The sequence below is a fragment of the Rhineura floridana genome, chromosome 8 (assembly GCF_030035675.1).
Source record: "Rhineura floridana isolate rRhiFlo1 chromosome 8, rRhiFlo1.hap2, whole genome shotgun sequence".
Classification (NCBI taxonomy): domain Eukaryota; kingdom Metazoa; phylum Chordata; class Lepidosauria; order Squamata; family Rhineuridae; genus Rhineura; species Rhineura floridana.
Genome location: NC_084487.1, coordinates 65,532,685 through 65,821,042, shown reverse-complemented (window position 1 = coordinate 65,821,042; position 288,358 = coordinate 65,532,685). Strand labels below are relative to the sequence as shown.

The window sequence follows — 288,358 nt, the reverse complement described above, 5'->3', positions numbered from 1 at the left end:
AGACTAGGAAATGTGGTAGTAATGGGTGACTTCAACTACCCGGACATAGACTGGCTGCATATGTGTTCCAGTCATGACAAAGAAGCAAAGTTTCTAGATATTCGAAATGACTATTCCCTAGACCAGTTGGTCATGGAACCGACCAGAGGGACAGCAACCCTGGACTTAATCCTCAGTGGGGACCGGGACCTGGTGAGAGATGTAAGTGTTGTTGAACCGATTGGGAGCAGTGACCACAGTGCTATTAAATTAAACATACATGTAACTGGCCAATTGCCAAGAAAATCCAACACGGTCACATTTGACTTCAAAAGAGGAAACTTCACAAAAATGAGGGGATTGGTAAAAAGAAAGCTGAAAAACAAAGTCCAGAGGGTCACATCACTCGAAAATGCTTGGAAGTTGTTTAAAAACACTATATTAGAAGCTCAACTGGAGTGCATACCGCAGATCAGAAAAGGTACCGCCAGGGCCAAGAAGATGCCAGCATGGTTAACGAGCAAAGTCAAGGAAGCTCTTAGAGGCAAAAAGTCTTCCTTCAAAAAATGGAAGTTTTGTCCGAATGAAGAAAATAAAAAAGAACACAAACTCTGGCAAAAGAAATGCAAGAAGACAATAAGGGATGCTAAAAAAGAATTTGAGGAGCACATTGCTAAGAACATAAAAACCAACAACAAAAAATTCTATAAATACATTCAAAGCAGGAGACCATCCAGGGAGACGATTGGACCCTTGGATGATAAGGGAGTCAAAGGTGTACTAAAGAACGATAAGGAGATTGCAGAGAAGCTAAATGAATTCTTTGCATCTGTCTTCACAGTGGAAGATATAGGGTAGATCCCTGAACCTGAACTAACATTTGCAGGAAGGGATTCTGAGGAACTGAGACAAATAGTGGTAACGAGAGAGGAAGTTCTAAGCTTAATGGACAATATAAAAACTGACAAATCACCGGGCCCGGATGGCATCCACCCGAGAGTTCTCAAAGAACTCAAAGGTGAAATTGCTGATCTGCTAACTAAAATATGTAACTTGTCCCTTGGGTCCTCCTCCGTGCCTGAGGACTGGAAAGTGGCAAATGTAACGCCAATCTTCAAAAAGGGATCCAGAGGGGATCCCGGAAATTACAGGCCAGTTAGCTTAACTTCTGTCCCTGGAAAACTGGTAGAAAGTATTGTTAAAGCTAGATTAACTAAGCACATAGAAGAACAAGCCTTGCTGAAGCAGAGCCAGCATGGCTTCTGCAAGGGAAAGTCCTGTCTCAGTAACCTATTAGAATTCTTTGAGAGTGTCAACAAGCATATAGATAGAGGTGATCCAGTGGACATAGTGTACTTAGACTTTCAAAAAGCGTTTGACAAGGTACCTCACCAAAGGCTTCTGAGGAAGCTTAGCAGTCATGGAATAAGAGGAGAGGTCCTCTTGTGGATAAGGAATTGGTTAAGAAGCAGAAAGCAGAGAGTAGGAATAAACGGACAGTTCTCCCAATGGAGGGCTGTAGAAAGTGGAGTCCCTCAAGGATCAGTATTGGGACCTGTACTTTTCAACTTGTTCATTAATGACCTAGAATTAGGAGTGAGCAGTGAAGTGGCCAAGTTTGCTGATGACACTAAATTGTTCAGGGTTGTTAAAACAAAAAGGGATTGCGAAGAGCTCCAAAAAGACCTCTCCAAACTGAGTGAATGGGCGGAAAAATGGCAAATGCAATTCAATATAAACAAGTGTAAAATTATGCATATTGGAGCAAAAAATCTGAATTTCACATATACGCTCATGGGGTCTGAACTGGAGGTGACCGACCAGGAGAGAGACCTCGGGGTTGTAGTGGACAGCACGATGAAAATGTCGACCCAGTGTGCGGCAGCTGTGAAAAAGGCAAATTCCATGCTAGCGATAATTAGGAAAGGTATTGAAAATAAAACAGCCGATATCATAATGCCGTTGTATAAATCTATGGTGCGGCCGCATTTGGAATACTGTGTACAGTTCTGGTCGCCTCATCTCAAAAAGGATATTATAGAGTTGGAAAAGGTTCAGAAGAGGGCAACCAGAATGATCAAGGGGATGGAGCGACTCCCTTACGAGGAAAGGTTGCAGCATTTGGGGCTTTTTAGTTGAGAGAAAAGGCGGGTCAGAGGAGACATGATAGAAGTGTATAAAATTATGCATGGCATTGAGAAAGTGGATAGAGAAAAGTTCTTCTCCCTCTCTCATAATACTAGAACTCATGGACATTCAAAGAAGCTGAATGTTGGAAGATTCAGGACAGACAAAAGGAAGTACTTCTTTACTCAGCGCATAGTTAAACTATGGAATTTGCTCCCACAAGATGCAGTAATGGCCACCAGCTTGGACGGCTTTAAAAGAAGATTAGACAAATTCATGGAGGACAGGGCTATCAATGGCTACTAGCTGTGATGGCTGTGCTCTGCCACCCTAGTCAGAGGCAGCATGCTTCTGAAAACCAGTTGCTGGAAGCCTCAGGAGGGGAGAGTGTTCTTGCACTCGGGTCCTGCTTGGGGGCTTCCCCCAGGCACCTGGTTGGCCACTGTGAGAACAGGATGCTGGACGAGATGGGCCACTGGCCTGATCCAGCAGGCTCTTCTTATGTTCTTATGTTCTTAAGGAGGTGTGAAAATTGGAGGGAGAAATAATTTAAGATATGCAGATGATATATTCTTAGCAGAAACCAGTAATGATTTGAAACGAATACTGATGAAAGTTAAAGAGGAAAGCACAAAAGCAGGACTACAGCTGAATGTCAAAAAGACTAAAGTAATGACAACAGAAGATTTATGTAACTTTACAGTTGACAATGAGGACACTGAACTTGTCAAGGATTATCAGTACCTTGGCACAGTCATTAACCAAAATGGAGACAATAGCCAAGAAATCGGAAGAAGGCTAGGACTGGGGAGGGTAGCTGTCAGAGAACTCAAAAAGGTCCTCAAATGCGAAGATGTATCACTGAACACTAAAGTCAGGATCATTCAGACCATGGTATTTCCGATCTCTATGTATGGATGTGAAAGTTGGACAGTGAAAAAGGCGGATAAGAGAAAAATCAACTCATTTGAAATGTGGTGCTGGAGGACAGCTTTGCGCATACCATGGACTGCGAAAAAGACAAATAATTGGGTGTTAGAACAAATTAAACCAGAACTATCACTAGAAGCTAAAACCATGAAACTGAGGTTATCATACTTTGTACACATCATGAGAAGACATGATTCATTAGAAAAGATAATAATGCTGGGAAAAACGGAAGGGAGTAGAAAAAGAGTGAGGCCAAACAAGAGATGGATTGATTCCATAAAGGAAGCCACAGACCTGAACTTACAAGATCTGAACAGGGTGGTTCATGACAGATGCTCTTGGAGGTCGCTGATTCATAGGGTCGCCACAAGTTGCAGTCGACTTGGAGGCACATAACACAGATTCTCAGTGGGACAGTGGTGACAACATCATGCTGTGGGAGTGCTGCTCATCAGCAGGGGCTGGGCATCTTTTTAAAATCGAAGGAAGAATGGATGGAGCAAAATACAGGGAAATACTGCCACAGAAGTTGTTTCAGTCCACTACAAAACTGAAGTTTGGGAGGAAATTCACTTTTCAGCAGGAAAATGATCCCAAGCACAAGGTCAAAGCTACAATGGAGTGGCTCAAGAACAAAAAGGTGAATGTCCTTCAGTGGCCCAGTCTATGTCCTCATCTCAATCGCACTGAGAATCTGCACCCCTTTTCTTTTTCTATCTCTAAAACCTTCCCCCAGTATGTGATTTAAACTAAAGGGCTCAGCCCCCAAACCTGAGGATATTTTTCCCTATACAGCAGTGGGAGGTACAACTTTATGCAGAGCGTGAAAAGAAGTGGTGTACTACAGTTCCTTCTTCCTAAAACTTCCCCTTATAGCTCAAGGGAGGGTGCTTAACCTGGCATGTATTCCCTCTGACCCTTCCCCACAAGGAAGTGGAGTCGGAGTTGTGGAGTCGGAAGCAATTTTGAGTGGAGTCGGAGTCAGAGTCGGTAGAAACGTACCCACTCCGACTGCAGTTTCAAAATAAATTTTGATTGACAAATTTTTTTAAATATAAATTCAAAATGTCAAAGAAACTTCCCTTGAAGTCAGCTGTAGTTGAGCATTTCACCATAACTCAAGATGGAAAACAGTTTGTGTGTCAGTGTATGACACAGGACCCAGATGAAGACAAATGCTGTGATGCCAAGATCAGCGCATATTCAGGCAGCGATAAAAATGCTCCTATGAGAGCTTCCCATTTAAAAAGACATTTACAGCCCTTTCCAGGGCTGTGGAGTTGGAAGCAATTTTGGGTGGAGTCGGAGTATTACAGTAGAAAAATAGAGGAGTCGGAGTCGAAGATTTGGTGTACCGACTCCACAGCCCTGTCCGCAACTCCAAAAAACAATAAGCTGTCAGCAGCTCATGCAAGCCAATTCCCTTCCATTCATTCCCCTTTACTTTTTGTAACTGATATCTTTGATATCTTATGGTTCGTGGAGGCCACTGAGCAGGCTCAGTTTGTCTTGAGTGGTTTGATATATTTGCTTTTAGTTTACAAACTAATATTTCTGTATAGCCACTACATCCTCCGTCAACGTCCCCTTTCCCTGCTATATAGACACATGACCACCCATCTCAGTATTACCAAGAATTAGAGATCCCCATAGAAAATGATGCCTGCACTAGTGTACAACTTTACACTAAGCAGCCACACATTTTATTATAAACCATCACTAAATATTTATGCTGCCTGAATACCTCTATTTTTTAAATACTACCAAAAGAAATTTCCGCTAGCTATGTAAATGCCTGCATTTTAAATTTTAGAATGTTAGCTACTGTACTACCACAGGAGGCCAAGGAAAGGGTATTACATAGTTAAAGACAATTGGAATTTTTTTCCTTTGGATGGATGCCTTCAGTTCACTGCAGCACAAAGTTAGTTGACCATATATGGCTCTGGGATTCCCATGCAAAACGTTCAAATACATTAACTATATGTATGCTAAAACCAAACAAGCTTCTAAAAATGAGCCTGAAGTGCCTGTGTATTAGCGTATTAGGAATTTGCTTCTTTCAAAGATAGTAACAGCAAATGTGTACACTTTAAATAGTAATTGGTGGTGGAAAATTTAGAGAGTGTCCAGCTAGTGGGAATGGTAAACTTACTAAGTTCAAAATTACAAAAGATTCCTGCTTCTAATGATAGCAGTAGCGGCTCTATCATGTCTTCTACTTCACTTTTACCAGATACTTTAGTTTAATGTAGGTGCATCTCTCTCTCTCTCTCTCTCTGGGACGCCCTGAATTCATGAGAACAACTATGGAGGATAGGCCTAACAATGGTAATTATGACTGTAGACCATAAGAAAACTCTTGCTGGATCAGTCCAAAGGCCCATCTAATTCAGCATCCTTTTCTCATTATGGCCAATCAAATGCATATAAGAAGCTCAAACAAGACAGGAAGCAACAGCTTTCTCCCCACTTGTGCACCCCAGCAACTGCCATCCAGAAGCATACCACCTGCAATACATGAAGTAGTACGCAGCCATAGTTAGTAGCCATTGATACCCTAATCCTTCACAAATTTGTCTAAGCCCCTTTAAAAGATATTCAAGTTGCTAGCCATCACTACTTTTTGCTGGAGCGCATTCCAGAAGTTAACTATCTACTGTGTAAAGAGGACCTCCTTTTGTCTGTCCTGAATCTTCCCAACATTCAGCTTCATTGGATGACCCCAGGTCTCTAGGTCTACAAGAGAAAAACTTCTCTCCACACCATGGAAAATTTTGTACATCTCTATCATGTCTTCCCCTTACTTACACTTTCTTCAAACTTAAAATCCCCAAATTATGCAACCTTTTCTCATAGGGGAGCTGTTCAAGCCCCATTATCATTTTGGTTGCCTTTTTCTGAATCTTTTCTAGCTCTACAGGATCCTTTTGAAGTACAATGACTGGAACTGTACACAGTATTTGAATGGCAGTCACACCACAGATTTGTATAACAGCATTATGATATTGGAAGTTATATTTTAAATACCTTCCCCCTAATGAACCATAACAGGGTATTTGTTTTTCACTGCTACTGCACACTGGGTTAATACCTTTAGCAAACTATCCACCACAACCCCAAGATCTCTTTTCCATACAGTCACTGCCAGTTCAAACTACATAAACGCATATGTGAAGTTAGGATTTCTTGCCCCAATGTGCATCATTTTACTTTTTTTTTTTACCATAGAAGTACAATGCAAACACACACTTTCCAAGAGAACAGTTTCAACAGGAAAATCTATATATAATTAAAAATGCTTACTGCCTGATTATACATTAAAACATTGTAAACACATAATTCATACATAGTAATAAACTCTTATCTTCTACTACAGTCAATAAAATTCTGCCACTTTACCAGGAAGTTGTCTTGTCTGTCTCCTTTCTTGATATTTTAATTAAATTGTCAACTTGGCGATAACTGCAAAATCCCATATTTTATCCACCCATTCTTTGATTTTGCACATTATTTGTGATCTCCTGTATTTTGCATAGACAATTCTAGCCACAACAAGCACGTAAGAGAAATGTTCTTTATGCATTGAGTGAACCAATTGTTCCACATAATTTAAATAGATAAAATATTGAATGAAATGGGGCTTCAAATCCTAAGATCTTTGCAACATGATTTTTAATCAATGTGCATAATTTTGAACTTCCTTACATTGAATTGTCCAGAAAAAACTTTACTATAACTGAGAATTAAGGTTAACTGTTTTGTGGGGTATTTTTCCAAACCCATTAAGAAACCTGCAAGAAAACTGGCCTTGGTTAGAGAAAATGTCCTCGAACAACATTATATGGTTTGCACCAACCTATTGTCACCCCCTACACTTAATTTCCACCGTGCTGTGGACCCTGCAACAGAGTTCCCCACAGCTGTTGCACTGTCTGCTAGTTGTCTTACCCTCTACCCTACTGCAATGGTGAAAGTGTCCACTTTTTCCAGAAGATGCTGCAGGTGGAAGTGGAGACTGGGCACCATAACCAAGTGCAGATGCTGCTGCCCAGATGTTTGGGTTTGGAGCAGGCACACCTTGCATCCTTTGTTCTATCTCTAAGCCAATTAGATCTTTCCCCAGAGTTACCAGCAGTAAGCGCTTTCAAAGCCATAGAGATGTATGCTTCCAGTCCAGATAGTTGTGTAACCATATTGCATAGGTACTAATGGCAGCAACATCAAGCATATTGCAGAAAAGCACCACTGGCAACCTGTTAACTTTATGCTTGAACGTATAGTATCTATATAAGTGGTCCAGTGTATCCATCCTAACTTTAGTTGTGTTGTAATTATCATCATTTATTACCTGCCCTTCACACAAAGGTCCCAGGGCAGGTTACAACAATTTTTTAAAAATGACATTAAAACTGATTACAGGCAGCCGCCGGCAAGATCACATCACTCCTGTGTTAAAGGAGTTGCACTGGTTACCGGTTGCTTACCGAACCCAATTCAAGGTGTTGGTTCTGACCTTTAAAACCCTATACAGTTTTGGCCCAGTCTATCTGAAGGAGCGCCTCCAGCATCATCAGGGTTGCCGCTCAACAAGATCAGCCTCAGAGGACCTTCTCTCGATCCCACCGGTAAAAACAGCAAGACTGGTGAGGACTAGAGAGAGGGCCTTCTCAATAGTGGCCCCCACTCTATGGAATTCTCTCCCAAATGATCTCCGTCATGCCCCCTCTGAGATGACTTTCCGCCAGACTATGAAGACTTGGCTCTTCAGGAAAGCTTTTGGGATGGGTTAAGTTTTTATTGTTAGGTTTTTAAATTTTAATGTGGGCGACTAATAAATTGAATAATAATAATAATAATAATAATAATAATAATAATAATAATAATAATAATAATAATAATAATAATAATAATAATAATAATAATCCAATGTAAAAACAATCTAAAATCCCAAAATAGGGTGGGTCTTAAAAGTACATGTCTCAGGTATCAAAGACCTGGGTAAACAGGTCTATCATCAGCATTCTCCTAACTGTATAGTGAAGTTGCCTGACACACCTCAATAGGAAGGGAGCTCCACAACTTAAGAGGCCACCACAGAGAATGCTCTCTCCTGGGCCACCACCAGCCAAGCTTCTGAGAGTTGCAGAACTTCCAAAGTAACTACTGGTGATGTCTGGTTTATGCTGTTCACCAGACACTACTATGTAATGATGCATGGTTGACAGTAGAAGCCCTGATTTCCCTCTTCTTCTTCTTTTTTTGGGGGGGGGGATACGATAAAAGTGTATGTTCATCATCAAAGCAAAAGACTGAAGTGTGAACTTGCCTTTGGGAATTTGGCAGCAGTTCCATTGGCATGTACAGTTTATTCCTTCTAATGGTGCCAATACAAGTAATTTTTTTCTGAACCAAGTCTTCAGCCAACTCAATGCTGATGAAGAAGTTGTTCCAACTACATTCCTACCACTGGTGTAGCACAGTTCTACCAGCTTGTTAACAACATTATAATGAAGCTGGGTTTCCTATGTCTCTCCAGGGTGCTCGCAAAGGTAAATGTTGCCCTTCAAGGGGAATGCCTTGGGCATTACATGCACCCAACCCATGAGGGATGCTTGGAATCAGCTCTGGATAGATGCAGATTAGTTACTTCCTTTCTCAGCTTCTCCCAGAAAAAAAAAATTGGAGGAGCGGGGCAACAGCCTGGACCAAGAAAGGGTTTTCTCTCCTTTGAATGTCATAAATGGGGTGCGACAGAGTGTTCATAACATTTCCATGGCATTTATAATTTCTACCACTTGTAAAATAATACTTACTTTGGTTGTAAAAGCCATGGTTTTCTTCCAAAGCCAAAGGTGTGTCCTTCTAAGTAGATCCTCACTGCAACAAGGGGTCCTTGGAGATAGGACTGCAACTTTGTTTACTCCTTTGTCATGTGCCTGTAAGTTTGTTTCCTCTTGCTAAGATGGGAGGGGAAATCTGACTCTAGGGGTCTTTGGTGACATGTCCCTGACCATTTTTCTATGAAAAAACTATGGGGTGCCTTTACTACCCCAATCCGTTAACATTTGCTGGGGAAATAAAAACACCCCAATGGCAAAATTCAATGCATTTCTGGGACTTTTATGCCCCATGTTGTTTTTTGTTTCCAAAAGCAAAACGGTAAGTAGTAACTGGCTGAAATATAGGGACGTTGTACATGTGACAATGCAGTAGAGAGACTATCCTGCAGGTCCGATGAGGTGTAAATTGCACAATGAAAATTGTGCCAGGAGTAAGTTTCTGTCCCACAAATTGGATGAAAGATTTATTAAAGGTTTACATTTAAAAAAGATATTCAGAAAAATAGGGTAGGTTCTCTAAATATATGCACAATGTCAAATGCTTCCAAGCCCACCCAGGATAGAAGTGTTCTTTATTCACCACCTAAACATGTTTCACTGGAGAAAGGGGGCCCTTTCCAACAACAGCACTTTTCTCCAACATACAGCACAGCTCTTTGACTATACATGATGATAAATAGTGGATGTGCACATGAAATAGGAGTATTTCTTGTGTTAAATACAGTGGGTTGGGTCCCACGTTGTCACCTTGTTCACAGAAACACCCTTTCTATGAGTACAATTCTCCTTCCATGAACAGAGCAATACTGGACTCAACTCATTTTAATATGTCTATGTGAACAGACAGAATTTCAAATAGAAAAGCAAATTGCTATTGTTATTCTATATAGAGAGCGAGTGTGGTATAGTGGTTAAGATGTTGGACTACGACCTGGGAGACCAGGGTTCAAATCCTCACATAGCCATGAAGCTCACTGGGTGACCTTGGGCCAGTCACTGCCTCTCAGCCTCATGAAAACCCTGTTCATAGGGTCACCATAAGTTGGAATTGACTTGAAGGCAGTACACACATTCTATACAAAAGCAGTTAAGAGAACAAGTCAAAAGTATTTGTGCCTTTCATCTTCACTCTAAAAAGAAAAAGAACACCTGGTTGTTGGGAATGGGACAAATTTAACTGACCACAATTATACACCAACACCTCCATAAGTGTGTCTTCTAAAAGACAGCACTAAATAGCATCATGCACTGTACCCCATACTAATATTTAGAAAGCAATAAGGAACTGGGGTGTGTGTACCCCTAATTAAGTTTGGGCTACCCAAAATCATACACCCATACATTCAGGAGTTATATAACTTAGAAGACCATGAATTCTCTCTCCACACATGATTCCTGCTCTTTACCTTCTGCTCCTAAATAAAGCCTCTATTCTGGAGTCATCATACATTATTTCATGAATGACTATAGAAGTTCACAAGACTAATTTTATGTTTTTATCATGTTTTTGAAGTTTAGCAAGTTACATGCTTTTTAAAGGAACTTAATTATAAGGTAGGCAATAATGAGTAACACCAGAACATAGAAGTACATATATGGTAATATGTGGGGAATAAAGAGTCTTAGAAAGCAGGGCATGCCAGCTGGTTCTAAAGGTTTGTAGAGCCCTTATAATATAGATCATTTGTGGGAGCCAGCACACTGTTCTGATTAGAGCAGTGGTGAGGAAACTGTGCCCCAGGCCTAATTTCATGCAAGTGCTGCAGTCTCACTCTTGCTCTCAGGACCATCCCTCTGGAAACTGCTTCTGTGTGCACAAACCTTTTTTTTGGGTGGGGAGCTGCTAAACAGTGAGCCCAGGGCAAAAAAAAAAGCCTTGCTGTGAGCCATAGAGTGGGAGAAGCAAGAAGGAGAGCAGAAGGGAAAATAGTAGTAGAGGGAGTGACGAAAAGGGAAAGCGTTTTGCAAATGATCACTTCCACTCTATTAATACAGGAGACAAAGGAGAAAAACCAAAAACAGATTCAGATGGAGTAGCATTTAGAGAGCGATAAGATGCAAGGAGGAGCTATGCATCCTAGAGAGAAAGAGAGAGAGCACACAAGAGAACAACAGCAAGTGTTCTAGCAGAAAGGGAAAGGAAGCAGCCCCATCTACCATCACCTCTACTCCTGGCCTTGCTAGCATGCAGCCCCCAAAACATTATCCCCAAGGGAATGCAGTCTTCAACAGGAAAAAGAGGTCGTCCCTCCAGACTAACGCAATGGGCTTGGCCATACAAAAGTAATTCAGATTCTCAGTCAACATGAAGCTTACTGGATAGTCACCTCACACACCTTATCACCATCCAGAAAACTTATGATACTAAAATGCCACTGAAAATGCAGCTGGACAGGACCTTGTGCTACACATCATGTTTAGAATTATTTCGACTTCCGGGAAGGGTGACTTCGCTTGTGCCTGCTTTTTGAGACGAGCTCTCGTCTCAGAAGAAGCTTTTTCAGTTTTAAAATCAGTCAGAACGTTCTTTTTGACTGGTAAAGATTTTCTCCCGGGCAGGGAGAAACGTAGAGATTAACCACAAAAGCCTGTTTTTGTTGGGAGGACTGGATTTCATTAATTTATGAGAGAAGGTTCAGCCAGCAAATGCCGGACGGACTTCCAACAAGCTCTAACTGATTAAGCGACACATTTATCTTTTCTTCAAAGAAAAACGGACTTTAACAGGCAAGCATCCTTCTTTCTATTTTTTTTTCACTTGGTTTAAATCGTTGCAGCAAAAAGATTTGTCAATGAATCAGCTATAAAGAATTTCTGGGTGAGTTATAACTCTTCTCTTTTATTCACGAAATTAAGGAGGAAAGAAATTGAAAAAGCTTATCTTTGTTTTTATTGCAAAAAGCTGGCCTGGAAGTGCATTCTAAAGATACAAACGGAAGAGGGATTTCTATTTCGAGGAGGGAAAAAAAACAAATAAATTTGATTTATGAACTTTGGAGTATTATATGTCCGGGACTATTTTCTTTTTGGTCTATTTCATTTTGACGAATCTACTTGTTCACGACGCCACTAACTGTTTTGAAGCTGGGAACTAAATTTGTTTTGTATTCCTGAACAAATAAGAGATAAGGCAGGCTGTACTGTCTACACTGTGATGTCATCAAGCCTGGAATATTAACCCAATTGTGGCTGAAATAATTTTTGTTTTCGTGGTTTTAAGAATGGCAATCAGGAAAGTGGCTGAGACCGTGGAAGAAATTATGTTTCAGAAAATGATGAGATTGAGATAACGAAACAAACCCTGAGACAGGGTAGACAGGAGATGAAAATTGAATTAGGCAAAATGACACAGGAGCTTAAAGAAATAGGGGATCTTGTGAGAGAGGAGATTGATGAGATTAGAGATGAGAAAAGAAAAATTAAAGGGAAGATACAAGCCCTGGAGATTGGAACAAATGTGGAATTGGAAAAAGATCTGGAGTTTATGGATATTAGAAACAAAATCTACTGTTTGGAATTCAACGTTGTCTCTGAAGAAATTAATGAAGATATTAGAGATAAAGTTATCAATGTCTTGGATAATTTTCTGGACTGGAATGATGTGATGGAGCTTGACATAGAGAAAATCTATGGAATTAACTACAATGGAAAAACTCTCAAGAGACGAGCCAGTGCATTTTGTAAAAAAGAAGAACAGAGATATGACTTTACAACAATATTTCAGCAACATATTCAGAATTGATGGCAAGGAAATATTTGTGATAAAGGAAATTCCCATCAGACTCTTATTATATGACTATGGCTATGACAGCAAGATTAATATGGGATACTGATAATGGAAGAATGGATACTGAAATTACTGGACTGAACAGGACTATTGAAGATGGAAGATGGAATTAATATTGATAATGGAAGAATGGCTATTGAAATTATTGGATCTAACAGGTTTGATGAGATGGATTAATCTATATGTTTATTTGGACTATGGCTATGACAACAAGATTATTATGGGATACTGATAATGGAAGAATGGCTATTGAAATTACTGGACTTAACAGGATTATTGATAATGGAAGAATGGCTACTGAAATTACTGGACTTAACAGGATTATTGAAGATGGAAGATGGAATTAACATTGATAATGGAAGAATGGCTATTGAAATTATTGGACCTAACAGATTAGAACGAGATGGATTAATCGACATGTTTATTTGGAGAAAAATTGAAAGATATCTCTCTCAAGGAATTGAAACCTCTCTGACTTTTTGTGGAAAGAATAAAGTAATGTTTATGAGATTTGATGATTAATTAAGATAACTACTGGAGGAAAGTGATTTTATAATATAATCTAAGAGACAGGATTGTTATATATTGTAGACCTATAACTGATCTGCGACAAATCAGAAGTCAACATTTTATTTTATTGTTTAATTGTTTTTGTTTTGTTTTGTTTTTTGTCTTTGAAAATTTGAATAAAAATTAATGATAAAAAAAAGGTTTAGAATTATTTCTAACTTTTGGACTTAATATTTTTTATTATACGAGCACTTCTTGACAAGCGTTCTTTCTCTGCAGCAGTACCTGAGAGCTCCTTCCAGTGGATCTATTTCCATTAGTAGTTCTCTCTTTTTTTTGCTCACTTCAAAAACAAGCAATAGTTTGAAACTACTCTTCATACATAAAAACAAGTACATAAAGCTGGCTAGATTTGAGGCTCATCTATTAACCAGCTAAGAGTTGCTGAGCTGGCTAAAGAATCTGTTCTGGCTCAGCATGAAAAACAATGTTTATTCATAAGTTTGATTGTATGACAATTAAAGTTTGTAAGCAAAGAGGCAGATTCCCACCCTACAATTCAAACAAGAATACATTTACCACCAGTATTCAACGTTGTACTTTGAATTTATGGCAGGGAAATTATGCCTTAGCATCTCAATATTATCTCCAAGGGAAAAAATATCAAGTGGATATTAAACAATCTCTAGAGTAGAAACTGAAAGCCAGTGTGGTGTAGTGGTTAAGATGTTGGACTACGACCAGGAAGACCAGGGTTCAAATCCCCACACAGCCATGAAGCTCACAGGGTGACCTTGGGCCAGTCACTGCCTCTCAGCCTCAGAGAAAGGCAATGGTAAACCACCTCTGAATACCACTTACCATGAAAACCCTATTTGTAGGGTCGCCATAAGTCGGAATCAACTTGAAGGCAGTCCATTTCCATTTTCAGAGTAATGCAATTGCAAGAAAGCTGATGGATCCCAACAAAAACAAAAATCTTCGGGTATATGAGGGTAACGGCATAGTTGACTCAAATTTGACACAGGTTCTCATGTTAGTCCCCAAGGCAGAACATGGTACTGTACATTCCCCACAGCTATACCACATCCAAATTACTCCTTAGGCCATAAAGTACATATACATTGCTTACATTGGCCTGGTTTGCTTGTCACTTTAAACCACAGTTAGTCAGTATTTTTATGTATTTAACAGGATTTATATACTATTTAATCATCCCTAACTTCTACGTGGTTCACATAGAATACTGAGAATAGCTTAGTGAGGGAGCATGCTCCACGAGCTAGAGGAAGCCCCCAGCTGACAAAGCGTCTCAACCCCAGCTGACAGAGCGTCAAGGTGAGTTAAACAGCAGGGTGAAGAGGCCAGGGCACCCCACTCTGCCCATCTGTGCACTGAGCTAAACAGAACCCAAGTTTTCACCAAATTAACTCTATAAACGACAAAAACAATTATGCAGATAGAAAGCTAGCAAGGGTATGGGGGCTGTCCAGTGTTCTGCACTGTCTGTAACATGGACAACTATCTACCTGTTGGGCAAGTGGTGGATGTACTCTCGGTGCAATCATCTTCTGGCTCTCTGGGCACTAGTTTGCTTCCTTGAGGCCAAGGTAGCTGACCTGGAGAAGCAGAGAGAGGCTGAGAGGTTTATGGATAAGGCCTTGGGGACATTATAGCTATGTCCTACTCCCAGGATAATTCTCCTGCCATCACTGAGAATGAGGGCCTCTGAGAAGGAGAGGGCTATGCTGATGAAGAAAGAAACAATCCGTTAGAAGGAACCCATTCCTTGGGAGATGAGCAGATATCCTTTTGAGCCAAGGATACTTGGGGGGGGGATCCTGGTAGAGGGAGGTTTGATAATTAGGAATATAGATGGTGGAGGTGTGATGGGCATACAAACCACAATGAGATTTACCTGCCTGGCGCAAAGGTTGCCGTGTCGCACATCATCCAGATCCAGATAACTTGGGTAGTTCAAGCTGGGGAGGAATCAGTGGTCGTGGTGCACATTGGCACCAATGACATTAGGAGATGCAGTTGTGAGGTCCTGGAAGCAAAATTTGGTAGGTAGCATGCTGAAAGCCAGGACCATCAAGGTACCCTTCTCTGAAATGCTACTGGTTCCACATGCAGAGCAAGCTAGAAAGGCACGGCTTTGTAGTCTCAATGTGTGGATGTGACAATGGTGTCGGGAGGAGGGTTTTGGATTTCTTAGGCACTGGGGAACTTTTTCAGACAAGCTGGGCCTGTACAAAAGGAATGGGCTCCACCTGATCTGGGATAGAACCAAACTGCTGGTACTTAAAATAAAAAATGTGGCACAGCTCCATCATTTTAAACTGATGTAGAGGGCTGATGTAGAGGGCAAAGCCAACAGGAGCTGAAGAGGGTCTAGCATCAAACAACTCCCCCCTCTAGGATCAAGACAAAAAAAGATGAAAACTTAAATGGGTTATTTATTATTTATTTATTTAGACCGTTTATATATCGCTTATATTTGAATAAAACTCTAACCGGTGTACAACAAATCTGAACACCTTAAAACAGCAACTACAACTACAACTAACAATCAATAAAATACAATTAACTTAACAAAATATCCTCTTTAGTATTAACATAATATAAACATTGCATATAAAATTAAGTACAAAAAATACAAGAAAAAAATCATAATATACATAATAGACTAAACAGAATACTCTCTAAGTTTCCAGGGGGAAAAAACCAAGTTAAAACAAGCTTATTTTTAAACATAATAGATTAAACAAATCAGCTCATTTCTTAATCACAGTATAATAAAAAGCAAAACAATTAAAACAGCTGGCCCCCTTTATAACAGAATTTTGTCTAACTACAGTTGGGAAAAAATATCATTTAGTTTATTCAAACACAACTTTACAAGATCAGCACATTCATATTTAAACATATCAACATTTTAAACTAACACACTGATGCTTACCTCAAATCACACTCTACAAACATTCACATAATTCAACCTCACATCCTAAAAAACAGCATATTCTCTGTCTCTCACTCAAGGGGGCAGAAACTATGCCCACCAGGCTCTCACCCTGGGGTATAGAAACCACTTTTTCCAACACAGTAGGCAATGCTACTTCCCTCATCTCTCAACTGAGGAACAAAAACCATTCTAGTCCCTAATGTTCAGCCTAAAGAAGGGCAGGCTTTCTATCACATCAACTTATTGGTTTATCTTCTCTCTCCAGTACTTGCAGAATGATTGTTCTTGGCAGGCAATGGATTCCAGACCCTAAGATCTCCAAGTGTAACGCTAAGTAGGCCTAGAACTATGCATTGTGAGTGCAGGGGCACAGGATAGCAATCCAGAGAGGCAAAAGTACCACAGGCCAAACCAAGACACCGTATACAAGTGTTTATATGCTAATGCAGTGGTTCCCAACCTTTGAGTACAGGACCCCCTTTGTAACCTCAAAAATTTTTGAGACCCCTACATGCTAATTGTTATAATTTTAGCCTGTTAATTGAAAAAATACATAATGAAGCATTAAATAATGTCACTTTTTATTCATTACATAAGCAAATTACAGTAGGGCCCCGCTTTTCGGTGTTCCACTAATATGGCAGCACCAGCAGAGCGATCAGCTGATCACTGTCAGCTGCAGCACGGTGGCGCTACAGCTGTAGCATGCGATCAGCTGTAGCACAGGGAGCTCTCCTGCTACAGCTGATCGCTGTCAACTGTAAAGCAGGGGCTGGAATACAGTAGGGCCCCACTTTTCAGCGGTTTTCGCCTTTCGGCAGGGGGCCTGAACATAACCTGCCGTATGAGTGGGGCCCTACTGTATATTTATTACCTGCCGTTTACCAGAAGGTCCCATGGAAGGTTGCAGCAATATAAACAACTTTTAACAAATTTTGAAGGAAATGACAGGAAGGAGATAGAAGTAAATCACCCAGAGTGGTGAACACAGCCCGGTTGATGCCAGAGCATTTGGACTCTGGTTTTAAGTGTTCCACCTGTATACAACAATGCCTCCTCTTCAGCACTCAACCAGGAAGGTCCACATGACAATAATAATATGTCTAACGGACAGAATGTTAACAGCTGAAGTTTTTCCCATAATTGTGTTTCCATACGAGAAAAAGCTTAATTTAATTTGTTTAATTCCTGCCTGCCACACAGCTGTTAAAGGAACAAGAGCCCTGCTATTCCCCAATGCCAACCCTAAACCATGGAAAGAACTTGTTAAGAGTAAAAACAACGAAATTTGGGTGACTTAACATATTTTAAAGTATTTAAGAATATATTTAAAATGAACATATACAACTGTATAAAAACATATTCAAAGCCTTGATAAACAGCAACAAAATACACTGAGCACATGTAATTTTACACTTTTAAAACACACATTTTTTTTGCTCGTTTACTGCCTTGGGTCAGCCACTAACTCTCAGCCTAACCTACCTCATATGGCTATTGCTCCACTGAATTCTATAGGACTTACTTCTGAGTAGACGTGGTTAGGATTGCACCCAAAGTTCTTGTTTTATAAACATAAATTGCCACCCTGGGCTCCTACTAAGTAATACCGCTTCAAAGCCTCAACAGAATCTTAGTCTGGTCTGATTACTAGATTTGATTTACCTGGAAGTAAGCCCCATTAAATATGAAGAGACTTACTTCTGAGTAGACATGTAGACATTGTACTATAAATTAACTACAGTGAATTTTTAATGAGTGCCCAGGTATGTATTCATGAGGGGGGGGACGCTCTGGGACTCTGTCCTGTTACTTTTTTGACAGGCACCCCCCCTCCCAGGGTACTTCTGTCTCTACAGCCAGGGCCAATCAGCTTATCAATCTTCCCTCACTGCTGCTGACAAAGGGGGGGCACTTTTCTTGATGCACTCACTCCAATGCTATGCTGCTCAGCTCTGTGTGGCAGGCCAAAAAGAAGGAAGGGGAAGCAGAGGTAGCTGTGCACACATGCAGTGCAGGCTCGCAAGTTGGTGGTGTACAGACCAGCCAGTAATTATTTTTTAAGTTAATAAGTAATTTTTCTCTTGATTCTTTGCAACCCTGCTGAGATGACTTCCCGACCCCCAGGTTAGAAAACACTGCACTAATTCTAGAAGCCTTCGAACCAAGATGGGAGAACTGGAGCACTTGGTCTTACAGGACATCACTGATATTGCAAGCATAATGGAAACCTGGTGGAATGGAGAAAACCAGTGGGCCATGATTATCCCTGGATATAAACTATACTGAAAAGATGTATTGGAGGTTGTGTTACTCTATATGTGAAAGGGGGCATTAAATCCAGCAAGCTAGATACCCCAAAAGAGGCAGACTCTGTGATGCCCCTGTATTTTGATGACTGTAAATATGGTAAGTGCGGGTTCATTGATATATGGTAAGTGACTGAGTGAGGGGGGAAGTACATGGGCTGGAATGCTGGAGAATGCTGTACGATGACTGGCTGAGTGTTTGAGTGGCTGAAGGTATAAATGAGAGGATGACAGTTGGTTCAGGGTTCTGTTTGGTGGGGGAGTTGTTGGCGGTTGGTTGTGGAGTGTGGACTGGGTTGTGGGTTGGATTTTGGCTGGTACTTAGAATATATAAGACTGGAAACATAAAGAGTGACACTATATGAAACCATACGCTTGTTGAACATTCCTAAAGTAATCTTGTTATTTCCTGGTGTTATCAAATAAATACTTTTATTCGTTTACCTAAAGCCTGATCCTTGCCTGGGGATTCACAGACCAGAAGGGAGGGCAGGGTATTTACCAAGGTGGAGAAACAGTATCAAATGGTGACAGCGGTGAAGAGATAGTGTATCATTAAGTATCCAGGGCAACCCAGGGCTGTATGCTTTATAGACAAAGATACAGGGGGGTTGTGGATGGCAAGGGCACCCAGACACAAAGTAACAATAAGCCATAGGGAGACAAGGCGAAGTCTCTAGCAGTATTGTTTACAGGAGGAGGCTGGTGGTGCTGCCTAGCAGTGGGATCTTGTGAGATCTGTGCTAGGGTGAGCTAAAGAAAAATAAAAACTACTTTTCTCCCTGGTGGTAGCCATGGGTGGGAGCCTGACAGGTGGTGCCAGGGGAGGAACATTACAGACTCCTCCAAAGTATCAGTGGTGATACTGGGCCCTAACAATTTAGTACTGGGGACATTCTATAGTCCCCTAATCAAAATGCTCAGGGATATCTTGATATGAAAAATGAAATTGAAAAAGCATCAAAACTAGGAAATGTTGTAGTAATGGGTTACTTCAACTACCCTGACATAGACTGGCTACATATACGTTCCAGTCACGACAAAGAAGTAAAAATTTTAGATACCTTAAATGACTTATCCTAGAATAGTTGGTCATGGAACCAATCAGGGGGCGGGGGCAGGATGTGGTATGAGATGTAAGTATTGTCAAACCAATTGGGAGCAATGACGATAGTGCTATTAAATTAAATATACATGTAAACACCCAATTGCCAAGAAAATCCAAGCCCCAATCTCTCCCAAAAATATTGATGCTGCAAAAAAAATAAAGGTATGTATTTTCTCTTATGGTGGGAGTGTTATTCAGTGGCAGCTTTTTTTGGAACTGGTGGTCTTAGAAATTAATTTAATAATAAAAGAAGAACTGATATGACCTCTTTGCTGCCCTTACTGGGGTATGGGATGGGCCAAATGTAGATTGACTTGATATTTGACTTGATGTTTACAGTAGGGCCCCGCTTACTGGTGCTTCGCTTTCTGGCATTCCGCTAATGCGGCGGGAAATTCCCCGTTTTAAAGCCAGTTTTGCACTTTTGCAGCATTTTTGCATCATTTTTGCGCAACGCGCCCCATTATACTCAATGGGTTCCACTTTACAGCGATTTCTGCTTTACGGCGGCAGTCCGGAACGAAACCTGCGGTATAAGCGGGGCCCACCTGTATTGCAATCTGCCAGAATGGTTACTGTATGAAAATGGAAATATTTAGACCAGTCAAATCTGGTCCATTGCTATTGCTCAAAAATTAAGGTAGAGTAGAGAACAAAAAAGGCTCATTTTCCATGTTAAAATGCCTCTAGCAAAATATACCACTATTTGGAATTCTTAGTAACACTCCAGCTTCAAAGCAAGAATATCACAAGGCGCTACGGACAACATCATGATATTTACAAACATGTTTTTTTAAAAGGATATGTTATTACCCTCCAATACCAATAATTATTAATATTCCCAGAGGTTGTGAATGCAGCCAACCCTAAGTTGTATCTCCTTTTTTCTTTGTATCCCTTCCATCTTTTGAAAAGCCATTTTTACTATTTTATTTAACTAATTTAAACTGAGCATAGCATAATACAGAGATGACTAAAAAACTGGTTCTAACAGAAGGAGGAGGTGTGAAGAAAGGAAGCGCACAGAAATAGTTTGGGGGAGCAGAAAAGTCTGAACATTATTTATTACAGTAAAAACCAAGGGAACTGTAATAAGTTACAGCCAGGGCTGTGGAGTCGGTACGCCAGACCTTCAACTCCGACTCCTCTATTTTTCTACTGTCCAACTCCGACTTTTTCATAAATGGCAAATGTATATTAACTAGTAATAACAAATTTACTGTAGTAAAATGGTAGCACAAGGCATTTCATCACCACCACATGAATCCAGAACTTGGAAAAGTTGCTTTTTTGAACTACAACTCCCACGAGCCCAATCCCTGGGGCTGATGGGAGTTGTAGTTTAAAAAAGTAACTTTTCCAAGCTCTGGATTCACATGGTGATGATGAAATGCCTTGTGCTACCATTTTACTACAATAAATTTGTTATTACTAGTTAATATACATTTGCCATTTATGAAGGAGTCTGAGTCGGAAACAGAGTCGGTACATTTCTACCAACTCCAACTCCACAACTCCGACTCCACAGCCCTAGTTACAGCAGCAGCACTTTTTTATTTAGATTCTTGCCTTAACTAGCACCTAGACTGAAAATGCCTCTTGCAACAGTTTGCACTAATGAAAACTCTTTCCTTAATCTAGATCAGCCTTTCCCAACCAGTGTGCCTCCAGATGTTGTTGGACCACAATTCCCATCTTTCCTGACCATTGGCAATGCTGGCTGAGGCTGATGGGAGTTGTGGTCCAACAACATCTGGAGGCACACTGGTTGGGAAAGGCTGATCTAGACTGAACTTCCTCCTTTTTACATGCTCCCTCGTTACTCTAAGAGCAATAGCATCAAAGCAATTTTTCAATGCAATTTGTGACCTTTTATGTTTCTATTTCACCTTGACCATTTTATCTGGAATACCTATAATTCTACCTTTCTATCCAATGAAGGACATTTAAGACATTAATTGAAAACCAACCATGGTGAATTGTTTCAATCTTAAATTTATATATAACTAAAGGCTGTGTCAGAGTTTACATTTTTCACAGAAACAATGAAGAGACACATGTTTGTAAACATATGATAGATATGCAGCAAAGAGTTACGGCTATCAGTGTATGACCTTATATGTTTATAGATATGCATACCTCCTAAATGTAATTTGATACACATTAGTGTCAATTGTCCTAAACATCCTAAGATTATAGCAAATTACTCTTAAATTACCACAGAACAACATCACCAATTCAAATACTCACTAGGTTTTGACTCCTATTCCTGCTTACTGTGCAATAGACTCCTAAGGGATTCCTTCCCTCCTGATTAACACACCAGACAACACATTCTCATTAGCAATTACTATTGAACTTCCTGATCATAATATCTGTAAATTCAACCTACGGATCAAAAGAAGGAGACCTCAATATACTTGGATATGCGAGTCCACTGCATAAAGAACTACATTCTCTAGTGAACTTCAGCCTCCAACTAAAAAAGGCAAGAGAAGAAGGCTCCCTCTTCTCTGGTCTCTGTTAGAATGATTTCCTACCCAAAGAATGGAAGTGGAGAATATATGCTGTCACTAGCTATATACAATCCTATATACAGTTCAAGAACATAGAAAATAATGTTGTTTGAAACCAGTTGTACAAAAACCACAACTAAGTTATATAGAAAGTTATCAAGTAATTTTTGCTTTCTACTTGCTTTGACCTCAGATTATGTATATAAATCGGATGTTGGAAGTTATAGAGATTTTCATCATAGGAAATGAGATTACATAAACAAGCCCAAAAGATGAACAGAAACAGATGTTATTTTAAGGATGATTATTTGAGGGCTATATTACAACTCTCAAATTCAACTAAGGGTAAGACACAGCAACCCAGGATCTATGTGGAATGCACCATGGAGTTTTGTGTTGCTGGTGATAATGTAGAAACCTGTGGCACCAGTTGGCTGAGCTGTCTGATGTCATTCACAATATGGCATATAATTTTTACACTTTAATGGAAATGTTTTCCTTTAAAATAATGGAAAGGCTATAATCTTTGCACAACTAAAATGAATAAAAATACTTCTATGTATTTGTGTTTATTAACTTTTTTAAAAAGACTAGCAACCAACTGACCAGGTGGGAGCAGGGTGTGGTGAATGCTTCTCTGAATAACAGAGCAATGCCTGCTACTCTAAAATAGGCAGTAGAGCAATTGCTCTTGAAAAAGTCCACCCTAGACCAACGGTTTTTGATAACTACCATCCAACGACATGTATCCTCTTTTTGTGGAAAGCATTTGTGATTATCGTGACAGAGGAGCTCCAGGCACTCATGGAGGAAGCAGATTATCTCAACCCTTTCCAAACTGAATTGGTCGTTTGCGCTGATGAATGATATTTATCTGGAGAGAGATGGGGAAGTGCAACCCTGTTACTCTTGCTCAATCTCTCAACAGCTTTTGATACCATTAGCCACTGTATCTTGCTGGATTAAGCTCAGAGGATAGGGAGCTGGGACAATGTATTACAGTAGTTCTGTTCCTACATGCAGGGTCTGTTTGAGAGGGTGGTACCTTGGCACTGGCTGTTAACCTCTGCCATGGGGGTTCCATTTTGTCCTCAACACTGTTCAATATCTATATGAATTAACTGGGAATAGTCATTAGGGGATTTGGAGTGCAAATGTCATCAGTATGCCAATAACATCCAACACTATTTCTCCATTACAACTGAATCATGTGTGGCCATGCAACTTCTGACGCAGCAGCTAGATGCAGCAAACTCTTGGCATCCTGGACTCACCATGTGGGATGAGGCTCTGCTGCTGATAGCAGTTAATTGGCATCAGCTGCAGAGTCCTCAAATCCTGCTGTTCTCAACTGCTAAGCTGTGTAACCTGATGGTAAGAGGCATGCTAGATTATGAATGGCAACTGCAGGCAGTTACAAAGCTAGCAGGAGGATGAGAGGCAGATGTAGTTGCCTGGAGATGTTTAAGACCTCTCCTCCCTCTCTCTTTTTTCCCTCCTGTTCACCTTTACCGGACACACAGTAAACTGTTGGCATCCTGATGCACTAGATATGGCAGTTCCTGATGACTAGATATGGCAGTTCCTGGACAGGCTGAACTACTGTAAGGCTGCCCTTATGGTTGGTCCCAAAGCTGGAGCCTGTACAAACTGTGGTAATAAGGTTGCTAACAAAAGGAGCCTACTGTGATCATGTAACACCTCTGCTGAAAGAGCAGCCCTAGCTGCCAATTTGCTACCAGGTCAAATTGAAGGTTCCAATAACTTAAAGCCCTCAACAACTTGAACCTAGTTGCCTGAGGGAATACCTGCGCCCATACAGACAAGCCTATCTACTGAGATCTCAGGAGGGGGCCTTCTTGGATGTGCTGTAGCTAAAGCAGACAAGGAGGAGGAAATTCTTTGTTGTGGTTCCATAAACTGAGTGTCACATCGCCTTGAAAATAAGAGAGTGCCAATCTTGTTCACTTTTCAGTACCTCCAGAGAACACGTTTATTTACTTTGGGGGTTACTGAGGCCTTGAGAACTGCTCTGGATGTTATGGTTGTATTTTAATTTGTATTTACTGTGATGTATATTTATTGGATTGAAATTTTGTTTATTGGATTTTCTTTTAAGGTTGTAAACCATAAGTGTGTGAAAAATGTTCAGTACAGCTAATTATCAAAGAAAATGGCAGCTGCCTTCAATATGAACAGCATACTACTTACCTAGAAACAATGAGACAATCACTCTTAACATTGTGTTCCATTATGCGTTCAATTCTCTTAAAGAACTAAGATCAGATGACAAAAATATATTGAAAAAAGCGAGCCAATCATTAACCACTACTCTATTTCTACTTCATAAAAAGGGAGGTTCTCTCATTCAGAACCCATTCTTATGTTTTTTATTTTTTAAAGAATGCCAAGAATTGTTTCTCAGCCCCGTGGTCTTTGAGTTAAGGTGTGCTGTAGGGCACAATCCTGTCACCAATGTTGTTTAACATTTATATGAAGCCATTGGGAGCAATCATTAGGAGTTTTGGGACAAAACGCAGCTCTATTTCTCCTTAACATCTGAGCATGGTCTGGAACATTGTCTGGAATTGTGGAATAGATGGGAGCTAAAAATTGAACTTGAACCCTGGGGAGACACAGGCACTGTGGGGCGTGGTTCCAGTATATGTGAGATTGACTATTTGCCTGTTACTCTCCCTCTGAAAAAACAGGTGCATAGTTTGGGGGTGCTCCTGGATCCACCCATGTTACTTCAGGCTCAGGTAGCCTCAGTGGCTGGGAGGGCCTTCTACCAGCTATGGCCAGTGCACTAACTACGACCTTTTTTGGATAGGGATAGCCTGGCTGCTGTGATTCATTCACTGATAACTTCAAGCCTTGATTACTGCAATCCACTTCAGCTGGTGCAAAATGTCACCGCTAGATGTTGATGGGGACAGAGTACTGCCAGCCCATAACTCTGATGTTTAAGAGCTTGCACTGACTGCCCATATGTTACCAGCCAGGTTCAATGTTCCTGTATTAATTGACAAGGCCCTTAACAACTTGAGACTAGGATATTTTAACGCCCACCTGATCCCATATCCTAGCCTAATCACTGAGGTCTTTGGGGAAGTTTTTGTTGGTGGGTCCCCCATGGCTGAGATGCACAGCATGTAACTACTATAAGCCTTGCTTTCCATGTAGCAAGCCCAACTCTGTAGGCACCTTCCTAACTGAAACTAGACATGCACCCTCTTTGTTGAACCTCAGGAGTATTACTAGAACTTTCTTGTTCCAGCAGGCATTTCAAGATAATATTTGTTTTATGATTATTTTATTATTTTATATGTATTGTTTGTTTTTATGTACATCACTTAGAAATGCAAATGATTAAATGAGTACCGTATATTCCGGCGTATAAGACGACTTTTTAACCCTGGAAAATCTTCTCCAAAGTCGGGGGTCGTCTTATACGCCGGGGGTCGTCTTATTAGGGTTGCCATATTGCCCGGATAGCCGGGTTTTACCTGGATTCTAAGCATGCCACTCGGCGCCCGGCTAGCCCCTTAGGTGGCCCGGATTCTCAGCTTTCATTTAAAAAAAAAATTAAGTTTCTAGGTGGTGCGGTTCTCGAGATATATATAAAAACGTCAGGCACCCCCCCCCCGGTTAAATCTTTTTTTAAACTACTGTATAGCACTTCGTAGCTTTAACCCCGCCCGTTCAGGATTTCAGCCAATCAGTGAAGTGTTTGTTTGGTGGCAGTGTCTGCAAAACTTCATTGCGAGGCCAGAAAATGGTGGTTTCCCCTCCTGTTTATCTGAAAATCTCATAAATTGGGTAGGTATATACATTTCAGTTTTTCCCCCTGTTGTGTGTAGGAGTCAGATCCTGGGCAGTGTTTTGAAAACCTTCCCAATAGTTGCTTTAGGGGGTAAAAACAGTGCTAATCCCATATGTCCAGAGTAAATCCTATTGAATTCAGTAGGAATTACTTTTGAGTAGACATGATTATGAATGTGCTGAAAATCAATGGGACTTTGGAGTGAATGTAAAAAAGAATTGTGTTTGTGTTCTCTTTCTGCCCCCCCCCCAGTCCTATTTTAAAGCAAGTAGGCACGGCTTACTTAGGTATTGCAGTTTTTATTCTGTAGGAAACTAATACTGATTTTTAAAAAACTAATACTGATTTTTCTGCAATGACCAATTGGTTTGACAATAAACTATTATATGGGCTGTATGTATTTATACATCTGCAGTGTGTGCGTGTGTGTATGGAGTCTTTCCAACACCCCTGTGAGGTAGGGTTGGAAACCAAGGCAGCTCACAAGAAGAAATAAAGCCATTTAAAATCCAATAACCATAAAAACAAGTATAAACAGTTGCAAAACAGCGTAAAGTGGCATGATTCGGAATTTTGGGTTGTGTGAATGAAGTTGCTTATCACTTGAGGTTGCATTTCTGTCCCTGTTTGAGTAAGCCCCATTGAATACGCTGGGACTTGCTTCTGAATAAATAAATTTAGGATTGCACTATAAATATCTTTACAGTTTGTGTAAATAATAAATGTATTTGATAGTTATGCTTATATAAATATTTCTTCATTTATCATAGTTTTGGTTTTTGGTTAGGAATCCTGACTGGTTGTGAGATGCTTAGTTTTTTGCCTTATAGGAATCTTGTTGTGGTTGGTATAGTATTACATTTAGGAAAGTGTTACTGCCTTCTGTATTTTTTTTCCCTATTTGCATTTCACTTATCTTTAACCTCACTCCGTTACAGCCATAGAAGCAACAGCAGCATATGCAAGATAATTAACTCCCATTAGTGATAAGAACAAGAATTTATAATTATTATTTCAATTAAAACAAGAGGCTTATCAATACTTTGAAGAGGACCAGATATTTATTTTCTTTCTGAGCCCAGGACTGGGTCTTTCATGATGCCCGGTGTGGGGGGGGGGAGCAGGAGAGTAGTCGATAAGACAGACATCCTGGCATTGATAATCTAATTAGCAAGGTATGTGTGGGGTTGTTGTACACTTCCAGGCTCAGTTTCATTTTGAGTATGGAGGTGGAACCTGTGTAGATGTGGTTATCAAAGGGAGAAGAAATTTTGAGTTAAGCAAAGCTCTGCTTTTATAAAACCTAAGAAACATACTGTACTTTGAATGTCTGAGTGCCTGCACCAGTGGAATACTGGAGGAACTTGTAAAACTTGCTGCAACAGTATTTAGAACTGAGCATGTGGTGTGAAAGACTCCTTTTCCTAACATTTTGGCTTGTTTTTCTCTGATTGTGTATTTTTATTGTTTTTACTATATTTGTAAGCTGTGCTGAGCTCTGTTTTTAACAGCAAAAGGGCAGGATATAAATTCTCTTAATCAATCAATAAATACTCCATAGTGTTGGAAACTAGAGTCTAGGCATTTAATGTTGCTTTAAAAAAAAAAGATTTCTCACATCTTTCCCCAGTTTTTGGTGGTAATTCCTAGGCACAAAAACAAAACAACTGGACAATCCAAATATTAATATTTATAAGTTTACAAGTGACAGTTTTCCTGCTAAGTACCTGCATGTCATAAGCAGGGGTAGTCTTATACAGCGAGTATATCCCAAACTCTATATTTTAACTGGAAAAGTTGGGGGTCGTCTTATATGCCCAGTCGTCTTATACGCCGGAATATACGGTATATAAATGTTTTAAATAAATAAAATAAAAATGCCAACACATTTTTTATTTGGATTAGCTTTTGATGGCCAGAATTAAGAACAGGATAAGAGAACAAAGTTTAAACAACTCTGGTTTTGATTTTGAGTTAACTATCCCTAACTTATTTATGGGGGGATAAATTATTTTAAAGTGGTAAAACAATTTCCAGTGCAAATGTTGAGTCACACTGATTTCCAAATACAAATACAAGCAGGTATACCACTCTTAAGAGTTCAATGTACAATAAATGACAGGAATCAATGTCCCATGTGTGTGCCTAAAATCATTTTACAAGAACACTAAAACACTGGTGATCTTCATATACTGCAATAAATTGTACCAGATTTTGAAGTCAGGAAGCTATGGTGTAAGAACCTCTTTCCTACTGAAGGCCCTTAACCCCCAAATCCATCTCTAAAGAGCCGCTGAAAAGTCTCAGCACATGTCCAGGCCATTTAGATCCCACACAATATTTGAGGACTTAACTCCATGGCTTTTACTTGTTTTTAAAAGGATACTTCATTTCTCTTCAATCTGATTGCAAAGTCCATTATTAACCAACAATATTTCATAAATTTTGAACACAGCTGATCTATAGTGACAGGACCGGCAACATAATCCTGATCTAGTTAGGAATGTTGATATACTTAAGAAAAAGGTGAACAGGAATAGAGATTGATTTTGTACCGAGCAAAAATTGGGCAATCGTTTCCAGTTGCATTTTAACTGCTAACTGAACCACACTGTGCTGGTTGCTCAACTACTTGCAAAGAACAAAAAAAATCTGAGCAACCTTGTTGGCTGGCCAACACCAACAGTTCAAATATTAAGGACTAGATCTTACAGCTCATACTAGATATAACTGAACAACTAACAGCCCAGCAGACAGAAGTCTTCTAATGGATTAAGAAAACTATTCTCAAAAGTACAAATACTTGCTTCTAAAAGTATAAAGACAATATGGTATTAAACCCCATTTTCCCCCACACACTTTAATAAACTCCCAGGTTTCTGGCTAGACAGTCTAAAAGAGGAACTGCATACAAAAGTGTGCTGATGAAAGCATGTTTTATGCAAGAAAATAAAAACTAAAAATCTTACCATTTCACATAATTTAAACTCATAGCTAATGGAGCTCATGAAGCAGTAAATACAAATACAATTTTCACTCAAGCAGAGTTCAGAACTTACTAAACAGATGATACAAGATAGAGACAAACCACTTTTCAATCTTGATTTTGATTAAAGTATCAGGGTTTGCACTGTCAAAAAATGACCAGGCAATTCTATATTTACTATTTTACTGTTATATTGTATTTTATTGTGATGCATTTTGCAATTGAACTGTACGTCGCCTAGAGTGGCCATAGGCCAGATAGGCGACACACAAATTAAATTATTATTATTATTATATGTATCTACTCAAACAAGTCGTGCTATATTAGCCGGTCATGAAACATGAGAAAGAAAAAATGAGACTTCCAGGATGGAGAGGTCAATAGCCCCAACTGACATTTCCAATTAAAGAGGAAAAGTTTATGTGGTCTGAAAACTACATTTTATATTCAAAAGGAGAGACTGTTTACTAACGCTACAAAGATTTTTTTATTAGAAAGAGAAAGAACTCAACGGTTTTACTGAACATATTTATATTTTCAGATAGATTGGAACAGACACAGAAGCAATTCTGAAAATATTGAATAAATTATAATTATGCATTATGTCTAAACAGCATCTATTAATTCCCACTACAGTCCATCATATGAATTTCAAGATAAAGTGTCATTTGCATTTCTGCACCTGTACTTGACACAATAACCACCAAACCAAATCACTAATTCCTTTTCTGAGTAGTAATTCATGCAGTCTGAAACTATGTTTAAAGTTGTCAGTTAAATAGTAGACTAATCCTAACTCTCACTGAAGGTAAACTGAAAGGGGTTAAGATGGGATGAAACAACCCCTCCATCCCAGAGGCTCTCAGTATGCCTGCAGAAAACTCTGTGTACACAGATCTACTGGCAGCAGTGTTCCTGCCAGCAGCAGGGACCAAAACACGGTGTTCAATGGGACTGTTGTGGGCAGCCTTAGACCCACTTGAGCCTCATTGTTTCCCCAACCTATCCCTGGATTAGGCTCCAACCAGTTTGGAGCTGCGGCATATATTTTTCCTTCCACTGATCTCAACGGGAAGAAAAATAAAGAAAAAACACCACAATTTCCCGTCCTGTTCCCTTCCCCTCACCCCAAAGGACAAAAACTCTTCAGAACCAGCAACAAGAAAAAACATTAACAACCACTGCCCTCCACACCAGGAAAACTCCTGGATAAGGAACTCTGTGCAAATGAGCATAAACACTATCACAGTACCAAAGTACAAGAAGTGGTGATCTCCCCCTCTCCACTACCCTCCTGACAAGCAAAACGTTGTGTTAAATGACATTGCACCCACTTGTTTAAGCTTAAATACTTATCTTAACTGCATAAGTATAAATTTATAATTATTCTTACACACACACAACTTTGTGTTCTCAACACCTTTGTGTGACTTCCTAATTCTGTTTGCTATCCTGAGACTGAACTCTCCTGCCATGATTATTTGACCCTCTTGCAGTGGGTCTTTGAGGAATCACAGGTTTTTGGTCTTTTTTTTTGTTTGCCACCAATAGAGGTCATCTTGGTTCCTTTCACCCACACTGTCATCTTCATTCAATCCTTCCAACTCATCTGGGTTCAAGCTGAGCAACAGCATTACAGTAGGGCCCCACTTATACGGCAGGTTATGTTCCAGGCCCCAGCCGAAAAGCAAAATCCACCAGAAAGTGGGGCCCTACTGTATTCCAGCCACCACTCTACAGCTGACAGCGATCAGCTGTAGCACAGGGAGTTCCAGCCACTGCGCTCCAGCTGACAGCGATCAGCTGTAGCACACAATCAGCTGTAGCACAGGATTTCCAGCCGCCATGCTACAGCTGATCGCTGTCAGCTGGAGCACGATGGCTGGAGCTCCCCGTGCTACAGCTGATTGATCTTTCTATTGTTTTTGTCCAAATTGAAAGAAAAGTTTCAGGTTAGCCAGTAATCTTGTCTAGATTGTGTCATCTCCTCCTCTGGATGCAATGTTTGCTCCATCTCATATAATAATAATAATAATAAATTTAATTTCTTCAACGCCTATCTGGCCAATGGCCACTCTAGGCGACTTACAAAATTATTAAAATACAATTAATAAAATACAGTAATACAATAAAAACAATAGATCTACAACAACAATATTAAAACTGGGTAGGAGGCATTACAATTATATCGATTAACCCTCCCCGGATACCCCGAAGGCCTGCTGAAAAAGCCAGGTCTTTAAGGCTTTCCGAAATACATTTAGGGAAGAGGCATGCCGGAGATCTTGTGGGAGGGAGTTCCAAAGAGTGGGGGCCACCACTGAGAATGCCCTCTCTCTTGTACCCGCCAATCTGGCTGTTTTTGTTGGCGGGATTGAGAGAAGGCCCTGTGTGGCCGATCTTGTCGGGCGGCATAATTGGTGGCGTTGAAGGCGCTCCGTGAGATAAACTGGGCCGAAACCGTATAGGGATTTAAAGGTCAATACCAACACCTTGAATTGGGCTCAGAAAACAACTGGAAGCCAGTGTAGGTCGAACAACACTGGTGTGATGTGATCTCGGCGGCGACTATTCGTAAGTAGTCGAGCCGCCGCATTTTGTATCAGTTGTAATTTCCGGACCGTTTTCAAGGGTAACCCCACGTAGAGCGCATTACAGTAGTCCAAACGAGAGGTGATCAGGGCATGTACCACCAGTGGGAGCTGATGAACAGGAAGGTAGGGTTTCTCTCATACACACACGGCCCACATGCTTAGGATTGCTCTGTTCATATTTCAAGTCTTACAGTACCTAAGTCATTACAGCAACAGAATTAGTCACAAGACACATTATGATTCTCATGTAAGTAAACTGCAGAGTTCACAGTTCTAATATATGTATGATGATAATTACAGAAAAGAAACCATAATTAGTGAACCTATATACTGACTGTTTCTAATGAAAAATTGCCATTAAGATAGTTTACTACTCTTCTCTTATGTGATCCCGTACAGACTGATGTTGTAAGCTTTGTTCAGAACATATTAAAATACATTTTTCTACAGATCAAGATGTAGCAATTAGATTTCTATTTAACAGCTATATACTTTTACATAGTTACATACTTTTTGAAACTCTTAATTAAAGTTTATTCTTTTAGAATAGAGTGAAACATACGTATCTATGTATCACAAGGCAGTGAATCTGGTAAACTACTTACCCAGAAGCAATTTTACTTGCCCCAGGTGAACCACCTACCAGCATTCATGCAGGCAACATTAACTGATTGGACAAGCACATACAGGAAAACTAAAACTGAACCTCACCTTATTTTGTGGTGCTACTGTTGAATTCACTTGTACTTGCATGGTAGATTTAGGTGCAATCCTACACATAACCTGTGACTAAGTCCCAGTGAACTCACTGGGGCTTTGCACATTGGTGATGCAGAGCAAATTCTCACTCTATGGAACAGAGTGCTACACTACAAACTTAAACATAACACTAGTAGCAACAACAACAAAAACTCCAGCATAGTGAGCCTTTATCAATGCATTTTTTCTCCAATTATGCCTTGCTTCCCTTCTCTTATACAGGCTGATATTTGACGTTTTGAATCTTATGTACAATATTTCCTAGTGGAATTCTCCAACCTTAAGAAACTGCATTTGCTGGCAATACTATATTTCTATAATCAATTGTGCAATAAACACATTCTTGATATTCAAGGATAACATTCTGTTACAAATATGAGCCAGTCATATTTCTTTATTGTTCTAACAATACACTAACAGACTATAAGAAGGTGACAGCTGAGGAAAGCCTCTGTTCTATGCCAGTTTCCATTGACAGTCATTTCAGGAATGTATCCAGGAATACATGAGAATTTGGAATGTCTCCGCCCACCTGATAGTATCAGAACGTGCACTGCTTACTAGGAGCCCTACCATTTTGCAGTTCTAGTGAAGTTTGCCTTTTTATAGTTAACCAAGATCAACAAAGCAAAGATAAACAGAACCATGCTAATAAGGATTTCAAACATTTGCATGTAATGATGTGGCATTTTATGTAGACAGTTTAAAGGCGGTTGTGAACCTTTCAATTAGTACTCATCTGCCTGCAACTTCAAATTTCATAAATATTCTTGCACAGCTTCATATGATAAACTATGTACTCAATAGATATATGTACTCAGCAGGTAAACTAAATTGTTTAAGACCACTGTAATGAAGCACGTATAAATCCATAACATAGGATGTTCTACTTCCAATGAAAAACAGTAGATATTTTCATTCAAAAGCCATTCCTAACATCCAAAGTCCTTTAATTATCTGTCTCAGGTGTACTTTTCTCTGAATCCCAATTTTTAATAGAATTTGGCCCACAATAGTAAAACAGAAATGTGTGAAAACTTTGCCTTTACCTATCCCAAACCAAAGGAGAGGTAGGTTTTTTGTAAACCATGTCTGTAACAATTTAGGGTCACTCCCTATGCATGTAGAGAAAAATATATCCCATATAATAAAACTTTTTATTACAATGACACTCACAGACAAGCTGCAGTTAGCAGCATGTTCCCACGTATACATACAGAAAAACATATGTGTACAATGTACTAGTGTACACAGCTATATATATCTTTTTATCTAAGTGCATATGCCAAGTGAGTTACGAAACCAACAGTAAAACACACCGCACCACTCTGATCCTATTGTCTTTTCCACAGAAATGACCATTCTAAAATACTGATAGTCTAAACAAGCAGTGAAATTGAGCAAAGTTCTGTGAAACAGCTATCTTCAAAAAAATTCAACTACAAGAAGAGAAAACTGAGGGGAGATATTACAGCACTCTTCAAGTACTTGAAAGGTTATCACACAGAGGAAGGTTAAAGGAAACCAGATTTCAGTTGAACATTAAGAAAAACTCCCTAACTGTAAGAGCAGTATGACAATGGAAACACTTTCCTAAGGAGGTGGTGGGCTCTACAACACTGGAAGCATTCAAGAGGCAGCTCGACAGCTACCTGTCGGGTATGCTTCTACTTGAATTCCTACATTAAGCAGGGGGTTGGACTCGATGGCTTAATTGGCCCCTTCCAACTCAACTATTCTATGATCTATGAATGTAAACCTTATTTTTCCTCAGGAACACATGTATCCATCTTCAACATAAAGTACTTTTGGAAATGCTTAATGTTCATGTTACACTATGCCAAGGCTTGTTGCAAGTGCCAGATTCCCATATCAGGAAAATGTTCTCCCAGAGCATTTGATACTATTACACAGGAACTGAGATGCACTACAGCAGACATACATTTTGTGCCTCTCCCACACAACCCTCTCCCAAGATGAACATGCACACACAGCATGAAAGATAACCTAGAGACAATTTAATCAACAGCAAGAGAGAAAGATACCAGCCACTTTTATATATTAAATCAGGATTTGATTAAACCGGGATTCACAGAGCTCCTTATACTACCTTTGCTGATGTTTTACTTGTCCCTTCACAAATGGCAAAACAAGCCAGGAAGCTGCAATGAATCGTAGCTTCCCATTGCACAGAAACCAGGAATTAGGATTGAAAGCTTTCAAACAAGCCAGACTCACAAGTCAACTTATTCGTTTATTAAATTTATATCCTGCTTTTTGTCCAAGTAGGAGCCTTGGGCAACAAACAAAAACAATGAAAACACTTTAAAAAATCTTAACAATAGACTTTAAAATATATTAAGACAAAGCATCTTTAAATTAAAACACTAAAACAAAACATCTTTTTTTAAAAGCTTTAAAAAAAATTAAAAAGCAATTCCAATACAGAAGCAGACTGGGATAAGGTCTCTACTTAAAGTCTTGGTAAAAGAGGAAGGTCATCAGTAGGTGCCGAAAAGATAACAGAGATGGCGCCTGCCTAATATTTAAGGGGAGGGAATTCAAATGGTAGGTGCCACTACACTAAAGGTCTGCTTCCTATGTTGTGCAGAACAGACCTCCTGGTAAGATGGTATCTGCAGGAGGCCCTTACCTACAGAGCAGTGATCGCCTGGCTATATAAGGGGTAAGATGATCTTTCAGGTATCCTGGTCCCAAGCTGTATAAGACTTTGTACACCAAAACCAGAACCTCAAACTTAGCCCGGTAGCTAACAGGTAGCCAGTGCAATTCTTTCCACAGCGTGGTGACACGCTGCTTCAAACTTGCCCCAGTGAGTAGTCATGCTGCCATATTTTGCACCAGATGCAGCTTCAGGACCAACATCAAGGGCAGCCCCATATAGTACATTACAGTAATCCAGCCTGGTCAGGCTATCCCAGTCCAGAAATGGCCGTAACTGTCTCAACAGCCAAAGTTGGAAAAAAGCCATTCCTAGCCATTGAGGTCACCTGGGCCTCTAGCGACAAAGATGGATCCATGAGCACCTCCAGACTACAAACCTGCTCTTTCAGAGGGAGTATGACCCCATCCAAAGCAGGCAACTGAATAATTATCCAAATTCGGGAACCACCAACCCACAGCACTTCCATCTTGCTAGGATTCAGACGTAAAGGAGCTCACATCCTGGCTTCATAATTGTGTGGACACAACCACTGAGTATGCTTTCTATACAGCACCAGAGGCTTGGAGAAAGAACTAAATTTCAACAAACATCCTATATGGTACCATTTAGTCCAAAGAAGCCAGTCCCAACAACAAGGTGATAAGCAGGGGCTAGGTCTCTGAAATCTGAAAGTGTCAAGCAAGAACTTTAAGTAGCCCTAAAATTAAACAATATAATGGACACAAACAATACTTTACAAAACTTGAAGTACTAGGAACAGCTTAAATTAAGTCCTTTTATATCCCACTAATTCCAATGGGAGTGCTCAGTGTATTCTTAGGTCTCTTACTGAAATCAATTTGACTCAAAAGTGCTAAACGTGGCTGGATTCTGCTTTCTTAAGCAAAGCAACCAAGAAATCTGAATGCAAAGTATATTGCAATATGAGAAAAGTAATATAGGGCATATATCCAGGTTAAGTTCTTGTGTTTTTAAATTTTAATAACATTTTAAAATAATGTTATTAAATGCACATTTCCCAAAGTGAGTTAGTTACCCATGCTATGCCTCCATTCAGTTTATGATTACAGTTGAGCTTTAAAAATACATCCAGCAGAAAAGTTATAACTATATTCACATGGAGTTAACCTCTATCACACAAGCAATTGTTTCTTTAACGTTCTAACATTCATACCAACCCTTCAAAAGCCACAAATATATATATATATGAGCCAATTCACACACATGCTGCATTTTTAAGGCAATAAGGATAAGGAGGGAATCTACCATTTTTGGCTGGCCCTGCTGACCAAGCCAAAAATTCTATCGACCCATCACCCAGCAATGGCTGGGAAGGCAGGGAGTGAGCTAACTTGGACACCATTGCTTGAAGGTACCTTGAGCAGTCAAGGAAGGTATCTCCCATCAGTTTGACACTCCATAGGCCAAAGTGGGGTGCCCAACTCAAACTTCAGAGAGGACAGGGATCCCCACTCACTGCTACTGCTTCAAAGCTGGAAGGACCATTGGTCATCACTCTCACCAGAGGGCAGCACCACACTCACCACGCCAAGCAGAACTGTTGAAGCCTAAGGATAAGTAACATTAAAAACAGCCTCCAGGCTCTATAAATGTTTTGGTGGCTTAAATGGAACTAAGGAACTGGAGCCTTTTCAGAGTCAATGCAAAGACTCTCTCTTTAATTGTCCCCAGACTTTTCATGCAGCTGATACTACCACTATGTTTTAAAGGGCAAATATACAAATGTCAGAAGTTGAAAAACAATGATAAAAGTTTCTAATTCAGCAACTTCTTATATTGATAGATTCATGAGCTTCAAAAGTATAAAACTAGGCAGCATTTGTCACTAGCAGAAATGGTTACTTACTGAGAGTTAACTATATCAGAATAATCTAGGGTGTACCTTCACCCACCACTCATTTATTTCCCAGTTGTCTTTTTACATGCATCTAGTCTACTTTCTGGGACTTACATAGTACCCAAGCCTATGGTGAAAAACATGCCTCTCTATAAGACTTTGATGACAACCTACCTTGGACTTAAAAGAATGTGTTTTTTCATAGGTTACAGGCAGTGTTTTGTGAAAAATTATCTATACCACACAGCATATATTTCTAGCAGTCACCAAATCTCCCTAGTTACTTTGGTTACGTTTCTAAGCTACATTATTATGAGTTCTTCCTAACAACACATTTTTGTATCTTTTACACCAAGTGCATCACAGTGAAATATCTCATCATCTTGGGCCACTTCAGCAACAACGCAAACAGGAACTCTGTTTGTGTGACTGGTATAAAATCTGGCAAACACACACTAGTTTACTCTGTAACTTTACATAACCGTAACTATGTACAGTATAGCTAAAAGGTTCTTATGCTTAATATTTAGTATTTAGCACCAAAGGTTTAAGCATCTTGAAGTCTTAACATCACAACTGTTGTGTTGACTTCCTTGAAAGCTGCTTATGTCCCAGCATAAAAATACAGACATACAATTATGCCCACTGCTTAAAGTTACACTCCCCCAAAGCAAAATCATTTAGCTGTACTTTATAATGGACTCTTATCAATTGAATAAAGCATTAGAATCACTCCACTACAAAACAACCTACCTATTTTTCAAATTCCTATGTAAAAAATAAAAATAATCAATCTACAGCTGCATCATTAAAGTCTAGTTGTTGCTTTATTTACTGCTTGCTTCAATTTCTATCCCATCTTTACACACCAGTTGCTCAAGTCAAGAAATAATGCCTGATAAACCACTTTTTTTAGCTGAAACTTGAAAATACTTATAATGGAACCATTTTTAAAAAATACAATGGACAAATGAAAAATTGTAGGGCTAAGCCTACACTTGTTAAGGTACTCAATATCCCAGAGCTCAATCCATTGATTTTAACAGAAGACATTTAAGTCAATATTCACTTCTAGTGAACTCAACAGGATTTAAAAATTTTAGGTCTCACTGGAACATACCCAAAGTTTCCGTCGAACACTTCAAGCCACTTTTCCAAATCGCATCCTGAATCTTCTTCAAGTTCTTACAAGCCTTGTAATTTGTCATCTTGTTAATTAAAATCCTTTACATCATTATTTTAAGTTTACTTTTAGATTAGAAAGTACTAAGCAGGAATTAGTACAAATGGAACTATTCATTATCCTGTCAATGGATACACAGTAGGTATATAATTTTTACAAAGCAATCTTATGTGTTGCTTGCAGCATGTGGGTCGAGGGAAGTTTAAAGAGGAAAATTATTCATTGGGACTCCTCTCAAGTTGTGACTAGATAGCTATGCTCATATCTAACTAGGAACCTAAGGATGTTCTGGAGCCAGGGCCACTTTTTGAGCAGCAGGTGACAACCACTGCATAATGTGTTTTAATCAGTCAGCTGCATGCTGCAGAGGTTCTGAATCTTCCTGGACCCTACCATGCTGGATCCATGCTTTTGTAGCTTCCAAACTGGACTAATATAATGTCCTCGAATATGACTTGAAAGTTTCTACTGGTGCAAAATGTGGATGTTTTCTTTTTAACAGATATTGCAAGGCATACCCACATACAACCTAATAGTTGCCTTTGTGCTTCTTGTGCAATTCAAGGTACTCGTTTTAAGATTTAATGTCCAACACAGCATGGGGCACATATACCTGAGGGACCACCTCTCTGCATAATGAATTTATATTTAGCTCCAGTTGGGAATTCAACCGTGCTCTGTATGCCTTCTATATACCAGATAAATTTAGGGCTGGCAAGGAATAGGGCCATTTCTACTGAAGCCCCTAGGTTCTGGAATGCTTTGTCAACTGAAGTGAAGAACTGCTCTTCTTTTATCCATCTTTTGCAAGTGTTGTAAAACGTATTTTAATTGCGGTTCAGTGATTTTTCTGGCATGGTCAGTGATTATTTTATTAGTAGTTCTAATTTACTGGTTTGCTTTTCTCATTTAAATGTACTTTCATTTTTGTGAGCTGCTTTAGGCATCTTGGAAATGCAATGTTATAACTAAGTGTGCACAACATTTCAGCTATATGTATTACTCTAGCCAATAGCATATTTTAACATGCATCAAGACAGCTTATAAATGGAAAAATCAATTCATATAAAATGTCATAATAGTATTGTGTCTCAAATGCTTATGAAGAAAAGCTTTAAAAGACAACAGATTTTGGAAGTCTCCTGTATTTATTTACATATAGAAAGATACACTAAATAAAGTGCATCTTTCTCAAACAGAAAGAGACAAAGCTCCAAACTAAGTCATCCCGAAAAGAGTACTATACTTCTGTTCCAGTTGCTTTTGATCTAACATAGAAAGACTGGCAAGTAGATATGAACATGGCTTCTGTTTGGAGAACTTCCTCCCGCTGAAGCCACCAAAACTCAAAAATATGAACTGCCATCAACCGACCATGTTGTGCCATCTTTCACTCTCCTTTTGCATCTGCCAGGAATGCAGCACTGAAAAGGTTCTTCTGACTTTCTTCACAAATATACAAACCAATGCATCTCTTTAGCATAAAATTATGCTATCACTACAGAAAAGCCACTAAATAACAAAACAAAGAAGTAATCTATAAGAGGTAAATCACTCTTCTTTAAATCAGTGATACTGTTCTTAGTCAAAACACTAAATCACATACTTAGGTTTAAATTGCTTGGAATGGTGGCTCTTTGCTGACCAAGAGAAGAAAAACAGAATAGCTTTTATTGCACCAATTTCTGTTGATAAGAATGTACATTCAGAATTCAATCTTGACAAATGATGTGTAAGCACCAACAGAAACTGGTCCAGCCACCATATGTATTTTGCCCAGCAATTGCAGCAGTTTCCATTAACAGTACAGAAGATCCTAGCAAGCACTGAGTGACATTTCAATAGTATGAATAAGTTTTACTTTTAAGAATGTATGATGAGCTCTATATAGTCCATGAAATTCCAAATTTAAAAAAGCTATACTGTCAATACAGTTTGACGTGGAAAGTTGTTTATATCTTGGAAAGCTATTGGAAACAATATTTTCCATCACTTTATGCAATACAGAAAGGTGCTGAAGTCTGGTTTTCTCCACACTATAACTTAGCTGGGGCAAGTATAGCAAGTTTGTACAATCATGTACATATTTACTCAGAAGCAAGTTCCACTGTGTTCAATGGGGCTCACACACAGATAAGCATATTTAAAGTCTTGTCTAAGGTCTCATTATCCACTACACCTAAAAAAATACACTCAGGAGAGACAGTAGCAAATTCCATCTGTCAAGTTTTTTTACCTTTTGACAAATGTATTTAGGCACAACATACACCGTTCAAGCATCCAATTTCCTTTTCAATCACCTATGTTCAAAAAGTCTCCAAGATACAAAATGATATCATAGTCAAACACATGTTATGATATTAAGTGAAATGGCATCACCCCAATAGTACAGAAAGGAAAGTTTAACACTGACAAAGGTAAAATAGTTGAATTATACCACCAGAGACACCCAGAATTTGCTAGCCAGAAAGGTACCTTGCCCCTACAATCTTGTAGCAATCATTACTTCATTAGCAATACAGCACCATCTTCTTACCACCATTATAAACGGTTTTATACATTTTGGATCTTCTAGGACTTGTGAACAGATTAACATCTAAACCAATAAAATGCTGCCTCAGCAACATTTCTCAAGGTGAAAAACCACAGTTAAGATTAGCAAGTCAGTCAAGTATTTACAGAAAGTAGTCTTGTCACATTTGATGCTAACAACAAGAGTTTTAGTTATTCTTTGGTTTCTTCTTACTGCAACTTATTTTGTAAACAGAAGATGTATGAATTTACTGAACTGATTACACCCTATCAATAGACAAATGGCAGGTTTTATTCAGGAGACACTACTGATTATACACCTTGCACAATAAAAAAACACATGCACAAGATATAAACAATCCTCAGCTATCTTGAAGCAACAGAACAGGGCAACATCCCACATACTCATTTCATCATCAGAAGTTTTTAATACATACTAACCTGAAGTCTATTTCGACAATTAGTAAAACACTATACACTTAACTATATGCTATAAAGATGATGACACTTGAATCAACAGGAGATACTAATTAGTATGACCCTATAAAACTCTCAAGACAACTGCTGTTCAAAACAAAAATTGACAATTTTTTCAAAGTGATTATACTTGCTTTTCTGATATTCAGTAACCTTAATGTTGTTACTGCTTTTCGCCTGTTAATAGAGCTTAACCATATTCAAGCAAACCCACATTATCTTCAGTTTGCCACAGTCTTTCCTTATTTGGCTAACACTATGAGATTCCAATCAGACTGCTATAAAACTTTAACATGCACAAAGCATCCATTTTGAGAAAATTTCACAATCAATGTCCCTTCCATCTTCACTAAAACATAAATTTTGAAGAGTGTACTAAACAAAAAATGTAATTTGCACTAACGATTTTACAGTTTTTCACACTTGAGGAACATGCAAGGTTGTAGTGCACACTGCAGAACAAGCACCACTAAAACCCTGTAACATAAACGTTTAGGGTGTAAGCATTTAGGATGGAGGAGAGGGAGGCTTTTCTGGAAAGGGGTCGACAGCGTCCACACTTCTACTAATTTGGGAAACAAGGGGAACAGGAAATGGTAGCCATTAATCAACGGCAAACTGCGGAACCGACACCACCTCATCACTGCCCGAAGTTACCCCCTTCGTGAAGGTAGGGACCTATTCTCTCAATTTCCAGCCAAACACCGGGAACAAATGGTGGAGCACTCGAGCCTTTTCCCAGTTCCCTCCTCCCCAAGCCTCACCTCAACCCTACGAAATACAGACACGAAGGAAAAGGAGACCCACAATTGTTACCACCAACGGAAGGCCAGGCTCACCGGCCTAACCCACCCAACTAGGCAGGAGGCAGGCAGGCACCCTCCTCAGCAAAACACAAACATTCCTCCGGCACCAACAAGGATGTGCGCAGCCGCTTGGCTCCACTCGAAAAGCCGGGAACAGGGAGAACGGGTCCCGACCCTCCCCCCCCCCGACCCAAAGGCTTCCTCGTTGCGCTCAGAGGAAAGAGTTTTTCGGCCAGCCAGGAGCCTCCCTATCCTAGGAGGAGTGGTGGGAAGCGGCGCAGGCCCCAGCCCCATCCTCTCAGTAGCAGAGCCTCCTTCCCAGTCCAAACTAGGCTAGGCCGAGCCCTGGACGGTCAGACACAAACCTGGTGCAGCGCGGTGAGCCCATCCACGTTAGCGTAGTTGATGTCGGCGCCGCGCTCCAGCAGGCGAAGCACCTCCTCGGTGTCGCCGCTCGAACAGGCAGCCAGGAAGACGGCGCCGTCGTCGAACTTCACCTTGGTCTTCTTGCGCTTAACCACGGGCGGTTCCTGGTCGGTCTCGGAGCCGATCCAGCGCTTCAGTTGCTCGTTCCGTTTCTGCTTGGCGTCCGCCATCTTCATGCCCTACTCGGCTCTGGTTCTTTTCTCTAACTAGCTATCGCTCGCTCGCCCTGCTTGTCTCAGCGGCGGCGTTCCGCACCCAGGAGAAGGCGGAGAAGCAAAGCACCGCCTGTATCCCACAGAACACCGCGCGGCTGAACGAAAGAGCGCTGCAGCCTCACCCCGCCCACAGCGTCCTAAAGAACCACCCGAGAATCCCCACGCGCCTATCTCGCGCTCTCTGTCACTAGTTAGCTAACTAGAGCGAGCTGAGGCGGAAAGAAAAGGTCCCGGCTTCCTTGACATAATCTCGCGACAGCTCTAACGAGAAGCGGCGACGAATGAAGTTTACTTTTGAGTGAGCTCTGAGGGATATTGGAGGGAAGTGCCCGGTGCTGAGGGAGATGAATCGTTAATCGAGGGGTTGCAGCGATGGAAAGCGACGATAGTGGACGAGTGGGGTTTTTTTTGTTCTAATATGGTTAGCGAAACGACGACTGACTAGTTTGCAAAACAGAGTATGGAATCTTCTGGTCACTGACTTGAGAGTAAGTCCCACTGAAACTGGTGAGAAATACTTCCCCGAGTAGAGCATGTACGGGGTTACATTACACGACTGTAAGCCTGTGCACGCTTACTAAGAAGCAAGTTCCATTGAATTCAGCTGGGCTTACCTCTGAGGAAACGCGTATGGAATTCCACTGTGGACTGAGTTCCAGCTCTGAAGTTGGCCGCGAGGGCTCCTCTCGGTAGCGGCGTTGAGGATTCCTTTTCTCCGCAACTCGACGTGAAGAGGAACAGAGCCAGGAAATACCAACTATGAGCGGGTGAAATGGGGCCACTACTAGCCTATATCTCGGGCTGTCCTCGCAAACGCGGTTTACATTTGCATTTGTATTACCTGCGCGATTTACTCCGGAGGAATAGCCGCCCTCAACAAAATAAAAGAAGGAAGTTTTGAGGGCCCTTAAAGGATAAGCGATGTAATAAACCAGTCTTTAAGATGCCGGGGGCTCTCCTTTTTTTAGTATTTTTAACACACATTTGTATTGCGTTTTTCAACAGCATACAATGGTAAAATAAATACAGAAGAGCTGGGCTCCTGCTGGGAGGAAGGGTGGAATATAAATTAAATAATAAATAAATCAAACAAATGGTCAACAAATTAAAAAGAGATCGGATCCACTTTTGAGACAATAATATAGTATAACTATAGTATAGGGTTGGGCTGCAATCGTGTCTGCCCTTACCTGGGTGTACAATTCACTGACCACAACATTCATAGCCAACTGGAATTAATACTCATGAGGTATGCAGCCTGATCCCACGCATGTTTTATTAGGTCTCGCTGCATTTAATGAAGCTTTTTCCCTTGTAAGAGGCTTACTTCCATATCATTCAAACCTAAAAAAATGCTTTTTTTCATACTCTCTGTCTTAAGCTACCAGTATTCAAACCTGCCCACAGATAGCAGGAAAGAGTCCAAAAGCCTGCATGTTTACTCAGAGATTTCACAGTGTTAAGAACATAAGAAGAGGCTGCTGGATGAGCCCAGTGGCCCATCTAGTCTGGTATCCTCACAGTGACCAACCAGATGCCCCAGGGAAGACCACAAGCAGGAGCTGAGTGCAAGAGCAGTTTCCCTTCCTGCAGTTTCTAACTAGTTCTCAGAAGCATATTGCTTCCAACCATGGAAGAATGAAGTGTTGAATAGATTTTACAGTAAAGCTGCAGACCTTTCTGCACTTTCGTGAGAATTACTTTTGTCATTATGAATCATTCAAGCTAGAGTAATAAACAGCTTTTGATCACCTATTTTATTTGTGGCATTTTTAAACTGTCAAAAATGTTCCCATAAACTGCTTACCGAGACCATAGATGATAAAACAGTCAATTCTGGCCAACTTTTTGATGATTCTGATTAATCAGACAGTATATTTCTTATTTTAATTGTCTGCAAACTTATACAGATTTGATCAATCCACTGACATGATTTATCAACTAAGATATGTTTAACTGACTGACAGCTCAAATTCATTTGAATATTGCTTTTTAAAATTTGTTTAATTTTGCAGTAACAGGCTTGATCTTAGCAAATGCCTTACAATTTGCTTACTGCTTGCTACATCAGGCCCAGAAGCAGTTCTTGACCAATACAGGACATCCTGTTTTTGAAAGCAAATGTGCGACTTGGTTGTAGAAACACAGGATCAAGCCCCTGGTCAGTCATAAAGCTCAATTTGACCTTAGGCAAGGCATCATCTCTCAGCCTAACCTACTTCACAGGGTTGCTTTGAAGATAAGATTATAACCTTTTGTAGCCATTCTGAGAAGCTTATAGAAGGGGATGGGAAGATACAAAGGTGACAAACATAAATAAACTCTTGTGTGCCTTGGTTTGATCTAGCAAAATGAACACCAGTAGTTTTTCTCTCTGATTATGGGATTAAATGTCATCCTTTTGGATGTTTCTCACCTGCTCAAAATAAATCGAATTTGGCCAGAGCAGAGCCAAGCCTTCAGTTAGTCATTCTCTTATCTCCGTGCCTATATTCAGCAAGTCTGCAGAGGTCAAATGGGAAATAGATAATGTATTTTCTTCAGTTGTACCCCAACTATGAAATAACACATATGTCTTTTAATTAATTAATAAAGCAATCAGCCATGAAAATTATGAACAGAATTGAAATTTGTGCTCTCTAAAATGTGGAAGGACAGGTGTCAGGTAGTTTGTGATGACGAATGAATGCTAGAAGCAGCTGTTTTCCAAATAATAGACTCATTGGATTTGTTAAAAGCTAATTAACCATAGTCTCCTTTACCACAGAAGTGAGCTGATGAGGCTTGTGCAGTCAGCCAAAAGCACTGAGTCCAAACTCCTTTAGGCTGTGGAAACATTCATTTAAGCTCCTCCTTTATTTGCATCCTGAGCAACTCCAAGCATGTTGTTGGTATTTAACTAATAATTTCTGTAAATGACTGAGTACAAACACAGAGTAAGACTGAATAAAAGAACTCCACTACTACTGTACAGGGGAGTGGAAACATTTTTTTAAGAAATCCAGCTCATTGCTGTAACAGTATTCTACCTAAAAGGTATAGTGTCATTCCCATATTAATTACAAATTAATTTCTGTCCCAAGATAAATCATGCTTTAAAGAGGATTAGGAGTAGTAAAATCTTGTTCATCTAAGGAAAAGCAGGTTAAATGGTTATAATTCATATTAAATTGAGACAGTTTCTAAAATTAGTTATAGAACTTCAGCATTCTCCAGCTTTTGAATTCTGTATTTTTTATGAACATTTCTTACATGCACCACAGAGACTAAAGGTATTATTTGCTTTTAGGCGGGCGGGCAGGCAGGCGGGCAAGTGAGAGGGAGGGGGGAATCTTGTCAGACTCAAATGTTTGCAGAGTATTACCAGCTGAGAAGTAATATTTCAGATCATTAAAAATTTTCATCAGATTTTTATAATTATGCTTTGCAATCCACAGTAACTAATTATAAGCCAGATTTCCACTGCAATCTTAAACACACTTGCCTTATTCTTTGATACCAAATAGCTTGGGGTTTGAAGACCTCGAGAAAATTGGGTTGTGTAGTAAGTATTTTCCTGTAGTGTACAGCTAGATCGTTCTAAAGTAGCTCCTAATAAAGTGGGTTAGTGTTATGCACACAAAGAACAGATCCAACTTGATTACATTGGTTTGTAAGGAAGAGTGAATAGAACAGATTTTCTCATTCCATCTAGTATAGCAGGAAGGAATGAGAGGCTGAGCCAATGCAAACAGGAACAGCAAACTATCTTCCTTGTGAAATTTTTAGGAGATATTTACTGAGACCTCTCACAGGCACCATTGGACTTACTGACATTGGCACCGTAGGCATTGCATTGGCAAACCTTGTAATATAGGCTCTACGCCCTGTTCAATCAGAATCATCCTAAATCTTCATTCACTTGTGCTCTAGCCATTGTCCCAAACACTCATTTTCATATGTTCCATAATGAACCCAGGATACTGCTTGGAACTAATCAGCATGTGAAAGTATTTAGGACCAATTGTGTCAGCAATCCTGATCAATCCAGAATTCCAAAAATTAACCAGGAACTCAATAAAAGGGCCTACCAGGTCAAACAATATCACCCTGAGGGTTATTAGGAAACCAAATGGATCCAACAGTCTCCAAAGGTGGACCATTTTGTTAAAGTGACCGTAGGTGGCTTGCATTCAGAAGATCCTAAGTACATTCTCTGGCATCTCCAGTTAAAAGGACCAGGAGCCAGGTGAGGGGAAAGACCTCCCTCTGAAACTCTGAAGAGCTCTGGGTTTGCTAGACAAATTATCTTGACATGGTATGAGGCAGGGCTGGACAATCTTCTCACTCCTGAGAGCTGCACACAGCAGTTGGTGGCTGGGGGCCGTATGCCAGAGAGTAGGGAGGAGCTGGCAGTGGCCTGGGCATTTCACATTCATTCTCACACAGATCAACATAATCATGCTCCCCTCACTGCAAGGAGTGCCATTTACATGGGGATGATGGTGCAAGCTGCACAGAAGGCCTTAAGCAGAGAGCACAGAATGCTGATGAGTAGCCACTCTGCCTGGCATACACTGGTCAGCCATCTGAGTGTGACTGCCAGAGTGCTCTGGCAGAAGCAGCAAACAGGTTGAGAGGTGACAAGGAAGGCAACAGTGAGGTGGCAAACTTCAGGGACAGCAGAGGAGGCAATTTTATAGCATTGGCAAAATGAGTAGCAGCGGGGAACATTGGGGGGCAGCAGAACAAACTCATTAAGGCCCCATGCGGGCTGCAAGTTATCCACATGTTGAGTGAGGCATCTTCCTATGAACCTGTGCTTCACCCTTGCAGAGGCTCTGAGCACCTGTTAGGACCACACTCATCAGAAAATGATCTGTCTGTGAGAAAAAGGCTCCAACTCTCACAGATCACCCTTTCCTCATCCAAAACAGAAAACTAAATCAGACATGAGCTGCTAAATGTACAGTATAGCAAGCCTTTCTCAACCTAGCACCTTCCCCTTAGATAAAACCACTAGATAAAGCCCCTTACATAAAGCCTCTTCCTTTTGATTCCTAACACATCTATCTATCTATCTATTATCTATCATCTATCATCTATCTATTTTAAATGTATATTCTGCTTTTTTCCCATCATGGAACCCAAGGCGTTATACATATGGTTCCCAGGTGGTCTCGCATCCAGGTGCAGATGAGCTCCAGACCTGTTTAGCACCAGCAAGGTGGTGGTCTCATGTGCCTTCAGCCCATTCCCGGGACATCAGAAATTTGCCATATTTCTGTAATGTCTCTGTTATGTTGGTCTCAACACCATAAATCAAATGTATTTGATTGCCCTTCTATATACCTTTAATTGGAGCTGAAATTATTGAAAAAAGATTATGGAATCAAGAGATACCATGAAACAATTAGGGGGAATTTCAAACTCAGCAGATCCAAAGTAAAAATAAAGAACATCAATTGAACAAGGAAAAGGATTTGGCTGTTGCAGCAGAAGAGCAAAGGGTATAGTGTGTGCTCTTTTATTTGGGTTGCTCAATTATGAATCCCCAAAACAAGAGGAGATTCCATTGGGCCACACTACAGATCCATGGGCTTGGTGGTCATACAGATTTTGACTTTAAAATTATACAGCTATGTTCCTGTGAACCATACCTTCAACATATTGAGGTGTTTTTTTTTTTTACTGTAACCTCATGGTGCTTGAAGTGGGAGTTACCTTCCAGATACTGCATGAAAATGAGTCATCAAAACTGTAACTTGTATCATAGCAACAGTTTCATAAATTATCTGCCTTTGTGTTAGACGAGCAACAAGCTGTACTCAATTTTGTCAAGCTACTTACTCTTGAGTAGTCCTTTGGTTGTCAGTTCACTGTTTTAAAGACTGTTGCCACAGTCACATTAGTGTCTTCACTAATGTTTTGCAAAATATTTAAATCTAATTATAATTATAATTCACTAACAGGCAAAAAAAACCTGGCAATGTAAGAGCGTACCTGTAGCCAACAGTTATAAATTGGGCAGCTATAGTGAATGCGCCACAGGAGCAGGAAACCTGACCTCCTTTCTGAGATATTGAACTGCCCTACACATTTGTCAAAATGAAAACACAATTTCACACTGTCTTTCACAGTGCAATCCACTTCCTGTGTAGCTTGGAAGAATTTGGTAACATGTGCCTCTGAGCATATGGTGAGTGGTAGCAACACCTGCAATCTACCCAAATAACAGAAAGAATATGTGTGCTGTGCTGATCTCATTTTAGCATGGAGGAAGCAATAATATTAAGACAATTGATATAGTTCAGATAGTCACTTTAAATATGTTTGATTCACTTTGCAATTTTAGTGAAGTTTCCTTTTCTAAATTATTCTCTTTTGCTTATGTTTCTGTGAATATGAGAAGTACAGCAACACTTTGCATAATTTACACTAAAAAAAAACCAAAAACAATTGTGGAATAATGACACTAACTATTCTGCAGAATAATCTCCAGTGGACATGAGGAGTATCTCAGTCTGCACAAGATAAAACAGTGGGAGGTGAAATATGTTTTAGCAAAATTCTAGGTGTGCTCTATGTTTTTAATTGACCATGCCCACCTTTTCTTAAGTGGAATAGTTTAAGCATAGCAGGCTAAAAGCATGTATCTTGGGCAGGTCAAGTTTGTTTTTTCCAACAGCTAGATTCATTGCTTAAGTAGCAACATATTGTAATCAGTCTCTAATTTTACATCAAACTGCAGTTTCAGATTCAACTTATTAATGCACCCAAAATAGAAATTGAACATAACCTCCAGTTTGAAACACAAAAGGCTATCTTCACCCTCATATGTAAGCCGCCTTGGGTTTCTATGATGAAAAGAAAGGTGGGCTATAAATGTAATAAATAAATGCCTAATGAAAAGGCTTTGAAATTAATAAAAATAAAATTGACACAGATTTCTAGGATGAATAATGAGTGAAATATAATTTTTTAGGTTAGATTCTCTGTAGAAACTGTAGTAACACAGGAAAGAAGCAAAGTAAGAACACCAACAAACATGCAAAAAATGTAATTCACCATCTTTGGAGATGCAGTCCTGATTGCAGGTGTTTCCATCACTCACCATATGCTCAGAGGCACACGTTACCAAATTCTTCCAAGCTACACAGGAAGTGGATTGGACTGTGAAAGACCAACCCAAATTGTGTTTGCATTTTGACAAATTTGTAAGGCAGTACAGTATCTCAGAGAGGAGGTCAGGTCTTCTGTTCCCCTGGTGCATTCTCTATAGTTACCCAAATTCCCTGCATTTTAAAGTTTGATAGAAATGTCTGTAGTGGGAGGGTAGGTTTGATCATTTGCATGCTTATTGAATTCAGTGGGATTTCTGTGCAATCATGCTTACCATAGGTAAAACTGATGTGGAGGACAGGGAGAGAAGGGAAGGGAAGAGAAGGGAGCGGAGAGGAAATTGGATGGGTGTAGACTGAACAGAGAGAAAGCCCCTTTTTTTCCAAAAGGAAAATATTGTTAACAGTATAATTATTTGAGGGGGTCCCTGTGATGCCCCTTTATTTTGATAACTGTAAATATGGTAAGTGCAGGTTTGTTAAAGTATACATGGTAAGTGGATTGAGTGAGAGGGGGAGAGTACATGGGCTAGAATGCTGGAGAATGCTGTATGATGATTGGCTGAGCGTTTGAGTAGCTGAAGGTATAAATGAGAGGATGACCGTTGAGAGAGGGTCGGTTGGTTGTGGAGTGTGGATTGGAGTTGGTTGTGGGTTTGATTATATTTGGCTGGTATTAAGGCAGATTATATATGACTGGAAACATAAAGAGTGACACTATATGAAACCATACGCTTTGTACACCACCCTGAGAGCTAGAAAGCTATAGGGCGGTTTAGAAATCTAATAAAATAAATAAATAAATAAATAAATATCCCATAAGTAATTTTGTTATTTCCTGGTGTTTATAAATATATATTTTCTTGGTTTACCAAAGGCCTGATCCTTGGCTGGGGTTTACAAAGACCAGAAGGGAGATCAGGGTATTTACCAAGGCAGAGAAACAGTATCAAATGGTGGCAGCGGTGAAGAGATACTGTATCATCAAGTATCCAGGGCTGTATGCTTTATTGGCACAAAGATACAGGGGGGTTGTGGCCTGCAAGTGCACCCAGACACAAAGTAACAATAAGCCAGAAGGGGACTAAGGCAAAGTCCCAAGGCCATATTGTGAAACAGGGAGTGCCTGGTGGTGCTGCCTAACAGTGGGATCGTGTGAGATCTGTGCTAGAGCCGGTGAGAGAACAAATAAAACCCAGGATCCTGACTGGAGGGACCTGACAGGTGGTGGTCTGAGGTGGGATCCTCACAGTCCCCGTCTTTTTATTCTACAGCAGGCACATGTAGTTTCCCACCCAAATATAAACCAAAGTTGTCCCTGGCCACATCCACGCCAGACATTTATTCCACTTTAAACAGTAGTGGTTTCCCCCCAAAAATCATGGGAAATGTAGTTTGTGAAGGGTGCTGAGAGTTGTTAGGAGACACCCTATTCCCCTCACAGAGCTACAGTCATAGAAGAGGGACTGACTGTTAAACCACTCCAGCCACTGGAGCTCTGTCAGGTGAATAGGAGTCTTCTAACAACTCTCAGTACTCTTCACCAACTACACTTCCCAGGATTCTTTGGGGGAAGCCATGACTGTTTAAAATGGAATAAATGTCTGTCATGGATGTGGCCCCCTGATTAGCCAAGCAAACAGTTGTTAGTCTGGCTTTTAGAACGCTGACAGTTGGTTCTTACTGAGCATGCCTGCACTATCATAGACTCTAATGTTAAATTTCTTTAATTAAAAATCAGCCATGCATTTTTAAACTTTTAAATGGCAGAAGATGAAGGTCATGAGGCATGAGGCAAGGTCAGTAATGGATTAGAGGTACTCTGTGAACATGGTTGATTTTTAATTAATTTCAGCAAATTATGATACTGATGATAGATATACAGCCACTCTTGTGGCTGTGTAATTTTACTAAATTGTTACCTTAAAGTCAGGGAGGTATTGTTTTAGATATTATTAGAATAAATATTTAACTATACATTAGGCCAAAAGGTCTTGGGCATTCAAGACAGTGACTTGTACATTCTAAAGATTTAGTACATTTATTTAAAAATGGAGCCAATACAGAAGCCAGCCGATTGCTGGTCTACTCATAAATGCAGAGCTTACTCATCTGTCTTGTTGACTTCTGGGTCCCCTCATGATGAAACACACACTTGCCTGATTGCCTGCTTGTTTCCAGTTTCAACGTCTCTACTTTACTGCTCTATAAATCTTGTTTTCCCCCATATACCCACTGTCAGTATCAACAGACATCATTTTTCTAACTCAGATACAATATATAGGAAGAGCTGGAGGTCAGTGCACTCAGATAGTGTTCTAATCTTCAGTAATCCCCAAATTTGCACAGAAAGACTTTTTGATCTGAAGGACAAAGAGAGAACAGAAAAAGATAGAAGCTAAGCAACAAGCTAATGCCATTACTGCCTTAATGGCAGGCAACTTCCTTTGCAATCTCTATGCTTTTTGGTGGATACCTGAATTTAACTATTCTGTTAAAGCAGAAGGGCTCCTTGAGGAGGAAGGGTGGGATATAACATAAATAAATACATATTCATCTATTGCAAATGGGTTGATTTGGGATGCATGGAGGCCTCTTACTGTATGTGCTCCCCATTAATAATAATTTAAAAAAACATTATGCACATAACAAAGAATGTCTACCTTTATGGAGACATGTTTGCTGTTCTGCCAGCCATCTCTGAGGAAGGCCAATATGGACATTATGCATTAGTGTGATTTGTTTTGAAAGAGAAAATGGCACTTAAATATTTCAATACATCAGGTTCTATGTGTTTAATTTCATTGTTTAACTGTTGCATAGTTTCCCAACTATGTAGCTGCTGGCAAAAAGCAGTGGGTTGTTCTTTATGTTCTGCTGCTTTCAGGGCCTTTCAGGACTGACTTTAGTTATAAGTTGTTGCCTTATGTTTTTGAAGATGTGTGTCAAAATGCATAGGATACCAACAAACCTTCCTTTTATGGTACACAGATGCTAAAGAACAATCCTAGACTATTGACACTGGTTTTCTAAGAGACTTAATTGTTTTAGAACTTTACAGGGATTATACTTTCATTCTGGCATGTCGGGGTTCAGGCTTGTAGCTCTTCCTGCTAATAACAATAGTTACATGCAGCTGCAGTTTTCAAACACCTTGCTAAAAATGTCCTCTGAGAACTTGGATGTCATGACTATCAGTTAGCAAGTGGAATGGAATTTGTAGCGTAACATGGACTATCGTGCCCTTGGTGTGCATGGTATTTTGCAGACTATGAGAGGGCAGGTCCCTGCCCCAGAGACCTTACAGTCGAAGTTTGACACAAGGGAAACAACAGATGAAGGGAAGGCAGGGTAAATAGGGAAACAGAATGTGGTTATTTCATTCACCCATGCTTAGGCTAAGTCACAGCAGGACATGGAAAACAAGGGATTGTGCCAAAGGTTGTTTCTCTATATCCTACAGCAGCCTTCAGATAGTGCCCTTCAGATGTTTTGGATGACAGCTCCACAGCCCTAGCCAACACAGTTGTGAATTGTAGTCCAAAACATCTGGAGGGCACTAGGTTGTAGAAGAGCCATGATGATGCATACACCCCACCCCCCACACACCAGTTTTCTGTTGACATACCTTTTTATTTTTATTTTTTGATGGAAATTGCTGAGGAAGAGAAACCTCTTGTTCCCCTAACTCTTGCCCACTGTTATGTTTTTACTTCCACACTGCATCTGGTGAAGTGGTAAAAAATGGGCTATAGAATAGTCCACACAAGCTTGCACCATAATAAACATGTTTGTTTTTAAGGTGCTACAAGACTCTTTTCTTACAATAGACTCTGGAATCCCTATGAAAGTTATATATTGTATAAAGCTATAAATCAGGGATTGGGCCCTCCAGTTGTATATCTCCCGTCATCCCTGGCTGGGGATGATGGGACTTGGATCCAACACCTTGAGGTTCCCCATCCCTACTATAAGGTGTCTGGGTAAATGGGGTGATGGTAGTGGCAAAGCCTGCTATATTGCAAACAAGATGGAATGTGCATGCATGCAAGGAACTCAGCGTTACGAGGGATGCTGTTACACAATAGATCCTCAATGTTCAGTAGCTCCATTTCTTCACATAAAACATCCCTTTTTCTATTGTTATTGCACAACATGAAGTGGGACAGCTTTGTGTTTCCCCAAAATAATCTCCCCTGCAGGCCTTTTGCTCACAAGTTCCAAAAATGGGATATCACAAAGGGACAAGCTTATGTGACATGCATTTGTATTTATGCTTGCTGCACTGAGAAACAACCGAGAAAGGGCTGCCCTTTGGATTGCTGCTGGTCAAAAGACAGGTACACATGACTTTGGCAGTGTTTCTTTTGTTCATATATAAGGGAGGAGACTGCTCATGTAATTCTAGAACTTGACTGTGGAAATGAGAGAACATTTGCAAACTATTCTATTAAAGGGTATGTTCAGAAAAGAGACATAAATAGAGACTGGAATGTCATCTCTGAGGTTCTCATGGCTTATGTCAGCAACAGAGCCCCTACATGGAACTATTGCCTTCCTATGTGCGGTTCACATAAGGACAAACAGCCGTCTCCATTCCCCAGGGAAGCCCCAATTACCAGTCCAGTGCACAGTTTCTGGAGCGTTCCATGCAAACAAGTGCAAAGCTTGGATTTGGGATGAGGCAGAGCCAAGACACAACTACACATTTTAAAAAGCGACTGAGCTGAACTCTTGTAAAGTCCTACAGTATGATTGTTTTATAGCTGACTCTTGCCAGTGCAGATGAATTAGCATGGGATCCTTACATCATTTATGGGCAGACACACCCATTGGTGGTGAGGGGGCTTAATTCAATCTGTGTAGCTGCCTTTTTTTAAAAAAACTGTATAATCTGAATGTGTACGTAGAAAACATGCACACATCATAGATGGGAAATGTGAGATGGCATGCTGAGGGTATGAAATGAGATATACTCCCGGAGATCTCGTCAATTAATATCTGTATTATTTGGAGAACTTTATCGGTTTTTATACAGTGACCACAGCTTGGATAACTTGTATTTTGTATGTTTACAAGTGTAATTGTTTATGTTCAATAATCACTTCCATTTTATTGTCACTTGAGTTCCTGTGACTGTTTTTTTGTTACTTATTTTTTTTGCTAAGCCCTCAAGCAGGGCATGCATGCAGTAGCAAGATTCCATATAATACACAATATAAAATGTGTGAGTCACTCTTCAGAGAAAGCCCTGTCTAAAAAGATAGATTTTCAACAGCAACAATGTTAGACACTTGTCAAAGTTCACCCATTTTGATGATGGAATAGCTTATATGGTACAGACCCTATCTGCATTGTACATTTAAAGCATGCCACTTTAAACAGCCATGGCTCCCCCCCCCCAAATCCTGGGAATTGTAGTTTGTTGAGGGTGCTTAGAGTTGTTAGGAGACTCTTGTTCCCTTCACAGAGTTTAAGTTCTCAGAGTGGTTTAACAATCAATCCTTTCTAGGGAGCTCTGGGAATTGTAGCTCTCTGAGGGGAAAAGGCATCTTCTAACAACTCTCTGCACCCTTAACAAACTACAGTTCCTAGGATTCTTTGGGGGAAGCCGTCACTACTTAAAGAGGTATGATACTGCTTTAAATGTATAGTGCAGGTGGAGCCACTTTGAAGAGCTTTCAAAAGGTGCTGTGGAAAATGTGGGGGTGGGTGGCAGCTGCTATCAAGAAAATCCTTGTCATATCCCTTCATAAGACAAACATGCAAGGCTGGAAATACTATTCATATTCTGCTGATGTTAATGAAACTTCATTAAATAATGAAAACGTAAAACCTCTTGGCATTCAATGCAGCTTGCTCAGTTTAATGTCAATGTCTCTCTTTTTCTCTGGATAACAAGTAAAATAAGTGTTTAAGAGAGACTACAACACTGGCCTTGCAAGGGCAGCACTAGGGCTCTGCTTTTGAAGCACTTCCCCACAGCCCTTTGCATTGTCCTACCAAAAATATTTCACACCAAAAAATGTGTTTATAAGAAACTGGATCCTTCTAGCCAACTTGCCCTCAGAAGCCTTGTTTTTATATATTAATAAAAATATATTGTCCTGTTTTCTTTGATATTGGGCACTCTGTTAGCGCTTTAAAAATGACTGGGAACCAACTTAAAGTTAATGCATTGTCAAGCACCCAGGGAAACAAACATTTTACAAAGTTAAACAAGCCTATTGCAAGGGGTAAGTTAATGGTCCCTCTGAGAACATGTTGTAGTTTTAGACTTTGGATATGAGCCATGTCATCCCTTGCTAAAGTCACCTGAGTCTTGTTAAGTCAACAGTGCAATTCGTCAACTCTTCCCCAGCTAGTTAACTTGCTAGAGAAGATTTCATTGTTTCATCCATTGACTCCTTTTTATGGCGTCCAGATCATGTCAGTAGACTGGAAATATGAAATAAAGCATTTCAAGAATATGATAGAGGGTTGAAGGCAATGGGATGGAGAATTATTTAGCCATCCAAATCTTTGACTCTTGGATCACTGTAACTATCTGTAACCCTTTATTAAGTGATACATTTTGTATGTTTAAAATACTGAATTATTTATGTTTGTAACAAACTCTGCAGTGTTGAATAATGCTAATTATGCCATATGAGATCTTGCATATTTCATTTATCTATTTCATTTATGAATCACTTCCCATGAGACATCCCAAAGTGATTAAAAATAAAAACATCAACAATAAAAACAGATATAAAAACAATTTCAAATCCAATACAGATACAGACTGGAATACGAAATCTCCACTTAGTTGGGGGGGGGGGGAGAGACTCAATAGGTGGTAAAAAGACAATAGAGACAGCATTTGCCTGATATGTAATGGGAAGAAGTTCCAAAGTGTAGGTACTGCCACTCTAAAGGCCTGATTCCTACACTGTAGGAATGAATCAGTGATTAGTTAGGTGTATAATGTGAGACCGTCTTTTAGGTCTTTTAGCCAGATCTGCCTGGATCAACAAAACATAAAGCTCTGTACTCCAGTATTTTATTTTCAGGTAAGATCTGATCAAACTCTGGAATCTGAATGCTGATAGGGAAGTGGATCACCTAAATAACATAAGATTTATACAGACTGAGGTATAAGAATCACTTGTTTCCAGTCCCAAACCCCACTGGATTATAATAGTTCAATTGGACCAATTGCTCCCGCACTCTAGGTGGGTAGAGGCCCTGAAGCTGGCTCAGATTCCTAGCTTTTAATGATGATGATACAAGTCTCCAACTTGAGCATTTTAGTATTATATAGTGGGGGTCATGGGCTCTGGAGAGTGGCAAACAGAAAAGAAGAAGTGACAGGTGATGCTCCGTGAAACTAAATCCAACTTGTTTTCCATTCAAATGATACCAGAGGTGAAGCTACAATTCTGTGGTTCTGTTTTCCCAACTATTTACATGGAAAATAGATGTATGAAAGTCAGAACTGCTGTTAGCACTGCAGTAAATCACAGTGCCTCTGACTTAAATGGCTGTACACTGTCAGCAAAATGAAATGCTTTAAAAAGGGTTCCAAAGAGATTATTTTTTCCTAAACATCATCATCATTAAGGTTTTATATTCAGAGGCTGTTTCCCCCCTCGACCCTGCTTCTGCTCAGTGTTACAGATTTATTTTTAAATATGATAGCGAGCCAATTACACTATGGGCACTTTTTTGTCCTGCTTTTTTCATCACATAAAGGTAAATGGAGTATGGGAGTTAGACCTGGGACACCTCAGCCAAGTACACACACTGTGGGTGGCCTTGAGCAAATCACTATTGCTGCCACTCCAAGTGTAAAGAATAGTAACCTGACTGAAGTGCCCTCATGAGGGTGAGCATAAAGATGGCAAAGCATTTTGTATGTTCTTTGGATAATTTAGATCTTCCTCAAAATGTGTCATACCAAACTCTTGGTGTTTACTGCAGTTGAAATGAGCTGAATTAACTCTGATGGACAGGTACATTTCCAACATGGGACATATTGCTTTTACAACATCCTCTGCCATTGTTTGGAAAAGATGGATGCTTCTGAAAGTGAAAAAGACTTCATTTAAAAAAAAACAGAGTAGAAAATGGACTGCTATGCATGTGTCACTTGTTCATGGTATTGTATCATTCTGAATCAGCTGGCTCAGGCAGGAATAACAATCAGAGTTCTGTACAGCAATAATTGCTTATTGAGGCAGTAATTGGAACAAATTGCCCCCCAGGAGTAAAAAAAATTAAAACAAAGGGCTACAACCTCCCATGATATTTGCACTATTGAATCAGTGCCCATTTATGCAGTGAGGTTTGAATGCATTAACAATTACTATAATGATACCCAGGCAAGAAAGATGTAGGCGAGTGGGTGAGATAGCAAGACCTGCATTATTTCTAAGGTGTTCATAAAAAATGAAATACGGTTTGGTTCCCAAGTATTTTTTGAGGACTTTCTCCTCTATGAGCCTCCCACATGCACACAACGCCTTAAGACTGATTAGTAAGGGCAACTCCATTTTCCTTCCTTTAAGGATTATGGTTGTCATCTACTAGAAGCAGGGACATTTTGTGGTGGCTCCAGACTTCTGGAATACTCTCCCCTGGAAGTGTGTATGTCAGGGTTAGCCAATGCAGCATCCTTCAGATGTTTTTGGACTATAATTCCCATCTTCCCTGACTATTGGCAATGCTGATGCAAGTTATAATCCATCAACATCTGGAAAACACCACATCAACTTCCCTTCTTGCACGTGTTCTTCCCTGGTCTCCTTTAATAGAAAGGAGAAAACACTTTTATTTGTATCTTAAGAGAAGTGAATGAAAGAAAGTTCATGGAAAGAGTTTCCCACCTGCTTCTCCTCTATAAAAGCCTCCGTGCCCCCTGAAGAGCCTCTGGGGGGTTGGGGACTATCCTACACAATGTGGGATGTGGACTGGTGGAGGGAGATGCTAGAAAAATCACTGGTTTCCTAGAGAAAATCTGCAGGAGCAATCACATTAACTGCCTAGGTCAGTTCCTTATTCCAGGGATTAACCAGGGCATTGACAGGGTGGTTTTCTGTGATTACTGAAAGTTCCCTGAGGGCATTCTAGAAACTAATAGGCACCTAATCTCATCCAGGTCAAGAGACAGAGATAGGAGACCAATGTTTCCTGGGTATCTGACCACTCAAATATTCAGCACTCCAATAATATTGTTCCACTTAGCCATCATGGTTCATAACCATGTATTTATTTATTCATTCGTTCTTTCTTTCTTTCATTCAGCATTGCTGCCCATCAGTAAATCTTCCCTAGATGCTTTACAACAAAACAATATAAAATACAACATATAATAAATAAATCAACAATAAACAGTAAAAGGGGGGGGAACGTCTTTACAGCAGAGATGGCAAAAACAATTTACAGCCCAGATTTCAAGCACAATTGAAAAGCCATGGTGAGTAAAAATATCTTTGCTTGTGCCAAAAAGATTATACAGAAGCAACCAGGTAGCCTGTGTTGCGCTGCTATAGTGCGTGGGTCCAATACAACACCAAAAGCAGGTTCGGTATAGGAAAAGATCCAGTCACAGGCAATGGTTTCGTTAAGAGTCCTTTTACTGAGACATTCAGAATTACAATCAGCTTCTTCCACATCACGCTACACCCCCACACCACTTTCGTTTTCTCTCAAGCCTTAAGTAGATAAGAGTGCCCTTGTATTGGCACAGCTGCCACAGACGGCCTTGGTATTCTCCCTAGCCAGATTAACCCCATAAGAGCAGGTTTTTCAGTTGCTTTCCTCTCTGTGAGGAACACACACATAACCTGAGAGCCCAACAGCCCCCACCTGTTTCTCACAGAAATTCCAATGCCCTCTTATCTATTACATGCACTTGCTTTCACATTTGGTTACAGTTGACAGCACCTTATACATTTCAGCTTTTGCTTTACACGTTAACACAGAGCTTGGAAAAGTTACTTTTTTCAACTACAACTCCCATCAGCCCCAGCCACCATGTCCACTGGATTGGGCTGATGGGAGTTGTAGTTCAAAAAAGTAACTTTTCCAAGCTCTGCGTTAACATTTTCCGGATTCCAGGCTTTCTTTATTCACTATATCACACCAAGCTGTGCGACTAGTCTGCTGAATTTCTCTTCACACAACGGCTTGGTCATAATGTCCGCTAGCATATCTTTTGTGTTGCAATATGTCAAGGCAATAAACCTTCTCTGGACATGATCTCTTACGTGGTGGTACCTGACACTAATATGTTTGGTCCATTTTGTGTGAGCCTCTGAAGTTGCCATGCTGATACACGTCTGATTGTCTTCATGCACAGGGATGGGCAATGACACTTGAATTTCCAGTTCCTGCATGAGGAGATCGTACCACTGGAGCTCATTACAAGCGCTAGATAGGCCGACGTACTCGGCCTCTGAACTAGACGTGGCAACTATTGCCTGTTTTCGGCTGCTCCAGTTGATTACAGATCCATTCAATACCACCACTATACCCATGGTAGACTTCCTGCTGGACAGATCTCCCGCGTGATCAGCGTCTACATAGCATTCCAAACCACCTTGCATTTGTGCAGAAAGCATCAAACCCTTTGTTTTTGTGCCTTGTAGATAACGCAACACTCTTTTTATACCTTGCCAATCAGCCTCTGACGGCTGTGCAACCTTTCTACTTAGAATGCTAACCGCGTTACAAATGTCTGGCCGTGACACTTTTGCCAGATACTGTAGCTTCCCCAGCACACTCCTGTATGAGGCCGGGTCAGCGCAAGGCGTATCCTTAACATCCTGTTGGAATGTTACTGTCATGGGTGTTTGCACCGTAGTACATTCCAGCATGTTACATTCCTCCAAGAGACGTGTAATTTTTCCTTCCTGCTTAAGTGTGATACTGCCATCAGCAGTACGCCCTATGTCTGTTCCTAGGTAATGCGCCACAGGACCCAGGTTTTTGGTGTCCACCTGCCGACTCAAACAGTCATGGAACTCTTTTTCTTCCTGTTTATCATTATAAAAATAGAGGATGTCATCCACATAAACCGCACAGTATGTGTACCTATTTCCAATCACTTTGATACACACACATGTGTCAGCTGTGCAACGTCTAAACCCCATTTGTTGCAAGACACTATCAAGTTTCTTGTTCCAGCAGCGAGAGCTCTGTCTCAAACTATACAGTGATTTATTCAGCTTGCAGACTAGCCCCTGTTTGACTACAAAACCTGGGGGCTGCTCCATATATATCTCCTCTTTCAACTCGCCATGTAGAAATGCCGTGCTGATGTCGTAATGATTGATGCATAAGCCTCGCATCGCCGCTACCTTCAGTAGCACCCGCACGGACTCGTGTTTTACGACGGGCGCAAACACAGCGTCGTAGCCTGTGCCATGTACTTGTGTGAAACCTTTGGCTACCAACCTGGCTCTGTATCTTTGGATCTCTCCCGAACTGGTTTGTTTCCTCTTGAAAACCCAGCGGCACCCTATGGCCTTTTTCCCTGTGGGGAGAGCATCCAGAGTCCAGGTCCTATTACTGGCCATTGCCTGCAATTCCTCTCGCATGGCCTCTTGCCACTTGGACTGTTCAGTTTCTGGCATTCGCATGATTTCATTAATCGAAGTCGGCTCCTCACTTGCCATGTCAGGCACCCCCATTCTGGCTGCAAACACTGACAGCGGGCTGGAAACTGCCACATTTACAAAGCCCTGTCTGTCACTCCCTCCTTGTCTCATTACCGGATTGCTGCTTCCTCTGCTCAACACACCCAGAGTCGTTTGAAACAGTCCCTTGTGCATGAACCACTTGCAATGAACTGTATTCCCCCTTTTAACAGCACATCTCCCTTGCTCAAATGTTACAGAATAACCTATATCTGTAAGTTTCTTTACAGACAAAATATTACTTGTCAATTGCGGGACTAACAATACATCTGTCAAAATGGTCTGGAGCTTACTCAGTTTCAAAGTTCCACGCGCCAGGACATCACGTTTGGATCCGTCAGCCAATAAAACAGTTTCCTGCACTGGTTTCGATGAGTGAAATAGGCTTGCATCTTTTATGAGGCAATGAGACGCACCACTATCAATTACCCATTGAGAGTTAATTGTTTTATGCTTCTGGGCACTAACAAAGTTCACGCTAGAGTGCTTCCAGCCTCTGTCTCTTTGCTTGGCTGCACAGTTCCGCTGTATATGTCCCCTTGCTCCACAAAAATAACAGGATTTTAGTCCATGCTGCTCTTTGAAGGTAGACTGCTTAGTTTTGACTGCTTCTTTCGGCTCAGTCCTCCTAGCCTCCTGTCTTCTTTGCCATTCTTGATTGAGTTTCTCTTCTACAAAATCCAGACTCAATCCTCCGTCAGGCATCGCCTCCATAGATGTCACGAAATTGTTCCATTTCTCGTCAAGGGAAGACAAAATGATGTACACCTTTTGTAGATTGCTATGCTCGACCCCTCTGTCCTTCAACTCTGCAAACAGACGTCGAAATTCCGTTAAGTGCTCAATCATGGTGCTCTCCTCAGTTAGACGCATCTGATATAACCTTCTCACCAAACAAAGTTTGCTCCCTGCGGTCTGTTGCACGTGTACAGTATTCAAAACAGTCCACATATGTTTTGCTGTGGGTTCATCTCTCACATATAGCAGTTGAGAGTCGGACAGTGCTAATGTGATAAAAGCCTTCGCTTTTTCATCCTTACGTGTCCATGCCGCTTGAGGGGCTGCCAGTGGGGTGGTGTCAATGACTTCAAACAGATCCTCTTTGATCAGAAAAGCCCTCATCCGTAGCTTCCAGCTGGCATAATTTGTTTCAGTGAGCTGTTCCATAGGCATTCCAGCAGACATATTTATTGCCATTCTCAGCGCTCTGCTTTCCGCTCACCTCTTTCTCACACGGCCTCCGACCAAGCTCGTGTCTCAGCTCCGAGGTTTCGGACCAGAACCGGCTCTAGCGCTGTATAGCGGACCAGAATCCTGGGCCCATAACCCTTGTTGCACTGCTATAGTGCGTGTGGTCCAATACAACACCAAAAGCAGGTTCGGTATAGGAAAAGATCCAGTCACAGGCAATGGTTTCGTTAAGAGTCCTTTTACTGAGACATTCAGAATTACAATCAGCTTCTTCCACATCACGCTACACCCCACACCACTTTCGGTTTCTCTCAAGCCTTAAGTAGATAAGAGTGCCCTTGTATTGGCACAGCTGCCACAGACAGCCTTGGTATTCTCCCTAGCCAGATTAACCCCATAAGAGCAGGTTTTTCAGTTGCTTTCCTCTCTGTGAGGAACACGCACATAACCTGAGAGCCCAACAGCCTGGTTGCCACAGCTGAAAAGCCTTTGGTAGTCACTTGCCTCACTTCACTTAGCATGAGCCCCCAGTGCAAGGTGTGCTATGAGAATCTTAAGGTTTGGGTAGGCACATGCTGGAAGAGGTGAAAGGCCATGCAGTTCTCTAATCCTCTTTTAACGCCATATAGAGATGCTTGCTCTTGCTTCTCTTCTTGCTCAGAGCATTTCACATGTGCATATTGCTTCCCAGTTAAGCCAGGCAGGTGGTGCTAGTTTGTGGACATTGAAGAAACAATCTGTGCCATTTCAAAGGGTTTTTAAACATATACATCCAAAGTGTATTTGCCAATATAAATACTAGGGCTATCTACAAAATAAAGAATTTATCCCTTTGTATAATTTAACACAGGAGTCATATGGAACCTATGGGCACTAATGTGCCTGCCAATACCTTCTATGTCACCTGTGAAGGGTCTCAGTAAATATGCCCTCAGAAATCCACAATGTACAAGAGACTTTTTGCTCTTCCCACTCCGTTCCTGTTTATAGTCTGTCCTACACTGAACACTCCACTGTTAACATGCCCGCATTTAATTGGATACCAGGACTGGATACCCACCTTCAATCCATTCTGAACACAGGAGAGGTGCAAAGAGCTTCTCCCTGTGATGGACCACAGCAGTGGCTGATGTTGGTGCCTTAAAAAAAAAATTGGTGGGGGCAGTTGATGGGGGAGCATGCCCACACCATTTTGTGCTCCTGTCACAATTTCTCCTCTTTTAGATGTGGCAGTCACTTGTGTTATGGCATCATGCCCCTACAGCAGCCATTTTGTATTATGTCATGCATGGCACTTCCTAAAAATTCTAAAAATTTCAAATGTGTCCCTGTCAGGACCCCTCCCGGGTAGTCTCCACCTGTCACGGTCCCACCTCAGGGTCCTGCTCTCAAAACAGTTCTCTCACTGGCCCTAGCATAGATCTCTCAAGATCCCACTGCTAGGCACATCTCTGTAAACAATATAGCCTTGAGACTGTGCCTTAGTCTCCTCCTGGCCTATTGCTACGTTGTGTCTGGGTGCACTTACAGGCCTCAACCCCCCTGTATCTTTGTGCCTATAAAGATTACAGCCCTGGGTTGTTTTGGATATCTGCTGATGTTACACTATCTCTTCACCGCTGTCACCATTGATACTGTTTCCCAACCTTGGTATATGCCCTGCCCACCCTTCTGGTCTGTGAAACCCAGCCAAGGATCAGGCGTTTTGGTAAACCAAGAACTATTTATTTATTTACACAAGGAATAACAAGATAACTTAAAGGTTCAGTCAATATGCGTGTGGTTTCATAAGATGTGTTACTATTTATATTTCGTAGACATAAATAACCTGCCTCACTACACCCCTAAATCCAATCTACCCCTCCAAAACCCAGAACCAACTACCACCCTCTCCAAAAAACCCTCTCACCACTAATTGTTTAATTGGCTAAGTAAAATGACCAAAGCTTGAGGCCCTAATACACATCCTACACATAGCTACATTTCAGAGCCTAAATTGAGGTAGCTTCCCTAGATACCATGTGATTCTTGTTGCCTGCTTTGACTTTCCTCTGCCCACTTGTGATGAGAAGTTTTCAAGTACCTTGCTTTGATTTTATAGGCTTCCTGGGGGCTTTTGCTGCTCTTGTTTTTAGAGCTCGCTCCATCATTTCCTTTCAAGAGCTGCTGAAAATGGCACTTTGGAGGAAACAGATGGGCTGAGTGTGGCCATTAAACTGTTTATCACTCTGAAATTGTTTCTATGACAACTAGAGAGATGCTAGATCATTGGTTTATCCTCCTTCTACATGGCCAGGTGATGGCTCATCAAGCTGGTAGGTATGAGAAAAAGCTCTGCCCCCCTCCTTCCCCTCCTTCCTAACTCTCCAACACTTATTTGTAGGTGGTCACAGAGATAATGTAAATGCATATTCATACATGGATGTACACTCAGACAATCACAGCTGGTGCCACCAAATGTCGGGGTGCTTTAACTCCTCCTGCTGAACCAGTCCCACCAAGCCAGTCGGACATGGCCAAGGAAATAGTCAGAGGCTCATGAATACCCCCATTCATTTTATGCTTCTGCCACTTCAGGGGGCAGGACTGACCTTTGAGCGAACACTGCTTGTTTCCGGGCATGCCACCACCTCCAGCCAGTCTCCTCCCCAGTGTGCTGCTGGCAGCACTATACCACTGGTACACCAGTGGCATTTTGCCAATATTATTTACTGTTCTTCTATCACACTTAGTGGGCATAACTTGAAGGTGAGATCTGTGTTAGTTTTAAATTAAAAATAATGTTCTTGCTCATCTTGTAGCAAGTCATTTTTTAAATTCTATATCTTTCAAGTTCACCTGTGGTTACTCTTTACTTTCAGTAACTGTGTAGATCTCATTATTCCCAATATACTCCTTTGCCCCCCCTATTGTTTTATTTACCCCTTGGTCTAACATCACATATTTTAATTTTGTTTTCCTCTGTTTTAAAACACACACATAAGAACACTCTGGGCTCAACTACATGGGAGCATTTCTTCATATGAAATACACTTTTTTTACCTTTCCTTTTCATTTGCATTATCTGCAGTTCCTGCTCAAAAGTTAGCTGCCAATTGCTTTTTCCCATTCACACAAGCAGGCATTCCTCTGGGGAGGATTAGTTTAGCTTTTTCCTTGTGGCCCCACCCTCTGGTTGCTAGGTGACCAAGCATTCTCAGTCTGTTCTACCAGCTGCAGCAGGTTCCTTTAAAAAAAAACCCTGGAAGTGTGAATATCTGTGTTTTCCCTGGTAAGATACAGATGAAATACAAATCTTTGTTTGAGCAGTTTGTGCACAAGTTAGGGGGAAAAGAAAATAAAGGCTCCATTTGCTACAACATAAAAAAGGCCAGCAGAATGGAGGAGAGCAACTGGATGTTGCTTGTCAGCCTACAAGAAATAAAATAAATGAAGGGAAGAGGAGGGAGTGGGTATGGAAAGGGGAACGATCGACACACCTACCTAAAAGCATTGGAGCAAAGCATCTGCAAGCACTACTAGAGAAAGGGAGTGAAGACTTTTTTTCTTCCTTTTCATATTATCCATGGATTGGGTTAGTACAGTTTTACAGGGGGACAACTGTGATAGGTTCTGTTTCCCGGTGACATCATGTGAACCATGCAAATGTAAAGACGATATTAGTAGCACCAAATACACAGTAAACCACCATGCAGATGAGCCCTATGCTGTTACATTTGGTATGGACTGCTTTGCTTGTTTTGTACCCTAAAAAAATGTTTTTTTTAATGTTGCCAACTACTTCAGGGCATAACAAGCAAAACACATTCCTAGGAAGAGAAGCAACATCAGTGACCAATAGGCAGCAGTGCCATGTTACAATGGACCATTGTTGGTCAGCTCTGCCATCACAAACATTTAAAAAAGCAAAATATTTATTTACTATAACATTCCATTGCTTAACACTAATCATACATTCACTGTCATTAGTCAGGAAGACATTTTGCCTCCTTAGCTGAATCATGTTACCAAGCCACATATTTATAAGGCTATGAAGAGGTGACCTCAATGCTCAAAAAAGAACAGTTCATTTGCCTACAGACAGTAGGTTGAGCTCCAACAACAGTAGACTGAAAACCATAGACTTTATGACAGGACTAGTGCCCCATTTTCATGTGCTATGCTCAAAATGACTTTAAATAATCTAAATTTACTTACAACGTGAATTTAAAATGTATATGAACTAGAATTTACGTATGATTTCTCATCTGACTTGTCTCAGGTTAATAATATCATAATGGTACAAATAATACAAGAGAAACTCCTATGTGCCATGGCTTAATGATAGAGCGCATGTGTTACATGGAGGCTCCTTGTTCAATCTCTGGCATCTCCAAGTATGGCTGGGAAAGAGCATGGCTGAAACCCTCAAGAACTGCTACCAATTAGTGTAGACAATACTTAGCTAGAAGGACCAATGAATTGACGTAGGGCTGATGGGAGGCTGTCTTATACCATCTTCCAAGCTTTGCCCTTCCCCAGAAGTGTGAACTACAACCAATATTCCCCTGATTGTCCCCCTTGCCAATGACATTTGCAATCATTTCCTAGCAATTTCCCTATATGTCTCCATTTCACATCCATCACCCCTTTTATTTTTGTTGCTTCCCTCTCTTTACCTTTTGGGGATTTTTGTTGACAGATGAAGGTTCAAGCAGTGCCAACGGGGAGCTGGATTTGCCTCAGGGACACTCACCTCTTAAAATATGCATAAGAACCAGGAAGCTGCTTTATTCCAGGCCAGGCCATTGATCCATCAAGTTCAGTATTGTCAACACTGACTGGCAGCATCTCTTCAGGATTTCAGACAGCAGTCTTTCCCAGACCTATTGGGAGTCGAGTCATCCAGGATTGAATCTGCAAAGCACACAACATGTAACATCACTCCTAACAAGTGCTAATAAATCTGAAGCAAAGTAATAAATCATATGTGTAGGGAATGATGAGAAGGAAGGTGTGTTATCCGTTGCTCCTAACACCAGTGTAGCTAAGGCTGTGTACACATTACCATCTTAAAATGCAGCTAGGTTGTTCTTTTTCTCAATTCAGGTCAATTGGGGGGAAAACACATCAAAATGCAGCATTTCATAAGAAATGATAGGATAGATATGGATTGTGGCTAATGTTATGTGTACACCACTTTCCAAACCAGTGGTGGGAGCGCACTAGACACAGAGTAAATGGGAGTGTGTACATTGCCAGAGAATACCTTGTAGTCATTACAAAATGATGTATAAAATGTAAGCAAGCTCTCACAGCAGTGGGTGGATGGATGGACAGACGGGGACCCAGGTTTGCCCACAACATCTTCCATTAAAAGTCAGCCACAACTTTCCTGTTTCCAACTGCACATCTTAGAATAGCCACCAGCTGGGCTAACGAAAGCTTTGAGCTCCCTTGTAAATAATAAACAGCTGATGGATGTATCATTTCCTCTTCCACTAAGGTTGCAAATCTTTTTCTGCAGGCTCTTAATGCCTACAAAATCCTTGCTGTTAAGAGGCTGTTCTGCCCACGCAGCTGTGTCTGTGTCAAAGGAATAACATGTTCCCTGCTGTACCATTTATATTTTTCTTTTCTAGCAAGAGGCAAAATGAAAGCTATTCATATGCAACTTCTTGATCAGTTTGAGAAATATACATTATAGAAAGCAGGGTGATCAAAGGGGTATGGTGATTTATTGATAATAATCAATCAAAGGGGTGTGTGTGTAGCTTCTGGGGCTGTGTGCAACAAAGTCTAAAAAGAGTTCTAGAATTGGTACATCAGCTATGCATGAGGAAAAAAATGAAAGAAGAACATAAAAAATGGTTGTGGACGCTCTAGATGTAGGGGAACAGCAATAGTGACTGGCTAAGACTTCCTGCTCCCTGTGATTCTTTATAATGTCTCAATCACAGCATGTACACCTTCCATTGCACTAAGATGCATAAGCTATTCCTACGTCAGAAGCACACATATCTAACTGCTGAGGAGATGCCCAAGCTTAGTTTGGACATTATACAGAAGCAGAGAGAAGAGAAAGAGGCATGAATCACTTCTGATTTCTGTCCCCTCCCCACACAGCTGAGGGATGGGGACCATCAGAAAATGGTGGACAAAGAGAGAGCATAAAAGGCTGCAATATAAATTACATTTCCTGAAAATGGCCTCTCTCTCTGGCTACTGACTTGCCTCCCTGGTGTAATGTTTCAAGGTGCATCCCAGATGATCAGGGCTATCAAGCAAGATTCTCCACCTGGACCTCATGTTCTTTACACAGGATGCTGGACTAGATGGGTCTTCGGCCTGAACCCACAGGGCTCTTGTGTTTTTCTTAAGAGCCATGATTTAAGGTGCATCCTTGTTCGAAGGTGATTAAAGGTGATTTAAGGTGCATCCTTGTTCTAATGTAAGATCCATTAAAATGAATGTCTGGGATTTCTAAGCATCTTCCCCCTCCCATTAACTTTATGACTAGATCTATATCTATATTAGCCAAGAAAGTACCCACCAGAGATACCACTGGAGTTCAACTACCTCTGGAGGGCACCACATTGGCTACCCCGATATATAAGCTGCTTGCTTAATATTTGTTCATTCCTTTTGTGTGTGTGTAATTAGTGCATATGCTGGGGGGGGGGTAAAGTAAGGCCGGGGACGGAACTGGCAATCCCACCCCATATATACAGTCTACCTAGTAAACATCGCAAGACGTCACCGTAAGAGTTGGAAACGACTCGCACTACAAGTGCGGGGACACCTTTACCTTTAATTAGTGCTTTATTGAAATTTCTAGTAAATGTAACAACAAACAAGGAAAACAACAATCAAAGTACAATAAACATGTCACTCTATATAAAATAGAAAATCAATATGCAGGGAGTTGTATCTAGAAAGAGCAATTAGGAATCCAGTTACAACCCGTGGAAGGCAAGGGAAAAGGGTAGGTAAAGAAACAGTATGTGGGACTCGATGAAAGCAGTCAATTCCTCAGCACTTTCAAAGATATGTGCAACATCTCCAGGTTACCACCTGACAACCCAAAATAGAGAAGTAGCAGGAAACCAGTCTCTTTACATGATTCTCCATGTGTCATATGAATGTAACCAAAACATGTATGTCTTCCTCAGAAGTTTATTGGGGTTCTTCAATGAGAACATTCAGGATGTATGGATGTCTCTGAAAGGCAGGTTCTACATCATTATTATGAAACAACTCCTGCAATGCTCAGCTGGAGGAGAATGTTGGGTTATTGTTGGGCATGCTCTCATTTTGACAGAGCAAAGGCAAGCCCTGGATACAACCCTTAAGTGCACCCTAGAATTTGTTTTGGGGTTTTTTGCAACATGTCAGGGTGCCTTGGTACATAAACAATGATTGAGACCATGATCAGAGAGTAGGAACTTTGAGAAGGAAGCCACTCTCATGGAGAAGCAGGCAATACTTTCAAGTTAAAAGGTTATAACATGTTAACAGCACACCCACTTATCTTTTTGAGTGAGTTTCACTATGAGGCAAAATGTGTTCACTGGGATGGGGAAAAGGAGATGGGAAAGGAGAAGGGATGAAACTATCAGGATGGTGGGTCTACTACGTTTTAACATAAGTTTCCTCCATGAATCCTCCATAGAGTCCAGTAACAGTATAACTATAAAAGGTAAAGTATGTTGGTAAGCTCCTGGAGTCCTGCACTATTCCTGTGGCCTATCAGATTGTTTTAATAGGGTGGATAACCACTGGACTAAGCTGCTGTGAGTGCACATCCTGCTGCAGTAGTTAATTACCGTGCCCACTCCTTGGCACGCAAATTGGGAACAACCCCTTTCTGAGATAAATAAATATGTGTAAGTTGTAAAGATTAATAGAGGGAGAGGAGAGGGAATGGGGAAAGAGATCTCAGTTATAATCAATACCAAGTAGCAAAGTAATGCCTTTCCTAAATACCTTATACGGCTATAGCCAGCCTTAGTCACTTCTTGCCAATTTATGTTCCCTTTGTGTTGGTGCCATGGCAACTCCTCTTCGTTTATTGTTGGCATGCTTGACAGAGGAGTTCTCGGAGGATGAATTCCTTGACCTTCCCAGATGCTGCTTATTTGGAGTTCAGAAGATTGTTTCTTTTTATAGGCAGCAAGTTAAATTGGGATTTTCTTACATATGCAAATAAATCAGCATGTCTCTGATCAACCAAACTGCTCTCCATATTCTGCTCCTGCATTATCTAGAATATTTGTTATGGTCTGAAATAAAAGATTTTTAATTGGATGTCTAAAAGTAGAAGTAATGTTAAATTTATGATCATGATCCAACTAACAAATATTGTATGCAAACTGCACAGGTAATTAGTAGTCTGGATAAGCAGAAATGCTGTGTTATAAAGGGACAGTTGGGTGGAAGACACAAAGATAATTGCAGCAACAATGATGTATGGCTAGTCGGGGTACATATCAGATGCTTATGTCCAAATGCCTGCAAATACCTAGAACAGAAAAATGCAGAGGAAAGCCCTGACCCCGTCCTCAGCAACAAGCTTCTCTGCCTGAGGGAGTGCTGTAGATCCAGAGCTTGGAAGATTACTTTAAAAAAGTAATAAATTACAGTTACAATTATGTGGCCCAAAAAGTAGTAATTACCATTACAATTATAATTGCTCTGAAAGTAACTGATTACTTTTTCTCAAAAGTAATCACTACAATTACATTTCAGTTACTTTTTTAACAAAACGCCTACAAGGTGCTGACCTTGGCTGCTGCACATCTAAGTAGCCTAAACAACATTAAAAATAAACACACACAGAGGTAATAGAATAATTCTTTTTAGTCATAAGATAGCAATACTGGTCTCTCCACTGGTAAGGGAGGTGGAGAGGGAGGCGAGGCCACTACTCAGATCTTTGCACATCAAACCAAGTGCAACCACTACCCCCCACTCAGCCAGCAAATATAATCTCTCTCACTTAACCACCTCCTGGACCCTGCCCTGCCACCATCCAAGGGACACTCACTCAAGCAAACATTTTCCCCTGATATGCAAAAAAGTTAAAATACTGCAAATGCAGCACAGTAGCCAGAGAGGTGGTGGAGGCCACTTTGTGTGCCAAGTGCAAACACAGTAGTCACACACACACACATACACACACACATGTTGTCATCTTTCACTTCCACAGTTCTTTATCTCCATTCTGCTGCTGCCTCCTTCTCCTCCTTTATCCATGTTCTTGCCCTCTGGCTCCTTTTTCCCTCCATTCCATTCTTCACCCCCATCCATTTTTTTAAACAATTGTTTTCTCCACTCCACCCTGTCTCACTCTCCACCTCCTCCCTCATTGCCTCCTACCCACCCACAGAGCATGAGGAAAGAGTGATGCTGTACAGAAGCCCAGTTTGAGGCACATGATTTTCATCCACAAATCAGAGGAGCAGAAGACTTCCCCTGCTCTCCCCCCCCCAAGTAACACCCAAAAGTAATGCTGGAAACATTACAATTACTCCATAAAAGTAATAAAAATTACTCCTAGTTCTATTACAATCAAAATGTAAAGGGATTACCCACTCATTCCTCAAAAAAGTAATGAATTACAAGTAATTCGTTACTTGTAAAGAATTACTTCCAAGCTCTGCGTAGATCTGGGAGTTTTGTAGCAGGCATTGGCGCAGGACAGACTCTCTGGGATGATCTGATTCACAAGATCCGGAGTTGCAGTGCTAAGTGTCCTAGCTCAAACGGTATGCAATGTTTTTCTTCAATCTGTCAGAGTAGGGAATTTGTACTTGATGCACTGGGCTGTTGCTTCAAGCCAGGAGGTTCAGGTCAGGGGTGGGCAACCTTTTTCAAACCAAGGACCACTTTCCCTTCTGTGTAGTCTTCTGGGGGCCACATGCCAGAGGCAGGCAAAACCAGAGGCAAAAGTGGAAGAAGCAATGAATGTAAATTTTACATGTGAACAGTAGGCTGGTTTCTACACCTAGGGTAGAAACACACTCAGGGCTTATCCACATGGGAGCATTACTTCATACTAAAGACGCTGTTTTTACCTCCATTTTCTATGTGTACCATCCACAGTAAGGGCTCAATGCCAGCTGCAAACATGGTGTTTTTCTATTCACACTGAGGGGAAGGATCAATCACACAATTTCCTAATGACCAAGCCCTCTAATTTAACAATTCTACTCCCTCTAGTTACTTGGCAACCAAGCATGCTCAGTTTGTTCTATCAGTTAGTTTCATTTAAAACAACAACAACCCGGAAATGCAATTATTTGTATTTTCACTGCTACACTACAGCTGAAATACAAATCTTTGTTTGAACAGTGTTATGCTTTTGCGCACAAGTTAGGGGGAAAAGAAAAATAAGGCACCATTTGCAGCAACATAAAAAAGCTTGCAAAACGAGGGAAAGCAGTTGTTTGTCAGTCTACAGGAAATGAAATGAAAGAAGGGAGGAGGAAGGAGCAGGCGTGGAGAGGGCAACGATTGACACACCCACCTAAAAGCATCAGAGCACAGAGTCTGCAAGCACTAGATATATGTTTTTTCCTTCCCTTTTCATATTATCAGAGGATTGGGTTAGTACAGATTTACAGGGGGGAAATTGTGTGATAGCTTCTGTTTGCCAGTAACATCATGTGAACCATGCAAATTAAAAGGGGATGTGAGTAGCACCAGACACACACTAAACTAATGTGTAGCTGAGCTGTCACTATGCTGCTGGTTCCAGTGCATTTCTACCTCTCTCTTCTGAAAATGGGGGCATAAAATGCTAGTCAAACCCTGCCCCTTTTTACTGTAAAACCTGGTGGGAACAGTGTGAGTGTGTGTGTGGTTTTTTAAAATTCAGCTTCAAAGAGATTTCGCAGCTGATCAACAAATCAGTCCGTTCCCCCTCTAGGTGTGGCCAATGGAAATGCTTTTATCTGGCAGCTAGTGTGTTTGCAGCCCTATTCACACACCCCTCTCTATCCTCCATCTAGGCAACCAATCTAGGCATCCAAGAAAAAATACCCAAGGAGCGTAAGAAGTAGGGCTGGTGAGGGGTGTGGTTGATGAGGGGGTGTGGCCTGGGGACAGTTCCAAGGTCCTTAACTGAGAGTCCTGGAGAGCTGCATTTGACGCTCAAGCCTGAGGGTCCACACCCCTGGTTTAGCTAATAGGAGGGGCAGCTCTGTTCTATTATTAATTTATAGCTGGGCCACAACAGGTAACCTAATCATACAAAACCTCTGCTAACATTAAGAACAAGGGCAAATATTTTGCCAGATGGAATCCATATTGTTATGTTTTTATGTTTAAAGAGATTATTAACATAAACTTTATACAGTCCACCATTCGTCTTGTATAATGTTATTGATTTAATCACCCTCATCCTGATGATATTAGCTTGGAAGCAAATCCCATTGGTTTCACTAGAACATATTCCACCTTTCAAAAACCAAATTCTAGGATTTTGATAAGTCTCAGTACAAACCATTTTTATACACCTCAGCAGCACATTTAACTACTACTTGGAGGCAGGGCTTCAATAGAGTAACAGCTATAAAGGCCTAGCCTGTGAATTTAGTTCAGTACCAAGCATTGCACATGAAGAAATAGTAACAGAGATTGCCTTTGAACTGGCACAAAGTGTATTTCCATCACTATTGGATGGTTAAGGTTATCCAGAATTGTTAATCTCAAGTTCTTCACCAGATGCTCTCCCTCCTAGGCTGATGGGGCGGTTCCTCAACATTATTTATTTATTTTATTTATATCCCACCCTTCCTTCCAGTAGGAGTCCAGGGTGGCAAACAAAACACTAACAACACTCTAAAACATCTTAAAAACAGACTTTAAAATATATTAAAACATCTTTTAAGAACATAAGAAGAGCCTCCTGGATCAGGCCAGTGGCCCATCTTGTCCAGCATCCTGTTCTCACAGTGGCCAACCAGGTGCCTGGGGGAAGCCCGCAAGCAGGACCCGGGTGCAAGAACACTCTCCCCTCCTGAGGCTTCCAGCAACTGGTTTTCAGAAGCATGCTGCCTCTGACTAGGGTGGCACAGCACAGCCATCATGGCTAGTAGCCATTGATAGCCCTGTCCTCCATGAATTTGTCTAATCTTCTTTTAAAGCCATCCAAGCTGGTGGCCATTACTGCATCTTGTGGGAGCAAATTCCATAGTTTAACTATGCGCTGAGTAAAGAAGTACTTCCTTTTGTCTGACCTGACATATTAAAACATCTTTTTAACAAATCTTAAAAAGCAATTCCAACACAGACACAGACTGGGATAATTAAAAGGCTTGTTGAAAGAGGAAGGTCTTCAGTAGGTGCTGTAAAGATAACATATTTAAAGATATTTAAGGGGAGGGAATTCCAAAGTGTAGGTGCCACAGCACTAAAGGTCCACTTCCTATGTTGTGCAGTACAGACCTGTTAATAAGAAGGTATCTGCAGGATACCCTCACCTATAGAGCATAGTGATCGCCTGTGTATATAAGGGGTAAGACGATCCTGGTCCCAAGCTGCATAGGGCTTTATATAGCAAAACCAGAACCTTGAACTAGGCCCTGTAACTAATGGGCAGTGGGGTGATATGTTGGTGATATGTTGGTCCAATGAGGAGGCGTGCCACCACATTTTGTACCAACTGCTTCTTCCAGACCAACCTGAAGGGCAGCCCCACATAGAGTGCATTACGGTAATCCAGCCTGGAGGTTACCAATGCATGGTCAGGCTATCCTGGTCCAGAAACAGACACAGCTGTCTTACCAGCCAAAGCTGGTAAAAGGCACTCCTAACCACTGAAGTCTCCTGGGCCTCTAGCAACAAACATGGATCCAGGAGCACCCCCAGACTACAGACCTGCTCTTTCGGAGGGAGTATGACCTCATCCAAAGCAGGCAACTGACAAATTATCTGAACTCAGGAACCAATAACCCACAGTGCCTCCTTCTTGCTAGGATTCAGACTCAGTTTATTGGCCCTCATCCAGCCTACCACCGAGTCCAGGCACTTGTCCAAGGCTTTCATGGCCTCTCCTGATTCAGTTGTAACAGAGAAACAGAGCTGGGTATCATGAGCATACTTCCCCAAATGTCCTGATGACGGTTCCCAAAGGCTTCATATAGATCAGTGCTTCCCAACTTTTATGAAAACGGGACCCCCTTTGTAAGCTCAAAAAAATTTGTGACACCCCCCCATGGTAATTGTAATTTTAGTCTCTGTTAATTGAAAAAAAATGGTGCATGGCAAAATCACATCTCCAAATATCCCTTCCTCCTCTTTGGATGCACACCTTAACGTGGTGAGGGGGTTTGAGAGTGTTGAAGAAGCTAAGAGCAATGCCGTCAGGAGTCTAGACCAAGAGGCTAAACTCCTAGCAGGGGCACCCAAGGTGGAATGGTCAAAGCTGAGACACCAGACAAAGATGCATCCAAACTCAGAGGAAGGCAATGGTAAACCACCTCTGAATATCTCTTACCACGAAAACCCTATGAACAGAGTATCCAAATGCAACACGAGATAGTGCTGGAAGATGAGATCCCCAGGTCAGAAGGCACTCACCGAGCTACCGGGGAAGAACAAAGGACAAGTACGAGTAGCGCTGTGACTAATGACGCAGCTGGGTCAAAGATGAAAGGAAGCCCAGAGGCTGATGCGCACAGATGCGAAAGGAGAGTCTGGAGTTGTATGACGCACACAATAGGAACATGGAATGTGAGAAGCATGAACCAGGGAAAGTTAGAAATTGTCAAGCAAGAAATGGAACACATCAACATTACAATACTTGGTGTGAGCAAATTAAAATGGACGGGAATGGGACATTTCCAGTCAGGCAACTACAAAATATTTTATGCAGGAAATGAGAAATTAAGAAGAAATGGGGTTGCTTTAATAGTGAGAAGTGATGTAGCAAAAGCAATTAGGAGCTACACGCAAGATGTGAGCGAGTGATATCAATGAGATTAAATGGGAAACCTATCAACATAACCATCATCCAAGTCTATGCTCCGACGGCAAATGTAGAAGAAGAGGAATTGGAGAGATTTTACACAGAAGTACAGGAAGAAATTGATCACACACCAAAACAAGATGTTCTGATAATCATGGGGGATTGGAATGCAAAAGTAGGGAACAGAGAAGAATTAGGAATTGTGGGGAAATGGGGCCTAGGAGACAGAGACGAAGCAGGACTTATTGAATTCTGTGAAGCCAATAATTTGTTTCTTGCGAACACATTTTATGAACAACCGAAAAGACGACTGTACACGTGGACATCACCAAACGGTCAATATAGGAATCAAATTGATTATATAATTGGTAGCAGAAGATGGAGAAGTTCCATACTTTCGGCAAAAACAAGTCCAGGAGCAGACTGCGGTACAGATCATGAACTGGTTGTATCAAAAATCAAAGCTAAAGAAGAAGAACAAAGCAACTATAATGCCAAAATACAATTTAAATAACATCCCAGAAGCATATAAAGATCAAATAAGGAACAGGTTTGAGGCCTTAAACTTAGTTGACAGAGAACCAGAAGAACTATGGAATGAAGTCAGAGACGTTATCAGAGAAGAATGCAAAAAGACAATACCTCTAGTTAAAAAGAGAGAAAGACCTCAATGGATGACTGATGAAACTCTTCAAATGGTTAAAGAGAGAAGGAAAGCAAAAGCAAAAGGAGACAGAAACACAGTCAGAACCCTAAAAGCAACAATACAGCGACTAGTACGTAGGGACAAAGAGAACTATTACAATAGTTACTGTATAGAAATAGGACAACAAAAAGGGTAGAACAAGAGCCCTATTCCAAAAGATTAGAGAAATGAAAGGGAAATTTAAACCAAGAATAGGGATGTTGAATAATCAACAGGGGAACACACTGACTGACCGAGATGAAATAAAAGGAAGATGGAAGCAATACACTGAAGAACTCTATAAAAGAGATGCCAGGATGAGAGATTCATTCACAGAGGAACCATATGATGAAGAACCAGAAATTTTAGAATGCGAGGTGAAAGCTGCTCTTAAAATACTTGGAAGAAATAAATCACCGGGAATAGATGGCATACCAATAGAGTTGCTACAAGCTACTGAGACTGAATCAGTCCAAATTTTGACTAAAATCTGTCAAGAAATAGGGAAAACTAAACACTGGCCCACAGACTAGAAGCATTCCATATACATCCCAATTCCAAAGAAAGGGGATCCCAGGGAATGCAATCGAACTATTGCCTTAATATCCCATGCAAGTAAAGTAATGCTCAAGATTCTACAACAAAGGCTCTTACCATATATGGAGCGAGAAATGCCAGACGTCCAAGCTGGATTTAGAAAGGGAAGAGGTACCAGAGATCATATCGCAAACATACGTTGGATAATGGAAAGGACCAAGGAATTTCAGAAGAAAATCACCCTGTGCTTTATAGATTACAGCAAAGCCTTTGACTGTGTAGATCATGAGAAACTATGGAATGCTTTAAAAGAAATGGGGGTGCCACAGCATCTGATTGTCCTAATGCGCAACCTATACTCTGGACAAGAGGCTACTGTAAGGACAGAATATGGAGAAACCAATTGGTTCCCCATTGGAAAGGGTGTGAGACAGGGGTGTATTTTATCACCCTATTTATTTAATCTGTACGCAGAACATATCATACGAAAAGCAGGATTGGACCAAGATGAAGGAGGTGTGAAAATTGGAGGGAGAAATATCAGTAATTTAAGATATGCAGACAATACCATACTACTAGCAGAAACCAGTAATGATTTGAAACGAATGCTGATGAAAGTTAAAGAGGAAAGCACAAAAGCAGGACTACAGCTGAACGTCAAAAAGACTAAAGTAATGACAACAGAAGATTTATGGAACTTTACAGTTGACAATGAGGACACTGAACTTGTCAAGGAAAGGATACCTTGGCACAATCATTAACCAAAATAGAGACAATAGTCAAGAAATCAGAAGAAGGCTAGGACTGGGGAGGGCAGCTATGAGAGAACTAGAAAAGGTCCTCAAATGTATCACTGAACACTAAAGTCAGGATCATTCAGACCATGGTATTTCCGATCTCTATGTATGGATGTGAAAGTTGGACAGTGAAAAAAGCTGATAAGAGAAAAATCAACTCATTTGAAATGCGGTGTTGGAGAAAAGCTTTGCGGATACCATGGACTGCAAAAAAGACAAATAACTGGGTGTTAGAACAAATTAAACCAGAACTATCACTAGAAGCTAAAATGATGAAACTGAGGTTATCATACTTTGGTCACATAATGAGAAGACATGATTCATTAGAAAATATAATAATGCTTGGAAAAACAGAAGGAAGTAGAAAAAGAGGAAGGCCAAACAAGAGATGGATTGATTCCATAAAGGAAGCCACAGACCTGAACTTACAGGATCTGAACAGGATGGTTCATGACAGATGCTCTTGGAGGTCACTGATTCATAGGGTCGCCATAAGTCGTAGTCAATTTGGAGGCACATAACAACAACAATATTCCTTTCCATTAAAAGCTCCATGCAGACAAGGAGATGTTGCTTTCTTTTCTTAATATGCAAAGGTCCAATCAAATTGGTATACCCTCCCCCAGTCTGAAGATGTACAGTCCTGTCTCCCAACACCAGTGGGTTACAGTGTTGGACTAAGAAACAGGTTCAAATCCCCACCCAGCCATGAAGCCCACTGGGTGACCATGGACCAGACACAGTCTCTCAGCCTGACCTATCTCACAGGGTTGGTGTAAAGATAAAATGGAAGGGGGGGACCATGTGCACCACCTTGAGCAACTTGGAGGAAAGGTGGGATATAAATGCAATAATAATTAAGTAAATAAATACATTTCGACTGCATTATGTGGACCCCAGCCTCAGCCAACCTGCTGAGCTTTTATAACAACAACAATGAATTAGCAATGTGGTAGTGGTGGGGATGCTAGATTGTGAAGACAAAAGGGTGGATAGATTGAGGAGGAGGCTTAGTGCTTTAAGGCCTTGGGATGATCATCAGAATTGATAGCATGCACTTGGGGAATGAGAGTGGAGCAGAAGACAGATCAGCTCACACACACACACACACACACAGAAACACACCTGTCCCTCCTGCAAGCATCTGTGCATGCATTAGGGCACGTGGGAAGCCCTCAACTGCCGCAGCATCTTGGAGAGAGAGATTGGGGGGGCGCGGAGTGTAGGTGAAAAAACGGGGTATGCTAGCACACACACTTAGTCTCAGAGATGGGGGGTGAGCAAGTCCTGAGCTTCCTCACTGCTCCTTAGCTCCGCCTGGGCCAAAGGGGAGATCTGGATGGCTTCGCAAATTAGAATAATTTTTTAAAGGAGGTGGCAATGAAGCAGGAGCCAAGAAAGGCAGTGTGGCTGGCTGCCAGGAAGGAAGGGGGAAAGCAGCCTTTCCTTGCAGCCTTGCTTCTTTTGCTTCACGAAAAGCCCTCTCCTCTCATTCTGAGCAAGGGCATCGTCACCAGTGAGTAGACGGGGGTCTCTGATAGTAATCCCCTCTTCTTCTTGGTAGCTCCACCCTCAGCCTCCTTTGGCATTTCCCACGTGTTTTATAGGCAGATGCCTGCCCTTGGCATGTCTGAAAGACACTCTACCGCTTCAGCAAAATTCCTACCCTCATTTGGAGCAAGGAGAAGGTGTTGTCTGCAGCAGCAGTGGGGAGCGGACAGCATCCAGGGAGTGAAGACTTTTAAATAAATAAATAAATAAATAATTTCTTTCTGTTTCCGGCCCCCCTGGATCACTTCACGGGGCCCCTGGGGATCATGGCCCCAGGTTGGAAACCACTGATATAGATGTTAAACATGGTGGGGTGAAGTGAAGGAAATGAGAAGCAGTAGCTTTTAGCGCTTGGTTAAGAACGTAGGAAGCTACCTTACATTGAGTCAGGTCATCTTCAGCATCATCTACACTGACTGGCAGCAGCTCTCCAGGATTTCAGATGGGCCATTCAAAGCCTTCCCCAGAGATACCGGGGACTGAACATGGGGCCTTCTTCATGCAAAACAGATGCTCTGCTACTGAGCTGCGACCCTTTGGTTCTCTTACCAAGCTACAGTTAGAATGAAAACATGCCATTCCTGAGGCTGAATAAGATCTCCTCTGTCCTACCAGGCTGCAGGTAGGGGCTCCATATGTGGAGCTACATATCTGAGAAGTGTCCAGACCTCTTCCACTCCCCACAGTTCGTAATCTCCAGCTGATTTTGAACTTTCTTTTTCCCAGGTTTGCTATTTAGTGCTACAATAGTGGGGAAAACCCACTAGAGCTTAGTGACTAAGCCAATCATGAAAACCGCTAAAAGCAGGGGAGTGAGAGAGGCCAGAATGGAGGTCTGGACAGTTTAGCTTTGACAGCACTAATTCTGGACTGGGCATTCTGTATCAAGAGAAAGAGTGAGGCATTATTCTGTGTAAACTCTGGAAGGTCTTGAATCAGGGTAACATGCTCATCTGGAAAGAAAGATGACCTGTTTGGTGTCTCTGGCAAAGCCAAAAGAACTCTGGAGTTTACAAATATCTTCATGGCTTTCTTCAGATGCCTTTGGCAGAATTCCAAACATTGAACTGATCACTGGCAAATAGAAATCCCTTAGGTGGGAGAGTGTTTATATTTAAGGGAAGTATTCTCCTTTCTGTAAAATCCTTTCTACCTCATTGCTTTTAATCAGTTGTACCCACTTAAATTTATTACAGATATTGTCACTGAAGTTTCAAATGGTACATAAAATGCCACAAATAAAATGATCATCCTTTCTTATTACCTTGCTGTGCAGAAAAGGAAGACATTTTCTAGTTGGATAGTTTGCTTCTTTGTTCAGCATTCACTGGCCCTCTAGTGCCAGATCTGTGAGTTGCAGTTCATGATCTTAATCCAGAACCCAAAGACTGGAATAGACTTTTTAATTAAAAAAACAGACTTTTGATAAAACAGTAAGATTTTTTTTAAAATAAAATGCTCAAGGTTCATCATCATAGCTACCTCACTGTCACAACTACTTTGTCTGTTATGATTTCCTTGTTTAATCTATGACATCATAATCCAAACCAGTTTTCTTCTTTTCTTTCTGAATGTTTTTCATTCATAATAGCCATGCAAAGATTCCTTGCAGCTTAATACTATGCATGAGTGCAATGGGACTTGCTTCCAAATAAGTATGCATAGTATGGCAACATTAGTCCTCAATTGCTGTTTCATGATGTGGACAAAATACACTTGTCCTTATTCACCCCTTCCTCCCACCCAAAATTTGTTTAAGATATATATATGTTAAAGGTAAAGGTGTCCCCGCACTTGTAGTGCGAGTCGTTTCCGACTCTTAGGGTGACGTCTTGCGATGTTTACTAGGCAGACCGTATATATGGGGTGGGATTGCCAGTTCCTTCCCCGGCCTTTCTTTACCCCCCAGCATACGCCGGGTACTCATTTTACCGACCACGGATGGATGGAAGGCTAAGTGGACCTCGACCCCTTTTACCAGAGATTCGACTTCCTCCTTCCGTTGGAATTGAACTCCGGCTGTGAGCAGAGCTTCGGCTGCGTTACCGCCACTTACCACTCTGTTCCCTTCATTTATCAATTCCAGGGTGGTTTGCAATGAATTTAAAACTACTTCTTTCTCAGCTCCATTTCTCCACTCAATGTCCCCTTGCCCTTGATCTCCCCCTCACTTTTATCCTCTTGATGAATCTGTGTGTGATTTGATTCTGCACAAGCCTCCTGTCCTCCACAAGCGGCTGCCTCTTCTTACCCGTTTTCATTGGACAGAGGAAAGAAAATAGTTAGTCACTGAAGAACCCCAGTGGGCTTTCTGTGTATGCAGGAACCCAACTGGCATCCTTCAGTGGTTGCCACTTCCCCCCCCCCCAGCACCAATGAATGAGGCAAGATGTGGGTCTGTGTGTAGTCTTTCTGTCCAGTGGGTTTGGAAGCATTGGGCTATCACACACTTATCAGCCAAGGACTAGCCCAAAGGTGACCAACATGGCTATGTTGGCTGAGGGGAAGTAATCTCTGATCACTTTCTCTCAAGCAATACAAAGGTCACTTGTTGCAAAAAAAAAAAAAGCATGTTCTTAATTGCCTGCATAAGCCTGGTGGAACAGAAAGGTTTTCAGCAGGTGTTTAAAAGTTAAAACAGAAGGCACTTGCTGAATCTCTGCTGGCAGAGCATTCCAGAGAACTGGGCTGATGACACTGAAGACTCAATTTCATGTCAATATTAAATGAGCCTCACCAACTCAGGGGATCACCAAAGGCCCTCCTGCAGATGATCTCAGTGATCGAGCTAGGATAGAAGGGTTCAGGCAGTCCCTAAAATACCCCAGACTTAAGTCGTACAGGGCCTTGTAAATTAATACAAGGACCTTGAACCTGGTGCAGATGTTTTAAAAGTGGCGTCCCATGTTGTTGGCCATGTGTTCCCATCAGCATTCAGACTGCAGAATTTTCACCAGCTAGAGCTTCCAAACCAGGGCCAAGGGCAGCCCCACATAGAGTGCATTGCAGTAACCCAGCCTTGAGGTTATCAATGCATGGACTACAAAGGTAGGGTGGGATACAAATTTAAGAAATAAAGAAATAATCATGGGAACTGTAGTTTACCTCTCATATAGCTACAATTCTCAGCACCCTTAACAAACTACAGTTCCCAGAATTCTTCAAGGAAAGTTATGTGCTTTAAATGTATGGTGTGTGTACCTAGCCTGAGGTATCCATGGTGACAATTGAAGTACGGTGCTTCTTTCTTCTGGATTACTTAATTCAGAACCCTTTTGCTGTGTAGACACCATACATTTAAAGGATATTTCCCAACCTTCCCAATATACACACAAAGAATCATGGGAATTGTAGTTTGTTCAGGGTGCTGGGAATTGTAGCTCGAGGGGAGTAAACTATAATTCCTCAGGATTCTTTGAGGGAAGTCATGTGCTTTAAATGTATGATGTGTATGCAGCCTGCTTCTGGCAGGATCTGGTGGGGCAATCCCAGATGTTTTGAACAACTATAGACCGGTGGCGAATGTCCCTTTTTTGGGCAAGGTCTTGGAGCGGGTGGTCGCCGGCCAGCTCCAGGCGCTTTTGGATGAAACCGATTATCTGGATCCATTTCAATCCGGTTTTAGGCCCGGTTTTGGCACTGAAACAGCCTTGGTCGCCCTGTATGATGACCTTTGTCGAGAGAGGGACAGGGGGAGTGTGACTCTGTTGATTCTCCTTGATCTCTCAGCGGCGTTTGATACCATCGACCATGGTATCCTTCTGGGGAGGCTCGCGGAGTTGGGAGTTGGGGGAGTCTGGGGGAGTTGGCAGTGGCTATGCTCCTACTTAGCGGATCGTCGCCAGAAGGTAGTGCTTGGGGAACATTCCTCGACACCCTAGACTCTCCATTGTGGAGTCCCTCAGGGGTCGGTTTTGTCCCCCATGCTCTTTAACATCTACATGCAGCCTCTGGGTGCGGTCATCAGGAGTTTTGGAGTGCGTTGCCATCAGTACGCTGATGACACGCAGCTCTACTTCTTTTCACCTTCTTCAGGTGAGGCTGTTGATGTGCTGAACCGTTGCCTGACCGCGATAATGGACTGGATGAGAGCTAATAAACTGAAACTCAGTCCAGACAAGACCGAGACACTGTTGGTGAGCTCTTTACCTGCCCAGATGGTGGATGTTCATCCTGTTCTAGGTGGGGTTACACTCCCCTTGAAGGAACAGGTTCGTAGTTTGGGAGTCCTTTTTGACCCTTCCTTGTCGCTCGAGGCTCAAGTGGCCTCGGTGGCACGGAATGCGTTTTACCATCTTCGCTTAGTAGCCCAACTACGCCCCTATCTGGACAGTGACGATCTCGCCTCAGTTGTTCACGCTCTGGTAACTTCTAGATTGGACTACTGTAATGCGCTCTACGTAGGGCTGCCCTTGAAGACTGTTCGGAAACTTCAGCTAGTGCAAAACGCGGCAGCCAGGTTGTTGACGAGGACCCATCGGTCCGCGCATATAACACCTGTCCTGGCCCGTTTGCACTGGCTACCTATCTGTTTCCGAGCCAGATTCAAGGTGCTGGTTTTGACCTATAAAGCCTTACACGGTGTGGGACCGCAATACCTTGTGGAATGCCTCTCCCGCTATGAACCTACCCGTCCACTTCGTTCAGTATCTAAGGCCCTCCTCCGGGTACCAACTCATCAGGATGCCCGGAGGATTGTTTTTAGATCTAGGGCCTTTTCTGTGGTGGCCCCCGAACTGTGGAACAGCCTACCTGAGGAGATACGCCTAGCGCCTACGGTACTTTCTTTTAGGCGCCAGGTTAAAACCTGGCTATACTCCCAGGCATTTTAATGTTCAGTGTTTCATATTTAACATTTTTAGTTTAACTTGCTGCTATTTGTTATTGCTTTTATTGTAATATTGTATTTTAATCTTGCTTTGTTCACCGCCCAGAGAGCTATTAGCTATGGGCGGTTTATAAATGAAATGAAATGAAATGAAAAAATAAATAAATAAATAAATGCCATAGCAATAGCCTCCTGGCAATTAAGTCATGGCTGGTTACCAGGAAGGGGAGGGTAAGGCAACAACAAGATGAGGGCTGCACGGACACATCTGCAGGAGCACAGCCCTGACCTCGCTGCCACTTCACCCGTTCAAGTAAGGAACAGCACCTTGGCTGGCAAGAGACTATTGCTGCACCACTCTTGGTCTCAAGCTGCACAGATCATTAGCTGTCTCCACCCACCATGGGCATGTTCCCTTGACAGAGAATGCAACCCTCAATAGAAAAAAAGTTGTCTACTCATTTTCTGGAAAATACACATGCTTGGGCTTGGCCAGAGTTCTGGAGAAAGGGAGGCTCATGGATGGGATGCAAGGAGCCACCAAAAACACCTCTCTGTACGCTCTCAGCCTTTGGTCTGGCCGTGCAAAGAAGACTGTTCTTAGAGAGGTCAATAGAAATGCAAGTTAACATTTCTTCATTGTTGCCTTTTATATTTTTGCTCATGTTTTTGCAAGCATTACTTAACAAGAATGCATACTTCATAGCTATTCATGAGTAATGTGCATAAGCAAGCTGGAAGTGGTTTATAAAGCATTTAATTATATGTGATACAGCCAAGTATTTTCTGTCCTTCTTTCAGGGTCCTTGCTGATGTATTCCCAAGAGACCACAACTTCCCATCACCACTCCAGAAACAGCTCATCCTTTAATGGCTACTTTTTCATGCTGACTAAAGTTGGTGGCAGGAAGCCACTGTTGCTAAATATGTTTATCTTTCCATCTGACAGCCCTGACAGTGCAAAACTATTTGCACAGCAAGGAGCTATAGTAACTGGGGGAAAAGACACTATATGCTAAATAGCATTCCTAGCCTTTAATTTGATGGGGAAAGGGTAAATTGTTTTAAAAGCTGTAATAAGCTAAACAAAGGAATTAATATTAATCTTTAGAATATAAAAAGAAAGCCTTGACTTTGATTCACAAGGACAATTACATTATATTCATATAGTTTGTCCACAGTTTATTCTAATGGTTTGAAAAGCAAACCATTTGGCCTAAATTTGGGGAGATGTCAGACCCTTAAAAAAATGTTCTCTGCCTACTTTTTGTATATTTGTACGTATTTGTATACCCTCTTTCTACTTCAGCTCCATTTTCTTCTTTCAAATATCATCTTGATACTGTCAATGTAATCCCAGACAATCAGAGAGCAAGTCTGCAAATCTGATATTCTCTGAATGTATGAACAAGAAAAAATATGATTTTACTTTGGATTAATCATACATATGATTGGGCCCTGCAGCTTAAGCTTTGCAAATGGTAGATTGTCAGAATTTAACCTTCAGAATGTAGATGTATGTCTTAGTAAACACTGACATTGCACTGACCCCAGTTTCAGTACTGCCCTAGTGTGGAGAGGAAGAGGATTGGGACCAAAGGACCATAACAACAACAACAACAATAATAATAATCCCACCCTTCACCGAAAGGTCCCAGGGCAGGTTACAACTATTAAAAAACATCTGGGTGCATGGGGCTTAACTTATAAGTGAGCACAATAAGCGAGACCTAACAATGACTTTACTGCTTACCTTACACAGTGTGAAAGTTAATGCAGGTGCCTTAAATCAGTGCTTGTTATGTTTGAATTGACAATATGTTTTATGCTGCTTTTGAATGCTTTTTATGCTGGTCATTAACTATAATGAAGAAAGATTTGTTCTGATGTATGAATTTGCAGAGCTTGGAAATAATTAGTTACAAGTAACGAATTACTTGTAATTCATTACTTTTTGAGGACCGAGTGGGTAATTCCTTTACATTTTCATTTTAATAGAACTAGGAGTAATTTTTATTACTTTTGTGGAGTAATTGTAATGTTTCCAGCATTACTTTGGGGCATTACGGGGGGGGGGAAGCAGGGGAAGTCTTCTGCTCCTCTGATTTGTGGATGAAAATCATGTGCCTCAAACTGGGTTTCTGTACAGCGTTTCTCTTCCCTCACGCTCTGTGGGTGGGTAGGAAGCGACGAGGGAGGAGGTGGAGAGTGAGACGGGGTGGAGTGGAGAAAGCAATTGTTTTAAAAAATGGATGGTGGTGGTAAACAATGGAGTGGAGGGAAAAAAGACCCAGAGGGCAAGAACATGGATAAAAGAGGAGAAGGAGGCAGCAGCAGAATGGAAAAGAACTGTGGAGGTGAAAGATGACGTGTGTGTGTATGAATACTGTGTTTGTAGTTGGCACACAAAGTGGCCTCCACCACCTCTCTGGCTACTGTGCTGCATTTGCAGTATTTTAACTTTTTTCATCTCAGGGGAAAATGTGTCCCTTAGTTGGTGGTAGGGCAGGGTCCGGGAGGTGATTGAGAGAGATTATACTTGCTGGCTGGGTGTGGGGGGTTGCACTTGGTTTGATGTCCAAAGATCTGAGTAGTGGCCTCTGCCTCCCTCCCCACCTCCTTTACCAGCGGAGAGACCACCATTGCTATCTTATGACTAAAAAGAATTATTCTACTACCTCTGTATGTGTGTGTTTATTTTTAATGTAGTTTTAGGCTATGTAGATGTGCAGCAGCCAAGGCCAGCGCCTTGTAGGTGTTTTTTCTAAAAAGTAACTGAAATGCAATTGTAGTGATTACTTTTGAGAAAAAGCAAAGTAATCAGCTACTCTCAGAGCAATTGTAAATGTAACAGTAATTACTACTTTTTGGGGCCACGTAATTGTAACTGTAATTTATTACTTTTTAAAAGTAATCTTTCAAGCTATGTGAATTTGTAAGTCTCACTCTAGGGTTTTTTTTAATCATAGAACTTTGATTTACGTCTAGCAATCAGTTATGTCTGCATTCTCAAAATCATCATAGCATCACCACCACCTCCAAAAAACAAAAACAAATAATGGTGCCATTGCTGTCATTTTCACAAATGCCTTGATTTAAAGACAAAATAAAACAAAACCACCCAGGTTCTACAGACATTTATTTCTGCATATTTCAAATATGCCTCTCGCATGTACTGTTCTTGTAGCACCAAATGTAATGCTTATCTTGACATTTTAATTGGTTTTTAATTAATGGGATTCATCAATAGGCCAGTCTCTAGTACATTCTGCTTCGCATCATACATATGACATGGCTGCATTAAATCAAGTTGCTTGGCCAATTAACAATTTACAGCTGCTTTCCTTTGCAGAATAGGTTCTTTTTGGTGTGTGCCTGTCAGCCGATGAAACCAAGTAAGCAACACTGTTACACAGCATACATAACAAGGAGTACAATCTGTTTAGAAACCAAATCCTGCTTAAAAGTGAAAGAAAGAAAGAAAGAAAGAAAGAAAGAAAGAAAGAAAGAAAGAAAGAAAGAAAGAAAGAAAGAAAGAAAGAAAGAAAGAAAGAAAGAAAGAAAGAAAGAAAGAAAGAAAGAAAGAAAGAAAGAAAGAAAGAAAGAAAGAAAGAACACCTTGATCAGGCCAGTGGCCCATCCAGTCCAGCATCCTGTACATAATGGCCAACTAGATACTTATGGAAGACCTGCAAGCAGGACCTGAGTGCAGAAGCACTCTCCCTTACTGTGGTTTACAGCAACTGGTATTCAGAAGCATACTGTCTCCAACTATGGAGGCAGAGCATACCCATCATGGCTAGTATCCATTGATAACCTTACCCTTCATTAATTTGCCTAATTCTCTTTTAAAACCATCCATGTTGATGGCCATCATTTCCTCTTGCGGGAGCAAATTCTGTAGTTTAACTGCACTGTGTGAAGAAGTACTTTCTTTTGTCTGTTCTGAATCTTCCAAAATTCAGCTTCTTTGGATGTCCATGAGTTCTAGTGTTATGAGAGGGGGAGAAAAACCTTTGACTACCCACTGTCTCAATGCCATTCATAATTGTATACACTTCTGTCATGTCACCTCTTACTTGCCTTTTCTCCAAACCAAGAAGCCCCATATGGGAGTTGCTCCATCCTTGAATTTAACAACTTGCCCAGCAGCCTTAGGTGACTAGAACTCTATCCAGGTGAGTGAGTGGACTGGCAGAAGAAGGGCAGATATTCTGTCCTTATTCTGCCAACCCACTTAGGTTTCTATGATCTCCACAGTGGAAAGAAGGAAAGCCCCTTCTCTCCACAATCAGTATGGAAACACAACAGACTAGAGAGGAGATGTAGATCTCTCCTTGGAAGAAGCCAATTCTTTTTTCTTTTCTTTTTTACTAGTCTGATCAGAGGCTAGTGAGTTGCCGCCCTATGGCTCGCAAGGAAATGCAGACTACTAACCTCTTGCAGTCTCATAAAAATGCAGGCTAATATTTAAAACGAATGCTGATGAAAGTTAAAGAGGAAAGCACAAAAGCAGGACTACAGCTGAACGTCAAAAAGACTAAAGTAATAACAACAGAAGTTTTATTTAACTTTAAAGTTGACAATGAGGACATTGAACTTGTCAAGGATTATCAATACCTTGGCACAATCATTAACCAAAATGGAGACAATAGTCAAGAAATCAGAAGAAGGCAGCTGTGAGAGAACTCGAAAAGGTCCTCAAATGCAAAGCTGTATCACTGAACACTAAAGTTAGGATCATTCAGACCATGGTATTCCCGATCTCTATGTGTGGATGTGAAAGTAGGACAGTGAAAAAAGCAGATAAGAGAAAAATCAACTCATTTGAAATGTGGTGTTGGAGGAGAGCTTTGTGCATAACATGGACTGTGAAAAAGACAAATAATTGGGTGTTAGAACAAATTAAACCAGAACTATCACTAGAAGCTAAAATGATGAAACTGAGGTTATCATACTTTAGACACATAATGAGAAGACATGATTCACTAGAAAAGACAATAATGCTGGGGAAAACAGAAGGGAGTAGAAAAAGAGGAAGGCCAAACAAGAGATGGATTGATTCCATAAAGGAAGCCACAGACCTGAACTTACAGGATCTGAACAGGGTGGTTCATGAGAGATGCTATTGGAGGTTGCTGATTCATAGGGTTGCCATAAATTGTAGTCGACTTGAAGGCACATAACAACAATAAAACATTTGTGGGCTTATTTTCATGGATTAAATAAGCCAGAGAGAGGTAATTATTACTTATGTAGCCAGGTAAGTACATGACATTCTGCTGAATGCTGCAGGATCCTTTTTCTATCAGCATAGGATGCAAGAGTGCATGAGCTGCACTGTAAAAGCGAGATATAAACCAATCTGAGTGAATTTGCATGACTACTTCTCATAGCAACAATCACTCAGTAAATGTATTATATGCAAGTTTCCAGTTCTCTGCCTACTGGTGAGGCCCACTTTTACCAATTGAGGTAAAGGCTCAATTGGTAACAGCTGACGTTCACATACCATGTGAGAAATATATTAGCATAAATTTACTGTGAAGCGAGGTGGTGCACTCCAGATGTTGTTGGACTAAAACTCCCATCATCACAGACCATTGGCCATATTGGCTGGGGTGATGAGAATTGTAGTTCACAATATCTGAACAGCAACATGTTGGCTATACTTGCATTAAGCCATAAAAAATAGCTTCCAAAAGAATACATGAAGCCTTCTGAACCTTTAGACCATTAAAGTATAAAATTGCAACAGAAACACCTTACTAGTCATTTGCAGTGTTTATTGTAAAGTGCTTTTTGGAAAAAAAGGTAAGTAAAAATGATCTAAGGCTGCAATCCTAACCCCATGGTGTTGCCTGATGGCGTGGTGCAGCCACCACCGTCTCCACAGCCCTGCCACTCACTCTGTGCCAGCTCCCAGGCTGGTGCAGTGAAGAAGCCTGGACTGAATCTGTTGCCAGCACATGACAGCAGCAGGACCAGCTCAGGATCCAGCAACCCATCAGCCACCCATTTCACCTTCTGCTTGCTGTTTTGACAGATGCACTGGGGTGTTCCTCACCAGCAGGGCTTCCCTGCCAGTGGCAGACCTCTTCCACCAGCAGAGGCTGGTGAAGCAGGGCATGGCAGAGGGATGTCAGATGGGTGTGTGTGTTGAATTGCTGTATAAATAAATACATTTCCAAGAAAAAACGTTATTTTCTCTTTTATAGATCAAATCTTGTGTACAGTATTGTCGGAAGGCAGAGCTGGGGTCCCAATCCCGGGGAGCTGGATCCCGGAGAGTTGGGAGAAGAGTATTCGGATGGATGGCAGAGGGAAGGGGGAGGAACTTCCCCCCTTCGGAGCGAAGACGAAACAGAGGAACTGCCAGTGATAAGGTCGCTTAGCAACGGGGAGCCTGAGCCCTCCCTGGACATTCTCACGCATCCCCCTCTTTCAGGCTCAGAGCAAGAGGGGGAAGAGGGAGGGCTGCTCACAGCCGAAAAGCGGGGAGGCAGTTTACCATCAGCCCCTCCCCTATCCCCCATCCTGGAATCGGAAACTTCAGAAGAGGAGGGGGTGATGCTTTCCCCCTCACCGCGCACACGCAGACAGCTGAAAAGACAGGAGAGAAAGGGGGGAAGGCGGGCAGTACCTGAGGGGCAGTTAAGGAGGAGCGAAAGATTGCGCGCCCGTTTGGCCCCTTCTTAAAGAACAGGCGGGAAGAAGTCCCTTGCTCTGTCAACTTTCTCCCAATGCCGCAGGACCTGTATCCCTGTATTGATTCATGAGAAAACGCAGTCTTTGTTTGGACATTACCCTAATAAAACACGAATTAACTACAATCGTTGGTCTGGTTCCTGAGTCACATCCTGGGCCTGACAGCTTGACAGAGCCACCTAAATCACCCTCAACGCTCTCTTCACTTGACTGGGACAAGATGTCAAAGGTAGCAGCGGGGGGGACGAACCCCACTTCTGAGACAGAAGAAGTGGAACTCCTGAGGACTAAGGTAGCTGATTTGCAGACGGATGTTCAAGCCCTGCTAGCAGCAGTCAAGGCGCTGAAGACGGATAATCAAACCTTGAAGGCCACGATAGACCAGATGCGAACAGCCCCTCCAGCTGCCGTAGTAAAGGTTCCCATTGGATTGCCCCCAAAATACGCGGGACAAAGTGATCAGTTGGCAACCTTCGTGGCTCAATGTGAGTTATATCTGGATGTCAGGCACACGGAATTTCCAGACGATGGGGCTAAAGTAGCTTTCGTGATTAGCCTCCTGGAGGGAGAAGCTGCAAAATGGGTGACTCCGTATCTCGTGAGAAAGGATACTGTCTTAGGAAGGTACAGAGGATTTATACAGGAGATGACCGAGATGTTTCAAGACCCGCAAAGGGCTGAAACAGTAGCGCGGCAACTAGGCGCTCTGAAGCAAGCTAAAGGGACTGTTTCCAAGTACACTAACGCTTTTAAAATTCTGTCCCAGGAAACTGGTTACAATGACGCCGCCCTGATGTTTATGTACTGGAGTGGATTAAATGCTGAAATCCTGGATGAGTTGGCCAGGACCTCCCCCCCCGCTGACCTACCAGGGCTCATCCGGCTATGCCTACAGATAGATCACCGGATGGAAGGAAGGCGCCTGGAAAGGAAGCAGGAGGTCCTGAGATACTCAGCCTCGGCATCCCGCAACAAGACCCTTCCCACTACAGGGATGGCAGGTAATGCAACTGAGGGACAGGGAGGGGCTAGGCCAAGACTGTCGGAAGAAGAAAAGGAAAGACGACGCCGGGAACATTTATGCTTTTATTGTTCAAAGCCGGGCCATGTGGCCAGAGACTGTGGACTGAAAGGGGGGAAAGCCGAGCCGTCGGGAAACTAGAACACCCAGTCCACGTGCAGGCCGGTGGACTAGGGGCAGCGTTGTATAAAGGCCCCCCAATGATCCAACCTCCCTCAAAGGGGGTTTTGGTCTTGCCTATTCGGATTACAACTTCCAGAGGAGTGGTGTTTAATTCCACTGCCTTAATTGACAGTGGAGCCTCCACAAATTTTATTGATGCAAAGTTAGTCAAGCGTCATGGAATTTCCCGGTGGAAACTGGACGCTCCCCTAGCTGTGGAGACTATCGATGGGAGACCCCTGAAGTCAGGAGGGGTGACACAAGCCACGGAGGAAGTGAAACTTCAAATCCCTGGGCACAAAGAGTTCATTTCGCTATACGTGTCAGATCTCTCGAACTTTGAGGTGATTCTGGGAATGCCCTGGCTAGCAAAGCATGAACCCAAAATAAGTTGGAAGGAGGCGGTGGTGTGGTTCACCTCACAGTATTGCCAGGAGAACTGTCAACCTGAAGGAATCAAGAACACCTTAGCGGGGGCAGTGCAAGAGATCGAGCAAGTGACCCTGCCGCCAAAGTATGAAGAATTCAAAGATGTGTTTGATGAAAAAGAGGCAGAGACTTTACCCCCCCCACTGCCCTTACGACTGTGCGATTGATCTAGTGCCAGGAGCCAGCATCCCATCAGGGAGAATCTACTCTCTCACAGAGAATGAGAGGGAGGCCCTGAAGGAATTCCTGGATAAAAACCTGAGGCGAGGATTCATACGCCCCTCACAATCCCCTGCTGGAGCGCCACTATTGTTTGTGAAAAAGAAGGGGGGGGGACTCAGACCCTGTAACGACTATCGCGCATTGAACCAGATCACCATCCCCAACAGCTACCCGCTGCCCCTGATCTCAGAGTTGCTGGACCGACTGCGCTCTGCAAAAATCTTCATGAAGTTGGATTTGAGAGGAGCGTACAATCTGATCAGAATGAAGGAGGGAGATGAATGGAAAACAGGATTCTTGACCGCTTATGGACAGTACGAATACCTGGTCATGCCGTTCGGGCTTTGTGGAAGTCCAGGAATTTTTCAAAAATTCATGAACGACGTGTTTAGAGACTTGTTGGACACGTATGTAATCTGTTACTTAGATGATATCCTGGTGTTCTCAAAGAACCAGGAAGACCACGACCAGCATGTGAAGACGGTGTTGAAGAGACTGAGAGAAAATCACCTGTATGCTAAATTAGAGAAATGTGGATTTGACCTCAAGTCTCTAGACTTCCTTGGATATCGAATCTCAGCGGAAGGCGTGAAGATGGACCCAGGGAAAGTAAGCTGCATATTGGACTGGGGCCAACCTGTCACCAAAAAGGATGTACAACGGTTTTTGGGGTTTGCCAATTATTACAGAAAGTTCATTCCAGGGTTTTCCAAATTAACAGCTCCTCTGACTGACTGTTTAAGGGGGAAGAAGAAGTTTCAATGGACAGAGAATGCCACCGAGGCCTTTGAGGAGCTGAAGAGAAGGTTTGCTACTGAGCCCATTCTGCGCTTTGCTGATCCGAACGGCCCTTTCGTAGTGGAAGCAGATGCTTCAGATTTTGCCATCAGGGGGGTCCTGCTACAATTAGACCAAGAAGGAAAGGAGCTGCACCCCTGTGCGTACTTCTCTCGGAAGTTAAAGCCTGCAGAGAAGAACTACACAGTTTGGGAGAAGGAGCTGCTGGCCATCAAGGACTCTTTTGAAAACTGGAGACAATACCTAGAGGGGACCTCTCATCAAATTGAAGTGCGCTCTGACCACAAGAATCTTGGAAGCCTCCAAACAGCCAGAAAGCTGAACCAGAGACAGATAAGATGGTCCCAGTTCTTCACTAGGTTTAACTTCCAGATTACTTACCATGCCCAAGCCAAAAACCAGAGAGCGGATGCCTTATCCAGACAGCCACAATACAAAGAAAGTGAATCCGAGGACCAGCCTCAGTACGTAATCCCGCCAGAGAAATTAACGTTGGGAGTATGCCAGCCTTCATGGGAAGAGGAACTCAAAAAGGCACAACAAGAAGATGCAGACATGCTAAAATATCAGCAGGAGGCGGGACAAGGTCAAGACTCAGAAGTAACCTTTCACTGGAGAAATGGACTGTTATGGTTCAAAACCGCCAGATATGTGCCAGAAGGGGAATTAAGGCTCAGAATCCTATGCCAGTGTCATGATTCCATCACAGCGGGACACTTTGGGATTTACAAGACCATTCAGAACGTGGCCAAGGACTTCTGGTGGCCTAAAATGCGTCGGGATATTGAGAGTTATGTAAAGTCCTGCTCTGTCTGTCTGCGGACAAAAACACAAACAGGGACACCAGCAGGACTGTTACAGCCGTTGCCTGTCCCACACGAACCCTGGAAGGACCTCTCCATGGATTTTATAACTGATCTACCCAAGTCCCAAGGAATGACAGCCATCTTAGTAGTGGTGGATCTACTTACCAAAATGGCACACTTTCTTCCTTGTGCAGGGGCCTTAGAGGCTAAAGAAACGGCCAAGTTATTCATAAAAGAAGTCTACCGGCTGCATGGATTGCCAAACAGCGTAGTCTCAGACTGAGGAAATCAGTTCACAGCCAAATTTTGGAGAGCAATGTGGAAACAGTTGCAGACGGAATTAAAACTCTCCTCCGCCCATCACCCCCAGACAGATGGGCAGACGGAACGCTTGAACGCCGTTTTGGAAAGATATTTACGAAGTTATGTGTCCTATCAACAGACTGACTGGGTATCATATTTGCATTTTGCAGAGTTCGCCTACAACAATTCTCTGCACTCCAGCACTCAACAAACCCCGTTCTTCGCTAATTATGGATTCCATCCTAAAGTCTTTCCAAGCAGCTCAGAAGGAATGCCGGTACCGGCAGCTGAGAACTTCCTTAAGGAATTGCAAGCGGCGCAACAGACACTGAAACAGCAGTTAAACGAAGCCAAAACGGAGTACAAGCGAGTTGCTGACCTGCACAGGAAGGAGCCCCCCCCTTCAACCGGGAGACCAGGTATGGCTGTCCACCCGCTTCCTCCAGATGCCGGGCAAATGTAGAAAATTACAAGACAAGAGGGTGGGTCCTTTCGAAATAGAAACTCAAATCAATCCCGTGGCGTACCGACTGAAGCTGCCTGACACGTTTAAAATACATCCTGTGTTCCATCGATCCCTCTTAACGAAAGCCGCCCCTCCCAGTGAGTTACAGCCGGAGGAACCTCCCGGAGCTCCACTCCTGGTAAATGAGCAGCTTGAGTTTGAAGTTGAGGAGATCTTAGATTCCAGGATCAGGACTTCCCAGGAGGATCCCTCCGCCTGTGCTGCCTCTGAGACGGGCTCCCGTCTTGGATGAAACTTATCCAGGTTAAATTCAGTCAGAAGGCTCTTTTCTGACTGGGAATAATTTCTTCCGGTTAAAGAAGAAACGTGAGATCTCCTACATAGCTTTGTTTTGATTGTTGGAGTCTGGAATTCGTCAGAATTGTCTGTCTTCCAGCAGCCCAGACAGAGCGAGGATTTTTATGCTAGCTCAGCTGGATAAGTGACCCGTTTTTTTATACGGATTAACAGGCAAACATCCTCCTGTCTACATTCATCATTTTCTTATCTATACAGCTAAAGAGATTTGTCAAAGTAACAGCAATTGAGATAACCTAGGTGAGGTAAGACTTTCCTTTTTTTATTCACGGAACTAAGGGGGAAGAAAATATAAATAGCGTATCTTTTTTTATAGCAAAAAGCTGACATGGAAAATAGCATCTAAAGATTAAACGGACGAGAGATTTCTGATTGGAAGAGATAAGAAATCTTTTTGATTTACTGGCTGGGACTATTTTTCTTGATCTACTTTTTTTTTGACGAATCTGCTCATTCTCTCTGCTACTAGCTATTTCGACGCTGTGAACTAAAGCCGTTCTTACACTTCTGGGCAGATAAGAGATAAGGGCTGTCTAGCGTGTGACGTTAGTTTGCTGGAAAGATTAACTCCTTTGTAACTGGTTAAAGAACTAAGCTGCTCTTTGTTTGGGACATTGAAAATTGAAGGAGTTTTGTTCCTTTGGTTTTAAGAATGACAATTAAGAAGATCATGGATGTACAAGAAGGGACTTTATCTCTAGACATGTTTCAGAAAATAATGAATGGGATTAACTCAATAAAACAAGAACTGAGAAATAATAGACAAGTGTGGAGAATTGAATTTCACGAAATGAGACAGGAGCTGAAAGAAACTCAGGATTCTATGAGAAAGGAGAATAAAGATAGATCTGGAAAACAAAAAAAGGATGAAAGAGAAATTAAAGGCAAGGTTCAAACTATGGAGATTGGCTTAATTATGGACATGAAAAAAGATTTGGATTTCCTGGCTGTGATGGATTCTGGAGACAAATATTATAGTTTGGAATTCAGCGCTGTCCTTGAAGGAATTGAAGAGATTGGAGATAAAGATATTATCGGTTCAAGAAAATTCTTGGACTGGAAAGATTTGATGGAACTTGAAATGGAGAAAGTTAACAGAATTAATCCCTGTTTTGTGTCAATGGAAAAACCTTCAAGAGATGTACTAGTGTATCATGTGGAAAAGAGGAACAGAGATGCGGCTTTGCAACAATACTTCAGTGATACGTTTGGATTTGATGGCAAGAAAATATCTGTGATGGAGGAAATTCCTATCAGACTTTTATTATATGACTATGACAGCAAGATTTTTGGGTGCGTAAAGATGGAAGATGGAAGATGGACCCAATATGGATAATGACAGAAGAGTGATTTAAAATTACTGGACTTAGTAGATTTGATGAGTTGGATTAATTGGCATGTTTATTTAGAAAAAAAATTGATTGACATATATCTCAAGGATTGGAAACTTCTCTTCGACTTTTTGTGGAAGATTAAAATGATATGATGTTAATGAGATTTGAAACCAACTAAGATAACCGTTGGAGGAAGGTGATTTTATAATCTATTAAGAGATAGGTTTGTTATATATTATAGATTTATAGCTGAACTATGACAAATCGGAAGTCAATATTCTTTTTTCTTTTTTATATATATATATATATATATTTCTTTTTGTATTGTACTAGTTATTGATTTGTGTTGTTTTCTTTTTGTATTGTTTTGGTTTTGAAAATTGGAATAAAAATTAATTGAAAAAAAAATATTCCAGGATCAGACGCCACAAGCTGCAGTACTTGATTCACTGGAAAGGCTATGGGGTGGCTGACAGATCATGGGAAGATGCAGCTGATGTGCATGCTCCAGAATTGGTAAAACTTTTCCATCAACGTTTTCCCCACCGTCCCAAGCCAGACAAGGGGAGGGGGGCACAGCCTGGGAGGGGGGATGGTGTCGGAAGGCAGAGCTGGGGTCCCAATCCTGGGGAGCTGGATCCCGGAGAGTTGGGAGAAGAGTATTCGGATGGATGGCAGAGGGAAGGGGGAGGAACTTCCCCCCTTTGGAGCGAAGACGAAACAGAGGAACTGCCAGTGATAAGGTCGCTTAGCAACGGGGAGCCTGAGCCCTCCCTGGACATTCTCACGCCTCCCCCTCTTTCAGGCTCAGAGCAAGAGGGGGAAGAGGGAGGGCTGCTCACAGCCGAAAAGCGGGGAGGCAGTTTACCATCAGCTCCTCCCCTATCACCCATCCTGGAATCGGAAACTTCAGAAGAGGAGGGGGTGATGCTTCCTCCCTCACCGTGCACACGCAGACAGCTGAAAAGACAGGAGAGAAGGGGGGGAAGGCGGGCAGTACCTGAGGGGCAGTTAAGGAGGAGCGAAAGATTGCGCGCCCGTTTGGCCCCTTCTTAAAGAACAGGCGGGAAGAAGTCCCTTGCTCTGTCAACTTTCTCCCAATGCCGCAGGACCTGTATCCCTGTATTGATTCATGAGAAAACGCAGTCTTTGTTTGGACATTACCCTAATAAAACACGAATTAACTACAATCGTTGGTCTGGTTCCTGAGTCACATCCTGGGCCTGACAAGTATAATCATCTTCTGTGCATTATACCCACTCCAGACTTTCTCTTAATGGTAAAATTGCTGCTGCTCCCACAGTTGCATGCTTGCCAGTCAAATATCTTAATGTCTTCTACACACATGAGCAGCCATGGCATGGTGGTCTCTAGAGTCAATAAAGACAGTTAATAGTTTGTTTTTTGCCTATCTTTCCTTCCTTTTGTTACTCTTTTTGTTTCTTTGTTCTACGTCTGTTGAATACAGGCTTGTTGAATTATTTACTACTTTTCAATAGCAACCTCATAGGCAGTTTCAACAATAAAACAAATTTCATCAACTTAAATAATAAATCACATTTCAAATGTTAAGGAACAGCTCACAACTGTTGCTCTCTCACAATTAAAATGCATCAATGTCTTTTACATTATGTGTGCAAGGGCTGTTTACAGAACCTCATTAGAAGTGAACTTTGCATGCCTAAATAAAACCATCTGGTTTACTTGTCTAAACCATATGGTCTATCTAGAAATTTTAGTCTCTGGGGTGTTACTCACACAGGCCTACATATCACCAATTCTTCACAGATCTTGTAGTATTGTAGACGCTTTCCCACAGCAACTTGGGCTTAATTGTTGATCTGTTTCTAATCTTGTTTTTAAGAGTAACATTTTAATATACTTCCTAACATTCAGTGTTAGAGCAAGGGCTTAGGGTATTAGTACTGGCTAAATTCTGCTTCCTGTCTACACTGGGGCAGCTGAACTAAGAATGCATGTTGATCATTTTCTGAGTCATGAAAACGGTGTGGTTCTCTGAGCATTATGGTGAGCCTGCAAGTACATTCACCCTATTGCAGTTGCATGGCTCGTTAATCAGGTTTTTCACAGTCTCAAAGTGTTCAGTTGTGTACTTCCTACAAGTTTGACAAAACTTTCAGAAAGCACTTGTATCATCTTCTTAACATTATAGTGTTTTTCTTACGCATCTAGCTCACTGATGCAGCTCCTTCTTTATATCCCATTTTCCATCATGCATACAGTTATACAGACATTTAAAGGTATTTCAAGATAATGTTTTAATAAAATGGTTTGCTCACCAAGTATTGGTTCATGACTCTTGAGAAAACTGCATAAGGAGGCACAAAGATAACTAGCAGCTTTCAGCAACAAGGCTCTCATAAGTATGAGCAACAAAGAGAGAGATGCATTGTCAAACACACCCCATATCAAAAGAAGCTAGTCATGTGTACCTTTTTTTGTCATGGGTCATGAGCTGGAATTGAGCAGTATGACAACAAAGAGGCATCTAGACACTGCTGAACTGGTTTCTGAAAAAGCACCCATGAGGATGACACACTCAGTGATGGATACCCTCTTGCCATGATCCATGTAAATCTTCTGAAAAACTGATTTGTGCTAACATCAACGTGAAAAAATTGTGCAACATCCTCACGTGACTGTCTCATGTGATTTTAGGGTGTGGTACTTGTGGGATTTTTACCTTAACCTGGGGTGAGGAATCTTTATCAGTCTGAGGGCCGCATTTCCTTGTAGGGAATCTTCCAGGTGCCACATGCGAGTCAAAAGTGGATGGAACAATAGATGCGGCTCTTACCTTTGTACAACAGGCTACATTCCAGCCATACAAAAGTCAGATGTTTACACACACACACACCCCTCTACATCCTAACTAGTAGCAAGAGGCATTATTATAGTCAAGGACACATTCCAGCCAGGCAATATATATTTTTGACAATAAGGCTGCAGATTTCTGCTGTTAACTGTTTCACCTTCACATTCTCCTTTGAGAGCATTTAAATATGTGTGAGAAGAGTTTGTCCTTTCCTAAGGTGGTCAGATGCTTCTGTTTCAAAGGAAAACAACTTGGCCTCTCAGCTAGCATACAATACAAATCAAACTGTTTCTCAATACCTCTGCTTGCTTTTCCTGTTCTGACATGTGCCATACAACCAAAGGCGGAAATGTCAAAATTAAAAGTGGAAAGAATTCAACTAAAGACTTATATAGAATGCTATTGGACAGCTGGGTCTTGGGCAGACAGGCTCCAATAAAAATTGGGAGCTCTCCAGATGGCCTGTTTATTGAGCATTCATCCTGATCTGCTTGCACAAAACTTACATGAAGCTTAGTTTATTTCCAGGCTTTGTTGAGCATTAATTCTGATTTGTTTGGTGGGTGGTTATATAACAAGGAGCATTTATTCTGCATTCATCCTGATTTGCTTGCAGGATGTTTTTATGTCTTTCTATTAGCAAGGGGATAGTCATCTGGGGTCACAAACCCCATACTTTTTGGGAGCAGGGTCCTAACAAAGTCCCTATATACAAGCCAATCAGCATAAAAGGGGAGCGTGCTAGCCACTTGGCTAACAACTCTTCTCATTTGGCTAACACCGTTGTGTTTTCATGCTGATTGGAACCAAACAGACTCTTCTCAGAAGCTAACACAGGCCTCCCCCTCTATGCCAATGGGCTCCTAGGGTAAGAAAGAAGTGAGCTTCATGGCAAAGTACCTTGGTCTCCTAAACCCTAGTCCCAGACTTGGTTTTATATCATAATTCTTAAAATCAAAACATTTCTGGCAATGTTTAGCCGCCATAGAGAGAGACTGAGCAGGGGAAAGCTTATGTACACAGTGGTTTTATTCTGGTTCTATAATTCTGCAATTGCAAAAGAGACGATGAATTCTGGAGGCATGGCTGTGAGGGGGCGTGGTATGACTATCATGAAGGGACCCTGCACTTCTGAATTTGCCAATACACCACTGCCCATTAGTCATTCGTTCATCCCACACTTTTCAATGCATTTCCTCATCACTTTCTAATCTGCAAAATATCCTCTTTTTTTTTGGTAAATGGACTTCCTGTGCTAAGGCATCAGAGTGCCTGAATCCACTTTAATTGTACAAACCTAAAGTTCCAGTATGCACTTGAATTCCTCCTGCAAAAAAATAGTGACAGTCAGCACATACCCATGGTGGTGGAGGTTATTATGGTGATGCAGCTCTTTTGGACCCTGCTCATGGTGCTTCTTCTTGGGCACTGGTGGTCTTTCTGTCCCCAGTGGCAATGTAAAGCCTCTGCTTTAGTGTGTGAAAAACAAAACACACTGTTAGGAAAGGCAAGAGGCAAGTTGTCTCACTCAGTGGTCTGACAGGTCCTTCCTGTGACATCATTCCCCTTCTGCATCCATCCAGTGGGGAAGGTTTCGGAATGACACAGCTCCTCATCTTCTGTCACAAAGGTGAAAGATAGCTGTTAGCTGCCATGCAAGAAAAAAAAGAAAGGGCAGACTGGTTACTACAGAACCTAGTCCTGCCTTTCCTGGAGGACCTGCTTCCGTTTGAGCTCTTGGGCTACCATGCAGAGCCTAATCCTATGCATATTTAACCAAAAGTAAAACCAGAGAAGTTACTATTTAGGCATTAAGACAAGATCAGCCTTGCTCTGCTGCCTTTGCAAACACTATATTATTAATTTTGACAACCAATTTCTTGCAAAGCTTATCTTGAGTTACAGAGTCCAATCCTATGTGCATTTAATAATTATGCATGTTTAGTCTTGCTCAGTAGTGGCACATGGGGGATGGGGTGGTTGTGGTGACCTCCTGGCAATAATGGAACACTTCCCGGGATGGAGATGAGTGTCAGTGAGGTTGGGGGAGCTCTAGGTTGGTGACAGCAGCTCCACAGATGAATGTGTTCCTGTGGTGCTGCCACCATCAACCCAGAATTCCCCCAACCTTGCCACCAACTCATCCCAACCCTGTCCCACAAACAGCAAGACCATCACACTTCTGCGGCTCAGCCTCCTTCATGTGTTCCTGCTGGTCTTGCCAACTTGTATGTTACCTGATGGAATGCCCATCTCTCACCAGTCTTCTGTTCATCTACATCCTGCATCTATCAATTTTGCTCCTCCTATAGACTCACTATTTATGCATGCCATTCTTTCAAACACAAATGAAAGCATATAGAGAAACAAGGAGGCGTGTGCCTCAATTTCAGTGTTGACTCCAATCTACAGGAATAGAAGACTAGGGCTGGAAGACCAAGGTAAAGTGTGGGTGACCTAAGACTAAATAATGTGAGACTGTAACATGTGCTTAACTTACTGCTTCCTAACAGTTGGATCAAAAGGTGCCCTTCTGATCATGGAACACATCCTTCTACAAATGCAAGATACCTTGTGGACCAACAAACAGAAGGGGGATATTTTGGCTAATTTCTCCTCCCCCAGCAGCCTCCTGATGCCACCTCACACATTGTTCCAGAGGGCCCTCCAACCATATTGTGTTTTAAATTGTTTTTAAAAGATGTGTTTTAAATTTGCATATTTGTTTTTAATGTTTTTAGTTACTGTAAACCGCCCAGAGAGCTTCGGCTATGGGGCGGTATACAAATACAATAACTAAATAAATAAATCTGGAGAAGATTTTGAGGCCTGCAGCAAGGAGAAGGAATTAGTAAAAAATGCCTTCTTCTGTTTGTTGGATTCTTTCCCAGATGAAAAGGCTTTTGGATCGGACCCATGGTGTATACCAGCCTTTCCCAACCAGTGTGCCTCCAGATGTTGGATTACAACTCCCATCAGCCTCAGCCAGCATTGCCAATGGTCAGGAAAGATGGGAATTGTGGTCCAACAACATCTGGAGGCACACTGGTTGGGAAAGGCTGGTGTATACGTTAAGCCAATCTCACAACATCAAGATAAAATGGCTTAAAATTAAATTAAAATATATCTAAAAACAACCATCAAACAGAAAAAAATTGTCAAGAACCAGCAGTAACATTTCTGAAGATAAAAAAGTCAGCTAATGCACTCTACACATAAAAGTCTCTGTTTTTGTTTGAAAAATACAAGCCATCTCTTTTTTACTATGTAACTGCAAGATGACATCAGTTTTGTTCAGAGTTGAAAATAGGGCCAATTTTGTCTTATGATTCACTGAGAATAGCTCATTAATTTCAAGTCATGACACTGAAAATGCATTTGTGCAAACATGACCTGCCTAATGATGCATTTATTGACTCGAGATCGGGTTGAGAAAGCCAAGCCTAATCACCTAAAGTATTTCACAATAAAGCACAAAAATATAACAACGAGCATTTAGAATGCAACTTTTGGAGTCTATAGTCCAAAGCTATACTGGACTTGTTAGAAGGACCCTGAACACAAGGGCTACCAAAATACATGCCATCACCTGCCAATGATATCCTTGTGCTTTCTATATAGAAGAAAAAAGTTCTCTTTTACACAAACACACACACACACAGGTACCAATATGTACCTGTTGAATTTCTGTCTGGACTTTTATGACATTTGTTATTATTATTATTAATTTAATTTGTATCCCGCCCTTCCTCCCAGCAGGAGCCCAGGGCAGCAAACAAAGCGCTAAAAACACTTTAAAACATCATAAAAACAGATCTTAAAATACATTAAAACAAAACAGCGTTAAAACATTTTTTAAAAAAACTTTTAAAAAGGGTTAAAAACATTATTAAAAAACATATTAAACAACTCTGACACAGATGCAGACTGGGATAGGTCTCAACCTAAAAGGCTTGTTGAAAGAGGAAAGTCTTCAAGAGACGCCCAAAAGATAGCAGAGATGGCGCCTGCCTAATATTCAAAGGGAGGGAATTCCACAGGGTAGGTGCTGCCACACTAAAGGTCCTATATTGTGCAGAACGAACCTCCTGATAAGATGGTATCTGCAGGAGGCCCTCACCTGCAGAGCACAGTGATCGACTGGGCATATAAGGGGTAAGACAGTCTTTCAGGTATCCTGGTCCAGAGCTGTATAGGTCTTTGTACACCAAAACTAGAACCTTGAACTTGGCCCGGTAGCAAATGGGCAGCCAGTGCAATTCTTTCAGCAGCGGGGTGACATGTTGGCAATACCCTCCTCCAGTGAGCAGTCTCGCAGCCGCATTTTGCACCAGCTACAGCTTCCAGACCAACCTCAAGAGCAGCCCCACATAGAGCACATTACAGTAATCTAGCCTGTAAGTTACCAGTGCATGGACAACAGTGGCCAGGCTATCCCAGTCCAGAAATGGCCGCAGCTGTCTCACCAGCCGAAGCTGGTAAAGGGCACTCCTAGCCACTGAGGTCACCTAAGCCTCTAGTGACAAAGATGGATCCAGGAGCACCCCCAGGCTACAGACTTGCTTCTGCAGAGGGAGTACAACTCCGTCCAAAGCAGGCAACTGACCAATTATCCAATTTCGGGAACCACCAACCCACAACGCCTCCGTCTTGCTAGGATTCAGACTCAGTTTATTGGCCCTCATCCACCAAGTTTATTGGGCTCACCACCAAGTCCAGGCAGCGGTCCAGGGCTTGCACCCTCCTGATTCAGATGTTATGGAGAAATAGAGCTGGGTATCATCAGCATACTGCTGACACCTCGCCCCACAGCTCCTGATGACTGCTCCCAAGGACTTCATATAGATTTTAAACAGCATGGGGGACAAGATGGTACCCTGCGGCACTCCACAGCACAGCTGCCAGGGGACCAAAAGACAGTCACCTAATGTTATTCACTGAGAGTGACCCTGGAGATAGGATCGGAACCACTGTAAAACAGTGCCTCCAATACCCAGCTCACCAAGTCGGCCCAGAAGGATACCACGGTCAATGGTATCAAAAGCCGCTGAGAGATCAAGTAAGAATAACAGGGTCACACTCCCCCTGTCCTTCTCCCAATAAAAGTCATCCATCAGGGCAACCAAGGCCAATTCAGTCCCATAACCAGGCCTGAACCCAGACTGGGATGGGTCAAGATAATCTGTTTCATCCAAGAGTACTTGCAGTTGCTGCGCCACAACCCTCTCAATCACCTTCCCCAGGAAGGGGGTATTTGCAACCGGTCGGTAGTTGTCACAAACCAATGGGTCCAGGGCGGGCTTTTTCAGGAGTGGTCAGATCTCTGTCTTTTTCAAGGCAGCTGGAACCACTCCCTCCCGCAATGATGCGTTGACCACACCCTGGATCCACTCGGTCAGACCCTCTTGACATGCTTTAATAAGCCAAGAAGGGCAAGGGTCAAGCAGACACGTTGCTGGCCACATCATCGCAAGCACCTTGTCCACGTCATCAGGCCGCATCAACTGAAACCATTCCCAAGAAGTTGCAGCAGACGTTGCACTGGACACCTCATTGGGGACTACAGTAGATGTGGATGGGGCATCAAGACTGCTACGGAGGGGAGCAACTTTGACCTCAAAGTGCCTTGCAAACAATTCACAGTGGGCCTCCGAAGGGTCTAAGACTTCATTTCCTGGAGTTGATGTCAACAGACCCCTGACAATACGGAAAAGCTCCACTGGACGGCTACTTGAGGATGCGATAGAGGCAGACAAGTGAGCCTTCTTCGCCGCCCTCACCGCCACACAGTAGGCATGGTTATGATGTTTCACTTGTGCCCGATCAGCCTCACAGCACATCTTTCGCCACTTATGCTCTATTTATTTTTATTTATTTTATTTTATTCGATTTCTATACCGCCCACAGCCCGAAGGCTCTCAGGGCAGTGCACAACATAGGATAAAATACAATAGAATCACAAAAACAGTAAAAACATACATATTAAACAATTAAACGACCTGATATACATTAAAAGCTAAAAGATAGAATTAAAATGCCTGGGAGAATAAAAAGGTTTTAACCTGGCGCCGAAAAGATAAAAGTGTAGGTGCCAGGCGCACCTCATCAGGGAGACTGTTCCATAATTCGGGGGCAACCACCGAAAAGGCCCTAGATCTTGTTACGACCCTCCGAGCTTCTCTGTGAGTCGGAACTCGGAGGAGGGCCTTAGATGTTGAACGTAGTGAACGGGTAGGTTCATATCGGGAGAGGCGTTCCACTAGGTATTGTGGTCCCGTGCCGTGTAAGGCTTTATAAGTCAAAACTAGCACTTTGAATTTGGCCCGGAAACAGATAGGTAGCCAGTGCAAACGAGCCAGAACAGGTGTTATATGTGCGGACTGCCTAGTCCTCGTCAACAGTCTAGCTGCTGCGTTTTGCACTAGCTGTAGTTTCCGAACTGTCTTCAAAGGCAGCCCCACATAGAGCGCATTGCAGTAATCCAATCTAGAGGTTACCAGAGCATGCACAACTGAAGCGAGGTTGTCGCTTTCCAGATAGGGACGTAGCTGGGCTACCAACCAAAGGTGGTAGAACGCATTCCGTGCCACCGAGGCCACCTGCGCCTTGAGAGACAGGAATGGATCGAAAAGAACCCCCAAGCTACAAACCTGTTCTTTCAGGGGGAGTGTACCCCCATCTAGAACAGGTTGAACATCCACCATCTGGTCAGAGAAGGCGCTCACCAACAGCGTCTCAGTCTTGTCAGGATTGAGCCTCAGTTTATTAGCTCTCATCCAGTCCATTATCGCAGCCAGTCAACGGTTCAGCACATTAACAGCCTCACCTGAAGAAGATGAAAAGGAGAAATAGAGTTGCGTGTCATCAGCATACTGGTGACAACGCACTCCAAAGCTCCTGATGACTGCACCCAGCGGCTTCATGTAGATGTTAAAAAGCATAGGGGACAGGACCGATCCCTGCGGGACTCCACAATGGAGAGTCCAGGGTGTCGAACAATGCTCCCCAAGCCCTACTCTCTGGAGACGGTCCACCAAGTAGGTGGCTCTAGCCATCGTTCTGCCTGTTTCATTGCCCTTAGCTCACTGGTGTACCAAGGTGCAAGCCGGGCTCCATAGTGCCGGAAAGGGCACTCGGGGGCAACCATGTCAAAAGCCTGCCATGCCTCGCTATTCCACAGCGTTACAAGGGCTTCAACAGGGTCACCTGCTCTATCGACTGGGAACTCCCCCAGGGCATTCAAGAATCCAGTGGATTCCATTAGGCTCCGGGGGCGGACCATCTTAATCTGTCCACCACCCCTGCAGGGAAGGATCAGAGCCATAAGTCTAAACTTCACCAGGAAGTGATCTGACCATGACAATGGGGTGACATCCACTCCCCCTATCTCCAGACCACCCCTTCCTCTATCTGGAGCAAAAACCAAGTCGAGGGTGTGCCCTGCCCTATGTTTTGGGCCAGTAACAACTTGAGACAGCTCCATGGTCGTCATGGAGGCCATGAAGTCCTGAGCCAGAACACTAGAGGCAGCCTCAGCATTGGACATTGAAATCACCCAGCACTATCATTCTGGGCTTCTCCAGCGCCACAGCTGAGATGACCTCCACCAGCTCAGTCAGAGAAGCTGCCAGGCAGCAGGGTGGGCAGTACACCAGCAGCAACCCTAGTTTCCTGTCTCCTCAGCCCAACACCAGGTGCAGACCCTCACAGCCAGCTCCAAGACAGAGTGGTTTCCTGGTGACAGAGATGGAAGTTCTGTAGACCACAGCAACTCTTCCCCCCCCATCCCTGCAGCCTGTGCTGGTACTGCAGCGAGTATCCAGGTGGGCAAAGTTGGGTCAGATCAACCCCTCCAAGCTCACCCACCCAGGTCTTGGTAATGCACACCAAATCGGCACCTTCATCCACAATCAAGTCATGGATGAGAGTGGTCTTATTATGTACCGATCTGGTGTTAAACAACAACACACACAGGCCAGTGGGCACAGCAGATGAGCAAGGAACCCATCCATGAGAGGAGTGGCAGCAAGGAACAAGGCGCAGATAGCCTTGCCTTCGCCTTCTATGGTAATTCACCCCATCCCCATGGCTATATTTCCCTCTGCCCGTAATCGCTGAAATTGGGGTGGCATCACCCATGTTCCTCCGAACGAAGACTCCTCCTAAACACCTAATATGGGCCCAACATATTTGTTGTTGCGTAGAATGTTTATTTCTAACTTTCAGATGATTTGTGCTCTCTAAATAAAACCTAGAATGGTGGAATTCTTCCATGAGGTAGATGTCTTCCAATTTAAAGAGAAATCAGATTAAAAAATGCTGTAGTAGTACAGTAGGGCCCTGCTTTACGGCGTTCCGTTTTCCGGCGTACCGCTGATGCGGCGGCTTTCAATTAGGGGAAATTCCCCATTTTAAAGCCAATTTTGCACATTTGCAGCATTTTGCAGCATTTTGCAGCATTTTGGCGTCATTTTTGTGCAACGTGACCCATTATAGTCAATGGGTTTCGCTTTATGGCGATTTCCGCTTTACGGCGGGGGCCTGGTCCCTAACCCGCCGTATAAGCGGGGCCCTACTGTATTAGTTTGTACATTGGCAGCATTTAAAAAATATATTATTTTACTTCACATACCATACCATTGTTAAGAAAACATAGTTTCACCCCTGAGTTCTGGTTTCTAGTTGAAGAGGGTCATATGAGGGATCATATGTTCCCACCCCATTTATAGCATGTTTGTTTTTTGTAATTCTGTGGTATATCATGAAAGGGAAAAAAATACACATGTTAAATGTAACTCATTTTTTTCATCTGATTTCTCTGAAATTCAGATGGCTCTTCCCTTTCCAAATGAAGAGATCCTCCCTGGCATAATCTTGATTTTCTAATAATCCTGGGCTCCTACTGGAAGGAAGGGCTGGTTATAAATCTTTTATTATTATTATTATTATTATCAGTAGCAGCAGCAGCAGCAGCAGCAACAATGTAGAAATTTTGTTCCTCCTCCCCAACCCTGATACTCCCTCATACAGCTGCCAGATTTCTTCCCCAGCTCCCCTTCTGACTTCACTGGGTATAAATGACTTCAGCTATATAACTTGTACTCCACTCATCACTGATTAAAACTGCAAATTTCTAACCTCTTAACTCTAAAGTGACACAAAAGATTTTTGTGATTTTGGAAATAATTTCAGCCTCCAAAAAGGTAACTTTCAAGGTGTATTTTTAATGTAATACATGACCAGAAATTAAGATTCTCACTTCTCCAGCTTGTTTTTCAACTGCTGTACTTCATTTTTTCAACTGCTTGTAGGGGTAAATAAATTTGAACCCTAGGCCTGAGATTCCCCATCCCTGAGGTAGAGAGTATCAGCATAAGATTTAGCAGTGGCATATGAGTAGTAGAGTAATCATTAAAAGTTTTGGGTGGAGGGAGACAGGCTATTTTCTCAAGGAAAGTGGAACTTGAACAATACTTCATTTCTAAAAAGAAAGGTGCCACAGCTCCAGTCATCTGCACTGCTACTTAGTTTTTGTGAGGTTCTTTAGCAGTGAGACAAATGCATTCTGTTCATGCTCAGAGGAAAGTTTCTTTATTATATAATACTACTACAGAGTGTAATACTACTCTGCAACCATTTCTTCAAAATAGACACGGTCAAAGAGTGAAGTGGTAATGCTAAATGGATGTGGTTAATGGAGGACGAGTGGGGCTAAATGCTTGAAAGTACATGGAAAAGGTTTTTTTTACTACTGCCATCAATTGACTCTGAAAATAGGAAGGGCAACTTCTATCTCACTGAAATAATTTGTATTGGTGTAAAATGAATGCACAGATCTGTACAGAGATCTTGGCTCAGAAGCAAACTTCTATGTACATATACTGGGCAGCTTGGTATCAATTACATCTGATAAGGAGACTGCAACCCTACCTTCCTGCCCATCTGCTCCCACGGGTGATACATGCCCTGGTCTCCTCTCGCTTAGACTACTGTAATGCGCTCTACGTGGGGTTACCCTTGAAAACGGTCCGGTAATTACAACTGATACAGAATGCGGCGGCACGCTTAATTAAGAACAGCCGTCACCGTGATCATATCACTCTAGTGTTAGTAGATCTACGCTGGCTGCCAGTTGTTTACCGGGCCCAATTCAAGGTGTTGGTATTGACCTTCAAAGCCCTATACGGTTTCGGCCCAGTTTATCTGAAGGAGCGCCTCCAGCATCACCAATTATGCCGCCTGACAAGATCAGCCACGCAAGAGCTTCTCTCGGTCCCACCAGTTAAGATAGTGAGGCTGGTGCGGACCAGAGAGCGGACATTTTCGATTGTGGCCCCCACCCTCTGGAATTCCCTTCCTTTTGACCTTCGCCATGCCCCTTCCCTGATAGGTTTCCGCCGGGCCTTGAAGACCTGGCTGTTCAGGCAGACCTATGGGATCTCTGGGGTGGGTTGCTTTTAATATTGGTATATTAATTATTGTTGGTGGTTTTTATTGGTTTTTATTGTATTTTATCATGTACATGTACGTCGCCTAGAGTGGCCGTTAATTCGGCCAGATAGGCGACTCACAAATAAAATTTTATTATTATTATTATTATTATATTCCTTTTCTGGATCAGAAACTGCAAGCCCAGTTTCTGGATGTGCATCAGAATCAGATGCTGCCTATCCACACCACATTGCTTGTAGTGAATGCACCATTGAATGCATTCTGGTGCAACTTGTCATCAATATTATTTATTTATTTACACTATTTTTATATCACTTAATATATAAAAATATCTCTAAGCGGTGTACAAGAAAACAAGAAGTATTATAAAAAGTACACAATGAACCCATAATACAAATAAACTCAAACTTAATACAAATTATTAACAAATAAATATACCAACACAGCAAATTCCATCACACTTCCCCACTTATCCCCTGCCCCGCTCTGTTCCAACAACTTGGAAGACAGTCCTGTCTTAAGCCATGGTGCATTCAACAAGGCTACCCTTCCGCCTCTGTTGTTTCAGTCTCCAAGACGACTTTTCAATACTCCACCTCCTTGAGAAAGAGGCCATCTGGCGGCACAATGATGTTCCGGGGGTAGGGTTGCCAGGTTGGAGCCATCCAAAAACCTGAGAAAATGGGGGTGGGCCCTAGTGATGACATCACGGGGCGGGCCCTAGTGATGACATCACGGGGCGGGCCCTAGTGACGTCACGGGGCGGGCCCTAGTGACGTCACGGGGCGGGCCCTAGTGACGTCACGGGGCGGGCCCTAGTGACGTCACGGGGCGGGCCCTAGTGACGTCACGGGGCGGGCCCTAGTGACGTCACGGGGCGGGCCCTAGTGACGCCACGGGGCGGGCCCTAGTGACGCCACGGGGCGGGCCCTAGTGACGCCACGGGGCGGGCCCTAGTGACGCCACGGGGCGGGCCCTAGTGACGCCACGGGGCGGGCCCTAGTGACGCCACGGGGCGGGCCCTAGTGACGCCACGGGGCGGGCCCTAGTGACGCCACGGGGCGGGCCCTAGTGACGCCACGGGGCGGGCCCTAGTGACGCCACGGGGCGGGCCCTAGTGACGCCACGGGGCGGGCCCTAGTGACGCCACGGGGCGGGCCCTAGTGACGCCACGGGGCGGGCCCTAGTGACGCCACGGGGCGGGCCCTAGTGACGCCACGGGGCGGGCCCTAGTGACGTCACGGGGCGGGCCCTAGTGACGTCACGGGGCGGGCCCTAGTGACATCATTAAGCATGATACATTGTATCAACCACAGTTGCTTGGAGCATGCCATTCATTTTTTTTTTTAATAATTTTTTTATTCAAATTTTCATACAACATACAAAACTAAACATTCAAAGACAAAAAACAAAATCAAAAATAATTGAACAAAAAGAAAAAAAAATAAAGAATAAAATATTGACTTCCCATTTGTCACATATCAAATCAGTTATAAGTCTATAATATATAACAATCCTGTCTCTTAAATCATATTATAAAATCACTTTCCTCCAATAGTTATCTTACTTAATCATCAGATCTCATAAACATTACTTTGTTCTTTCCACAAAAAGTCAAAGAGAGGTTTCAGTTCTTTAAGAAATATATCTATCAATTTTTTTCCAAATAAGCATATTAATTAATCCATCTCATTACTAATTATAATAATCTTATTGTCATAACCATAGTCAAAATAAACATTTCAAACAATCCGTCTCATCAGAATCTGTTAGGTTCAATAATTTCAATAGCCATTATTCTATTATCCCTATTAGTTCCATCTTCCATCTTCCATCTTCGATAGTCCTGTTAAATCCAGTAATTTCAGTGTCCAATCTTCCGATAGTCCTGTTAAATCCAGTAATTTCAGTGTCCAATCTTCCATTATCAGTATTCCATAATAATCTTGCTGTCATAACCATAGTCATACAATAAGAGTCTGATGGGAATTACCTCTATCCCAGATATTATCTTGCCAACCATTCTGAATAGGTTGCTGAAATACTGCTGTAAGATCATATCTCTGTTCTTTTTTTCAAAATGCACTGGCTCATCTCTTGAAAGTTTTTCCATTGTCACATGGCTGCAGTTAATTCCATCCATCACATCATTCCAGTCCAGAAGATTATCCATGCCATTGATAACTTTCTCTCTAGAATCTTCCTTAGTTTCTTCAGAGATAACATTAAATTCCAAACAATAGATTTTATTTCTAAAATCCATAAGCTTCAAATCTTTTTCCTGTTCCACGTTTGTTCCAGTCTCCAGGGTCTCCTCTCTCACAGGGACCCCTATTTCTTTAAGCTCCTGTGACATTTTGCTCAATTCAATTATTCCAGTCTCCAGGGTCTCCTCTCTCACAGGGACCCCTATTTCTTTAAGCTCCTGTGACATTTTGCTCAATTCAATTATTCCAGTCTCCAGGGTCTCCTCTCTCACAGGGACCCCTATTTCTTTAAGCTCCTGTGTCATTTTACTCAATTCAATTTTCGGCTCCTTACAACCCTGTCGCAGGTCTTTTTCCTGTTCCACGTTTGTTCCAGTCTCCAGAGTCTCCTCTCTCACAGGGACCCCTATCATTTTGCTCATTTCAATTTTCAGCTCCTTACAACCCTGTCGCAGGGTTCGTTTCGTTATCTCAATTTCATCCATTATTTTCTGAAACATAGATACTTCCAGGTTCTCAGCCACTTTCTTAATTGCCATTTTAAAAGAAAAATATAAAAGAACCACTTCTTATTTCAGCAACAATTGGGTTAATACTCCAAACTTGGTGACATCACAGCGTAAACAGAACAGACAGCCTTATCTCTCCATGCTTAAGTAAACAAAATGCAGTTCCCAGGATCGAAACAATTAATGGCGTTGTGAGAAAACAGATTCGTCAAAATAAAATGAACTAGGAAAAAAGTAATCTCAGACAATATAATATTCTTCAGAATAAAAATCAGGAATAGAAATCCCTCTTCCGTGTATATCTTTAGGGTGCAAATCCAGGACAGCTTTTTGCAACAAAAACAGAGATAAGCTATTAATTAGTGAATAGCAGAGAGAAGTTATGGCTCCCCGGTGAGATGTCAAAAACTGATCAATCTGGCAAATCTCTTTTAAACAGCAACAATTTAAGTCAAGTAAAAGAAAAATATAGAAAGAAGGGTGCTTGCCTGTTAGTGCGTTCTCTCTTTGAAGAAAAGATGAACGTTCGCTTTATCAGATAGAGCTTGATTGTTGAAAATCCGTCCCACCTTCGTCGGCTGGACCTCGTCCCACAAATTAATGAGATCTGGTCGTCCCAACAAAAATAGGCTTTGAGGTTAATCTCTTCGTTTCTCCCTACCCGGGAGAAGTTTAATCAGTCAAAAAAAAAAAAAATCTGACTGATATATCTGAATAAGCTTCTTTTGAGGCAGGAGCCCGTCTCAAAAGCAGGCACAGGCTAAGTCACCCTTCCCGGAAGTCTGGAGCATGCCATTCAAAAAAAATTCTCTGGAGATTAAAATAGAAATCTTACCTAAAATAGGGTGTTCCTAGGTCCATCTGAAGTGACAAGGTCATTCTTTCTCACAAGCTTAGGGTGATGCAAAATGGAAATGGACTGCCTTCAAGTTGATCCCAGATAGGGTCTTCATGGTAAGCAGTATTCAGACAGAGGTGTTTTACTATTGCCTTCCTCTGAGTCTGAGAGGCAGTGACTGGCCCAAGGTCACCCAGTGAGCTTCATGGCTGTCTGAGGACTCGAACCCTGGTCTGTCAGGTCACAGTTCAATGCCTTTAGGGAACATTTAATCTCGCTTACTTGCTTCTGGCAAGAAGGGTTTACGTGCCCTCAGGCCAGGCCATTATTGGAAGAAAGGAGCCTAGTGTTGCAGAGATGTTAGATGGGAGCACAGATGGATGCCCCTGAAGGCAGCAACTTTAAACATGCTTATTAAGGAACTAAGCCCCATAGAACTCAATAGCACTTACTTCTGAGTAGATATGGTTGCAGCCATGTTAAGGACAAGGGAGGGCATTCTAGGCAAGCAGTTGGCAACTGCCTGTCAGCATTGTGCTGTTGCTAAGACTTGACTGGGGATCATCCACAAAGTTATCCATAAGGCACTGCAACTTTATGTGTTGGCTGGCTACTGCAGTGGGTGTCCCCTAATATTTATGGCCATACAAGCAGGGTGAATGTAGGCAGCAATTGCCTTTCTACTTTACGAGGCCTTATATAGGACCAACAGGCAGCAGGAGGGAGGGGAGGACCAGAAAAATAAAAAAAATAAAAATAAAGGAAGAGAGCACCTCCTCCTAAGCAATAAGCATGAGCACTGTGCAGAGCACCTGCCTCCATTTCCCCCCGAAGCCGCCCCACCCAGCCTCAACACCAGGGCCTTCTGGGCCAGGCAACCTTGGTGATCTCTGGGCCGCTTCAGCCCCGGCACCTCTCTGCCCTCCCCCCCCTGAGAAAAATCAACTCATTTGAAATGTGGTGTTGGAGGAGAGCTTTGCGGATACCATGGTCTGCAAAACAGACAAATAATTGGGTGTCAGAACAAATTAAACCAGAACGATCACTAGAAGCTAAAATGATGAAACTGAGGTTATCATACTTTGGACACATCATGAGAAGACAGGATTCACTAGAAAAGACAATAATGCTGGGAAAAACAGAAGGGAGTAGAAAAAGAAGAAGACCAAACAAGAGATGGATTGATTTTATAAAGGAAGCACAGACCTGAACTTACAAGATCTGAACAGGGTGGTTCTTGACAGATGCTCTTGGAAGACGCTGATTCGTAGGGTCGCCATAAGTCATAATCGACTTGAAGGCACATAACAACAACAAATAGCTCCCAAATATCTCCCAAACGTGTCCCTTGCTTCTGATTGCATGGGACAAGAGAGTATGTGACCTATAGCTGTTCATTCACACAATATACCACCATGGTTTAGCATTACATCTGAACATAACTACTCTGTCTTCAACAGCAGCCAAACAAATTACTTCAAATGCCCATAAGCAAATCAGGATGTGCCAACCAGAGGTATACAGCCTCTGAATGTAGATTCCATTTAGCTATCATGTGCTTGATACACATAATCCTTCATAGATGCATCTTTTTTTTTTAAGCCATCCAAATTAGTGGCCATCCAGCCCTGAATTCCTTAACTTGATTGCATGTTGTACAAAAAGACACTTTATTTTCTTTCTACTTCTAACCAGAGATGTAGTCATCCAGGGTTGTGGGGGGGTCATAGACCCCTTACTTTTTTGGGCTATGAGAGAACTAGAAAAGGTCCTCAAATGCAAAGATGTATCACTGAACACTAAAGTCAGGATCATTCAGACCATGGTATTCCCGATCTCTACATATGGATGTGAAAGTTGGACAGTAGAAAAAGTGAGTAAGAGAAAAATCAACTCATTTGAAATGTGGTGTTAAAGGAGAGCTTTGTAGATACCATGGACTGCAAAAAAAACACAAATAATTGGGTGTGAGAACAAATTAAACCCGAACTGTCACTAGAAGCTAAAATGATGACACTGAGGTTATCATACTTTGGACACATCATGAGAAGACAGGATTCAGTAGAAAAGACAATAATGCTGGGGGGGGGGGGAGAAAGAGGAAGGCCAAACAAGAGATTGATTGATTCCATAAAGGAAGTCACAGACCTGAACTTACAAGATTTGAACAAGGTGGTTCATCATGACAGATGCTATTGGAGGTCACTGATTCATAGGGTTGCCATAAGTTGTAATCAACTTGAAGTCACTTAACAACATGTACTGGAGAATATCCCAGTGGACTGTTTCAGAAATCTTTAATGTGAGACATAGCCCCAGTATTTTTACTGGGAGTCAGCATGTATAATGGTTAGTATGCTGAACCAGGACCACTGAGATTCAGATTTCAAAATCCCCACTTGCCCACAAAGCTTGATGGGTGTGGGCCTCTCACATACAGAGACTCAGGCTGCAATTCAGTACATGTCTATTCAGAAGTAAGTTCCATTGGGACTTACTCCCAGGTAAGTGTGTACTAGATTGCAGCCTCAGCCACTTCAACCTCCCATAGGGTTGTTTTGAGTTTAAAAGGGAGCCATGAATGTCACCCTGGGCTCCTTGGAGGAAGGGCAGGATGTAAGTATAATAAATAAATATTAAGTAATACCAACAGCCTGGTCAGTGCATCAGTCTTTCAGATTATGTTGCAAAATAAAACTCTCTTCTTATAGGAAAATACTATGTTGGACAAAAAAGGAAAAAGTTACTATTTGAAGAATAGTGATTAAGATATTATGGATGATTATTATTTATGAGAAATCAAAAGTACAGCTAATGAGATAGCTATAACTCCACATCTTATGTATTCTGTCATGCTAGAGATCTAATGAATTTGAGGATTATTCCAGTTTTTAGGATCTGTATGGGCAGAACAATCCTATTCCCTGTTCCATACTGCTGGAGGGAATTATGATGCTATAGAGATGTCCCTATGGCAGAGTGTCTGTGTGTTTCTATGTTGCCATGGAGGCCTCTGCTGGGCTTGCTGAAAGCATAGGAGACTGCATGCTACCACTGGCAATGTTTCCATTGGCAGTAGCCATTGCTAAGGCTCCAAAATGGGATGTTGAAGGAGTGGAGTAGAGACAGTGATGGATCCACAGCTGGTCTTCTTCCTGGAGAATCTAAACCTCTGCCTGGCCATGCAAAAAAAGAACCCCCCCTTCCACCTTTATATCCTGGTTGGCAGGGCTGTGGATGCTGAGGGGAATCCACTGCTCTTTCCCTTCCCAGCCCCAGCCAGATTGCTCTGTTAAGCATTACCTGATTTTTTTGTTTGCTGCTGTTGAACAAATTTTTCCTGCTCCTGCTGAGGCTGACAGGCGGAGCCGTGGAGGGCAGGCCGGGCCAGCTCCTTCTTAGCCCTGGAGCCGGTTCCCCTGCTCCAAGAAAGGCGGCCGGCGGCTTCACCCCTCCTACTGTGGGCACCGCTGGGCGGCAGTGGCCGCGATGGCCCCCCCCAGCCCGAGACTGCTGAGCGAGCCCCATCGCGGCCGCTGCCGCCCAGCGGCGCCCACAGCAGGAGGGGTGAAGCCACCGGCCGTCCTTTCAGGAGCAGGAGAACCGGCTCCGGGGCTAAGAAGGAGCCGGGCCGGCGGCCTGCCCTCCACGGCTCCTGCTGAGGCTGACAGGCGGAGCCGTGGAGGGCAGGCCGGGCCGGCTCCTTCTTAGCCCCGGACTCGAGCTGGTTCCCCTCCCCCTGCTCCAAGAAGGACGGCCGGTGGCTTCACCCCTCCTGCTGTGGGTGCCGCTGGGTGGCAGCGGCCGCGATGCCCCCCCCAGCCCGAGACTGCTGAGCGAGCCCCATCGCGGCCCCTGCCGCCCAGCGGCGCCCACAGCAGGAGGGGTGAAGCCACCGGCCGTCCTTCTTGGAGCAGGGGAACCAGCTCGAGTCCGGGGCTAAGAAGGAGCCGGCCCGGCCTGCCCTCCACAGCTCCGCCTGTCAGCCTCAGCAGGAGCCGTGGAGGGCAGGCCGCCGGGCCGGCTCCTTCTTAGCCCCGGAGCTGGTTCCCCTGCTCCAAGAAGGACGGCCAGCGGCTTCACCCCTCCTGCTGTGGGCGCCGCTGGGCGGCAGCGGCCGTGATGGGCCCCCCCAGCCCGAGACTGCTGAGCAAGCCCCATCGTGGCTGCTGCCGCCCAGCGGTGCCCACAGCAGGAGGGGTGAAGCCGCCGGCCGCCCTTTCCAGAGCAGGAGAACCGGCTCCGGGGCTAAGAAGGAGCCGTCCCGGCCTGCCCTCCACGGCTCCTGCTGAGACTGACAGGCCGCGTGGCCCCCGTCTCGGCAGCGGTTGCTAAGAGACGGCGGCGGCGGCCTGCCTGAGCCTGCCTGACAAAAGGCGGGAACGCCGGGAAGGCGGCCCTCCACAGCCCAACGTATGCGTGTGTCAATCACGCATTCGTGGCTGAGGGGGCCAATGAAAAACCGGAGATCCACCTTTTTAAATAAAGTATTGCCGGAGGCCGGAGACGGCCCCCTTTTGCCGGAGACTCCAGCAGAAAGCCGGAGACCTGGCAACCCTATCCGGGGGTAAGCCATCAGGTCTCTGGTCTCCAGGGGCTCCTCTACATGGCGAGGTTGCAGCTGGTTCCGGCCAACAGCCACCAAAACGTCGGCCATGCACCGCACCAAGGGTCTCCCCACCACCATGGCCATATTTGCACTGGGGTCTGCAAGTGCAACGAGGCTCCTCCTCCACCTCCTGTGCTGCCGCTCCTGCCATGTGGGCAATTCAAACTTGGCCCCGACAAGCGACGCAGGCTGTAAAGCAAGGCTTTCCTCATGAAGAAGGGAATGATGGCGTGGGGAGAGGGAGGGGTCGGTGGCAAGGTGGTCCTGTCTCCCTCTCAGGCAGTGCTTTCCTCCTGCTCCTTCTGCAACTGCCGCCACCTCCAGTTGGTAATTAAAGACAGGATTGTCCCCCCACACACACAGTTTGAAGTGGTATAGCCACTCTACTCTCTCTATGCACAGTTAAAACTCAATTTCTATGCACAGTTAAAACTCAGCTAGTTGCACTGGTCTATGCCTGATTTCTTCATATTTTCTGAAGAAAACACAAGAGCTCATTCTGAAATTTTAGACATAATACAATCAAAATGCATTTCATCATAGTATGCCAATATATTTGTGCATCCAAAAGATACCATTCAGCTTCTCTACCCCTACAACTCAGAGCACTGACAGAGAAATATCACCATTTCTTTCTTGAAGAAAAACAAACCCTTCTACAGTGAAATTAGAAGTAACAGCAAATAAGATACAGCCATAATAGTATTATCCCTATGTTATGATTATTAAGGATAAGAAAATATATTAAATAACCACTAGGTGGCACACAGATTCTAGCAGTTTGTAAAACTAGTTAGTCAACATGGAATGGATCAGATTGGAAGAAGGAAAATTATAAAACAGGAGGCTTCCAGTTCCAAATAATAATAACAAAATTACAGAAAGTTATAGTGGAGTAACTGCAGCAAGGGGAAGGGCTCCCCCTCGACATTAAGAATATGAACCTAAGAATTCAAAGTCACACAATGTTTGAAGAAACTTACTGCCTAATAACTGTGCTTAGGATTCCAGCATTACATTGATTCTAATATTATTGTTGTTTACTCTAATAAAGTGTACATTTAACTGTTTATGCTGGAGAGATATATCACTAGATCATAAAGCAGTAAAACCAAAATCCTACACGTGCTTATTTGAAAGCAAATCCCACTGTATAAGTTGGACTGGGTATGGGAAGTGACTACCAAAAACTGATAGATTCAATTTGGGCCAGGTCCTATGCATCAGAAACAGAATGGAAATTGGATCCGTTAGATTGGCCAGTAACTGCTTCGATTTTCCAGAGGTTGGTACTATGGCACTGTGGGTTCAACATTTTGACTTATGCCAAATCACTTGTACTGAATTCATTGTAGTCCTCTCAGCTGCATAAATTGCATGGAACAAAAAAAATGTCTTTCTGGACCATGCACCAGGTACAACTTAAGAGAAAATAATTTAACAGCATGATTAAATATAGCACATATGAATAACTTCTATGCTTAGCACTGCAAAACAATATCAACAACACTAAGGAACAGGTCACTGATAGCACAATCCTGTAAGTATCAGCTCAGAATTTAGTCTCATGGAGTTCAAGGGGATTTACTCTCAAGTTTGTATAGGACTGCAACCTGAAATAGATTCCCCTACATTCATGCAACTGCAAAGCTGCATTTATGTGCTGTAACATTATTCTGCAAGAACTAGGCTGCACATAGAAACAGCTAGCAGTTATTTATGTAATAATGGCTGCACTTTGTTCCACCTAGAGGTCACTGGGATAGGTGCACTTTGGTTCACATTATTTTCTGATTGTTGTTATATGCCTTCATGTCGATTCCGACTTATGACAACCCTATGAATCCTTTTTTTGGATGTATTCATACGGTTTTCATGGTAAGAGGTATTATACAGCCATGAGAGTGCCTGTATACTATAGCCAGCATAAATTTTTCATATTCTGCAATGTTAAATTGAAAATACCACCATGCCATTCTGATGCTTCCCATAAGCTCATTTCAAAACAAAACCTTACAAAACTTATAGTTTTGAACTCAGAAATGCTTGCTTAACATCCCTGTCAATTTTCATGGCAATAAACAAAACAGTCAGTGAGAATAGAGAGTCCAAAGTCTAGAAAGAGAGAAAAAAAAACCAGAGCCCTTTTGGACTTTTTTCTGTCAGAGTTCTCATAATCTGTTGAAATTCATTAAAAGTCAGCCATCGTCACAGAGTACCTATAATCCTATTACTGACCTTGCCCCATACTCTGACCTTCACCATCTGCAGTTTAAAAGTTAAAAAAAAATGCCTGGCTGATTTTTAATTAATTTAAGAAATTTGCCTTGAATTCAATTATAGTGTCAGGCATGCTCAGTAAGAACCAATTGTCAGTGTTCTAAAAGCCAGACTCACACCTGCTTCACTTAGCTAATCAGGGCCACACCCACACGAGACCTTGATTTCACCTGAGACAGTCATGGTTTCCCCCAGAGAATTCTGGGAAGTTTAGTTTGTGAAGGGTGACTCCTATTCCCCTGACAGAGCTCCAGTGGCGAGAGTGGTTTAACACAAAGCTGCTCTGACTGAAGCTCTGTGAGGGGAAGAGGGCATCTTCTAGCAACTCTCAGCACCCTTCACTAACTACACTTCCCAGGATTTTTGAGAGAAGCCGTGACTGTCCAAAGTGAAATAAAGGCCTGGTGTGGATGTAGCCAGGGACAGCTTTGGTTTAAATTTGGGTGGGAGGCTACATGTGCCTGCTGTAGAAAAAAAAGGTGGGGGAAACACTGAAAAGCAATGGTACTGTTCACAAAGTTTTCCTTTTGGAAAGGAAAGGGGCTTCCCCTCTGCCCAGTGCCCAACCACCCAGTCTCATCCCCTCCCCCTCCTCCTACCCTACCTGCACCTCCCCCGGGTCAGTGTTGGACTACAACCTGGGAGACCAGGATTCGAATCCCCACACAGCCATAAAGCTCACTGGGTAACCTTGGACCAGTCACTGCCTCTCAGCCTCAGAGGAAAGCAATGGTAAAACCATCTCTGAATACCGTTTACCATGAAAACCCTATTCACAGGATCGTCCTAAGTCAGGATCGACTTGAAGGCAGTCCATTTCCATTTTCAAACATGATTGCACAGAAACAAATCCCACTGAACTCAAAAAGTATGAAAATGCTTAAACCCACCCTCCCTTCTCTTCTATCCCCTCCCTCTTTCCCCTTCCCTCCCCCTCCCCTCCCCTCCCCCTTCCTCCTCCCCTCCCCTTCCCCTTCCTCCTCCCCATCGTCTGTTTTACCTATCTTAAGCATGACTGCATGGAAGTAAACCCCATTGAACTCAATAAGCATGCAAATAATCAGACTTGTCCTCCCCTCCCTTTCCTTTGCCCCCCTCCAATACGCTCCTTCTTTCTCCCCCTCCTCCCCCTCCCCTCCTCCTCCCACATGGCCAGTTTTGCCTGTCCTGACTATGATTGCATGGGAGTAAATCCCATTGAACTCAATAAGCATGCAAATGATCAGACCTGTCTTTCCTCTCCTCTCCCTTCCTCCTCCACTTCCCTCTTCTTTCCTCCCTCCCCCCCGGTCAGTTTTAACTATCCTAAGCATGATTGCACGGGAGTATATCCCACTGGACTCAATAAACATGCAAATGATCAAACCTGTCCTTCTCCTCCCCTCCCTCTCCTGTCTGCTTGCCTCCCTCTCCTCCCCTCTGCCTTTCCTCCCCTCTGCCTTTCCTCCCCTTCCTCCTCCCCTCCCCATCCCCTGTGGTCAGTTTCACCTATCCTAAGCATGATTGCAGGGGAGTAAATCCCACTGAACTCAATAAGCATGCACATGATCGATCCATTCTCAGCAAACTTACACAGGATCCCATTTCTTACCTCCCAGATTAAAAAGCAGAGAAATTCACTAATAGGCAAAAATACTTGTGGTTTAAAAACATAAACCAAATTCTTCCAAACTACACAGGAAGTGGATTGGACTGTGAAAGACCAACCCAAATTTTGTTTGCATTTTGACCAATTTGGTCAATACAATATCTCAGAGAGAAGGTCAGGTCTCCTGCTCCCCGGTACATTCACTATAGCTGCCCAATTTCCCTGCCTTTTAAAGTTTGATAGAAATATCTGTGGGCTATAGGTATGTTCTTAAACTGCAACGTTTTTTGCCTATTAGTGAATCAGAGGAGGGTTACCATTGCCTTCCTCTGAGGCTAGTCCTGTCTAGCTGTCTAGGGCCTGCTCAGCTTGCTACAGCTGCACAAGCCAGCCCCTTCCTTGTCCGCAACTGCCAGCTGAGGGGCAGCAGGGCTTCTTGGCGCTATGCAGCTTGCCCACAGCTGCACAGGTGGCACAGCACACAACCCCTGAGCCACTCACTGTGGGGATGATCTTTAGCTAGCCCTTGACACCCAGGAGACACAAGCAGGGATTTGAACTCACAGACTCTGGCCTCCCAGCCAGGCTCTCCTCCCCACTGTGCTATACCAGCTGTCTATTTTCTGATAAAAAGGTAAAGGTGTCCCCGCACTTATAGAGCGAGTTGTTTCCGACTCTTAGGGTGACGTCTTGCAACATTTTCAAGGCAGACTGTACATATGGGGTGGGTTTGTCAGTTCCTTCCCTGGCCTTTCTTTACCCCCCAGTGTATGCCGGGTACTCATTTTACCGACCACGGATGGATGGAAGGCTGAGTGGACCTCGACCCTTTTTACCCGAGATTTGACTTCCTCCTACCATTGGAATTGAGCTCCCACCGTGAGCAGAGCTTCGGCTGCATTACCGCCGCTTACCACTCTGCTCCACGGAGGATCTGTTTTCTGATAGTATAGGTTTAATTCAACCCTTTCCCTGAAAGGTATTCAGTGGCCCTTTTAAATTCACATCACAATTCTGTATGTCTGCGCGGAAGTTCAATGGAGCTTGCTTCTAGTAAGTGGGTACAGGATTATAGCCTCAGTCATGGTTAAAGGGGTGTTCCTTCCCTTGCCAAGTCATGTTGCCCCTAGAGAGGTGTTAGTGACAAGAATAGGATACCAAAGGGTGGAAGAATACTAGCATACCTAGAGCAAGAGGGCATGTATTTGCATATTTTTTGTATAGTCTTAATGTGGTCCTTTTCCTGTTTACTTCAGAGTAAGTCAACTGAGTGTTATTAAGTGCTACGCCCATTCAGAGTAAACCCATTGGAGTTCATAGACACGACTAACTTAGGTTTATTAATTTCAGTGGTCTACCCTGAGTAGGAATTATCTGAATACAACCCACTGTGTTCAGTGCGGCTAACTCTTCACGTATTTAGAACTGCAACCCTACACACACTTATCTGTTTGTAAGTCCCACTGAATACAATAGGACTTAGTTCTGAATATACATCGTCAGGACTACCTGTAATTCCAAGCAAATTCACTTGGAAGTAGATCCCATTGTAATTATGGAATGGCGTTATTCCTTCACGCTATTCCTCCGCTGTCTGTGGGACGAGGGAGGAGGATGTAGTGTACTTACAAGTCTAAAAAGGATATGATAATTGCTACATTGTCCTAAAATGTGTGGGCAAGAATATTTCTAATTCTCCTGCCTGTGTATTCTTGACAGCCACTTTCATCATAGAAGGTCAATTTTATATAGGGCAAAGTGTATATTAAATGTTATATAGCCTGATTGCACCTGACTGCTCCCTAATATCTCTCTGTACACACAAGAGCAATCCTCGTGAAGGAACTTTGCGAACAAGGTGGTCCGCTGCGAGCGCCGCCATTTTCATTTAACAGCACGGCTGCAAGGGAAAGCAGAAAGAAAAACCGGTCGCCCAGGCTTGTCAGAAAACGCGCGGCGTCGCGTTGCCGGAAACTACGTTAGAATTTGTGACCGAGCCAGCCCCTGCGAGATAGGCCTGGGAAACCCCTGCACTTCCTTTCTCTTCCGCTGTCGCTGACGACGAGGTGGGTATCCGAGTAGCTCCGGCTCTTGCCCATCCTGGTTTTTCCGTGGGGCTTTAGAGCTGGTCCTTCACTCTTCTTTGTGTTTCCTCCCCCTCCACTTCTTTGTTCTCTCAGGCGCCATGCCGGCTAAGGGACCCCTCCAGAGCGTGCAGGTTTTCGGCAGGAAGGTAAGGCTCACATGGCTGTGGGGATGGGCCTAGTTCCTTTCCCCTTTTCTCAGCCTTTACTTACCCAACTGGGGCCTGCGAACCACTGGTGGATGTCGTCGTGGAAAACTGAGGCGCCATTTGCGTAGTTCGGCTGGTCCCCCTCCTGCTCGGTTGTAGTTAGGGCATCTCGTGTCTCATTTTCGAAGCACGCCGTAGTTTACTTACACCTTAATGTTTTTCCCAAGTAACAGCAGCGGCTTGAGCAGAGGGGGATCTGGTTCAGTGTTCTCGTCCTGCCGCGCCGCATTGTCTTCTCTTTCCTTGACCCACACGTGTATCTTTTCTGCTGCTCATAACGGTGGTGACTTATGTTCTTGTGGGGTGCGGGTCTGATGGGAGGTCCCTTTCCGCGTTGCTTTTCTGGGCTCACTATCAGGCCCCATCTGCACTATACGTTTAAGTTGTTATACCTCTTTAAATAGGTGTGGCTTCCCCCATGATTCCTGAAAACTAGTTTGTTAGGGTACCGAGAGTTTTTAGGAGACCCAATTCCCATCACAGAGCTGCAGCTCCCTGATTTCCCTGGCGGGAGGAATCAATTGTCAAACCACTGACAATTGTAACTCTAAAGAGTACAGGGGGTCTCTTAACAACTCTCAGCACCCTTAACAGATTATTTTTCTCAGGATTATTAATAATGGGGGAAGCCATGACTGTTTGAAGTGGTATAATAGCAATTTAAATGTATAGTACTGTCTATGGAGGGACTTACTTGGGCATGAGGCAAAAAATTTTTTTTCCCTCAGCCTTTTTAAAAACTGTTAATGTAAACATTTTTCACAAGGGTGGTTTAATTTTATTGTCTCTTTGGATAGACTGTTGCTGCTTCAGTTTGTTTCAATTTTACTGTATTAGGCTACAATCCAATACATGTCTACTCAGAAGTAAGCTCCATTGGGTTCAATGGGATTTACTCCCAGGTAACTGTATTTGATTTCATCCTTAGTTTGTATGTTTTTGTTCCTTATTCTAGAGCATTATTAGTAGTATTTTTTGCTTTCTATTAGCTGTCCTCAGAACATAAATTTATGCTGAAGGTGTGGGATGTATAAGATTTAAGCTAAATGTATAAACCCAGTGTTAGAACACATGTTTTTTCTCCAAAAGGTCCTAGGTTCAATCTCCAGCATCTGTGCAAAAGGCTAGAAAGATTCCTGTCTGAAACCGTAGAGAGCCTCTGTCAATATAGACCAGTCTTTCTAACCTGTTGCTCCCTGGATGTTTTGGAATATAGCATGGCCACTAAGGCTTCCCACTAAGGTTAATTGGAATAGTTCACATTTGCTCCCCAGCCATAGTATGTTAAGGTTGTACGTGGCATGGATTAAATCCTTGCTCTCCTAATAAGGTTTTTGCCTTTCCCTTGCTGAAGTGGGAAATTGCCCATAAAAACATAAGGAAACTTGTATTGAATCCATACAAAGTTACATCTAGTGCAGCATCCTCTTATAACAGTAGCCAACCAGATGCCTATGGGAAGCCCGCAAACGGCATGACAGCAGCAGTGCTTTCTCCACTTGTGACTCCCCGCAACTGTAATTTTTTAAAAACTATTAATGGTGCATGACAAATAAGGATGGGACTTGACAGCAATGCGTGAATAGCAGAAACTTCACAGAAGTATGAACCTGATCTAGCAACAGCTGAAAGTGGATTTAGTAATGGTGAAAGCTATTCCTCTGATAACCTAAAGGGTACAGAGGGATGCTTCAGAGTTACACTTTTCAATAGTAAACATAAAATTACTGCTGCTCATCTAGATACTGTGTACTACAATTGTTTTCCCCCCCGTTTTTAGAAAACTGCTACTGCAGTTGCACACTGCAAAAGAGGAAATGGACTCATTAAGGTGAATGGAAGGCCTCTGGAAATGATAGAGCCCAGAACTCTGCAGTACAAAGTAAGTTATTTCATTTTAGAGTAATAAAATGACTGTTGTACAGAGGCACCAGATATCATTGTAGTAGTAGCTGAAAATCACAGTAAATAGTCCTGCCATGCAAATACTTTTTCTGAGAATGTACTAGGTGAAGAAAACATGCACAGTGATGTTGCCAAGCATTGCTTCCTATTGGTCATGGGAGTGAGAATGTCCCTTTAGCAGCTGGGGTAATGTTATGCTTAGGAAACCACTGAGGTAAGAGGGTATCAAGAATTTGAAGGCAAATAAGGCAGTGCTACTTGTTTCTGTGACCTTCCATGCAATTTAGCTGTAACTGTTGGAAGACAAGCCTCTTTTTAGACTGGGTTGGGGAGTCTATGTTGTTAGACTCCACTGGCATGGGCAGCTGTCAGGGATTATGGGAATGATAGCTTAGCAGAATTGACAGGTTTCCAGTCTAGTTTAGACTGCCAATACAGTGCTGCTGCAATGCAGTGAAGAAATAGGACTGAAGTGGATGCCTGGTTAAATTGTCAGACCTGCTCATTTCTGTACTTCACAATCAAGGAGAAAAATATTCTCAAAGTGGTATATATAAAAGTAGAAACATAAGTTGAAAAGAATAAATAACTGTTAAGTAGTAGGGTACACTTGTGTACATAAAAGCGTTTTAAGCTGGCTTCTAAAACAAAACACAAAGGACACCTCCCTAATATACGAAGGCAAACAATTCCACAAGATAGGTGCTACTACACTAAATACTTTATTCCTTGTGGCCAGCAGACAGATGTCACAAGGGTCACTTAGCAATGCTTTTCCAGATTTCAGAGAATGGGTAGGAATATATACAGAGAAGCGGTGCTTTGATCCCAAGTTGCTCATAAGACTTTTCAACACTGAAATAATATAAAAACACATCTTTTGAATAAGTATGTATAATTTAGTCTTCCTGTATTCAAATGGGCGTACTCCTTAGTACATTTGTTGAGGGTGGTAGCCCTGGGGTGCAATCCTATACATATTTACCTAGGAGTAAGTCACATTAAATAGTGGGACTTTTGAGTAAACATGCATAGGATTCCACTCTTGGTGATCCATTCTCCCTTACACATAATAGGTTTAGCCTAATAACGTGCAGTGGTTAAGGTGCTGGACTACGATCTGGGAGACCAGGGTTCGAATCCTCCCACAGCCATGAAGCTCACTGGGTGACCTTGGCCCAGTCACTGCCGAGGGAGGCAATGGTAAACCCCCTCTGAATACTGCGTACCATGAAAACCCTGTTCATAGGGTTGCCATAAGTCAGGATCGACTTGAAGGCAGTCCATTTTCAATAATGCTGAAAACCATCCATGTTGTATTGGTTAGACAAACAGTTTTAATTTTTTTTAAATTGTCTTGAAAAAGTCACTTTGCAAAATCAGAACTTCTAGCCACAACTGTGGTTAAATTGTGCTGACCTTATTATGACTTCTTAAGCATTTTTTAACTAAAATGTTCTTTCTTCAGCTGCTTGAACCAGTTCTCCTTTTGGGCAAGGAGCGCTTTGCAGGAGTTGACATCAGAGTCCGTGTGAAGGGTGGTGGTCATGTAGCACAGATATACGGTATGACTTTGTATGAGAGATTGTTTGGGTTGGAAAAGAATAGAAATTTGTTTACATATGATATGTTAGCTGCTTCCCAAAATGCTCTGTTCATAGTACTTCATTTTCAATTCACACTTGTAAAATTCTGGATGTTATAAAAATATTGATAGGGTTTAGTGTTAGCTATCTTTAAATTTGCCAGTTAGCTCTTGTATTCATTACTCTTCATCCAATAAATACATGTGATCTGAGATCAGAAGAGATAGGTGTGTTCAGGATGGTACAGTTGTACAAGTATACGCACAAATGTATGCACATATATGTTCATGCTCATATTTCCTCCAAGGTTCTAGCTAAACCCCAAACAGCACATAGTTAGGAGCGTTGGCCTACATTTCATATGGCTAACTATACTAACCACATACTAACTTGTTTCTTTCTTCTACAGCAATTCGGCAGTCTATTTCCAAAGCATTGGTGGCTTATTACCAGAAATGTAAGTTTTTCAGTTTAACTCTTGTCTGTTTGAAATGTATAACTTCAGACCAGCTGGGTAGGGTGACAATTTGTAGGATATTCTTGGTACTTAATTCCTCTTCTCAGCTACATCCAGCATTGAACATAAGTAAAGGTTTTGAGGTCTAATGCAAGTATTCTTTTGTTTCCCCAAGATGTTGATGAAGCTTCCAAGAAGGAGATAAAGGATATTCTTATCCAGTATGATAGGACCCTTTTGGTTGCTGATCCTCGTCGTTGTGAATCCAAGAAGTTTGGTGGACCTGGTGCTCGTGCACGTTACCAGAAGTCTTACCGTTAAAAGAAAATTATGCATTTCATTCAGTCTTTTAAATAAAGATGGAGAAAATTGAATTCTTGTGTTTGGCTGAAAATTGTTTGAGAAGATCATATCTCAGTTGATTGAAGTTACAGGATACACGTGCAATGTGAAGAACACATTTTTAAGATATATATATATTCCATTCTATTGTGAGATCAAGGAACCTAATATGGGTGTAAAAAGGGCTTACAACAGAAGAAGGGTGTGGGATTGCTGTTGCCTGTCTCCACACTTACCCTTTATGTTGGCAAAGAGACTGAGTACTACAGAGCCAGATAGTGTTTGGAAGCATCAAAAAGGCTAATGCAGAAATTGTAGTGTCACTGTTGCTACTACTAGTTGTTTTGAGGTGCAGTCCTGTGGACGCTTACCCAGAAAAATAAGTGTCAGTTAATCCAATGAGACTTACTCCAATGAAACTTACTCCAGTGAAAGTATGATTATACCAAATTTCACCATGTGATTGTATATGTAGGCAATTGATGAAGCAAGTTATTGTGAACTAGCCTGGGAAGTGATGAGCTGAGAACCATTTTTGTGTTTGACTGTTAGAGGTAGTCTAGCTGTGATCACTGAGTTGGTTGCCATCTCCCTGCTTGATTTAAGTCCAATTCACACTAGTCTTTTCCTATGCAGTTGTCACAATTAAAACAAGTACAATGTATATTCAATAAAATAATGTTTAAAACAACATCAGCCAATATCAAAATAACAACACGCCTGGGTAAAGAGGTGCATCTTGATCAGTCATCAAAAAGCATACAGTGATGGTGCAAGATGTACTGCAGAGATCTTCACACAACCTTGGGTGTACTACAGGGAAGGTCCTCTCATGAGCTGCTGCCTCTCAAATTAGAGAGGATAGCAGGGCGTCCCCTGCTGATCTTAACACCTGAGCAGGGTGATGTAGGAGGAGGTGCTCTTTCTGTTGCAAGACATACTTGATTCTGACTGTGTCTTCCTCGCCTCCTGCACTTGAATAGATTATGTTCCTTTGCATCATTTTTATGAGTTATTGAACTCTTGCTGTTCAGTTACTTGATAGAGTCCAATATCTGAAGTTGTTGAGAGCCCCACATAGGCATCAGAATTATGTCACTTATTTTTGTAGAATCCTCGTGATGTAAAATAATTACATTTATGTTTCAAAATTAGGATTAAGACCATTGCAAATTGTTACTCGCCTGACATTTATTGGCATTCTTGCTATTAAAATAAATGTGCTTCAGAATACAGTTGGGGGACGAGGATTTCTTGGCTACTCTGGTATTCGATGACCTCGTTCATAAGAAAAAAAACCCCTTTATTATAGCATAAAGAAACAGGCAAGTATCTACCGGTGAGCATTTCATGATAAATAGTACTAGTGAAGAGAAAGGTTTGGTCTCCATATTGTACAAATTTCTGATAGATAGAACATTAGTTCTAATGTGACTCTCAAACAAAACTGGGGAACTGATCTAGGCTGCCAAATCAAAGATGTCTTCTGGAAGAACATGTGGATGCAATTTCCATTTAAATCAGTGGCATCCTCCACTACAGAGACTGCCCTGAAAATTGTTCAAAAGTGGTATTTAGCCCCCTTCGTATGTCTCTTATTACAAGGGTAGGTTCTTCACTATGTTGGAGGTGGTGTAGTAAGCCAGCCTCTTATAAGCACGTGGTGGGAATGTGGGAAAATAGGTTTCTGGGATTCACTAGCAAATGAGATTAGAAAAATTACAGGGCAACAGGTATATGGTACAGCAGAATTGGCTTTGTTGGACCTGTATATAGGAGGAAATCAGGACTTGCATCATAAAAAATTGATCGGATTTATGTTGGTCGCCACCCAGGCCAGCTCCAGACACTCGGATGAGACTGATTATCTGGATCCATTTCAGTCTGGTTTCAGGCATGGTTTTGGCACAGAAACAGCCTTGGTCGCCCTGTATGATGGCCTCTGTTGGGAGAGAGACGGGGGAGTGTGACTGTTGATTCTCCTTGATGTCTCAGCGGCTTTCAATACCATCAACCATGGTATCCTTCTGGGAAGACTGGCTGAGTTGGGAGTGGGAGGGACTGCATGGCAGTGGATCCGCTCCTACTTGGCGGATCGGCTCCAGAAGGTGATGCTTGGGGAACATTGCTCAGCACCCTGGACTCTCCAGTATGGGGTTCCGCAGGGGTCAGTTCTGTTCCCTATGCTGTTCAACATCTACATGAAACCGTTGGGTGTGGTCATCCGGAGTTTTGGAGTGCATTGCCATCAGTATGCTGATGACACGCAGCTCTATTTCTTTTTTTCATCTTCACGTGAGGCTGTCAATGTGCTGAACCAGTGCCTCACTGCGACAATAGACTAGATGAGGGCTAATAAACTGAGGCTCAATCCAGACAAGACTGAGATGCTGTTAGTGGGTGGTTCTTCTGACTGGATGGTGGATGTCCAACCTGTCCTGGACGGGGTTGCACTCCCCCTGAAGGAGCAGGTCAGTAGCTTGGGGGGTTCTCCTAGAAGCATCTCTGTCACTTGAGGCTCAGGTAGCCTCGGTGGCACGGAGCGCCTTCTACCAACTTCGGTTGGTGGCCCAGCTAAGCCCCTAGGACAGGGATAACTTGGCTTCAGTTGTCCATGCTCTGGTAACCTCCAAGTTAGGTTACTGCAATGTGCTCTATATGTGTCTGCCTTTGAAGATGGTTCAGAAACTGCAGCTTGTGCAAAATGCAGCAGCCAGATTGGTAACAGGGACCAGATGGTCTGAACATACAAAACTGATTCTGTCCCGCTTGCATTGGCTGCTTGTATGTTTCCGAGCTCGATTCAAGGTGCTGGTTTTAACCTATAAAACCTTACACAGCTTGGGACCACAATACTTGATGGAACGCTTCTCCCGACACGAACCCACCTGTACACTATGCTCAACATCGAAGGGCTTCCTCCGGGTGCCTACTCGGAGGGAAGCTTGTAGCTGGCAACAAGGGAGAGGGCCTTCTCAGTGGTGGCCCCCAAATTATGGAATAGTCTGCCTGACGAGGTGCGCTCCTTGGTGCCAACACTGTTATCTTTTTGGCACCAGATCAAGACTTTCCTCTTCTCCCAGGCATTTTAGCATGTGTTTTTAAATTGGTTTTTAAAAAATGTGTTTTTAAATTTGTATATTTGTTTGTAATGTTTTTAATTGTTGTAAACCACCCAGAGAGCTTTGGCTATGGGGAGGTATATAAATGAAATAAATAAATAAATAATAGCATGTTGCTGGAACATTGCTCAAAGGTCTCACAATGGACAGATGGCATTTATTTTTATTTTTATTTATTTATTGAATTTCTTAGCCGCCCATCTGGCTGGCTATCCAGCCACTCTGGGCGACGTACAAAATAAGCATACAGATACAATAAACATTAAAAATCTTAAGATGTTAAGAGCCCCTCCCTGCTGTTGGCCATGCTAGATCTTTGGCCCATACCGGTGTTTGTTTTGCAAAAGCTGGCCACCATCTCTGGGGCTTCCTTCATGTACAGATCACAGACAACCTTCCCAAGTTCTTGCGTGATAACAGACATCCTCAGCAGGGACGAAGAGAAGGGAAATTGGTGCAGGATTGCGATGCCTTCCACGGGGACCTGGGAAGCAGCAGCTCCTGGTCTAACAATGGTACAGCTCTGTGGTTTTACCGGTTTTACCATCCTCTGGACCAGACTCCTCCATTTCCCAGCCGGTGCCCACAGACATCTTTAGGTCCAGTGGATCTCCTTGAATCTTCCCATCCAAAACCAACGGAATGACAGGTGGCCATGGCTCTGCACTGGGGCCCCCAAGGCAAAGGGCAGCCACCGGAGAAGCTGTGCACACTCTGGAAACTCCTTTTTTGGCAGGGGATGACGACCCAGAGATCCAGCCCATCCTCTGTCAGGGTGCCAGTCTTGTCAAAGCACACCAGGTTGCCTGCAGATGTTGACCCTCTGAGGACTAATGCAGAAAATTGGGAAGCAATGCCACTGGAAAAGATGACTGTTAAATTGTGACTGGCTGCAGGGAAAAAGAAGAAAAAAGATGTATTTGAGGTAGACTGGTGGCCTTTTATATGTTATTTTGTGACAGATGATAAAAGTGGACAAATTCCAACTCCATTTAAGACTTTGTGGATTTCTTAACGTATTTCTTGAACTGTAGAGAGTGGGGAGGGAGGGGAGGGGGAAAGGTGTGAGTGGAGAGATGTAAGGGGGGGAATAGGGGTGAGTTGTCAATTAATGTTCTGGTTATTATGTGAAAACAAAAAATATAAATGCTTCAAATATTACTGCTGCTGAATGTTTGAACAATTTAAGCTATAACCGTAATATGAAAAAGGGAGGGGAAAATGAAATCTTGGTCAGTTCAGGCTTCAAAGCAAACAGATGCAAAATGATCTCTCAAAGTATCATGGCACAGAAAGATTTCTTTCTGTGTCACTGTCTGCAAGCGTAATAAAGGGCTGATTCAGTCCAAAAGAGGAGTAGGAACGTTGGGTCTCATGTAACTAATACTGACTCAGGTAAGGAGCTACCATGCATTACTAATGAGAGAAGCACAACCAAAATGCATGCAGCACTTCCAAAGCTCTAAAAAATTGAGCATTGCAAGAAAGCTCCATTGTGTTTCTTTTTTCTTTTTATTTCAGTTTACCACATTTACAAAAGATCCGTGAAGGACGTTAACTTTTAAGATGCCATCATAGTTAAGGGCACCTATCTGGACACTTTTCATATTAAGAAGCTACATTGAAATGAACATTGCGAGAAAAGTCAATTTCATGATACTGTGGGACATATTTTGGATTCATTTCCTGCTGTTTTCCTTGAAAGGTAAGGTGTTTTGTTTTTTTAAAAAACTACAGATCTTTTATAAAAGCTTGACTAAATACAGTACAGTTGGCAGCTTTCCCCCTTTCCTTTCAGAAAAAGATAACAGAAAGAGCATACCCTTTTCAGTATTTTGAATCCAACAGCAGCTTTGTTGTTCACAAAAGGTGGTCCAAATTGAGGAATTTTGGTTTAAAAGAACTAGCAATGGAATCCTATACATGTTTACTTGGAAGCAAATCTCATTGGATGACAAATTTATCCCCCCCCCCGCCCAGTAGTATACAGCTTTCATCTGGACTTATGTTTTACCTACAGAATGTTGAACCGTTAGAATTTTTGCCTTATTGATTACAGAATATATCTTAGCTGGTGTCTTCATCCTTCATGCTAATAGCACTAATAACAGATGTCCTATAGTATGTAAAATTGTGTAAGGAATTATGAATTTCATACGGCTATACAGCAAAACTAAAATACTTAAATATAAAATAATAGTTTGTCATGCAGTAGTATTCAAAGGCAGTGAGCCCAATCCTGGACAGATTGTTCAGGAATCACTGCAGAACATGTGTTCAAGCCTTATACTTCATCAGTTCCATGGCTACCATTCTAAGATACTTACTCAGAAGGAAATAACACTGAAATCAATGCGACTTACCTTTGAGTAAGCATAGTTTAGGTTCTGCTGGGTATACATGTGTTTGAAAGCAGGGAGTTCTGAGTTGCAAACCACTTCAGCATTTTCAAATAACGGGCTTCTGTCACTCATTTAAAAAAACAACATATTTTACCTTAGTCTGGATACATCTTAACTGAAAATCTCATTAATCACTTCTGAGACAGCACAACTCATCTTTGTTTTTAAACAATTCTGATTAATCTTAGTCTTCTGAGCTTAGTCTAGAGAAGATACAAGGGGGAGAGAGAGATTGATTCTGCCTGTTTTTATCTAACAGGATTCCTCTGTGAATTATCTCTTCTGAAAAGAACTCCAAGGTGAGTTTGCACTCATCATTTGCAGATATATAATACCATATTCAACTAGACTGTATATCATGACTGAAGTGCTGGGAGTATATGAAATAAAAAATGTTCTTAAAGAAGAATGCTAAAAAAATTCATGGTGTTGGCACTTGTTTTTTGAGAATTAGCAGTCAAAGGTTGTCAAAAGGCATTTTTAAAATGAAATATGCCTGTATTTGTAACTGCAGTAATGCAATGTAGAGCACTTTTTCATCTATGTTTGAAATAATGTGTGTTTGATTGTTACGTGGTGGTTGAAGCTGAAAGAGAAATCCTATATTTGAAAGTATTTATCTAAACTACCAGTTATAATATTTTATTTGCTGGGGTGTGATGGACGTATTTATACAACACAGAGCAATTATTTCGGTTTAAGTAGTATTCTCTTTAAGGAGGAAGATACACTGTTTTGTAGACATAAACACAACAGGTGTGTCTCCCCCCCCCCAATATCTTGCCAAATTATTTGTACATAGCAAGAGGGCATAGGCCACATTACCTTCAATGAAGTCTGATGCTCCTTTTTAAACCCATGCCCTTTAAAAATTAAAATAAAAACTGCATGTTCCCCACTCCCTCACCCCTTCAAACCTGGCTTCCATTTATTTTATTTGAATTTTCAAAAGGATTGAAATAGTATTACTTTTCATTATAAATAAAATTTTGGGCTTAATAAGAAAAACAAATCAAAGTACTTTAGGGGGTTTTAATTAAAATTTTCAAAAAATCCATTTTAAATTTCAAATAGTTGGTTTCAATTATTATTAATGTGAGCACTGATGCTGCATGCTTGTCACAAGCTTTTGGATTCTGGGCACCATACATGACAGAGCATCTTAGGTCACTTTTAACATCCAGTCTGTTGCACTGCTTTGCTTTAATAGCCATAAGAGCAGAAAAAACAGCTTTGCAAAGATATACGGATGAAAATGGAATAATTATGCACAGAGCCTGCTTTCCTGTCTTAGGTGCACAGGGAGATATTGCGCACAAAAATTTTCCAAAGTGAATTGTTTGAAATAATCTCTGGCAGATCAATCAAGACTCTTCTTGGAGATACTCTGGCAAGGACTGAATGTCAGTGATAAAAGGGTTCCTCACAAGCTTCCAAAATAAACTGCTTAGAGGGTGTTTTTTTACAATCAAGCAATATATAAATTTTGTTAAATACATCAATAATGCTCATGAGATAATGCCAGTCTACTGCACAGTCATGATGACAAACAGATCACGTAAGCTGTGTACAATCTTCTCACCTTTCGAGTATAACATTTCATACTTTTATGTTTTAATATTGTTAATTTTTTACCTAAATTGTATATATTTTTTCAGAAACACTCATGATCCCCCTGAGATTTTCATACACCCCCCTGGTTGAGAAGCACTGATCTAAAGCTATGCATACTAAGCAGTTTGGACTGCCTACAGAGCTCTGAGAAGGACTCTTATTTAGAGGAGAGTGGTATTAAATCTAGTCCCGGCTCCCTACACAAACATCTGATAGGTGCTAATCAGTTTCTATAGAGGCTACACATGTGCATAGATCTAACCGGTCGACTCTGCAGGAGAACATGTATGTGCAGCTGCCATTTGAACACACACTTCTCCTTATCAACTGGCAGATAAGTGGGTAGAAGCCTCCTGTGTATGCATGGCCTCCAGCTATTTTGAGTAGATGAAGTTTAACCTGTCATCAGTTGCGCCATTTAAATCAATGGCTTTTATTCTGTTCTCAGTAGATAAAAGGGGATGGGGGCCTGAATTCATACATTCGGTTTTCTTCTGTTCTACAAATGAAAATATATCCCATTCTGAATTCCCCCCCTCCTCCACTAGGAATATCTCTCAATAGTTCATTTCGAAGAGCAAAATGTTGGGGCTCTCTTGTATTTTATCAGCCGAGAGTACAGAAAGAGAACAAATGTGAATGTTAACTTTAAAAAGGAAAAAAAGGGAGATGAATTAACCTGAGAAAGGTATTTTTGATAAAGTGAGAGAAATCAGAGAGAAACACCTCTCTTCTGGGAGCTTGCTTATTCAGGTTGCTTCGAGACCTTTGATTATACAAGATTCTTTTTGTTTTCTTCCAGGGATGAATTTAATGCAATTCGTCAGAAAAGAGATCTCTTAGCAGATGAGGTAGGTTAGACCTCAAAAGGAAGAAAAGAAAAACCCACACACTCACGCTTATCAGCCTACAAGGGGAGTTTGCTATCTCTACAATGAAGTCTTTGTGAAGCAGAATGGAAATGGTAATAGCAAGGCAGAGATGAGGAGGAGTAGCCTTTCCATACCTGTTTTCCTGCAACTCTCGAAATGCAAACCTACATTCACCCATTCATTCATTATTTGCAAATCGCTTCTTAAATTAACTACCCCAACAAATTAAAGTGATGCACATCAAACAGAGGGGGGAGGGAGGTCTTTCACTGTTATCTCTTTTGTGAGAGCAAACAAAAAGACTGGGAATTTTGTTAGTGCTTGGCAAAAACCACAACCTGAAACAGTAGATGAGCTGTTTTTCAAATGGTGCTGTTATTGTGACAGCTTCTGCTCAGCTCTACAAAAGGTTCCCAGAGCAGAGTTGGTTAGTTGTGAAAAGTGGGATCCCTGCTTCAGTGCCCTGCTGCATTTGAAATATCTGAAGACCAGACTTCCAAAAGAAGAATTTCCATGTGGTTTTAATATACATTTTTTTTTAAAAAAAATCTTAATTTCATATGTATATATACTAATGGAGTCTGAACTGATGCAATGACTGTCCAGGAAAGAGACCTTGGGGTCATTGTGGATAGCTCCATGAAGATGTCGACCCAGTGTGCGGCAGCTGTGAAAAAGGCAAATTCTATGCTAGGGATCATTAGGAAAAGTACTGAAAATAAAACTGCCAATATCATAACACAGTTACATAAATCTATGTTGCATCCACATTTGGAATACTGTATACAGTACTGGCCACTTCACCTCAAAAAGGATACTGTAGAAAGGGCAAGCAGAAAGGGTAAAGGGGTTTTAACCTTTTAATCTTTTAATGTTTTCTGTCTATGCTTTTATATGGATCATTTGTGCTTTTGTTGTACGTCGCCCAGAGTGGCAAACTAATCTCTGCCAGATGGGCGTCTAGCAAATCTAATAAATAATAATAATAATAATAAGCAAAATGATCAGGGGAGTGGAGCAACTCCCCTATGAGGAAAGGTTGCAGCATATGCGGCTTTTTGTTTAGAGAAAAGGCGTATAAAATAATAATAGAAGTGTATAAAATTATGCATGGCACGGAGAAAGCGGATAGATAAAAAGTTTTTCTGCCTCTAATATAACACTAGAACTCGTGGACATCCAATGAAATGGAATGTTGGAAGATTCAGGACAGACAAAAGAAAGTACTTCTTCACACAACGCAGTTAAATGATGGAATTCACTCCCGCAAGAGAAGTGATAGCCGCCAACTTAGATGGCTTTAAAAGAGGATTAAACATATTCATGGAGGAAAAGGTTATCAGTGGCTACTAGCCATTATGGTCATGCTCTCTCTCCATAGTCAGAGGCAGTATGCTTCCAAATACTAGTTGCTGGAAACCTCAGGAGGGGAGAGTACCCTCGTGCTCAGGTCCTGCTTGCAAGCTTCCCATAGGCATCTGGCTGGCCACTGTGAGGACAGGATGCTGAACTAGATGGGCAACTGGCCTGATCCAGCAGGCTCTTATGTTTTTATACATTCAGTCACTTTGATTATCTTTTAGATAAACACAGGAAAGAAAGCTGAGCTTCGGATCAGCCCTGAACTCTTGTACCAACTGAACAAAGAAGAATTTCATGTCCTGGCACTGAGACTTCAGACTCTACATCAGCCACACTTGTGAGGCCTTCAGACTTCTCATGTTGCCTCTGAGGTCCTCCTTCAGACTTGCCTTAACATCTTTGTTGAGCTGCTTTGTAGCCATTGGTTGCAGTATTTGCTGCTCTGGGGCCTCAGTTTTTATTTCAAGCTGCTGCCTTTGCTGTTCCAAGACCTCTATTCTTGCTTCAAGCTGCTAGTTTTACTGTTGCTGTTTCAACATCATCATTTCAGAGTTATTCTGCAATTTCTTCTGTTTTAGTTCAGTCACATCGTCACAGTTTGTTTCTAAGAAACACAATCCTACTGCTAACTTATCTCTTGTGCTCCCAGTTTCCCAAGCAGTGAGAAGTTCCATGACCAGATCTATTAACCTAAATTTGGTGAGAGAGACTCCCCCATTCAAAACACACTAAAGATAGAACTCCAATGATTCCCTCAACTTTAACTTCCATTGAGAAAACATCTAACACTCATACTGGTTCATTAACAAGCAAACTCACTAATAATGGAAGGTTGCCCAGTGATGGTATGTGTGATAAAAAAAGGAGAGAGAAAAAAATTGCACAAAGTAAGCCTATGCCCATAATTCATATCACCTGAATCACATGTGCAGCATGACAGGCATGTATGTTGGGGTGCACCTCCTGCTTCACTAGACATACAAGTTGCTCAGCTTGGGTAACTACGAATTAGAGTTAAGTCATCAGGGGGCTGATGACTTTTAAGCACCACCTCTGGAGACAAAAGTTTTCTGAAAAACATTGTAATCAGGAAGGTAGGCTGTGTTGCAAGAGGAATTTTGATCATCACACTTGGGACAATGTGTTTAATTTGCAATGAATCCCACTAAAATTCCAGTCACTCTAGTGTGTCTTGTTTTCATTTTCAAGGGCATATTTCTGAAATACTGTATTTCCCAGATAATTCAATAAATATGGCAGAAAAAAGTCACAAAATGCCAATTCATTGTATGTGCATATTTTAGATATGGAATACACTTTAAATTTTAATATATGACATATGAATTTTAAGCACATTTACTTTTGGTAGTGCCCACCTCTGCTAGCTTTGTGTTTTCCTATCTTAGTATTGAATAAAATTATATTGTACATTTTCATTAATTCATTCATTGATGATCACTCATGGCCGAGTAAGATTGTCTTCCAAGATAAGGTCTTTAACAGTGGGTCCATAAGTGACTGTGGAGGCCAATTCTGGATCCACACAGCGTCCCACAGTGAGGACATAGGTTTCCAGATGGAAGATGGTCACGATGAGGATTTGTTTGACGTGCCTTCCGCTTAGCTCGTTTTTCCCGTTCGCCCTGTATTCGTGCTTCTTCAAAGTCCACAGCACCTTTGATAATAGCCAACCTCCATTTGGGGTGTTCATGGGCCAAGACTTCCCAGTTCTCGATGTTCATGTTACATTTTTTTAGATTCGCTTTAAGAACATGTTTAAACCTCTTTTGCTGTCCACCGATATTCCATTTTCCATCCTTAAGTTGGGAGTAAAGTAGCTGCTTTGGAAGACGGTGATTAGGCATTTGAACAACATGGCCTGTCCAGCGAAGTTGATGTTGAAGGATCATTGTTTCAATACTGGTAATCTTTGCTTCTTCCAAAACGCTAACATTAGTCCATCTGTCTTCCCAAGTAATTTGCAGAATTTTCCGGAGGCAGCATTGGTGGAATCTTTCAAGAAGTTGGGACTGGCGTTTATAGATGGTCCATGTTTCACAGGCATACAGTAAAGTCAGTAGTACAATGGCTTTGTAAATAAGCATTTGGTCTTCCTGCAAATATCCCAATCGTTGAACACTCTATGCTTCATTCGGGAGAATGCGGCACTTGCAGAGTTCAGACGATGTTGAATTTCAGCATTGATGTCAGCTTTTACAGAATGATGGCTGCCGAGATAGGGGAAGTGATCAACGTTCTCCAGCGTCACACCATTAAGCTGGATTGATGGTGCTACAGAGGGACTAGTTCGCACCTGTTGATGAAGCACTTTGGTTTTTTTAATATTAAGTGAGAGCCCAAGCTTTCCATATGCTTCTGCAAAGATATTTAGGATAGTTTGAAGATCTTTCTCTGAATGTGCAGAGACTACATTATCATCGGCATATTGAAGTTCTACGACAGAGGTTGACATTACCTTACTTTTTGCTTTCAGCCTACTGAGATTAAAAAGCTTTCCATCAGTTCGATATATGATTTCTATACCAGTTGGAAGTTTCTCCTCAATAAGGTGTAGAATCATAGCAATGAAGATAGCAAATAGGAGCAATGACGCATCCCTGTTTTATGCCTGATCCAACTCTGAACGGATCGCTCTGAAAGCCATTGTTATCCAAAATTGTTGCTGTCATGTTGTCATGAAAGATTCGCAAAATATTCACAAATTTATCAGGGCATCCAGTTTTCAGAAGGATGGTCCACAGAGCAGTTCGATTCACAGTATCAAAGGCCTTAGTCAGATCAGTAAACGCCATATATAAAGGTCGATTCTGCTCCCAGCATTGTTCTTGAAGCTGTCACACAGTGAATATCATGTGCACTGTCCCTCTGAAAGGGTGGAAACCATTTTGAGATTCGGGGAGGACATCCTCTGAGATCGGTAGGAGGCGATTTGCAAGGATCCTTGCAAGGATTTTACCTGCGGTAGGAAGAAGAGAGATACCTCAATAGTTCCCGCAATCTGTTTATCACACTTCTTTAAAAGGGTGATAATTATGGCATCCCTAAAGTCTTCCGGAATCTCCTCCCTCCTCCAGATTTTTTTGAGGAGCTTATAAAGTTGTTGTGTAAGTTCAGGCCCACCTTCTTTAAAGTCTTCAGCGGGGATCCCATCAGGTCCACTAGCTTTGTTGTTCTTCATTTGATTGATGGCTTTACTGACTTCATCCAAATTAGGGGATACTGCAAGCTGGTCTCTAGTTTGTTGTTGTGGAATTTGTGAGAAGACCTCATCAGCCACGATAGAGTTATGATTAAGGAGGTCGTGGTAATGCTCTTTCCAGCGCAGTGCAATAGACTCTTTATCCTAGTGTTTGAGTAATTAAGGTCTTTGGGCTTCTCTTGAGTACCAGCTCCATGTAAATGCAGGATAATTTAGTTCAATAAAAATAAATCTTAATATTTTGTACTCAGTGGTGGCTGGTGGCTCCATGTCAGTGGGGCAGTGGAACCTACTCCAGGTTTTAGTCTGAACTTTCAAGGAGCTGTCTGGAGCAGATTCTACTATTATGGAGCCATCAGCCACCACTGTACTGTTATCAGAAACATTGGGTGGTATCCAACTAATTAATTCCATCAGCACAAGGATTTTCACTTGCGGAATGGAACTTCCCCTCTCCTCTGTCCATGTACACCCCACACCCTCCCCAAATCTAGTCCAGAGTGTTGGGGGGGAAACCCAGAAGAGATTTAGGGGTGCATATGGGGGGAGGAGAAGTTAAGCTGCACAAGCAGAAATCTTTGCATTAATAGAACAAGTTAGTTACCTTCCACTGATTTTGTATTTCCAGGGACTTTAGATAAACCTGCATGATTTGCTTTAGTTTTGGTTTTTCTCTTAGACAGCTGCAGTTTCCTCTGGGACTCACATTCATGAGGCCTTTTCTGTGGCTCAGAATTCATCAGGAGGTCAGTATCATGTCATTATTATGCCTCTTTCAAGTTTGTGAAATGTTCCATATCTCTAATATAATAATAGTTAACTATTATTTATATCCATGTGGAGATCATGTGGAACTCATGAGTGCGTGTGTTTGGGAGGAAGGGAAAAGTAGGAAAGAAAATGGAGGAAATTCCCTTCTTTTCCCTCCCCAGAGTTTCTTGGTGGCAGGTGAGGGGATCCTGAGAAAGCCAGTGAGAGCTCTCGAGATGTGGCACTTGGGCCACTTTATAATTCCTTTGCCAGGGTATCTCCTGACTAGCAATTCTAAAGGTTAAAGTGGCTGTCCAAGTGCCTTTGTACTTTGAAGGAACTGAGCAACCTCTCATTTGCTGAGAGGGATTTCCTGAATTCTTTAACTTATAGAGAGAGAGCCAGTGTGGTGTAGTGGTTAAGGTGTTGGCCTACGACCTGGGAGACCAGGGTTCAAATCCCCACACAGCCATGAAGCTCACTGGGTGACCTTAAGCCAGTCACTGCCTCTCAGCCTCATGAAAACCCTATTCATAGGGTCACCATGAGTCAGAATCAACTTGAAGGCAGTACATTTCCATTTTTGAGCCTATAGATACTCTTACAGCCATCTGTTAGGGCTGGCTGATAGGCAGGTAAACCCTAGGGGATTGAGCACAGAAAGCTTGGATTTCTCTGCCCTACCTTCATGGTGTGTGGGAAGTGGCCAGAGACTGCAACCTTAGAAGATGCTCCAGCCATTCTCCTCACCTGATGGGTGCACCCAAGGCAGGAAAGCTCCATCAGTTGCTGCAAGGTCATTGCCCTCAACATGCACTGAAAAAGACTGTTCAATGTTTCAGTATTTACTTGATGTTTCCCCCACCCACTCACCAAGGCAGTGAGTGTGGCGGGTAGGCAGTGAGTGTCTCACGTCTGTATTTCTATTGGATTGGAATTGTTTTTACATATGATTTTTTTAAAATGTTATTATATATGATTGTAATTATTTTCATTTGTTTTTACTGTGAAATCACATTGAGATATGTTTATGGGAAGTGATTCATAAATGGAATCAAGCCAATACATGTTGAAATGCACTCTTGAGTTATTTAATAATATTAATATTTGGCAGTTTATAGTGTAGTTCAAGTGTCCAGTATCTAGGTAATGATTAGAACTGCCCTGTAAATGTTGTTGTTGTTCATAGAATCATAGAATAGTAGAGTTGGGAAGGGGCCTATAAGGCCATCAAGTCCAACCCCCTGCTGTTATGTGGCTTCAAGTTGATTTTGACTTATGGCAACCCTGCTAGTATTATTCTCACCATAATGCAGTTTCTGGAGAGAATCACTGAGGCTGAGAGAAAAGTGGAATGCTTAAGGACACCACATGAATCCCTGGTTGAGAAAGATCTGACCTAACGTTTTCCCATTTCACACTCACAAACTGCAATCCTACACATGCATACTCAGAAGTGGCTGCATACTATAGCCAGCATGGATTTTTCACATTCCGCAATGTTAAATTGAAAATACCCCCCCGGCCATTCTGATGCTTCCTATAAGCTCATTTAAGAACAAAACCTTACAAAACATGATCATATCACTCCGGTGATGATATCACTCTGGTGTTAGTAGATCTACACTGGTTACCAGTTGTCTACCGGGCCCAATTCAAGGTGTTGGTGCTGACCTTTAAAGCCCTATACGGTTTCGGCCCAGTCTATCTAAAGGAGCGCCTCCAGCATCACCAATTATGCAGCCCGACAAGATCAGCCACACAAGACCTTCTCTCGGTCCCACCAGTTAAAACAGCTAGGCTGGTGCGGACCAGAGAGAGGGCATTTTCGATTGTGGCCCCCACCCTCTGGAATTCCCTTCCTTTCGATCTTCGTCATGCCCCCTCCCTGATAAGTTTCCGCCGGGCCTTGAAGACCTGGCTGTTCAGGCAGGTCTATGGGATTTCTGGGATGGGTTAGCTTTTAATATTGCTTAGCTTAATTATTGAATGTGGTTTTGGTTTTATATTGTATTTTATTATGTCAGTGTACGTCGCCTAGAGTGACCGTTAATTCAGCCAGATAGGCGACTCATAAATAAAATTTTATTTATTATTATTATTTATTATTATAAATCTTATAGTACTAAACTCAGAAATGCTTGCTTAACAACACTCAATTTTCATGGTGATACATAACACAGAGAGAATCAAGAGTTCAAAGTCTAAAAAGAGAGAAAAAAACCCCAGAGCCCTTTTGGACTTTTTTTTGTCAGAGTTCTCATAATTTGTTGAAATTCATTAAAAATCAGCCATGTTCACAAAGTACCTGTAATCCTATTACTGACCTTAGTGCAAAATTTACACTAAAAAAACTCCAAACATAATTGTGGAATAATGGCACTGACTTCTGCAGAATAGTCTCCAGTTGACCTCAGGAGTGTCTCAATTTGCACAAGATAAAACAGTGGGAGGCAAAATTCTAGGTGTGCTCTATGTTTTCAATTGACCGTGCCCACCTTGCCTTAAATAAAGTGGTTTAAACATAGCAGGCTCAAAACATGCATCCTCTTTTTTCCAACAGCTAAGAGTCATTGCTGAAGTAGCAACATATCGTAATCAGTCTGATTTTACATCAAACTGCAGTTTCAGATTCAACTGCACCCAAAATAGAAATAGAACATAACCTCCAATTTGAAACACAAAAGGCTGTCTTCACCATCATATGACACTGACCAATAAAAGGGCTTTGAAATTAATAAAAATAAATTTGACACAGGTTTGTAGGATGAATAATTAGGGAAATAATGAAGGCCCCTTCCAACTCTACTATTCTATGATTCTATGAATTATATTTGGAGTTTTTTTAGTGTAAATTTTGCAAAGTGTTGCTGTACTTCACGTAGTCACATAAATAGAAACAAAACTATAGGAAACTTCACTAACATTGCAAAGTAAATCAGACATATTTAAAGTGACCATCTGAACTATATCAACTGTCTTAATAATGTTGCTTCCTCACTGCTAAAACAAGATCAGCAAAGCACATGTCTTCTTTCTATTATTTGGGCTGATTGCAGGTGTTGCCACCACTCACCATATGCTCAGAGGCACATGTTACCAAATTCTTGCAAGCTACATAGGAAGTGGATTGGACTGTGAAAGACCAACCCAAATTGTGTATGCATTTTGACCAATTTGTAGGGCAGTACAATATCTCAGAGAGGAGGTCAGGTCTCCTGCTCCCCTGGTACATTCACTATAGCTGCCCAATTTCCCTGCTTTTTAAAGTTTGATAGAAATATCTGTGGGCTATAGCTACATTCTTAAACCGCAAGGGTTTTTTTGCCTGTTAGTGTATTAGTACTGAGTTCAGTGGGGCTTACTCCCAAGTAAGTGTGTATAGGATTGAAACCTTATCCCAGCCTTTCCCAACCAGTGTGCCTCCAGATGTTGTTGGACCACAACTCCCATCAGCCTCAGCCAACATTGCCAATGGTCAGGAAAGATGGGAGTTGTGGTCCAACAACATCTGGAGGCACACTGGTTGGGAAAGGCTGCCTTATCCATTACATCAGGTGTAGGAAACTTTGGCCCTCCAGATGTTGTTGAAATAGAATTCCCATCATCCCTGGCCACTGACCATGCTTGCTGGGGCTGATGGGAGTTGTAGTTTAGCAACATCTGGAAGGCCAAAGGTTCCCCACATTTATATTCCGTTGTACCATATATTTATATATAGTTGCAGGGATGCCCTTCTAGCATATGGGATGATTCTTTTAACTTTTTATATACTTTAACAGAGTTCAGTTCTGAGATAACTCTTCCATTTCTGAAAATGAGGAACTGAATATAATTATGTTTTATGCTTGGTGGAGAATTAATGTAACTGATATCCTATAGCTTTATGAAGCAATAAAGGTAACAGGGATTTCAGCTCCTCATGTGGAAATATGGCCTTTCAATAGCAGGGAGGAAGCTTGGCAGTGTATGCTGCTGCTATTAACATATAAACTGGCAAATAAACCAAAGGAAAAATATATTCTGGCTTTATACTTTATATAAAAAAGCTGGGGTGCAGTTTTTTTAAGATGGGTAAAGTTTAATCCAAACTGTTTTGATCCAAATAGGGGTTTTTTAGTGCTTGTTAGCAGCTGGCTGTTTTTGCTGTGTAGGTTCATGCCCTCAAGAATGCCTTAATGGAGCAGTTTGTACACAGGCAGGAGTATGTGACTGTGAGACTTTCCAGGCGCAGGGAGAACGCTGCCAAATTGGTAAGTTCCAGTACGAGGTTAAGGAGCTAAATTTCATGTTAAGGTGAGATGTTAAAAACTAGCTTGTTAAAAGATAACCTGAAAGTTCATCTTATCCCTTATATACCCAGTTGGCCACTGGTCTCTGCAGGTGAGGGCCTCCTGCAGATACCATATGATCAGGAGGTCTGTTCTGCACAACATAGGAAGCAGACCTTTAGTGTAGTGGCACCTACTCTGTGGAACTCCCTCCCCTTAAATATTAAACAGGCACCATCTCTGTTACCTTTTTGGCACCTACTGAACACCTTCCTCTTTCAATAAGGCTTTTAAGTAGGGGCCTTATTCCAGTCTGCGTCTATATTGGAATTACTTTTTTAGATGTTTTTAAAGCTTTTTTTAAAAGATATTTTAAAAGATGTTTTGTTTTAATATGTTTTAAAGCCTTTTGTTTTTAAGATGTTTTAGAGTGTTTTTAGTGTTTTTGTTTGTCACCCTGGGCTCCTTCTGGGAGGAAGGGTAGGATATAATATAATATAATATAATATAATATAATATAATATAATATAATATAATATAATATAATATAATATAATATAATATAATGCTTTAACAATTTGTACCATAATTTTAACAAGCTAGGTTTGACTCATGTGAAATGTCTCTGGGCCACCTTTCAGTACCTCAATGATTCTTTTGTTTTTTTAAAAAAATGACATCCTTTACTTTCTTTCTTTTCTGCTAACTACCAGGTTTTGCTGGACTGCGGCTCCCATCATCTTTGATCACTGGCTATGCTGGCTGGAGCTGATGGGAGCTAGAGTTCAACAACATCTGAAGGGCCTTGGGTTAGTCACCCTGCCCTGTACAGATATAGATAAATACATTTTCATAAACATCCTGAAGCATGATCTACTTTTTTTCCCCATATGAAAATGGATTTGCAACCCAGTCCAGGGCCTTGAACTGTAGAAGAGTACCCATTCTCCTCCCCACACTGTACTTGAGGTCTGGGAGTGGACTGTAACAGTACTGAGCTGCATTTTGCTACATAAGCACTATTAGTGGTCCCCCACGGACCAGAAGCATGACTCATGTCAACGAGGAGTCGTGCCTTCAGTGTAGTGGGCTCAACTATGAAACTGCCTCCCACTGGAAATCACCGTCCCTTTCAGATACTTGGTTAAACAGTTTTATTTCAGGAGGCCTTTGTACCATGAACACGGTTTGGATATTTTCTGATGTTTTTGAATTCTGTGTATTGTACATTTTATTCTTTGTAAGCCGATTTGATATCCAGATGTAAAAAGTGTGTTTATTATTTTAAGTAAATAATAAATAAACTTGATCAATATGCTAGATCCCAGTTTAATTGCTTTTGTCTTTGAGTAAAGGCTCAGTTTGCACCAATGAGTTAAATTCAACTACCTGGAGGCAATTCCATATGCCAAAATATTTCTGTGCAGAGCCAGTGCTGAATGGATATAGGAACTGACTCTGTACCATCACAGATACTGAAAACTGCTGAATCTGCATAGTGAGCCATTATATCCGAGTAAATTGTTGCATGGACCAGCCTCCACATGACTGCATGGAAAGTGGCTTTATACCTGTGTGAATCAAGCATGAATCTCATTCAAATTAATAGGTCTAATTGATTAATTAATGAAAGTAATGGGGCTTTGCAAGATGCACTTAGAGTCACTTCTCCCGCATGCCCCCCCCCCCGCGCACAGCTTTTAAGAGCTCTGAAGCTGGGCAACATTCAGGCTGTGTGCTGTTTCCCTTCTCTGCCACATTGCAGTGGGTGAAGGTGCACCTGTAAAATTTGTCTCTCTTCTTTTTGCTTTTGTTCCATCTTGAGTCTGTGTTCTCTGGTTGCAATCCAAATCTGCAAGCAAGTAAGGGAATCGCACATTGCTAGAACTTTCTTGCGGTGACTTCTCTGCAATAGCTCTCCCTTTTCACAGGTGAGAGTTTATTGCAGGGAAAATGTCAGATAATACTTAGGCTGTAAATACACTAGACGCCAGGTCAGGTTGATCCGCCGATCAGTTGCGAAATCTCTTTGAAGCTGAATTTAAAAACACACACGCTCAGGCTGCTCCCACTAGGTTTTATAGTAAAAAGGGGAGGGGTTTGATTAGTGTTATGTGCCCCCGCAGAGAGGTGGAGATGCACTGGAACCGGCAGAAGAGTGGGTGTGTTTCTACCCTTATTCTTTGCATGTGGTGCGAATTTGAATGTGAATTAATTCTTTGGACTGAGACCTATATCGTGTGGCCTACATCTCTTAGATCATTCTCCCTATTTATAATTTGAACTTTTAATTTCTTTTTTTAAAGTGATATGATCAATATGTTTTGAATGGGTTATGTTGCATTTACCATGTTGACTTCCATTGCTATGCCTTCAAACCAATACTTTGCTCTCTCCAGTTCCAAATGCTGGCAAAGACAGAGATGGAATTTGCAAATCATGGGGTCAGCATCACTTTGAAACATTTGATGGCATCTACTATTACTTCCCAGGAAATTGTTCTTATATTTTTGTGAAAGACTGCAGTGACCCAGAACCTCTATACACTGTGTGGGTAAGGCTGGGAATTTGGCTTGAGAAGGAAATAAAAACAGCATGAAAAATAACAATTTTTCTTTCCATTTCCTATAATGCATCTGTAATTGTTCTACATAGAGGTTTTTTTTAATAATACTTGAGGTATTTATACCTGCTTTTCGAGATAAATCTGTCCCCCAAAAGGGTGGTGTTGATGCATGGGTTGATGCATTAAGAGAGAAGCATGGCCACACCTAATGGTGTAGTCATCCAGGGTCTCAGAAGGGCTTAGACCCCTTGATTTTTTGTGAGTAGGGTCCCAGCAGGGTTCCCATGTCTTCAGCATCATACAAGCCAATCAGCATGAACAGGGAGTATGTTAGCCACTGAGAAGAGCCTTCTTGCATGCCTCCTTGTTCTTTCCTGCTGATTGGAGCCAATCAGAGTAAAAGGAGGTGAGTCGGCCACTGAGAAGATTCTTTTCAGTAGCTAATACTCCCCTCTTTCCTGCTGATTGGCTCCTAGGGATGTCCGTTGTTGTGGGAGAAGGCATTAACAAGGATCTCATTCTCAACCAGCAGCAAAAAAAGAGGCACGAGCATGGCTGTGACTAACATGAAGGGACCTTGCACTTCTAAATTTGCCACTACACTACTGGCCAACCATACATTTAAAGCACATTCAATGCACATGACTTCTCCTAATGAATCCTGGGAACTGTAGTTTGTTAAGGGTGCTGGGAATGTGTAGATCTCTGAGGGCAAAACTACAATTTCCAGGATTCTAATTTTGTACTTGTCAGGGTCATATAAGTGGTCAAGAGACCCTAGGGTGACCTCTCCCATCTTACGTTAGTTTGATCAAATGCATAGGATCAAGAGTGATTATTTCAAGTGTTATTTAATTACTGAATTCTACATTCTGGTTGTACAAGGATTCAGAAGAATTGTGGGGTTAAACATTGCACCAAAACTTTTGTAACAAAATGAGCAATGAAAAATGTCCCAAAATACTGAAGAGAGCACAGTGATCACTAACACCTGCAGGAATATGCTCATAATGCCATTTAAAAGAGGATTAGACAAATTCATAGAGAATAAGGCTATCAATGGCTTCTAGCCATAATGCTCTGTCTCCATAGTAGGAGGCAGTATGCTTCTGAATACCAGTTGCTGGAAACCTCAGAAGGAGAGAGTGCTCTTGTGCTCAGGTCCTGCTTGTGGGCTTCCCATAAGGATCTGGTTGGCCACTGTGAGAACTGGATGGTGGACTAGATGGGCCACTGGCCTGATCCAGCAGATGGGCAATCCATTGATGCACCAGGCTCTTACGTTCTTATGAGATGACAGCAACTTATCTTAATCCTAAACGCACCCTAACTTAACCTTAGTTCTAAATTTCATTGACGTGGGGTCCAATTCTTTCCCATTCTGTATTTTTAAAAAAACTGCTGCATGCCTCTGCATCCTGACGTAGTTGAAATGATAGATATGTATTTTGTACTGGGATATTTATGCATCAAATATAGTGTAAAAAGCTGTCCAAAGTGTTATTGGTCCCAGTTCACCTCTTTTGGAAAACAAAATGAGCTATATGCAAATACTGAGCAAATGAATACGTTGGTTACTCATATGCATCTATTTCTCTTCCTTTAAGATTAATAACAGCCCACATTGTGTTGGTTCGGTGTACTCTTGTTTCCGGTCAATCAGCTTGTTCTTTTCAAATCAGGAAGAAATAATCATATTGAGGCATGAAGTAAGAAAGGGCAGCACCAGGTAAATCTAAATTCTTTTTCTAAAGATTTTTTTAAAGTCAGAAATAAAGTATTAAGAGCATACTTTGGGACATTATTTTATCTAATACAGCTGTATTCCAAATGCAGAGTGAAAAAACTTTGATGTAGGAAATTATTTATTTATTTATTTATTTATTTATTACTTGATTTATATCCTGCCCTTCCTCCCAGCAGGAGCCCAGGGTGGCAAACAGAAACACTAAAAACACTTTAAAACATCATAAAAACAGACCTTAAAATACATTAAAACAAAACAACGTTAAAAGCATTAAAAAAAAGCTTTTAAAACATCTTTTTAAAAAAAGGGTTAAAAACATATTTAAAAAACCAACATATTAACAAGCAATTCTATATGCAGCCATAACTAGGCCCTTACTTGATAAACCTAAGCCCCTAAATGGCCCATCCTGGATAGCCGCATGCTTTTTAGACCCTGAGGAACTAGGTTCCCCCGTTAAGTCTACATGTCCCTCTAGCAATCCGCTACACAACAACAGACAAATATCTTTTAACGGGTGTATTCAGGACTCCAACTTAGATCAAATTTCATTCCTGGGGAACTCCCCGATTTGACATGATAAAAATTTCAAAGATAAAATCCCATTACTAACAGTCCCTCTGGGTCCATCTGTTCTTCCTAAACCATCTTTAGAGAGGGGTTTAACTACACCACCATCCCCTATAAATCTAATATCATGGAACATAGCCGGATGGAAAAATAAACTGGCTGATCTGGAGTTTAATTCCAACCTCCAAAAGTTTGATATCATTTGCCTTCAAGAGACCTGGCTTCTTGATACCAATTCTCTTTTCATTGAGGGTTTCAAGATATGGTCCAAGCAGGCTAAGAGAACAACAAATATGGGGCGTGGCAGTGGTGGTTTAGCAACTTTGATTGTCACTACCTTGGATATTCGTGTTGTGGAACTACCAGAACCAGCCCCTGACACCTGCTTGGCCCTAAAATTATCAACTCCCGATTCTCTACCCTTTATTTGTGTAAATGTGTACTTCCCCCCTTCCCATCCTAATGTAACAAAGCTAGCCTGGCTGGACTTTAATGGGTTCTTAGATAACCTCACTTGTGTATATCCCTCATGCCTTTTGCTCATTAACGGTGATTTTAATGCTAGAATGGGAGACAGCTACCCAAAATCTCTAACAGTCTCGCCTTCCCGCTGTGTGAGACAGCCATACCATCTCGGCAATCGAGGGATAAAACTATAAACAAAAGTGGCCATGCCCTGTTTCAACTGTTGATTAAATTTCACCTTTTTTGCCATAATGGCACTTATTTAGACTCCTCCAAGGGATATTTTACTTTCATTTCAGATAGGGGAGCCGGCGTGGTGGACTATATCCTGGGGTCACCCTCCCTAGCTACTCTCATCAGGGAGTTTTCTGTGGAAGATAGAGTAGATAGTGACCACCTTCCGCTGAGGCTATCTTTCCAGGACCCTTTTCACCATGCTAATTCATGTACAACAACATCTCTGCTCAGTGACCTTCAAGGGTGTAGACGACTTAAATGGTCCAAAATCATGGCATCTGAAGTAAGGCAATTGCTGTCTTCGCCAGTGCTGGTCGATCTACGTAACACGGCCCTAGCATCCCCAGAGACCATACACAGGACCTACGAGGACACTATTATTGCTCTCAAACCTCTAGTGACATCTAGAATCATAAATAGACCCCATAAAGGCCGTAAACTATGATATGATAAGGATTGTGAAATTAAGAAAAGAGAGCTACGTGCCCAGACCAGAGCTACTAGATATAAACACTCTGAAGCAGCTATGCTTCGCCTGCTCTCATCCAAAAAGTCATATAAGAAGCTCTTAAACGAGAAAAAACACGCTTTCTTTGCACATAGTTGGCATTCCTTGGGGCTGGCTGTACTTCAAGGTAACGACTCAAAGTTTTGGAGTTTGGTTCAAGGAGGTCTTACACAGAATTTCTCCGTCCAAGTTCCCCCCGTTTTACCGGAATCTTGGGTCTCGCATTTTCGCTCTATTTTTGAGACCTCAAGTTCCACACTCCCATTCATTAGTTTTTTTTTTTTTACAATAATTTTTATTCAAATTTTCATAAAACATACAAAACAAAATCATAAAACATTCAAAGACAAAAAACAAAACAAAACAAAAATGATTAAACAAAAAAATAAAATGTTGACTTCCCATTTGTCGCAGATCAAATCAGTTATAGGTCTACAATATATAACAATCCTGTCTCTTAAATTATATTATAAAATCACTTTCCTCCAGTAGTTATCTTAATTAATCATCAAATCTCATAAACATTACTTTATTCTTTCCACAAAAAGTCAAAGAGAGGTTTCAATTCTTTAAGAAATATATCTATCAATTTTTCTCCAAATAAACATGTCGATTAATCCATCTTGTTAATAATAATGATAATCTTATTGTCATAACCATAGTCCAAATAAACATATCGATTAATCCATCTCATCAAAATCTGTTAGGTCCAATAATTTCAATAGCCATTATTCCATTATCCCTATTAATTCCATCTTCCATCTTCAATAGTCCTGTTAAGTCCAGTAATTTCAGTGTCCAATCTTCCATTATCAGTATTCCATAATAATCTTGCTGTCATAGCCATAGTCATATAATAAGAGTCTGATGGGAATTTCCTCTCTCCCAAATATTTTCTTGCCATCAATTCTGAATAAGTTGCTGAAATATTGTTGTAAAGTCATATCTCTGTTCTTCTTTTTTACAAAATGCACTGGCTCATCTCTTGACAGTTTTTCCATTGTCACATGGCTGCTGTTAGTTCCATAGATTTTCTCTATATCAAGCTCCATCACGTCATTCCAGTCCAGAAGATTATCCAAGCCATTGATAACTTTATCTCTAATATCTTCATTAATTTCTTCAGAGATAACGTTAAATTCCAAACAGTAGATTTTATTTCTAATATCCATAAACTCCAGATCTTTTTCCAATTCCACATTTGTTCCAATCTCCAGGGCTTGTATCTTCCCTTTATTTTTTCTTTTCTCATCTCTGATCTCATTCTCCTCTCTCACAGGATCCCCTATTTCTTTAAGCTCCTGCGTCATTTTGCTCAGTTCAATTTTCAGCTCCTTACTGCCCTGTCGCAGGGTTTGTTTCGTTATCTCAATCTCATCCATTATTTTCTGAAACATAATTACTTCCAGATTCTCAGCCACTTTCTTGATTGCCATTTTTTAAAACCACGAAAACAAAGCAAAACAAAAATAAAGAAGAACCACTTCTTATTTCAGCAACAATTGGGTTAATATTCCAGGCTTGATGACATCACAGTATAAACAGAGCAGCCTGCCTTATCTCTCTATGTTCAAGAATACAAAACAAATTTAGTTCCCAGCATCAAAACAGTTAGCGGCGTCGTGAAGAAGCAGATTCGTCAAAATAAAATAGACCAAAAAGAGAATAGTCCCAGACAATATAATGTTCCTCGGAATAGAAATCCCTCTTCTGTGTATATCTTTAGAATGCACTTCCAGGACAGCTTTTTGCAATAGAAACAGAGATAAGCTGTTAATTTCGTGAATAACAGAAGAGTTATAACTCACCCAGAAGCTCTTTAAAGCTGATTAAATTGACAAATCTCTTTTTGCTGCAACAATTTAAACCAAGTAAAAAAAATAATAGAAAGAAGGGTGCTTGCCTGTTAGTCTGTTTTCTCTTTGAAGAAAAGATAAACGTATCGCATTAAACAGATAGAGCTTGTTCGGAAGTCCGTCCGGCATTGCTGGCTGGACTTTTTCTCATAAATTAATGAAATCCAGTCCTCCCAACAAAAACAGGCTTTTGAGGTTGATCTCTACGTTTCTCCCTGCCCGGGAGAAATTTCATCAGTCAAAAAAACAAAGTTCTGACTGATTTATATCTGAATAAGCTTCTTTTGAGGCGGGAGCCCATCTCAAAAGCAGGCACAAGCGAAGTCACCCTTCCCGGAAGTCCACTCCCATTCATTAGTGATTCTCCCTCTTCCCTCCCTCCTTGGCCACCAGTTAATAGTTCAGACATTGGGGAATTAATATCCACTCTCCGCCCTGGTAAAGCTCCTGGGGAAGATATGTTGCCCCCTGAATTGTTTCTTTCTGATCTTTCCTGGTGGTGTCCAATTCTAGCGATACTCTTTTCCAACATAAATGCCACTGGTAAAATTCCCCCGGGTTGGCGCACAAGTATAGTGGTGCCCATTTATAAGAAAGGCGATCCTTCTGATCCATCCAACTACAGGCCTATTAGCCTGTTAGATGTAGTATCTAAACTCTATGGACGCTTTCTCCTAAACAAATTGTTAGACTGGGACCTTAAACATTCCCTTATTCATGTGGAGCAAGCAGGATTTAGAAAAGGCAGAAGCACTCTAGACCATGCCTTTGTCTTACACCATCTTATAAAGAAGACTAAATCCGGGGTATATAAATCCCTTTATTTAGCATTCATTGACTTCTCCTCAGCTTTCGACCTAATTGATAGGGACTTACTGTGGCACAAATTACACCAGGCAGAAATTGACAAGAGACTGTTGTGGCTGATCCAGTCTCTCCACCAAGACAACCGACTAAGGGTCCGCCTTGGTTTGAATTAGAAGAGGTGTGAAACAAGGTTGCCTATTGGCTCCTTTCTTGTTTAATTTTTTTATTAATGATCCACAATGGCCTCCACTAACTTCTTTCCCCCTTCAGTGGGTTCCGGGAAGATAGCCTCCCTACTTTATGCAGACGACCTGGTTATGCTGTCCTTAAACAAAATTGGGTTGAAAAGAATGTTGGTACGGTTAGAAGAATATTGTGAGGCCCAACATCTACATGTCAATTATTCAAAAACTAAAATAATGATATGCGGGAAATATAGTAGATCAAAATCTACTTGGTCCTTAAATGGTCAACCACTTGCTCAGGTCAACACCTTTAAGTATCTGGGTATATGCTTTGATAATCAGCTTTGTTGGAGTCCACATTTGGAGATGACTAAGCTGATGGCCGCAAGATCCAGCGGCCAATTAAGGATTTTTTTTTATTCCCGTGGAGGCCAACTCATCAACCCAATGTTAAAAATCTATGTGGCCAAACTTCTTCCCAAAATTTTATATGGTTCAGAGCTTTGGGGACTTTCAGCAAAAGTCAGAATTGAAGTCCTCCAAAATTTATTTATGAAACAGATAACTGGTCTCCCCAAAGGTACTCCTTCAGCCCATCTAAGAGCGGAACTTGGTTTACCCTCCCTGGCAGCCAGGATTGATTTAGCCTTCCAGCGTTATTGGAAAAGGGTATCTCTTACAGAGGGTCCCTCCCTCGTTAAATGTTGCTGGCAAGACCATTCGAGGGTGGATGATTGGGCCTCAAAATGTACAGAGCTATTAACAACCTATGATCTTTCCCTAAGCAAACTACTGAATTTTAATCCCTCTGATTTACGAAAATGGATTTTCAATCATGATGCATACCAAGACAGACCATCAATTGTTGCGGCTTCCTTTTTCCCATGGTTCCCAAAATTTAAACTTAACCATGCCCCGGCCGCGTATTTTACTAGTTTGACCTGTGCCCCGTTGTGCAGAGCTTTTACAGAATTGCAGTTTCAATCCATGCCCACAGCCAATTTAGAGGGCAGATATAAGGGCATCCCGTTTGCAGAACGTCTCTGCATTTTTGGTTGTAAAATGCCTGAAGACCTAGTACATTATATGTTTCTATGTCCCTTATACCAACATCCCAGAGAAAAGTTTCTAGCCCCTTTTCTGAGTTCTGCCAGGGAACTTTCCCACAAAAAACTAGCAATCGAGTTATTAATGGACAATAACAAACAGACTACAACCACCGTGGCTAACTTCGCCCTTGCCGCTAAAAAGCTTAAAGCAATCTATGTAAATTCGCTATGTTTCCAAACTGGAAATGTTTTTTAATTTTAAGTTTCCTGGTTTTAAAAATTATTCCCTGTATTTTTATAGAACCAAATCATGTTTGTCAGTTTTTAAAATGGTTATATATATATATTATGGTGCAACGGCCTATGGCTACATGCAAATAAATATTGATTGATTGATACTGGAACAAGCAATTCTAACACAGATGCAGACTGGGATAGGTCTCAATTTAAAAGGCTTGTTGAAAGAGGAAAGTCTTCAAAAGGCGCTGAAAAGATAGCAGAGATGGCGCAGGGTTAAGGTGAAATACAGGGTTAAGGCTGATTTGGGATGTAAACGCAATTTCCCCCCAGTAATATTGTTATATTAGTATGTGAAATAACATGTCATTAAGTCATCTAAAGTGACATTTACTGCTTGCATGATGGAAAAAGAGAAGAGAATAGGACAATTCATTTCGATGGTACATTTTTATTACACAATGGCCCTGTTTGCATGTCATAGCAAGCTATAGTTAATATACTGTGAATGCACCAATTTCTTCTGTTTTGCTCCTCTCCAATAGTATGCAGTAGCCTACAGGAGAAACAAACCACGATCCCTGGTTTAGCCTTAGGTAGTCTGAACTGAGGGTTGTGATTTGTACACAAAATATAGTGTGTAAAGCTGCCCAAAGTGTTACTGGTCCCAGTTCACTTAATTTGGAAAACAAAATGAGCTGTATGCAAATACTAAGCAAATCACTGTCTGCAAATACCAAACAAGTCACTCAAACAAATTATGATCAGTAAGCCAAGAACAAACATTGGCTGTAAATCACGGTTTGTTTGGAGTGCAACAAACCACGATCTTTGGTTTGAATATAATGCTAAGCCAAGGATTGTTTGTTGCTCCCACATTCGTGGAGAGTAATAAAATGGTTGAGATTGGCACATTCAGGGTACCATTAACTATAGTTTACTGTGATATGAACAAGGTATGTGTGTGGTTTTATTTGTACCAAGACTTCTTTTAGAAAAAGCAGTGATTTCTAAGTGATTAAATGTAACAGAAACATCATGAAATACAGTTGACTTGATCTCTTTGAACTGAAAGTTGTTTTGCCTTTCCAGGTTAAGATTGCCTCAAACAATTGGAAATATTTTCATTGAGAGATTAGCAGATTATATACTGGTGAAAACTACCTTTGGCTTTTCCCTAGCTTGGGATGGAAACTCTGGGATTTACATTAAACTGACAGAAGAACACAAGGGGAAAACATGTGGCCTGTGTGGAAATTATAATAGCAATACATCGGATGATCTCATAATACAAAATAGTAAGCAATAGCAAGACATACAATTTGTGAAGGCAACTCTCGTGAATCCTGTTCTCTTGTAACTGTCAGGGAATATTATAAGGACATTGAATTGTGAATTGTAGTTATGTCATTTTTCTCAAGTTTGGTTTATGGCAAAATATTAACACGTTTATGTAATGCTTTTGAATGTTCAAAACACATCTCATCATTATTGTTGTTGTAATCCTTGCAATAACCCTGTAAGGGAAGTCAGTGGTGTTATCCCTATATTGCTAATAGGGGACTGAGGTTAGCGAGAGTGGCCTGCCTAAAAGACCACCTACTGAGTTTATGGCAGATGTGGAATTCCAGCTGAGCATCTCTCAGTCCATAGCTTTTGATGTCTTGCCCAATGATAACAATATATTTTCATGTCAGCTCTACAGTGTACCATAACTCAGGGCAAAAGTAGATATGAAGACAGAAGGGTTTTATCTGATTAAGTTATATTCAGAGTAGACCCATTGAAATTAATGGAACTAAGTAAGTCATGTCCATTAATTTAAATGGGTCTACTCCAAGTATGACTAACATGATTAAAAAATATTTTAGTATAAATAATTTACAATATCTGCAATCCTATAAACATTAAATATCTTAAAACTATAAAAGGAAAACAATAATTAAGACTTTAAAAAAAGTTTTAAAATTTATAATATTTTTACAAACTCTCCATATACTTGAAGGGAAAAGAAGAATGTGTACAATAAACAGAATAACATGTAGTATTTTACTACATTCCTTTCAGTATTAGCTTATTCCATCATAACTCAGTATTATTATAACAGTCTAATTATATAGTGTCACTCTCTTGTTGCTTCCTGGTTTTTTAAAAATAAATTAATAGTGTCTTAATTCCCCATTTTCTCCTATCTTACCATCCTTGTATCAAATTAAATACCTTAATTCTCAGATCAAAAGCGTGGTTTCCTCATGGGAGCCTTAGTGTTGGGGGTTAGAATTTTTAGAAGAAATATGAGGGATTTTCCCCCAAGCTATCCTTCAATGAAAAAGGTTTCAACTGTAAAACTCAGCCATCCATTCTCCATGCCAAATTCCTCACTGTTAAGACAAATTGTCTTGATTTTATGATGAGTAGAATTTTCCGGTTTTATGATGACAGAATGTTGAAAAAACCACTTTTTAAACTGTAAGGCCGCTCACACAACTCTATAATTTAAGGCGACCAGTCATAGACCAGGTTTGTTTTCCCTCAAGTGAATTAACAAGAAACCCCTCCTCGCATCAATATCCTAAGTACAGTTAATAAATTAACCATCAGCTTGGGCTGCAATCCTACTAAGTAGAATCTTACTTCTGATGAGACACCTCTAGCAGGGATGGGGAACCTCTGACCTTGGGAGCCAAAAATGGCTTCCAGGCCTCTCTATTTGACCCTCAGGACTTTCCCCCGACACCACCCCTCCCCAGGCCACACTTCTCACTGGCCCCGCACAGCATCTTCTTAGAGTGTTTTTACCTGACTGGGAGTGTACCCTTGAACTCTGATAATGCCTCTTGCTTGTCTGGATGTAGGATAAACAGGAGTGTGTAAGTATATGTTGAAACCAGCTTATTGTACAAAGGAAACATTTATATTAATTGTTCTGCCCACTTTTGCCTCTAGTCCTGCCCCATACTGCCCCCCAGAAGGCTGCCCTTGCTCTGAAAAAAGTTCCTCAGTCCGATCGGTAAGACTGCACTGTCAAGCTCCTGCTCACTGCCAACTCCCTTCAACTAGCTCAGTAATATTCTATGTGGCAGCTCAGTGTGTTTAAATACAGAAGTGTCTTAATCAGGTAGAAACAGAAAGATCTTTCCATAGTTCATTGGGGCCACCAGTATGCCGTAAGGTACTTTGTGGGGTGACATGCGTTACAAAGGTTGAAGGTTTAATAAGTTCAGGCCAAGGGTGCTTCCAGACATGCATATAATCATTTTAAGTGCATTTTCCCCCTAAGAAGAGGGAATCACAACATTTCCATGACTGATAAACTTAGGAAATGAATGACTATTTCAATTCTCTATATGTTTACACTATATGTCATTTGCTCATGTGGGAAATTATGTTGTTAAATAGGTGACTATAAAGAGGATATTGCTAAATTTGCAAACAGTTGGTCTGTGCAAATTCCAGATGATGCAACTTGTGTAGCTACTTCTTCCAATTTTCCTAGTCCATGCTACATAGACCCAGAATTTTATGAGGTAAGCTGAATAGTTTGCTGTTTCATATAGTGGCCTCTGGCAATTTTTGTTTTGTGTTTTGGTCCTGAGAGCAACATTGAGATGAAAGCTCATGGAAGAGAAATTTCCCTTCTTTCCTTCTTCTGCCACCCCTGAAAAGCTGCTCAAGATGGTCAGGAAAGTATTCTTGACAGCACAGGATTGGGAGCACAGGGTTACAGCAAGGAAGGGTAATTTTCCCCCCAGCTGTGTAGAGGCACTTTCAGAGCATCCCATGTTATTTAGGAGGGCCTCTGACCCTTCCTTCGGAGAAGCTTGCAGGAAGGGGTGCTGCAGGATGGGAAGAGAGAAAGGGAAGCTTCCTTTTGTGAGCTTCCTTCCACTAGTGGTTTTTGGGATGTAAGCTGTGGAAGATGTTCATTTGTATACCTGGTTTTTCACTTAGATGATCACTTTTTCAGTTAGACAATAACCCCTTCCCTACTGTTATATTTTAAATACAAATGTTTATGAAATATAATTGTATGGTTTCCATGAAAATATGTAGATTTTTAGCCAGTTGTATTATCACAGAATTAATGACATTCATTTAAATCAACAACGGAGAACCTGTGGTTATCCAGATTGTGTTGAACTCCAGCTCTTATCATCCCTGACCATTGGCCATGTTTGCTGGAGCTGATGGGAGTTGGAGTCCAACAATATTTGAGGGGCCTGAGGTTCCTTATCCCTGATTTAAATACAAGTTGTTACTTTAGTGGTAATACCACATTTGGCCCATATCTGGTAGAATCCTGTTATGGAGGTGGTGTGTGTGTGTGTGTGTGTGAAACATGAGGTTGTATCCAACAAAATAGCCCAGTTAATGCAAGGACTTCCACCTGCACAGCAAGATTTCCTCTGCAACGGGACCCATTGAACAGGAGGTTGACTCCTGCATTGAACTGAGGGTTTAGAGTTACCAGGTCTCCGGTTTTTGGCCGGAGTCTCCAGTTTTTGGGGGCCCTCCAGCTAGCACCCCTTAATCTCCGGACTCTCAGCTTCAATTTAAAAAAAAATTAAGTTTCTAGGTGGTCTGGTTCCCGAGATATACTCCAAAACGTCAGCCGCCCCCCACAACTGTTTAATCTATTTAACTGATACGACACTGAAGTTGGTTCCTAGTTCCCAGTTCCTTATTTGCTTGAAAGTTCAAAACACTAAGAGTTGACAACTACAGCAACTTCAAACCAAACTTAACATGTCTCTGAACCCCAAAATATATGTTGGGATACCCTGTATGATATATCACTGTGATCGGGGGACTCTCCCCGTCAAGAATAACAATACATTTATGCAATCAAAATAATCAGGCTTCTGATATTATCATAAATACATAATGATGTCATAAAATCATAAAAAATAAGTAACTGGGGGTGCCCACCCCAAACTCTGCTCTGGGACAGGAAAGGGGAGGGTGTCCTCTACGAGATGCCACTGCATCCTGCCTGGCCCAGAGCTTCTGCTGGGCGCAGGGCACGGAGGAGGGCATCTATGCAAAATCAAAATGGACAAAAACACGTAGAAAAAAATCAGTAACTGGGGGTGCTGACCCCAAAATCTGCTCTGGGCCAGGACAAATCATATACCCCAGGAAAGGGGAGGGTGTCCTCTACGAGATGCCAGTGCATCCCATCCGGCCCAGAGCTTCTGCTGGGCACTGGGCATGCACGGGTGCATCAATGCAAAATCAAAATGGACAAAAACACATAGAAAAAAATAAGTAACTGGGGGTACCCACCCCGAAATCTGCTCTGGGCCAGGACAAATCATACACCCCAGGAAAGGGGAGGGTGTGCTCTATGAGATGCCACTGCGTCCCACCTGGCCCAGAGCTTCTGCTGGGTGCAGGGGAAGGATGAGGGCATCTATGCAGACAGAAAGGGTAGAGAATCTTCTTACTCTTACTCATTTCTCAGACCTCTTTCTGAAGTGAAGGGTCAAATTTGTAAAGAAGTTTGGAGCCGCCACATTAAAAGATAAGGGCAGGGCATTCCAGGCAGGGGGTTGCCAACCCTGCTTGGATATGGATGTCTTTGCAGAGGATCCCTAGTCAAGCTTTACCAACAGCACAATCCTAACTATATCTACTCAGAAGTAAGTCCTGTTGAGTTCTATGGGGGCTTAGTACCTTAGTACATGTGTTTAGAATTGCAGCCGTCAGGGGCATCCATCTTTACTCCTGAATGCTCCCATCTAACATCTCCACAACACTAGGCTCCTTTCTTCCTCCAGTGACCTTCTGGTGACTGGACTGGCCTGAAGGCACTTTAACCCTTCTTGCCAAAAGCAAGTAGGCTAGATTAAATGTTCCCTACCCAGGCTCCATCTTTTAGCTAAGATTTCTAGCTTAATTTCCAGGCAGATTTTTTTTTAATTGTACACTCCAAGCAACTGTGATTGATGCTTAATGTATCATGCTTAATGACATCACTCGGGCCCACCCTGTGACATCACTCAGGCCCACTCCATGACATTGCTCGGGCCCACCCCTAAAATCTCAGGTTTTGGGATGCTTCTGACCTGGCAACCCTATGAGGGTTAGACCCAGTGGCCTTGTAGGCCTCTTCCTGCTCTACTATTTTAAGATTCCTCTCGTCTCCCTGTGGCCCCCTCCCAAATGTGCTCTGGAGGGCTAGGGGAAACCCCATAGCAAATTTGGGGAGCTGGCACAAGGAGTGAGGAAGTCCTGTTGCACAGGCAGAAGTCCTTGGGCTAATGGGATGACATCACTGGATACAGCCCATTGACATTGTTAAGTAGGTTGAGTCATGAGTAATTTGATTATCAGCAGTTCAGGGGTGAATAATCCTCAATTTCTTTGTAAAAAATGTGAAATTATTTATATTTATTTATTTATTTGGTTGCATTTATATACCGCCCTTAGCAAATAGCTCTCAGGGCGGTAAACAGCATAGGGTAAAATACATACAAGGCAATAATAAAATCACAAAAACATATATGACATAAAAACAAATACAGTTAAGCAGAAAATAAAAATAAAGACTTAGTATACAAGATTAAAAAGCTAAAAAGATTAAAGTGATTAAAATGCCTGGGAGCATAAAAAGGTCTTTACCTGACGCCGAAAAGATAATAGTGTAGGTGCCAGGTGTACCTCTTCGGGGAGGCTGTTCCACAACTCCACAATTAGAAGAGCAATAGTTTGGGTTGCGCACCTGCTTATGCACACAACACATAGACTGTAGTTGGTTTCACTGCCAAATTAAACTATTTTTGCTATCTCATAGTTACCTCAAGAATGTAGAATTCCTCAGGGGAATATTCTCTGCTTCTTTATCACTTATTCAGGGAGAAATTTTGCCAAGTCAACATGGTTGGGAAGAGACAAGCATTTGAAATACAGTGTAGGAAAACAGAAGGATTGTAGTGGAAATTGTACTGGTCTGGAGGTTCTTAGGGCATTTACGAAATGACCCTGGAATGGGGGACAAAATGATACTTGTTCAATCAAACATATATACATTAGTGTATATATATGTATATTACATTAATAAACTGTATTCTTCTATGTACAGAACATATACTCCAAGTGCCAAATACTCTTGCAGTTCCCTTTTCTCAGCTGCCACCAAAGCATAGATCCATACCCCTATATCTCCAGCTGTATGAATGACCTTTGTAGGTAAGCAGAGTGAAAATTTCTTTTTGTTGTTTTTGTATTGTCCCATATTGGGTGGAGTATTTATCATCACCATTATTGTTTCCTTGCCTTGTAAATGGCTGTCTGCATTCTTAACATGGAAGAATTCAAAATGTCAAAGTCAACCACAATGAGAGATAGGCAAACTCTCCCAAATCATATTGGGTTAGCATGGAAATGAGCTGACCTGTTTACCCAGAAATTGTCTTTACCTCAGTTCATTGCCAGCCAAGACACATTCACTAAACTTTCTTGGGGACAGCTCTTCAAAACAGCCTCTAGCAGTGGAGAAACATCTCTGCTCCTTTGCTAGGGAGCTGCTCAGAAAGCTTTCTGTGGGCAGCTCCATAAACACAAAGCAATACTGAATGCAATGGGTCTTCTTTGAAGACCTGACTTTAGACAAACTCAGGACTCCTGGGCAATTTCCCCTTCCCCCATGGAGGGACTCCTTGGGCTAAGAGGATCCCCAAGTGAGGGTGGATTCCCTCCCAACCCTATTTTCCTAGCTCTTCAAATGACGGCTATCTTGAGAATGTATTGGTTCCCCTCTATTCGGCACTGGTTAGGCCTCATCTTGAGTACTGTGTCCAGTTCTGGACACTGCACTTTAGGAAGGATGCAGAGAAACTGGAACAGGTTCAGAGGAGGGCAACGAGGATGATCAGGGGACTGGAAACAAAGCCCTATGAGGAGAGACTGAAAGAACTGGACATGTTTAGCCTTGAGAAGAGAAGACTGAAGGGAGATATGATAGTATTCTTCAAGTACTTGAAATGATGCCACACAGAGGAGGGCCAGGATCTCTTTTCAGTCATCCCAGAATGCAGGACATGGAATAATGGGCTCGTTACAGAAAGCCAGATTTTGGCTGAACATTAGGAAAAACTTCCTAACAGTTAGAGTGGTACAAAAATGGAACCAATTACCAAGAGAGGTGGTGGGCTCTCCAACACTGGAGGCATTCAAGAGGCAGCTGGAGAGGCACCTGTTGGTTATGCTTTAACTTGGATACCTGCATTGGGCAGGGGGTTGGACTCAATGGCCTTATAGGCTCCTTCCAACTCCATGATTCTATGAGAAGTCTTCTCCAGCTTGGATTTTAATTTAGGCACTGCTAATGCTCAAGTCTCCTTTGAGGTGAGCGCAATCAAACCCCCGAAGCTTGTTTCTGGGCTGGGCCTGGCAAACTTTGCTGGCATCTCTTCATTGATATTAGTACTTATTTTTTCTAATTCAACATCTGTAACAACTTAGTAAGGATGGTACAAATACAGAAAATGTTTGGAGTTTTTTGGGGGGTTTCCCCATTAATTTAGACTTGGGTTATTCATGCAAGTGAATTCTTGCTTGTGGTATAGTGCAGGAAGCTGCTGTGGAATCATTGTTTATGTATGCCAATTGCCAAGGCATTCATTTTGTTGAGACTCGTTTAACTGGATTATCTGTGGTAAGATGAGGTGAGTCTGAGAGTAAGAAAATAAAATATTGGAGCTTGACAATGGTGACTTTATAAGGGTTTTCAAACCACCAGCATGCATACTGCGTGATATGTCATGTTAAAACTACTAGAAGCTAGAATGTCTGCTGAAAGATAATGAATGTCATTTCAATGTTTTCATCTTTGACCTGGATCCTAACTTTTGTTCTGTGAACAGAATGGAGCTCTATTTATGGAGGTGCTTTACCACCTATGCAACCCCCTATACTCCCTGCAAATCCACTCCTGAGGATTGGGGGACTCTCTGGAACAAAATGGCTTGTGGTGCAAGGGTGCTATAGCAGGAAGGGGATATTGCCAAAATTTGGATCCAAGCTTGTATTATATTAATTACGGCATTTTTTGAAGTCTTTCATTTTCAGTGATGGAACTCATCTTTAAATTACCCCAATTTCAGTGTGGGGTCCATGCTTATTTATTGTATCTTCCCCCCCCCTTGGACTCTCTGACCATCCTGCTTACCTCCTCATGCAGTCTAGCCAGCTGCTGATGTGTAGCAGCAATTTAAATGCCCTTCCGATGCATAACTTCTTTTATTTGCACCTGTCTTCTTCTCTGACAGAGGGAGGCAATGGTAAACCACCTCTGAATACCGCTTACCATGAAAACCCTATTCATAGTGTCACCATAAGTTGGAATCGACTTGAAGGCAGTCCATTTCCATTTTTTCTTCTCTGACAGTCACCTATAGCTATAGAAAGTTTCTTTGAAGGTTCCACTGCAGCTGTTTGTACTAGTGAAGAGGCAAGCTGCTTTTAAGTGTTAATATTTAAACTGAAAAGAGAATTGCCTCTTCAGTCTCTTCAAATGAACCTCTTTAGCATTTTCCTTTGTTGATTTAATTGTGATCTCAGGCAAGGATCACAGTTTACCCCTGTGGAACACTGGCGGACTTAATAGCCATCATCAAATAAAGCAGTATTCTTAATTCTGGAGTTTACTTTTCAAAACACACAGATGAAGGGTCAAAACTTGATTTCTTTCTTATGAAGTTATGCTAGTCCTGCAGAGAGAATTTAAAGCTTATGGATTTAATCAGGATTTATTTTACCATTTCAGAGAAGATGATGATGAAACTTACTGCCGAGCAGTAACAGAGTATGCTAGATCATGTTCCCATGCAGGTTACCCAATACGAGACTGGAGGGATGATTTTCCAGCATGTAGTAAGTTTGGTGAAAGTTTATATTTTATTATTGGATGAGACCGGAATAGCTTCAGTGTGTTAATAAGTGTTAAAAATGTTTGTTTGGCCACCCTAATGTCAATGGCTTGCTACCCTAGGCTCCTACTGGGAGGAAGTGCGTGATATATATCTAATAAATAAATAAATAACATCTTTTGGGTATCACTGAGCCATTCCACTTTGGTACCCAATGACTGACACACTGCAGTCATTCAGAGTGCGATCGAAAAATTCTAAGTCATTGCCTTCAGATGTTTTAGATTTTGACTATTTGGCCAGGGCATCTTATGTCAGAGAGAAGACTCAAGATTCTGTCAAAGAAGGTGTGTACTCTCCATTACTTTACTTAATTTTTTTAAAATTTAAAATACTTATATACAATACCACTCTTTATCACACTAGATTTCGGGGTGGTTCACATGAGATCTCTCTCCCTCTCTTGCGTTTTGTGGCATTCTCTTGGCTCCTATAAATGTGCATTTCTACATCTCCAGATTCTTTTTACTATGAGTGTGCCTATGAGGGTCTTACTCTAAGTATCGTTTTTTGATGTTTGGACTTGAAACAGATGCTAAATGTAGGATATTAGTGATTAGTGATTAGTTGCACTACTATTAATACACCAAAGAAACAATACTTTGTATTAACTTAATAAACTTAATAAATAGTTTGTGTAATATGTCTCTTTAACTAAACAAAATGAATAGGAGCATAGCAATGTCTTGCTATATTTTTAGCTGATCAGTGTGAAGACAGTTTTATCCATCGAGATTGTATTAGCTGTTGCCCACCAACCTGCACCTTTGAGAAAGATTGTCTTGGCAGTAATCTTCATTGCTTAGATGGTTGCTACTGTCCTGATGGTAAGTAAGTTACTTTTAAAATTAATTTTATTTGGGTGTTTAAACTACTCTGCTCACAACAGAAGTATATTTAAACGGGAACACTCTTCATCTGGCCTGGGTCTTCAAAAGTTCCCATTGGTTTCTAGGTTGCATGTACAGAAGAGCCGGTAATATTATTGGGATCTCATTAATGATATTTTTATAATCCTAGGTCTCATACTGGACAATGGAACTTGTATTTCAATGTCTGATTGTCCTTGTGTTTATCATGGGACAGCTTTTCCTGTAGGCTCAAAAATTGAGCAAGAATGTAGTAACTGGTACGTAATAATTATTTCCATCATCTCTCTGCCTTGTGTCTAAATGCCTATAGTTGTATTAATTTAAAGCATTTGACTGCTATTGTGAGGGTTTTTAATTTTTATAGTTGCATTTACATAGTACATATCAAAGGGGTTAAAATGTTTTTCCCTAAAATTCTATATTGTTAACATGTTGTCTACTTTGTTTTAGTATTTGTATTGGTGGTATTTGGAACTGTACTGAACATGATTGCCCAGGTAATTTTCTTTCTCTCTTAATGATAACTGTCTCTCAATGTGTAAGATATATTTTTATTTTTAAAATTAAAATATTTATTTTTTGACATCTTAATAAGAAAATATACTAAAAGTGAAATAAGCAACACAAAATATGTCCTAAACGTCCAACCATTAACAGTGCAATCCTAAGGATTTATTCAGAACTAAGTTCCATTTAGTTCAATTTAGTTAGTTGGGAGTAAGCCCCTTTGAGTAATATCGAGCTAAGTATGCATAGGATTACTGCCTTAATTTGCTTAGCTCTGGCCACACAAAAAACACCCAAAGTATTAGTATTATTTTGATTTATTACCTGTCTTTCTCCATAAGGTCCTTGGGCGGGTCACAGAGTCATAGAATAGTAGAGTTGGAAGGGGCCTATAAGGTCATAGGGTCCAACCACCTGCTCAATGCAGGAATCCAAGTTAAAGCATACCTGACAGGTGGTTGTCCAACTGCCTCTTGAATACCTCCAGTGTTGGAGAGCTCACCACCTCCCTAGAGTCACAATAATTTTAAATTCTATATTAAAAACAATTTAAAACAAGCAGTTTAAAGTAGAAAGTACTTCTAAATGATGCTCAGGTTTAGGTATTTATTTGTCTTTGGAAGAAGGAAATTCATAGTTTGGTGCTATTAATGGCCAGATACTAGCTGCATGTCAGCTTACACCATTGCACATGTACCCATGTAGAAAGTTAGCTCTCATTAGCTAGACAGAATTTACTACATATCTGATCAGAAGTTCAGTAAAGACTGGTAAAAGTTTTACCACAGCATAGCCAGATGATGCAGTTAGTTTCATATTCACTGTGATAAGTTTGCAAATGTTGAACACTGGCCTGATTTGGATGATTATACCTCAGTTTAATAATCTGAGATACAGATGAACCTTTTGCTCAAGTGTGAAGGCCTTTGGTATTCCCTTTGTATGAGCCATGATTAAATCAGGAAGTCTCTAATTATAGTTGTCCATTTCCTCAGAACCAGCTTCAGAACAAACCTTAAAGTCAAACCATGGTTTAATATCTTGGCTTGTTGTGACCAAACCGGAAAGTATGGTTAATTAGAGACTTCTTGGTTTAATAATGACTTGTGTGATGAGAAAAATGAAGCAGCTGCATGTGTGAGCAAAATGCTTGCTTGCATCTCCATTGTTAAGCTAAGAAATATTTGTCTGAAGTGGGCCACTTTCTTCTGGAGCCACCAACTGAGAATTCCTGTATCTTCTACTTACTTACCATCATACAGATAGTAAAACTAAGAGTATATGCTCTGGTTTGAACTTTCTGTCTGCAATCTGTAAACACATGCAGGTGCATGGAAGACCTTGTGGGGCTTTTAACATTTTCCTCATGAGCAGCCTCTGTACACATTTTGAAGTTCTCCTGAGTTTCAAAAGCAGATTATTTATTTATTATTTATAAATATATTTGTATACTGCTATTTCACTTAAAAACGTCAAAGTGGTTTACAACAAGCAAAAAAGCCCAAAACCGTACAGTAGCAACCATTAAAAATACACTATAGTATAAACAAATATCAATTATTGTAAAAAGACATCTTCTTAATTGCCTGCATAAGCCTGGCAATACAGAAAGGTTTTCAGCAGGCATTTAAAAGTTAAAACGGAAGGCATCTGCTGAATCTCTGTTGGCAGAGCATTCCAGAGAAATGGGCCGATGACACTGAAGGCTTGATCTCGTGTCCATGTTAAATGAGCCTCGCCAATTCAGGGGACGACAGGGGCCGCTCCTGCAGATGATCTCAGTGATTGAGATGGGATAGAGTTAGGGTTCAAGCAGTCGCTAAGATACCCTGGACCTAAGTTCAGAGCTCTGTAAATTCATACAAGGACCTAGTGGATGGGCAGCCAGTGCAGAAGTTTTAAGAGTTGTGTCACACGTTGTCACATTATTATGAGTATTGTTTGGGCAGAGACTAAGAAATACATAAAAAAAGGAAAATTTCATTCAGAAACTCAGTTCTATATTCAAACTATCCTGCATTTGTTCTTATTGCTTATAATGTGATCATTTATTATTATGTTCTGATTGTTTAAATGATTACTCTTGCTATGGAAGCTGTTTTGAGGTCATATAAATATACTAAATAAACAAATAATAATCATCTGTTTCTCTGTAATAACAGTTTTTCTGTTCACTGTTTTTGCCTTAAGCTGAATGTTCAATTGTTGGTGATACCCATTTTACCACTTTTGATGGTCGCCATTATACTTTCCTTGGGATTTGTCAGTACATTCTGGTGAAAGGCACTGGGAAAGACAAATTCACAATTACTTTAGAGAAAACTCCTTGTGGTCAGGTAAGATCATGTTTAAAATAATTTTTCATGGTGATAACTAAATACCTACAGAGCCAATGAATTAATTAAGAGGATTAGCAATAAAAAAATCACTCTTTTTCTTAATATTGAGTATCTACCTGATCATAACCTGGATTTTATTTCATTTGTAAGTATTGCCTTTTGTAAAACCAATTGTGCCTTTTACTGAGATTAAGTCTACAGAGTTTTTCATTCACGCATGATTGCACAAGCATCTACATATTTGGTTACAGTCTGAGCAGGTGTCTTAGACAGATAAATGCTTTTGGTGACAGGGCTGAACAGGTTTGATATACTGCCAACCAGATAAGAGGCATTTTGAAGCTGACTGAGATATATATTTGACATTTTATAAGCTCTCTCATTTTTGTTTTTTTGAAACAATAAAACTGAGAGCTCAAAGAATATTAAAATATTAACAAAAGGGCATTTCAGCTGGTGGTTAGTTAAATCCAGCATATCCTGAATTTGCTGCAGCATTAACCTCTTCCTCTTGCATATGAAACCATTCTTTGGGTTTAATGTTTATAGCTCATGAATAGCCAATGTAATGTTCTCCAGAAGTTGTTGGACTACACCTCCCATCAGCCCCAGTCAGCTTGGCCAATGATTAGGGATGATAGGAGGGTGCCACATTGGCTACCCCTGTCGTAGTTTATCTACCTTTTACTTGGTCAGTTGAGATGACTGCATTCCATGAGCAAAAGGAAATTTCCTTCATTTATTATCTCTAAAGTGAACTTCTTTTTAATGGTATGTTGTAGCTCTCTCTTCTAGCCCTGATACTAGTGCAGTGTAGTGGCTGCAATGTTAGACTTAGATTGGGGAGACTAGAGTTTAAATCCCCATGCAGCCACAAGGTTCACTGGGTGACCTTGGGTCAGGCACCATCTCTCAGTTTAAGCTACTCACATGGTTGTTGGGAGGATGAAATGGGTGGTGGGGAGACATTGCCCTCTTCCTTGGAGGAAGGCCTAACAAAAATGGAATGTTGCTCATAATGGAATGGAATGCAGTTTAGTAAATATTTGTCTATATCTTTCCTGTTCTTGTGCCCTTTCCCGGCTCCTCCAGAACCTTGATCATGTCTGCATTCAGTCTATTACACTAGTTCTTGAAGATGACATAAGCAAGCAAGTGACTCTGAACCGGGGTGGTGAAGTTCAATATGGTTCTTCCAATCAGGGTTTGCGCCTAAATGGTAAGACACTTATACAATACCTTCCACTGAGGTTCATATTACTTCTTTTCTCACTATCCTGCTTCAATTAAAATATATGAACGTTTATGTTGGTGTGTGTGTGTGTGTGTGTGTTTTCTCATACCTGGCAGAAAAGATGAGTTATATACTACTTTTTTTAAAAAATGAGCTAATATCAGTTCATATGTTTATATAAATCAAGGTTTCTAGGTTCATAAACCTCTTTTTCAGTTTGGGAACAGAGAAATGGCCAGATTTATTGAAGACATTGATAGATTAGTACACAGACTTCACTCGTCATGTGAACTGAATTAGCTAGTTGGCCCACATCTTGGGAATTCTATATGTGAAAGCAAAAACGCATGAAACGAAGCAAGTTTTATAGCCCTAAGCCCTATCTTGTTACAGTTAATTGATATATTATGCTTTCGGCATTGAATGATTAGCATACACATTTCACTCATCATGTGAACTGAATTAGCGAATTGGCCTACATCCCCAAGGTTTTGTATGAGAAACGAAATATACATGAAATGAAGCACGTTTTATAGGCTTCTCTTGTCACAGTTAATTTATATACTGTATCATGCTTTGGTCACCTTGTCAGGAGACTCCTCTCTGGAAGTATTTTAAGTATCTTTTGCTCTGATACATCATATATAGCTGCAAGGGAGTATTCTGTTTAAAGTGTCTGTCACCTGAAGCTGAATTAACCACAGGGCCCTCTTAGATAACTTCTTGAAGATAAACTTGAAGGTTTATTGTGTGTGTGTCTGTTTCAATTACACCCCTCTATCCTGATAATATCTTATATTACTTTAATAAAATAATGTAGTCTTGCTCCTCTGGACAGTTATTTAAATTTGTTTGGGGAATTCTCTCACATTTTGTTATGTGCAGGATTTGTTGAAGTGCAGAATCTGTCTTCATTGTTTGTGCAGCTGAAAACTAAATTTGGTTTAAGAATTCAGTTTGCTAAAGATGGTGAGAGAATATATATTCAACTGAGTGCTGCTTGGAAAAGAAGAACTCTGGGTCTATGTGGAACTTACAATGGAAATTTGAGAGATGATTTTCTGTAAGTTTGATCTATACCATTACTTCATTATTCATTTAGTTAGCTGTCTGCTCAACCCACATGTAAATCCTGGGTAATGCTGTGTTTTGAAACTAGACATAAAATATGCACCAACATACAGAATATAGTACTACGCTTTATTGGATTAGCCCAAATGATAGGAGAGTAGAGCTTTTCTAGATAATGCTTATGCTTCGATAATTTCCTGAATTTACATAACTTAACTTAACTGTATAAAAGCATCCAAGCATGATTCTGTATGCCCTTGCTGTAAGGTCTTGGCATATCGTGGTCAAGCATCAAGAAAATGTTCGCAGGTGATCCCGAGAGTATAGCAGAGGAAAGGGCAAAAAGTATAACCTTATTTAAATAACTCTCAAGCTGTTTTAATGGTTGAAAAGGCAAACCTAGTTGCTTGAACTTTTCTCAGTAAACTATGATAAGCCAATGTTCTCATGTTTCTCAGTAAACTAAAGCCAATGTTCTCATGTTTCTTTGAAAACCCCCCAGCCCAAATAGACATTTCAGTCATGGAGAACATGTTTTATGCTCATGTTCCACCACATGTACACTTCTTGTGTGTGGTACAAAACCAGCACCATGTGATAGAAAATGCATAAAAAGCTGTGAAAGGTGTTTTTTTTTTAAATATCTTTTAAAAATAAGTCTTCTCTATGATCAACTGGGAAGTTATTGCAGTCACTGTCCTAAGCTTGCAACCGAGTAAGTCTCCATACAAATTTGGGTTTCTTGCTTGTAATTAACTAAGATTATGTATATTCTAGAGTAAAAATTTCCATCTCCCAGTCCATACCTGGATATTTTTCTCTTCACATAACAGAGAAAGCAATAGAGGAGATGTTCCAGGGGCGAAACTTAAAATGCTAATAGCCTGGGAAAGGACAATATGCACTTGTCCCCAGCCTGTGAGAAACTCATAATGTGTGCCATGCATTACATGAATTACTCCATGCATAATGTGACATAATGCCACAGTAAATGTCATTTTGTACAGATTTGCAGTGGCATGCCAGAAGCTAAATTGTATCTATGGCAGCAGATGCATGGAATTGACTTGTCTCAGGCTGTCAGCTAACTCATGCAGGCTTCCCCAGAGCTTTTCCTGCCCCTGTCACGCATACAAAGAAAATGTAAATGGATCCTGGTTCCAGTAATATCTTGCTACTCACATAAACGGCATGGCTGTGTTGGCTTGATTTCTTCAAACCATATGGTGACCACAATTACTAGACTGGTGCTCACTAGTCCAGATAGCAGATGGATAGAACTGTAGGATCAGCGAATGCAACACAGGGCACTTGGAGAAATGTCAGGTGAAGATCTGCACAGCATGGTTCCTCATTTGTGTAGATAATCTGTTTGGGGCAGTTTCAGTTTAGTACACACACATCCTAGGATAGGAGTAAGCAAACGTAGTACCCTTCAGATGTTGCTGTACTACAGCTCCCATCATCTCTGACCATTGGCCATGCTAGCTATGGCTGATGGTAGTTGGAGTCCAACAACACCTCTGCCCCAGGCAATGTTGGTGCAAATAAACAGAGTATTCTGTCTGATATTCATTTTCTCTTGGGCAGTTTGATTCATCTGCTTAATCATGCTCATTTTTCTCTTCAGTTCTCCAGCAGGAATGATTGAAGGAACTCCACAGCTTCATGCCAACGCATGGAAGGTTTCGTCAGCATGTTATGTGCCTGTCAACATCCCCGTGGTTGATCCTTGTAACATTAACCAACAAAATGGTGCGTTTGTACTTTGGGATTTTGATGTAGAATTATCATAATCACTTTCTTAGATCCCTGTTCTTTTCTGGTGTTTGGGTGTTATTGTTTCCTGCAGATGATTTGGGGTTGTTACTTTGATCTCTTCTTTAGATGCAGAATAATATCTCACCTGCTTGTTTAAATCCCACTGATGTAAATCGCCTTCATATACACCTAACTTTCTTATTTGCATGCATTATGTTTTGGTCAGCCTGCAATTAGGGGATGGTATCATCCATCTTTACTATTTATATTTGACCAAGAGATTTAAAATAGTATTAGTATTGCTATAAGCCAAATATTGTTTTTCCTTAGTCGGGTATGCAACCCAGTGTGATCTCATCAATCAAGAACTCTTTGCTCCATGTCATGTCTACATCAGCCCAGGATTATACTACCAGCGGTGCCGCTTTGATGCTTGTAAATGTGGGAGCAGCTGTTTGTGCAGTGCTCTTGCACACTACACCTATGTATGCAGCAAGCACGGAGTAACTGTTGACTTCAGATCTCATGTCTCATACTGTGGTAAGTCACTGAACACAGAAATGGCTTTCAAAACATTGAAGTGTTATTAGGATGTATGCATTCTTCAAAAAACAAAACAAAACCTCTATTCATTTCCGAATGTGCCTGAATTAGTAGCCCTGTGCTGAACATTTACTCTCTGAATTCCTCTGCTCCTTGATTAAACCAGTAAGATGAAGCAGGTACTAGACTGGTCCTGACTGGTCACTGAGAATTTACCAGCCTCTCAGTGTTTGCTAAGAAGCAAGTGATTTAATGTATCACAAAACCAGCCTGATGTAGCTGTAAATTTAGAAGCAAGAAACCAGCATGCTAGTTTGAAATGCCACTCTATAATCTTCATCTAACATTTAGAATCTTACTATTGGCTGATTAACTGTGACCATAATATACAGCTGGAAATTAATATACTGCATGGAGAACTAAATTTATCAATGGCTGTAACAACACTGATATGAGCAAATGCTAGCTTACCTGTTTGCATGTGTGACACAGGAGGAAGAATAAAGACATTGTGATTCAGTAGCCATTGAACTTGGAAATAGTGTTGCAGTTAGATAATTTTAGACTCTTGATGTAATGATCTTATGGGGCTCTCCTCTTTCCATGATAAAGTCCATTGTTTAAGTGGGTCTGCTCTAAATATGACTAATGTTGGATGTCACCCAGTGGTCCCTAACCACTTTGAGCTGCTTTTCATAGTCCTTGTTATACTTCTGCATATAAAATACCTCCTTTAAGAATGGAATGTATGCATCAATTGCAGTGTTTGCAGGCAAAGTATGCAGATGTATGTACTGCAGCTTGAAAGTTCTTCAAGGATAGAAAGTGGCATTCTTCACAATGTCTATCACACTGCTTCACAGTAGGATTTGAAGAACCCACTTCTTAAAATTGAAAAAAAAAAGCTAAAGCTGATACCTGAAAATAAGTTGTATTGTTGTAATGTCCAAGTTAACTTGTGGGTTTTATGGGGGGGGGGAAATCAAGGGGAAGTGAATACTGATGGGTTCATGAGCTATTGAGCCTATTGCAAAGTGTTAGTACTAGTGTACAAAAAATCTGGAGTCCAAGTTCATGAAATATTGCCTCTTTTAATATCAATCATCTTGGGCCTTATGACTAGCAGGCTCTGCTGGTGGTGCTACTGCAGGATTCTGCCTGGCTGGTGTTGACCCATGACAGGGCCTTCTTGGTACCGGTTCCTCAGTTATGGAATATCCCAGAGCTTGGAAGATTACTTTTAAAAAGTAATAAATTACAGTTACAGTTACATGGCCCAAAAAAGTAATAATTACCATTGCAATTGCTCTGAAAGTAACTGATTACTTTACTTTTCCTCCAAAGTAATCACTACAATTATATTTCAGTTACTTTAAAAAAACACACCTACAAGGTGCTGGCCTTGTCTGCTGCACATCTAAGTAGCCTAAAACAACATTAAAAATAAACAAACACATACAGAGGTAGTAGAATAATAATTATTATTCATAAGATAGCAATGGTGCTCTCTCCGCTGGTAAGGGAGGTGGAGAGGGAGGCAGAGGCCACTACTCAGATCTTTGCGCGCCAAATCAAGTGCAACCCCCCCACTCAGCCAGCGAGCATAATCTCTCTCAACCACCTCCCGGACCCTGCCCTGCCACCAACTAAGGGACACTCACTCAAGCAAACATTTTCCCCTGAGATGCAAAAAAGTTAAAATACTGCAAATGCAGCACAGTAGCCAGAGAGGGTGGTGGAGGCCACTTTGTGTGCCAAGTGCAAACACAGTATACTCACTCACTCACACACACACAAACACACACACACATGTTGTCATCTTTCACCTCCACAGTTCTTTATCTCCGTTCTGCTTCTGCCTCCTTCTCCTTTATCCATGTTCTTGCCCTCCGGGTCCTTTTTCCCTCCACTCCACTCTTTACCACCACTATCCATTTTTTTAAATAATTGTTTTCTCCACTCCACCCCATCTTATTCTCCACCTCCTTCCTTGTCACCTCCTACCCATCCACAGAGCATGAGGAAAGAGCAACACTGCACAGAAGCCCAGTTTGAGGCACATGATTTTCATCCACAAATCAGAGGAGCAGAAAACTTCCCCTGCTTCCCCCCCAAGTAATGCCCAAAAGTAATTCTGGAAACATTACAATTACTCCACAAAAGTAGTAAAATTACTCCTATTACAATCAAAATGTAAAGGAATTACCTACTCGTTACTCAAAAAAGTAATGAATTACAAGTAATTTGTTGCTTGTAACTAGTTACTTCCAAGCTCTGGAATATCCTTCCTGGTGAGATGTGGATTTAAACAAAATTTAAAAACATTACTCATCACCCTGGCATTTGGGATCTGAAAAGCACTGTTTCTGGCAACTTGAAATGATTAGTGGTGTTTGATTTGGTTTTTTAAAACTAACTAAATAATGTAATTATATTGCTTTTATTGTTTTGTTTGGGAGGAAGGGTGGGATGAAAATTGGGTGGAATTTGGTTAAAGGGTAGCAATACATCTTGATGTCTGGGCCTGTATTTTATTTCTGACAGTCAAACAATACATTGTTTCTCCATAGCATTAATGTGCAGAAGTGGTATGCTGTTCCACCGGTGCTCCTCTTTCTGTGAGCACTCCTGTTCTTCCCTTTCTTTTTTGGATGTTTGTGATCATGACTGTGCTGAAGGATGTAACTGCCCTGATGGAAAATACTTTGAAGAATCTATCAACTTTTGTGTGCCAATGTAAGTCATTATAAATTTATTTTACTTCAGGTTTTTTAAAAATACGTCATAGCTCCAATGTATTTTGGGTATTTTTCCTAATTCTGAATATTTTTCCTAATTATTGCTAAAATTGCAGAGTTGAAATGGACTGACCTCCCAATTGTCTTACACAGATTGACTGATGTACTCTGGATCATTCACAGACAAATTCCATCTCTGCCACCAAAAGCAAACCTAGCCTGGGGGAGAAATTCCTTCCTTAAATTCCTTGCTCAATCAGGCTCTGAGCATGAATAAAACCTATCTTCCAAGGGTCCCTAAAGGAAAGTGTATTGGCAGGCCAAAATCTATGCTGCCAAGATATTTTGGTGCCTAACTAGAAAATCCAGCATTTACTCAGCATGGTTAAAATATAGTTAGATAATGGATGGGTTGCTGCCATTTAATGGTACATCAGCATCTTTCTTCTGAGACTGGACACCTCATGTTGCCTAATGGCAGAATCAGTCATGTCTAGTCTAAAGATTCCTTCCCATAGTTGCACTAATTCTTGGTTTATCATAATTTCAATGTGCAACAGATTCCCAAGCATGCATTCAAGTCATATTAGAATGAACTACCAATGGGTAAATTAGTAACAAAAAGAAAACAACATTTCCGCAGAACTACAACATGCACAAAAATTCAAATATATGTAGTTTTAAAATTAAACCACAAGTATTCTCTCAAGACAAATGTGCACGGTTAATATTAATGAGCAAGTCAGTGATGATTTCAAAAGATATGTCTCCTGTAACTACTAGGATGTGATGGATGAATTACCCTTATACCACATTCTGTTCTATAGTGCTTTATTATAACTAAATTAATATGTTTTGTTTTATCAGAACTAGTTGCCGATGTTACTATAAAGGCAGAAGTTTTCAGCCTGGGGAAATTCTACCCACACCATCAGGCTCATGGTAAGTATCAACAGTAAGAGTTTCATTTTTATATTCATTACATACAAAGGTGTTAAATCTGCAGGTTGACTTTTGTACGTATCATTTTGGATCTTCAATTCTCCATGAGATCAGTTGCTTCTGGAGCTATGTTAATTGCATTTAAAATTTAGATTGCTTTCACAACCATGCCCTTTACTGATTTTGGTTAACTTTATATTTAGTAAACCTGTGACATATTATGGAACAATAGATGCTATTCCCTAAACTTTGAATCGCTTTACTTGTTGGATGCACCGAGGACCAATTCGCACAATCACTTCTATATATGATGGCTGTCACTGTATGGAAGTCTTTGTATGAATACTATGGGATGTGCAGGAGCAGGGATGGTTTATGTTTCTGGTGGAAATGTGGACTCCATGCTCTACCCAGTTTATGTGCATGCCAATTTGGTCATGTGAGACTTCAGTATGAATTCAGTTAGCAGATCCTAACATCAGTCGTACATGCTCTGGTAACCTCGCGACTGGATTACTGCAATGCGCTATACGTAGGGCTGCCTTTGAAGACAGTTCGGAAGCTACAGCTTGTCCAAAATGCGGCGGCCAGATTAATAACGGGGACCAGGCGGTCGGAACACATAACACCTGTTCTGGCTCGCTTGCACTGGCTGCCAATATGCTTCCGGGCTAGATTAAAAGTGTTGGTTCTAACCTATAAAGCCCTATACGGCGCGGGACCACAGTACTTGTCGGAACGCCTCTCCTGATATGAACCTGCCCGTACACTACGCTCTACATCGAAGGCCCTCCTCCGAGTTCCGTCTCATAGGGAGGCTCGGAGGGTGGTGACAAGATCTAGGGCCTTCTCAGTGGTGGCCCCCGAATTGTGGAACAGTCTCCCCAAAGAGGTGCGTATGGCGCCGACATTGTTGTCCTTTCGGCGCCAGGTTAAGACCTTCCTCTTTGCTATGGCGTTTTAATATGTAACTTGTTTTAGTTTTAAATTTTGTTGTAATTGTTTCTGATTTCTTGTTTTTACATATGTTTATGCTGTATTTTATTATGAGATTTTGAGATGTTTTTGTATTTTTATATTTTGTTGTACACCGCCCAGAGAGCTAATGCTAGTCGGGCGGTATAAAAATCTAATAAAATAAATAAATAAAATCCTGGAGATTATCATCTTAGAGGAGAGGAGGGGCTGGTCAGGCTTACATGATTTACTTTAAGAAACAATTTGTACAAGTTGATCCTCCATCAAGTCCAGTCCTCTGTCTTCTTCAATGGTCAAATATTTTGATGTTTAAAAGGTCATGATTATTACATCCCAAAGTTGTTCTGCATTTAGTTGCATTATATGATGAACATTATTATTATTTACTATATAAACAAATAATTTTTAAATATTAAATTATTAACAATGTATGTGTGTTTTTATGTACACTGACTAGCCAGTGTCTAAATGGAACAATGAGATGCACTGAAGCTGCTGCAGTTCCTGCAGGTAACAAAATTCCCTTTTTTACTTTAGAAGAAGAGTTCTCAAATGCTTTTTAGCCAGTTTTTCTACTGTAGATGCAGGGACTGTATGTTCTAAGGAAGGGTATTTGGTTTGAATCCCTGCTCACCCAAACATTTTCTAAGTAGCCATTGTTTTTCATTCCTCATTCCCATGTCTCCCTAGTGTAAAGAACATCAGTCAAATTCAGTTTAGGTCTATAGAAATGTGTATTCAAAGGAACAACCTGGAGGATATTTGAATGGAACCAGATGAAATATTAGTTTTTGCCCAGTATCTTTGATATTCTCACCATTTTTATTTTTAACCCTGACACAAGTGGGACATAGTTCCGAGTATTAAGTTTAGCACTGTGACCTAAGGGTGAATTTGGAGTTACGTTCAGTGAGACCAAGTACATAATAGATTATAGACTTGCTAATGACTGTGCAGATGTAACACTGCCCAAAAACTCTTAACACATGTAAGAGTTAATTAGAGGTGGTTGTCAAGCAAATATACATTTTATTTTACTAATTTCATCTAATACAATGCAAAGCATAATTTATATTATTTCAACATTTAATCCTACAAATAATTTATTTATTTATTATTTGATTTATATCCCGCCCTTCCTCCCAGCAGGAGCCCAAGGCGGCAAACAAAAGCACTAAAAACACTTTAAACATCATAGAAATAGACTTTAAAATACATTAAAACAAAACATATTTAAAAACATTTTTTTAAAAGCTTTCAAGACTTTTTTTAAAAAAGGTTAAAAACATTGGTTTAAAAAAAAAAGATTAAAAAACATATTAAAAAGCAATTCCAACACAGAAGCAGACAAATAATATTGTATAGTTTCATATATCCCAACTTGACTAATGTGACCAGAGCAAGCTCCATCAACAATTTAACATGTTTTAAGAAACTGATGTTGCAATTTACATTGAAAAATGTAAAATTTGAGACACAAGAGTTTTTGGTCAGTACTTGAAATGAGGACTGCTTTGAAGCTTAACATATCAAGTATCTGTCTTCATGTCTGACTTGTAAAATTCTGACAATCCTGAATACTTTCAAATTGAATTCATTCAGACAATGTTCACTATCAATCAATCTTTATTGCTACAGTCATAGACCCAATACATTCAAATAAAATACACTAACTATCCTAGTTCAGAACAATAGTACAGTATACAGTATTACAGTAAGACATCAGGTCCGTCAGGAAGTCCGTCAGGAAGTCCATCCGGAGGGGAGAATTCCCCCCTTATGGATTGGGCAAGAAAGATAAATTTGGCAACAGATAACATGATATCTCTATTTGAGGCTGACAAAAGATGATGAAGTAAAAAGTCAAGCGGTTTATGAGGAAACTTTTTTGTGATAGGAATTATGAATTTAAGACGTTCAGTAATGTATAATGGACACTCAGAAAGAACATGAGAAAGGGTTTCAATGACTTGTACATTGCAGGGGCACAATATTTTTTCATACGGTAGGCCCCGGTATCTCCCTTCCAATAGTGCAGAAGTCAGGCAGTTAAATCTAGCCTTAGTAAAGGCTAGTCGATATTTAGGGACAGTAAGAAGATCCAAGTAAGGAGTACAAATCAGCGGCTTAAAAGTCAAACCGAAGTGTATAGGGGAGCATATTGAAGTGGCTGCCGTAATTGAACATTGGAGATCTATATCTCTGATCCGGGCCAGAATAGAATATTTGGCTGTCTCTGGGTCTTGAGATGATAGATACTCCAAGGAAAAACCAATAATTGCAAGTTTAGTAGAAAACGTTTTTGCCCATAGGGAGGAAAAGGGATCCTCCCACAAGAGTGGAGGGTAGCCTGCAGAATACTCAAATGACAATTTGGTCCAATAATTTAGGGCTATAATCCACGCTTGGGCCTCAAGCGAGATTTGGCCTGATTCCAGTCTAAGGGCTGCAGACGGGACACATCTTGGGACACCAAAGATTTGTCGGAGGAAGATTGAAAGTACAGCCTCTACAGAAGAGTTAAAGGCACGAATCCATAATGGGACTCCATATAAAAGTTGGGGAATTAGTTTAGACCTAAAAACCTGTAGAGCTGCCAGAATATATTGTCCTCCTTTAATGAAAAAATAACGTAAAATGCCCTTTGCCGAATTCCGAGCAGTTGTAATAGCAGCACTAATATGAGGGGCCCAGGACAGTGATGAATGAAACAAAATGCCTAGGTACTTAAATTGAGTAACCTGAGCAATTGGATAGGAGTTAATCATCCATTCAGAAACTGAGGGGCGCTTAGAAAAAACTAAAATTTTAGTCTTGGAAAAGTTTATAGTCAGGTCGTTGTCTTGACAGTATAACATAAAGACTCGGAATAGACGTTTTAAACCCACTTTGGACAAGGATAAGAGAGCAGCAGCATCTGCATATAACAGTAGGGGGCAATGCTGGCTCGCTAGTTTGGGGGGATGAAAGTCTGGTGAATGACACCTGATTGATAGATCATTCATGAAAAGGTTGAATAAAAGAGGGGCTAATATGCAGCCTTGTCTAACTCCTTTTGTTGTAGGAAAGGTTTTTAAAAAAGGTTAAAAACATTGGGGTTTTTTAAAAAAAAAGATTAAAAAACATATTAAAAAGCAATTCCAGCACAGAAGCAGACAAATAATATTGTATAGTTTCATATATCCCGACTTGACTAATGTGACCAGAGCAAGCTCCATCAACAATTTAACATGTTTTAAGAAACTGATGTTGGAATTTACATTGAAAAATGTAAAATTTGACACAAGAGAGTTTTTGGTCAGTACTTGAAATGAGGACTGCTTTGAAGCTTAACATATCAAGTATCTGTCTTCATGTCTGACTTGCAAAATTCTGACAATCCTGAATACTTTCAAATTGAATTCATTCAGACAATGTTCACTAAAATGGCTGAAGGATTTCAGCAAAGTATAAACAAAGTATTGCATTGTAGTTAGCAAAAAATGAAGCATTTTAAAGTTCATTTGATTTCAAGGAAGAGTTAAACATAGGCTGATCTCATGTAGTTTGCATTTTGTATTTGAAGTTCACATATGCCCTGAAGAAAAGATCTACTATGACTGCCGATCTCATGTGCCTGGCTTACCATCTGCTGGAGTAAGCTGTGAGCTATCTTGTGTAAATCTTGCCATGAACTTCACCTGTATACCATCCCCACCATGTGTGAGTGGTTGCATCTGTCCTCCTGGGTAAGTGCTTTTGAGAATTAGCATACTGAACAAGGAAATTATACTTTTGAATTTGATATATTTTACCACACTTACCACCATCGTCAATGGCAAGAAGTTTCAGGGACTAGTACTATAGGTCTTTGTTTCCTTTAGATCAGAAGGTTTTGGGAACTTACTTATTTGTTACACCATTTGCGTACCACCCAATTAACAATGTCCTCTAGATGGTTAACAATAAAAGGTAAAAACTATATAAAAACAATGAATGTGAGCTCTTAAAAGAAACAGAACAAAACCCACCACACAGTGCAAATTGGGGTGCCACTGCTAAAAAGGCCCTTTTCCTGCTAGGAACCTGCTGTACCTCATTTAGAAAGGGCACATTGAAAAGAGTCTCTGAAGATGATCTTAGGGTCTAGGTAGGTAATTGTGGGAATAGGTGGGAACCAGGCCCCAAGCCATCTAGAACATTAATGGTTAAAACTACCATTTTGAATTGGGCCTGGCAAATACTGGTAAAATATTGATCTGATCTGATCAGAACAGCTAGTCCCAGTTAGTAATCTTGTAGCCCATGTTTTGAACCTGTTTAACTTTCCAGACCATTTTCAAAGGCTTTATAACACATTGCACCAATCCACACAGGAGATAACAAAAGCATGGATAATGATATTAAGAGTATTTCTGTCCAGATAGGGCCACAGTTGATGTATTAAGCTGATAAAAGCTACTCTGCACCATTGAAGCCATTGTGCCTCCAATAACAATGATGAACGTAGGAGCACTCCCAAATTGCAAGACTGATCCTTTAAGGGCTGACAAACCACCTTCTAACATCACTTTCATCTTATCCGGATTGACTCTCCGTGTATTGGCCCTCAGTCCAGTCCATTACTACACCTAGGCACTGATTCAGAACATCCACTGCCTCCCCAGGAATAGATGAAAAGGAGAGAGACAGCTGGGTATCATTTGGATACCGACAGCACATCAGTCCACATTATTTTCCAAGGTAGTGCTCCTGTTTATGATGGTTAGCATTTTGTCCTTGGGAAAACAGAATTTTTCTCTTTAGCTACGGAAGGAATTTGCTTTCCTTCCAGCTTCCAATTCTATGGTGATAGAATAAAAAGCTATGCAGCTGTTCAGATATCAAGGGTGCCTATTGGATAATGCCTGCAACATCAGTGGCAATGACTGATACAAATGCATCCATGTCTGCACCATTTTTTTGGCCCTTTTAAATTTAATCATTCATTTTAGCAGGTTTGTGTTTTTTCTTCTTCTTTGGCAGTTGACTATTTCCACTATCCTGTTGTACCACTCAGACTTGGGAGTACTCAAGAAGCCTTTTGAAATCAACAAAAATGCCTAGAACGTGCTTTGCAGACTCCCTTAGCAATACTTTGTCACACACCTCTTTTGCGGACGTTCTGCATACACCCTATTCAGAAATAAAACTTCCATTTTTCCTGAACTAATATAATGCTAGCAATAGAATGAAGAGTTTTTTTCTTGCTTTTTTGTCATTTGCAAAACCTAGACAAATGAATATGGTTATAGCAAATGTTGCTGTCTAAAAATTACATTTAGGTTTAAATAATGTTGTATAAAATACACAGCAAAACTACAGTGTTTGCAACCTCAGGTAAGTAATCCCTAACTTGTGCTTTGTACAATAAAGAATGGCAGGGCCAAAGTACACAGATCAATGGAAGGCTGTAATCAGATCGCTTGTCTCTTTAAATTTCTTTTAGATGCAGCCATAGGAGGACAGGGACTGTATGGGATTTGGTTGATGGAGCTGGGGAAGGCGTGTTTAACCATTTTCCTTGTGCCATTTTCCTGATCTGAATTACTCTGCTTCCACCTCCACTCAGCCTGTTATTTCTCTTATTAGGGAAAACATACATCCATTTTTCCCAACGGCAAATAGTTAGCAAGCAGATTATTTTTGATCAGCCAAATTATGAAAGGTTGAGATCCTCTACATCAGCACTGCAGTCCCAATCCCATTCCAATCCTATACACAGATACAACTGCTTTTTAAAGGGAATTAAAAGAGATGGGAGACCCAGTTGCAGATCATCTACTTTGACCTTCGAACTGTCATCTGTATCTAAAGCAGCCTTTCCCAACCAATGTGTCTCCAGATGTTGTTGGACCACAACTCCCATCAGCCTCAGCCAGCGGCTGAGGCTGATGGGAGTTGTGGTCCAACAACATCTGGAGGCACACTGGTTGGGAAAGGCTGATCTAAAGTAACAAAGTGGGTGTTGAGCTCGTGGACACACTTGGAAGCATTAGATAATGTCTTTGTCTTTTGTAGAGACGTAGTACAGCCAAAGATAATTAGGGAGTTAAATGACTCCCATCTGTTTAATTCCAGACACTGTGTGGGTGAGGGTTGCGCGTGTGCCTTGCCCTCATACTGCCAGGGAAAGTTGACAGGAAGACCCCTCAGCAGGCAGGTGCAAACTCTCAGCCGCTAGCAATTGTACAAATCAGTAGCCATAATATTCATGAAATAGTGATGAAACCGGAATGAAATGTATGACATCACAATGTCCAATGCGTGTTAACTTTGAAGTAAGCCCCTGTGTTCAGTGGGATTTACTACCAAGAAAGTGTCAAAAGATTTCAGCCTGAATGTCTGAAGCTGAGTATATATTCTTTTTGGGGAAATTGTATAGGTCAATTATTAAAGATCAGAATTGGTAAATCATCTTAAATACTGATATGGCTGGCAGACTAAATCTGCCGTATTATTCAGACATTCACTTACTGGTACAGAACCTACCTCTTCTGCTTTTTATGAAAGGATTACTACAACTACATATGGATGTCTGTCTGTTTTGAATGCATGTTTCTGTTACTTTGAAGGATGGCAGAGCATAAAGGAAAATGCTATGTACCTGACAGTTGCCCATGTACCTGGAAAGATTGGGAATATATGTCAGGTGAAGTGATAGCTACCCCTTGTTACACATGGTAAGCGCTCTTGGTTTTGTTACTGTTTTGAATGATACAATTAATGTTAGTATTAGAAATAGCATTATGGGATCATATCTGTAGTCTCTGACTCAGGTCATATGATTAAAGATGAATAACATTTAAAAAATAACAGTTGAGTGTGACAGAAGTTAATAGAATGTTTAAGGAAACCAACTAATTGGCAAAAAATGGAAATAAGTTAACAATGGAACCATATCAAAGAATGATGTAGGTCCTATAATCTGTCTGCTTTTCCAGGGTTTTAACCTGAAGTATGGAAGTGCAGGCATCATTTTTAATGACATTGTGCATGGAGTTGAAATATAATTTGGTCACAAAATTTATTTGCTTCTTATATGTAATAAATGTCACTCTCAAGTGATTATGCAACAATAAAATATGCAGGATGCCATTATCTTTCAGAGACCCTTCCCGATACGAACATATCTGGGCTCCTTAGTGATCACCGGAAGCCCTTCTCTTGGTGCCCCCTCTGAGGGAGGTCCAGCAGTGGCAACAAGGGAGAGGTGTCTGTGGAGTGTTCTGTCCAGTGAGGTCTGCCTGGCATCAACACATATCTTTTTGCTGACAGATTAAAACTTCTCTTTTCCAAAGTATTTGATGGATTATGACAAGCTGGTTGATGGCCTATTGGATGAAATATTCTTATTGCTGAAGGTTTTGTTGTTTTCTGCTGGGTGTATTTGCAGGTTATTGGAGTGGTTTTGTTGAAATGTTTTGTTTTATACATTATGCCTTTTTGGCTTTTAAATTTTCTGTAAGTCACATAAAGACTTTTGTAGTAATTGACTAATAAGTCAAGATGATGATGACGACAACGTGAATTCAACCTTACAAAACTGGATGTTGATACCTTCTCTTTTCTTATTTATACTTCTGCAAGTTTGTTTAAATCACGTTGGATGGTGTTTGAATATGCTATAGATAGGTGAGCTGCAGTGTTTGGCCATTGAAATATAAATGTACTCTCTATGGTTCAGCTCAGGTTTATGCATCTATTATTCATTTAAACAAATTATGTCCCACCTATTTCTCCAAAGACACTGAAGGAATAACAAATAGTAATAAAAAACAGAATAAAACAAACATAGTCCGTTTAAAAACCCTACACATTCAATTGTACATGCTAACAATATCCAATCTGTTTAAGAAGTTTAGCAGCACAAAAATAACATAGAGCTGAGTCAGCAAAAATGACATAATTAACCAAATGGCATGACATGTTTTAGCTAGTATGAGAAGAACAAGCAACAGCAAGCCTTAGAGCTCATATGTTTCCCCTTCTCATTCTCCAGTGTGATAACGAAGAGGTATTTTGAATCTTTGAACCTGACAAACTAGGTAAATCTTATGGTACTCTTGAAGCAAGTGAACTTCAAACCTTGAATTATGGAGCTTCTTTGTTTAAGCAAACCCTGGTTAACATTAACCATAATTTAGGATTCAGATGACACACTAAATTGGAGTTAATTGGAAGCAAATGTGGTCATGCTGGAGAATGAGAGGGGAAGATATAGTGCATGAGACCACAGCTTGCTGCAGCGTCTTCTCATCACACTAAATGGTAGTTTTGCATTACCTCCAAACAAACACAGCCAGTTGTATATAGTGTTGGAATGTATGAGGTTCAACTCCAACTTGTGGGTTGAGGCTGCATGGGGTTAAAAAGGGTAGCTAGAGAGGAGACCTCTTGGTTGCTAGGCTATACCTATCTCTTTGATCTCCTGCTGTCTCTCCCTTCCTGCTAGACTGATATGCAAAGGATGTTGATCCCAGTTCCTTCCCTCCTTCCCAGTCTTCTTTCTCTCGAGAGGGGAGCAGACATCTTTCCTTGTCTCTCCCTCTCCTCCAGCATGAGGGAGAGCACTGAGTTCAGTGCTTGCTGCTCCAACATAGCTAGTTAGCTAGATATAGAACTCTTTCCTATCAAGCATGTACTTCCAGAATAAAGTAGTTATTTCTTATTTTAAAGCTTAAAGTCTCTGTCTGACTAATTTACAGGGAAGGTAGAATCTTAGCAAAGATTCAAACACACACACATAAGCTCGCTCAATACTCTCCGTTCAGCTACACAACTCTGCAGGGTCCTACAGGACATTGGGCCCAGGATCCTATATATAGTGCAATGCCATTAAGGACACACAATTTCATTAATGTCGTGATACAGGCTTATTTCAGAGCTAAAAATACACCATATTTTCTTCTGCATGTCTGCAAAAGAAGTCTAGGAAGCCTACAGTGCTCTTTGGTGGAGGGACCTGTCCTGTTATATCTGTGAAGTACTGTACATACTGATGACGCCATAGAAATAAATATAACAGCTGTACTGTTCTAAAGTCTCTCTTTAATCAGTATTTCAAGAGAGTGTACATCTTCATTTTCAACTCACAAAAGCTCTCCAATCAGAAGTTCTTGATTTCCCCCCTTCACAGTGTTTGTCGACGTGGGATGTTTAACTGCACATATTATCCTTGCCCTGCTGTATGTACAGTCTATGGGGACCGGCATTATTATACTTTTGATGGGCTAGAGTACGATTATGTCAGTGACTGCCAGGTTTATTTGGTAAAGGTAAGAAGACTTGTTTTTACTGTTTTTCAGTTTCTTATATGTAGATTATTGTATTGAGGTTGGATGACTGTTGCTAGCAACTGGAAGACTTTATAGTGGTTACTCCTTTCAGAGGGCATTATGTAAGACTAAACCAGAACTTCATTTCCTTTTTCTGGAACTGGTAGAGAGAAGGAAGCAAAGAAATCAGTGAGAGATGCTAGATCCCTCTTCTTTACTCCTGAATATGTTTTTGCAAAGGGGATGATTTGCCTCTGTATTTGGGAACAAGCTTGTCTCTGTGTAAGTGACTGTAGAGTGGGCCCAAAGGTGTATCAGCAGTGCAGGACCTTCCTGTTATTTCTCCCTTTCCTCTCTTCCTCATTCTGAGTGTGTTGAATTACAAGTTCTTTCCATCATGGAATGCCATTTGTAATCAGCAACATGGATTTTAGAATGCATGGTTTGATCAGTTACAAAAAGTAGAAAAATCTTTTGTGCAATAATATTTTATAGAGCCTAAAAAGATCTTATAGTTTAGGCTATGTCTATAGTAGCCTCACAGAGTCATAATTTATTGAGTTCTTTGGCTAGATGCCCTAGCAATTTAACTGGCATAGGTTTGTAATGTAGACATGATCTTTGTGTATCTCTTTTTATAAGATGAGAATATAAATACTAAGAAAACGAATGATTTCCCATCCTTGGCTTTGCATGCACATTGGCAAATCCTGTCATGTGCCACAGTGTTTCACTTTAAACCACTTATTCTACTAGGGGCATTTGCAGTTCTCAAGTTCTGGAGAGAAGTTGGCATTCACAAAAACAAGATACATGGCATGTTGCCTGCAGCCTTTTCATCCAACAAGCAGGAAGGCACGAGTAATGAAAACATTGCCTGTGTAGATTCTTGATATTAGAACTACGGTAGCTTTGTTATTTTTAAAACAGGTGCAATGCTAGCCCTGCCTAGACTCCTTTTCAGACTTTTTCCAAAAAAGGACAGTGTGCTATTTCATAAAAGCTAATTTGTTCTTAGTATTTGGATTGCATGGGGCTGTTGAAATATTTCCCTGGCCTTATTGGAAGATTGCTGACTATAGCCTAGACTAGATATTCTCAGATTATGTCATAGATTCTGGTTGACCTGGAAGTTCATTGTTGATCTAGGAAGGCAAATTCTCCCAGGTGAGGAGAGTTGGCAGGACCATGTGTCATATATAAATCATGTAAGGTCAGTAAGGAAAGCAAAATTCTCACAGAAAAAAGTGATTGCTGTGTTGGCTTCCTGCATGTTCGTTGTGGAGAGCCAGTGTGAAGTACTGGATAGTAAGGGTTCAGCAAGTATGCTCACCACAATGAGTATAGCACTGTCCCCTGGCGAGCAAGATGAGCCAGTAGTCTGCCTCCTAACTTTGAAGCTGCATGGTAGGTGCAATCATCTGAGCAGTTGCACAGTGATCCCCACCAGCTCACCAGCTCCAAATGTGGGAGTGAGGTTTGGGGATTGTTTAGAAGCTGTGTGGCAAAAGCCTTAGTCACGCAGGGCCAACCTAGCAACAGGACTTGCTGGTCCTGTTCAGATCAGGAAAGTTCAGTGGAGGGAAGTGCTACCTGAAGGTGCCCTGTGTGTCTTTGAAGTGCATGCTCTGCCATTCTGTACTCCTTTGGGAAGTGGTACCCAACAGCCAACTCTTCCTCTCCCATCCTGCTTTTCTGTCATGAGAGACTGGATAAGTGGTAGAAAGAACATTGGATGTCATTTTGCAGAGGCATACAGAGTATCTTTGGAGAGCAGCACCCAAGAGTTCACCCCATTTGGCCTTTTCCTCAGGGAATGTAGGTGTGAGCTTTACCGGGGGGGGGGCACTGGTGACTACAATGTCTGGCGTTACCAGTGAGGCCAATCAAAAATTGTAGACTCCTGTGAACAGTGTCTCAGACTTAGACCAAGAAGACCTGGATTCACATCACTACTGAACTTATTGGGTGAATCTGAGCCAGTCACTATCTCTCATCATAACCGACTTAATGCTGTGTCTCAACACTTCAAATTTAAACCAGTATGGCTTCCAAGGAATCCTAGCAATTGCTGCTTCCACATTACTGCTATTTTAAGAATACTAAGAATTCCTGAATAGAGATCTAGAGCTATAATTCCCAGAGATCTTTGGATGGATGCCCCAGCAATTTAGCTGACTATGGTTTACCTAGATTACAGGGTGGCAATGAACAGGGGCCTTGGAATAAGGGATTTTTTTTAAAAAAAATTGTAATAAATTATCAACAGTAGAAACAGTAGTTTTGTGGAGCACTGATTGCAAGAGACTAAAGATTCACATTTTGGGTGGAAATATGAAGGGCCGCCTCGACCTTGAGAAAGCAGGCATTGTGTTATTTGCTGTACTGTCTTCCCTCAGTTGAAGCAGTTTGGTAGGGAATAAATAACCTAGGTTCCTGGTGTGAACTGGGTTAGGTGTAGGTATCATAATGCCATATTTGAGCTTTTGCCACCAAGTATTATTGCTTGACTCATTACTTAACAGAAGGATGATTCCCTTAATGGCAATTTGGATCTTTATTTCTTTGCTTTGTAGTTGGGGCCAGTCCATTTACCTGGCAGCTGTAGTTTCATTTGGCCACAAGCCTTTGGAATCTGATGCACTTTGTTTAATCTGCTCCCTTTTGATAGACCAGGACATCCAGTGGTGCAAAAGAGGCTTTGCATTTTTGTTAAAGTTCAATAAGCCCCACCTGTTTGCGTTATGAAGAAAGAAGCATAGGTGATGGAGGTGAGGTTGACAGCAAAACGAATGCTTAAAAAAGAAAAAAGAATCAGATACAATATTTTAACATGGACGCTGAGTAGTAGCAACCAATCCACACTTCTTGTTTAAGAGGGTATGAGGCAAATGAGTAGTATAGTATCTCTGATTCTGGGAAGTCCAACAGTAAGCTCTGTTTTTTGAAGTAGCCGGAAGTATATAGTAAAAATGCAAAGCCTCTTTTGCACAACTGGATGTCCTGGTCCATCAAAATAAAGCAGATTAAACAAAGTGCATCAGATTCCAAAAGGTTTGTGGCCAAATGAAACTACAACTGCCAGGTAAATGGACTGACCCCAGCTACACAGCAAAGAAATAAAGACCCAAATTTTCATTAAGGGAATCATCTACTGTTAAGTATTGGCTCAGGCAATAATACTTGATAGCAAAATATTGGCATTTGCCACTTAAACAGAGATGATAGTTGGGAAATACTTTACATGGTGCAGGAGAAAGTGCTATTTGAGGGAATGGTCCATCAGATGAAAGCATGTGGAATGAACACACATGGTGAACTATCTGTGGGCAAAGTCCCAAACCCATTGGGTCCAATGAAGTGATGTCCTCACACGCATGACTGTCAAACAATGATAGGATAAGTCAAGCATGCAAAAGCCTGGGCTTGAAACGTTAGGCTCCTGTGTTCTCAACCTCTCTCTCAGACTCCACCAGGGTGTTCTTTCTAACCCTGTGTCATGGTCAGATCACTACCTGGTGAATATAGACCTCTCAATGCCACACACTCTCTGCAGGGGACAAGGACCTATGAGGATGGTCCACCCCAGACGCCTGATGGATCCTAAAGGATTCCTGAATGCGCTGGGAGATTTGGAGCCGGCTGAAGGGCGCCCGATCGAAACCCTGGTGGTGGAGTGGAATAGGGAGATCACTAGGGCAGTAGACCGGGTGGCTCCGAAACGTCCTCTCCCCCTGAATAGAACTCAGATAGCACCCTGGTATACACCACAGCTCCGGGGTCTGAGACAGGAGGTGAGACGACTAGAGCGCCGGTGGCAGAAATCTCGCTCTGAAGGCGATCGGACACTGGTTAGAGCAGCAATAGCTGCCTACCAGGTGGCAACAAAGGCAACAAAGAGGGAATTTTTTGCTGCCTCTATTGCGTCCGCAGAGTGTTGTCCCAGGAGGTTGTTCCAAGTGGTCCGAAACCTGGTCGGTCCAGTTGTTCAGGAACCCATGGAGCTCTCTAAAGCCTCCTGTGACATGTTTGCTAAACACTTTGCCGATAAAATCAAGCGCCTGAAGAGCACGATTCCGTACGCCGTGGACGCAGGAAGTGAGCCAGAGTCGGCCAGCAGCATTCCGGTCTGGTGGGATTGGTTTCAGCCTCTTCTCTCTGAGGACGTGGACAAGGTGCTCTCTACTGTGAAGCCAACCACCTGTCTGTTGGATCCTTGCCCTTCATGGCTCATTATGAGCTGTAAAGAGAGACTGAGTGAAGGGATCAAGGCGGTGGTGAATGCATCCTTGCAAGAGGGTGTAATGCCATCAGCCCTCAAGGAAGCAGTAATAAAGCCCATCTTGAAAAAGTCTTCCTTGGATCCCCAAGAGTTAAATAACTTCCACCCAGTCTCTAATTTACCGTTCTTGGGCAAGGTGATTGAACGAGTGGTGGCCAAACAGTTACAGACACACTTGGATGAAGCAGATTATCTAGATCCATTCCAATCGGGCTTCAGGACCGGACATGGAACTGAAACAGCCTTGGTCGCCCTGGTGGATAGGGGAGAATATACCTTCCTCGTCCTCCTCGATCTCTCAGCGGCTTTCGATACCGTCAACCACGGTATCCTTTTAGATCACCTAGTGGGATTGGGAATAGGAGGCACCAAGACCGAGGTGTTGCTTGTGGGAGACAAGAGAAGGTTAGGAGAAATAGACCTGGTGTTTAATGGGGTAAGATTACCCCTGAAAAACCAGGTCCGCAGCCTCGGGGTCATTCTTGACTCCCAACTGTCCATGGAGGCTCAGGTTTCAGCAGTGAGCCGGGCAGCTTGGTATCAATTACATCTGATAAGGAGGCTGAAACCCTACCTTCCTATCCATCTGCTCCCACGGGTGATACATGCCCTGGTCTCCTCCCGCTTAGACTACTGTAATGCGCTCTACGTGGAGTTACCCTTGAAAACGGTCTGGAAATTACAACTGATACAGAATGCGGTGGCACGATTGATTAAGAACAACCGTCACCGTGATCATATCACTCCGGTGTTAGTAGATCTACACTGGCTGCCAGTTGTTTACCGGGCCCAATTCAAGGTGTTGGTGTTGACCTATAAAGCCCTATACGGTTTCGGCTCAGTTTATCTGAAGGAGCGCCTCCAGCATCACCAATTATGCTGCCTGACGAGATCAGCCACACAAGACCTTCTCTCAGTCCCACCAGTTAAAATAGCGAGGCTGGTGCAGACTAGAGAGAGGGCATTCTCGATTGTGGCCCCCACCCTCTGGAATTCCCTTCCTTTCGACCTTTGCCATGCCCCCTCCCTGATAGGTTTCCGCCGAGCCTTGAAGACCAGGCTGTTCAGGCAGGCCTATGGGATCCCTGGGGTGGGTTAGCTTTTAATACTGTTATTAATCAGAATTGTAGTGTTTAGTCTAATTATTGATTGTGGCTCTCATTGTTTTATATTGTATTTTATTGTATTGATGTACGTCGCCTAGTGTGGCTGTTAATTCAGCCAGATAGGAGACTCATAAATAAAATTTTATTATTATTATTATTATAGAACTCATGCAAGGACCTTTCATTAGGATCCTCTGGAGGCAGCTGTAGGGATGCTGCCCTGGGACTCTCAGCATCTCCAGGGATGCCTATTCCCTCAAGTCTTCAGTCAATGCGAGGTCTGGCTAACCCTCACAGGAGTTGGTGTCCAGCTCTGAGTCAGGCTTGGACATAACAAAAACTAGATTTACATCTACAACAAGAATTAGCATGCCGAGTTAGATGTTCTACCTGACTTGTTGTTGTTGTTATGTGCCTTCAAGTCAATTACGACTTATGGCGACCCTATGAATCAGCGACCTCCAAGAGCATCTGTCATGAACCACCTTGTTCAGATCTTGTAAGTTCAGATCTGTGGCTTCCTTTATGGAATCAATCCATCTCTTGTTTGGCCTTCCTCTTTTTCTACTCCCTGCTGTTTTTCCCAGCATTATTATCTTTTTAGTGAATCATGTCTTCTCATGATGTGTCCAAAGTATGATAACCTCAGTTTCATCATTTTAGCTTCTAGTGACAGTTCTGGTTTAATTTGTTCTAACACCCAATTATTTGTCTTTTTTGCAGTCCATGGTATGCGCATAGCTCTCCTCCAGCACCACATTTCAAATGATTTTTCTCTTATCCGCCTTTTTCACTGTCCACCTTTCACATCCATACATAGAGATCAGGAATACCATGGTCTGAATGATCCTGACTTTGGTGTTCAATGATACATCATTGCATTTGAGGACCTTTTCTAGTTCTCTCACAGCTACCCTACCCAGTCTTAGCCTTCTTTTGATTTCTTGACTATTGTCTCCATTTTGGAACTATCTGACTAGTTCCATATATTCCTTCATTGTTGAAGACCTTTATGCCATGTGATGTGACTTCATTAATTATGAATTCACAGTGAAGGTTACTGTGGCAAAAGAATCTGAAACACATTTTGGTTCTACCCCAATCTCTCTTTATCCAGCTATCTTAAAAATCTGTCTTTATTAAGTGATCTTTGCAGAGAAGAAAGGCTGTTTTTATGGGATATTGGCTTTTCGGCATGTTGTCAGTTGTCTGTTTTGGCAGATCTTGATGGGACTTTGTGCCAACCAATTTTTTTTAGACAAATGGAAGATTGAAGCTCCTCTCAGGCTATGCAATTTCTTTGCAACTTCTCTGTTGTTCCAAATGCTCTGTATGCCCATCAAAGGAAGAATAGTCCAATACCTGAACATGCTTAATATATTTTCTACAATATCTGAGAAGTAGTTTAAGCTAAATTCTTATGACGTGTACCTGTTTTCAATAAAATTTTGTAAAGCTTATACATTTATATTACTTTTTCTACATTTGCATTCTAACTGGCCATAGCCATCTCAAAAGCAAAGGTTATGATGTAGGACAAATCATGGCTCCAAGTAATGAACTGTGGTAAGTCAAGGAATGATACTGATTTTTTTTAAAAAAACAAACAAACACCAGACCAGCCAATTCAGCTACTTTGGGTAGCTTAAAATCAGAAAAAATAAAATAAAACAAAATACAGTTCAATGTGTTTATTTGCCATTTATCCTGTCCTTCCTCCTCCTGGAAGACTCCACACAATATCACAAATAACATAATACAGTTGAAAATATTACAAAAATTACAAATACATGGGAGAAGACTCTCATTCAGACATACTGGTTGTTGACACCAGCATTTTGAACTGGGACCAGAAACATATTGTTAGCCAGTGCAGCTCCTTAAAAACAGGCAGACCCAAATCTAAACTTCACAGTGTCTTGGGTTGCTAGCTCTGTTTCAGTGCTAAAAGCCTTCCTATAAAAGGAAGAAGAACTATTCCTGTTTAGTTTAGTGTTGGATATGGCAGTCCTGAACACTAGATACTGGTGATGAAGGAAGATCTACCAGTTGAAGATAGCAAGCACTTCATGAATCTGATGATGTGGAGTTTGGCCCATGAAAGCTTATGCCATAACAAATTTCTTGGTCTTTAAGGTAACAGATGCTCCTAGTTGTTTTTGCTGCAACTAACACAGGTAGAAGTTGTTACTTTGCTAACTTTTGTTAAACAAAATATTATATAAAATAAAAACTTGTAACAGGTAAAGAATGTATTTTTGTGTGCAGTCCTCCTAAAATGGGTGAGTTGACTGACCGTCCATTTATCTGGTCATTACATTTATCATAGGTTCTTTCACTGGTTCCAACTTTCTTCGACAGGCAGAAGATCTGATTACAATTGGCAGTATATTTATGTTCTTTTAGCTGAACCTACTGCAGATCAGCAATTTCAGCTTCATTTACCTTTTATATACCTGTCTTCTTCAGACCATTGCATGATTTTGTAAAGAACTCAGTTTTGCTCTCCAGTGTTTCTTTTGGATTGTGCAGATTAGTTGGAAGAGCCATCCCCAGAACTGGCAGGAGGAAGAGGAAGATCTAGGCAGGTGATGTAATAGACTCATTGTAGTCTCTGTTAAAGGGGTTCAGCCATTCAGAAGTGACAACAGGGCTTGGAGAAAGGAGCATTAATCATCTTGCCTGCCCAAGTTTTTGGACACTTTTATTATGAATGGGTATTCAAGAATAATTCTTAGCCAACCACTAAACTTCCCTAGTTGGTTAACTAGTCAACTGCACTTTGTGTAGCTATTCACGGTTCTATCCCTCATTATACCCACTATCTACTCTCTTCTGATTGCTGCAAAATTTTGCACAGCGGAGCTGCAGTGTCTTGAGATGTGAACAATGCTACAAGTGATAGTGTTTTACTGGTGCGCGAACCTTTGCACATGATCATATAAATGCTTTGAATTGCACAACAGGCCATAGAACTGGTCAATAAATTGCAACTTCTGGTATATGAAGAAGAGAGATGCTACTTTACTACTTGGGTGTTTAGCTATGGTTAGGGATGGAAAGATCTGTCAATTTTGGTTCTCTCAGTTTCTAATTTTTCCAATGTTAAATTCAGCCCCCTACATTTTTGTAGCAATCTGCAATTTTTTTTTAAAAAAAATCTTCATGAAATTCTCCACCATTTTAATGCAAATTTCTCCAAACACACACATTTTCATAGGCAGTCTTGACAAAGGTACACATTTTTGCAAGCCATTTCTCATCACATCATGCTTTTTTGCTTATTATTTTCACTCATATATTCATTTTTACGCACACTTTCCCCTAACACATTTTGTAAATATTGTTTAGTTGTTAAACTACATCCCAAAATTCTAATAAATGCAAATTTCGAAGGATGGCTGTGTTTCGTTTCTCATATTGTTTCAGAAAGTGTAGATTTGATAAATTGTGCTTGAAATGTGAACTGAATTGAAATTCTCACCCATCCCTAGCTATGGTTACACTCAGTACATCATGTGCGTGGAGCAGCTTTGTTTGTGTTCAATGAATGTTTCACTTTGCTCCTCTTCCTGTTGCACTCTTTAGCCAGATTTAATTTTGGCTTTGGTTTTCTTCTACAGCACCTTGAACTCTATCGAATTCTGTCTAACCTTGCCTCTTTTGTCTCCAGCTTGAGACAAATGTAATGCAGGAAAAGCACATGCTGGGGTTTCTCTTCCTACTAGTTAAATGCTGAATATGGATCTTTTCACAGCAGTAAGGATGAACAATGAACCTGCAGACCAAATGGAAATGTATGCATACATTTGGAACTGTCCATTGTCATTTTGTAGCTTTAAAATCAATGAGAGAAGTGGTTCTGAACAGCCTTTGGGAACTGTGGCAGTAGATGAAGCTTTGCTGAGCTGTGAATTTAATTTTCAATTAACTAAGTCAGGAATTTCCATTGATTTCAGTGAAACTTTTCCCTCAGTGAATGCTTTTAGAACTGTAGCCTCTTGCCCAAGATCACAGGAATGGAATTTGTTCCACAGAGATATAAATAAATGCATCTGTACCATACTAATAAAAAAACAAGTCTATAAAATAGTTTTCAGGCCATTTGTAAGCACAGTATCACTTTTGTGTTCTTTCCCCCGTGTGCTTGCTGCCCCTTCCCTTTTCTGTATTCCATTTTACACGAGATACCAAAATGAAAATAAACAAAAGGAGAAACATTCATTAATGTGTATGTATAGATTTCAAGCAGAAATGGAGCACAGGGTATGTTTCTTAATGTAGGATGGCTTCATATAGATGTCTTTTCAAAGGCGTGAAAAAATGCCAGGATTTTCACCTGTTGTGCTACATAGATACAACTGTAGCACATCGTTTGTATCGCTTGGAAATGGATACCTGAGCCTTCTCAAACCTTAATCCTGGGACTATCATGTTTTTAATTAGGAAAGGATTGCTGTAATGTAGCCCAATAAAATACCAAATCTGATACTCTGTGGTGCAAAGCCAAATAAATGCCACAAAAGAGAACTGTTGTATTCTTAACTGCAATAATTGTCTTTCCACATTACATCATTAATAATAGTTTTTAGTAAAACCAAAGAACAGCTTTAGGTGTTTTATTATTAGTTGTCTGATTCAACGCATGGAGTACACATCCATCCTTTTTATTAGAACTTCTACAGGAGTCGCTGAATGCCCATTTCATCCTATTTATTGAATGAGATTATTTTAGAAACCTTTTATATCTCGAATACACAGCTGTGAACTCTGTTCATACCACACTTGTTTATGCCAGTAACTTTAGGACTAGGGTTGCCAGGTCAGAAGCATCCGAAACCCTGAGATTTCAGGGGCTGGCCCTAGTGATGTCATATTGGTGGCCACTAGTGATGTCATATGGATGGCCTCTAGTGATGTCATGGGGTGGGCCCTAGTGATGTTATTAAGCATGATACATTAAGCATCAACTACAGTTGCTTGGACCATACGACTCAAACAAAAAAAATTATCAGATTGGAAATTAAGATAGAAATCTTAGCTAAGTGTACGTATTCCCAGGTCCAACTGAAGTGACAGGATCATTCCTTCTCATCTGTTTAGGAAGCCTGGGTAGTGAACATTTAATCTAGCCTTCTTGCTTCTGGCAAGAAGGAGATAAGTGCCCTCAGGTCAGGCCAGTCACCAGAAGGCCATTGTAGGAAGAAAGGAGCCTAGTGTGGTGGAGATGTTAGATGGGAGCATTCAGGAGTAAAGACGGATGCCCCTGAAGGCTGTAATTCTAAACATACTTACTAAGGGACTAAGCCCCATAGAACTCAACAGGACTTCCTTCTGAGTAGATACGATTAGGATTGTGCTGTTGGTAAAGCTTGACTAGGGATCCTCTGCATCAATATCCATATCAAAGCAGGGTTGGCCTCCCCCTGCCTGGAATGCCTTGTCTGCCTTTTAACATGGCTGCTCCAAACTTCCTTACAGACTTGACCCTTCACTGCAGAGAGAGGTTTGAGAAAAAAGTAAGAGTTAAGATTCGCTACCCTTTTCTGCCTACCTTGTGGGCTGCTATAAATTCACTTTGACAGCCAACACAATTCCAGTGAGTAATAATTGACAGAGAGAAAACACACATGGTTTGGTCTACCTTCATGGCCAGTAGTTTGGGAACAACAGCAATTGAAGTCACATTTCCCAGTATGTCAATTCTTTTTTACCCCTATTGGGCAAGAAACAAACTTTCATGCAGCCAACCCATCATCAGTGGGTTTAAGGGAGTTAAGCTGACCACATGAAACCACTGTTGTTGCTTCTATGGATGTAAGGGAGTAAGGTCAGAGGTAAATGAAATGCAAATAGAAAAAGAAAAACAAAAGACAGTGATGATTTCCTAAATGCAATACCATACCAACCACAACAAGATTTCTATGAGTAAGACAGAAAACTCAGCGTCCCACAACCAGTCATGGTTTCTAACCAAAACTAGAAAAAAACCTGGCAGCCAGTCAGCCAAGGTCACAGAAATCCATATGCAGCACAACCTGACCTGGGGACTGCAGTTAGTGCAGAATGTTGTGGCATGATTGCTGACATGAGTGAGACCCTATCAGTACGTAACATGTCTGTTTTGAAATCTGCACTGGTTGCAGATTTGCTGTTAGGCGAAGTTCAAGGTGTGTTTTCCATATTATGGGTGCCACATAGTACTTGTTCTGCTCTTGTAAGAAATTGATCCTTTAGTGCAGCACTTTGGAACTCCCTGCCTATTGACATTAGGCAGGCGCTTTCATTGTACAGTACTCTGGCACCTGCTAAAAACATTTTTGTTTAGGCAAGCCTAGCCAGGCATGTAGAAGCTATTATGTTTTTAATCTGTTTTTAATTCATTGTTAGTTTTATTATTTTGAATGTTTTTAAATGCCTGTCTTTAACTGTTTTTGCCAATTTCATTGTTTTAATTCCTTCTGTAAACTGCTTTGAGGATTTCTTTTTACAATAAAACAGTATATAAATGTTGCAAATAAAATACATAAATACATTTCAGAGTCACTGTGGCCCTTGGGTCTCTTTCTACATTTAGGAACAAAGGAATCTACCTTATACTGACTCAGGCCTTTTGGTACCATCTAGTTCAGTACTGATGACATGGCTAGCATTGGCTCTCCAGGATTCCAGGCAATAGTCTTTTCTAGAGATTGGATTTTGGACTGCATGCAAAGCATGTGCCCTACCACTGAGCTACATCCTTTTCCATTTAAAAAAGTGTCTTTAAAATTGTTATTTTCAATTCACTAATGAATGCATAGCACATCTAGGGCAGATCCTCACCATTCATTTAAAGCACATTCAACACACATTTGAAGCACATGAATCCCACCACAGAATCATGGGAACTGTAGTTTATTAAGGGTAGTGGGAACTATAACCGTGAGGGGGAAAGTACACTTCCCAGGATTCTTTAGGGGAAGCTATGTGCTTTAAATGTGAATTGGATGTGGTTTAAATGTATTGTGTGGATCTACTTCATAAAGTTTACCTGCATGTAAATCATTTTAATGTATTTTTAAAAATGGAAATCAAGTTTACTGGGTGACTATGGGCTACTCACCATCTCTCAACCTAATCTGCCACTCAGAGTGAAAACAACAGAGGGAAACCATGACCACTGCAAGGAAGAAGGGCACACTGAAAATGTAGAGGAAATAATGTACAACCATAGTGTGAAATCAGATAGTTATCGGGATATAGTTTGAAAAAATATTTATATAAGCATGACTGTCAAAGATGTTTACTATTTAAACAACCTGTAAATATATTTATAGTGCAATCCTATGCATGTTTCTCAGAAGCAAGTCCCAATGTATTCAATGGGGCTTTCTCAAACAAGAAAGTGTGCACAGGATTGCAACCTGAAGTGATAAGGAACTTCACTCACCCAACCCAAAATTCAGAATCATGCCACTTTAAGCTGTTTTGCAGCTGTCTCATACTTGTTTTATGGTTATTGGATTTTAAATGGCTTTATTTCTTTTTGTGAGCTGTCTTGGGTTTCCGACTCTACCTCACAGGGTTGTTGGAAAGATACCATATACACACATACTGGAGATGTAAAAATACATACACCCCATATAATAGTTTATTGTGAAAATCAGTCGGTCATTGCAGAACATTTTTTTAAAAAATAAAATAAAATCAGTATTAAGTTTCCTATACAATAAAAGCAGTGACACCTAAGTAAGACCTGCCTACTTGCTTTAAAAATTAGGATTGGATGGGGAGAGAAAGATTTGCAACACAAACACAATCCTTTGCTATGTTCACTCAAAATACCCATTGTTTTACAGCACAATCCTAACCATGTCTACTCAAAAATAAGTCCTATTGAATTCAGTGGGGCTTACTCCCAGTATGTGGGATTAGCATTGCAGCTTTACTCCCAGAAAAGCGAGTATAGTATTAAATCTTCATATTGGGAAGGTTTTCAAAACAGGCTATGAATTAGACAAATAAACTGCCCTCTTCAACAGCTCAGGAACATTTAAACAAGTTGCATGTACACTTCTTTTAAATTTCTGTTCAAAAATTATTTGAAAGATAAAATTTTATAAAATGATATTTTTGCAACTAATTTAAAAACCCTGCCTGTATACTTTTATTATAACTGAAATTGTTTACAGTAAACATTTGCCTACCAAGATCCTGCTGTAATTGTTTTGTTCTGTATCTCCTGACCTACACACAGAAAGAAAGCTATAAAGCAGGAAAAGACAACAGTTTTCTGGCCTTGTAATGGGTTTTAGCTATTGACTAGAGGTCAACAAATCCCTTGTCAATCACAACCTTGACTTCACTTATTGGCTACAAAACTGAAAGGGCAGGGTTAGAGCAGCCAGCTATAAGTTCATTTAACAGAAGTTGGGGGTGGCTGACATTTTGGTGTATATCTCTTGAACCAGACCATCTAGAAACTTAATTTTTTACAAAATGAAAGCTGAGAGTCTGGCAATTGGGGTGACTCACCCAGAAAAATGAAAGCTGAGAGTCCAGAGATTGGGGTGACTCACCCAGAGACCCAGAAAGGGTCCCAAAAATCCAGAGTCTCTGGGTAAAGACCAGAGACATGGCAACTCTATTTAGGACCCATTTGCACATGTCAACTCCTTGACACATCACTATATCTGATGGCAAGGAAAATGACCGAATAATTATGGATTTTTGCCTTGCCTCTCTTTCATCTTGAGGAAAGTGACCAAATAAACAACCACATTGTCATAATCTTTTGTTATGTGCTGTATTCCTATCTAGCAAGTGACAAACAATAGATAAAATAATAATTGAGAACATCACAATAAAAATGCAAAATTACAGTAGCATGATAGTACAACAGATGATTTCTTGGTAATTCTCTAGAGACCCTTCTTCCTTGAGGGAGCCAATATGTTTATTACTGAGCAGGTGGCAAAATATCTAAATGTTGTCATAGACTTGCTGTGACTTTTCATTTTTTATACATTGCATTTTGTCTTATTGGTCAGTTAACCGTACTAAACATGTTACTGACACACAAGTTGAGGCGATAACTAAAAATTGAAACTGCAGAAGGAGGGTTCTTCAAGACTGGCAGTTCCTAGCACTACCCAATGATTGCTCTTCTGCTTGGTTCCCTAGGACCCACCTTCAGTCCATATATGGTAATCTCTGTCAACTTCTTTTTCTGTAATAGGAACTGTTTAAGCCCTAGTCATAGTAGACCCTTTGAAATTAAAGAACATGAGAGTCACACCCATTAACTTCAGTTGGTCTACTCTGAGTAGGACTAGTGTTGAATTCCACTCTATGGTCCAGGCAACATGGGTTTGAGGTAGCCTGAGTAATCTGCAACAACTAACCATCCTGTCATTTCACTTATTGTCAGACATTTTGCGTAAATAAACTATATATTAATTGATAATGGCATTTGTTCTTGCTAATCTCCCCTCCCCACCCCAGTAAGTAGGACAATATTGGTATTTCTAAAGTAAGCAATAACTCTATGGTGTGCAGTTGTCTCCAGTAATGATCCTTCTGTGCCCGTGCATGTAAGAGATAGGTGGTAGTTGTATTTATTTAATTAACTTTATTTTTGAATCATTTGCCATGGTCATGAGGCATTCCAGAGCAATTTACAATACAATAATATATATAAAACATTTATATTAAAAACAGTTCAAACAACTGCATATATAAAAATAATTTTAAAAATTAGAAATATAAAAACAGTTTAAAACAACAGCAGATACATAAAATCAATTCAAATCTAAAACAGAAACCAATTGGGATAAAGATTTTAGAATGCTGGTTGAAAGGAACATTTTTAGCAGGCATCAAAAAGATAATAGAGAAGGCTGCCTATCTGTTATACAGTGGGAGGGAGTGCCACATTAATTCTGACATTGAGTGGAATGGACCTCTTGAGAAGATGACATCTGCCGGTTTCATGTATACATATGTATTGATACATAAAACAGATCTGGTAAAATGTTTAATGCCTCTTTGCCTTAACTAGCACCACCATATTTGCCCCTGTCCTAAATCCTATCAATAGTATGGACAATGGTATTGATATACACACCCCATCCACCTAGCTCCCCAGGCACATTATTTTCATATGAGGTACTTTAGCCGATCTGTTCTGAATCTCCTTCTGGGTCATCCCCAAAGGTTCAGTATTAAGAAGGAGGTAGGAGTGGATGTGGAATTTCTCTTTGTCTACACTCTCCATGTTATTTCTGAAGCAAACGGAGACACAGTGCTTCGTCCAATTTGGTATGTCCTTAAGTGAAAATAAATCATTTTTGGTTGTAGAGAGTAAGAGAGACTGGATGAATCTTTACTGTGCTACTGCCAATCTTTTTTCAGTTTTGCCAATGGCTGCAATTGCACGAGTAGCTTTATATTCTAATTTTGAATATTGTAGCCAGCTGGGGATAAATGTGGATACATTACAGTATTCTTATTTAGTCCTTAGGGTTTTTTTTAAGTAGCATTTGATTAAATGGACTTTAAAAGCCCTTGGGTGATTTCCAATGCTATATTCAAAGAAGACCCATTTATTTTAATGGGTGTACTCCGAGCATGGCTTAGTTGGATATCCTGCTTTATTATTAGGCTAAAATTTTGGACATACTTGTAATATAGTTTATTAACAGATGGCTAACAGAAAACATTTTAGTTTACTCTTCAACCTTAAGGTAGTGGCACTTTGTTCTTTTGCCTCTCTACTTTTTCCATCTAAAAGGAATAAAGTTCATTGCTTACTCAACTATGATATTCTATATTCTGAAAATACAGGACCTTTGCTGAGTTTTTGGTTGCTTGCCCAGATTTTTGTTCCTGTTTCTCTGTTGCTTAGCTATCACAAAGAAACTAATACCAAGTTAGAACAGAGTTGTTTTGGTAATTTAATGGGAAGACAGGAGCGAAATGTATTGGGGGGCAGATTTTGTTTTTGTTTTCTATCATTATAAGTTGGCTTCACATAGCAGACCATGATACTTCCTTCTTTGTGTTTTACCTTAAAAGGTAAATGTAGTTCTGCTCCAGAAAGTGATTGTGTAAAAGGGATTTTTAAAATTTAAATTTATTTATTTAAAGCACTTTTATTCAGCCAAAAAACAAAAACAAAAGACAGTCTGTGCCTTCAGGCTCACAATCTAAAAGACATGACACAAAAGGAACATGGAATGGGGTGGGGTGGGATGGGAGGAGGAACAAAGTAAACTGGGTTGGAAACAGACTCAATGGAATGACCATTGCGAGGTGGTAGAGGAAAACAGCTAAAGGCAGTTCTCTCTGCAGAGCCGATGAAAGAGCTCTGCTTCCCTTCTGCCCCTCTGCTGCAGCCTGATGGGAATTTTCTTATTCCTCTATGTAGCCCTGTATACAGTGTGGCTGGGGGTGGGGTGGGGAATGACCTATAAAGTGACAGAACTATTTTCGCCTTTGCCATAGCATTATTCAGCCAACTTACAAAAATGGGGAGACACTATAGCACATGCTTTGCACACAGAAGGGCCCAGAGTCTGTCTCTGGCATCTCCAATTAAAAGTATCTCAAATAACAGGACCAGAAAAGACCACTGCTTAAGAATTTGTAAAGCTGTTACCAGCTTGAGTAGACAGTGTTAATGTGGTGGTGGTGGTGGTGGTAGTAGTAGTAGTAGTAGTAGTAGTAGTAGTAGTAGTAGTAGTAGTAGTAGTAGTAGTAGTGTGGGGAACCTTCGGCACTCCAGATCTCCAGATGTTGCTGGATTACAACTCCTATCATCTCTGGCCATTGGCCATGCTTGCTAGAGCTGGGAGTTGGGAATTGTAGTTCAGCAACATCTGGAAGGCCAAAGGTTCCCCACACCTTATTTAAATGGATCACATGGCAACATAAAGCAGTTGATATGTTCATATTATTGACTGGATATCTGTTTTGGTTGACCTGTCAGAAGAATGCATTAATCAGCACAGACATATTTGGATTAAACAAACATTGATGTTCTTACGTAATTGCATTTATGGATTTTTAATTGTATTTCCTGTTTTCTATATTGTACGTTGCCTAGAGCTTTGGTATAGGTGACACACAAATGTAATTAATTAATGATAATATAATACTATAACCAATAATAATATAATAAAACACTGGTGCCTTCCCAGTGCCACCAGTGGTATCCATCCGAGTGCATCACAAGTAAATCTATGAGAGCATGCAACTTCAGAACTTTTGTTTTACACCTCTCCAATCTTTCTTATCCTTTGCACAACAAAAATTAAATCAATACACAGTAAGACCACACTCATCTATGATTTGATCAAGGATGAGGGTGTCGCTTTGGTGTGCATTGCTGAGACCTGAATGGGTGAGCTGTGAGGATTTGAACTGACCCAGCTTTGCCCACCTGGATACTCAGTGCAACACCAGCACAGAATATGTGCGGGAATTTCACAGGGTAGGGTTTGGTGAGCACCCTTAGGCACCTTTTAAGGTGAAAGGTGCAATCTGAGGCTTACTTTCTGGGTTTTGAGGCCTGTTGGCAGGATAAGGTTCACCTTTGGGGCTAACCTGTAACACCCACTCAGAGTTGTGTGGCCCTGGGGGGAGGTGGAGCAGGAAGGCCTCCCTAACCACACTGCAGGGATGGGGCTGGAGAAGGGGATTGTGCTTGGACCACCCCCTTTTCCATGGCAGGGTGTTCTCGCCTGATTAGCTAAGAGTTTGGTCCCGCACTTTTCTCTGCAGATCATTTTTATACAATCAAGTACTTTATTGGTTTTATTTAAAGAAATGTGGCCCTTGATTTACCCACACTTCATATTATCTCGCCTCTTCATTTCCCAGCTTTGGCTGCAATTGGAGTTTTAGATCCTTCAGAGGCCCACTGTGAATTGTTTGCAAGGCAATGGTATCCTTCTGGAGAGGCTCGTGGAGTTGGGAGTTGGAGGTACTGCTTGGCAGTGGTTCCATTCCTACTTGGCGGGTCGTCTCCAGAAGGTAGTGCTTGGGGAACATTGCTCGACACCGTGGGTTCTTCAATGTGGAGTTCCGCAGGGGTCGGTTCTGTCTCCCATGCTTTTTAACATCTATATGAAGCCATTGGGTGCGGTCATCAGGAGTTTTGGAGTGTGTTGTCATCAGTACGCTGATGACACGCAGCTCTGCTTCTCCTTTTCATCTTCTTCAGGTGAGGCTGTCAATGTGCTGAACCGTTGCCTAGCCGCGATAATGGACTGAATGAGAGCTAACAAGCTGAGGCTCAATCCAGACAAGACTGAGATGCTGTTGGTGGGTGGTTTCTCTGATCAGATGGTGGATATACACCCTGTCCTGGACGGGGTTACACTCTCCCTGAAGGAGCGGGTTCGTAGTCTGGGAGTTTTTTTAGATCCTTCCCTGTCACTCGAGGCTCAAGTAGCCTCGGTGGCACGGAATGCGTTCTACCAACTTCGGTTGGTAGCCCAGCTACGCCCCTATCTGAGCAGGGAGGACCTCACATCAGTTGTACATGCTCTGGTAACCTCGCGTTTGGATTACTGCAATGCGCTCTACATAGGGCTGCCTTTGAAGACAGTTCTGAAGCTACAGCTAGTGCAAAACACGGCGGCCAGATTGATAACGAGGACCAAGCGGTCTGAACACATAACACCTGTTCTGGCTCACTTGCACTGGCTATCAATACGCTTCCGGGCCAGATTCAAAGTGTTGGTTTTAACCTATAAAGCCTTATACGGCGCGGGACCACAATACCTGCTGGATCGCCTCTCCTGATACAAATCTGCCCGTACACTGCGTTCTACATCGAAGGCCCTCCTCCGAGTTCCGACTCATAGAGAGGCTCGGAGGGTGGTAACAAGAACTAGGGACTTCTCAGTGGTGGCCCACAAACTGTGGAATAGTCTTCCCGATGAGGTGCGCTTGGCGCCGACATTGCTATCTTTTCGGCGCCAAGTTAAAACCTTCCTCTTTTCTATGGCATTTTAATCTATCTTTAAATTTGTTTTAAGTCTGCTGTAACTGATTTTAGATTTCTTATTCTTTTATATGTTTCTGTTGTATCATATTATGGAATTTTATTGTATATATTTGTACTCTTTGTTGTACACCGCCCAGAAAGCTATGCTAGTGGGGCGGTATAAAAATCTAACAAATAAATAAAAATAAATAAAATAAAATAATTTGAGGGTAAAGTTACTCACCTCCATAGCAATCTTGATGACTATCCACATCTACTGCAGTCCCCAGTGAGGTGTCTAGTGCAATGTCTACTGCAACCTCTTGGGATAGGTTTCAGTTGATGCAACCTGATGATGTTGACAAAGTGCTTGCGATGATGCAGGCAGCAACGTGTCCTCTCGACCCTTGCCCTTCTTGGCTTATTAAAGCTTGCCGAAGGGGTTTGACTGAGTGGATCCAGGGTGTGGTCGCATCATTGCAAGAGGGAGTGGTTCCAGCCGCCCTGAAAGAAGCAGTGATCTGACCACTCCTGAAAAAGTCCCATTGGTTTGTGACAGCTACCGCCCAGTCACAATACCCCCTTTTTAGTGAAGGTGATTGAGAGGGTTGTGGTACGGCAATTGCAGGTACTCTTGGATGAAACAGATTATCTTGACCCATTCCAATCTGGGTTCAACCCTAGTTAAGGGACTGAATCGGCTTTGGTTGCCCTGATGGATGACCTTTATTGGGAGAAGGACAGGGGAAGTATGACCCTGTTATTCTTACTTGATCTCTTGGTGACTTTTGATACTTTTGACCATTGTATCCTTCTGGGCTGACTTGATGAGATGGATATTGGAGGCACTGTTTTACAGTGGTTCTGATCCAACCTCCAGCGTCATTTTCAGAGAATAGTATTGGACAATTGTCTTTTGGTCCTCCTGGCAGTTGTGCTGTGGGGTGCCGCAGGGTATCATCTTGTCCCCTGTTTAATATCTATATGAAGCCCTTGGGAGCAGTCATCAGGAGATTTGGGGCAAGGTGTCAGTAGTACACTATGACACCCAGCTCTATTTCTCTGTAACATCTGAATCGGGAGAGGCTGTGCAAGCCCTGGACTGGTGCCTGGACTCAGTGGTTGGCTGGATGAGGGCCAATAAACTGAGTTTAACTCCTAGCAAGGTGGAGGCTCTGTGAGTTGGTGGTTCCCAAGTTTGGATAATTGATCAGTTCCCTGCTTTGGATGGGGTCATACTCCCTCTGAAAGAGCAGGTTTGTAGTCTGGGGGTGCTCCTGGATCCATCTTTGTTGCTAGAGGCCCAGGTGACTAGGAGTGTCAGTGGCTAGTAGTGCCTTTTATTAGCTTTGGCTTGTAAGACAGCTGTGGCCCTTTCTGGACCTGGATAGCCTGACAACTGTATTCCATGTACTTGTCACCTCCAGGTTGGATTACTATAATGTGCTCTATGTGGAGGTTGGTTCAGAAGCTGCAGCTGGTGCAAACTGTGGCAGTACAACCGCTCACTGAGGCAGGGTATCGCCAACATGTCACCCCACTGCTGAAAGAATCGCACTGGCTGCCCATTAGCTACCTGACCAAGTACAAGGTTCTGGTTTTGGTGTACAAAGCCCTATACAGCTTGGGACCAGGATATCTGAAGATCATCTTACTCCTTATATACCCAGTCCATCACTGCGCTGTGCACATGAGGGTCTCCTTCAGATACCATCTTTTCAGGAGGTCCATTCCACACAACATAGGAAGCAGACCTTTTAGTGGCACCTATGGAATTCCCTCCCCTTAAATACTAGACAGACGCCATCTCTGTTATTTTTTCGGTGCCTACTGAAGTCCTTCCTCTTTTAACAAGCCTTTTAAGTAGAGACCTTATCCCAGTCTGTTGGAATTGCTTTTTAAGGTATTTTTTTTTAAAAAAAAATGTTTTGTTTTAAAATATACTTTAAAGTCTTTTTTTTTGATGCTTTAAAGTGTTTTTAGTGTTTTTGTTTGCCACCCTGGGCACCTACTGAGAGGAAAGGTGGGATAGAAATTTAATAAATAAATAAAAAATAATGGACTTATGACATACTTGACGGAAAGTTTGTCTTAACACACACCCACACCTGGCAAGTAGTAGTTTATAATTTAAGGCCTACTGAAACAAGCTAAGTAAAAGGTTTCCAGGGTTATATCATTTTAGGCTACAGGCGGGAACCTGTAAACATACAACCGCAGCAACTGCAGGTTAAGTGCCTACTTAACCTGTGCAGGTTAAGTGACACAATTGCAGAAATGCTTTACAAGGTAATTTTGTTGGTTGTGTACATTCACTGTCCCCAAAGCAGTTTTGGCTTATAGAATGTTTTACTATGATCCCCCATCCTACTAAGAGCCTTAGATTGAGTTGTTAAATCTCAGCTGCCCTATCTCTGAAATGGGAATGATAGAGACTGAGGACAAGCGATGTGGTTAGAGGCTAAGTCTTACTGATACAAGCAAGCTGAAAGGAGGAACTATGTTCCTATTCCATCTGAGGATTTGTTTGCAAGTCTGCTTTTAGAAAGATTCCTTTATCTTAGAATGCTGAGTTATACATTCTGTTTTCAAGTTGGGAATGGTGCTTTCACTCATCCTAAGTCCCTTGGTTCCAGCCAATTCAAGCTGTAGTGTGTCGTGGGCCACTTATACATTATGCAACCCAATGGGTGACATCTGTTCCTTTGATTGCATTCTGGTTGATCTCAGTTTATATCTAGGTCAACCTGACATCACTTGATTTAAAACAGTATCAACCAGACTGACCCAGAAATAGCCCAAGGCAGCTGGAGTCCAGTTAAGGGAGTGGGAAGCGCTATCTGACAGCTACCCTGTAGTTTTGTTATGCAGATGCTGCAATGATGTATAATAGTGTTTGTACTGTACATAACAATCCTTTCTCCTTTACAGGGTGTAGACAGTTCAAACCTGTCTATAATCATTCAGAACAAGAAGTGCTTTGATAATGACATTGTTTGCTCAAAGAGTGTTTTTATCTCTGTTGGAGATACTGAGATTTTTTTCAGTGACCCGCAAGACATCCAGGTAAGTTTTGTCCCCCCCCTTTTTAAATGTCCTTAGTTTTTACTGAACCATAGTACAACTTGCTAACGAAAATGCAATTTGTCTCAACAAATATGAGAAAAGAATCTCAAGTCCTCATGCAACAAAAAATTATCCCATTTTCTTGTTCCCTGCCTAATCCCCCCCCCCATGGGCCTCTATACAATTACCATTCTATGGAACATTGCAGAACTTCTTTGGAGTCACCAAATTTTTCAGTATTTTAGTTTGCAGCCATGAGACTCCTGAGGGAAGAATGTCAATTCCATCAAACAATCCAAAATAACTTTCAATTAAAAGAAAAAAAGCTTTAAAAGAAAACAACAGTGGTCATAGGGCTAGGAGAAACATCAGTGTAGTAATGCCCTAAGAGTTGTCAACAGCTAACCAAAGGAATACCTCGGTGGTAGGAAAATGTTTAGCAAATGCAGCTTCTCCTTCCCCAGGGATATGAGCGAGCCAAACCTACTAAAATTCTTCTTGAAAAACCACTATTTAAAGACCCACAGGAGCCTTATGTAAGTCAAGAATTCACTATGTAGTCCAATTTTTATATTGGCTTTTGATGTGGCAAAGTAATTTTACTGCATCACCTCCATGTGCTGAAAATTTAATTTGGTTGTGCCTTTGTACATTGCAGCCTCCATTCATTCATTCATTCATTCATTCATTCATTCACCATATGTAATACATCTTTGGTTTACAGTGGCTCTCTCTTACATCAGTAACAATCCAGACCGCTGCCTCAGGCATAGCCAAAGTCTTGTGCACATATCCTCTAATTAAGAGAATATCTGTATACTGTCACAGAAAGCTTTTGAAACTGTCCTGATCTTTTTTCTTTTGAATTACTGTATCGATCAGTCAATATATTAATAAATGAAGATGTAAGTTACAAAATAAACATAAGCTTTGTTACAAGACAGCTTATAAAATACTTGCATTTATCTTTTAGAGAGCTTCCAGTAATGCATGTGGAGAAACATTTTTGTGAATCTTGCTTGACCAACAGATAGCAAAAAAAGACAATTTTTCTATAAATTTGTCATGGGTCTGTCGGCCTTCCCTAATCTGAATTAGATTAGTCAATTTGACCATGGAAGCTAAATCGCAGCTTTAATGATGCATTCATCAACAGAAGGAAGTAAACTTTCTTTCCAATTATTAGCTATAATTATGCAAGCAGTACTTAAAAACTGCCCTGAATTTTAATTTCTTTGTTGTGTATTCTGGGACTGGGGTGTGACACTTGTTTTTAAAGAAACACAACATGGAAGTTTGCTGGGTGTGCACAGCTGGTCGACTAACTATCTGAACTCTGGTCATAGTCAATTTTGTCATGTGAGGCTGCACTGAAAGCAAACATGCCCAGTGCACCACATGAAAATGATGTGGTAAAATAATTTTGTGAGGGTTGGGCCTAATGTAGAATTTAAGATATTCCTGGAAATAGTTTAGGCAGCTTCTCTTTAGAAATCTCCAGATAAGAGAAATCCATAGTTTGGCTTCAAGAAATAATGTCCCTTGGGTTCTGAATATCCATCTTCATTGTTATAGGTGGAATTCAGTTCAAAGCTAGTCCTCCTCAGAGTAGACCCACTGAAGTTAATAGACATGACTAAATTACTTAATTTCATTAGGTCTACTCTGCATAGACTTAATTGAATACAACCCCATGTATGCATTTGAGTACCCTGGTGTTAGCAAGTCTCCTCTGTAGACACATGTTTCACATTCACACATTCTACAAGTCTTGTGAATTAGGATCTTTAGACATTGGCAATAGCACATCTTGGCAGATTTACCCAGTAACTTATACTCATACAGATCTTAAACATGGGGATATTTATTGAGCATATACACACAGAATCAAAATAATACACATTTAACAATTCAGTGGGGAATAGCTCAGTACCAATACATAGGGTTGCCATATTCCAGTTCCACAAATCTGGGCAGGTTAATTTGCATATTATGTAAAGTATTTGATATTATGCAAATTGTTTGCATATTATTTGCATATTATGCAAATATTTGCATATTAATATTTGGATTGTCCAGTTGTTTTGTTTTTGTGCCCAGAAATTACCACCAAAAGCTGGGGAAAGATGTGAGAAATCTTTTTTTAAAAAGCATCATTTTCAGCCTTAAATGCCTAGACTCTAGTTTCCAACACTATGGAGTATTTATTGATTGATTAAGAGAATTTATACCCTGCCCTTTTGCTGTTAAAAAGAGAGCTCAGCACAGCTTACAAATATAATAAAAATAATAAAAATACACAGTCAATATAAAAACATAATAAAAACACAAAATAGCGACAAACATAAAGTAAGTCAGGGCAGCAGTACGGTTAACCATATACGATATATTTCAAAGATGTGGTGGGTGGAGAAAAACAAGAAGCCAAAATGTTAGGAAAAGGAGTCTTTCACACCACATGCTCAGTTGTAAATACTGTTGCAGCAAGTTTTACAAGTTCGTCCAGTATTCCACTGGTGCAGGCACTCAGACATTCAAAGTATCTGTATGTTTCTTAGGTTTTATAAAAGCAGAGCTTTGCTTAACTCAAAATTTCTTCTCCCTTTGATCAACCACATCTACACAGGTTCCATCTCCATTCTCAAAATGAAACTGGGCCTGGAAGTGTGCAACAACCCCACACATACCTTGCTAATTAGATTATCAATGCCAGGATGTCTGTCTTATCGACTACTCTCCTGCTCCCCCCCACCCCCGGGCATCATGAAAGACCCAGTCCTGGGCTCAGAAACAAAATAAATATCTGGTCCTCTTCAAAGTATTGATAAGCCTCTTGTTTTAATTGAAATAATAATTATAAATTCTTGTTCTTATCACTAATAGGAGTTAATTATCTTGCATATGCTGCTGTTGCTTTTATGGCTGTAATGGAGTGAGGTTAAAGATAAGTGAAATGCAAATAGGAAAAAAAAAAACAGAAGGCAGTAACACTTTCCTAAATGTAATACCATACTAACCACAACAAGATTCCTATGAGTAAGGCAAAAAACTAAGCATCTCACAACCAGTCAGGATTCCTAACCAAAAACCAAAAATATGATAAATGAAGAAATATTTATATAAGCATGACTATCAGATATATTTATTATTTACACAAACTGTAAAGATATTTATAGTGCAATCCTAGGTTTATTTATTCAGAAGCAAGTCCCAGTGTATTCAGTGGGACTTACTCAAACAGGGACAGAAATGCAACCTCAAGTGATAAGCAACTTCATTCACACAACCCAAAATTCCGAATCATGCCACTTTACGCTGTTTTGCAACTGTTTATACTTGTTTTTATGGTTATTGGATTTTAAATGGCTTTATTTCTTGTTGTGAGCTGCCTTGGTTTCCAACCCTACCTCACAGGGGTGTTGGAAAGACTCCGTACACACACACGCACACAGTGCAGATGTATAAATACATACAGCCCATATAATAGTTTATTGTCAAACCAGTTGGTCATTGCAGAAAAATCAGTATTAATTTAAAAAAATCAGTATTACTTTCCTACAGAATAAAAACTGTAATACCTAAGTAAGCCCTGCCTACTTGCTTTAAAATAGGACTGGAGAAGGGGGCAGAAAGAGTTAGAACACAAACACAATTCTTTTTTACATTCACTCCAAAGTCCCATTGATTTTGAGCACATTCATAACCATGTCTACTCAAAAGTAAGTCCTATTGAATTTAATGGGATTTACTCTGGGCATATGGGATTAGCGTTGCTTTTACAAAAAGCAAGCATTGGGAAGGTTTTCAAAACACTGCCCAAGATCTGACTCCTGCACACAAGAGGGAAAAAACCTGAAATGTATATACTTACCCAATTTATGAGATTTTCAGATAAACGAGGTGAAACCACCATTTTGTTTTCTAGACACAGCCTCAGGTCAATGAAACTGAAACACAATCCCTGATTGGCTGCAATCCTGAACGGGCGGGGTTAAAGCTAGGAAGTGCTGTAGTACTGTATACAGTACTGTTTAAAGAAAGATTTAAAAGTCGGGGGGCGGCTGACGTTTTTATGTATATCTCGAGAACCGGACCACCTAGAAACTTAATTTTTTTAAAAAATTAAAGCTGAGAATCCGGGCCATGTAAGGGGCTAGCTGGGCGCTGGGTGGCATGCATAGAATCCAGGTAAAACCCAGCTAACCGGGCAATATGGCAACCCTACCAATACATATCTATTCACATCAGTTGGGATAGCTCAGTTACAATATGTGTGAGGGAATTAGCTACATAAACCTAATCATAACTGAACTCACATACACACTCAGCATACAAACACACAAAGGAACAAGCACACAAGGCATAAGAGGAAATGGGGCGGAGAGTTGAGTTGAGCACAACTGAGGAAGGTACACTAGCCTGGCCTTTCTCTCTCTCTGGGCTCACTTTGCAGACTAGGCCTCAGTCATGCGCAGAGGACCAGAGCGTGGCTTCTGAAACACAGTCACACACATACACACATACACACAGGAGCAGATGTGGAGGCTACAATTTGTAGGGAAAGGACCTCCAGAAGACAGGATAGGGAGAGAGATACACCTTTCCCAGCCCTAGAAATAGAACTGGAGCATGTTGAGACTCCTGGGTCATGCAGGGAAACAGCGGTCCTGAAATGGCTTCTTGGATCTCTGCTTTGGCTAGCAAAGGTCCAGAGCAAAGCAGGAAAAGTAGTGGAGACCTGAAAAGAGCTTTTGAAGCAGCTTCAGCAAGCAGGGACCTCTGTTTCAGCAGGCAGGGGTCCAGAGATAGTGAGGGAAAAGCAGGGCAGAGGGGGCTTTTCTTTTATGAAGACAGGTGGTGGCATTCACCTTTTAGCTAGCTTGACAGATTTGAACAATGGGCTCATCTCTTGAGGGCCAAACTTTTACAATGACTTTTGGGATTGCATTGATTGGATTGCCAAAGGTCATGTCTTGTGCATATATGACTGGCATCATCCCCTCAGTTGAAATGATAACTCTTTCAGTTACTCTTTCAGGTCTCAAGCAGCCTTTTCTCAAAATGAACCAAATTGAAGCCATTTTAAAAATCATATAGGCCATGTTGGGGTGGAGTGTCTCTCAGGTTTATAGGCTCATAGCTAGCCTGCCAAAACTGGCTTTTGTGTTGGTTGAGTGCATATCCTGGTTATATGTCACGTCTTACTAAAACAATGTTGCTGGTCTTTTTACAAATAACAATTTCTTCACAGAGGATGCAGAGGAGGCGTGAAGTAAAAACTAAGTACCAGCTTTGGAAAGCTGGATATTATACAGCAGTGTACTTTCCAGATCAGGAGATCACAATACTGTGGGATAAGAAGACAACAATTCACATCAAAGTTGGAGTTCAATGGAAGGTGAATGTATATGAGATTGGGTGGCTTATATTTTACAGGGCTGGAGTATTTATAAGAATAGAAGGGGATTAATTGAACAAATATCTGATTGATTGATATCTGATACAAATGACAAAATACGTCAGGAATGGGAAACATTTTTCAAGCCAAAAGTTGCATTCCTATCTGGGCAAACTTCCGGAGGACTACATGCCCGTGGTGAGCAGGGCCAGAGGCAAAAGCGGGCAAAGCAACAGATGTAAATGTCACCTTTTTACAGAAGGCTACTTTTTACATGCACCCCTCCCTATCCAACCAGGCAACCAAGAGACGTGTTTAGAATTCAGGGACACGTGCTAGGAAGGCAGGCAGGCAAAAACACTCATAGAAGATATGAAGTAGGGCTGGTGAGGGGTGTGGCCTGGGTAGAATCCCAAGGGCCAGATAGAGAGGCCTGGTCATAATACGGGGATTGATAGTGACTATTGTCTCCATTTGTCCACAAGAGTTCTATGGAGAAGGGATCCTCTGTTGGTAGAATGCTCTGATTTTTATAGATTCAAATGTAGCTATATTTGTCAGAAGAGGTAGTGGAAGAATATAGGCGCTGCTTTCTAACTGCAAAGAACAGCTCCAATTTTCTTGGACTAAAGCATCTCTTTCATTTTCACTGGCTGCTTCATATTGTTGTGCACCATCCCAATCTCCAAATGGGGAGAGACTTCCAGACGTTCCTGCGCTTACCCAAGGTTTGGTTTCCTTGGAAAGAAGGTCAGCGGAGACTGTGGTGTCTTTTTGAGATACAGTTTATTTACACATATTCACAACCTGAGCTTAAGATGGAGGGGTTCAAAGTATTAACAGTCCAATAGATCTTGCTTTTCCATCAGGCTTGTAGAGAGGTACACCAAAGCCATGGTGCAGAGAGTAGGCCTCTCCATGTGTCTCCCTAGTCCCCAGCTTCACAGACCAGGCTAAAAACATAAGCCTCTCTTTGGTTCCAAGATAGGAGGGGGGAAAGGACCTCTCTCCTGAAAAGAGTTCCAATAACAACATCTCTCTGGCATTTGACAGACCCATTAGTTCACTTGGCCATTCTATTAGATTAACTAAAGAAACTAATCTGACTAGTGAAGCAGGTTTCTCTGCTGCAGAGCCCACTTCCAGGTACAGGGTTCCAAATCAGAGACTGGAAGGATACTCATAGTAGTGATCTATCTCAGTGCTGTAATCCCATAACAATATCCTCCCTCAACCACTGCCAGAGATGAGCATACCAATCCAGTGCTGAGGTGAGAAATTGGGTCACCAGTAGGGTTGCCAGGTCCATGGCCTGAGACTGATCCTGCATCTTTAGGAGAAGAGAAGATCAGCCAAGTGCAGGTGTTCTTGCAACTCTGTAATGAGAAAAACCACAAGGTGGAATTCTCCCTCCCCCCTCCACAACTTTTAAAGATACAGAAGACCTCTTAGAGGTCAGGCCTGGCAACCAAGAGGTCTTCTGTATCTTTAAAAGTTGTGCAGTGGGAAGGGAGGATTTCATCTTGTGGTTTATCTCATTACAGAGTTGCAAGAACACCTGCACTTAGCTGACCTTCTCCTCTCCTAAAGATACAGGATTAGTCTCAGGCCAAGAACCTGGCAATCCTAGTCACTAGCTAGATGGAAGTTTTTCTTATTTAGCTTGGCAAAAGCAGCTTCAAATATTTTCTGCCTAACATGGTCATTTTATTGAATTGGGTTTCTATAAACACTACACACAAGTCTCAAACGTTTCTGACCTAAGATGGTATCCAGTCAAGAATTGTGTAGAGATTCTCTGGTTTACACCCATACCCTGGGATTATGCTGCTCTATCAATAAATGCTTTAATGTCAGAAACTGTGTAACTCTTTCCCACAGCTCATGTTATCAAGAACTTTGCTGTTCTAAGAGCTGAACTATGCATGCAGGAATATTATGTGATTCAGCACTAGTCAAATAACAGAAGAGGGATCCACTTTTAATGCTTCCCTGTATCTAAAAAGAATTAGCTCTAAAAAAACCTAGCATGTTAGGAAGAAAGATGGCTTCCTAGTTGTCTTCTGACTTGCTAGTTTTCCAGCACACAGAGACTTTTTAACTGGGGCAAGGTGGTGGTGGGACCACTCAAATATGCAGTTCCTCTCCTGCTGCAGTCCACCGCACCATATGATAGTTCTGAATTAGTAGTTTGACTTAATTTGAAAGATAGGTAAGATGTGTTCTGAGCCCAATCCTCCAAGAAAATCTGTATGTATGTGAACTATTCTCTTAGCACACATTCAGAGATTTTTTATCTTTTTATCAAGTGAGCAAGTGCACTGGGAAAAGTCTTAGAGATATATGTTTATTTATACTTAACAATGGATGCATCCAGACAAAAGCTTGATATTGTAAACAGATTGTTTAGATACTGCTCACAGGTTGTTGCCAACAGATGGTGGTTTTTTTTTTAAAAAATGTAATGGGTTTTCCCCAGAAAGTATCTAGGCAAAAACAAAACAAACAGCCTGGATTAAGTGGGCAAAATATGCAAGCTGGTATTTTGATGTCAATAATGTCATGTGGGCACTGCAAAAAAAAAAGGGTGCACACATGGGAAGTACACCATTAACACTTGTTACCATGTTTAAATCTATCCACTATGTATGCCTAATATTGAAGTATTAATTAAGGCTGTGTACACACCATACATTTAAAGGACATGACTTCCTCCAAAGAATCCTGGGAACTGTAGTTTGTTTAAGGGTGCTGGGAATTGCAGCTTTATGAGGGTTAAACTACAGTTCCCAGGATTTTTGGAGGAAGCAGTATACTTTAAATGTATGCTGTGTATACACCCTTAGTTGTTTTTTTTTAAACCCACAAAACATTTTATTATCCTGATACTATATTTATATTATTTTCAATCAAAAGATGCAACTCAAATCAATTAGTACAGCATCCTGTTTTAATTCCAGGGTAAATTGGCTGGTTTGTGTGGGAATTTTGATAAATTAACTTCAAATGATCTGACCACATCCAACAACATGGAAGTAAGAAATGCTCAAGTTTTTGGAGAGAGCTGGGCAATAGGAGAGGTAAGCATGATCTGTCCATTCATTCTCAAAATAAATAGTGAGCTGATGTTGAGAGTTTGAGAAATGTTCAAGTAGAATCACTATTAAACCAGCTAAAGTACCCCATCAATTTGATAGGTGAGGTGTGTAAGAGTTCCTTCTCTCTCATGTCTCCACCCATTTCTCCTGCTCCTGCCCATTCACCTTCTTTTACTCCCTCTTCCACTGGGTCATGCAGCTGCCATGTGAAGCAAGCAAATGAGAAAGGAGACAGAATGCTGTAGGCCAGGGATGGGGAACCTGTGCCCCTCAATGGCTGTTGTTGGATTACAATTCCCATCAACTCTGGCCAGTGTGGCCAATGGTGAGGGATGATGGGAGTTGTGTGTTCAGCAACATCAAGAGGGCCACAGGTTAGCCACCTTTGCTGTAGGCAATACCTAGAAGGGTTTCTGTTTCATTGGCACAAGACAAAGAACATGACTAGTTCATCACACTGAAAACCGTTAAGAGTTTTTCTGTGTGTATATGATAGTCAAAAGTGATGATATTTACTACACCATGGACGAAACAGCATATATTTAAAATATTTTAAATTTATTTCCTGGTTTGGTTTTTCCTGCCAGACTATACACATATAGCTAAATGTAACATCTCCTGTTCAGGTAAAGTGCAGCTGCTTGAAGACACATAAGCATCTCTTCTCCAGGACAGTCTGCCTTTGCAGTTGCAATTCAAACATGCAATGCCCTTTTCTCTCCTGTTCCTGTGCTGTTATATCAGATTACAAATGCTTTGACTAATTTTCCATCCTCTGCTTGTTCTAAGCATCTTTACTGCTCCCTCTGAGAGCTGCTTCACATAAGATTATTCTCTACATGCATATTACAAATGTATTAAAAACTGTACACAGTGCATGTACTTCTGTACATCCTACAAGTATGCATGCCTGTTTTAATGCGTACATGTACACATGACCAGAAGCAGCAATTTTCAGGGAGGGGGGGTTGCCTTTTGTATACCCAGTGAAATAAACCACAGACATTTGCAAGACGTTGTGGTGTACACCTAACGCACACATAATATCTGGGTACAAAATTGTTTTGTGGATTTTTCACATTCCGCAATGTTAAATTGAAAATACCCCCATGCCATTCTGATGCTTCCCATAAGCTCATTTCAAAACAAAACCTTACAAAATGTATAGTCCTGAACTCAGAAACGCTTGCTTAACAATCCTCTCAATTTTCATGGCAATACACAAAACAGGCAAAAATAATCAAGAGTTCAAATTGTAAAGAGAGAAAAAAAACCCTGGCTGCCTTTTGGACTTTTTTCCGTCAGAGTTCTCATAATCTGTTGAAATTCATTAAAAATCAGCCATGTTCCTGTACCTGTACTCCTGTTACTGACCTTGCCCCATACTCTTTTGCAGTTTAAAAGTTTAAAAAATACCTGGCTGATTTTTAATTAATTTAATAAATTTTGCATTGAACTGAATGATAATGTCGGGCATGCTCAGTAAGAACCAACTGTCAGTGTTCTAAAAGCCAGACTCACAGCTGCTTGACTTGCCTAATCAAGGGGCCACACCCACACCAGACTTTGATTTCACATGAGACAGTCATGGCTTCCCTCAGAGAATCCTGGGAAGTGTAGTTTGTGAAGGGTGCTGAGACTCCTATTTTCCTGAGAGAGCTCCAGTGGCGAGAGTGGTTTAACAGTCAGCTGCTCTGGCTGAAGCTCTGTGAGTGGAACAGGACATCTCCTAGCAACTCTCAGCACCCTTCACTAACTACACTTCCCAGGATTCTTTGAGAGAAGCCATGACTGTCCAAAGTGAAATAAAGGCCTGGTGTGGGCATGGCCAGGGACAGCTGTGGTTTAAATTTGGGTGGGAGACTACATGTGCCTGCTGTAGAATAAAAAGGTGGGGGAAACCCTGAAAAGCAATGATACAGTTCACGATGTTTTCCTTTTGGAAAGGAAAAGGGCTTCCGCTCTGCCCAATGCCCACCCACCCAATCTCCTCCCCTCCCTGCCCCTCCCCCAGGTCAATGTTGGACTATGACCTGGGAGACCAGGGTTCGAATCCCCACACAGCCATGAAGACTCACCTTGGACCAGTCACTGCCTCACAGCCTCAGAGGAAGGCAATGGTAAACCCCCTCTGAATACCGTTTACCATGAAAACCCTGTTCATAAGTCGGGATCAACTTGAAGGCAGTCCATTTCCATTTTCAAATATGATTGCACAGAAATAAATCCCATTGAACGCCATAAGTCACATATTTAAAGTGTCTATCTGAATTATGTCAACTGTCTTAATGTTGCTTCCTCCCTGTTAAAACAAGATCAGCACAGCACAAGTCTTGTTTCTATTATTAGGGCTGACTGTAGGTGTTGCCACCACTCACCATATGCTCCGAGGCACATGCTACCAAATTCTTCCAAGCTACATAGGAAGTGGATTCGACTGTGAAAGACCAACCCAAATTGTGTTTGCATTTTGACAAATTTATATGGCAGTCCAATATCTCAGAGGGGAGGTCAGGTCTCCTGCTCCCCTGGTGCATTCACTATAGCTGCCCAATTTCCCTGCTTTTTAAAGTTTGATAGAAATATCTGTGGGCTATAGGTACGTTCTTAAACCGCAAGGTTTTTTGCCTTGCCGCAAGGTTTTGAATATATACAGATAATGAGTAGTATTCCACGAGTCCTACTCAGAGTGGACCCATTGTAATTAGACATACCAAACTTAGGCGTATTAATTTCAATTAGTCTATTCCAAGTAGGACTTAAAGTGAATACAGCCCAACATGTCTCCCACTGTGGCCTTTCTCCCTTTAAAAGGATTAGAAAGAAAAGCTGTTGTTTTCTATTTATGTGGATATCTTTTACATTTGCATCCCCCCTGGCCCAGACCAGGAATTATTTGTTTCTACTGCTGCTTCGTCATTTAAATTTATTGAGTAAAGTTTGCCCTTATCGCAAGAGCACCAAAGTTAAACTAAATGATACGTTGGATAAACAATGGTCTGTTTATGATTTACAATTGGCTAGTGTGGAAACAGTGTTGTACGTGGCAAAGAAAACATTTGGTTTTTGTGCCCAAAAGGAGGAGGAACATGCATCTGCATTAAAAACAAAACAATAAATAAGGATCCATTCCAGTTTATTATTTTCAGTTGTCAGGAAATTATGAGGTTTAGGAGATAAGAGAACAAAATAATGAATGTCAGGTCTTATTTGGGGAAGGGTGGTTGGGTTAGTGGGAATTTCCAAAGGGGTTTGCTATGCAGCAAAAGTGAAGTGTGCCAAAAGTTATTAACTGCTTGTGATTTCAGTGTGCTAGCCCAAACGAGACCATAAAACCTTGTGAAGTACATCAGAGCAAGTTCCCTTATGCAAAGAAGGAATGCTCAATTTTGTACAGTGATGTTTTTGCCCCCTGTCGCAATGTGGTAAGTAAACGCTTCAAAAGTTATCTAAAAATGATTGCTTGCTCTTGCTTGCTGATTGCCAAATATTCAAAGATTTGCATTGGCACTAACACCTGGGTCATAACAGGGCTGGCCCTACTGTTAGTCAGAGTAAGGCAGCTGCCTCGGGTAGCGGATGGTGGGGTGAGTGACTGGTGTCAAGGTACTGGAGTACAGAGCTGTGTGTTGTTGTTATGTGCCTTCAAGTCGATTACGACTTATGGCGACCCTATGAATCATGCATCTAACCCTGTGCCCTGTAAGCTAACCTGCTGCCCTCAGGGGTAGTGGAACACACTGCCAGTATTGAAGTAAGAGTCAGCTTCCAATCTGATTTGCTTCTCCATTAGAGGGGACAGCATCATCTTTTCCTTTGCCTCAGGTAGCAAAATGTGTTGGATCAGCCCTGGTTCACAACATGTGCAGCTCTAGCAAAGGAGCCATCACATCACGTGAGGTCCCTGGACTAGGAATCTACTTAGCAGATGCTAAAGGGGAATCAACTATAAACTGTTGTTTCACATCATCTTTCCATTTTGGCTTAGACTGTACATAAGGACTTTGGAAGCTTTTTTTAAATTAGAATTTATTACCTGCACTTCACTCAAAGGTCCCAGGACAGGTTACAACAATTTTAAACACCTAATTCCTTTCAGGAACAGCATACGCAAAGCAGTAGTTCCAAAACAGGTTACTGAAAATATTTACCAAAGGTTATTTGTCATTTGGATTTGAAATACCCGTGTCATATTTGTTTTTGACCAACAAACTGCCATCCCACACCCCTTGTCTTATGACTACAGAACTGTACATACAATGTACAATTAGCAGCCTCGCATGCTGTCCAGTTGGCTCTTGTAATCTGCAGACAGGTCCTGGTTTCTATATTTAGTACTGAAAGAGGAAAAAGGTACTGGGAATACCAAACTGTGACACAGGATGTGGAATAAAGGAGATCAAGGCTTTTATTGTCCGTGAAGCATACATGGGCAAGTTACCAGAAGTCCCTCCTCCTTCCCCCCAGTTCATCCCATTTCTCCACTATTTATTTTCCAAGTTCCCATCAGGATTGCCATTATTTTACTGGACACTGCCTTTTTTTGGAAAGGGCAGATATAAATGTACAAAAAAAGTAAATAGTGTTCTGTACTGTTTATAGGGGAATAGGGAAGGCACAACCAAATGTTAGTGGTGAAATGGTGCTAAGATGAAAATAAGCAGATGAGATGAGCTGCTTGCTGAATTCTGTGGGCAAGTTAGTTTCAAGTGCATGGCTAATCATTACAGTAGATGGCAACATTTGCTTTATCACAAGAATATGGTTATTCTTTGGCTTGGAAATGTTTCCCTGTACAAACAGTCTAGTTCATAGCCAAAAAAGGCCCATTCTATGCATTTAAAACATTTTAATGAGGCAGGTCCTGAGTAGATCAATTCAAGGATATTATTTACACAGATGCACAGCTGAGATGAGCTAGGATGCAGCATTATGAAATCATTGTTGGGAAATTTGTGGGAGGAAGACCCCTTTAAAAATGTTCAACACATTATACTTTGAAAGCTGAGGCAAAGAATTAATAATCCTTTTCTGCAGTCTTCTTGTCTTCATCCAGGACTCTTCTCCATCTTCGTCATCTAAGATCTTATTGCCTCTCTTGCTGGTTTCCTCTTCCTGATGCATTTAAATCAGTGTTTGCAAGTTGTTTTTATATCTTTAGCCATTTGTCCCTCAAATGACTTCTTTGCTTCCTTTTGGAATGACTCCCATTTTTAAAAGAATCCTTCTTGCCCTTTATGATGCCTCTTAACTATGCTAGTGTCCTTTTGAACATGTCTGGAGCCTTTCTAATTGGTGGCATATTTTTTATCTGCCCCTCTTTTAATAATGGTTTTAAATAATGCCAAAACGTCTTAAAGGACTTTGACTCTTGACTACAAATTCATTTTAATGAATTGACTCATTTCCTTGCCCCTCCCCCCTGACATTTGATTTTCCTCCTTATTTTTCAGATTGATGTGACATCATTTGTCAAAAACTGCCATACAGATACATGCAATTGTAATCTTGGTGGAGACTGTGAATGTCTGTGCACAAGTATTGCAGCTTATGCTCACAAATGCTGCCAGCAGGGTGCAGTAATTCATTGGCGATCTCCATCTCTCTGTCGTATGTATGCTATTCATTATGCCATGAAGCATCATCTCTGGAAAGAATGCAGATTATTCCATATTATGTTGTTTGAGTTCTAATGAATCACAATTATTGAAAACGGTTTACCATGTTAGTACTAATAAGTAGTAGCATGATACCAAAAATTATTACGAAGAAGTAATTCTGATCTATATTTTTGCATATTGACTTCAACTACCCAGACATAGTCTGGCCCCATATGTGTTCCAGTCATGACAAAGAAGCAAAATTTCTAGATATTCTAAATAACTATTCCCTAGACCAGTTGGTCATGGAACCGACCAGAGGGACAGCAACCCTGGACTTAATCCTCAGTGGGGACCGGGACCTGGTGCAAGATGTAAGTGTTGTTGAACCGATTGGGAGCAGTGACCATAGTGCTATTAAATTAAACATACATGTAAATGGCCAATTGCCAAGAAAATCCAACACGGTCACATTTGACTTCAAAAGAGGAAACTTCACAAAAATGAGGGGATTGGTAAAAAGAAAGCTGAAAAACAAAGTCCAGAGGGTCACATCACTCGAAAATGCTTGGAAGTTGTTTAAAAACACCATATTAGAAGCTCAACTGGAGTGCATACCGCAGATCAGAAAAGGTACCGTCAGGGCCAAGAAGATGCCAGCATAGTTAACGAGCAAAGTCAAGGAAGCTCTTAGAGGCAAAAAGTCTTCCTTCAGAAAATGGAAGTCTTGTCCGAATGAAGAAAATAACAAAGAACACAAAGTCTGGCCAAAGAAATGCAAGAAGACAATAAGGGATGCTAAAAAAGAATTTGAGGAATACATTGCTAAGAACATAAAAACCAACAACAAAAACTTCTATAAATACATTCAAAGCAGGAGACCATCTAGGGAGGCGATTGGACCCTTGGATGATAAGGGAGTCAAAGGTGTACTAAAGGACGATAAGGAGATTGCAGAGAAGCTAAATGAATTCTTTGCATCTGTCTTCACAGTGGAAGATATAGGGCAAATCCCTGAACCTGAACTAACATTTGCAGGAAGGGATTCTGAGGAACTGAGACAAATAGTGGTAACGAGAGAGGAAGTTCTAGGCTTAATGGACAATATGAAAACTGACAAATCACCAGGCCTGGATGGCATCCACCCGAGAGTTCTCAAAGAACTCAAATGTGAAATTGCTGATCTGCTAACTAAAATATGTGACTTGTCCCTTGGGTCCTCCTCCATGCCTGAGGACTGGAAAGTGGCAAATGTAACGCCAATCTTCAAAAAGGGATCCAGAGGGGATCCCGGAAATTACAGGTCAGTTAGCTTAACTTCTGTCCCTGGAAAACTGGTAGAAAGTATTCTTAAAGCTAGATTAACTAAGCACATAGAAGAACAAGCCTTGCTGAAGCAGAGCCAGCATGGGTTCTGCAAGGGAAAGTCCTGTCTCAGTAACCTATTAGAATTCTTTGAGAGTGTCAACAAGCATATAGATAGAGGTGATCCAGTGGACATAGTGTACTTAGACTTTCAAAAAGCGTTTGACAAGGTACCTCACCAAAGACTTCTGAGGAAGCTTAGCAGTCATGGAATAAGAGGAGAGGTCCTCTTGTGGATAAGAAATTGGTTAAGAAGCAGAAAGCAGAGAGTAGGAATAAATGGACAATTCTCCCAATGGAGGGCTGTAGAAAGTGGAGTCCCTCAAGGATCAGTATTGGGACCTGTACTTTTCAACTTGTTCATTAATGACCTAGAATTAGGAGTGAGCAGTGAAGTGGCCACGTTTGCTGATGACATTAAATCATTCAAGGTTGTTAAAACTAAAAGGGATTGCGAAGAGCTCCAAAAAGACCTCTCCAAACTGAGTGAATGGGCAGAAAAATGGCAAATGCAATTCAATATAAACAAGTGTAAAATTATGCATATTGGAGCAAAAAATCTGAATTTCATATATACGCTCATGGGGTCTGAACTGGCGGTGACCGACCAGGAGAGAGACCTCGGGGTTGTAGTGGACAGCATGATGAAAATGTCGACCCAGTGTGCGGCAGCTGTGAAAAAGGCAAATTCCATGCTAGGAATAATTAGGAAAGGTATTGAAAATAAAACAGCCGATATCATCATGCCGTTGTATAAATCTATGGTGCGGCCGTATTTGGAATACTGTGTACAGTTCTGGTCGCCTCATCTCAAAAAGGATATTATAGAGTTGGAAAAGGTTCAGAAGAGGGCAACCAGAATGATCAAGGGGATGGAGCGACTCCCTTACGAGGAAAGGTTGCATTTGGGGCTTTTTAGTTGAGAGAAAAGGCGGGTCAGAGGACACATGATAGAAGTGTATAAAATTATGCATGGCATTGAGAAAGTGGATAGAGAAAAGTTCTTCTCCCTCTGTCATAATACTAGAACTCGTGGACATTCAAAGAAGCTGAATGTTGGAAGATTCAGGACAGACAAAAGGAAGTACTTCTTTACTCAGCGCATAGTTAAACTATGGAATTTGCTCCCACAAGATGCAGTAATGGCCACCAGCTTGGATGGCTTTAAAAGAAGATTAGACCAATTCATGGAGGACAGGGCTATCAATGGCTACTAGCCATGATGGCTGTGCTCTGCCACCCTAGTCAGAGGCAGCATGCTTCTGAAAACCAGTCGCCGGAAGCCTCAGGAGGGGAGAGTGTTCTTGCACTCGGGTCCTGCTTGCAGGCTTCCCCCAGGCACCTGGTTGGCCACTGTGAGAACAGGATGCTGGACTAGCTGGGCCACTGGCCTGATCCAGCAGGCTCTTCTCATGTTCTTATGTTCTTATGACATTATGTTAAAGGTTGTACCTTTTACAGCCATGGATACTATACTCAGAGCCATGAAATCAATTTACTTACTCTGAGTAGGACAGTTGGATATTGGTTATATAATCAGAGAGACTTTATGTATGCATTATCTGTATTTATTTACATTTTGGTATTCTTAAACTGTCCATTTATTAGATTGGCGGCTGTAAAAAAATAAGTGAATGTAACAGATTTAGAAAGGGTTTTTGTTTCTTTTTATTCTACAATGCAGAAAGAAGCTGCCATTAAGGTTAGATCTTCAAAAGAGTGACACTAAATCAATATACACATTTCTTTACAAATAATGAAATCCAGGGAAAATGCAGGTCCTAGTTAAAAGAATGGATTTTGGTCGGTTTTGTGAATCAGAATTTAGAACCAGACTATGACCTTGTGTCTGTTATTCACAATAATGTATTCTCTAATTATTTCCTGAGTTGTGTGTATTATTAAACAGTGTACTTTTTTATTCTTTCAGCTTATGACTGTGATTATTATAACCAAGGTATGTAGCACTTTGGTGGACTTTAAAAGTAAATAATAGTAATGCACTAGATGCACAGAGTCTCCTACACTGTTGTTGTTGAAGTGGTAGTTAGAAAGCTGCCTTCTACTGAGTCAGACCATTGGTCCATCTAGCTCAGTATTGTCTACACTGACTGGCAGCAGCTCTCCAGGTTTTCAGGCAGAGAGTCTCTCCCAGCCCTACTTGGAGATGCCGGGGTTTGAACCGACTCCTACTGCATGCAAGGCAGATGCTTACCACTGAGCTACGGCCCTTCCCCACTATTGTAGCCGTAGTTGTTGTAGTTCCCAATATTTATAAACCATACATGGTCACAAAGAGCTTTATACAACAATCAGTGCAGCAATCCATTTATCAAAATAATACATCATGTAAAAAAACACAAGGTAAAAAACATGTTAAATAAAAAGACACAACACCACACCAACCGCATATTTTTCTGAACCAGAGCAGGCTAACCAAATCTACCATAAGGCCGGGTAAACAGAAATACCTTGAGCTGGTGACAGAAGTTCATAAAAGGAAGCCCTCTGTGCCTCCAGGGGAAGGGTGTTCTACATTTGGGGTGAAACCACTGAGAAGGCCCTATCCCAGATCCCCACATAGCGAGCAATACTCACTGGAAGAAACAGTGAGAAACCCCCCCCCCTTGCTGACCTTAAAGCCCAGGCAGGTCAATACAGGAAAGGCTACTTATGTCCCAGTGTGTCCCTACAGTAGAAGCAGACTGGCAAATTACTTAAAATAGATTTAAAATTAAACAACTATGTACATTATCAGGCCCTGTGTTGGGCATAGTAGCACCTTTCTGAGCATATTGTGTGTGTGTGTGGGGGGGAAATAGGAGAGTTCCTCACCCTGCCCCAATTGCTTTATTTCCAGAATATTTATCAATAGAGATATGTTCAGGGTTAGCTGCAGTCTAAGATAGGGCACTAGACAATTCTAATAGTCTAACTAGTCTAATAGTCATGTGGTCTAATGTTTTGAAACTGTTCAGAAGGCAGATCAAGTATCAACCTCAATAGTTGAAACAGAAACTTTCCAAATATTAACAAGTGAATGCAGAGGGATCAAACACTCAGTACAGTGAAGGGAGAGTTGTTACTCTCAGGAAGAAAGCAGCGAGTGAGTTTTAGCAGGTACGCACAGGGGGATTGTTTGGAGTCCTTGCCTAGATAGGATTGCTTGCTGCTTTCGAGGAGAGGGTTGGAGTGACAGGAAGCAGTACAGGTGTATGCTAGGGACACCTGAATTACTTCCACACCAGTCTTTTTTTGGTAGAGCTGCCATTCTTTGCTTGCTCACTTTTTATGGAGTATCCAGACAACGCCATTGTCCGCTCATTGCATTCCAGTGTTTTCTGTGTTGTGCCCCCATGTTCCTCAGTACAATTGCAACACCAGCTTCTGTAGCAGGGAAGGTGAAAGCTGCCCGCCAGACCTCTGTATCTGACCTTGGAACTCTTCCCAGGCCATACAACCCACTGGCCCTGCTTCACACCCCAAGTGTTTGTGCTTGGCTGGAATGTAGCGTTGAACTCAGATGACTCTTGCTTGTCTGGATGGAGGACAGAGAGGGGTGTGTGAGTTTGCAGAAACTAGTCTACAGTACAAAGGCAACATTTACATTTGTTGCACTGCCCACATTTGCCTCTGACCCTGTCCACCACTGGCATGTGGCCCTTGAAAGGTTATTCAGAAGGGAAAGCGGCCCTCGAGCTGAAAAAAATTCTCCACCCCTGCTGTTATAGTGTGGACAGGCAAAGTTCTTTTGAGTCTTTTTAGGGCTCTGTGCCTTTAAAGTCTTTGCCAGTTTTATTGCTTCCTGAGTTGCCCCTTGAACAAACCTCACTGCCCAATGTCAGTTTCTTCTGTGTGTGTGTGACAGAGGCTTTAATGACTGGTTTCCTATCTCTATTTTTCCATGTCACTGTTTTCAAGTGAAACAGTGCTATTTCAAAATGAAAAGAAAACAAAAATGAAAAGATAGCAGTAAATAAAGCCTTCTCCCATGGAACAGAACCTGAAATTGGGACAGTTAAGAGAGGGTATTCAAGGAGCAATTAAGAGGATTTTGATCACTAATCCCCATCTGATCTCATAAGGAAGCAATAAAATGGGCTAAACCTATATGATGGAACAGGTATGGTGAGTAAATATTCTAGAAGGATAATTGGCCATTTGGAAGTGTTGCTGGAGAATATAGTTCCATATAGCAAATGTTTGTGTGGAATCTCTTTTTTATTTCTAGCCGATTGTGCTAAAAATGCTGTGGTGTGACTAGTGGGTTATTTTTTTTGTTCCAGTTGTTTTTCCTACTTTCAGTTAAATTTGATGTTATTTTTCCCCCTCCAGGACTTGGGGAAGGACCATATATTTTTGCCAGCTGTGGTCAGAATGACACTGTTATAGGAGTCAACGTCACCAACAAAAAGATCTTTCCTTTGCCCAGAAACAGTGTCAGTGGAAATGTGTATTTTAATTTTATGTTAACTCCAGGACTTTTCAAAGATAAAACATTATGTGAGTTCTATCTTCAGAATTCAGTGTACTTAAATGTAAAGTTTCAGGAGTTGAATAAAAGTTAACCTTTCTGTACCAGAGAATATTTTTCATCATATTTTCTAAAATTTGAGTAAATCTGTTTGTGGTCGTCCCCAGGACAAGACAAGAAAAGGCAAAGGGAGTTTTCCGTGTGTAGAAAGAGAGAAAATGATTTAGGTGATAACAAAACGTAGGCTGTGAGATGTTTTATCATTAATATTTTTATTTCAATTTTTTTGTTTTACTTTATCTCTGTATAAGTGCATTCTTTCCTTGATTTGGGAGAAATGCATGATCTCAACTTAAAATTAACTGGCAATTTCTCAGCTGTAGTTTTTTTAAGCGGTCCAGAATAAATGACCATATTTATCATTAGACTTTCATTTGTGAATTTCCAGACCAGCTTGCCCAGAAACATTATTCAGATGCACATTATACATTTTGGAAGACCTTACTTCTCATAGATTTCTTGCTTTAGTTCTCTAAGATAAACACCCAGGATAAACAACGGACTCTTGTCAAAATCAAAGGCTCAGGCTATGATCCTTTGCACACTTTCTTGGGAACAATCCTATATATGTCTACTCAAAAGTAAGCACCACTGAGTTCAGTAGGACTTACTGAAGTAGACACATGTATAGGATTGCACTGTATATCACTTGAAGTTCAGCAATGGCTAGTTTAGGCATTGAATAGGAATAATCACTATGAAAAGAAGCCATTTTAATATATTGTTAGCAGAATTTTAATATAAAGTTGCCAGGACTAGTTTGCCATTAAACAGATTTTTAGCATACCATATGTAACATTTAGTTTTTGTGGTGAAATCTTACTATATATTACAGTCGATTTAATTTGTTGCAGCTCCATCTCTGGTTTCACTTGAGTCTGCTGAAAGGCCAAATTACTTTCTGTATGTCCATGATGATGAAGGTGTTTCCTTAGAACAATGGGATGCAAGTTCAGCGTTTCATAGAAGAGCAACTTTTTTCCATCACCAAGGTCTTTGGATCCCAGGCTACAGTGCATTTGAATTGCATAGCAAGAAAGGTTTCTTTATTATACTCAGCACATCTGCTGTGAAAGTATCCAAATTTGATGACTCTGAAGAATTCAAACGTTCAAGCAGTTTCAGAATAGAGGGTGAGTTGTACAGCATCCTAGAAGTGATGTGTAGAGCACGCTGCAAATAACCCACGTCTCACATTATAGTAACAGCTATTACTTTACAACTAGGGATGGACAGACCAGTCAAGTTCTGGTCCACATGTTTTTATGGGTTCATTCATTCCATCTTGTTTCTGTATCAATCTGTGGGATTTTTTTTAAGCATGAAAATGGACTTTATTTTTGTATACATTTTATCAAATATGCATTTTAAAACACATTTTGGTACCTTTTCTGGGCTGAGAATTAAACTGCAAAATTCAAAGATGTGCAAAAACTGAAGGATAACTGCATTCCAATCCACAAATGAGTCTAAGAAGTGCAAATCAGGTTGCACTGAATGTGGACTGAAAGAAATCTTTATGCATCCCTGTTTGCAGCTGCCCATTTAAACATTAGGATAATCCTGTTCCACCCTAGGAGATCTCAAGACAGTTTAGATTTATACACATTTGCTGTGAAAATTTCATCTCCCCTCATCCCCTCTTCACTGTCCTTGCTGGCCTTTGTGTCTGTACTGATTTTATGTTTCTACTTTTGTTTCTACTTTATGTTTCTACCTCTGCTTTCACGCTACTGTTTAAGCGTCTACTTTTAATTAGTATATTTACTATTTTTATACTCTTCATGTACGTTGACTTAAGTGTTTTTACCTAGAAAGATAACTTACATATTTTATAATTACATAAATATATATATGAGCGTCAGGGTTGCCCTCTTAAAAAAAAAGGGTTGCCCTCTTTGCCCTGGCGGCACAAAAGCTCCGGGCTAAGCGGGTAGCAGAGATGGCAAGCAACTGCCTGCTAGAGCAAGACAGCACTTACCCGGCGATTGTCAAAAGATAAACAACATATATATAGCCTGTTGTCTGGCTATCCATGGGCTAGTGGGACCCTGATGAATGATTTCTACGTATTTTATGTATTACAGGTGTTATATGAGCGTCATATTTTTGTTTTGCTGCATGCATACCATAATTTATTTCCCTATTTGTATCTCATCTTTCAGGTTACAAATCCTTCCAAGGTGACTTACAAGTAACAAAGAAACATTAATAAAAATACCGTACTAAAATATAATAGTTCATTGAAATTCTTCCCACAGGGCAATTTGGGGTAGAAGGCCCTGCCAGAGAGGGAGGGTAAAGTTGGACAGTCTCTGAGGTGGACTTTGCCTGCCTCCTGAAATCCAATTGCCTAATTTCCCCGATATGTATTTCTTCAGTGTACAAATGGTAAAGAAGAAGAAGAAGAAAAAGACAAAGAGCCGCCTCACATGATATGCAACAGAAACAGGTGCATACTATTATAACAGGTATCTGTTTCTGGCATATCACTTAGCGCAGACATAAGGCTGTCTCTGGGGAAAAATGATATGCCAATAGGGTGAAGGAATTGGGGACATGTACTCCCTTGTCCTCTGTAGAAGGGATTTCCCTTTTCTTATTGGTTGTTAGAGATAGATATCACCCATTTGCAAAGTCTGGTGCTTTTGTTGTTTCTTAGAACTCCGTACGGCTGTACCTTATAGGAGGATGTGTGAATGGAGATACGAACCTTGTACAAGTCCTTGTGTTAAAACATGTAGTGATCCTGAAGGAGTGGCATGTAAATTTCTTCCACCGTAAGTACAATGAATCTTTAGTGTCATAATTAATGTAGTAAGTGTTGAATATTATTTTCCACTGTGTTGCTACATTCACATGTTTTGCCAAACCATGGTTTAGCAGGAGTGCATAAGCTTCAGTGAGCTTTGGGCTCATATGCTCCACTTCATCCATGTAGCCAGGAGGAAACATTCAGAAACTTTTGCTTCCACTTTCCAAACAACAACAGAATTGTGCTTTATATGAACTATGGTTAGTTTTAACAAGGCAGTTTTTTAACCCATGGCTTGAAATTGTCTTGTTTGAAAGTAACCATAGCGTTAACAATAATCTGTTGCACCAGATAACATGAAAAACAAAAGTTCTCCCAGCTGAATGGGAGGGGGAACTGTGTAAGCATGAAGTTTGCTGCAGCTCATGCACATCACATTAAACCATGGTTTAGTGTGATGTGCAAATACAACCTATATGTCTAGGTATTTGTATGGTAAGTTTTAATGTCATATTTTGTAAGTTAGCTTTTACTTGATTTTTTTTACTGCAGTCTAGAACTTCTAAAGAGGCAATCTAAGTGGATCCTGTTGTGTAGAGTAGGGGTGGCTGACCTGTGGCCCGAGATGTTGTTGAAGTCCAGTTCCCATCTCTCCCAGCCAAACTGACCAATGGTTAAAGATGATGGGAGTTGCAGTCTAACAACAACTGAAGGGCCACAGGTTAACCACCAGTGGTGTAGAATATGTTTATTGCAGGAGTGGGCAGAAGATAGAAGGAAATCTACTAGTAAATCTCTGGATGATTTGGAGTAGATAAACAAGGGTTTCTTGTTCCTCAACAAAAAGGCTTCCAAAATTAGGCTGCTAAAATGAGAAAGCCAGGGGGCATTAGGAATTGGCTTTGTGTGAAAGGACTGGGAACTCAGTTCTAAGACTTGAAGATAAATTCCCGAGCTGCGCTTAGGTGTACCTTGCTTCTAAATTCTATATTTATGTTCAGCCACAAGTTTGGACTTGGCTCTGGTTAATGGACCTTGGGGTTTTAGTAAAAAGCAAAGTAGATCCTCAGGCCAGAAGTCAGCCTACCCCTGCCATAGTGGATCAGACAGTTCTCCCTGCAGGCTTCCGGTATGTGAACTACCTCCCCTGTTCTTCTCATCACATGGAAAGTATTGAGCACACTAGTAACCAGATCAAAGAGTTTCCATTAGCTATACCTGGAATGACCTGCCAATCAATTGTGAAATCTCTCTGAAGCAGATTTTTTTTAAAAAAACACACACTCAAGCAGCTCCCACCAGGTTTTACAGTAAAAGGGGGTGGGGTTTGACTAGCATCATGTGTTCCCGTTTTCAGAAGAGAGATGTGAAGACACACTGGAACCAGTAGAACAGTAAGTGTGTTTCTAGCTAGAGATATCACACACTGTTTGAATGTGGGGAATTTTTGGCAATAGAAGACAGACTCTGTTGAAGAGGGATTATCAACACTTTCTGTGTGCAGGGACATAAAGTTCCATATTCAGAAAAATATCTCTTTTCTGAGTAGCATCCATAGGGTGAATTATCATTTGAAGAAGCCTTGAGTGATGCTTACATTAGAAACTTGCTTATACTTACCACCAGTGTGTTGTTCGAGGTTCTTAACAGAGTTTACAAATGATATTTCCATTGTCATGAGCAAAAGGATGCTTTGTTAAGAGATGAAATGTAGAATTCAAGTATCAAAACAGACTAGTTTGCAGCCATTTCTACCTTGCATCAAATATTTTGAATTATGTGTAATAGACAACCATGCAAACTTTAAGCCCCTTGCCTTTTTAAAGAGACTACAAAATAATTACTCTGTTTCATTTTTTCTTGAACCTTTGATTTGTAGGGTTGAAGGATGCTTACCATACTGTCCTAAAGACATGATTCTTGATGAAATCACACTTAAATGTGTTTATCCAGAAGACTGTAAGTGTCCCTGTACATTTTTCCTGGATTGTTGGATTAATATAGTTATGTATTGGTTATCACAAATATAATCCAACATAAAACATAAAAACATTGGTTTCGTTTCATAAAATATAGGGTTGTCATCAACTAAGTCCTTCTCTGAGTAGACACACTGAAATTAATAAGCCTGTTAGTCACGTCTATTAACTTCAAGGGGTCTACTCTGTGTAGGACTAGCAACGAATACCACCCAATGTCTTTGCATCAAGATTTTAAAAGCCGCTGTATTTTAAAGTATAATTTACCTAGTGCAGTCTAGATTATTATGTTGTGCAAACAACTTTATTAATAGATTTCTAATAATTAAATAATAAAGTATACTAATAGCTAACTCAACTCCAGTGCCATTCCTTATGTAGCCAAAATAGCATCATTCATGAAGAGGAATATATCAGCATGCTTGGGGAAACCCCTAGGCTTGCAGAAGTACCCAAAAATATTTTTAGGAAAAAAAATCTTAAAGGGGCAAAAATCCCTCAAACGGCCCAATGTGAACTAATCATGTTTGATGGGCGTGGAATGCTGACTGTATGTTGGGAGGGAGAAAATGGAAAACTGAGGGGAATAGATTAAAGTGCCCTGGAAGAAGGCATGGCTGATTGGCTAGAATATTGAACAGGAACACTCGACTACTCTGGCTATATTTCGTTGCAGGTCCCACTTGTTTTTATTGATTTATTTTTGAGGAAGCAATCCTATGCAGCATTGTCTCGGGAATGGGACTCCTAAGTAAATATGCATAGGATTGGACTGTTAACTGTAAAAGTGAAAAGTCACATATGTGAACAACTCAAGAAAGCCAGGTTGTTATATATATTTATTTGGTTGTACAGTTTTCAAAATATCTATGAAATGTTTTGCTCTCAGACCAAACTATGGGACAACTTTCTATATAGACCTTATTGCTTGTACAGTAATTTTCTCAAGCAAAGCAGCACAAGTTAGCATTGTTGTTGTGATCACAGTAATTTAGAGACATTTCCTTACAAGAAACATTGGGATGGGAGTTTAGAGATGATCCTTGAAGAATGGGGTGGAAGGGTTGAGCCTGAGTGGCAGAAGGAACTCCTGGAGAAGTTGTTGTAGTAACTGCTACTTAATAAAACCACCGTGTTAACTGCTGGTTCCATATATTGAACCCAGACATATTACAATTGCTATTCATTCAGACCTTGCAAGGGCAGTGTATGTGCAGAAGCAGGCTTTCACTCATGCATCCCCTGAGGAGTGGGAACTGTGAGCATAAAAAAGGTGCTGATTTCCCAGTTCCTAACACTGATTTCTGCATCCAGTACTAGGGTGAGGCACATAGTCCTGACTTGGAGAAGCTGAACCTTGATTTCTTCCCCCTTCTCTTCCTTTTCCTTACTATGGAATAATATTGAGGCATCCTCTTTTTTACAGGCATACTTGTGAAACCTACAGAATCTTTACCTGAAGCCAAGCCGTCAAGCACAAGGCCCTCAGCATTAAGCTCCCATACAGTGGACACGACAGAAGCATTTTCTCGTATACCTTCTGTGTTCGTCTCTGAAGGGGATGAGTCAACATATATGAATCTAACAACTGAAACAGCAACTGAGAGAGTAGCAACATTAAGAGGACAAACTACAGAGAAAATATTTACAGATCTTTATTCGGTAACAACATCCCATGCAAGCATATATTTATCTGATACGTTACCAGTTTCAGAGCACCCTTCTGAAGACAGCTCTGACACTACACCCCCACCTGTGCTACTTGGATCGATATTCCCAACAGCTTTCCCAACTGCTAAAGAAGCCACAGTAGTTGCAGTAAAAGTGACAACCTATACAACAAGTCCTACTCTCTTTATGTCATTGCCCACGACGACAACAACTGTACCATCACCGACTGCTTTTCCTTTAATAACCACATCAACTATACCATTAAGATCTGCAGCCTCCCCTGCCACATTACCTACATTACCTGTGGGACAAGATTTTGCCTCTACTAAAACACCCACAAGCATCCTATTGACTAGAAGCCCTTACACAAGCCATTCCAAGGTGTCAGAAGCAGCAGCAACAAGACAATCTCTATTAACTGAAAGAGCTTCGCTTTCAGGTTCTACGTTATTTACAGGTTCACCATTAACACAAACATTTACTGTGACTTCAAGAACTAGGTCTACTGTGACTGAACCACTCATTCATTTGACTTATCTGCCCTCACTTATAACACCTGTGTCTCAAATTCCCTTATTGATGTCTAGATTTACTGCATTTTCTTCAACCCCGCCTTATAGCATTTCAGCTTCAGACTCAATGACAATCCAACCTGACTCAGAAATGTTATCTTCAGCTCTGCTGCCTACATCTCTATCATCATCAAAAGCACTTCTAACACCTTCTGAGCATATTGCTCCCGTAACCACAAAGCATGTTTCTGCTGTTACACCATCTTCAGTTGCTGCACAAAGTCCGACAACCATATGGTCTTCACTGAGTCCCAAAGTGACACACACAATGTCTACATTAGTGTCTCCTCCAGTTACATCACAAAGACCCAAAGCAACTGGGGAAGTTACAATCATCTCAAAGAGCTTTCATATAGGACCTTCCACAGCTTCTGTTCAAGGTTTTTCTCAAACCTCCCAATCACTTGTATCAAGTAGAATTTCAACAGAAAGTAAACATGCATTGCACAATGGTTCATCTCCAGAGCCAGCTGTTTTTGTAAGTCCATTAGAATTTGTTGGTACTGACGCTTTGCCTAGTAGAACCTCAGTGTTACCTACAAAATTTTTATATGATACGGCACAAACAACTTCCAAAACGAGTGTGCACTCAGTTGGCTCATACGCAGAATTAAAAACTGATTCTACTGTTAAAACTGCAGATAGTTTTACCACTTCTGTAGAGTTTTCAGGACCTTTATCTGTTTCAACAAGTCCTTCCACATTACTTAAAGAGTTATCAAAAACAAAAACTACTCAGATCTCTGCCTCAGCATCTCATTCTGAAAGCTCATTTGTGATTCCCACAATTCGCATCACTTCTGCTGTGATACCAGCTAGCCCTCACATACAAATACCAATTGTATCACTTGGGGAACATGCTACCTCAACAAGTCCAGGTTCTTATCCTGCAGCTTCCCCTTCAGCTACTCCTTTGTTAACTTTACATACAAGTATTTCTATAATAAATACTACGTCTTTACCTCCTCTGGGAGTCTCTGATACGCCTATGGTATCTTTAGGAACAAGAAGTTCCTCTTTGACTTCTTCAGTGTACAGTAGACCATTATCTTCATTGCCAAGTGCAATCAGTACTCAGTCTGCAAAGCCAGCATTTACTATGGGTACTCTTCAGAATATGACATCAGCCCCAGCAAATGTCACTGAAAAGTACACCCTTAGACCCTCAGTAAGTTTACTAGTTTCCTCTGCTAGCACAAGAGTTCCTAGCAAAACTGACCTAGTTACTGAACTCTATCCTATCAGCTTTGAACGTTACACAGCTACTACTTCATTCCCAATTCCTACTATCTCCCAAACACTTATGTATACTCCAGACTTTACTTTATTTACACCCAAACCTTCCACAGAAACCTTCAGAACTATACCCATTAAAACAGATGAAGTGACAACCTCAGGTTGGATAGAGGTGGGAGCAAAACAGACTACAGTACTTCAAAATGCAACTGTATATGCCTTAGAAAGTAATCAAACCTCAGAAATACAAGGAAAAGTCACTATGTATGCAAGCACTACAGAGTCTTCCCTGCTTTCCACTCAGATGACAATGGCTATCAGTGAAGGCCGCACAGCTTCAGCAAAGCCAGTTTCTCTCTCTGATGATGTGACATTATCTGGTTGGTCTAGAGTTCCTCCACCAAAATCAATTAGGCCATACTACAGTGTGACTGAACCAGAACAAGTGAGAATCACCAGCTTGCAGAATGTCACAATAAGAGATTCAAGTCACTTCACAGCAGAGCCACTGAGAACCCAAACTTCACAGGCTGAAATGGAAATGATGACTACAGAGAGTGCAGAATATGCTTCCTTTGGCACCATGATACATACATTAATGTCTGCAACACCCCCAGAATGCACGGTGAGGACATTTTTGCCCACTTTGCTTTACTTATTATACTAAAATTTTACTAGAAAATTCATTCTATTGTTTTATACATTTCCTTTTATCTGATAACTTTTATGCTTTATTAAATATCTCTTTTAAAAATCTTCATTTTCTATTTATCCTGCTTCAAAGGCCAGCTCTTCATAAAGATAACTGCAGATCTATACTCTTTGGGCTTATCCACATGGGAGCCTAACTTCATACTAAAGAAGCTGCTTTTACTTTCCCCCATCTTCTAGTTGTTTGGTCCACCCTATTGGAGCGGCGAGTTTGGAGAGGGCTAGGCGTGGGGTGAACCGGAGAATTTAGAAGTTTATACTGAAGAACGGATGGGGCTACATTCCGCATCCAAGGATTGGTGTGGATTATCCTCATCTCTTTAGGGAGGATGGTGTTCACCTTTCTGAACTTGGGTGTGACATGTTCCTGGAGGATTTACATAAGGGGTTGGCGGAGTTGTTGAGGTTTGTGGGGCGAGGTGTATAAACATGAGCTATAAACCTCTTGTGGCATTGAGTTCAGGCAGGTGAGGAATTTGGTGGAGGGAGAGGTAGGCATTCTGAGGCATTATTGGGTAAGGACTCCCCTCAGGAATCTTGCAGGACTCCAGTCTGCAGATAACTGGCGGGTGCTCCTGTGGATTGTCATGTGCATTGGGGTGAGCGTGTGTACAGCGGGGCCAGAATGCCCATGGCAAGCCACTCCTAAGGTTCACTGGGCAAGGAGGGAGTCTTGGCCCATAACCTTGCAATAGACCCCACAGCTATCAGCTGGGATACATGCCCAGGAGACTGGGGGGATTCTATCCCCACCAGAATAGCGCAATTCCTCACCTGCCCGTGGGTTATAAGCAGTTATTAATTCTGATTGGATATGTTTGAATTCTGATTTGGATTATGTTATATTTATTAAATATAACATTTAAACCAATGCCAAGTCTCATGAGTCTTCTTTGGTGGGTGTGGGGGCAAGCTGCTTTTACTATCGCAATAGCTTTTCAAGGTCCACACTTCTTCCTCAATTGTAGCTTCCAATCCCCTGTTTTCCTTTCACAGAAGTAGGTGTTCCTCTGGAAGGGTTTAGTATCACTGTTTCCTTGTGGCCCAACCCCCAATTTTACATGTTTACTCCCTCTGGAGTATCAATATTGTTAATGGAGAAGGGGAGGTTTTTTTTGTCAGTTTCATTGTTTCTTGTCAATTGCACGCCTCTCAGGGCTGAGCCTTGGGGTGCAATTGACATGAAACTATATAAAACTGATTAGAGGGGTTAGTGAGTGAAAGGCAAAGTAGACAGCGGCTGTGCGGGTGGCAGAGAGAGAGGGAGCGGGCAACGGGGCATAAGAGAGCCCACCCACTAAAAAAATTGAAGCAAAGCGCCTACATGGAGGAGCGTAGCAAAGCTGAGATAGTTTTTCCTTTCCTTTTCACATTATAACTGAATTGGGTTGATATGGATTTAAAGGGGAAAACTGAGTTATAGTTTCTGCTTGACTCCAAGTCACGTGGATCATGCCAATTACAAAGGGATGCAAGTAGCACCAGACACACACTAAATCACCATGTGGATGAGCCCTTAGTGTATATTTCCTTCATATCTAATCATTCACAGAGGTCCAATTTTCTTTCTTTTTTTCCTTCCTTTTTTAAGCCACCTGCTTAAACTCAATCGTGTTTCTGATTGGCAGAAATTCATTAGGCAGCTGTTTACAAACATATCCATTTGGACCACAGCACTCGCAGGCTTGGCTGATGCATTTTTTATATCTAAAAGGTGTCTTTCTTGTATGGTAGTGGTGAATCTTTGTTCATGAAATAAAATCATGTCTAATGTTAATGATTCCATTTTTTTCATTATCATGGAACAGCCAAGGTATCTTGATCCAGTAGACAGATGTAGTCAGTATGTGTGCATTAATATGGGATGGATGCTGTACAACCTCTCAAAGAACTGCCATAAGAATGTGGAGAAGCCAGACTGTGGTTTTCGGGGGATGCCACTTCAAGTTAACACTGACAGCTGCTGCCCAGAATGGGAATGTCCTTGTAAGTTTTTGCGTGGATTATATTATATGTTTTAAGCATGAATTCCTGAAAATTATAATTTCTATTAACAAAATTACAGGCAGTTGATTATAATGCAGGAACTTTACGAAGCTCATAGAATCAGGATGAGTGATGATTAAAGACACATACCTATCCAGAATAGTTGATTGGAAACAAAATAGTAACCCTAGTCAAAGTTTGTAGTAGTAAGATCAAGCCTTTGCTTGCTTACTTTAACCATGGTTTGTTCAACAAGCCATTCTGTCTCACAGATGAGCAAACAAGCTTTCTTTGTTTTCCAGCTGCTCTTGCCTCATAACTTTGTAACTTGGGAAGTGTCTGGAGTGGAGTGACCAAACAGACAATGATTAAAGCAAGGCTGTTGCATTTGGACATAACATCAAACCATAGTTAAAACAATCCTTGGTTTGTTAGCCAACAACAAATTGTAGCTTCACATTGTGATTTGTTGGCAGAAAACTCACCGTGTTTTAATCAGCTGGGTTTGCACACTCAAACAAACCATAATTAGATAAAAGAAGTGATGGCTTAATGTTATGTGCGTTGGAAGTATTACATTATGATGTACTACACACAAACCATGGAAGAGTCTCTGGCCACTTTATATCTGTGATCACAACCTGCAATAAGCCCTCATTCATATTGCATCACTGCCAGGTCTTTCAAATGGTGTACTTCCCTCCCTTCTATTAGGGAACATGTAACACATGGTTTCCTTGTTGACTGCATGGAGGCCCTGCTCCTGCCATTTCCAACCCCTCTCCTCTTTTTCCAAGGGAGAGAAGTTACCCAAAAGAGGCCTCTGTGTCATTGGGCACTGGTGTGGTGGCCCTGGTTCATGTGTTTTGTGAAGTGTGTAGTGAAAGGAAGAGAAAGGTGGTTGCCCCTCAGTCATACAAACACCTGCTACAGATATTAATGTATGAAATAGTGAACCAAAGTCTATCTTATTTTTTTAGATAAAATCAAGTACATTTATTGAGAATAAAGTAAAATTGGGCAGTATTACATTTGATGAGACCTTTGTGGAGAACTAGTGCTGCATCTGCTTGCTTCTCAAGCACTTAATGGTGAATTCCATTTCCTTTTAAGCCTTGATCTAAGGGCTGCATGTTACAAAATCAGTTGCATGTAATCACTGTAGATCTTGTAGCTTCTGAGAGTGCTATATCACTAGTCTTTTTTTCCTCCTTGTGCTATGAGAACCCAGGACCAATTACATCACTCTGCAGTGTGTACATTTGTCAAGGATGGAGAACCTCTGGCCCTCCAAATATGGCTGGACTACACCTCCCATCATCCCTGACCATTGATCATGCTCTCTGGGGCTCATAGGAGTTGAAGTCCAACAATATCTGGATTATTCTCATCCCTGACATATGGTAAACAAAAATGAACAGAGTGCTTTCTTGTTACATGATATGCTCTATTGCTGCATAGGTATGTGCCTACTAAGTTCATAATATATGAAGTAGTCCTAAGAAATGATCTAAGGCTGTATTTCTATGCAAGCTTACTTGGCAGGAAGCCCCATTTAAGTCAATGTGGCTTAACTTCAGAGTAAACATGTGTAGGGTTGTACTCTTAATACAACTATGTGTGTTACTGTTGAACAATGATTTTTATTATTTTTCTGTTTAATGAACTTCCTGCACAGTTCAGTATGTGATGTAATCACCTCTAGCAAAATTAGCCTTTTCTTGCTTTTTTAAAGGAGCAAAAGTCCTGAAATGCTGTGTTTTTTCAAAAAAAGAAAAGAAAAAATAAATGCTGTGTTGAGCGTTGATCTTATTAATTGTCCTTCTTTCCTAGGTCAATGTTCTGTCCTGTCTGAACTGAGTATCATTACATTTGATGGAAATAATGTAGCACTGTATAAAGTAGCTTCCTATATTTTAGTCAAACTACCTACGGAAATTATTGTGGCTCATATTGAAAAATGTCCCACTAATCAGGTAGGAGCCTTGTGTAGTACTATGTAACATTGAATGTGTTTGATTTCTTAAAAAATATTTACAGTGCTTTTAAAAGGAAACTCATATTTCTGTACAGGGAGCTCACGCACTGCAGTTGATCGCTGTCAGGTGGAGGGCAGTGGCTGGACCTCCCCGCACTACTGCGGATCGCTGTCAGCTGGAGCACGGGGAGCTCGTGCTCTACAGCTGATCGCTGTCAACTGAAGTGCAGTGGTTGGAGCTCCCCATTCTACAGATGATCACTGTCAGCTGGAGCACGGGGAGCTCTTGCGGTACAGCTGATCGCTGTCAGCTAGGGTGTGGGGAGCTCTTGTGCTACAGCTGATCGCTGTCAGCTGGAGTGCGGCGGCTGGAGCTCCCCGTGCTATAGCTGATCATGCACTACAGTAGTGCGCGATCAGCTGTAGCGCGCGGAGGTCGTGCGCTACAGCTGGTCGCTGTAAGCTGGAGCGCGGAGAGCTCACACACTACAGCTGATTGCTGTCAGCTGGAGCGTGGCGGCTGGAATACAGTAGGGTCCCACTTTCCAGCGGTTTTCACTTTTTGGCGGAGGCCTAGAACGTAACCTGCCGTATGAGTGGGGCCCTACTGTATTTGCAAACAAATATTTTCTCTAGCAACAGATAATAATAATGATCTCAGTTATGTATTATAATTTGATAATATTTGTGTGAGTGATTCTGGCTGGATTCTCCCTAGAACAATTAGCAGAATATTAAGCATTAAAAGTACTATTTTCTGCACATCAGACCTTTGTTGTTGTTGTTATGTTCCTTCAAGTCGATTACGACTTATGGTGACCCTATGAATCAGTGACCTCCAAGAGCATCCGTCATTAACCACCCTGTTCAGATCTTGTAAGTTCAGGTCTGTGGCTTCCTTTATGGAATCAATCCATCTCTTGTTTGGTCTTCCTCTTTTTCTACTCCCTTCTGTTTTTCCCAGCATTATTGTCTTTTCTAGTGAATATCAGACCTACACAGAGGTAATTGTCAGTATGTTCAGTAGGATGTCTTCTAAAGAAAGTCTGTATTGAATTGCAATATTTATTTACATTTAGGCAACTTTTAACTTTTTTAAAAAATATACAAGATATTTGATATTGAATTATAGCAAGAATTGTTTATAGTAATGCTGGAATTATGCCACTTTATGCAACGGTGATGCTAATCCATTTTTAAAACTCTTTCAGAGTGCCAATTCAATAAGAAGACTAGTGAGTATTTTTATTAGTATTTTTCTAAGTATGAGTTTAATACTTATGTGAGCATATACTACAATTAGTGCCATTGTTTATTTTACTTCAAAAAACATGTATTTCCATGTGTTTTCTATTTCAAGGTTTCACCTGGAAGTGCTTCAGGCCTTTGTTTTAAGAAACTTAATGTAACAACACCTTCATATACAGTGCTTATCAATCGTTTAGCAAGAAGGGTGAGTTGAGAATTTTTAAGCTGTAGGATTCTTCTGCTAAATATGCAATTGAGGAAATAGTCCAGTTTCTATTCGAGGATGCATCAGACTTGCTTTAATTATTTTTTAAAAATTACTTGGATTTCCATAGGACTCAGAGACAAGGAAACCAAGCAACTATGATCTTTCTATTTTGAAGAGATCTTCCATGTACTGTATATAGCACAGGGCTCTGCGGCTTTCATTTCTGAACCTCTTAGTCTCAATGGATGTATGTTGATTATTCTTAGAAGTGCTGCAGCTACGAATACTAACTACATTTCATTGGACTTTTTTTTTAATAAAAAAAACAACAGACCCTGAAATAATACCCTTCACTATGAATAATTTAATGTATTTTAAAACTTGCAAAGACATTGGCTTTTCCTCTCTCAGAGGACCAGATTAGGCAACATGTGGAAGACCTCCACAGTCTGCACAAAATTTTCTTTCCCTTAATAGGGTATAAAAGGTAAAACTAGAAGAGACTAAACATGTTGTTTAAAATGTGCTTTGACTAGCCACATCTATTTATTTACAAAAAGTAGGGGGTGGATGGGTCCAGATTGGGACAATGGGTTTTTTTTAACCATGATACACATAGTTTTTTCACCATCCTCTGAAGCTGCTACATGCCCCAATGTTAATGTTTTAAAAATTACATAGCTCCAATTTCCTCCTCTCCTAAAGTCTCACAAAGATGCTAAGTGCTCCTAAGGAGCAACACTGCCACATGATGTTCTCACAAGCATTATTTTATTACTGTACTTTTCATTACTGCAATTTTTTAGGTAGTTGTGGATTCAGTGATCCAGCCCTTGCCTTTTTCAAAACATGGCTTATGTATTCAAGATACTGGTGCTATGTATGTGATCAATACACCAGCTGGCATCAACATTAAGTGGGCTCATGTTACAGGCATTATTGATATCCAGTATGGCTTCCATTCTAATACATCTTCCAAGACTGAAGGACTTTGTGGTGAGAATATGATTTCTTTAAATAAAAGAAGTTGCACTGTTGTGTAGTTAGTGAAGGACTTAATTGCAACTCTCTGCCAGGGGATCACTGGTTCACAACAGGGTATGTTTACATTAATGATGGTTTAGAAAATTGGCTTTAGCAGTTGATGAGGATTTATTCTAGATTGTATCATTCCACACTTTGAGATTAGGTTTTATGCCTGCACTCAGCAGTTTCCTTGTTGCATGCGAATACTCAGAGATCTAGGTTGTGTCAGGTATTTGTGTAGAAAAATAGATCTATCAACCACTCTCATTGATTGTTACTTTCTTATTCCAAAACAAGATGCATTGGGCAAATATTGCTAGACATAATCAGAAATGCTGATCATGGTATTGGTGAAAGAGAACTCCTGGAACACCCAAGAGGATTTTTTACAAGAATTGGTTTTCACCATTCTGTTTTGCATGCTTTGGGTATCTTTAAAAAGTGTTTAAAAGTATGGGGAGATTATTGTAATTTTATATTAGCAACCATAAGAAAACTTCAAAACATTTAATTCAAGATAAATAAGAACAAACTAAGAATAATTTGGTCAGTGACATCTCATTGAGAGTATTTTCTTTAGTTAGTTATTTATTACATTTATACCCCGCCTTTCTTTTCATGATATAAACCCAAGGCGGCTTTTACATATGGTTCCCAGGCAGTCTCCCATCCAGGCACTGACCAGACCTGACCCTGCTTAGCTTCAGCAGGGAGCTGGCCTCATGTGCCTTCAGACCATAGCCTGGGACTTACTGGGAGAATATCCAGTTTTTCTATGCTTTAAATCAGTCTTTTTTTGTGAATAGGAGTGCATCAAGAGTACATAAAACTATACTTTTCAGTATTGAACAGAAGTCCCGAGTCAGATCATTGGCCCATCAAGCCCGGTAGTGTCATCTCTGACTAGCAGCAGCTCTCCAAGGTGTCAGGCTGAGGTCTTTGCTGATTGCTAGAACAGGAATAAAAGAATGCAGTCTTAAGAAAGTTTACCTAAAGTTAAATTGAAGACATAGTATTACCTTTGTAGAAGGTCCTACCTGACGCAATCCAGCAATGTTAAAGAACAGCAATCCAGCAATGTTCTAGAACAGACTAATATTCTAGAATTAAACCTTTGGGAGGTGCAGTGGGGAGTAGCATTTTATTTTTCATGGTATATGCATCTGAGAAAAAGGCTAATGTACACCCTTAAACCCACTGTGTTCCTTTTCCAGCTACAGGTATACAAAAGGTTAATAAAAAAGAGAAAGAAGAGTTTGTTGGTTAAGCAGTAGTTTTGCAGGATAAACTGAAACCTTGGCTTTTCTTTCTAACATACTGAATTTTCTATGCTCATTTGTTAAGGTGTCTGCAACGGTGATCCAGCTGATGACCTGAAAATGCAAAATAGAACCATCATTACAAATATGGAAGAAATTGAGGCTTTTATTAAGAGCTGGGAAATCGAGAAATCTGTTGATGTAACAACAAGGAGACCTGTAAGAAACTGTACAGAAGATAACTGTACATATTGTATGGAACTCCTACACAGATGGGTTTTTGCCCCCTGTCACAAAAAAGTAAGTACAAAGGAGTAAGCAGTCTATCTAGAACAGTGGTTCCCAATGTTTTTCACCCCATGGACCACCTGAAAATTGCTGTGGGTCTTGGCAGACCACTTAATGATTTTTCTGCCTGTTATAGCAATTGTAACATGCTGTGCTAGGCGCTGTTTGATTTTTAATTGTATTTTTATTGCTGCTTTTATTTTTTCTATATTGTATTTTATTGTACTACAATTTGAATTCCATAGAATAAAATAAAAATGTAAGAAATAAAAGAAGCAATAAAATACAGTTAAACATCACTATGAATATTTAATGTGATGGATGTGCCATCTCCTACCTTCAACCACAAATCCACAGACACACAAAGTTCGTGGACCAGCAGTGGTCTACGGATCACAGTTGGGGAACCCCTGATCTAGAAGATCAAATCAGCAGCTCAGAGCACACTAATATAAGATAAAGTATATAAATTAAAATTGTATGCATAAGAACATAAGAAGAGCCTGCTGGATCAGGCCAGTGGCCCATCTAGTCCAGCATCCTGTTCTCACAGTGGCCAACCAGGTGCCTGGGGGAAGCCCGCAAGCAGGACCCAAGTGCAAGAACACTCTCCCCTCCTGAGGCTTCCGGCAACTGGTTTTCAGAAGCATGCTGCCTCTGACTAGGGTGGCAGAGCACAGCCATCACGGGTAGTAGCCATTGATAGCCCTGTCCTCCATGAATTGGTCTAATCTTCTTTTAAAGCCGTCCAAGCTGGTGGCCATTACTGCATCTTGTGGGAACAAATTCCATAGTTTAACTATGCGCTGAGTAAAGAAGTACTTCCTTTTGTCTGTCCTGAATCTTCCAACATTCAGCTTCTTTGAATGTCCACGAGTTCTAGTATTATGAGAGAGGGAGAAGAACTTTTCTCTATCCACTTTTTCAATGCCATGCATAATTTTATACACTTCTATCATGTCTCCTCTGACCCGCCTTTTCTCTCAACTAAAAAGCCCCAAATGCTGCAACCTTTCCTCGTAAGGGAGTCGCTCCATCCCCTTGATCATTCTGGTTGCCCTCTTCTGAACCTTTTCCAACTCTATAATATCCTTTTTGAGATGAGGCGACCAGAACTGTACACAGTATTCCAAATGCGGCCGCACCATAGATTTATACAACGGCATGATGATATCGGCTGTTTTATTTTCAATACCTTTCCTAATTATCGCTAGCATGGAATTTGCCTTTTTCACAGCTGCCGCACACTGGGTCGACATTTTCATCATGCTGTCCACTACAACCCCGAGGTCTCTCTCCTGGTCGGTCACCGCCAGTTCAGACCCCTCACCACCAGTTCAGACCCCATGCATATGATATAGTTCTAATAGTTTCATCTCCTGAGGGTACTGTTCTAGAAACTGGAGGGGTGAGGGGAGCATTATCTTTTTTTGTAAGATAAATGCAGAGCAGTGACATCCAATGTCTTGTGAGTTGGATCTCCACATGCACTACAGGATTTCCCCTTCCTTGTCTCCCCCTGAAATCCCATGCACCCCACATATCCCAGATATGCTCCAGAGAATCCTCCAAACCACTGGTGGAAAGACACAGTCAGGTTTCACCCATAAACATTAGATCTAGAGGTATCTAATAAAAAGGGGGGGAGGGAATAAATGGAAAGAGGGAAAACCCCAGTTCCTTATCTGGTGGGTTATGCTTGAAAACAAGATCCTCCATAGTGCAGAGTGGTAAGCGGCGGTAACACAGCCGAAAGCTCTGCTCACAGCCAGAGTTCGATTCCAACGGAAGGAGGAAGTCGAATCTCCGGTAAAAGGGGTCAAGGTCTGTGACGTCCTTCCCTGGCACCACCTGTGAAGCTCTCACTTTGTGGCTACCAGCAGACAGGTTTATTCTTACCCTTTACAGTATTATGACCGATCTCAAAAGATCCCACTGCTAGGCAGCACCACCCGACACTCTGTAACCCTTTTAGCCAATAGACTGTGCCTAGTCTCTGCCTGGCTATTCCGATACCTTTTGTCAATGGGTATAGGTAATTTGTAAACCCCCCTGCAGACCCTTGACTCTGAAGCATACAGCCCTGGATTTCTCTGTAGGACTGGATACACTTTCCTCCCATCTGCCGCTGCCACCATTCGATACAAACTGTTCAGCCTTGGTTACTTGGTTTGTGTTTCCCAGCTGAAGGAATCAGGCTTTTGTTTAACCAAGAAATATTTATTAAGAATTAGAAATAACAAGATTACTTAATTACTTTGTTGACAAGCTTATGGTTTCATATATGTTTTCTTATGTACTTTACTTCCTAATAATTGCCTCAGAACTCCGACTCACTCTCAACAACAACCTCCAAACACCACCTCAATTCACCACCAAACCTCCACCCAGATTCAACTGTCATTCTTCCATTTATACTCCCAGCCATTCAAACGCTCAGCCAATCCTTCAGCATTCTACTGCTCATGTACTCCCCCTCCTCTTTCACTCCACTTACCATATATCTTCTATATAACCAGCACTTACCATATTTACAATATAAGCAGGAACATCACAAGGTCCACTCAGCCTTCCATCCATCCGTGGTCGGTAAAATGAGTACCCGGCATATCCTGGGGGGTAAAGAAAGGCCAGGGAAGGAACTGGCAATCCCACCCCATACATACGGCCTGCCTAGTAAACGTCGCAAGACGTCACCCTAAGAGTCGGAAATGACTTGCACTACAAGTGCGGGGACACCTTTACCTTTTTTATGCTTGACAAAGTGGGTTGTTTTAAAAAGGAATTAATATAAATTAATTATGAGTCCCTGATAATAAAATTCCAAAATCCACAGTTGGGCACCTTTTATTGGGACTAATCAAAATGTCACAAAAGTGTGATAAGCTTTTTAGTTCTCCGGAGCTCTTAATTTGGTTGTTAATCAAAGCAGGGAATGAGGAGGATATTGTGTAATGGTCTGATGCCAGCTCTGGCAGAGAAGGTGGCAAGGCTGGTTAGAAGTTACAGGACCACAACTTGCTTCAGTAAAAGTTGACAGCAGACTGAACCTTTTAAAGCTCCTGCTGACAGACTACCTCTCTCAGGCTCCACCTACTCTAGATTCTTAAATGACCAACCCTCTGGACTGAAGATCGACATTTCTCCATTCCTTATCCCCCTGCCTGGTGTGCCCCCTGTGCTGCTGGACTGGTAAAGTCCTTTGGGGGATGCATTTGGTTCCTCAGGTTCAGGGGAAGGCGTCCATAAGAGCCCAGACGCTGGCCCTAAAGGTATAGGAGGTTTTCTGAGGGCTCATGTTCCTCAGCCTCAGTTGTTTCCTGATCTCCACCAGCAGGCTCAGACTCCTACACCTGGTCTGGCTTCTTCACTGGAAAGTCTGCAGCCTCTGACTCTGAATGTACACTGCTGCTGGACTTTGGCGGCATGACAGGAGACAAGGGAAAATGCAAAATGAAAAGTACAAAAACAAGGCTGATGTAGTAGTTATGAGGTCAGGTTGTAGACTCAATTCCAAGATGAGGATTGCAGGTTAAATTAATCCTTTCCAGGTGCTACAGAGATCAGTTAACCTATCTAGAAGCCTGAGAGTTTGAAAGCTTGTTCACTTTTGTGACATTTTGGTTGGTCCTAATAAAGGTACTGCTCAACTATGAATTTTGGAGAGTTTTTTCCTTTATGGGCCAGAAAGACTACCTTTGCTTTTCATACTAAAATGAAGACCTTGGTAAAGGAATGGAACAAGCTGAGTATGTTTTTAGTGCATCACTACTATTAAAATGTTGTTTACTTGCTTTATTTTTTTTGTTCCAATCTGTCCTAGTGAAGACAGAGGAAATCTAGCATTAATAATGAGTGTTCATCGATCCATCTCTATATAATATATTTTCATTTAGGTTTCACCACGAGACTTTTGTGAGAAAATGTGGATCAACAATACTTATTTTTGGAATTATGAATGTGATGCTCTTTCTGCATATGTAGCATTGTGCAACAAACATAATATCTGCATTAAATGGAGAACACCAGATTACTGTTGTAAGTATAGTACTGTCTTCTTCTCTCACCATGCCCCCCCCCCCGGCTCCTTCAATGAGTATACGAAAATATTGCCAGTCTTTATTTCTCTCTATATATGTGACTTGTAGCACTCCGTTGTCCTGATGGGAAGGAATACCAGCCTTGTGTGCAGCCCTGTGCTGCTAAAACATGCCTAAATAAATGGTTCTATGAAGAATCACCATGTTCCTACTTAAGAGAAGACTGTGTTTGTAAAAATGGAACCATTCTTCATAGAACAGACTCTGACCTCTGCATTCCAGAAGAAAAATGTGGTGAGTAAACCTGTAGCTATGTAAGCACATTTTTACCTATTAGGCCCAATCCTACGTGGTTTCTGGTGAGGCAGAGGCATGGTTTTTATCTCTGTCTTTTGTTTATCCAAATAGTGTGAAATTAATAGATAGTGCAGAGTACCTATAGTGTTTGTATTGCCTAATGGGCGCAGCTTGAATGATTGCTCTCCATCTACAGGCTGTAAAATCACTGTCAGTGTCTATTCTATGCATGTTGATTCAGAAGGAAATCCCATTGAGTTCAATGGGGCTTATCGCCAAGTAAGTGTCCATAGAATTGCAACCTGTGTCTGTTTTAGATTTTGTAGTAATATTAATGGGTTTCCTTCAGTGTGCTCACCTTGGTAGCGATTTCAAAAAGGTGGATTCATAATTTTTGTGGATCATGGTGAAACAATGTTAAAAATGTAGTTGAAGACTAACTGAAGAAGCTGAAAGACTGCCTAGTGTGATTATTCATACAATCCCATTGTTCCCATTTCCACAAAGAACACCCAAACATTTACTGATGTTGTCAATTTATTGATGTTGTAATCCCCCCCACTTCCTTTCCCTACTGGTTGCCATAATGAAGCAGGTCATCTGTTTTTGCATTGTAATAAACCAAACTCTATAAAGGAAGCAATCATAGAAAGTAATTCAGGATTTGTGTGCTATAATTAGTTATATGGACATGCAGTCAAGCTGATAAAACAGATCAGGAGCCATTCAGTAAATGAGCTTAACTGTTGCTGTTGTTGTTTTATTAATTTATGAATTACCATTAAGCTTTCACATAAGTCTCAAGGTAATTTAAAATCACACAATAAAACAGCTAAAATAAGTTTTAAAACAGTACAGAAAACAACTACATGTAGGTTTAAAAACAATACCAATAAAAACCCAAGGCAGAGACCTTTAAAAAATCATTTAGCTAGAAAAGTTTGGCAAAACAGAAATGTCTTCAATTTTTTCCTGAAAGTACAAATATTGGGCATCTGTTGTATCTCAACAGGGATGCTGTTCTACAAAATAGGAGCAGCCACACTGAAAGCCCTGCTCTAAATTGCTGTGAAGTGGGCTTCTGATGTTTTAGGCTCTTCAAGGAGAGAGACTCTCTTGCAGAACATAGTGACATACTGAGCATGCAAGGGGAAGGTGGGATCTCTCAAGTAACCTGGTTCCAAGTTGTGCAGGGCCTTATATGCTAATATAAAAACCTTGAACTTGGTCTGGTAGCAGACTTGTGGCCAGTTCCAGTAATGATAAAAGTAACCTTAAAGTCATTAAGTCTTAGAGGCAGTCCTCTGATGAGTGAATACTAAATGCTTGGGACATTTTCATCCTGTTTTGTGAACTTCAAGAGAAATTTAACTGACAGCTGCTGGAGATAGGATGCTGGATTAGATGGAACTAAGACTGATCCAGTAAGGCAATTGCTAATTTTCACAATAGTTCATAAAACCATACCAGTTTCCTTAACTGGACTGTGATGAAGCAAATGGGTAGCAGAGATTTGGGGTCATGCCAACATTGCCCCTCTAGAGAAAGTTCAAAATGCTTTCATCCGATTTATCCTGGCAATCCCTCGAGGCACGCCTGTATCTTTTCTAAGGTTAGAGACAGGCCTCTATCCTATAGAGTCCCTGGTTCATGCGGCTCTGGCCACGTATTGGCTAAGACTCACATGCATGAGCGATGCCCGCCTCCCCAAAAAATGCTTTATTGAACAATCACAGACTTCCTCCTACATTACCTGGCTAAACCGGACTAAATCCATCATGGCCGTTTATATGATTAACATAGTTTTTACACCCTCCCATCCCTCTATGCGGGAGAAACAACTATTGAAGGAAAGAATTTATCTGTACTCCAAAAGATGGGTCCTCCACTCTTCCACTAAATCGTCTCCCTCTTTCTGGTAACTCTGGTTCAAAACGACTTTTATCATGGAGCAATATCTTACTTTTTAATCTGCCCCCCTATTGAGAAGATCGTTCACGGCCTTGCGCCTCCAAACTATGCCTTCAGCTATGCTAGAAGGGAGATACAATAACACTCCAATTCACCTCCGCGTTTGTATTTGCAAATCAGGAGAAGTTGAGGACATCGTCCATTATCTATTGAGATGCCCCCTCTATAAAGAACCGAGGTTGAAATTTCTTCTCTTTGTTATCCATTCCATGTCAAACAGGGCCCCCCTGGAACAAATATGTATCCTCCTAGTTGGCAGTGATGCCTTTCTAACGCAACAAGTGGCCAACTTTGCTTTGGCCGCAGGGAAAATTAGAGCCAAATATGCAAAACTATTAGTAGCGGCACAGGAGTTGTCCTAACTTCCAATGCTTTTTAATCTTTTTATCCTGGGTTGGAAGGTGACCTTAACTACCCTATGTCACGCCCCGTCACACTTTTTAACATTTATATATGTTCCTAGAATCTGTATTTGTATCTGTACTTGTATTTGCACTTTATTGCGGCGGCCTATGAGCAATTAAATTAAAGTTTCAAGTTTCAAGAAGCAAATGGTAATATGTACAGACTTAAACTCTGATGTGTATGTGTTCCTAATCAGGAAAGCAGATAATTATGTTTTGGACATAGCTATTCAGTAACTAAAAGCTCTAAATTGCACATTTTTTAAAAGAACAATCTCCAAAGATGGTCCAGGTATAATGCAAGTCTCTTATGCAGAAATTGCAAAAATTAATTTCCTGATACTTCTATTCAGATATGGTCTATATTTTCAGAGTTGCTGAGGGATATTATGTTTTTCATTCATAGCATGTACTGATAATGAAGGACATCCCCGCTCTGCTGGAGAGGTTTGGAATGGCTCCAATAAAGGATGCTGCATGTATAAGTGCTTGGAAAATGGGAGCATTATTGCTATAGAGCCTGAATGCAGTAAAGATCTGCCACCAATATGCAAGCGGGAAGGTGAAGTTATTATTAATGTAGTCGAAGAAGGGGGTTGCTGTCCAAAGAAAGTCTGTGGTATGTAAGTTTAAACATTATGTTCATAGGAACTGATTTGTGTTCCAGGTTTTTTTTTTTTGTCATATTGCTTATGGTTAGAGAAAATATGCTTTCTCAGTCATAGATAAAGTCCATGCTGATGTTTTGGAGAGAAAAAAGTTAGCACATAGATATTATGGTTCTGAGCCCTGCTGTGGACATGAGCTATGAAAAGACTCTCCTGAGTTGTTTTGGAAATGTCCCATCACCACTCAGCTGAGGAATGGGAGAGGAGAGTTTAGAATCAAATACCTATCTGGTTATACCCCCTCATAGAAATGTAGGAGATGGAACTATGGCTTACAGATATCCTCACAATTATGGAACATAATTATGGAACAAGACCTGCTTGGACTCTTCTTCCCAACAGCACTATGGATGCTGAAAAAGGGAATTGCAGTCTCATCTCTTGGAAGCCAAGAACTATCTGAAAAGATTCCAGAGGCATCTGGCTTGAACAGCGTAGCCTTTATCTTCCAGCTGTGTGCTGAGCTTCCAGGAACAGATAACCTTTCTCGTAGCATCTTCATGATTCTCCACTGTAAACATAGATTTCTCTGTTTTCATTTTGTTATGGAAATATGCAGAGTAACTCAGCGGTCTGAGCTTGGAGTATGCCAGTATGTGTATTTACCTAAGTAGCAGGATTTTACCCTGCATTTAGATCACTGAGACTTAAGATTTAGTAAAATAAGAAAAGGCTACTTTATTTATAGAAATACATAGCAGATAGGAAAGGCATACCTAGTTCTAACAAACTAAGTTCTAAGTTGGAGACGCAATGCCCAGACGTGGGTATTGACCTCATGGCTCAGGAGAGAGAACAGAGTCGCCTCCTCTCTCCTTTGACAGTCGAAGAAGACGACAAAGGAAGGAGGAACAGATAAGCTTCCCTGATATGAATCTACAACGGAAGTTAGGTAGAGGGAAACACAGGTAAAGGTAGGCAAGCCTAACCAGCTGGAGGACCCTAACTCTATCTTCCTTCTGGAATACAAACAAAAGAACCCAAACAGGAGTTGCTCTTACCCAACTTTTAATATGAATTTTCATATGGCTGCATTTATTATATTAAGTCTTCCTCCATGAATGGAGAAAAACTTTGGACATTGATCAGCAGGCTAAAAACAGTGTTGCCATAATTTGTTCACTTCCCACTTCTGATTTTGTGTAAAGCAGATATATATTTATTTAAAATATTTCTCTGCTGCCTTTAAGAATAATCTTTTCAACATCTAAAATAGCTGATAATAAATCAGTTATTATAATCAATCTAGGTATTATAATATTAAGTATCACTGATTGAAGTTCATTTTTATTTGGAATATCTTACCTTATGGAAAGGGACTGCAAAGATTTGCATCTTTTATTTATAAATTAACTATAACTCCTTGAAGTTATGTATAGATGCCATCTTCATGAGATGCGATAATGTCAGGTAACATTAGACTGATTGACTTGGTCTTCTAATTTTATATTTAGAATGCAACATGACTCTATGTGACCCAATTATTCCAACCTGCAAAAATGTTGAAAAGTTAGTAGTGGCATACAATCCTTTATCATGCTGTCCTCAGTACCGATGTGGTAAGTGATAAATTTTTATGTTTATTTTGTGATGTTTGTATTCTACTTTATATCCTGCCTTTCTTCTGTAATGGAGTCCAGGCAGCATACATGTGGTTGAATTGAAATTGTTATATTAACAGGTTGTTCATGTAGATATGTGTAGTTATTTTCTGAGGATTTAAAAAATAATAAAATAATAAGCAGTTACTAGAGAAACTGTTTTGTTTTTCATTCAGAATGTGATCCATCAGCATGCCCCAATGCTTCCCGTCCAGAATGCAGGGAAGACCAATTCATTGTTGAAGCAAAACAGGAAGATCCTTGCTGTTTCTCCTATTTGTGTGGTGAGTGATAAGTCTATGGGTAAGCAGGAGATTCCAGAATATCTACAAATTTTCATTTTCATTTCATTTCATTTTTAATTTGTATACAGCCTTTTTCAGAGCTTGGAAAAGTTACTTTTTTGAACTACAATTCCCATCAGCCCAATCCAGTGGCCATACTGGCTGGGGCTGATGGGAGTTGTAGTTCAAAAAAGTAACTTTTCCAAGCTCTGGCTACATCACTGCACTCAAGGCTGTTTACAACCATAGAAATGACAAAAATATACAGAAGTAATCATACTATCATCCTATAACTTATTTATTTATTTATTGCATTTGTATACCGCCCCATAGCCGAAGCTCTCTGGGCAGTTTACAACAATTAAAAACATTAAAAACAAATATTCAAATTTAAAAACACATTTTTAAAAAGCAATTTAAAAACGTATGCTAAAATGCCTGGGAGAAGAGGAAAGTCTTGACCTGGCGCTAAAAAGATAAGAGTGTTGGAGCTAGGCGTAGCTTGTCAGGGAGATCATTCCAAAATTTGGGGGCCACCACAGAAAAGGCCCTCTCCCTTGTCGCCAGCCTCCCAGCTTCCCTCGGAGTAGGCACCCGGAGGGGGGCCTTGGATGTTGAGCATAGTGTACAGGTGGGTTTGTGTTGGGAGAGGCGTTCCATCAGGTATTGTGGTCCTAAGCCATGTAAGCCTTTATAGGTTACAACCAGCACCTTGAATTGAGCTCAGAAACATACAGGCAGCCAATGCAAGCGGGCCAGAATCAGTTTTATATGTTTGAACCATCTGGTCCCTGTTACCAATCTGGCCGCTTCATTTTGCTCAAGCTGCAGTTTCTGAACTGTCTTCAAAGGCAGCCCCATGTAGAGCGCATTGCAGTAATCTAACTTGGAGGTTACCAGAGCATGGACAACTGAAGCCAGGTTATCCCTGTCCAGATAGGGGAGTAGCTGGGCCACAAACCGAAGTTGAAAGAAGGCACTCCATGCCACTGAGGCTACCTGAGCCTCAAGAGACAGAGATGGTCCTAGGAGAATCCCCAATCTACAAGACCTGCTCCTTCAAGGGGAGTGCAACCCCATCCAGGACAGGTTGGACATCCACCATCCGGTCAGAAGAACCACCCACTAGCAGCATCTCAGTTTTGTCTGGATTGAGCCTCAGTTTATTAGCCCTCATCCAGTCCATTGTTGCAGCCAGGCACTGGTTCAGCACATTGACAGCCTCACCTGAAGAAGATGAAAAGGAGAAATAGAGCTGTGTGTCATCAGCATACTGATGGCAATGCACTCCAAGGCTCTGGATGACCGCACCCAATGGTTTCATGTAGATGTTGAACAGCATGGGGGAACAAAATATATAATGCTACAAAATATAAAGTAATGCAAAATAAGCTTTAACAAATGTTACAAAAATACACAATAATACATATACAAGTGTAGCACCAATACAGATTACTATTAAATAAACCCCATATCAGTCCCTTCTGCTTCTAACATATACTCCCTCCCAGGGTCCTGACTGTCACCCAGGACTCCATCCATCCATCCTGGCTCTCACCCAGGACCCAAAGTCAGCTCAGAGTCTCACAAGAAATAAGGGACCTAGGAACTGCTCACATCATCATAAAAAACCCCTCCTTACATCATCATAAAAACAACGTAAAGCTTGTTTTTATGAATAAACACTAAGGTATATGGCAATTCATATAAAATATCAAAGTAAGGTACAAAATAACAATGAAACATAAAATACCATACATACCATATAAGAAATAAAAACATAAGAGCCCTGATGGATCAATCGCTTATCTAGTCCAGCATTCTGTTTCTACCACTTAGTTTCATCAAATGACCCCGGGTTCTGGTATTATGAGAAAAGGAGAAAAAATCTCCCTATTCACTTCTCTACAGTGTCACTGTGCATAATTTATACACCTCTATCGTGTCCCCCCCTTGTATTCACTTTTTTCCTAAGCTAAAAAGCCTCAGACATTTGCAACCTTCCCTAATAAAGGAGTTTCTTCAGCCCCTGGATTACTTTAGCTGCCCTTGCCTGTAAATATAGACTTTTCTTTGTAAATTTGGTTACAAAATGTGCCTGTTTCTAAAAGTAATATGTAGGTACTGTCAATTTTAATGGATGGTTTTCTCCTCAATATACAAAAATGACACTATTGGAAAGGGATTGGTTCCTGAGTTTAATTTAGGAAAACTTATTCAAACATGCGTACACAAGTCACAATTGACAGCACAAGTTTTGTATTTTGACATTCAAATTCAGGTAGCTATTGTTCCCAAATTTAAAAAGCAACGTATGAATTGTGTCTAAGAAATGGCTAATCTGTTGTTGGAGTCTGGTCTACATATTGTTAGGCCCTGTTTAGGGCATACAACATGGATTCCTTTGGACTTGATCCTGAGAGTAATGCCTTTCTGCTGCTTGTTACGAGTGGAATGTATTCCCTCCCACCTCTCAACACAGACAAAGGCTCATGTAGCTTCCTCTGGCTGGGAGGGGGGCTTTGAAGCCTATCAGGCCACCATTGGTGGCCACTGGGAAGCAGACAGCTGGCTACTATCCTGAGACTCTGCCCTTCTCTCTTGTCCTTTGCGATTGTTGGCAGCAACCTACCTACTCTTTGGAAAGTGCAGGATTAGCCAGTAGCCTTCTGGGGCTGAGTAGGAATTCTTTGGGCATCTCTGATTGGCCTGTGGGGTGCCTTTTTCCCTACCATGTACTGTTCTGATATGGGACATGTGGTTAATTTGGCTTAATTGGCTGCTAATCTGTCATACCTTGGCATTTGGGCTGGGTTGGGAAGGAATTTGGCTTTAAGTAAAGTACTCTGACATACCTTTCTGGAAGCCCATTGGACCAACCACTTACCATTGCTGGCTGGCTTGAGTGGTTTGCCTGGTCTGATGGTCTTGGAATCTGGGTGCCCACCCTGCTGAATGCTCCCCCTCAGCTCACCTTCATGGTAAGTGGCAATGAGAACCTTTCCCTCATGTAATGATGGAGTTGGGGTTTAAGCCGAGGCAGTGTTAGCCAATCCGGGAGAGCAAGGTTTTTTGGCATGTTCTTGTTCTCTGCCCAGATTCAGCCGGTCCACTGAAGATCCTTCTGTTCTGCTAATAAAGTTGTGACCATTTATGCCAACTTTCTTGTGTACAAGTCTTCGTTCCAGGGTGTGGGGGTAATTCTATGTATATGTGAAGTGCAATGAGTTTTCTCCAAAATAGCATTCCATTAGTTCCCAAACAGGAGGAGATGAGAACCTTATTGAATGGGTCAAAAGTAAGCAGCTTAAATCTTAATAAAATAAAATAGGAAAGAGCTGAAGGTGTAGGCAATGTTTAGGACTTTGAAGGCTATGCCATTTTTTAGGGTTTTTAAATGTATTTTAGTGTTAAAAATTGTTTTATAAATTTCAGTGTCAATCTAGATTTGAGGCACCTGCAACATTCATTTGACTTGCCTCATCAATACACTGACCACATCTAAGAGTAGGTTGAAGAGTGACAAAATGCTAGTTTGTTCCAGTATGAAGTAACACTAGAGCTTTAAAATACTATATAAATGATAAATTTTAGCCTACTATTAGCCATTTTTATTGTCTTGCAGTACTTTTTAAATGTCAAGAAAGCAATGTCATTTATGTTTTAACTGGGTGATTGATTTATTTTCTCTTGTAGTTTGCCAATCCTGCATTGAACCTATTCCATTATGCAATGAAGGGGAAATTCTCACTGTAGATCCTAGTTCCACACAGTATTGTTGCCCTCTTTACCACTGCGGTAAGGTTTGCTTTGTTAATATATCTTGGATTAAGATGACTGCTTCTTTTTGTCGTTCAATGACTGTTGCAGTTGCCATGCTGTGGTATCAGTGTGGGACTTGGTTTCTTTTCTTTACTTGTGTTCTGAAAATGCATATTGAGAAGAGACAGGAGAATTACCATGAATAGACACCTTTTCTTACAGGAATGATCAAATGCCATCTTGGATTCATTCCTGAACATGTATACATTTATAAAGATGCATGTTATCACCATTAGTTTCACAATAAACTATAAGGTAGCTCCAGCTGAGCAGTAGTGACTTATGCAAGGACACAGAAAGAACTTAGTTGCATGTCATGGTAAGCCAAACCATGGTTTTAGTGTGAATGTATGAGCATGTTGATTCCTGGAGGAGATCACAACTATTGTGAACTCAGCTATGGTTTGACTTAGCATGATGTCAGACAAACCATGAGCTGTAAGCCCAAGAACAAGCCATAGTTTCAAGTTATGTGTCTGGAGCCAGACAACGCATAAGCCCATGTTTGGATAATATGCCAACCCAAACTATGGTTTAGTTCACAGCAGCAATGGGACCAAAGAAAAAGCAAAGGGGCCATGATCTCTCTGGGAGCCTGCACTCTTGTGCAAAGCCATGGATTGCCATAGCATTGCATGCAAACCAGCTCACTGAATTGCAAAGCTAAGCAACAATCCAAACCTAGTTTTCCAACATTCAAACTCAGTGCTCTAGCCCCTTCACCACATCCATACCATACTTCATATTACATAACCCATACCATAGCCAAAATTTAAAGAACCATTCAACCATTTCTACACCCAGTGGAGCTCTATAAATTGTTGCTAAAACAGCATCTTTGAAAAGCAAGTTTGTGATACTGTATAGGGAATCTCTATTCTCCTGTGCATGTAAAAGATGATATCAGGTGGGTAGCTAGCTCCACCTAGTGGCTGAAGGCAAAAGAGCACTGTTGAATTTTTCCAGGCACTTGGTCCGGTCCTGTTCTTGCCTCAGTTCTCTTTTGCCTTCATCAAGCTTGGTTGGGTCCTCTCTGTTCCTTGGTTTCAGGCCTGTATTCTTTGTTTTGGTTGTTGTTGGTGTTCTTTCCTATATACTGGTGTTTTTTCCTTGTTGACTTTGTGTTATTCCTAGTTTTCTTTCCCCAGTTTTTTTAAAAAAGAGGTTTCCATTGTTGCTTCCCCCAGAGTCCCGCAGTGTGGAGCTTCCACAAGGGGAGTCCCCCCTCAGTTACCAGCAGCTTTTTCAGCCTCCTAGCATCCCCCCCGCCAGCCTTGCAGCCTCCTTCAGAACGGTAACGGCAGCGGCAGCCACCTTCTCTTTCTGGAAGCCTCCCCACAAACTGCATCATCGCCTAGATTGTGCCACGGTCTTGCAGGCCTTCTGGCTGCGGCTGGCCTCTTCCCGTGTATCCATTGAAGAGACGCACAACAAGCAGCTGCCACCGGTCGCTTCGGCCCTTAGATTCTCCCTCCCTCCCACCAAACTAGTGCTGAGGTGGGCAGTGTCAGCTCTTCACTGAGACAGCAGTGTCGATGGGGGTGCAGGCAGGGCTGGAGATTCCTTGGTAACTGCCAGGCCGTAAGTCCTCAGCCGGCAGCTTGGCTATAAATCTGCCAGGCTAGCAAGGAGGAAGCAAGATAAGGGCAGAGGCCGTTCGAAGCTTACGTGCCAAGCCAGAAATCCAGAAGAGACGTCAGTGAAGGTCCGGGTCTAGTTTGCCGAGAGATCAGTCCAAGTCAAGGTTCAGGGGATAGGAAGACACACAGTGGTCACGCCTGACGTTGTAGTCAGCAACAAGCTGAAGCCAAGGTTTGACTTTTAAGGAGCAGGTTTGTCAGCAGGTGTGAGCCATCAGCGTTTTGGCCTTAAGTGGACAGGCCTGCCCCTCTTCTGCCTGACCTTCTGTTGTCTACGTTCTGCAGGTGAGGGGGGAGTATCCTGTTCACTGGCTGCGTCTGGCTGAAGGGCTTCAGCTGTGTCTGGGGTGCTCTGCAGCTGAGGGGGAGAAGGAGCTGGGTTCTCAGGAGTTTCCTCCGTTTCTCCTTCTGGGTCTGCTGCTTCTGGGTCTGCTGCTGTTACTCCCGAGTCATCCTCGTCTGATGAGTCCTCATGAGTCCATGATAGGCAGACACCAAGTGGGGAGATGGTGTTGGACCTCCCCTGATGGGCCAGGACTCAAGCAGGGTAGTTGTGCGTTTCGCCCAACATGAAGGTGTTCTCCGCCCCCCCATGTCTCCTAGGAACTGCCTCTGAGGCCCCTTTGCCCCCATAAACCCCACAGCGTGTTGCACCCATGGGGAAAGCAATCTGCAAATCAGAAAACCCCTCTAAGAGGATGAAACCGCTTTCCCCCCACCAGCAACAGATACAGTGTTGGAGCCTTTACCCCTCCAGGGCCCAGTTCCTTCATATTCTTTGGTGGCAAGTCAGGGGCAGCAATGGCCCGCCCCTCCACCGGCAGGCACGAGCTGGCTGAGGCACAGGCTATGGCGGGCTGGGTGGCTCTGGAAGGCAAGGCTCCTGTTTCCAGCAAAACCACCGGAACAGACAGGCAGGGCCCTGATCAGCAGTGAGGACCAACAGGCAATGCCTTGTATAGTGCCATCTGCAGAACACAGAGGGACCAAGGACCCCATCTGATGAAGAAAGCAATCTAACTCACCCCTCCTTGGGCTCCATTTTTTTCCTACCAGTTCCTCCCCTGAACCCTTTACAGGCTTTTTGGAGGAACCAGTACTTCTTCAACAGACCCAAGAGGGGGGGGCGGGCAAAGTCTGCAATTTTCTGGTGCTCAAACTCAGCCCATTCAGTTACAGATTTCAGCTCAATTGCTTCAGCAGTTGAAGGAACAACTTGGGGACTCTCTCTTAATGGATCTGACTAGAGATCTATCTGCATCATCGGCCCATTCATGGGCCCTACCACAGGAAGCTTCAGCTCCTTCGCCCACTCAGGCACCTCCTAGAAGACAGGAGATGCAGGGTCCCTCTATAGACCTCCCAGCTAACAAGACACGTCCACCACGGAACAGAACATCTCCAGATCCTCATGCCACGGCCCAGGGCAGGCACCTTCAATCTCCAGAAGATGCTCCTCTTTACCTGGACACTGACTTAATGACAAAGAGGAATGGAGTGGGGATTTGGAATCTGAAGAGATTGCAACCACTAGAATTTTCCAGGAGACACTCTTCCTCCTCCTCCTGTGTAAGGCAATGGAAGCCGTGATGCTAACTTCTACAGAGGATCCTCCTGCCACTTTGACTTCTAGGGTTTCAGCAGTGTTTCCAGACCCAAAACCCAAGTCTAGAGTCTTGAAGCTCCCTTCCTTACTTCCCAAAGTATTTAACTCAGAGTTCAACATTCCATTACAATGCAAGAAGTCAGTCTCGATTGCCAACAAATATTATATGCTGGAGCAACACATCATGGACCAGCTGAAGGTCCCACTGATAGACGCTCCCATTGTGAATTTACTGAATCCATCTTTGAACCCAAAGGACTCGGATGCTCATCTGAAAGACACCACAGAGTGCAAAATGGATCACGGTCTCCGAAGGATCCACGAGGCCAGTGCACTCTTGATCTGAGCAGCAGCAGCCTCTTTGGTATTTGCTCGAGCTTCCCTTCTGTGGTTGATCTGCTCAAGGACTGCAGCAGGATATCAAAGAGGCCCTGAGAAAGGGGGACTTTCTCTCCTCAATCGACCTAAAGGAAGCCTACCTCCATGTTCCTATATTTCCTCTCCGCAGGCGCTACCTCAGGTTTGTGGTGGATCAAGACCACTTTCAATACAGGGCTATGCCATTTGGCCTGTTGCCTGCCCCCAGAGTATTCACGAAAATCATGGTTGCCCTGGTGGCACACCTCAGGACACAAGGGGTTCAAGTCTTCCCCTTCCTGGATGACTTCCTGATTCGCTCCCCTTCATGACACAAGGCCTGGAAGGACCTTCACGTCACCTTGGCATGCCTGAAGCACCACGGCTTCCTCGTCAATGAACCCAAGAGTCAGCTATTTCCGTCTCACTGCATAGTTCATCTGGGAGCTGCTGTAGACTCGCAGAAGGGAACCTTAAGGTTGTCCCAGGAAAGAGTAAACAAGATATGCAGGATGGTGTCAAAAGTTCTGTCATCCAATTCAGCAGATCTGATGCAACTGGCGGCACTCCTGGGGTTGATGGTGTCTACATTCCAAATTATACCTTGAGCACATTATCATTCTTGGGCACTTCAATGGGCACTTCTGCCATTCCAAAGTGACATAGATTCAAGGCACCACCGCAGAGTGGCACTGTCACCACAGGTACGTCAGTCGTTACTGTGGTTCGCTCATCAACCCAACCTGTTGAGAGGAGAACCCTGATCACGTCAGACGTCAGCCTATCAGGTTGGGGGGCCATCTGTGATGGTCAGATGATATAGGGCACATGATCACCACAGGAATTCACTCTGCCAATCAATGTCCTGGAACTTCAAGCTGTCCATCTGGCCCTCAGACACTTTGCAGAGTTCAGACGGTTGGGGGCAGCATTGATAAGAACAGACAACATGTTGGCCAAATCTTATTTGAACCATCAAGGGGGCACACGCTCCCACCACCTCCAGGAGGAAGCCTCTCTCCTCTTTCAGTGGGCGTAAAACAATGTGGACTCGATATCAGCAGAATACCTCAAGGGGGAGGACAACAACCAAGCAGACTGGCTCAGTCGAAAGAAACTGGATCAGGGAGAATGGATGCTTCACCTGGGCGCCTTTCAACAGATAGTAACATGCTTCAGCAGCGGTTGAGTGGACGTGTTTGCCACCACGTGCAAGAGACAGGTGAGGAGGTTCTTCTCCAGGTACGTGATGGCAGAAGCAGAGGGAATAGATTCCTTGACATCCCACTGGCCTCGAGGAAGACTGTATGCCTTTCCTCCACTCCCGATTATCCCCAGGGTAATCCACAAGATCCAAACCGAAAGAGTATCAGTTCTCCTAGTAGCTTCCTGTTGGCCAAGGCGACCGTGGTTCCCAGATCTCCTCGACCTGGTGGTGGAACCCCCATGGAAAATTCCCCTAAGGGAGGATCTGCTTTCTCAAGGGCAGCTTCTTCATCCAGATCTGGGGTGGTTGGCGCTTCATGTATGGAATTTGAGCGGAAGCGACTCTTGAAGAAAGGCATCCCTCCCCAAGCACTGGAACCCATGATGGCTTCTAGACATCCCTCCCTCCACAGTCAGAATATATGAGGGCACATGGAAGACCTTCTCAGCCTGGCCACAGAAGAAAGGAATTCTTCCATGGAAATCTGGAATCAACGAGATACTCTATTTCCTGCAAGATGGCTTATCAATGGGTCTTAGACCAAACACCCAGAGGCGCCAGGCTTTGGCACTATCATCGATACTCTCCAGATCCCCAGACAATTGGCTCTCATCCTTTTATCAAACATTTTCTTAGGAGGGCAATTTTATCAGTGCCACCTATGGTTCACCACTACCCAACCTGGGACCTGCACAAAGTGTTAACGGCCCTTCAAAAATCTCCGTTTGAACTTTTAAGACAATTTCCTCTTCGTTTGCTGTCCTTTAAGGTTTTGTTTCTTGTGGCCATTACTTTGGCCCATAGAGTGTCTGAGCTGAATGCCTTGTCCGTGCATAAGAGTTTGTGTGTGTTTTATAAGGATAGAGTAGTCCTCTGCACAGTCCCTTTCTTTTGTCTCAAGGTTCTGTCCACCTTCCACTGCCAACAGGAACTGGTACTGCCTTCCTTCTGTCTGAATCCGGTTCACCCCACGGAGAAGGCGTGGCACTCACTCGATGTGAGGAGAGCCCTTAAAGTGTATATTTCTAAGACAAAGTCATTTAGGAAAACAGATAATTTGTTTGCGTCTTTTCACCCAGCGTCTCTGGGAAACAAGGTTTCCACTTCCATGTTAGCTAGATGGATCAAAGCATGCATTTCCTTGGCATATGCCTCAATGAGACTGGCCTGGCCAGCCGGCATAGTAGCTCACTTCATGAGAGCGGCGGCCACATCAGCAGCGTTTTCCCGCAATGCCCCTCTAATAGAGATCTGTAGGGCAGCTACATGGGCCGCTCCTAATATGCAGGGCTGTGGAGTTGGTACTTCGAACTTTCGGCTCAGACTCCTCTATTTTTCTACTGTCCGACTCCGACTCCTTCATAAATGGCAAATGTAATTTATTTATTTTTTATTTTATTTATTTATTATTTGATTTATATCCTACCCTTCCTCCCAACAGGAGCCCAGGGCGGCAAACAGAAACACTAAAAACACTTTGTTGTTGTTATGCGCCTCCAAGTAGACCATGACTTATGGTGATCCTATGAATCAGTGACCTCCAAGAGCATCTGTCATGAACCATGCTTTAAGATATCATAAAAAGACCTTAAAATACATTAAAACAAAAAAATTAAATTATTTATTTTATTTTGAAGTTGGAGTCAGTACATTTCTACCGACTCCGACTCCACCCAAAATTGCTTCCGACTCCAACTCCGACTCCACGACTCCGACTCCACAGCCCTGCTAATACGTTCATTGAACATTACAAGATAGACACATATGCATCAGCTGAGGCACCTTTTGGGAGGAGAGTGCTACAGCACGTCCTCTCAGATCACTAGAGTTTTTCAGCCCAGCAATATTCCCACCCTACATGGGTCAGCTTTGGTATGTCCCAGCTGATATAATCTTTTACATGCACAGGAGAAGAGTGTGATGTGACATTTGGTCTTACCGTGAAATCAGTCTTCTCTGTGCATGTCAAAAGATTATATCAGGGCCACTCCCTAGGAGGGCTGGGCTGCCATTGCAAGCACAAATAGACCTTTAGCAGAGAGTGTATGAGTACTGTTGTCTTCTTCTATTAGTGTGTTCTTCCTATCCTTTTCCTCATTTATTGGCTTATCATGGAGAACTGAGGCAAGAACAGGACTGGACCAGGAAGTGCCTGCAAAAATTCAACAGTGCTCTTTTGCCTTCAACTGCTAGGTGGAGCTAGCTACCCACCTGATATCATCTTTTGACATGCACAGAGAAGACTGATTTCACGGTAAGACCAAATGTCTCTTCAAAGAAAAAAGTCAAAGATCTCACTGGCTATGTCCAATCCTTTATGTGTAGCTCTGTAGCTCTTGAGCCATAAAATCAAGGTGACAACTGTAAAAAAATAGTTAAAGCACTGGAAAATCTTGTGTCTTTTGACTAATTTATCTGTGGAATTATGTTAATCTCTTCTTCTGTTACATCATTTTTCTTGCCATAGTATGTGATGAGAATCACTGTCCTGTACCTCTTCTGAAGTGCTCTGCTGATATGAAATTGATGAAGAAAAGGATACCTGGCCAGTGCTGTCCAGACTGGAACTGTGGTATCTGCAGTTTACTTTTCTCCTGATTATTTGACTGAGCAACTAATGGCCTCTTTTCCCACTGATTTGATCCTTTCTCTCTCTCTCTCTCTCTGCTCCGCCCCCCACCCCAGAATGTGACTGTGAAAATGCTACTGTACCAGCTTGTAAAGTGGTAAGAAATTTTTGCTTTGGATGTAATGTAGTAAAATATAAAGATTCAACTTTTTAGTGAACAGCAATATTTCAAATACCCCAACCTCCAACATAGACAGACAAAACAGTCCAGACCAAACCTTTTTAGCTGAGGATGTTAGTAAAAGGAGCATAGCCGAGATTCTAGAAAAAAAACTCTGTGATATTGACTCTCTTTAGCTTCTTCTATAAAGCAAAATATGGTCAATAGTATTTCAAATAATGCTGTCCCTGGCTGAAGAAGAAGCACTAAAAATCAAACTGCTGGACCATAAAGAGCTAATTGTGCTATGTTCTGAACTGATGGCATTACTGATGATCAAAGGCTGAACTATTATTATTTTGTGTGTATGGATTATGTATGTTTTGGGTTTTTTTCTGTTTTGTTAGCCACCCTTGAGTCTCTTTGGAGAAATAGATGGGATAGAATTTTTAAAAAATGCAAATGCAACTTTTTAAACTCTTACTCCATACTTCTTACTTTGTGGGCATTTGGAGGGGCTGTCATCTACCATCATATATAGCAGTCATGAGAATGCAGAGACTATAAAGGATATGAGAAGGAGATAATTGTATCTGTACTGAAGCTGTGGAAAGTTTTTGACAGAGTAGGTTGCAGCAGGATGTGGTGAATTCTGATAGTATTTCAAAACATGCCAGTAGTAGTACCTTGGAAGCCCTGATATCTTGCCAAAGAAGCTATCAGGTACAAAAGTTCACATTTTAAGGACAAGTGTTCTATAAAGTCAATGAATGAATGAATGAATGAATCTTTATTTTTACCCCGCCCTTTCCCCAAAACTGCAACTCAGGGCGGCTTACAAATGAAAACTACACATAGGTAAAAAAACATACAAAAATATACAATTAAAATAGAATTAAACTATTCGTGACATTAAAACCATGAAACATACACTTAAGATACTAAGACAATTTAAAACATTAAGAATAGGACCATAGAACAATACAACAGACCTTATGAGGCCCTATCTTAAACATCTTCTAGCCCAAAAGCCTGTCGGAATAAAAAAGTCTTTGCCTGCCGACGGAAGGATAGCAAGGAAGGGGCCATTCGTGCTTCCCTAGGAAGAGAGTTCCAGAACTTGGGGGCAGCCACCGAGAAGGCCCTATCTCGCGTCCCCACCAATCGTGCTTGTGAAGGTGTTGGGACTGAGAGAAGGGCCTCTCCTGAGGATCTCAACGCCCGGGCAGGCTCATATGGGGAGATACGGTCTGACAAATAGCCTGGACCTAGGCCGTATAGAGCTTTATAGGTCAAAACCAGCACTTTGAATTGTGACTGGAAACAAACTGCCAGCCAGTGGAGCTGTTGTAACAAGGGGGTTGTATGGTCCCTGTAACCAGCCCCAGTTAGCACTCTGGCTGCAGCTCTTTGTACCAGTTTAAGTTTCCGAACAGTCTTCAAAGGCAGCCCCACGTAGAGCGCATTATAGTAATCTAAATGGGATGTAACTAAGGCATGCATCACTGTAGTCAAATCAGGGGTCTCCAGAAACGGGCGTAGCTGGCGCACCAGTCTTAGCTGGGCAAAAGCACTCCTGGCCACTGCAGAGACCTGGGCCTCCAAGTTCAAAGCTGAGTCCAGGAGCACACCCAAACTGTGGACCTGTGTCTTCAGGGGAAGTGTAACCCCATCCAGCACAGGCTGAATCCCTATTCCCTGATTTGCCTTTCGACTAACCAGGAGCACCTCTGTCTTGTCTTGATTTAATTTCAATTTGTTCGCCCTCATCAAAGTCAAGCAGAATAGACCCATAAAATCAATAACTTAAGTCCATTGATTTCAGTTGGTCTATTTAGTTGGATATCGTCCTATGATTTAAAATATTATCCCAGACATAATTTCATTTGCCAACACACTTTGAAACGTATGAGCCTTTTAATTATCTGGAAGAATGTAGACTTGTTCTGAAAAGTATATACACTTTAAATTATGCTGACCTTTGAAATATATGAGCTTTCAAACAAACTGCTTTTCTTCCATTTTTCTAGCTTTGTTTAAACAAATATTTTCTGTGACCTGGAAAATGTCTGATAAAAATCCCTCTCTATCACTGTGATAAAATGTTGATTTGTCTGTTACTCCCTTTCCACATAATGTAAGGAGTGTAGTGCATAGTTCAGTATGGTAGATGCTTTATCATGCATATGATATACCAGTTAATTCTGAAATCATGAAGATACGAAGACAGCAAACAAGTGACCTGTTCAGAAATATTTTCTGTAGTTTTTTTAGAATCTTCAGGGCCAGTATTAGAGGGTGTTGGCATTGTTGGGCACCTGCCAAGGCCAACTCCACATCAGGGGCCCCACTGCCAACCCTACCGTGTTCTAAACAGTCACAGTCTGTTCAGCTGCCTTCTCTAAGTAAATGAGCAGTGAGAAGAATCAGCAGTGATCTCCATTTAACTTGCCTTCTTCTCCTTGGCCATGGTGCAAATTGTGCCTTGAAGGAGAGGGCAAGCAAATGGATAGTTGTAACAGTGCCAAGCAGCTGCTGAACCTATTACCTGGGTTAATAAGGTCAACAGATAAGGTGCACATAATGTTTGCACATGAACTGCTCATGAAAGCTCCCCCCAAATCCTTTTCAATTTTTAAAAATGTACAGGTGTTATCTGGTAACTGTGCTTTTCTATCTGCAAGTAAAGTTTTCTCTAATAGATGAAATTACATTTTGGTATGTATACATTTGGATATATATGACACTGAAACATTATTTCTAATATCACAGGGAGAAGTTCAGAGGATACATGATAATGTTTCTAGCACGTGTGGATGCTCACAATACACTTGTGGTATATATATTTATTTTCAATATTATTCATATTTGTTTTTAATAAATACAAATGTCTGTTTATTTGTTTGTTTATTTATTACATTTATATACCGCCCCATAGCTGAAGCTCTTTGTTTGGCAGCAAACCCCAGAATTCTTCTACTCTTAAAATTCTTGCTGAATTCTTGGCAGGCAAGTAAATGAGGAAAAGGGAGATTTGTTGGAATAGAAATATTTCATATTGATTAGCTTTACATTAGTAGCTCTTCAGCCATGTTTCTCAAAGCTATTACATCATAGAGGGAAGTTGACATGGCTAGATAAATCATATTCTTTGTAGTTTCTGTATATATGTTATTGGAAACCAAAGGGAAGGCATACATTAAAAAAATAAAGAAAATTTCTAATTAAATCTGATCGAAAGTTGATTAAAATTAGATCAAAAGTACAGAAATCCAGCTACTTCTGTATAGTGTGAAAAGCATAACTGGATTTGCCTTAAAGGTCCATTTGTTACTGAAAATACACAGCAGAGACATTCCAGATTTCTAGGTAAAATTGTGATCTTGTTTTTCCTCTCTTCACAGAATTACACACATTCCAGGGGATTTAGCTATGATAAAATTGATAGACCATCAGGATTATGTGTGTGTATGTGTGTGTGTGCGTGTGTGTATATATATATATATATATATATAAATTGACTGTGTGAGATGGGAAAGCTGTTTTTTAAAAAAAATAAAAGGCTTCAGTGCTTCTTCAGGGTAGAGTCTCTACATACTTAAAAGAGATTATAATAATTTGTTTAATTTCAACATTTTTAACATAACTGTTTGCTTTTTTACATCAGAAAAAGATAGTGTCTGTGTATTCCAAGAAGTCACCATATTGAGCCCTGGTCAGTCTATGATTCAATATTTGGATGGAGCTCTTTGTTACATAGCAAAGTGTTCAAAAGAAAGAGACCCTAGCACAGGATTTCATGCCATGGATCTGATAGTGGTTAACTGTTCCCAAAAATGTGAAGCTGTAAGTATTGCTAAAATGTAGGGGTTAAATACTTAATGAATATAGTCTCTAATGATGGAGTTGTCCTTGAAATCTACTAAAAAATAAAGCTTTAGATAGTGCTGTGAATAGATGTTTTAAGTTTTACTTCAGAGTAAATGTATATATTGTTGCTTGAGAAACTTTGAACTAATAGGTTGGATTCAAAGATTCCCTTCCTTTGATGGAAGCTCCTCCACTGAGTGAAAGGAAATATTTGGGTTCAATCCAGTGACTGGAGAGACCTGTTTGAATCTCTGGAGAGCCACTGCCAGACAATGTAGACAATCTTGGGTTAGATGAGGTGTGGAGAACCTTTGGCCCTCCAGTTGTTGATGAACTACAGCTCCCAATATCCCTGGCTATTGGCCATGCTTGCTGGGGCTGATGGGAGTTGTAGTTCAGCAACCTCTGGAGGGTCAACGGTTCCTCGCACCTGAGCTAGATGAACCAATGGTCTGACTCCATTTAATGCAGTTTCCTATGCTCCTTTTGTGATATTATGCATATTCTCAGGTCAGCTTAGCCTTCTTGCCTTTGAGCAGGATAATTTTAGGTCTCCATGATGGGACCACTGGAAAACATCCTTTTTCTTTTTGTTTTTCTGGAACAGAAACACCTTTCTGCATCTCTCTCCTTTACTCATCTTAGTCAAGCAAGGAAAAAAGAAAGGCACTTTAGACTTTGCATAGGAAAGTTTTCACAGTATCTGTAAAGCCCTTTACGGATCAGGACCTCAATAGTTTCTGGAATGCCTCTCCTGATATGAACCTACCCAGACCCTTAAATTATCTTCTGAGGCTCTTCTCCGGGTCTCCTCTCTGAGGAAGGGTCTGAAGATGATGACAAGGGTCTTTTCAGTTGTGGTTCCCTTTTTGTGAAATGCTCTCCTCAGTGAGGTCTGTCCTGCACCTTTGTTGCCATCTGTTTGTGCCAAGTAAAGACTTACCTTCCCCCCCCCCAGACTTTTGATCAGTGCCAGTGCCAGAAGGCAGCCAGGTTGGGCCCTGGTTGAGGGCTCCTGAAGGAGGTTGGGCCACTCCTTAGGGTGGGTAAGTGGTGCTCCTGTTTTGCGATCCGCGGTAGTGTCGGGTCCTGCAGCCCAATCCTGCCATACGTCACAGAGCTTTTCCAATTTCAATAAAATATTGATTTCATGGTGTACTACTAGAAGTTGACACAGATAGGGTTCAGCTTGGGCACCATGCTTGTAAAGCTTCATACTTTTCCTAGTGTTACAGTCTGAAATGAGCAGTGAGATCATTTGTCCCTTGTGTGTTTAAAAGCCAGGCACCCCTCTAATACAGACAGCACAGGCTTCAGTAAGCCCACCTGCATACCCCACCTACTTCTCCTGTCAGTGTGAATGCTGTGTGTGCATGCCTGCCATCACCCAAGATGGCAGCGGGGGCTTCCCTAAGGGGCTAACACCCCTGTGGCCATGTTGATTGAAGGCAAGCATGCATGCTATGCAACATTCACATGACATGAGAGGTAGGTGGGGTGTGCGGGCAGGCTTGTTGAAGATGTTGTCTGTATGGGAGGGCTGCCTGGGAACTCCATCTCTGCAATCCACAGCAGGGTTAGTCCCACACTATCTGTATGGGGCGGTTGGGATAGGTGCTGCAGGCCCATGGCAGGCTGGTGCCCAAGGGCCCAGTCATGCCTGGAGCTGGTCCTGCTTTGATAGACTGAGATGATGTTTTATTAATGTGCTGTCAAAGCTTCCTGTAGCAGTTATGGTGGTGGTCTGTTTTATAGTATAATGTGTTTATTTATGTTTTTAATGTGTGGTAAGGTAGCAAGTGACTAACAAGTCTAATAATAGATAAATAAATAAAATCAGTGAGCGTGTAAATGCATGAGCAAGCTTTTCCTCTTAAATGGTGCTGGGGCTGATGGCATTAGGTAGCAATGTATGACCTCACCCACTGCATGGCATGGGAACAATTGACAAAGGAAACTCACAGAAAACAATACTATTAACATTTTGCCATCACAGCACATTCAGTCTATGATGTGATTGTAATTAGCTGCATGTACTTGAAAATAATATTGTCAATATTCGGCTCCTGAGAAGTATGTTTTCAGAACCCACCCTATTCTTGTGATTGAAATGTGTTTCAATTCTTTTTAACATTGTATTTTAGATTTTTTAGCTTGCCCTGGGATGAAAGGTGAGCAAATAACAATAACATTTTTTAAAGAAAAAACATTTGTCCCCTTTTAACAGCACCAAGTATATGTTCCATCTCCTAGTCAACACTCTTGTTGTGGTTCCTGCATAAATGTGTCATGCGCTTTCTATTCTGGCAACGGAACCCTAGTCATTTATGAAGTAAGTTCCTCTGAAAAGCTGAAGAAAATAACACTGTATCAGAATTCAGATTATGTTATCCTTAATTTATAAAATTCTTATATTCTATAGAAGTTGTTCTTCACATTCCTACTTTTGATTCAAGTTGTCTTTGGTTAAAAGTTAGCCTTGGATAGTTAGTATACTTGTATCCATAAGGACATTATCATAAACAAGCAAATAGTAAGGGTTGCCATGTGCACACATTCTTTGGTGAGTCAGGTGGTCACAGAGGAGGGCAAAACAAAAAGGGGAACACTGCCCTAGATCAATCTGCTCCTGTCCTTGGGGACTGGCTGCAAGTTACAAATGTGACATTGTCTAATCCTTTTAAAAAGCCATTCCTGGGTCTAAATGCACATTAACTTCAAATACGTGCAACAAAACTCTGTTGGCTGCTTCTGTATGGTTAGGTGAAAAGAGCTTCATGTGGTGATGAATTTCAATGTGAAATGGAAAGTGGGGGCAAAGAAAGCACATAATCCTTTCTCTGCCTGATGCTTTCCCACTGCAACGCCAATCATAAAGCTGCCTTTTGCCCCAAGACTGATGTCTAGGCAAACCTTAATCCTATATTAGCAACCCTATAAAGAATTAAAAGTGAATACGTAGGACCTGTGCATAACAAGGGCTTCTCCTCTGCCCAGTGCACACCCACACAATCGCCTCCCCTCCCTCCCTCCCAATCCCTTCCCCCACTACTCCTCCCCTTCCTGTCCCTCCCCCAGGTCAGTTTCACCTATCCTAAGCATGATTGCACAGGAGTAAATCCCACTGAGCTCAATAAGCATGTAAATGATCAAACCTGCCCTCCCCTCCTCCTTCCTTCCATCAACTCCCTTTTGCCCCTTCCCTCCCTCTTCCTTCATTCCTCCTCCCTTCCCTTCCAATCCCCTCCTTCCCCCTCCCCTTTCAGTCCCCTCCTCACCCTCACCTTCTACTCACCATATGTTCAGAGGCACATGTTACCAAATTCTTGCAAGCTACACAGCAAGTGGATTGAACTGTGAAAGACCAACCCAAATTGTGTTTGCATTTTGACAAATTTGTAGGGCAGTACAATATCTCAGAGAAGAGGTCAGGTCTCCTGCTCCCCTGGTACATTCACTATAGCTGCCCAATTTCCCTGCTTTTTAAAGTTTGATAGAAATATCTGCTGGCTATAGGTACGTTCCTAAACCACTAGCTTTTTGTCTATTAGTGAATATTAACATAGGTCTTAGAGGCTTTCAAGCAACCTGTATTTCTGAAAACTTGGGTGTTTAACTTATTCCTGGATTGCCTTGTTTGTTTTTGTAAGTTACATTGTAATGGCCAGATTTTCACAACAGATTTTCACAAACAGTGAAAATCTGACTAAAAAGACAAAATCTTAAGAGGCCAGAAAGAAACTATATATCACATCCTGGTTTGCAACCAAGTTTAAACCACGGTTTCCCAGTTTAGATGTCAGAGGAAATTAACAAGCCAGGATAGAAGTGCCAAAGCTTTGTATGCAAACAGAGAGGCAGGGCAAAGAGAGAGTGCATGTGCACACCATTCACAGACCAGTAAACTACAGTTTATCAGACCAACCCTGATACATCTAAACTGAGCCAATGGTAAAAAATTGGTTGCAAACCAGGATATGTAATCTTGATCTGAAGTGAATGTGCAAACAATGGTTTATGATAGCCGTGGTTGAGTATTGCATCACAACTGAGCAAATCATGATTAATGCTGATTCTTTGCCTGTCTGATAGCAAGGTATCAGGCAGGTGTTCCTGGTGTCTTGTTATATACACCCTCTTGAGGCAGGTTTTAACTCTATAACCTAAGTTATGGCTTCACTCTGTGTCTGGGATTTCAAGCTGTGTTAAGGCAACAACAATGCCCCTCTTGTAAACTATGTCCTGTGAGAAACAGAGTATTGTTGTTATTGCAGTGATTAATATGGTATTTTCTGAAAACATTGACTAGAGTCAGCTCAGGAGCTATTAATCCCTAATGTATGGTAAATATTTCTGTGATCTTTTAATCAGTTCTCTCCCCACCCCTGAAGAATAACCTTGTATCTCTTACTTTTTAGGAAGGAAGTACATGGGATTCAAACTGCACTAAATATGAATGTGCAAAGACTGCTGTTGGTGCAGTACTGCTTGGATCCAGTGTTGTTTGCCCACTGTTTAATGAGACTGAGTGTACAAAGGTTTGTACCCTATACATAGTGTGTGCAACACATAGGGAAGTTGAGTACTAGAGCATCTGCCTTGTATGCAGAAGGTCCCAGGATCAATCCCTGGCATTTCCAGGTAGGACTGGAAAAGACTCCTGCCTGAAACTCTGGAGAGCCACAGCTAGTTAGGATGAACAGTACTGAGCTAGATGGACCAATGATCTGATTCAGTACAAGGCAGCTTCCTATGTTCCTACAAATGAGAAAATAATTGAAGTAACATTTTTCCTGAGGAGCTTGGCATCCACTAGTAAGTGTTTAATATGATGGAAATGTCTACATTTCATTATTTTGTTTCCTGAATTATGCCAGACCACAAATAATATCTGCCAGCCAGAACTGCATACTTCCACTGATGAATGCTATAGCAGTAAACACATTTACATTAAAAAAATTCCTTATCCAGAGTCCGTGTGTTTTCTGATGCACAAAGGTTGCTCACATGAGTAGCTCTTCTGATTTTAATACAGTAAGCTGGATCATTTTGTCAGTATTAAAATGAATGCTTGTGGATATGCTTCTTTCATAGATATGAAAGCATGCCAGAACATATCAGTGGATTAGAATAAATTTGATTAGTGCAAGAGCTCACAGTCTTCAGAATTCGTGACTGACTGTGTACTCAGTAGTAAATCCCATTAAGAAGTAAATCCAAGGTCAATGTGTGTAGGATTGCAGCCCCCATTCTTAAAAATGAACACAGATTACTGAATTGAGATGAGACATGATGAATGCAACATTAGGTATGCTAGTAGATCAGAAGGGTTGAAAAAAAGATTAATAGACCAGCAAATATTATTAGATTTTAAAATCAAATTGCAATGAGTTGAAGCAATTATTTCCTACTGAACAGCTTCCTTGGCTACATACTGTATGAATCTGGAGCCTATGGTTAAACCAATGTAGATGCCTTACATATAATTTACCAAAACATTGTTTCCAGGTTAACCTTGTATTAACATAATTGTTTTTGGGTGCCATTGGCTCCCCTGGATTCTCAATCTGTAAAATGGAAACATTAAGGAAAGGACACATTAAGAAATGGGCATATTAAGAAGAGTTTGTTTACCAACATATAAAGACAGATATCAAAATACATTTCTACTGATTAATCAAGCCAGATATTAATCAAGAATGTTAATATATAGAAATTACTAATATTTCATTATCTAGCACAGTGCACTTCATTTATAAACTTGGGAGTTTATAGCGGACAGTAGTTTATTCCAGATAAAGGTCCGCATGATGTTCTGCATGCTGCTTGGACATGTGTTTCTTGAACATTAGCACTTCCCCAACCCACATGGCAAACTGCTTATGAAATGTTCGTCTGCTTCAAATGTGAAGCAGCAACTATCAGTTGCTTCAGATGTCTTGTAAAATCTTTTTGCCCAGAGTTTCCCTGACCCATAAGGTTGGACTCTGTTTTCATCAGTATGAATTCCTTGAATCGGTTTTTATTTGCTTTTAAATGCTTTTATACTATTGTTTTACTCATGTTGTATTTTTGTTTTAATGTCATTGTTTACTGTTTTTGTTCTGTACACTGCTTAGGGGATTTTGAAAATATAAAGCAGTTTAAAATAAACAAATGTATTCAGATGGGGGCAATCCACCACCACTACAATAGCAATGCTAGAGTCTCTCCCCCTCCCCCTCCCAATCCCAATGAACTGGCCTTCTGCATGAGTGCCAACTGCAAGAAGACTGAGTTCACTAAAACAACAGTTGAGCTAAGAATCACACAAACTGGGTGTTCATGCAATTAAGTACCCATTGCATGGATCTGTTCACACTAAAATATATGGTGGAGGAGAGAGGCTCAAATCAGTCCTCTGTCATGTAATTGTAGAGCTATTGTCAGCTAAATTTATAGATGTGGAGTCTGAGAAAGTTCAAAAGCTGTTTGTTAGAGTGTTGGCACACAGCATGGCTCAGTAAATGAACCAGGGCAGTGGGTGAGATGGTCATGAGCTAGATGAATCAGCCATCATCTACATTACATCCAGTGCCTCGGGGCCCAACACCAAACACACTACATTGGGTTCCTGAGACATTCCAGGAATATGAAGATGGGAGATGCTTCAGGGACCTCATCTAGCACTTCTCTTCTTGGCACTGGGCTGAGGGATTACTGTGCCGCTAGCCATTCCCGTTGCCGTCCACTGCTGCCTCCATTCCTGCTACAGGCCACCCATTCTACCACATCCTGGTAAGCTTATTTTGTAGGGGAGGCCCAAAGGACATTTTGTCCAAAGCCCCCTTAAATCTGGTGCCACCTCTGGTTATATGGAATGGAGTTAGGGTGCTGCTTTTCAAATGTTTAAAAGTAGTTCTTTTGTGTCCCAACCCAAACATGGCCACTATCTGCAAGAAACTGTAATGTCTTACACTAAGGCTGCAGTTTATGCCACACCCGAATACAATATTTTTATTAAAAGAGGAGTGTGCCACATTATATCTTACAACTGTTGTGAGATGTAAGCTAGATTCTCCCATAATGTAATTTGTTATCAAAATGAAAAATAAATAAAATTATTTGTAATGTTTGTGGATTTGGCTGCTTCTTTTTATTTTCATCAGGGGTATAAATATATGTGTTGGCCTTCAGATGATTTTGGACTCCAGCTCTCATTAGCCCCAGCCAGCATTGCCAAAGGTCGGGGATAATGGATGTTGTAGTCCAGCAGCATCTGGAGGGCCAAAGGTTAGTCACCCCTGGTTTACAAGCATCATTCAGACACATCAATATGTTTCTTTGGGCACAGTCTTTTTTGAAATATTGCTTTTTTATTTTCCTAGAATGGAGGCACTGTACAGACATATAATGATGGCTGCTGCAAGATGTGTAAGTGAAAAAAAGCTGCATTCAATGCTAGTTGTATGCTAGTTTAGCTTTGGTTTTGGATAGCTGTGTGTGTTTTTAACTCCTTTTAATGGGACATATGGAAATAAAAAGCATGCTGTCCCCAAATCATGTAATATGTGTATAGTCTTAACAAATGTTATTGACAAGCCTTGCTTTCTATGGCTGCTCACGTGGTGATTTTTTAACTTTTTTCTTCTGGAGTATAACCAAATCTCTCCAAATATAGCAGGGGTAAACCTAAAAGCTACTTTGTATTTTTAAACAAATGAAGGTCTATTTTTTATTGCCAAGATTGTTCCAGAGTAATTCATGCACAAATGTTTAAAAGACAAGTAAAAAATAAATGGAAATTTTATTTGGGTCATATACTGAAATAAATTAGTGTGATGGTGGTTATAGGCTCTTTTGTCACATGTTCTATAGGAATAAATGTTCTTTCTCTTCAGTTCAAGGCCATGTATAAGAAATTTAAGAGAGCAAATTATTCATAAGAGTTTTTAAAAAGGCAATTGCTCTTTTAAGAAATATATCAAATTGTAATGTGCAAATGTGAAAGCATATGCACTGAATCAAAAAGATACCTGTGTCATGAATTAGAATTCTCAGGACAGTGAAGGGCATTCTACACTTGAACTTATTTTTTAGTGGCCTGAACTTTTCAAAATCTTGGTAGCCTGTGGGTATTTAGTAGTGCAGATGACTTTTCACAGGCCTCATTCACATGTCACATTAAACTATAGTTAAAAGCAAACCATGGTTTAATGTTAGTGCAAGGCATGCTGGTGCACACTGCTCAAAAGTTCTTGCTCTGCTCCTTTCCCACTCCTGCTGCTGTTGTGTTACAAGGAAACAAGCCAGAGTCCAGCTTGTTGCAGTGTGCAACCCCAGGATCATGGCTTGTCTCTCTCCAAATAAACCATGAGTGGTGGTAACTAAGGTTTTTTGTTCTCGTTGTTTGTTTGGGAGAAACAAACCATGGGCTGAGTTCAGATATCGTAACCAGATAGATGCTGGCTTCTTTCTTGGTGGTGTGGTAGCAGCAGAAGTGAGGGAGCTGTAGAGTAAGAATTTTTGAGCAGTATGCAGTAGCACACTGCAAATTGACATTAAACTATAGTTTGTTTTTAACTATGGTTTCATGTGAAGTGTGAACTAAGCCAATGTGAGGAACTTTGGACATTTTAGCTGAAAAAGGGAAAAAACCCACACCTGGGTGGGATCCAGAAATAATAACTATGGGTGAATCAAACACAACTTTAGAGAAGAACTAAAGAAACGCAAAGGCAGCTGCAGAGATTGGTGGTTCCTAATGTGTTTGGGATACAAGTTTCTTGATGAAGAGAAGTTTGTTTATATGCCTTTATATTCCTGGGAAAACCTTTCATGCTGCAGGTCACCAAAGCAGACTAAAATGTAGTCAACCCAATGGGGTATATATTTGATTATCTTGTAGAACACCTGCCTCTAACAATTTGCAAAATGTATTGGGAAGTACCATTCCATGCAGCTGTCTTTTTGTTTCTTTAGGATGTGAAAAACACTTCTCGCTTGTGCTGGGAGGAGGATCTCTAATTTCTCTACACACATATATGTCACATTCGGACGAAGCCACGTTTTATTCTTGGCTTCCTGATGATGGATTGTTGGGGAGAAACAAAGCACAAGTGCAGGTTCAGATGTAGTGCTAAACCAGCTGCTCCATGGTTTGTTTCCCTGCTTTACTAAGGGAGAAGCTAAACAACAGCGCTCTGAGTTCTTGTGTACAGTATGATGAAACAAACCAGTTTGTAGCTTAGTGTTACAGCTGAATGTGGCCATGCCCACCTTGGCCCCTATACCACATCCCATGCAATTCCAGATAATCCATGCTTAGGAGTTGCTGTTTGGAAAGCACAAGGGACTGCACTGGGAAAGAGAATACAAGAAAGTCCTATCGCACACAAGCTGAACTCTACTGTTAGATCTCTGGATCTATTCGCTAAGTCTATGTGAACAGAAAACACATTTTAAGTCAGTCTAACAGATTAAACAAGCACTTGCGATATATTTTGACTCATTTTCTGTTGATGTTCTGCTTGCAGAAAAAAAGTAGATTCAGGGAGTTGGGGGAAGAATCCCACCAATCCAATAGAGTAATATAAAAAAGCACAAGTAGTGTAATTCCATATTGTGCCACAAACAGTAACATGAAAGATACACATGACACAATCTCTCTCTCTCTCGTATACACTTTTTTCCTTTGAAAACATAATACTGCCTGAAGGCATGTATTTGTATATATGTTTTCAGTGTATCTGATATCGATTCTATTCATTCTGACTAAAACCTAGAGATGGCTATAGCTAAAGAGATCACTATTGAGATTGATAAACATGAAGACAAATATTAAGGAGAATTATTAAATTAAATAGATAACCAAATATTAATAAGATATTGATGAAGCCATATCTTTCTCCTTCTCCATTTTATGAAGCAGACTTCCTCTAAAATCAGAGTTCAGCTTACATGAATAGATATTTTCTGCTTACTGTATTATAAAAAATCAGTAGCTTTTGCAGAATTCTTAGGAAAGGCATTGTTATACTTCAGAACCATTTGGTGAGATGGCTTCTAAGAAAAAGAATGAAACAAAATTAAATGTTATTTTACGTGCTAATAGAGATTAAAAAAAAACTAAAAGCATGTGCATTCTATGGTAAAGCAGTTTAAAAGTCAGCTACAAGTATAGCTTGCAGCTCCTTGGGTTTTAATGGGAACCAGTAATCTTCATTTTAATAGGAGAATGATTGAATGCATGCTAAGTGAATTCATATATTTAATTCTTACCTTGCCAGAGTCATAAGATACCCATGGAATTTTTGTCTCTTGTGTACATAGTTTTGTTATCCAGGCAAGTATTAAAGTATAGGGTTGTCAATAATTTAGAAAAATAGGAAGACTTGTTCCTTTTACAAAAAAAATAGCAATTACAGTTGGCAGTGTAAGAATTAATACTATGTTATCTATGTAAAATGTTTTTATATTACAAGAAACTTATGTTCCCAATAATTCTGCCAGGTTCTGGACGGGGTGTATTACCCTTTGCCATTAGCCCTGTAGTCTCTACTGATAGTATTAATTGTGAACCAGGTATTACTATTTTAATAATGTATTTTTTTCCCTTAAAAATTGTTAAAATGTTAATATTCTTTATAGAGATGTTATCTATATGCAGCTATGACTCAGTGTAAATTATACCAGTCTATGTTCCTGACAAGTATTGACAATCTTCCTTTATTGGATGACATTACACAGTTATTTAGTGTTTTCTTGAAGTAGGACCAAAGTCCATTGCTTATCACTTTGCAGAATCAGTTGCTTGGGCCAATATTTTTTTTAAGGCAAATTGCTGAGAGTTTTCTTTGCCCTTTCAAAGAGCCACTTTGCAGTGGTGGCTACTGTAGTACTGCAGCAGGAAGAAACAAAGTGGTGACTAAGGGACAGAGGGTGCCCTTATTGGTGGGTGTTGTGAGGTGGTGGATGAAGGGGAAAGTTGTGATGTGGATACTTGCATTTTCCTGCATCCCTGGCTGGTTGCAGTCTGTCAGTGCCATATGTGAATCTATATGTGGGGTTCAACCTATTTCCTACATGGTAGTGCATATGAAGCAGCCCCAATAAGTGTGTGTAGTTTGTAAACATATAATCAAATTCAGTTCCCAGCCCTAAGCCAACATGCATTTGTAGTAACTCTGATATACAATGGAGTTCTCAATACAAGCAAGCCAATTCACTCAAGTTAAATTCAGGGCTGACACCAGCCTGCCCTGGGCCTGTGGTGACATAGCCCAACACTCCCCTGATATTGACAGCTCGGGGCTAATAAGCCTTCAAGTGTGCCCCACCTACCTCTTGTGTCATGTGAATGATGTGCATGTATAGCACACATGCCTGCCATCAACCAAAATGGCCCACCATCTTGAGTGATGGCAGGCATGTGTGCACAGTGCACATGACATTCACACTGATGGGAGAGGTAGGTGGGGAGTGCGTGCGGGCTTATAAGAGCCTAGGGTGCCTGGGAGCTCCCTCTCCATGATCCGCGGCAGGGTTGGACTACAGGACCTGACACTGCCATGGATCACAGAATGGGAGCGCCACCCTCCCACCCTAAGAAGGGCCCCCTCAGCTAGGGCCCAACCTGGCCACCCTCTGGTGCCAACCCTGGTTAAATTTACTGCAAGGAAGTGAATACTATCAGAAATGTTCCTGCATCACAAAATGACACTGAAGAATGTACTAAAGGAACTGAAATAACTATTACTAATTAAAAACCATTATCCACAAGGTTGTGAGGTAAAATTTACACATGTAACAGGACTTCTGAGTTTCTCACTTTTGAAATCAGTCCTTATATCACCTGACAATAGGCTCCCAGAACTTCTGTTTTGAATGCTACTTTGAAAATTATCTCCATACTTTTAACTATATATGAATAAACAGATATTATTTTATATTTCATTAGGTAAACGAGATGAAAGGATTTGCCAAAAAGTGACAGTCAGAACAACTATAAGGAAACATGACTGCATAAGTCGCAGCCCTGTAAGTAAAAGCCAGTGTCGGTAATAAACAGTCCAACCATTAAAACACTCATGATCAGAGTGCAAAGTAAAGACGCATACCCCTACCTACACACACCTAAATAAGCCCTACTACTGCCCTGGCATCTGGAAGATCTTTCACCCTGGAAATGTCCTCCTACACATACATGTATTAGCAGTTTAATTGCCTCTTCCCTAACATGACAGAAATGCTGATCTCCTCTGTTCAGACTCTACCTGAACTGTACACAAAATAATTGTCAACACCAGACAAAAGCACTGACATATATCGTTAAATGTCCTCCTACTCGAAATGAAAATTGTTGATATATAACACATGCATTACAAATTGCTTCTTTCTTTCTTTCTTTTAAAAAAAACCACTCTAATCTGGCCTCTCACAATTTTCTCTATATGAGAAGTAGCCTCGTGTAGTCATTGAGAAGACATGTATGATCCGGACGTTCACAAAGAAACTGATTTTATGACTTATACCTGCTTCCTCCCCATCCTAAAACTTTCAAGTAGTGGATGACTTTTTCTCCCTTTCTGTCTCTCTAACAGATTAATATGGCTTCTTGTGATGGCAAATGTCCCTCTGCCACAATTTTTAATGTCAACATTGATAGTCATTTAAGATTCTGCAAATGTTGTCATGAAAGCGGAGTGCAGAATCTAACTGTGCCACTTTATTGCTCAGGAAATGGCACTGAAATTTTGTATGTCATCCAGGAGCCTACGGACTGTTCATGCCAGTGGAATTAAGAATCTTGGTACTATTATGGAAGACGGGATATTATGTTTATTATTATGTTCAGATTTAATAAATATTGTAATACAGTATATATATTTTTCTCATGTTTCAGACACATACTCAAAAATTGTTAGTATTCAACTTTTGAATGCTTCAGCAATATTGTATATGTTGGCAAATATATAACAATTAGTTCATTTTACAATAATCTATCTTTTGTTCAGTTGTATGAATTAACCAGTTCATGGTAAGCAATTAATCTTATATGCCTACGTATCCTCCATAACTTTTAAAATTGTAAACCTTTTCTAGCTTATTCACACTTCTTTGCTCCACATACAGCAAAGAAAAACCGCCAAAGCCATTATTCATTTGTACTTGCAATTATTGTAAACACTACACTGTGCAGTATAATGTTTGCAATTACTTGGCAAACTAGTATTGCAGCTGAGGGGCGAAATCAGACACAGACACAGCAGTTTGGGTTGAACAAAGGGCCACTTTATTAAAACTATAACAAAACCCCTTTAAAGTGACCTGCAGAGGGAAAACCTAGGTGCGGGAACTGTCTTTAAGCAAGCAGCTTTCCATACAGCTCTCGGGTGACCAGCCCCTATTGGGGCAAGGGCAAGCCCATCTGCTTACCCCTTATCCCGGCCACACCCTGTAGGTGAGCTGGGGGGCCTTCCCACGTCACCACCCCCCGGGGCCATACAACTCTGGGTGGATGAGGTAAGTGGTAAGCAATTAACCTTATATGCCTACATATCCTCCACAACTTTTAAAATTGTAAACCTTTTCTAGCTTATTCACTTCCATTGCCATTATTCATTTATACTTGCAATTATTGTAAACACTACACTGTGCAGTATAATGTTTGCAATTACTTGACAAACTAGTATTCCTTATATCTATGGTGACTTTTAAAAGGTTGGTTTTCTGTTTTCCAGCATGCTTTACAATTTTTATATTTTTTGGGGTGTCCTCAGAATTTTGTGACTATTGATTTAAGTATATTTAGAAACTTCTAATTAATCACTTCTGACATAATTTTACATTTACAAGATTTTACAGAGAGGCAACAGATATTTTTGATATGCCCCCTGGATTAAAAGGTGACAGAAAATAGTATGGATATATGTATACTTCTGTTAAAGAAGAAAATGCACTTTTGGGGGGATTATGTTTATGATTTAAATTATTTTATGATATTCTACCACTACGCTGTTGAAATTTTTTCATGACTGTTATAAAGATATGCAATTGTTCTGCAGTAAACACTGTACAGTTTTGGAATAATACATATATTTCATGATATCAAGACAATAATATCAGGAGAATAATGAAAAAAGCTTGTATTATAATGAAAATTACTTACTTCAGGACTTAATTCAGTAATTAGAATCTGATAGCTCCTCTCATCGAGGTGATAAACATCATGTTCTATATTAAAATTTATCTGAAGATTTTAAACAAGCAATTCATTATACTAAATCTTAATGTGATCATGTGAAAGAGCTGTACCACATCAGATAATGTAAACTAGAGGTGGTTTTTGCTTTGAGGTGGACAGTAAACTGGGACAGAGAAACGTGGTTGCTAACCTACATGCTTCTACATACAATGCTTTTGTTACATATAGCACTGTAAGTAAGTAAATATGTTTTAAAAGTCACTTGAGTTACTGTGAATTATTGTCCAGCTATGTTTTATTATGATTTCACTGGGAGTGGAAAATGGATGTTCAAGGAAACTCTCATTCTTTAGCATGACCTTTTTAAAAAAGTATATCATCATAATTTTGGTACTGTCCGGAGTCTGTGACATTCTAGGGACAAACTGCAAATTGCATGCAAAAGCAGTCCCCATGACTACTTTGAAATAGCTTCAGGAGGGATGTATGTTGAGGGCAGAGAAGGTAAGAAAGGCAGGGACAGGGCTTAGCTCTTTATCAACTGGCCATTTTTATATTACAAAATGTAGGGCTGGCCCCTATGAGCCACTAGTAGAATGAATGGACCCTGCTTCTGCCTGAGCCCCTTCTGCCCAACCCCCCAGTATGCTGTCAAATGAGATACACCTGATGCCAGCCACTGCTATACCATCTAAGCTGCTGTTGAAGGCAGCAACTGCCAGTCCAGGCAATCCACAGCCAGGCTGGCCCCCTGCTATTGCACTGCTTGAGTTCTTGAAAGGATGAGTAGCTCCTTGGCTAAGCACACCAAACAGACCTCCCCAAGTCTTGGAAGACTTTCCTAGAATTCATAATCCTATGCCTCAGGCTCAGCAAAATCTTGTGAGACTTGGTAAAGTCTAACAAAACTTAGGGTGGCCTAAATTTCATGCCAGCAAGTAAGTAGCCGCTAAAGTGGAGTTGGTGGTGGAGGGCCTTGTTTTCTGCCTCAGGCAGCTTAATGGTTTGGACCGGGCCTGCCATATTGCCATC

At 41.2% G+C, this 288,358-nt stretch overlaps 3 protein-coding genes across 5 annotated transcripts in view; 2 read left to right on the top strand and 1 right to left on the bottom strand.

Moving 5' to 3' along the window:
- The window catches only part of PPP1R12A (protein phosphatase 1 regulatory subunit 12A), a 170,245-nt gene extending 127,574 nt beyond the window's left edge, over nt 1–42,671 (bottom strand). The window contains exon 1 of one of the 2 annotated variants that reach the window (XM_061639655.1): nt 42,147–42,671. In XM_061639655.1, the coding sequence (XP_061495639.1) occupies nt 42,147–42,383 (237 nt within the window). In that variant the 5' untranslated portion in view covers nt 42,384–42,671. The remainder of the gene's footprint in view (nt 1–42,146) is intronic. The other variant, XM_061639656.1, reaches the window with a different exon arrangement.
- Nucleotides 42,672–124,614: 81,943 nt separating this feature from the next.
- On the top strand, nt 124,615–129,283 carry RPS16 (ribosomal protein S16). Of its 2 annotated transcripts, XM_061639653.1 has the most exons (6): nt 124,615–124,734; nt 124,849–124,901; nt 126,742–126,843; nt 128,335–128,431; nt 128,862–128,909; nt 129,085–129,283. In XM_061639653.1, the coding sequence occupies exons 2-6, from the start codon at nt 124,854–124,856 to the stop codon at nt 129,228–129,230; spliced, it is 441 nt and encodes a 146-aa protein (XP_061495637.1). In that variant the 5' UTR covers nt 124,615–124,734; nt 124,849–124,853; the 3' UTR covers nt 129,231–129,283. The 2 variants fall into 2 exon arrangements, with proteins under 2 accessions (XP_061495637.1, XP_061495638.1); XM_061639654.1 differs by lacking the exon at nt 124,615–124,734 and having other exon boundaries at nt 124,741–124,901.
- Nucleotides 129,284–164,182: 34,899 nt separating this feature from the next.
- OTOGL (otogelin like) lies at nt 164,183–287,529 on the top strand. Its single transcript, XM_061639651.1, has 47 exons — nt 164,183–164,282; nt 166,861–166,967; nt 167,725–167,850; nt 168,044–168,152; nt 168,346–168,392; nt 170,593–170,738; nt 171,834–171,960; nt 172,861–173,038; nt 174,677–174,801; nt 175,138–175,347; nt 177,921–178,086; nt 178,956–179,030; nt 180,466–180,518; nt 183,574–183,736; nt 186,602–186,709; nt 189,166–189,304; nt 211,599–211,733; nt 216,985–217,131; nt 220,092–220,211; nt 223,538–223,654; nt 225,683–225,839; nt 229,125–229,151; nt 231,530–231,697; nt 232,583–232,861; nt 234,391–234,508; nt 236,363–236,442; nt 237,889–240,566; nt 242,461–242,638; nt 244,472–244,614; nt 245,977–246,069; nt 246,879–247,068; nt 248,443–248,657; nt 252,542–252,683; nt 252,794–252,979; nt 255,764–255,976; nt 257,480–257,584; nt 257,803–257,910; nt 261,607–261,708; nt 269,010–269,114; nt 269,228–269,268; nt 272,044–272,107; nt 272,939–273,117; nt 275,369–275,473; nt 277,560–277,679; nt 280,509–280,554; nt 285,080–285,159; nt 285,723–287,529. The coding sequence occupies exons 1-47, from the start codon at nt 164,266–164,268 to the stop codon at nt 285,921–285,923; spliced, it is 8,538 nt and encodes a 2,845-aa protein (XP_061495635.1). The 5' UTR covers nt 164,183–164,265; the 3' UTR covers nt 285,924–287,529.
- Nucleotides 287,530–288,358: the final 829 nt, after the last annotated feature.

Excerpts from the sequence above, each read along its gene's own strand:
- OTOGL (XM_061639651.1), top strand. Across the intron at positions 269,269-272,043 it reads CTGTACCAGCTTGTAAAGTG|GGAGAAGTTCAGAGGATACA; the intron begins GTAAGAAATTTT and ends CTAATATCACAG. Across the intron at positions 280,555-285,079 it reads TGATGGCTGCTGCAAGATGT|GTAAACGAGATGAAAGGATT; the intron begins GTAAGTGAAAAA and ends ATATTTCATTAG.
- RPS16 (XM_061639653.1), top strand. The coding sequence starts at position 124,854 with ATGCCGGCTAAGGGACCCCTCCAGAGCGTGCAGGTTTTCGGCAGGAAG. Across the intron at positions 124,902-126,741 it reads TGCAGGTTTTCGGCAGGAAG|AAAACTGCTACTGCAGTTGC; the intron begins GTAAGGCTCACA and ends CCCCGTTTTTAG. Across the intron at positions 126,844-128,334 it reads CCAGAACTCTGCAGTACAAA|CTGCTTGAACCAGTTCTCCT; the intron begins GTAAGTTATTTC and ends TTCTTTCTTCAG.